The sequence below is a fragment of the Agelaius phoeniceus genome, chromosome Z (assembly GCF_051311805.1).
Source record: "Agelaius phoeniceus isolate bAgePho1 chromosome Z, bAgePho1.hap1, whole genome shotgun sequence".
Taxonomy (NCBI): Eukaryota; Metazoa; Chordata; class Aves; order Passeriformes; family Icteridae; genus Agelaius; species Agelaius phoeniceus.
The window spans coordinates 85,241,802-85,528,962 of NC_135303.1; the positions used below are offsets into that span (position 1 = coordinate 85,241,802).

At 50.8% G+C, this 287,161-nt stretch overlaps 1 protein-coding gene across 6 annotated transcripts; it reads right to left on the minus strand.

Annotated features, from left to right (window-relative positions):
* Positions 1-22,769: 22,769 nt before the first annotated feature.
* Positions 22,770-224,936, minus strand: CNTFR (ciliary neurotrophic factor receptor). 6 transcript variants are annotated; one of them, XM_077171556.1, is made up of 11 exons: positions 224,740-224,936; positions 222,386-222,557; positions 171,417-171,528; positions 106,142-106,223; positions 79,194-79,424; positions 45,395-45,512; positions 44,402-44,568; positions 37,125-37,288; positions 26,534-26,714; positions 24,887-25,031; positions 22,770-23,987 (listed from the first exon to the last, which is right to left on the minus strand). In XM_077171556.1, coding segments are annotated over exons 4-11 (1,089 nt in total). In that variant the 5' UTR covers positions 171,417-171,528; positions 222,386-222,557; positions 224,740-224,936; the 3' UTR covers positions 22,770-23,986. The 6 variants fall into 6 exon arrangements, with proteins under 6 accessions (XP_077027671.1, XP_054508385.1, XP_054508386.1 ...); XM_054652410.2 differs by having other exon boundaries at positions 171,424-171,528; positions 224,740-224,934; XM_054652411.2 differs by lacking the exon at positions 171,417-171,528.
* Positions 224,937-287,161: the final 62,225 nt, after the last annotated feature.

A 287,161-nucleotide genomic window follows, 5' to 3' on the forward strand; every position in this document is an offset into this window, starting at 1 on the left:
GCTATCCCACCTCCTGAGTATCCATATGATAACAAACTAGTGTTTTCCTTCATCCCAGCTCAACCCCACCATTTCAGACTTTGGGAGTGGAAGAGGCTGTGTGTGGGGTGAGCAGGTCCTGTACTGGCTCCTGGCTGCACTGTGAGTGTTGAGCTCAGCCATGGTTGAGGCTTGGTGCCCACATCACGCAAGGAATAGCCCAATGTGGCACATCTGCTTGTGGCTGAGGCTGCTGCCTCCCCAGCCACAGGTGGCCAGCTCCATCCCACCTGCACTACGAGAGCTGGGGCTGTGCCAAGGCTGGGGATGTCCCTCCTTGAGTCAGCTCACATGGCCCTTCAGGTGCTTTGCAGGTGGGCTCTGGTTCCACCAGCCTGCTCACATCTTCCCTCAGCTAGTGGCTCATGTGGATTTTGGGAGCCTGGGGATGTAGAAGAGGCTGGTCCTGGGCAGAGAGACCTTTCCTCCATCCAGCCCCAAACTTTCCCTTTTCCACCTCCCCATACTGCTCTGCTCTCTGCAGCCTGCGTGAGTTGAGGGACACTGAGCATCTTCCAGGATCGGCCGGCTCCCCTGGAAGGAGCAGAGTTGGACGGGCTGCAGCAGGCATTTGGCCCCGGGTGCTCCCCCGGGAGCAGACCCTGAGCTCTCCTCAATGCCTCCTCGTGGTGCTCGCAGCGCACCGGGAGCCGGGCTGCTTGGCGCCACCGCTGGCCGGCAGCCACACGCGGCTTTCTCCGCCGCTGCAGTGCTGGAGAGACGAGACGAGCCCAGCATCTGGGGAAACCCCCAGCTCTGCAGGGCCTGGGCCACCCATGGGGGTGGGAATCTGAGAGCAGAACCCGATTCGGAGCGGTGTCTGTGCAGGGGGCTGGAGCTGGCACTGTCAGTGGCGTGCTGGGGGAGGGATGTAGTGGGGATCTGGACTGTTTTTGGGCCACCAGCACCGACCAGAGCTAGAGAGCTGCAATGCTGGGTGAAGAAGGAGGAGGTTTGACAGTGATGTGGGGTGTGCTGGATGAGCAGGGGCTTAATGGGGCTGCGTGCACCTGGGGGTCCTTGGAGCGGGATGTCCCTGGCACAGGGCAGCACAGACATTGCAGCTCTTCCTCTGCTCCATCCTCAGGCTCAGATGAGGATCATGGGCTCCACACACCTCCCGGCTCCTCCTTTCTGCTGTGGCAAAAGGACATGTTCAGGTGGTCTGCAGCATCCTGTCCAAGAGCTGGTCTCCTTCTCAGCAGCCCAAAAGGACGGAATTTAGGGACCATAGGGTCTCTTCCCCTTTCCTCTTGAGCAGAGAGGAAGCTGACAGCTCTTGTCCAGGCAGATCAAGGCTTGGACATGTGAGCAGTCATCTGGAGGTTGAATTACACTACCACAAACCCACGCAGGACAAGCTGAACTGGGCCATCACATAAGAGCTGTGTGCTGCCCTCCTTCCCTGTCCGCAGCTTTGCGTGCCTTGCTGCTGCTGCTGTGTGCTCAGGGATGTCCTGAGATCTTTTGCCAAAAGGAAGCAGTCACATCCATGAGCTGGGCTCCCATGTGCTAGGCTGGGTGAAGAGATTGAGAGGTTTGGGATCATGAGCTTGGGACCTGGAGCCGGGCCATAGTGAGATGCGTCATGCTGATGTGCAGGTGCCCTGCCATGATGATGTGCTGAGGGATGGGGATGCTGGTCCTCAGCCCTGCTGGCTGAGTTAGCACGTGCTGGATTTCTGCCTGTGTGATGTGAGGGGAGCAGATGCATGGATGGAAGAGGACTATGGGGACTGGAGATGAGTGCATCTGAAATCTGTGGTGTCCTCTCGTGGTTTCTGTGCAGAGGGGACTGCCACAGGCTGTGTCTCCTCATGTGCAGGCCTGGCTGATGGTGTGAACACTCTCCCAGTACCCATTTCAGAGCTGCCTGTCAGAGGATCCTCTACAACCCTGCAGCCTGGGCAAGGATGGGGCACACACATGCCCTGGAAGCCAACTCCAGTGACCATCCCTGACATCCCAGAGACACAGGTGATGGTTCCAGAGGTGCAGGTGCCTGCTGGATGAAGGGCATCTTGGGGCAATGGGGCTGTGCCCTTCAGTACCAGTGTATTTGCCTTGTGTGGGACTTGCCCTGTGAAGCCTCCTGCTCAGTGGCTTTGCTCTGGCTGGCTTGGCATGTGTCCAGGCTCTGGCTGACGTGCTGTGGGCATGGCCCTGTCTGAAGTGCAGGCTTGTTGTGTGTTTACCCTGGCCAGCCTGAGGTGTACAGGAAACCAAAGAGCTCTGCTCCCTGGCTGTCATTTTATTTATTATGGTCACAGTTTGGGCTGCCCACATTGTGAAATGAAGGTAGCAAAAACCCCAAGTGCTGCAGTGCTTGCCCTGCCAGCCCTGCTCTGCTCTGATTCACACTATCAGAACTATCACACTATCCTGGAGCTGGGATCAATCCTGTCCTGGAGCAAAAGGCAGGAGGCTCAGTGCTGTGCAAAGATCATCCTGTTTGAGAGTAGGGTGGCTTCTCCCTGATGTGTCCAGCCACACTGTTAAGTATTAAATTCCTCTATTTTCCTGCTGCCTTCAGGCTCAAGACCTTCATCTTCTCATGACGCTGTGCCATAGAGAAATTGCTGATGGGTGACCAAACTAATGTTCCATCACAGTCATTACCTGTGCTGACACCTGGATGTCTCAGTCTGGCTACATCTTCTCTGGCTCTTCACTTCCACTCTGCAAAACAGTAGTGAGCATTGCCCTAGGTCTGCATTGCTGCTGCTCCAGGGATTTTCATCCACCTCACCTTGAAAGGGGGTGTGGGGAGCACTGCCCAGCTGCCGCTGCAGTGTGCAGAGCCTGGGCTCACTCTTTGGACCCCAGTTTTTTTTGCCTGTGGCCCTCAGCTTCACACAGCCTGTTCCATCCCTGCTGCTGTGGCAGGTCCTCACCCTAGAGAGGACACCACAGTAGTGACTACAGTTGCTTTAAGGGTGGAGTTTAAGGTTTGGAGGCTGCTGAGGACTGGGAGCACCTCCATGTGGGGCTGGGGACAGATGCCTTTCTGGGGACTTGAGCCACCCCAGCTGCTCCCACCACTGTGCACTGCAAGCAGCTGGGAGGCAGCATGTGAAGCGCAGCATGCTGAGAGACACGGGTGAGCTCTCAGCTGAGGAGTGAAGCAGAGAGAGGTGACTTACACACATGGCTGTTTACAGGGACTGCCCTCCTGCCAGGGCCTGACGGGCAGCAGCAAGGGCTGGGCTGGCATTTTGGGAGTGCAGTCCAAAACCACCAGCCAGCAACCTGGGAACATGAAACAAAACCTCCCCAGCCCTCAGAGGTCAGTCCCTGCAGGGTCACATGGCTTGCTGGATTGCATTGCTATTAAAGGGAGAAAGTGCTAGTGAGCTGATAAACAGGGGAAAGCCAGCCAGCTCCTGAAACCATGGACAACTTGGCAGCCCTTCTCCCAGAAATAGGCAGCTGGGTGCTGGAGCCTGATAAACAAGGCTCAACACTTGGTCTGAAATCATTGACACAGTGTTTTGAGTCACAGAGACTTAAATCTATCGAGGGGAGAGAGATATTTGCCTTTTAAGGAGGATTTTAAGAGCTTGATATTAGTTTTGTTGTATTTAGGCATCTTAAATTTCTGTGTTTTTTACCAAAATAAAGTCGAGGCAGATATTCCCTGAAGGACCATGGCAATATTTGAGTATGACTTTTTGAATGCATTAAATTTACAGGGTGAGATAGCAAGCAAAAACCAACCCAAAGAACATGAGAATTTATTTACAAAGGAAAAACGGGAATGTTCTGGAGGGTGGATTTCCCTCCTGGCTCTGGGCAGCATCTCCCTGGTGCCAGCCCTCAGCATCTGGATGCTGCCCATGGAGCCACCTCCGGGGCACCACACGAGGAGATCCTGCCCATGGGCAAGCTTGTCTGCTTCCCACAGCCCTTAGTGACAGTGTGCAGGCTATCTTTTGGTTGTTCAGACCCAGGAGTACACCAGTCACGTTCCTGCTCCTCAGACTCGTGGCAGAATAACTCTTCATCTCTCCAGCAAACCCCAGCAGAGCTGAGATGCTGCTGATCCTGCTGACGCAGCCGTTCCTGGTACCTGCTGACATCTGTGAATCTGGGCAGGATGGGGTTTCTCCTTCAGCACCTGCCCCTGGAGGCTGCTCCTGGTTTGTGGCTCACACGGGATGGGAAAGGTCTTGATGTTTCCTACAAAAAGCCCCATTTCTCCTGCCCTCCACAAGCCCCGATCCACGCCTTTGGAATGGGGGTGACGCTGTAGCATGGAACAGAGCTGGGAAATAGGGATAAGATGGGGAGACTGAGAGCCTGGTGGTGAAAACCCTCTGCCCTGTAGGATCCCGGCTCCATCACCACGCAGCGGTTTTGCTGAAGGAGGGGGCTCACCTCGGGGCTGGCACGGCGCTGGGGTGCGCATCCCGGCGGGATCAGCCGCCCCTCGAGGCTCGGGATGCCGGCATTCCTCCCGGCCGCGCTGCTCGGGCTGCGGCTGCCCTCTCCCGGCTGCCGAGCGGGGCTGAGCTCCACATCCCGGGCAGCGTCCGCCTGCTCTGGGCTCCCGCACTGCTGCAGACCTGCGGCTCGCAGATCCCTGTCCCCGTTACCTGCCCCATGGGACCTTTAGCACCCAGCAACTCCGACCCATCAAACTGCAGCTTTCCTGAGCGTGGTGTGACCCCACTTTTACTGCTGAGAAAGTCGCGGCAGGGGCGAGGGCAGCATCAGGCTTCAAATGGCCAAATGCTGCTCCTTGCACTTGATGACAAAGAGTGCTGGGATGCCTAATGGCAGGGATCTCGTAGAATTACAGAGTGGTTTGGGGTGAAAGGGACTTTAAAGATGACCTTATTGCAGCATCCCCCTGCCCTGGGCAAGGTCACCTTTCCCTAGGCCAGGGGCTCAAAGCTCATCCAGCCTGGCCTTGAACATTTCCAAGGACAGGACATCCACAACTTCACTGGGCAACCTGTGCCAGTGCCTCACCACCCGCACAGTAAAAAGATTTCTTTCTAACATCTAATATAAATCTCTCTTTTAGTTTAAAATCATTCTCCCATATGCTATTATGATCTGCCTTTGTGAAAATTCTCTTTTTAAAAGCCAAGCTCCCTTTAAGCCATGATGTTGTAATGGCTTGTTCTGCAGAAGGTAACAGATGCAAGTCTCCTCCACGCTCCAGGTCTCCTGGTTCCCGGGAGCTCAGGGGCCCAGTACTGCTCAGGGGTACATGAAACCCTGAAACAGACAGAGCACTGCAGACATCTGTTGGGAGTTTTTTACTCTGAGCAAAAACCTCCCAAAAACCTCTGAAAAGTCAAAGTTTTGGAAGTGAAAAATCAGGAAAACTATGGTGGAAAGGGCAGCGGTGCTGTGTGGATTGTGTCAGGTATAATCATTGTCCTAGACAGAATAGAAATGGGCTGGGGTTCAGGTAGGCAGCACAGAGGATGTCTTTGAGACAGAGATTTCCTGAGAGGGGCCAAGCCACACCCCATCCTCACTCAAAACTTCACCAGGGTTTTGAATTTTGCTGGTATATCCTCCAAGAAGTTCCTTCAGGCAACAGATTTCCAATCTTGAAAAAGGGAAAAGCATCCCATTTGACCATTTTGTTTCAAGCTGCTGCTGCTGCTCCATGTGGCTCCAAGCAGAGTGGGACACTTGGGAGAGAAGGGGCATAACAGCTGAGGATAGCAGCATAACCTCTGTGGCACAAGGTCACGAGAAGATGAAGGTCTTGAGGCTAGAGGCACCAGGAAAACAGAGGAATTTAATATTTAACAGCAAGCATCACTAGAGCAAGGACAGGTCTAAATGAAGAACAGACCACCCATAGGAGAAAGAGAGCAACAGCCACCCCTGCACCAGGGGGAGATGCTCTGGGCTGGGGATTCATGTGAGGCACCAGGAAAATCTGATGTTTTCCTGTGTGTCACTGGGTTCACACCTGCTCCCCATGAGAAATGGCACCTGTGGAGCAGAGGGTGCCACTTGCAGTGGAAGGAGCAGCATGGCAGGGCTGTACACGGGGAGGAGGGCAGCAGCAGGGCAGATGAAGAAGTCCCAGTGACCAGAAAAGAGGGATTTATGCAATATGTCAAAAGCCACTGTCTCAACTAAGTCCCTGGAATATAGGTCATGGCTGGAAGCTGGTCTGGGCCTCTTTCTTGGAATCAGGATGAGAGGGTGATGTGGGAGAGGGGGAAGCATCTCTCCTTTGGGGATGTGTCTGCCCCTCACTGGGGGTGTGTGTGAGCTGCCCCAGGGCAGAGCACCTCCTGCAGCTGCCACGGAGTGTCCCCGAGGCGGGGGTCCCTGCAGATATCTCACAGCAGGGTGGCATTGTTGGCAAATCCACGTCTGCTCGGCGTGTGTCAATCCACGTCTGCTCGGCGTGTCCTAGAGGCTCGGTGGTAGCCAAGCAGCGCAGCCTGGGTTGGTGCCTTTGCTCGGTTTGGAGAATCCTTGGAGCACTCCCAGAACAGCCGTGCGAGGGCAGCACAGACCGCCGAGAGCAGGAGCAGGAACAGGAGCAGGAACAGGAGAATGAGAAGGAGAAGGAGAAGGAGAAGGAGAAGGAGAAGGAGAAGGAGAAGGAGAAGGAGAAGGAGAAGAAACAGGAGCAGGAGCAGCAGTAGCAGCAACAGCAGCAGCAGCAGCAGCAGACCAGAGGCTGCACACCTGCTTGCCAGCAATTCTCTGCACAGGTCCTCTCAGACCTTGCCCCGTGCTCCCTCGCCCCAGCAGCCAGGGCTTGCTCAGGTTGAGTGGAGCTGCTGCAGTTCCTGCTGCTGGCTCAGGAAGTGTTTTATCTCCTTTCTCCATGGTGGGTGAGATGTGGTGACCATCCTGGCTGGGCACACGTTTCTCCAGGTGTATGTCATCTGCCTCAGGCTATGTGAATCCTGCGCATTCATTAGGGAAATGAGGTTGAAAATGGGAAAAGACATGAGAAAACAAAGTCAGCTTTTTGGAATCTGCATGGGGAACCCTGGTCACTGAGAATTTACACTGTGCACCAAGAGGCCACATCTCTGTATGACAATGGGGAGAGAGACTGAAAGTTTCTGCCAGTTTCATGCTGGCAAAACCCTTGTGGGTTCTGGAAGGGTGGATCTGCTCAGCCCAGTGCCCCCTCAGAGCCCTGTGGAGGGGAGGAGAGGATGTCCGCAATGACAGAAGCCTCTCCACTGTGACAGGAGACCAACTCTGCTCCTACAGGGGATGGGGAAAGAGGCTGGGGAGGGTGACAGGGCAGAAGATGTGTGGGCTGTGAGCTGCAGAGGGAGCAGCAGGCTTTTGGGACCAGCAGCAGTCAGGAGGCTGAGAAGGTAAAAGTTTGTTCAGGATACGGCTGATAATCTGTCAGGTATTCCTTGTTCAGACGCTGTTCACTTGAGACAGGAAAGCACAGGGGGTTTTCCAATGTTTCCGAGTTCCAGATGGTGTCTGGGTGACTTTTCTCACAGGAAAGTATCCCTGGTGGACACCAGAACTGGACTATCTGTATTTCTGGAACGAGAGCTAGGATGGTGTGAGGATACCTCTCAGAGCCATCCCCTGATCAGCCCAGACTGATCAGATCCCAACAGTTTGTGATGGGACAGATTCTGCTCTCTGCCTTTGCCAAAGAACACCAAACAGAGGCACTACATTTGGGCAGGGATAGCTTTATCCCTGATTCAGTTACTGGGAAACTTTTGGGAAATAGCCATCCTTCCCACTACAACAGCAAGCAACAGCAGCAGGGGGGTGTCAAGAGCCTGGATAAGTTGTGGGTGCTCCATCCTTGTAAGTGTTCAAGGCCAGGTGGGACAGGGCTTTGAGTAACCTGCTCTAGTGGAAGATGTCCTTGCCCACGGTAGTGGGATTGAAACAAGGTGATCTCTAAGTTCCCTTCCAGCCTGAACCCCTCTATGATTCCATGGTCCTTATGCCAAGTACAGAGAAGGCTGCTCCATTTTTGCACCAGGAGTTCATCTACCCATCAGCTGCAGCTAACCATGGTACCTGCCTGGGTTATGAAGTTGTGCAGAATTGCAGCAGCTCCTCCCTGGATTTGACCTTCCTTCCTTTATGGTTTCTGGAAATATTCCCTCTCTACAGAAAAAAGTGCTCTTGGGAGTATGAAGTATTTGAGGATATGGGTCTGTGTGAATCTAAGAATATCTGCAAAGTAAATACCAGCCCTTCACAGCATGGTGTGTGGATGGCAAATCAGGTGTGTGGATGCTGTGATGTGCCACGGCCATTGCACAGCAGCTCCTGCCCCAGCTGCTGGGCTCAGGGACAGGGCATCTCTGAGAGCTGCCAGCTCCAGAAAACATCTGGGCTTCTAGAAAACCAGGTCTGGTGCTACACATAGCCTATGGATGGGTGAGCTGAGAGTGCAGCTATGGGCCCATGTTTCCACTGGGATCTGCAAGGGGCTGCTCTGGGGTTCTGTGTCTTGATCCCTTTCCCCTTCTCTACTGGTTGACTTTTTTCATCCCCCTACTCCACTGAAGCATAAAGTACATTTTGCTCCGTCCTGCAAACCCCTCCCCTGAGGAAGCACAAGGCAGTGGAGAAATAGACATTTGCTACTGCCCCTGTTCCTAAGCCACAGCCTTGTCCTTGCTAAAAGCTCCAAGGTGATGCACATGCAAGTGGTTGATCACACCAATTGCCCCATTAAAGACAGAGCCACCACTCTTGTCTCAGGCATGTCACTGCCTGATAATGTTGCTTATCCCTGGGGTTTGTCAGACACTATTCAGAGAACCTAATTGTGGGGCAAACAGCTCCTGCTGGGCAGGTACTGTCAAAATTCTGGCTGAGTGTCTGAGACTGGGGAATCCATGGCTTCCCCTGATTTCCCCTTCCAGGTGATTTGCAGATCATGATGACACCCAGGATAGTTTATTCTCAGCCATCTGATGCTTTCTCTCTTGAACATACCCCCATGCTGAGGGAGTGTTCAGCAAAACATACTTCTGGAAGAGAGTCCCCCGAGACTGCAAGAGTCCATGGGATTTATCTCTGCAACTTATAAAAGTTTTACTACAAATCTTCTGGCCCAAGCGAGCCAAGAGCTTGCTCCATAAATTACTACCAAGCTAGGGATTAGGAGCACTAAAACAGACGTACTTCGCAGCTAAAAATAAGGCACGGCGCAAGCTTGAAGATTTGTTCTGCCTGGAAGTTTTATTGCACCCAAACTGTATGAGATAATGTGCAAGAAAGAGCCGCTTAGCGGATCCATCTGCTCTTGGACACATTCGCCTGCTCAATAGCTCTGGAACGAGGCAATGAATCCGTGGAAGAAAGTGGAGTTAGACGGTGTTACCCAGTGCAGCAAAACTTTTTCCAGACAAAGAGAAAGGCTGTCCTGTCCCACTCCCAGCTCTGCTCTGGGGATGCTCTAAGGACCCTGAGCTTAGGTGGTATTTGGGGTTGCTGACAAAGCAGTGAACCCCACCGGTGCTGGTGCCAGGTGTTGCTCTTGCTGGGCTCGTTTAGCCCATGGATGTAAACAGGCTTTGAGGAAGTATTGTCCCTTCTGCTAAGGCTTGGCCATGTCTCCAGAAGTGCCCAAGTTCTCCTGGCTGGGTAACTGAGTGTAGCCCTGTCAGCCTCCAACCTGCAGGCAAACAAAAATACAGTGCGAAAGTTAGGTAATGCATGTAAAATTTGTAACATAATGCAAAAATTGTAATGTCTGCAAAGTTGCTCACAGAATCCCAGAATGGCAGATATTTTCAGGGACATCCAGAGCTAAACTTGTTTAATCGGGGCCCAACCAGCTAGAACTGGTTGGCAAGAACCACATCCAGGAGGCTTAGAATATGTCCCAAGATGGTAATCCACAGTCTCCTTAGTCAATCTGCTCCTGTGGCTGGTCACTTGGGCAATAAAAGAATGAGTCCAGTGTTCTGGTTTGGCCCATTGCTTCTTGTCCTGTCACTGGAGAAGTCTCTCCCATCTTTTCATCATAGGAGAGATAATGCAATCCCTTCATCATCTTGTGGCCCTTTGTTAGACTCTCCATTATGTCTATACCTCCCTTTTATTGGGATTCCAGAACTGGATACAGGGCTCCAGCTGTGTCCTCACCACTGCTGTGTAGAGCACAGGGACCTTCTCCCTTGACCTGCTGCCAGCACTTTCTGCAATCCAAACCAGAATAAGTCTTTTTCAGCAAGAGCACAATATTCACATTTACTAATATTCAGCTTGGTGCCCACCAGGATCTCCAGCTCTTTCCCTCTGAGTGGCCCCAGTGTCCATCAGTGCAGGGGGTTGTTGCTCCCCAGGAGCAGCTTCTCCTTGCTGAATGCCATAAAGCTCCTGTTGGGCCCTATCTCCAGCCTGTCAAGGCCTTTTAGGATGGCAGCGTGGTCCTCTGGCATTCCTGCCACCCCTGCATCAGGACCAGAGGAGGGTGAATTCCTCTTTCCACATTCCCAGTCTGGACCAGGGATGCCTGTGAGGAGTGGGATGGAGTATTGTGGTGCTGCCAACATGCAGGAGGGGTGAGGCTGGTTGGACCCCGTGTGTGTAGGGTGTGGGTGTGCACGAACTGTGGATCCCTCAGAGATGGAGTCATGCTGGCTGGTTGCATACTGAAGGTCTGTATTCTTGTCAGAGAACCTCTGGTGGCACTGACAGTTCTGGGAGCAAAGTCCCCACTTTAATCAGCCTCTCTGGGGTCCCCATGACAGAGGCAGGCTCCATGGTGGCCTTTGTCCAGAGGACCCTGTTCTCATAAGGAGAAGCAGGCAACAGAGTGACTTAGGGACTGCCTGTCTGTATGTCCCTGGCTTCCCTGCCACCTGTGTCTTACTTTACATCCCTTAACTGTCACTGGGCCTGAGCTTTTCCAGCAACAAATCAGAGGGGACAGCAGATGTGTGGCTGAGACCCCAGTCCTGTAGTGAGGGTCAGGCCAGGCTTTTTAATGACTGCAGCAGCTTTTGAGGAGCCCTGAACATGCCCTGACAGGAGTTACCTGTCTCAGGATGAGTTTGGGATGTGAACCTGGGCACAGGGGAAGGTGAACACTGAAGCAGTGAGGGGGTATGTGACTTTAATTGAGCTGGGAATCACAGCTGCTCTGTTAACCTGTCCCTTGTCTGGGACAGAGACAGCCCTGTCCTGTCACCCTGCTGAATGACAAGTGTGCTAGCAGCTTTGCTGGAACCACAGCTCAGGAAATGCGGCACTGTTGGACTTCAGCTGGGGCTGTGCTGCCCCTCGGTGTGAAGGAGCCCAAGCACTGATCTGTGGTGGTCCCTTTGGTCACACCAACAGGACACAAACGTGCACCTGAGGCACAGCCCCCTGTGCATCCTCGTCATACATCTGCATGCCTTGTGCCAAAGGGCAGAGGAGTAGGATGAGCCACTCTTCAGCGTGTCTGTGTGCCTGTGTAGTGGTGGAGAGAGGCAGAAAAGGCTTTTCTGGGAGAAATGTAGCAGTAAATGACACCACAAGCCACCTCCCCTCAAGAAAGCTGCCAAGCATCCTGTCAGCTCTGGAGGCTGTGAGCTCCTCCTGTGTGAAAACCCAGTGAGCAGCAGAAGGAAGACAAGTCTCCTACTCTCCTACTACTGACCCGCAGACTGCCACTGTAGCCCCAGTCCCACAGCAGCACTCAACCACCTGCACAGACCCTCATGTTGGCCACAGCACTTGCTGCTGCTCCAGGGATCTGCAGCCTCAGGTGTGCCCAGGTGTTCTTCAGGGCCACCACGAAAAGGGCAGCCCTGGGAACACAGCCTGCACTGAGACCAAGCTGTGGCGCACGGTGAAGCCATCTGTTTCCATCCTGCAGCTGCTGTCCTTCCCATTGCAATTTACTCGGCCTCCTATAATTTATTCATCCCAGGATGCAGCTTGTACATCTGCAGTATCATTACTAGAGACGCCATTAGCTTTAAAATTTTATAAACCTCGGTGCAGGTGATAAGTTGAAAAGTTAAAGAGGGTAATTGTGGCAGGAAAACAGGGGTATTTGCTCAGTGTTCATCTCACACCAGAGATGCAGGCTCTGGGGGGGGCTTTGGAGGGAGATCAGCCGACTGGTGTGAGCAAGTGAACTGCTGCCAGCTCCCTGTCAGCTCACCCAGATGTGAGCCCATCCCTGCTGGATCCATGCACTGGGCAAGGCACCTACAGGGATTTCCACATGTTTCTCTCTCCTGCCCTCTCAGCTGCACAATTTCCTTGGGTCAATGACGAGAGGGGCTGCACAACCAGATGTTTGCATCTGGATGTGTTGCTCACGCTTCTGTGAGGGACTTGACAAGGGACTGGCAAGGGTTAGGACAATCCTGAATCATCTGCCTGCTGTTTGTTGGTCTGGATGCTTCAGGACTCTCCAGTGAGGTGGGAGAGTCTCCACCATGTAGATACTCACCACTCTGAGCGTGCCAGAGTCTCCCAGGCTGCATGTCCTGCCCGCAGTCCCCTACTGCCTCTCTGCTTCCTGACCAGGTTCAAGCGCCCTCATTCAGGAGCACAGCAATTAGGCCATACTGAGCAATTTTCCTAGAAAGTTTCCATGGCTGGGGCACAAAGGTTCGGCAGGGAAGCAGGCATGGGAGACTTCCCCGGAGGAGCATTGCACCCTTTGCAATGAATTAAGAGCATCCTGATCACTTCTGGCAGCTAGAGGTCTCTGACAGCTGAGCTAGGGGGATAAATTCCCTCTCCCCAAGGCCAAGGGAGATATGTGTACAAGGATGATTTACAGGGTGCTCACAGGGAGTGATGAGCTGGAAGGCTGTGGGGAGCAGGGTCAGTGCCAAGCAGGGTAGGGCATAGAGGAGTTTGAGGAGTGGTGGGATCCCAGCTACCCAGTGAGGGGTGGCTGAGACCAGGGATGGAATGGAGGAGACAAGGTCCCAAAGGTGTCCTGCAGTCTGCAGACAGCTTTCCCTCTCCATGCTACAAGTGGGAACATCCCAAATCCCCCCTCCCACCCTGGTGAGCCTGCAGCTCTGCTCAGTCTCCTGCAGCCTGAGGACTTGGGCACTGTTGTCTGTCCCCAGGGTATGGTCATGGCACAGGCAGCTGTGAGTGCTGGGGACAGGCTGCTCATGGGTCTTGCTGGCATTATTTTATCCCATCTTGTACATGTTTCCATGCTGGCTAATGAAAACAGCCTGTAGCTGGGTAATTTGACTTCCACCTGTCCTTTTTGTGAACCTCACCAGTCCCTCATTCACAGCATCACTCTGTGTCCAGTGGGTCACTGTCCTGCAGGACAAATTAATCACACTCTGTGCAACGGCGTTATCCAAGCCCTGAGCCCTCACTGAGCTTTGCCAGCAAGCAGTTGGTGGCAGTCCTGGTTCAAGCTTCAGGAGGCATTTCCCCCTCCATTCTGCAGGCATCTTGTGCCTCCTTCCATAGTTATGTTTCCTAGGATGCTCCAGCACTTACTGTGAAAGGATACAGGATCTGAATGCTCAGCCAAAGGGAATTCACAAACCCTTGAGCAACAGGAGGGGAATGAAGCATGGGGAAGTCTGGAAGACACATCAACCCAGCTGAGACTGACCAGTTCCCAGCTTGTCCTGCCCTTCTGACATAGCCAAATGCCCTTTTCTCCTCCAAATGACATCCACACACACATTAATTTTGCTGCTACCCATTCCTCTTCACGGTGACTTTCTGTCTCTGGTTTACTGTGGGAAATTAGCTTGAGATAGGACTGAGAAGCCTAAAATGGCTTTAAGTAGGAGGACAGGCTCATTCTGCTGCCTGCCTTAGGTAGCCATGATCTGCTGGGTTGATTTTGACCCATGGCAGAGTTCCCATTTGCATTTTGGGGCAACATGCCATAGTCTGTAAGCATCATCATTCCCACATTCACAGACCTTACACTGTTGATACCAAAACAGCTCAGCCTTTCTGACAGGTCCTACTCTGCTGCATAATTCACCACAAGGACCTTTTCCTGGTTTTCTCCACAAAGTCCTGGCTCCCTGGGATAAGACAGTGAGTTCCTAGCTCACTGTCTGGTCATTGTCTGCAGAGTGTAGTCCTCTTAAGGACTTTACAACCCTCAGCAGCTTGGATGGCCCTGGATTTGACTCCATGCATCCTAGGAAGTTATGTCAGAGATACACCCCTGCACATCAATTTCTTCTGGAATGTGAAGACCAAGCAAGACCACACTCAACAGCCAATTTTGGCAGCCAAAGCTGGCTCCTTGCTCTTCTGCTTCATTGGCTTCCTTCCCCCCATGCTGCTCAACTTCCATCCCCTCATGCACCAGGATGAAGTCTTCTCTAACTGTTCCTGACTTCAGCATGCTGCCAGGTAAACAATGTGGAAATTAGTGGAGACAAGTAAATAATTTGTAAACAATCATTTATTCATTACTTTCCCCTCCTTTCCCTGTGCAAGCAGATTGCAAGGTGCCTCAGAAGCACTCGCAGTTTGGAGTGAGTTCTCTTGTAAGGCATTTCCCACTCCCCATGAATAACTTATGAACAGATCAGAGTGAATATTAAGGGCCTGAAAATCCAGAGACTTGGGCTGCTGAGCTGAGTGAGTACCACTTGAGCTCCTCCAATAGACAAGGTCTCTAACTAAACAGCACTAAGTGGATTCACTGTGCTGTAATTAAGGGGTGTGCACATCTGTTAGTCAATGGGCTGCCTGTCAGGTAGGGTAAAGGGGCCATGCAGCAGGGGATGGCATGCCTGAGAGATGTAGTCTGTGACTGGGATACCAAGACTTAGCATTTACTCTTGGGGTTGATTCATATTGTACAGTGTTTCTACTGAGCTGTGGATGAGAGGCAAACATGACCCGACCAGCTGGACTGGGTTCATGCAAGATCTTCACAGAAAAAAATTCTGAATAGCCTCACATGTCTATAAATTACCCAAGCATTGGTAGAAGGCACACAGAGGGCTTAAGCCCAGACTGACAGGGAGCATAAGAATGTACTGACTTCAAAGAGTCCAAAGTTAAGCTTGTGCTTGGATTCAGTCAGGCGCTCTGTGATGGGCATTTATCCACCTTCAAGCTCAGCCACCTGCTTTGTGTTATTTTTTTTTTTTGGAAAGGTGATTATAATTCACTCGGGGAAAGGTTCCCAACCCCTTGCTTGGCTCCTAAGGCAAGGATTCAGATCCTTGAATGGGGGAGGTGGGCTATGAGCTGAAATCCCTTTTGCTCTAGCAGAGGTCGCTGCCAGCCCTGCACATGAAGTTCCCCATGTCCCAGACTGGCAGGACCTACTGCCCAGGTGCTTGTAGAACTGAGGGCTATGTTGATGCCAGGTACCTTTTCCAGTGTAGGCCTCAAGCATCTTCCAGTGTTGCAGGGAGCTCAGGAGCCCTCAAGGCTGGAGACATCACCAGTATCCTCTCTTGAGGCCTTTGGCATATCATCTTTCATGCCACCATGGCTGAGACATCAGGCCTAATAGGGACCTAACAGGTGATCTCCTGTTGCCTTCATTACAGTAGCTAGGAAGTCCTGGATAGGATTTAAACCAGGGGTGAATGTGAGGCACTAAGCTATGGATTCATGTTCCCACAGCATCGAAGGGATGCTGTGGGTAGCCCCACAACGCCATGAGTCTCCTCTGGACATCCTGCAGCACATCTACAGGTATGGTGCAAGTCTTCCTGCACCCCTGAGCTTCTCCATGGCAGGCTGTGTGCAGGCAGCCCTGCCACGAGCAATGCAACAATGCAGAGCAATGCAGTGGGCTCCGGAGAAGGCAAGGGAGATGGACCCAAAGCAGCACACAGCTTGAGGCTGGCCCCAGCTCCCCCTTGCTGGATCCCCCATGCATCTGCAGTCTTTTCCGCTCCCCGGCAGCCTCGTGCACCTGCACTCCTAGGCCAAGGGGGATTTATCCTGCCCCAGGCGCTCGGAGTGAGGGGTCAGCCCTCATAAACCTCTCCGGCACAGGAGCCCGGCCCAGCTGCCTTGCTTGCGCCCACAGGGAGAGCCTCTGCACCTCGGGAGGGCTTTTCTATCTGTTCCCCAGGCCAGCACCCACCCGGCTGGGTCCAGGGCGTGGCATGGTGGCACATGGTGAGGATGGGGCCCTGTGCTCCTGTGCTCCCCTCCCCACACCAAGCACTTTGGGTAACCCCCGGTACGTGGGAGGCGGCATGAAGTCATTCTGGTCCTCCAGCAAACCCCTCCAGCTGTCTGGAGCCAGTGCAGATTGTGGGACGTGTCTGGTGACTGACGAGGCCTCAAATCCACGTTTGTGAGAGATGATATCTAGAGTTTTAATTTTTTTACGAGCGAGGGGTCGGGGGGAGGCAGGGACTCGCAGGGGAGGCGGCAGTGCATGCATGTGCGTGTGTGAAACACGTTTCATCCCACAGCTGCAGGAGTCCTGCACAGATAAAACCAACATCCTGATCCTGTCACCTCCAAGCAGCAGGGACCAGCTGGGGAAGAGGTTGGACAATGGCAGCTAACAGGGATGTGTCAGCAGGGCTCAGTGGCAGCTCTTGGATCAAACCCTCTGCTCAGTCCCTCCTGCACATCACCCAAGTCCTCTCTGGGCCTTGCCCATGGAGTTACTCCAGCCTGGGCCCTTCCTCAGTAGATGAGCTCCTGGGAAGCATTTTTGGAACTGGTCTCCTCCTTCCCCACTGCTGAGACCACTTGATGGAGTGCCTCCATGTGACTGCTCCACCATCCAGAGTCTGGTGAGATGCTATGGCCACTGTCAAGCCCTACTGATGCTCCTGGAGAAGCTGCTCTCCTGCCCTGCAGTCTCATGGGCAGCTTCTGGTACTTGCTGGTGGTTTCCACAGGAAAACCCTGTCTACAAACTGCTCTGCCCTGCCTTAATCCCAGCTAACCTGCATCAAACCTCACCACACCATTGAGGAGTAGGTCAGGGTCACCAATACTTTCCAGCTGGTCAGAAAATTGTCTGGTCTTTCATCAGGCAAGAGTGAGGCAAAAAATGAGCCCAGGTGAAGCCATGATGCCTGCTCCCAAGTGCACTCTCTAGGATGGGATCCTGCTGGGAAAGGACCTGGAGCAATGTCTCAGCCAGGAAATCTTAGAAGAAGGCACTTTCCTGCTGCACACCCAGGGTCAGTGTCTGAACCTGTTCCCACAGCTACCTAAGGTGACTTCCAAATGTGGGGATCTGGCAGCCACTTGCCATCAATGTCCCAAGGCCAAGCTGACCACCAAGGTCACACACTGCCATCCATGACTGCAGGGTGGTGCCTGGCTCTTTCAGTGGGAAGATCCTGTCCCCACTTCCCACAGACAGTGGGGATGGAGGAACCTCTCCTCGAACTGGCCAGAGTGCCTGCATGCAGTGACTCTCACCCGGAAAGGAGGAGGGGGGCCGAGGCCTCTTTGTAACCCAATCTCGTCTGCATGGGCCCCTTTGTTGTTATTACATTTATTTATTGATCCCCCTTGGGAAAAACCTTAGCGGTGCTGGACTTGCCGGGGCTTTATTAATGGGGATAGGGAGAGAGGGGAGGGAAGGGGGGCCGAACAGAGCGCTCGGACCATCTGTTCCCACCAAAGGGATGGAGCAACAATAGCCATGTTTATAAAACTTCTCTGCGAGTCATTGTGTTTGCGAAAGGAGAGCTTCCACATCAAAGGCCATTTCCGCTCCCACTGCTCAGGGGCCCCTCCATCTTCCAGCATTCTGCAGGGATCGCCCTGTCCTGGTCCCTTCTCCTCCCAGCCCTGGACACATGGTGAGGTGATAGTGGCATCACCCACAGAGGGACCACCATGACTGGGGACATCCCTGCCAAAGTGAGTGTTCATCACCTGCCCACTGTTGTTCAGGGGGACTTTCCAAGGAGGGGCTTCTCCTGGAAGCAATAAAACCATCACAAGGCATTGGATAGTGTTTGCCAAGCACTGGTGTTGGGAGCAACAATATGTCCAGTACTAGAGACCTGTCTCCTGCATGGTTTCTTTCAATCCACTGAAACAGCAGTGTTCATGAAGTTGCTTTGGTTTTCCTCAAATTTCATATGTGGTGAAAAAATAAAGGGAAAAAACAAAAAAAAGGAAAGGAGTGGGGTTTGGCCACGTCAAAGCTGGCTGGTGGGGTCCTTCATAATGAAACAACTGTGTTTGGCTTTGCTTGAGGCTTGTATTAGATTATCTGCTACAATCAGACATGAAATAAAGACCATTAAACAGCTATGAAATATTTTGACTGAACCAGTATGTTGTTTTTTCTTCCCAAACTGATCTTTATGGACAAGATGAGGGTTTAGTTCTGGCTCAGATCAAAGCCAAATGCCTTCCTGAGGACTTGGAGTTGTCAGCCATATCCTGACCACGATCCAATCCTGCAGTTGGGGACAGGCTGCTCTGGGGTGAATTTGCAGGCTGGAGGTTTGGGACATATCCAGGCTGTCACACATCCACAGCATGACCCTGAATGATGGCACGTCACCTCCTGGGACTGCATCTCCTTCCCTGTTTGTTAGTGCTTTATGGCTCCATGGGGTAATTCACATGTGAGCTGGTGAGTCTGCTGGGTTTGTGACCACCGGGTGTGGCAAACAGAGAAACTCCCTAGGGATGTATAATTATTTCAGTCCAACTTTGGATAAAACTGAGACCTCTGGAAGATGCTGCCAGCCTGCAGATGGGCACTTTGGGAAGGCTTCTCTCTGCACCATGTGTTTGTGCAGGGACCTGATTTCCAGCTGGCAGGACAGGCATCCTGACAGCAGGCTGGTGGCTGGGCAGGGTTCAGGCTGTCTCACACCTTTCAACCATCCCTTCCATCCTGGAAGGGGGAAACCTTCCCAGAGACTGTGTGACGCCTTCTCAGGAAGCAGTCCAAGTCCCTGTTGGCTGTGTCCCCTTGGCCAGGCTGCAGGAGGAGACCTGAGCATGGTCCCTGATTGCTTTTGGCAGGGTGCAGGGAGCATGCTGCTCTCTCCCAGCACTTAGCAGCTTCCCTGGGAACCACGCAGGAAAGGAGGAGAGGAGCCCAGACTTGTGGGAGACACTTTTCATTTCATGCCTAAGCCACTACTCTGCTGCTCAGCCACATGGCTCCATTAAGTCCCTTTCTGGCTGTCTTCTTTCCATCAATCACTCCGTCTCCGCAAGCAGCCCAGACACCGGATCTGGGTTATAAATAAGACAATCAATCAGCGATGCTATTAGATAAACAGAGTGGCAGAAGCCAAATTAATGCTTGGCTTTTTCTTGAAAGGGAGGAAAAAAAGAGTCAATTGCTTATTAGAGGACCCTGGTGTGGTCTGGTCTCCACGCTGCAGCTGAGCTGGGTGGGCTGTGCTTGGCTGCCGTGTCTGCGTGTAGGGAGGTTTGGGATGCTGTGAGCACATAATCCATGTGGGTCACCCTGCCCAGATCAGGGAGGGGCCTGGGGCAGACTGGAGGTGAGCAGGGAGGTTGTAGCACTGGGGCAGTGATGGGAGATGGGAAAACAGTGATGGGAGCTGCCCAGCTGGGCAGTGAGGAGGTTTCAGGGCGGGTCTAGTGGGGAGGGAGGGGATGAGGCTGCAGGCAGAAATGTGTGGGGACCAGCAACACAATGCCAGGACAGACATTGAGCCAGTTAGGATGGACACAAGGAAGAAAAGAATCACTTCTTGGAGGCTTTTCAAACAACAGGCAGTTTCTTCTGGAGGTGAATCAAGTCGTTGTCTGGAGCCACCAACAAATAAGATGGTCCAAGACTGTCATTTGTGGTTTGCTGTGATGATCTGTTACCTCTTGTTGCTACAAACCTCTAGCCTACAGCATTGTGAGGGTGCCCAAGGCTGTTTTTACCTCCAAGGTCTGCACCTGCAGCTCCATCTGCTTCTCTGTGTGGTGGTGGCTAATTAACTTAAAGCTCCCGGGCTCATTCCTGCACCAAAGGTGTCAGAGAAGAGGCTTTCCTCATGGTGGGATCTTGTTGCCTGAGCTACCCCTCCTGGGGAAGAAAGCCCTAGGAGGAAGGCTATAATCTGCCAGAGGCATCTAGTGTACAGGAGACATAAGCTCTGTACAGGAGACATCAGCTTCTTGTGAATGAATACCCTGTGCTTTGGGCTGGGCTCTTGTATTTGCTGGACTTGACACTACTGCAAGTTGAGGACTGGGAGAATCTGGGCTTCTCCAAGTCAAGCTAACTCTGTTTACAGTCTCATCCCTCACAGATGCTGCTCTTTATGCTTTCATCCCAGGGACTGCCTTTCCACCAGCTCCTGCTGCTTTCACCTCACCTGACACTTCTCCCATTTGTTGTGAAGGAGGAGGGTACCTGCCCCTGGAGGACCAGATCTTCCACTGTGCAAATATGCAGCAGCTCTCCTCTGCCAACTGGCTCAAAAGATCCCACCTGGAATTTCCACCCAGCCCAGCAAGCTCTCAGCTCGGTTCTGGCAATGCAGCTATGGGTGTGCTTTCTCAACAGCTGAGCCTGCTTTCATTCCCCATTCTCACCTGTGACTGTGCCAGACTGCAGCTCTGCCAGAGCTGAAACGCACAACACAGTACCCACTGCTCCTCCTTCCTCCACCCCATCACAGGCTGCACAACACATTCCTGTCAGCCTGATTTGGGATAAATAGACTGGTTTTTGTCCCCTGGCAGATCCAGGCTGTGGATGGGAGGCTGGTATGGGAGGAGGCAGATTTTCTGACTATTGGGTCAGGGAGAATGAGGTCTCTGCTAGCACCCGCTTAAGGGAAGGATGCAGGAGATGCATTCAGTCCCATTCCACTGTTCAGCTCCTTGCTCAAGCATGGGGAGTTCCTGCTTCCTCCAAGGCTTCAAGTCCAGGAAATAGCTCTTACTTTCCAGTCACACTTCTGATCCCTCTTGCAGAGCTTGGGGAGCTCCGTGCAAGGCTGCTCTCACATCAGCAATAGCCCAAAAACAGCACCTAAGGTGGGATTTACTGCCACATATGTGCTGGGAAGATGCAGGGACCCATTGCACCCGGGTGGTGTATTGGATTTCAGGTTATGTGATGCACAGGTTTCTCTGAGCATTGTAATTCCCTCTTTCTTCCTGTATGGATTTATACTGCTAAGTGGATGGATTTTCTGCTTGGCAGGGATGCTCCCCTGGGACCTTCCCCAGTTTGAAACATCTCTGCACATCTGTACATAATATTGCTGGGGCACTTAATGAGTGGGCTTTTACGACACCCCTTGCTTTATAGACTGCTGCTTAACGTGGCCAGGAACCACGGAAGGGCTGACAAACAGCATCCCAGAGCTGGCAGAAAGCCAAGTACCAACTCCAGGTGCTGGATGATGCCTGGGGCTCTGCGTGAAAGCCACTGCTCTCAGATGGCTTCTCACACAGCTGCCCTGAGCAGTGGAAGCACCACTCCCTTGGTCCCTGAAACAGCTTGAGAGGGACAGGTTTCTTTTGCTTAATAACCTGAGGCAGCATGCCTCTGGACCAGCTATGGAAATCCTGGGAGGAGATGAAGGTGATCTGTCTGTCTGGGATGATTCCCCCTAGCAAGGGCTGAGCCTGACATTTTCATCTCTGCTAAGAGCTGTCCCTTCCCCCTGCCCCAAAGAGCCATCTGCTATGGTAGATTACCCCAGCTTTTAGCACTGTGAATCCATAATTAGTGCATAATTAATTACCAGATGTTTTTAACACTAATGAAACATTAATAAATGACGGAGGCATGTTGTCTGGTAATGGAACATTAACCAGTGAACCAAGTCAGCGCTGCCGCCAGCATGGCCAAGCCAGAGACAGGTCTGCCTCTGACGGAGCTCTTCCCTAAATAGAGCTCCAACATTGTTCAAATCACAGAAAGTGCCTGGTGGGAGCAAGTGACCAGCTTGGTGCTGCCTTCAGGCTTTGCTTTGTGGCTCCTTCACCTCTCTCTTTCCTTCCTTCCTTCCACCTACTCACTCATCCATCCACCCCATTCATGTGTCCATCTAGCCAGCCAGCCAGCCACACACACATCTCCCTGCTGTAGAGACTTAGTTGGGGCACCAGAGAGGTAATTTTCTAAAAAGTGAAGCACCAGAGAGGGGCACAGAGAGGTGCACCAGAGAGGCAATTTTCTACCTCTTAGTTGGGGCACCAGAGAGGTAATTTTCTAAAAAGTGGAGCTTTTCCCCCTGGGCATTGCTTGATGGCACCCCTGCTCCAGGGGGTGCTCCCAAGAAAGGCACATGGGGAAAGGACAGACTCCAGCAATGTACTTGGCTGCATCCATTGCCCCCACACTGGGTCCCTGTGAGCTCTGTCCTGACAGAAATCTAATTCAGAGCATTTGGGCCAGTGACATTTTCCTAACATGAAATTATTAATCAGACATGGGAAGTGCATTAGTTGTGACTACATGCCACCTCCAGGCTACAGTGAGGCTCGGGCAGGTCTCCATCCTCCTGCCTGCCCGAGAGATGTCAGGGTGCAGCCAGAGCTTGGGGACACAGGGACCCTCCAGGGCTCATGAGTGGGGAGATGTGGCACTTCCCCATCACAGCAGAGGTGTCATATGGGGTGGTGACAACCATCTCCTTTACCTCACCAGGAGTCTCCAGGCTGGGCACCTTCTCAGCATGTCCTGAAGGGCAGGTTTGGGTCTCCCACCCCTCTGGGAGGATGGTGCTATGGTCTCAAACACCAGAGCAGGCTCCAGGGTGTGTGTGTGTGTCCACTCAATGCTGCTCCCATGTCTTCCCCGACTCACCCAGCACCAGGCATGGAAGAAGGCAGCCAAAACCTCCCTCCCCAGATGGAAGGGAAATGACACCCAGAGCCGCCAGTCATCATGAAATGAACATTTAATGAAGACAGTCTCTCCTGGTGTGTGTGTGTGTGTCTGTGTGCGTGTGTGCGTGTGCGTTGTCTCTGTGAGCTTAGTTTTATCCCCTCTATTACTTTTTTTTTGATTATTTTTCTTTTTTTTTATATATATACATCTATAAAAAATTCAAATACAGCATGTCAACAGTGGGAATACTAGGACGTATGGTATTAAATACTGCGCTTGGGTCCAGGCAGGGCCAAGAGGAGGTGTCTTTACAAAACAGGACTTCGGGCAGGATGGGGAGGAGAGGAGAGCAGAGCAGGCATGGGGACAGCTGGGGACAGCCAGGGACAGCGGGGGACAGCGGGGCACAGGTCTGCAGGGCTCCAGCTCTAAAGGCAACAGCAGAGCTATTCTGCTTTTGTTGGAGTATGAGACAAAGACATCAATGGGGGTGATTCCCTGTATCCAACACGGTTAAAAGTTTGGGGGTGATGTTGGGTCGGGGTTGGGGGTGGCGAAGGCTCCTGCAGGGTGCTGTGGAGGGGGAGGTGGAGGGACAGCTCTCCCAGGTGCTCAGCAAGGGGCAGGAGGGTTTTTGTCGGTGTTTCACTGCCTTTCTTTTTTTTTTTAATCCCATTAAAACCCCGCCAGCTCCTTGCTCCCCATCGCACTTGTGAAAGCACCAAAGCCACCAGCTCCACCCTCCACCACCCCCTCGGAGGGGACCCCCCCCCCGCCGCCCCCGATCCGTGCGCCCCTCCAGCTTCGCCACGTGGTCGAGAGCTCAGGGGAGCGAGTCCAGTCCTTGGGGGACCCCCTTTTGCCATAAGGGGGTACAACAGCTTGGAGCATCATTCCCCTCACCACCCCCCCGTTTTCATATCCCCTTTTCTCGGTGCGCGGCCGCGGGGGCGGCGGGCACGTCTTTGGCGTGGGGGGGTTTAGCTGTATGAGCGGGACCCTCGGCTCGCTCCCCTCGGCTGAGGAAAGGGGCACGGACGTGCGTCTGTCTCCTCGCTGCGGGCCCGGAGAGGGATTTTGCGGCTCTCCAGGGGGACGGCGGCAGCTCTGTCCTCCTCAGAAGTGGCGGCGAGAAGCGTGGTACGTCCTCAATGTGTGCAAAATCGAAGAGCGAAGAGACTCAACCCGGGAGCGGGGCGGCGGGGCGGGGGCGGCGGTGGGCGGCGGGGAGGCGGCTGCGCTGGGCGGCGGTGGATGGACAGATGGAGATCTGCAAGCAGGGAGAAGAAGGGTCATGGTGTCGCTCCGAACTCAGCTCTGCTCAGCCATCGGTGGGACACACCCAGCAGAATTTCCTTTTTCCCCTTTTTCCCGGCCTTTTTCCGCAGGAGAAACTCACTCAGGTACCCAAATTTCCACCTCCTCCTCCCAGGGCTGGGCCCTGCCCACCCTCCCCTGGCTGCATGCCACCACCCCTCCTGGTGTCACACACGAGATGACACTGTCAGAGGGGAGCAAAGAACCCCCTGCCCACGAGGATCTTATCTCTGGGCACCAAAAGAGGGGTGGCTTATCCTTTATCTCCTAAAAGTGACATATGTGGGTGCTTCCAGGATCCATCCCTGTCCTTGGGTAATATAGGGACAGAGAAAGGGCATTTGGGTGTGACACCCATGAGATAGCAGCCCTGGTCTGTAGAGCAGAGGGTCTTTTATGTGGCTCTCCAGGCTGCCAGCTCCATCCTAAGCCAAATTAGGGACATTTTTGAGATGCAATCTGAATTTTTTGATTGCAGACAATTTTTCTTTCATCATTAAGCAAAGGCCTTAGATTTCCATGTGGCTTCTTTGCCTCTTAAAAACGTCAGCAGAGAGGATGGGAGAGGGCTGCTGAAAACAAGACATCAAAGACAGACCACTTTGCCAGCTTTGCTTGAAAAGCCATTTTTGAGACCTCCAGCCGAATATCCATCTGGAAAAGCAGTCAGACTTGGTACATTTACAGAACTGCAAGAAAAACCCAAATGACTTGTTCCCAATGCCCTTCACCCACAGTCTGGCCAGAGCATCCCCTTCCCACCCACATTAGAGCCCTGAGGGTCCCCATATCCCTGCCCCATCCCAGCACCCACCTCCTGCCTCTTATGCCTCAGACTTGGGAGATACTCACTAAATAAAGAGGACACTATAGGCAGCCACGACCAGTCCAGCTGTCCAACACACTGCCATGGCCCCGCTCCCCACCATGGCCCCCTTGTCACAGATCTTGGTTGTGGGTGGTGCCATGAAAGAGGAGGTGCTAGCACTTGTTGTCTCTGCAAAAAAGAAGAGTGGGTGGTGAGGAGGGCTGGGATGCCCTGGGATTCATCCCATAGGAGCAGCCCTGCTCGGCTGCTGGCGTGGAGCGGACCCGGCTCCAAATTGCCCTTTTCAGTGCTCTACCACACTAGGGCTGAGGTAGAGGGCTGAGATGATTCAAGGGATGGTGTGATCCATGAGACCTCCCTGGCTGTGATGGTGCACCTACTGCTTGGAGATGTTTCTGCCATCAGGCAGAGTTGGGCATCCTTCTCATCCCCATCCTGACCAGCTGAGCCACTCTATGCACCAGGTCTGTGGGAATCTTAGCTAGGAAGTCACAATGAGCCTCTAGTGCTCAGCTGAGAGCATCCCTCGCCCACAGAACACACTACACACAGCAGGCTGCATCTGCTGGGCTGGCTCACAAGGTTTGTCCTGCTTTGTCCTGAACCAGATGGATTGTCTGTGCCTGCAGAGGGCTGCAGGATTGCAGGGAGTGCTTGGATGAGCAGTCAGGCAGGGGCAGCTTTGGCTACATCCAGATGGCCCCAGCATGTCCAGGCCAGACCGTCTGGGCTGATGCTGGGGACCACAGAGTTTGTCTCAGCATCTTTCAGACTCCACAGGCGTCACAGTGGGGCTCAGCTTTGGAGTTGGGGTGTCCCTCATCAGCCCTGCCTGTCTGCACCAGGCACACAGGGATGTGTGTGTGAGGGATGCAGATGTGCCTGCACAGGGCAGGTGACACTGACAGGGGCATTTGTATTTAGCACAATGTGCGTGGGAATGGAAGCAAAACCAAAACGCTGACAGTAGCACTGCTGCAAAGTGCTCCTGCACTCCTTGTGGGGGCTTATCCACCTCGGAATGGTGGGCAGGGCTGCAAATCCCTGCTGCTGCCTGAATATCCAGGTGCTCTACCAGGTGCTGTTTTGCAAAGGGGGGGTTTCTCTGCACAGGAGCCAAGGAAACCAGTGCAGGGTCTGCTCCATCCTTTCTGGGAAATGGAGGGCTGATAACACCCATTTGGACACAGTCCCAGCTCTTTCCTAGAAACAGACTTGGTGTTAACTTGGTGGCTTTTATTTTGAATTGGCATCCCTTTGAGCCAGTGTGAGGGGTCAGGGGTGTGGAGGGGGTAGGTCTGGAGAGGGGGGGGAAGGCTGGAGGGAGACAGCACTCCAGGGAACAACAACAACCACCCACAACCACAACAGCAACAACAACAACAACACTTATACAGTGGCCAGCCTCATTGTCCTGCCCCAAGCATCCTGGTGAGAAGGATGCTGGATCCTGATGAGCTGAGTCAGCATCCTTCAGGCCATGGTTGCACCTACTGACAGGGCCACAGGAGGGGGCAAAGTGCAGCGTGAAGGGCTGCAGCTCCACGAGGTTTTTGGGGCTATCCTTGGCTGTGTGCAAGACTTGCACGGAGCCAAAGAGGAGATCCCTCGGCCCGGAGCCCTGTGTTCCTCCTGCATGAAGCCTGTTTGTACTGGGAGGAGGCTCTTACCTGTGATCTGGGCCTCCGTGGTGAGATGCTTGGGCTCCTCTGTCCAGGGGGTGGCATGAACAGCCACGCTCCAGTCACTCCACGTGCCGATGTCGTTGTCTTTGGCTGCCACCTGGATGATGTATTCCTTGCCAGCGTAAGCGTCCGTGATGGTGTGCGATGTCCCATCCGACAGCTCGACCTGAGGGCAGCAGCAGGGAGAGGAGGGGAGTCAGAGGGGTCCCCGGGAGGTGTAAGGCAATTTAGCTCGGCTAAAAGATCATAACAAGGCTTTTGCAGCACTTTTGGAAATACTGAGGCGTTGTGGGCAGACGCACAAGCCCAGGACAGGGAGGGAAGTTGAGGGAGATGCTCCAGCTGCAGCTCCACTAAGGGTTTAAAGACCTGGTTCCACTCCCAAACTCACGGCGTCAGAGTGGAGCAGCTTCCTCTAGAGGTCACCAGAAACTAGCAGATGTGCGTGCGGGCTCCCTCGGACACGCCAGGGCGGAGCTGGGAGTTGGGTATTGCAGGCAGTGGCTGGGACGTGCAGCGCGCTTTCAGGGCGCCGCTGCCAGTGCCGGGAGGAGGCTCCCCCACCAGCAGCACCTCTGGCCAGCCTGCTCCCGTGCCTGCTGGCATCCCGGCGTTTTGGCTTGCATCTCTCCAGCTGGGCCCTTGGACAAGTATCAAGTCATGATAGATGGTTTCTTCCTAGAAACCATTCCCTCTGCCTCTGCTGTCTGAGCTGTCTGAGCTGTAGAAGACCCTGCTGTCCTTTGTGCTGCAAAGTGCAATGGTTTAACCCCATTTAACCTTCCAAGGAATCTCTGATCCATTTGGAGCTTGGCTCCAGGACAGAGGGATGCAGGTGCTCAGCAGAAATGCGCCCTGATGGCACTGACCCCAGTGAGCAAATATGTGCCTGACAGAGGGGCAGGGCTCAGCATCCAAGGGACCAGGGCAGGAGTATCTGGAGAGGCTGAGTGGGATATTGCCCTCCAGCCCACCTCTGAGACTGAGGGCCAACATGCTGCCCACTCGAGTACCCTCCCATGCTGCTGCTGTGCATGGTTTGGGGGGCACACAGGGCATCCCCTGCCCAGACACATTCCAAATAAAGATGCTGCAGGATGAGGGGTGGATTGGGGCCCAGCTGTGAGCACCAGTGCCCAGCTAGGGGCTCCAGCAGGGGAAGCATCACATCATGGGTGGGGGCAGCTCCATGGTGCTACACGTGTGGGGTTCTCCACATGTCCCCAGCCAGCCAGGAGAAGGTCAGGCACAGAATCACACTGTCCTGGGGAGCACCAACAGCTCAATGACAGGAGGAAGATCCAAACTTTTGCTTGGTCAGGAAGAGAGGAGGGGAGGATGGGAGGGCTGCACCACTGGGGTGCCCAGGAGGTACCTGGGCCAATGCACCTGTGGGATGAGGCTGCCCTGGCAGTGTGGCTGTACACACACAAGGGATGTGTGCACGCCAGATGGGCAGTGCCATCACCCCACAGCTTGCAGGGGTACCTTAAAAGCAGGAACCCACCCTGAGAAAGAACCAGCCCTTTTCCAGTGCCTTCTGTGCAGCACATGTGACAGCTCAGCACAGATGCAATCCCTTTGGCATGAAAGCTGCAGCCCCCTCCAGGCTTTTACTGTCACTCTGGGGCATTCCTAACAGGAGGAGGGGCATTTTTGCTTTCTTGCTCCAAGTGAAAGCCTTTCCTTTCCTATTCCCACTTCCAACCTTCTGCCCAGGACATCAGATCCCTTGGGTTCTGCACTCCCAGCTGCTTCTGCCACCTGACCTGAGCCCCACATCTGGAGCACATCTGGATGCAGGCCTGGCTGGTCTCCCCCACAGCCACTGGGAGCCCAGGCACCTCGGGGTGGGTAGGCAGGAGACCCACCAGGTTGTGAATCATCTGATCTGCTAGGCAGGGCACCTCCCTGCAGTGTAGTGGCACAGTGAGGCTTTCTGTGCCACCCTGACCTTGGGAGCTCTTTGGTGGCACCCACCAGTGTGGATGGCAACGCCAAGGGAATCAAGTTAAATTAATTCCTAATGATAATTAAATGAAATGAAACCTCACAGAGTGAGCTGCCAACACCCTGCTGACTTGACTTGTTCTGTGCTGGGGTATGGCTTGGAATTGGAGAATGGGGTCAGGGCTCTGAGAGATGCTGGGATTATCCAGCTGGTGTATGACTCTGTCCAAGACTTCCAGCATGCTCTGAACCCCTGGCTCCTCCCTGGGACCTGCACCAAGCAGGCTGCAGTCAGGCCAGCTCTACTAAGGTCCTGATGACCTGCCCAGGCTGCTTTCCCATCAGGAGCATTTTCCCCCATCCCAAAGTCCCTCTCAGCTTTCCCTTGGGAGCAATTCCTGCCTCTTCCCACCCACAACCAACCAGCAGCTGAGTGTTTGTAGGTGGGCTGTCACAGGCACAATGGGGTTAAATCTGTGCCTTGCCTGGGCAGGGGGAGGGTCCCCCCAGGACCCAGACCTTCCTTGTAGGACCTGGGAGGATGTTGCCCTAAGCTCTGCTTTGCACAGCAGTTAAAAAGAGAAAGCATGGATGGTATCATCCATCTCTGCCCACACAAACAACCTCTGGATGCAGAACTTCTGAGCCGGGCAGCCATGGATACATCCAGCATTTTATCATGGTGGGGAGAAAGCCACCGCGTGGGTGCTCATGACCCAACACAGAAATGCCACCATAAATGGGAAAGCATAGGGAGAGACAGAACTGGGGGAAGACACACCAAGGAGGCTGTGGGGGACGGGTGGGCACACAGCATCAAAGGCAGAGGGAGAAATTCCTTAATCCATGTCCTCGCCACACAGAGACAAAAGTTGGAGGAAGGCTGTGCATGGTAATTTTTTTGGCCGGGGTGGGGGTTTGTGTGTCGCTGCCTGCCTTTGTGCACCTGCCAAAAGTCACTCTGACTGGCTGTGAAGTGCTGCCCAGATTAATGAGGGATCAGTAGCCAGTGCAATGCAGAGCTATTAGCATTGCAAAAAAAAAAAAAAAAAAAAAAAAAGAAAAAAAAAGAAAAGAAAAATAAAAGAGAGAGAGAGGAGGGAAAAAGAGAGGAGAGAGAAATGAAAAAAAGCCCTTGAACCCAAGTAATTCAGATGACAGCTTGCTGAGGACAACGTGGGCTGGGGTCCCATTCCCTGCCATGGTCACATACCCCCACATTCCTTCCTGGAAAGATTACAGATTACTGCTGCGTGCCCACCCACAGCCCCAAGTGCCAGAATGAGCACAAGGGCCAGCGCCACATTGATGGGATGGAGACAGACTCTTAGGGAGAACTGCCTGCCACTTGGCTTTCCCCCTGTCCATGCTGTCCACACTCCATCACCCATGCCTGCCCTCCTTCCAGTCCCTGCCTGCAGGCTGCTGTCCCTGTCTCAGTGCTCAGCACAGCAGGAGTTAGGGAAGCCATTATCCCCTCTGAGCTCCCCTCATCCTGCTCCCAAGGCCCCCAGCCCACCCTGCCAGGCTGCCCTGGCAGTAAAAAGAGCAATGTGCTTTGTTCCCACCCAGGCTCTGCTCCTGGTGCAGGGTGACCAGGTGGCAATTACTGGTGAACAGGTTGATGCATGGGCAGGTCTGAAGCCCAGATGGCTTTTGGAAGGGGATGGGGAAGGGAGGCAGAGAAGAAAACCCCACCCTCCTCTGCCCTGACAGGTGGGCTGGGGGCTGGTGTGCATTAAAAGGAGGTGCAGGGGGAGAAGGGGGGATCAGATGCCTCCTTTTCTGCATCCCACGTGAAGATGCATTTGCTGGCTCCCCTGTGGTGGCAGTGGCTCTGTTTTCCATTCCTTGACAGCTCCTGCTGTCCAGTGCAGCTCCTAGAGTGGGAAGGGAGTGCTCCACTGGCAGTATGGGGATGAGGACTGGCACCCCTCTGTCCCAAGGCAGGGAGGCACTGTCTCTGTGTGTGTGACACCTGTCCCAGGTGCTGTATCAAGCCTAGATGAGTCTGCCTTCCCCAAAATAAAAGGAGCACCCTCCCTGGCTATTGTAAGGTGAAGCTGGTTTGGTCACACAGCCTTTGCTACCCACAGCACTCGTGGGAAGAATGGGAAGAAACCCCTTCCAAGAGCACAACCTGGAACTGCCAAACATCTGGCATCCTTGCAACTCCTCCTCTGGATGCTACTGAGTTTACTGGATGATGGGGGAAATTGGAACTGGGATAGGGATGGGACACACAGTGAGCTCTATTTCACAGACACTCTATTTCCCTCCAGCAATGGCCAAATCCTGCCACTGGGCTGCAATGAGCTTTGCAGGGACTCAGCCACACAAACAACTGCTGTTTCAGGTGCCTTCAGGCCCTGCAAGTGCAGGGGGATCCCAGCAGGAATTCCACCTGTCCCGGGGAACAAGATAAAGCAAAAGCAGGAGCAATCTCCAAACAAACTGCCCTGCCACTGGGAAGTTCAGGAAGGTCACTGCAAATGGACAGTGCAGCTTGAGAAAAGATGTCACCACGTGGAAAAGAAATGTTTTGCTTTTTCCCTTTGAAAGACGTGCCTGGAGAGCAAATATGAATGACAATGATCACTAACAAAGGTACCCCAGATACCTCCTCCTTCTGCAGAGCTGCAAGAATCAGTCAGTATAACCCCAGACAAAACTTCCTACCTAGACTCTGGGATAATTGAAGGTTGGGAAAAATGAATGACTTCTTATTCTCTGCCAGCCATGTAATGGAAGAGACACTTTATCAGGGTCTGAGCTGTGCTCTCTGTGGTCAGCCCCTCCTGGAAAGGCTGCTGTGGTGCTGCACAGAGCCCAGGCCTGCTGTTTTGGAGGGTCTTGGAGAATGAGCTACCACAGGGCTCCTCTGCAGCCTGGGCTGTGCCACACCAGATGCAGCTGAACGGATCCCTTCTGGCTCAAAATAAAGACCATCTTTGAAAGTGGGGGCTGTTGCAGGAAAACAAGCTAAGAGGAAGCTTTCTCCAGATGTGCTGGCCCCGTCCTGCCAAGTGACAACTGTCAGAAGTCACTTTTGCTTATGGCTCTGGGGAAGATGGGATCAGGATTGCTGAGGGCACTCAGCAACAGCTCTAACCTGGCTGGCACTGGCGTATGCTGCCTGCAGATGCCTCCACCATGCTGAAATGGCTGAAAGCAGCTTGTGCATGGGCATGGCAGAGCACGGACACCTGCCCAGTGTGGTCTGCATGTGGGCAGGGAAAGTTAGGCTTGCCAGCACCTTCCTATCTGCTTGCAGCTATGTGAGCCTGCAGGTGAGGACATGCACGTGTGAATGCTCTGCTGCACTGTGGGACCTTCACAGCTGCCAGGTGCTCAGTACTTTCAGGTCACCAGCAGCTTCCAAGGGGGCTGAGAGCTCCCAGGCAATGCCAGCCAAGGGTCCTGAACCTGCTCTGTCCCAGAAAAAGTAATTTCTGGGCATTTCCCACCCCCGGCCTCCTTTGAGAAAACCTCTGCTTCAGCCCTGCCTGCCCCACGCTGAGGTGCGAGTGACACTATTGCAGCCTAAATATTTTGCTCCCACTTATTAATTCTTTGGATTCCCCCCCCCCCCCCCCCTTCTTTTTTAATCACTGACTTTGTTTGCAGCCAGGAGGGGAAGGGAGAGAAATGCTGCAATAAAGGCTACCAGGCGTGAAGTTGTAACCCAGCTTGCTCAGGGTGACCTCCCTGCCAAGACTGCCTTACAAAGAGGGGGAGTGCAGGCAAAGCAGCAGAGGCACAGGGGGATGCAAATGGGCACAAGGAGGCACTCCTGCTGCAAAGTGACATTGCCACCGTGCTGGCGGGGACACTGCTGTGGCAGGCAGTGGCACTAATTGCCTTCCTACCCAGCTTGCTCCATCCCTCTCCTTGCCCATCACGGATAGGATATATACATTAGCTCACACTTTCAGGCTATTTCAGGTTGCTCCAGGGCAGGAATTTCCAGAGACAGCATGTAAGATTCACCTCTCTGATGAGAAAATGTTGCTTTGCCCTGGGAGACAAGCCTGATCCCACCCTGGCAGCCACTTCCAATATGGACGAGGGAGGTCAGTCCAGGGGACAATGCCATCCTTGCACCAACAAACCCAACACTAAGTATTTGGCAATGCCCACAAACTTTTCAATCCTGTCCCCAAAACCCGATCATTTTACTGCATCAGAGCAGGCACGGAGGTCTGCGTGGGGTTTTTGGTTGTTTTTTGCCCCAGCTCCTAAAACCCTGTGATGGTGGGAGCACTTCTGCTTGCAATTCCAGAGAAGGACGCTTCCAGCCTTTGCAAATGCTCACGAACATGGCCTTAATGCTTCCAACGCAGAAGAGGAAGAGAGAACTCAACCACATTATTAGCTTTAAATATCTCATGACCTTTTACTGCAAATCTCAAGATCTGAGGTGCAGCCCGCCTCATGGTTCGTTAACATTTCATGTTGTCAGCGCGGCCAATGGGTTCAATTAGGCTTCAGGACGGCATCTGCAAATTGCTGGCAACCCACAGTAGGAAATCCTCCCTCGGTCTGGCCACCAGCTCTGACGCTGCACAAGAAATACCTTCTTGAGCCCTGCCACATTCCTGGGACGTGCATCGAGCTGGCAAGCGCTCAGCGCACGTGATCTCCCTCCAAAAACTGCGAGAAGGGGGGATGCAGCTCCGGAAAATGCCATGGGAAGGGAGCGAATTGGGCGCAAGGGCTGCCCATGGCTCCCCAGAGGTGCTCGGGATGGTGCCTGGCCACCCGGCAGCGCTCAGGGGTGAGCGTGCAGATGTGCTCGCAGGGAGATCGCATGTGCGAGCGCCGCGATCGCTGCTGCTGCTGCGAGTTAACTGAAGGAGCCTGTAAAACCAGAAACAGGCTATTAGCAATCCATTAGGAAAGGGTATCCAGTTCCAGCCTAGGTAAGCCATTAGAGGAACATCTGAGAGCATTAGGAGAGCTCGCTTGGGGCCAGGATGGGGCTATAAAACAGAAGAGGAAACCACGCTAATCTGGCTTGAATTACAAACTTAAAAGCGGGAGAAAAATAAAGGATACCCTAAACATTTAATGTTTTATATTTAGGAGACAGAAGGGGAGATTTTGCCAAAAGGAGAGAATAAAAAACCTGTTTAGACTACAAATATCCATCTCTCTTCTGGCAGCTGAGAAACCACTAGCCCCTCTTCCAGAAAGGGTGGAGTGTGATTTTAAAGTTGCTTGAGTTTCAGAGTGAGCTCAGTGCTGATGGGGTGGAGGGGACTCTGGCCACATGATGTGGCATGATGTGACATGGCTGCATCCCCAGCAGCTACGAAATGCTTGTGCCCAGGTTCAAGGGAGCTGCTGTGCAATCTGGCACATGTTTCACTGCATGCCCATGTGAGAACTCATCATCATCATGCCTCCATGATAGTAATTCCGAGAGCACATCACCGTAATTCCCAGAGCAAACTGCAACATGAGAGCCGCTAAGTGGAAAGGTGCTGCTGAGCAGGGGAAAGGGACTGCAAATGGCACACTGGGGCTCAAACCCAATTTGCAAAGTGCTGGGCAGGGGACAAGGGTGTTCTCCCCACCGCTGGGTTAGCCCCAGAGATTGCTTCATGGCGTGGGGTGCTTGGGCCAGGCACCCCTGGACTTTCTCTGGAGCAGGGGAAACTGCATTTCTGGCCAGCTCACACTGTGGCAGCCTCGATAAGATCCACTGCTCCCGCCACGGATGGCTTCATCTTCTGGTGCCAAGCCCTGGCATTATTAAAATCCTGAAAGGAAGAGCCTGGAAGAAAGCAGACGCTGATTGAATCAGGCCCTATGGTATTCGACAGCTCGACATCCATCTGATCCTATTAGTGCTCATTGGGTCCTGCCTGCCGAGGTGCTGTGCATAAATCAGACCCTGCAAAGATAATGGGAGGTGGAGAGGTGAAAGAGGAGCTGCTTCTTCTGCCAAGAAACACCACGTGTGAGCAGGGCCTGCATGGATACTCTGTCTCTGGGCAGCCTTGGATGCTCCTTTGTGGGAGCATCCTTCCCACAGTGCTGCCAAGTACATGCTTAAAACCCACAGCAGAGGTGGGTTGCCATGAGGAGGCAGGGACAGGGTTCAGCCTGTGGACCCTGGGCAACAGGGACGTGCCAGAACATGAGGTTACCCAACTTCTCCTGACTGCTGGCAGGGACATCTGCTCTCCCTGCTGAGCTCCAAGCTGCCCCATTGTCAGCGTGCAGGTTGTTTGGGCATAAAAAGCAAGGACTTCTCTGTGCCAGCTGCCAGTAGGGACAGCAAGAGCCAAGGTGGGGAGCAGCTCGTGGCAAGAGACCTGCACCTCCACAAGAATTAAGACACCTCCACGCAAGCATCACATGTGTGACCACCTCATCCTTTCTCAGGGCACACATCCCTTTGAGCTGAGACCCAACACCAGCACTGCAGGGCAGGAGGGACAGAGGAGCTAGACTTGGAGCTATCAAACTGAGTCCTTCCCTCTTCTGTCTCGATTTGGGGGAGCAGGGACACACTCCAAAATAATAAGAAGGCAAACAAAGAGTGCAGGGAGGCTTGGGCATGCTCTCAGCATGATGACATTGATGGGGTTAATTTTAGGTACAAACACCTGCATTTGCAGGGTGCTCAGCTGGGCTAAGCAGGTTGAATGTACCAGTGGGGTCTGGGGTCAGAGCAGCTCCAGCTGCTGCAGCCCTGCCTTTCTCTGGTGTTTGGGAAACGATTGAATTAGGCTTTGCAAATAATTCATCTGATGAATAGTGGCAGTTTTCCTCAAATCATCCACAAATCAGATTTTTCATTAACCAGCCAGCAGGGTAGGGAGTCGGAAAACAAGGCTGGCACCTCACTCACTGAATGCTTGTACTTGCTCACTGAGCAAATTATTCCCCAAACACTCTTCTCCATCAGTCAGTGATGAGGAACATGTCTTTTGCAAGGGGATATTGATTAAAAGCTGTACCCAGGACTGCTGCACCTTCCCGAAATGCTGCCGTCCTTGTACCCACCAGGAGAGCTGGTACCTTGAGGTCTCTCTGCACCTCAGGGTATTTTTACATAGAAGAAGTTACATTTTTACTGCCCAAAAACTGCCTTTACCAGCTAGGATGGCCCTGCCACCAGTGTCACCAACACCTCCATGTATTTCCCACTATCACTGCCTGCCTGAGGGCACTGATGGAGAGGGCACAGCATCCCCTCAGGGCTCTGCCAGAGGCGACTGGCATGGCTTGACTCTGCAATTATGGTACCCCACACCCAGTGATGGAGGGACCAGCCACTCCAAGGGTGTTGAGGTAGGAGGTAGCTCAGTGGCTACCCCACCATTTTGGGTGCAAACCAGGATATTTGGCTGTGGCAGGGTAAAACCATCAGCTTTTTCCACAACAGTTGCACACCTTGTGAAAAAAACAGTGTTGTGTTTGGCAGTTCCCACTAAATTTTCCCCTTTTTACACAGATTCTACAGTATGGGCATTCCTTCCCCAGATGAAAAAAAAATAACCTACAAAAAACTAATAGCCAATCTCTACTGATGCTTTCTAACTCCTCTGGATGCTCCACAGATGCTTTCCCACTACTAGGAAAGAAGCAAAGGGCAAAGAGGCAAGCAGGAAAACCCTCTTATTTTCAGAGCCATCAGCAAGCAGGAAAACCCTCTTATTTTCAGAGCCATCAGCAAGTACTGCAATTTGAAACACAACCTATGGTGCTGCCTCATCAAAAAGCCCAAGCAAAAGGAAAAAGTCATCGAGACACCTTGCAGAGCCACCAGCAAAGCCTCCCATCCACTCTTCCAACATTCCTCTCCCAAGGAAGTGCTGGCTGGAAGAAAATCCCACTTGGTTCCTTGATGTAGGTGCCCAGGGACCCAGTGCTGCCTCTTATTTCACTTTTGGTTCTTTTAGCAAAATCCTTTATCAAGCAAAGCACCTTACTGGTTTTCAACTGGCCCAGCTTGGGCACAGAAGGGATGCTGGATGAGCTATGCCAGAGCAGCAGCAGCAACACCTCCTCTCCAGCCACAGAATGCTTTCTTACCCAACTTGAGTATAAAAGCAGCACACAGAGGTTTAAAAAAAAAAAAAAAAAGAAGAAAATCCCATTTGTTATCTTCCTGCAGTAACAAATGAAATCTGTCCTCCAGGCTACCAAGGATTTCACTGACTATTTTTTTTAAAGAAACAAGAAATAAAAGTAAGAAATACGATAACATCTCAGCAATTGCTCGGTGACTGTGCTCTGAGTTATGGTGAGCGGTATTTTATCTCCAGTTCAAAATCTAAATGTGGCAGAGGCACATTTAAATGTGGTGACATTTATACTTTAAATGCCTTTTACATCTCGTTGGCAAGTTTTATATAGAACATATGCATGGAAAGTAGATAGGGGCCATGGATGAAAATGCGGAGCAGGAAGAGGCTGCAGAGCCATTTGTAGGCAGAGTGTGAGCCACAAAAAAGGTGGAGAGGAAGAGAAAAGCAATGAGAAAGAGAAGGAGAGGAACAGGCTCCAGGTTGCCTGAGCAGTAAATATACATATTTTTTGTCCCTGAGCACTTTTTTGCAATGCAGCTTGTTCCTCTCCCTCGCATCCCAGGCAGTGCAGCGTCACTCACATGTTGCCACTGGTCCAGGATGAGGGGCCGATACCGCAGGAAGAACTTCAGTGGGAAGGACTCAGGGTCAGGCCACGATGAGGGGTTTTGCCATGACACCTCCAGCCTTCGAGGGTTATTGGGCACAGGTTTGGCCACCACACTCTCCGGAGGGTCTGGCTTTACTGTAAGAGAAGAAAAGAGGGGGATTGGCAAAGCTTTGCCTGTGGCTTACTCCCTTTACACCCCTTGGCAAAGCTGACTGGGCTTTGCACCATGTGCTTTCCAAGACGAGCAGCCAACATGCATCCTTTCCCCAAACTAATTAGATGCAAATCACTTTTTGCTGTCCAGGTCAGTCATATGGCTATCCTGGCTCAAAATACCATCATCAAGGAGGTGACAGCACTGGAGACACATGGAAACAACCAGGCCAGGGCAGAGAGCATCCCTCCTACACAGGGCTAATTGGATAAGGATGAGGAGCCCACCAAGCCAAAATCTTGCACTTTCGTTGCAACTGCTGTGAGTTGTGATTTCTGTGAGTCTGACAAACATTCAAGCCTCACAATAATGTGGCAGAGTTTGGCCCCTGGGCTCAGGGCTGGGGTTTTGAGGATTCAAAACATTGGCACATTGTATTTACTAAAGGGGAAGGATTGCCCTGGTCACCTTCCAACCCAGCTCTCTCTCACTGCCCTGCTCTGCTTTTGGGATATGGGAATATTTTCTTGCTACCTGCCATGTATTTCAGGTGAATATTAATTGGCTGTGAGCTATGCAACGTGCTTTGATGTTGCAGCTACTTCCAGAGTGCCGGAAGCTCATCCCAGACAGGCTGTGATGGATGTCGCTGCCTGTTGCAGAGCAGTCCGTGCTCCTTGCCAAGGGTTTGATCAAATCCTGACAGCTCAAACTCCCAATTGCAACAGCAAAGCTAAAAAAATTTGTGTACGCCCATGCTTATCCTTTAATCATGGTCAGGAAGGAGCTGGACACATGGAGCTAGGCACACAGCTGTGCCAGAGGTGGATGAGGGCTCTCTGTGCACTCCAAAAATAGCAATGCACATGAGTCTTCCTGTCCTGGGAAGGCACTTAAACCCCCTTCCAAGTCCACATGCAGGCAAGTGGATCCCACCTGACCTGAAAATTTCTGGATTGAACAATGGTCCCTGGGCTCTGACCGCCTTGAGCAGAAGCCTGTCAAGATGTCAGCATCAAACTCCCCTCCCCAGGATGGGGGAGGGATGTGGAAGAGGAGCCCCCTTCTGCCTGGCAGAGCTCCTGCAGCTCCTGCCCTGCAGTCAGAGGTCTCCATGCTGACTCCAGGGTGCACCTGCTGTGGGTGGGAAGTGATGCCCCCACAGGGGCTTTGCTTACCCTGAGAGAGGAAGGAGGTGGTGGTGACTGAGCTGCTCCCAAATCACCCGAGCCTGCCCGCAGCGCTGCCCAGTGTGTGAAGGGCATCTTTCCCTCACTCAGATGGGATCAGCTATTGATGCATGGCCAGTCTGGGGCAGGTGCAGTCATATGTGAGCTGCTTGCTGCCACCCCTGCTCCAGAATGATGGTGGCATTGCAGCAACTGTCCCAGCACTGCCACCGCTTGCTCCTCTCAGGAGAAACCAGCCTGTGATGCTTTGGGAACACACTTCCTTGTCTGCAGGTAAGGCAGAGAGGGTGCTGAAGTGAAGCCACAGCCCAGCTACCTTAGTGGGACCTGTTTCCCCTGAGACATGGCCCACCACTACCTCTGTCTCCCCAGCCTCCTCTTGCTCGGCACCCTGATGTGTGTGTGCCATCATCACCATCATCTTCATCACCACCCTGGCTTTCACCACCTTCCCTCTGTCACAGCGAGTGCCAGGAGGGCTGGATAGCTTCCTCCTTCCCAATGTAATTTCAGGCTCAGAGGCTGCTCCCAGAGACTCTGGCAATGGCTGGTCAGCTGGTGAGCTTGGCCATAGTGCCCAGTTCCACCTCCCAGCTCCCACAGACTCCTCTCTGTGGCAGGATGGGGTGCAATTTTCCATTTACAGCTTTATCCTCGGCAGCAGGAACGCTTCTCTGGGGCTGTGCTGTGCTGAGCTACTCCAGATGGCTCTGCAATTCCTCTGCTCACTCTGAATCCCAGGGCTGGGGCTGGACATCAGCTTCCATCGACAGGGACTTGGAGTCCAAACACATACGGAAAAGTATAAATCCAGCGTTGGCTCAGCAGGATGGGTTTGCAAAACAAAAGTCTGTTTGGCTGAACGAATGCAGATGACTGTGAACTGCAGCTCTGCAGCGAGGAAGTGGGAAGGAAAGTGCTGGGCTAGGGATGGATGCAATGGATACTCCCTGGGGTAATGCAGGGGGCCTGGCCCTGGTTTTTAGTATGCCAGCCTGAAGGCATGATTAAATTCAGTTGGCCATGGCAAATGTGCTTGGGCAGCAAAGAGAAATACTACTGTGACTGTTAAAGGAAGCCAGGAAAAAAAGTGCCCTGAGGCTGAGGTGGGAGTCACCTGCCCATTTTGCAGGGATGTGACCCCTAGCCCCTCTCCTGTGAGTTGGACACTGTTGCTGGTGCACAGAGGAAGGCTGCCCTGGCTCCAGTTTCATGTTCCCAGCTGCTATGAGCTTTCAAACAGCTCTGCAGGTAAACAGGAAAACCAAAAGTCCCTGGTACCTCCTCATGTGTCCCTCCATCCACAGGATTCCTGCCCAGGCCAGAGAGGACAGCAGGGCCAATCCCCCCAAAACTACAAAGCCAAAACTGTTCCTGCCATGTCCTTCCAAGGCAGCAGGGACACAACAGCCAGGAGAGGGGACCTAACTCTGGCAGCCAGTCCAGAGAGGACAAACATATATCTCTTAGGACAGACCTCATCCTGCTGTGCTCATCATCCAGGGAAACACCTGGACTGGTCTCACAGGGGCCAGCTGAGGAGTGAGGGGAGACAGGCTGTGTCCAGCTTTCTGATTTCTATATGACCTTGAAGGAGTCCTTTATACCCTGCAGACAGGGATGAGTGCACCTCCTTCCCCAGCCTTTGTCTGCCTCCATTCAGCCTGCACATGGTGAGGCAGGGGCTGTCTGGCTGTACATCAGCCAGCATAATAGAGCCCTGTCCTCACTGAGGGCCTGCAGGCAGTAACGTAATAAAAGCAGTAATAGTAATAATAATAATGGATGATGGGCATTAGGCTGAGTACTGGTTAAGCGGCTATAAAACCAGATGTAATATTATCCTGCGGAGCTAAGGGAGCATCATCAGAAATTCCTGGGAAGGGGACTTGGCCAGGAGGCTACTCACAGCTCTTCCCTCTTGGTTTTTGGCTGCTGTGTCTAAGGCAGGGCTTGAAGTGCAAGAAGAGCATCAGGGAGCAGCTTCTCCTTAAGGCGCTGCACGCTCATGCCTGTTAACTGTGAGTCTTCAGCTATCCATCGCCCCTGGCTGTTGTCAGACACGTCTCAGAATGAATCTGGTGGTTCAGAAAGGCAGCTGAGACCCTGTGGCATGGAGCAGCCCGTCGCCCATCCCGTCTCTCCAACAAGCACTAAAATGGATCCCTTGCGGCCATTAAATATCCCCTGGCATTTTCCATGAGCAGAGGGATATTAAACTCCATGTCTTAGCCAAATGTCAGTCTAGGTAATTTAATTCTGCCTTCCTAAGTAGTATGAATTGAACTGACCTTCTGCTCAGGCAACTGTATACCTGTGTTCAAACACTCTGAATTTCATACAGACATGGGCATCATGCAGCCTCCCCGAGATGCTCTGCATCTTCATCAGCCCAGAGCTGGAATTGGAAGGATCAGATGACCTTCTCAAGGTCACACAAGGCATGGGCAGCTCATTTGATGAAGGTATCCACACCTGCAAGGCCCCATCCAAGGCTGCCTTCCTCCTTTTAATGCTGTGCATCTTCTCATATTTTTCCCCAGGATTGTTTGAGGAGAAAGGTGCTGAGGCAGGATGCTGATATTGCTGCATGGTGGTGCTGTCCTGGCTTTCCTGGGGAATGCAAAAACACCTCTTGGGCTGAAACACAAGTGAGGAAGGTGTGGCTGTATCCTAGTCAGCCAAAAATGTTCCCATGCTGTTCCAGCCATCATGAAGAAGGTGGCAGCTCCTTACACACCACCTCACTCCTCCCCGGCATCTTCCTCTGCCTCCAGGTCCTCTTCCCTACAGTCCCTTTTCCTCCTCTCTGAGGCTGGAGCCTGATGTCCATAGGGCTCTGCAGGACCTCCTCACTCTCACCTTTATTAATATTAATACTTTTGCAGAAGATGTAATTATGAAAACAATTTGCAGGAGCAAGATGATGAAGAAGGCAGTCTGGATCTCCTACCAATAGGAGATGGGGGCCAGAGGGCCGGAAAAGCTTTTCCAGTCATCATTAAAATGACAATGCAGAGTGACCCTTTGCAGCTGGCTGCTAATAACCAGCACGGCATGACTGCCAGCAAGGCATGGGCTCAGGACAGCAAAAGAAAGTACCAGTCATTTTCCACTCAATTAGAGACCATCTTCCCAGCGGCTGGGGGAGGGATTTTCTTCTGGCGACTTCGGGGATGGAGAAGGGAGTGAAGAAGCAAAACCAACGGAGGTCACTCATTCCCAGGGGGTTTTTGTGCTTGCCCAGGATGGATGGGTGGCCTGACCCAGCAGAGGGTCTTCTCCCAGCTCAGATGGTGCTGGGAAGGAGAGCTACCTGCCCTGCACTGCTCTCTCCTTGGCTTTGGATTTTGCTCTGTCCCCAGCAGGGCATGAGATTCGGGGGGGCTATATGGCTGCACTTTAACCTCCATGAAGATATGATGTTTTTCTCTAGGCTGAGAGGGAAACACAAGGCAGGCTCTGACAACCAGAGCCCAGGGATTTCTGGAGAAGCATCACACAGGTCCTGGCTGACACTGTCTCTTCATTTTAGCAGGATGTGTGCAGATGTTGCAATGTTCCCACTCAGCATTTTCTCAATGAGCCAAAGCAGTGGCTTTGCCCTGAGCCATAGGTTTTCCACCCTCCATCTAGCAAAGAGAAACCCAGAAAAATCTCCTCGATGAGAGCTCATTGGGCCAGCTGAGATCCCCAGAGAACCTACTGGATGCTAGATCCACACCTCCAGCACTCCCCACGCTGGGACACAGTCCTGGATTGCAGCTGCAGAGAGGAAAGCTGGAAGAGACACTGAAGCTTCAGTGAGGACTGCAGGCAACCTGGGGCAAAACTGCCTAGCAAAATGCAGCAATGCAGTGCACTTCTTTTAACACCAGGATGGCATGAGGAGAAGTTCCACTTGGGGTGGGTGGTGTTGTCAGCAGCAGCAGATGCTGTAATGATCTGCTAAGCCTGTGACTGCCTGCTTCAGCACTCTGTCACCACCCTGTCTGTGCTGCTGGTGCATGGCACCCGTACCAAATCCTGAGGAGGAGAATTTCACAGTTGTGCGGAATATGGAGATTTTAAGGCCACTGGATACTGAAGTGGTTATGGGAGTGGGCTGGTGCAGGACACGGCCTCTCCTATCAGCACCAGCCCATCACCCCTTCCCCAAGTGCCATCCTGGAGCCAGGTGATGCCAGAAGGTGTGACCCCTCAGTGCACTGCTGGGATGTGTCCAGGCACCCTGCACCCTTCCAGGCACTTGTGCAAGAGGCAGCAATAGTAGACCCGTGCTAAGGGCTGGCCCGGGGCAGTGCTGGCCTCTGCTCACCACTCCTCCTACCTGGGCCGAGGCCAAACTGCTGTGCTGGATCCAGCTTTGTGCTGGTGTTGGGATGCCCGAGGCTTGCAGCTGGGTGTGCTTCCCCAGGGGAGCTGCCCTTGTGTGCTGGATGGAGGAGCAGATGCTTGGGAAGCTAGGCAGGGCATGGGTGGGATACAGATGTTACAAGAGGGTGCCCTGAACTCCTGCAGGAGGGAATGCAAGGAACTTGGAAAATGTTGCTTAATTGCTGTCCTGGGACATGCAGGTTGGAGGTTACCTTCATTTTTAAGGAGTGTATCTTCCACAAACACAACAATTTCCATTTAAAGGCACCCAAGTGACTGAAATTCCACCACTTCCCTTCTAAGCTCTCTCCCTTGTTATCAGCATTCCCAATGCACTGATGAACACAAGCTTCAGGTATGGGCCATGCCTGCAGACACATAGCAGGACAGTCCCCACTCCAAAGTTATTTCCCTGTTCTGTTCAGAGCTGGTGCCTTGTTAGATATTTTCCAAGACTTGGAGTACAAAAGGAAAATCTGGTAGAGCAGAGGAGCTCCTCTTCCTGCACACCGGTACTTCCAGCTTCTCCATGCTGTGATGTGTAGCACATCAAAGGCAAAGACCAACCACTGGCTGCACTTTAATTATTCACTTATTAGTTTTTAGGTTCGGTAATTGCTACACGCAACCAGAAAATTATTTTCCAGCGTATTCCTGAACTCCATTCTCTCCTATTTTTCCTCTTTGAGGATGTCACAGCACCAGCTGTAATCTGACTTTGGATGGTGGGAAAAGCTCCCTGCTTTGCTGTGTTTGGCACTGGATTGCTCAGTTCATGCCCACCCTCTGCAGTCAGGGCAGTTTCTCTGCCCTGGGTTTGGACATGGTTGGGAAGCATCCCTGTGGGACAGCTTGAGACATGGACACCCCAGCCCAGAGGGCCTGCTGCTCCCTGTCCCACACTGCTGTCCTGGTGGGGCAGTGAACAGGTGCAAAAGAAGGAATAGGGTTTTTAGGAGAATATTAGGTAAGGGCTGGGGAGACTTGACTATAGGAGAGCTTTATCCTGACTGAGGATGGAGACAAGAGAATGGGACACTTTAATTTCTCTTCCAATCGTAATTCCCATGACTCTGCTTCCAGCACAAACACCAAACTTCTCCTTTAGGGACACTCTGAGGGGTAAGAATGGCAACACCATTGGACCTCACAATTTTCACAGCTCTCTGCCCAAATACATGTCAGCTTTTTTCCCAGCACCCCAAACAGGGAAGAACTCCGCAACCATGGGCGATCTTGACCACTGGGAGTGGGATCACACATGACACCAGGCCACTGATGTGACCAGCATGGAGGCTGCCTGTGGGCATCCTGCCTGGCTCCCCCAGGATGCTCAGGCACCAGCAGGGCCCTGGGAATGGGAGGGGGCTCAGGGAGGAGGCCAGAGTGGCTCAGGCCCCATCTCCATGGGGTCTGAGAATCCAGAACCTCCACCTGGAGAGCCAGTCCCTTCCCTGCCCCGTCTTCCCAAGGGATGATGCAAAGCAAGCCAGCCCCAGCACCGCCTGCTGCCGCTGTGGAAGTTACCTATGGCGAACTCATCAAAGGTGAGCGTGGTGAAGTTTTTGCCCAGAGGATTCGTGACTGTCAGAGTCACCTTGTACTTCACTGTCGAGAAGAGCTGGAGGTATCTGATGTGACACCTGTTTTTGGGAACAGCATCCTTCTCACACACCATGTCTTTTGTGCCATGTCTGGAAAGCAGAGGTGAGAAGAGCTGTTACCTGTGGGTGCTGTTACCCAAGTTGCTGGAGGAAGGAGGCAGACTGTGCAGCTCTGCATGCCCACTAAGACAATGGTCCCCATGCACCAGCCCTTGCTGCGGCCAAAGGGCTGCTTTCCTCCCGCCAGGGAATTGTGTGGGCTCCTGTGTATGAGGTTTTCTCCCAAGCCTACACAGAGGCTTCAGTGAACATCCTCATGCTGGCCCCAGGGAAAGAATGGGACCCTGCTGGGGTTGGGTTTGGCTCTGGTTCTCCCATGGGAGGAACAAGGTCTCCTGATGGTGACACAACCTCAGAAGATAATACATGGCATCAGCCTCTATAAGAGCTGTGCCAGAACTCTGGCTCAGGATAGGGAACGATGCAATGCCATGGCCATGCCATGGCTAGTTCCAGGTGAGAGACACTGCTGCTGCCCAACAACATCCAGCTTACACCAGGAAAGAGCATGGATGTGCCAAATGTGCCAAAAAACAGTGGGCATAACATCCACTACAGACAAGTGGTGCAGGGACAATGGTCTTGGGAAGCACAGAAAGGGGACCAGGGGGATGGGGACTTTCCTGGTCCCTTCTAAGGAAATTTAAACTTTCTTGGTACAAAGTCCTGGTTCCAAACATGCAGTTTATATGTCCTCAGAAAATCCTTCCCCATGCCCATTTCTGGGACACTGATGCCATATGCTCAACCCAGGTCAGACCCACTGCCCCAAGACTTCATGGCACTACCTGAGACCTGCCGGAGGCTGCAGGGACTGAAACTCACCCTGCTGCACCCTTTATTCCCAGACACTTACATGACAGAGATGTTGAAGGAGTTGGGGATGTAGGTGGGAGTGGGCAGGTGCCAGCTGCAATAGAAACCCTTCGGGTAGTTGTTGGACCGGCACATCAGCACTGGCTCCTTCGGGGGGGCTGCCAGGGAAAGAGAAAGGGTAATTAACCTAATTAACCTGCTGAGGTGCGATTATCACCAAGTTCTGAGCAAAGGGACAACCCACCACTCCCAGCTGCTGCCAGACTGGGAGGGGAGAGTTTGCAACGGGAGCCTGGCCTGTGTTTATCACATGCTGGAAGGATCTGGGGGTGTTTGTCCCATGTCTTCTGCTGAGGTCCTCCATGGCACCTTGCTTTGGGCTGGGCAGTGCAAAGCTCACCTTCTCCTTGGGCAGTTCACTGCTTCTAATGAGGGGTGGAGTGATAGAGATGGTTTGCAGGTACCAGGGGAAATTGTCTTCAAGGCTGTGACACAGATGTTGCTGATGAGGAGGAGGTGCTGCTCTCTTGACCCCATTAATCTACACTGCTCACAGCTTTCTCTGCCACATCCCTGGGGAGTGATAAACTTATTGAGGGATGATCCTGAAAATGATCAGAGGTCACCAAAGGGAGGAAGAAGGACCACTGGCAAGATGAGGAGGAGCAATGCAAAACCAGTGGAGAAAATCCAGCTCTGCAAGAGGACTAACAGCGTTAACACTTTTGGCATGAGGAAGAGCATCCCTGACTCGGCTGCACTGCCTCCAAAGAAACACAGAGGCAACAGGAGACAGGCTGAGAGCACCCAGTGGGAGCAGCCTTCCTCTGGTGTGGAAGCTTTGGGAGGCACCTCCTAAATCACACCCCATTGGCTCCTTCCCCTGCTCCTATGTCTGAACATAGGTGTTCCTGAGCCACTCCCCCCCATTTCCCTGACTGGCCTTGATCTTTGTACTGCCCTGAGACCAGGGTCAGCCCCCAGACCCCCGGAGAAGGTAAGGGGGACTCTCCATGTGTGTGGGCTGGGACCTGAACATCTCACCGCACGGCTGAATTAAACACCTGTGGATATAATACAAAGGCCATTTTTGCTTCTTTGCCTTGGGCTTTACTAGCAGCAATTTAGGCTGCAACCTTCTGGCCTCGTCAGCTGATCCTAGAGGTTGGAGGCACAAGGGGATTTTAAACCCAGTGAAGTGTTCACACTCTACTTGGCTTTCCTGGATGCATGGGCAGTGCACTCTGCTTTCTGCAGGAGCACAGCAAGGGCTGCAGGAAATCTCTGCAAAATGCTGAGGGAAGGTGCATGAGAAGAACGAGATTTGATACCTTTCGGCTGATAAATTTTGCCTTTGTTGGTAAAAACCTTACCTGATCTGACACCGAAGTCAACTCCTCTTGGTACCTAGGCACTTGCACTGATTGCTAAGAACAGCACCCAGGCACGGTGTCTTGCCATAAAATGCACTCTCTGGGCTGGATGCGCACCGGGATTCCCCTTGGAAAGGCTGTCTGATCCTGTGGTTCTCCCTCTTTCCCTTCCTTCGTTAGCCCTCATCCCCATCCATCTACTGGGAATATCCCAGGATGTGCTCTTCTCTCCCAGCCAGCTTTTTGAATCAAACCGAGCAGACCCGGCAGCCCCAGAGCCCCTCCAGCCCCGGGGCCCGGGTGTCACTGGCATGACACCCCAGGGGCACAGCTTTCTCGGGAATGAGCCCCAGCTGCGACTGGAATCTACAGCCTACTACGGTCTACAGCGGGGAAACTGAGGCACAGGATTTGCGCACCCCCCAGCGCCCCTGGGGCAGGGCTTAGAGGGCAAGCAGCTGATAAGGGAGCCAAGAGCAGCAGAGTCAGGGAGCAGGGAGGAGAGGGAGAGGGAGCGGAGGGGGCCGTCGGGAGGGAGGGAGGGAGGGAGGGAGGAAGGGCGGGCTGTGCCGCTCCGCTCCGTGTTCCTCCTAATGGCCATTTCAGCCTTCAGCCGGCAGACGAAGGCCAGAGCCTGGTTAATGAGCCTCCGGGTTAAATTATTCAAGCAGACCCTCCACATCAAAACAGAATGGCTAATCGCAAAGCCAGAGACAAGGGCCTGATCCCTGCTCCAGCCCCATCCTCTTCCTCCTCCCCGCAGGCTCCTTAACCCCTTCCCTGCCTGCCCTGGGCAAGGGCAGCACTGCTGTTTGCGGGGTGCAATGGGGGGGTCGGGGGGTGTCCCGGGGGGGCTGAAGGGGTGCAGGGAGGTTGGGGACAGCCTCTGGGTGCCGGGTGACCGCGTGGTGGCACTGTGGGCTAACAGCACCTGCCCGGCGCCTGGCAAACCGGGATGGGCTGGCACTGCTGCTCGGGGATGCTGGGGATACCGGGGATGCCACCGTAGGCGACTCGCACACTTGCTGCTGGTGCTCAGCTGCTCCTCCCGTGACCGAGAGTCGCAGGGAAGCCGGGCTGAAGCAGGAGGGGCTTTTTCGAGCATTCCTGGAGTCCTGCAGGGTGCAGCGCTACCGGCACGGCCCAAGATGCTGCGCTGCTATGCGCCACAATTAGTCCACCTCAGGATAATTTATATCTGTTGTCTCCAGTATCATGCCGGATCTGGCTCTTGGTGATCTGTGCTAATTCCTCCGCTGAGGAGGCTGGGGCGGGCTCCCTCCTCCAGGTTCGTTTGGCTGGGAGGAGGAGGGAGGGCTGCGCATCCTCATCCCGCTTCGATCCCCACTCTGCAGCAGCCTTTGAAGGTGCCCCATTTCCACAGCATTGAGCGCCGTGAAAATCCTGCCCTCTGCTTCAAGGCTGGCCCCCAACAGCAACCCCAGCCTCTTGTGTCCAGCCTGCTCCACCTCTTACCCTCTGGTGTCTTTCAGCAAGCCAGAGGTGAAAGGAGAGCCCGGGGAAGGGAGACGAAACGATCCTCGCATCTCTGCCCTCCTGATGCAGAGTTCAAGGACAGATGCAGCCGAAGGGAAGCTGCTGTATGGAGCCTGTCTCAGCCCAACCTTTGTCCTCTTTCTCTGGGCAGACACAAGCTGTCTCACATAGACACTCCTGCAACCTCCATCTCTGCAGAGAGCCATCAGCCCCAGAGCTGCAGGCATCCCCAGAGGGATTTGCCAGGCAGATACCCTCCTTTCCACCCTGACAGGCAGAGGGTTCATGGCAGAGTGTGAGGCCCGTGCAGTGCGCCACAGGGGCTGTGACCATGACACCACATGGGTGACCATGGCCACCACTGCCAGGCACCACAAAGGATGGAGCTGCAAGCCGCTTCCCAGCTGCCTTGCTGCATCAGGAGGGCTCTCTTTGCCCACCCAGCCTTGGTGTCTTCTCCAAGCTGGTGCCAGGTTCCTCATCCCGCTATGGGAGATGGTAGCCTGCAACCTTGTTCTCCTCTTTCCTCCTCTCCCAGGAAAGGCGCTCACTGGCACGGCTCATGCTGCCCATCAAAGGCTCTTAAAGACAGCAAATAAAATTGCAGGCTCCAATCGATCCAGCGTGCTGTAATGCTGTCTTTGGAGGTGGGCCAGCCCATCAGGCCAACAGAGAGAGCAAGAAAGGCAGTGGAGGAAAACAAAGCCATCAAGGGAGCAGCGTTAAAGGCTTTTTCTGCCCTGAGGTTTTAGGCAGTGCTGCTGGGTGTGGGGTGTCCTGCTCCAACCTTCTCCATCCTCCCCCAGATGATGTCCAGCTCTCAGCACCTGCCCCACACCACAAACAGCCTGAACAACAGGTTGAGCTACTTGGGCACTCCTCCCTGGGCTCCTGCACACAGCCTCCCTAATTCTGGCAAATATTTACATCCGTGTTGCTTCATGGAGCTGCTGAACTCTGTAAAAGCAGAGCTCTTTTCCTTTTGCCACAAACAGCGCCTGCCCTCTCTAATCTGTCTATTAACCTCTTGCATGGCAGGGAGCCACTTCTCCCATGTGCTCTGCTGATGTCCTCTCTGAAAACCCAGCATGTTTAATGCCTGGCTGTGGCAGCTTCCCAGAGGCTTGGGTTGCAACCAGCCTCGCTGCAAAAGCCCTGGGTGAGGTGAAGAAGGCTCAGAGCTGAGCACATCCCATCTGGGCACATGGCTCACAAACTATGAGATGCTCCTGCAAAATCTGGGTCTGCCACAGCAGTGAAAGCTGGTGCCAGGGTCACTGTCTGTGCAGATCCCTGAAAAAACCAGTGGTAGGGATAGAGCTGGCTTTCCCGCCACACAGTGCCCCATGCTTTGCATCCCTTTAACTCTGTCTCTACAGCTTTTTGGAAATAGCTGTCACTTGACCAGCTTCAGGACTTCTGCTCAGCTGGGGACAGCACCACGAGTGGTCCTGGGGAATGAAACAGCTCTGGATACACCAGCACAGAAACTGATTTTTGTTTCCCTCCTCATCTCTAAAGCCCAGTTGTCCTTGTACCCTCAGTCCCACTGTGCAGGGGAAAACTGTGACCAATCCATTTTAGAAACCACTAAAAATGATCTACAAGAGCTTTTCCTAGCTCTGCTAGGTCATGAGATAATGGACATTAAAATCATGACACTTTTATATATAGAAAAGTTATTTTAGGTCACTTTTAGAGGTTTCTGAAATGGATCAGTTATAATTTTCCTCTCCTGCTGAGGGCTGAATGCACTAAAGATGCCTTGCTCCACAGGTGGAAGGATACAAAAAATAGCACCAATAAAAGTTTTAAGAGGCCTCTCAAACACTTCTGTAGGAGGTATTTTTTCTGGTGCACTCGGGGCACATTCAGGCGCTGGGCTGATGGGGGATAATGAGCCCATAGTGTGCTTTTGGGGTCACCTGCATAACTCATCATCTCAGTCTGGGGCCAGCAAAAACTCCAGGGTCCATGGCAGCAGCATGTGCTTGAGCTAGAGGTACAGCTGTGACACAGCCTGCCTGCACATGGGCAGGAGCCCCGTGCTGCCCCACACGGGGGGACAGCCCCACAACCAGTGCTGTTCTGCTGCCAAACTCCTGCTGTTTGCACCCCATGTGCCACAGCAGGACCAGAGGGCACTGGTCCAGAGGGCACGTGGGTTGCAAACAGCAGGAGTTTGGCAGCAGGAGTTTGGCATCACCCAGTGACCTTTTTTTTCACACCAGTGGTGTGGTGTGAAATACAAAATACAGAGAAAAAGCCACCGAACTGACCAAGAGCAAAGCTGCAGAGGCTTGGACAGCACAATAGGAATCCACCTGGGCATGAGATGCCAGCACTGAGCACGTGGGCACAGGAGGAGCAGACCTTGCTATTCCACACACGCATCCACACAGATGCTTTTGTTATGCACATGCTGGCTGCCAGCACGATGTATTATTTATCTAACGCCGCTTTTCTAAAAGCCTGTTTGTGTACAGGGGGCTGGCAGGAAACAACAAAGAAAACAATGATGAATAAATCATATTTCTACTGCCAGGTGTATCAGGGGGGCATCTGTCTGCCATGTGCCACCTGTGCTGGAGTGCAGCATGGCTATGGCTGGGGACAGTCCCCTCCATGGACCCAAATGTTTGGGTGCAATTGCGTTTTGTTGCTGGAGAAAGGGAGGGAGGTGAAGCTTTGAATTTGGTCTGTTTCCCCTTGACCATCTGTTCTTCTTGGGTAAGTGTGAAGATGAGAAGGGGTACAGAGGACAGCAGGTGATCCTCCCCATGTTCGGGGAACATCATGCTCATAACCACCATTTCTTCAAGAAGGATAGAGCAGGTGTTTTTAATTTGTTGGTTTTGTGGGTTTTTTTTTTTTTTTTTTTTTTTTTTTGTGGTTTTTTTTTTTTTCAGTTGATGCAGCAAAATTCATTTGAGAGAGAATTAGAGAACCCAGGGGTGCAGGGGCACAGGATGAGATGGGTTTGTTTCTCACTGACCTCCTGGGTGACCTGGGCAAGTGATGCAGACAGGGTTTATGTCTCTCCCTTTCAGTCTAAGCCACCCCAAGCTTAGCAAAATGGACATCTTCAGGGGGACATTCCTTTCCCTTGAAATTGACACTGAAGCTATATCCCTCTGGAGTGTGAGGCACCCCAGCTGATCACCAGAGCTGCCCACATTCAGCCAGCATCTAGCCCAGCCCTCGGACTCAACACTGCAGCACCTCCCTGGTAGCTCCCAAAATGGGCCAGGGACACCTGCAGCTGTAGCCAAAGACCCCTGACCCTGCTGCCACCTAAGAGCCATCTCCCCAGCCGCAAAGAGCAAGAATTTATTCCCCAAGAAGGTGCTGGAGAAAAAAGTGGACTCAGCAACAGATAAATTTCTAAAAGGCCCTGTTTTACACTGATTGGGGCTCATAAACCAAGCTATGGATTTTCTCATTTCTCTTGCAGAAAATTCAGAGAGCATAGCAAGAGGCAATGCTGTAAATTTTTGGGCAAGGAAGAGAAGAGAAGAGAAGAGAAGAGAAGAGAAGAGAAGAGAAGAGAAGAGAAGAGAAGAGAAGAGAAGAGAAGAGAAGAGAAGAGAAGAGAAGAGAAGAGAAGAGAAGAGAAGCATCCCACTTTGAGCAAAAGTGGCAGGGGCAGCTCCCAGTGTGATCACAGGCTCGCTGGAGTTTGCTCCATCCTGCAGTGCATGAGGCCATGCTGCTTCCAGCACAGCAGAGCTGTTCCTCAAACCTGACCATTCTCCAGCCTTCAGAAAATTATCAAGCAAACCTCACAGCATTGATCTGTGGGAGGGAAGAGCAAAAGAGCAGAGGGGCTCTGGCAACCCTGACACAGGGTGGGCTGTTTGTTGGGAATGGCAGCCTTTGCTGGAGGTGCTCCCCAAGGTGCAGGATGCTACAGGAAGGTGATTTAGGCAGGAGAAGCCATCTGGCATCCCAAACCCATGACAGACTCCCTTGTTCCCATTCCCTCTGGCAGCGCTGGTGCTTGGCAGCATTGCTGTCCCAGGGAAATGCCCATCCCGCTGAGCACACCAGCACTCCAAGCCCAGCTGTGCTCCTGGAGGTGGCTTTATTCCCGTGGGGCAGCATTCTAGGCCGGGTGCCTTAGGGAGTGATGCACAGCAGGGATGCAGGACACCTCTACCCTTCACTTGGGACCACACCACAGCAGGAAATCCCTTCTGACCCACCCCAGTCTTCCATCAGAAACCGAAGAGCAGCTTTGCTCTGAAACAATATTAAATATTGAACAAACGAGCGCAAACCTGTTATCTGGGATAATTGTGAGTAAATAAAACATTTAACCAAACCAAATGCAGCTGTTTCCACTTGGAGCCGGCACAACAGCAGGGAAGCCAGCTCAGCTACTCTGCATCCTCGTTACGGCAGCTGATTATTGTTTTGTGTATAACAGTAGCACCGCCAGCCCTGGAGCGGGGCCGGGGCCGCGGTGCTCGCTGTGGTACCCCGGGGATGGGTACCCGGGATGCGGTGGGATGCGGCAGCGCCGCGCCGGGCACGGGAAGTTCGCTGCTGCGCTGGGGTTTGCTCATCACAGCCCAGGGAGTTCACGGCGAGGCCGGCTTTTCCTCCCCCAACACCTCTGCGAGGGGATTTGCATGTAACATAAACCATTTCAGAGCCAGGTCACTGGTTCGCACATAGCCCCGGGCAGTAATGACCGAACCTCGTTACCGGCTGCTCTGGGATTGACTGTGCCGGGCCCCCGTCCAGCTCCTGGAGACCTGGAGAGCGGTCTGGGGTGAGGGAGTGTGCAGCAAACGAGGGAAAAGTGCCGGCAAACGGGGCTTTGGGAGGCTCCGGGGATGGAGAGCATATCCCTGCCTACAGCTCAGGGCTGGAGCATTCCAGGATGCCAGTCTGCCATGCCCAGGCAGCGGGGAGGGGACAGCAGGGGGCTGATGTGCTCTCAGTTTCTGCACATTCTCAGGGCTTTCCACAGCTGGGAATTGGAGAGGAGAGCTTCATGGCCCTGCAGATCCCACCCACCCAAATGCAGGGCCTGTCTATTCTAAAACGGCTGGGAAAGATGAAGGGCATGAATTACATGGGGTTTTCCAGTCCCTGCCAAATTAATTTCTCCTTCCAGGGGACTGTTCTCCTCGACATGGGGCTGGATGCACTGTGTCCAGGCAATGCAGGCACAAGATGCTTCCTTGTAATTCACGGGCTCCCCAGCAGCTGCTGTGCACCCCAAGGAGGTGATGGTCAGGGCACATGGGAGCACATCACAGCCCTGGTCCCCAGGGAGAAGCAGCTGCCTTCCTTGATAAAAGGTTTGACCAGAGCAGCCTGCAGACCCCTGACAATCTCCTTTGGGAGCTCAGCTGGAAAAGCCACAGAGAGGAAACATCCCTGTGTGCTGAGAGGGAGAGCTGTGCCTTTTTTGGTCATGCAGGGGGAATGCAGGGTGATCCCAAGAGTTCTTCAGGTATTGAGGACCCCGAGGGTCCCCTGCCTCCATGTCTGCTCTGCATGCAGCAGAGAACTCAGCACTTCCGTCTCCCTCTTTTCCCAGCTCCAGGCAGAAATTCGCTGCACAGCCTACACCATGCAATGCCCCTGCCCCCTCCACCACCTTATTTAACAGCTGCAAGAAAGCAATCCATCCTCTCTCCAGATGGAGAAGACAGGGAAAATACCAGGTGTGATCAGACACAACTGGGACCATCAACAGCCATGTATCCTTGGCGAAGCTGTCCCACCAGAACTCCTGGAAGTTGTATATTTATCCAGGAGGAGCCTCTGGAGGGAAGCCATAAGCACTTTGTCATGCACTGAGCAACAAGCTAGCCACGAATATTACCAGCTATCTCCCCGTGGGGGAGTATGGGCTGCCTTTAACAGGCAGCAGCTCTCCAAAAATGCCTCCTGTCTCTTCATCTCTCTTGACATGCAGCTTGGATATGTCCCCTTCCCTGCTCTTCTCTTCCCCAGTGAGGGAAGTACCTGCTGGCAGAGAGGCCTCTCACCCCACTGGAAATGGAGAGGAAGAAGTAAGAGGTTTCTGACTCTCTCAGCAGCAGAGGAGAATATTTTGGTTTTCTCCTGTCTGGGCAGGAGGAGCTGATGGGAGTGGTTAGTAAGCAGATACACCCCCTACCCCCTTTCTCCTCACACTAGCACTGGCTTTTGCATGTAAAGTTCCTTTCCTTCAGCACTTATTGAAAACCACCCTCTCCTTTCACCCACATGTTCTGCTAGGAATATGTCACAGTCTGTTCTTCCATCCCCTCACAGGACAGACCCACAGGTGCCCTTGAGCCTGTACTGACTGCTCTGCTTTGGATTCAGCCAGGACAGGGGGCTTAAAAGTGGGCATCTGTATCACACAGTGCAACAGATGTGTGCCCAGGCAGAGGAGCCATTTGCTCATCCTGTGTTTGGCCATCCTGATTGAATTTGGGTCTGCTCACACAGACTCAGCATCCCCTGGTCAGTGACACACATCCTTGGGGCTGCCCTTCTGCTCCACATGATGTCCTGGTGAGATGCTGCTCTGCTCCTGGGGCTGATCTGCAGTCTGTGCCTGTCTCTCTGCTGCCAGGACCGTGCTGTGAGTGTGGAGAGCCCTGTCCCCTGTAATGCTGGTGGCTTTGCCCAGGTTCATGTCATTGTTGCAGTCCTGCTGGGAAACCACCTGCAGGCTCCTTGCAAAAACAGCTGGGCTGGAGCCAAAGGAGATGCTGGAGGTGGGTGTAGAGAACCCAGGACCAGAACGAGCTACTCCCCATGCTGTTCCCACCCTGGATATATGAGAGTCCTCCTAGCAGGAGTCAGCCTCCTTTGGTACATCCAGAGAAGTACCTGACTCATCCCACCTGCGCTTCTGCATGATAAAGTCTGGAAAAATCACAGCACTGGAGCTGAGATGGACACCACAGGGGGTGGCTCTGGTTTGTGGTGCTATTCTGATTGCTCAGGGATGATGATAGCCCAATAATGACAGGCACTTGGGAAGATGCCTAATTTATCATAAGGAATGAGGTCTCCACACCGGTCCTTATCTGCTCACTCTCTGTCTTTGAGAAAATATCAGACACGTCACTAACAGTATGAGTGTTTCCAGTTCAAGCTGAAATCTCCCCTGTGCTGTTGGTACCTTGGGGTGGAGGCAGCAAGAGCATCAGTCTCTGTAGCTCACCCAAAATGTGTCCTTCAAGCAGATGAAAAACAAAATTGTGTGACATTTCTGGAGGTGTTGGGCTGCAATACCAGCTCAGCTAACAGCATTGCTCAATACCACTGCTCTCTTTACTAATGTCTGTTTTTTTATCCTCAGGCCTCAATCAGACCCTGGCCTCATTCTTTTCTTAAGGCAATGAGGTCCTTGGGATGATGTAAGTCACACAGCTCCGAACTTCACTGCATTTGGAAGTAATAGCCGTGTCCTTAACTCAGCTGGCTTCAAGGGAGGTCCCATTATCCAGCCCATCTGTAAAGAAATCGAGCTAAAAAAAGGCCCTTTGCTTTATGAACATGACGCTCATCTTCCTCAAATCCTGGCTCAACGCTTAAATCCCCACCAGCAGCAGTGGGCAAACCCCAGGGGATGTTTGTGCCATGTGCTGAGGGGCAGCTCCAGCTTGGGGAGCCCCTTCCCACCGTGTGTGAGAGCCCAGCATTTGCAAAGCAAAATGTGAGGCACAAACCAATTCACTTACAGAGACTGTTTCCACCTGCTCTAATCACCACCTTTGCAAGGTTGTTTTCATTTTGCTCCCTCTCTACCATCCCCAGCTCCACTCCACAGCAAGCACCTCACTAAATTCCCCTAATCTCCCCTTTAGGTCATAGGATATCTTTTAATTCTTTAATCAATTTTCCTCTGGACTCCCTGTAATTTATCGATGGTCTTTTAACAATGAAACCCCAGAAGCAAACACACCTTCCCTGGGAGCATCAGCACCAGATCATTGGCAGTGGCAGCCTCCTTGCCAAGCCTGCCCCACAGCGATAATCTGGATGCTCAGCACAGCCTCTCCCGCCTCCCTCGTGGAGGACAGCAGCCTGCCACGCATCCTCTGATTTGCTTACAACAAAGAAGGAATAAAAAGCACTTAAAGCACTTATTGCCATGTAAAAATATTGCTATCAGTGTTTTAATTATTTCCTGAGGAATGGTGGGAACCCCCAGCACAGAGCTCCCCGCAGGGTGGGCAACCTTTCTGCACACTCCAAGCATCACAGCAGGGAAGGAGCTGTGACCCAGAGGATCACAAACATTTTTTGGGCAGGATGAGTGGGCCAGGATGCTGGGATGGACACCATGCCCAGGTAGTTGGGGCACTGCTGCTTTTTTAGGGAGCACAGCACACTGTTCATACAGCAACACTGCCCAGCACAGTGGGAGATGCTTGAGAGACCTGGGGCAGAGGAGAGAGGAAAGCACTGTGCCCAGATACCCCACTGATGGTCTGGGAGAGATTTCTGGCTGTGCTGTGCTCTCTGCAAGAGGCTCAGCAATGGATCAAGTAGTTTGGCAGGGAAGCCTAGAGCTGCTCTTTCTTTCCCTCCCTTTCTCACCCCCTCCAAGGTCAAACAGTCCTGGACTCTCAATAAACTGTCGCAGGGGCTCCAGGGGATTTTAGGAGGCATTTGCTAGGATTTCAGCAGACCTGAAGCATGACTTCACAGGGATGGGGGGGGAAATACCCTAGAGCTTTGGAGAGAAATGTTATTAGAGTCACTGAAGGATTTTGCTGTGCTCTCTGAAGCGTTTCACAGAAAATTACAGGTGAAGAGCAAGCCCTGTGGTCTGGACCTTGCCAGCAGCATAAGGATGCTGTGGTATCTGGGCTCACATGAGCCCCACTTCCCTATCATGAATCAGAAGCACACTGCAAACACCTCCTGCAACAGGGACTCTCCTCTTGGTGCACACAATCCTTCTGAGATGAGGTGAGCAGCTGCGACAGGTCTGAGAGCCAGGGCTTGGCTGCAGATGAGAGCTGCAAGGGTGTGCTGGCAAAAACCAGACAGGGCAGAGCAGTATTGGGTTTATCCAGTAGTTGGCCATCCTCAAGTGGAGCGGAAAAAACACCTCTGACTGGGTTAATGCCAATGCAGTTAGGTCTGTCCTGTGGTGTATAAGTCACCAGCACCATGGGAAGGAAGGCAACACATCTGGAATAAGTGGGGAAATGCTGTGGTGCTGCCAGAGTTTTGGCCCTTTCCAGGAGTGACGAGGTTGAACCTGGCCAGGATCCAGTATGGGAAGACTTGGGCTTTGCCTGCCAGAGGGAGATGCTGGAGGCACAGCACAGGTAACCCGCCCCATGCCCAGAAGGCTGTTCAGAGACATTTCTGGAGAGCAGATCCTGGGAGAGCAGATCTCACAGCAGCACCCATGGCTTTATGGCAGAGCAGCTTAAGCCATGGCCCAGCACAGTGAAACTCAAATGACTTTTGAGGTCCCAACTCACACATGCATCTCGGTGGCTTTCTATGCTGCTTTCTGTACTAATATGGGATGAAAAGGCAAGAACTGGGCCAGGACCCACCGGGCAGATGCACTGTCTTTGTTTCACCCCCATGCTGATGGAAGGGTTTCACCCCCCAACTTGAGGAAGTTTGTAGCTCGAAAGCAGCTGTCGCTATGAGCCAAAATGGGTTGCAAATGTATTGGCATGAGTTGTGTCATCTGCAGTGTTTAATAGGATCCATTTTCCAGGGAAGGGGAAAAGGAAGAAGAGGATGGGAATGCTTAAATCAGCAAAACAAACATTCACCGCCCCTTCCGAAGCACTACACCCAAGGCAATAGATTATTTATGGAAGTTTGGTCTGGAGCAATAACCTGCAAGGGCTTCTCACAACAATGCAGCTGGATTCAGATGTCAAACCAAAATCCTTAGCACTTAATACCTTCAAAGTCTGTACACAGAATGGATGCGTTGCTGGTCCCAGTGGAGTTATTGTGGGATTTGTCTCTCATTTCACCACTAGCCCCGTTAACATACTAATTCCTGCTGCCCTGGAACTGGGCAGTGGGCCTCCCTTCCTGGTGACAACTACACCATGCCTAGGCTCTGAAATGATGCAGGAGTTGCTTGCCCACGTGGGAATTGCTGCAAGGCTTGGGAAAAGTGGGAGATGGGAGGAAAGCATCCTGTGCCACCTTACAGTCACCTTACAGGGAAATGGAGGCACAGAGCAGTCAAAGGAAGGCTACTGAGGATGGAGAGGCTGGCAGAGGATGCCTGTTAAACCCCTCAGCCCTGAGAGCAGTTCCCAGGTGCTCAGACACCTCTGCAGGCATTTGAGCACTGCTGAGCTCAGCACCCATGGGTGGCTGAGCTGCCCAAGCCTCTGTCTCTTGCCTGGCCCCAGGCAAGGCTGGGAGATCCCTCCCTGCCTGGCTTCCCTGCAGCCCAAGCAGATGTTCTGGGTCCTGTGTCCCGGGACAGATCCCGGCTTGATTTATTACTGGACGTGACTTCTGGAGTTTGTCAAAGGCACCCGCTCCCCCTCCCCTGACTTTTCCCACACCCTTCCCATTTTGTTTTACGTTCACTTTGTGGTCTCCCCACCATAGCTTGCAATAAACAGAAACTCATTTCCAGTATAAACAACTGCACACTCTGCCCCAGCGAGCCGTACGACCCTGCCTTTCCCGCTCCCCACCCCTGTCTGCTTTTGGGTTCTGGGAAAACAGCCTCTTTCTTCTGCTTTTTTTTCATGCCCCCCCTTACACCCCCCAAGTCTCCTGGCCCTTTGCATTTTTTTTTTTTTCTTTCTGAGATTTATAACGTGCCAGCCAGAGCTGGAGTGGTCTATCCCACTCCACATCACGTACATGCTATTAAAAGTAAAGCTGCCAATAGATCTCGGTAAGGAAAACCACCTGAGCTTTCCCTGAGCTGAGGGTTTACAAGATGGGACTGCTGGCCCTGACATGGCCAAAAGCCTTTCAAGATGTGGGATGTCTCTCAAGGCAGAATTTAGAAGAGTTGAATCATAGAGTGAAGATGTGAAGGGCAGATCTTGTCCTCCCCAAGCCCTGAGTCAGGAGAGATGCCAGCCTGATGGGAACCAAGCCTGGTGAGAACCTTCACAGGAATGCCATGGAGAGCTGGATAGTCACCTCTCTGAAGGGCTGGGCTGATGCTTTCAGTTGCTTTTATCTATCTTTAACCCCCTGGAAAGGAGCTGGTTGGGCCAAGCAGTCTGTCTTGACTCTTTTTGTGCCTGATGGGGACAGACAGACACTTGGGGACAGCAAACTGAATCTTTCCTTTATATGGAGTACACACCTGTCAGCAGAGTTTTCACAGAAGCGTGGAATATGCTGAGTGAAAGGGACCACAGGGATCACCAAATCCTGCTCTTAGCTCTGCAGAGGATAGCCCTAAGAATCCCATCATGTGCCCAAGAGCATTGCCCAAACGCTTCTTGAGCTCTGTCAGGCTTGGTGCTTGCTCCCCACTTCTCTGGGGAGCTGTTCCAGTGCCCAGCCACCCTCTGGGTGAAGAACCTTTTCCTATTATCCAACCTAAACCTTCCTGACACAACTTGAGGCCATTCCCTCAGGTCCATTCCCTCTGGGCACCACAGAGAAGAGATCAGTGCCTGATGAAAATGCATAAAACACTGTAAATGTTTTTGACACCTGGAAGAGCTTGCTGAAGGCTCAAGAGGATTCCCTGCCATTGGAAGTCTTCATATCAGGGCTGAATGCTTTCCTCACAGGAAAAGCTGCCCCTCAAAGAGGGATCTATTCAGGGCAGTATCCTGCCCTGCAGGGGCCACACAGCAGGGCAGGCAGCAGCCTTGGGCCTCCAGGTCTTCCCCACATCCCACATCACAGGGATGCTGCAGGGGGTGCACACATCTGCCTCTTCCCATGGCACAAGGATATTGGGGTCAATCATCTTGTAATGCTTGAGGACAAAGCTGCTTGCTTGGCCAAAGCTCTCTGGTTGCAATTTTATTCTCTATTACCCCTCTTTTACTCTCTTCTGCCATCTTCCTAGGACAAGCCAGCCCATGACCACCAGTGGCCAGCAGTTTGTCATTTAATTCCAGGCAAGGAGCTGGTCAAAGCAGCCAGTGGTTTAACTTTTTTGCTGGGAGATTAGGAAAAATGAGGAAATGAGGTGGGTTAGTGAAAATCTGAACCCAAGTGGTTTAGCTGGAGAGAATCCCAGCATTGTAAGCTGGCCTCCAAGAGCGCTGGAAATATCCTTACCCCTGTTGCAGATGCTGACATTGTGCTCATACTACCACTGGCTTGGACTCACTGACAGTAAGGCTTGTGCAGCCCCACACAGCTGGATTTTGATTGTGCTCCTTTAGTTTTGCCCCATGTGGGGTTTTCCATGTAGAGATAAGCTCCTTGAGGAGTTGTGCAGAGTGCAGGGGTGCTGCTGGGAGGGCTGCAGCACTGCACCGGGATCCTCACATCTACAAGAAGGTTGTGTTGATTTGGAAAAAAGCCCCACACATGTAATCTACAGGGACATTACACCTGAGTGTCTCAGTGTAGAGTCTGAGAGCAAAGCAGAGACTGGGGTACCACAGAAAGCAATGGGGAGCTCCCAGCCACAGCTCCTGGCGCCTGACCGCTCCCAGCAGCCATTCCAGTGCAGGTGAGTTTGCTCATTTAGCCTTGTCCTCAGAGGGGAAGCTGATCTTGATCAGGTGTGTGGTGCTGCCAGGACAGCCCAGTGGGCAGGATCAGGGCTGGCTCCAGGCTGGGTGGGTGTCTCCATTCACTGACTGTAATGTATGAATATGCTGGACTGACCCTTACACACGCTGCTCAATGCCAGAACCAGGCTGTGAGCTGGTCTGAGGGAAGCTGAGTCCTCCCAGAGGAAGGGGGCTGCTCCAGGTGGTTTTAATTCCCTTGAGCAGGGAGTGACAAGAGATCTGGTAATGCAGATCCACCTTGTGCTGTCTGTGCAGCAGGTCCAGCAGATGGGTCTGCCCGTATTCGATGGCAAAGCTGAAGGGCATGGGAGGTTTGCCCTGCAAAACTTCCAGTTCTCATGGAAGCACGCTGATCAGATGGAACCACACAAAAAACTCCACACACAAAAATCCCCGGAGTGGAGAAACCCTTCTGTTAGGTGCTGAGACCTCCCCTGTCATGACAGCTTGGCTGTTATCTCGCATCACATCTCTGTTTTCTGACAGCACATCATGACACGGCTCCATGCCGGGCTGGGGACAGCTGGTGTTGCAGGTGGCTGTACCCATGGCAGGAGAGTTGCAGCCAGCTATAAGGAGCTGCACGGGCCCGCAGGATTCCCTAACAACAAATCCATACCGATGGATTAGCTGTCTATGGAGACAGTTGGTAGCATTTTATCACCCCTTCACGCCCCATTGATAAAAGCACTCCTGGTATGAAGGGTGGCCAAGAAACTGCTCTGCTCCTCTCCTCTCCCATGGAGGAGCTGCTGAAGCTGTCCCCAGGTGACCTGAGACCCTTTGTGCTGTCCACCCAAAGCGAGCATCCCCAGCGCAGTTAATCACTGCGAGCGTCGGGGCAGGAGGCAGCTGAGGCCGCTGAGGCCCAGCGCAGTTGGCTGACCCTGGGGAGGAATGCAGCTGACTCACACCACGGGAATCTGACCTCCACGGGGGCTGTGCACTGGCTGAGATCATGGAGAGCCATATCCTGGCACTGCGGCTCCCAGCAGAGCTGCAAACAGTGCGGTGTGCCCCCGTGGGTCACGGTGGGTCCAGCCTCTCCCCTCACACAGTGATGTTTTGCAAGCATCCCAGTGTGTGCTGCACACCTGGCACAGTGCCTGCTTCCCTGTCCCTGTCCCTGTCCCTGCCTCTGTCCCTGCTCAGGAGCATGGGCAGCAGTCCTGGCTCTCTCCAGCGTGATATTTCCAGCTAGGAAATGCTCTGAGTGTGGCAGCACAGGAGCTCTGCTGCCTCTGATTCTCCTCCAAGTGACCCACAGGGTACTGTTAGAGCTGCTGTTATGGTGATTTTTATTTAAATCAATATCTCCTGTGTTATCCCTCAAGCGCTCACTACTAATAACCTCTCATCCTCTCAGCATGCCTTCAGTGGTCGTCAGCTTTGCTTTGCTCTGCACAGAGCTACGAGCCCTCAACACTTCCCTGCAACTCCACCTCTCTGCCCACACCTCCTGGGAGTGAGGCTGCTCCCACCCCGGGTGCAATTCAACCTCAGCAGCAGTCACAAATACCTATAGGACTCCCAGCTGGTATTTAAGTTTCCAGTCATTGTGAGGGGAGAAGAAAGCCCTGAAAAATCTCATTTCCAGAGACTTCTTTTTGAGTGCCAGCCCCATGTGGGATCTGATAAGGAAAATCCCAAATTGTTTGAATAGCAGGTTTCAGGTCCAGCATGTGGCTTTTGAATCACAACATTTATCATTAATATTGCTGGAGAGAGCAGGGGTTGCTCTGTCTGGAGTTTCTGAGCACAGAGCATGGAAGAAGTCTGGGTCACTTGGTCACCCACACCAGTAAAAAGAGGGAGGGAAATGCCCTAGGGAATGATGCAATCCTGCTAACCACACAGGGCACAAAGAAACACCCTGATTTACCAGCATCTCCAAATTACAATAATAAATCTTTACCTGTTTCATCTGAGCACATGTAGGTCCTTTTCTACCAGAGCTGAAAATCTTGGTGAATCTTTCCTGGGGTGCCAGTGCAGCTCAGCCCAACAACCACAGTGTGACAGTCCTGGGACTGGGGACCTGCCAGGGTCAGTCCTGGGGCCAGCAGACAGGGATCCCCCATGGGCACGTGCTGCAAGGCCAATCCTCGCTGCCAAGCACCAGGGGTGCTGCAGCCCCTCATGGGAAAGGCCCCTCAGAATAAAGCACCAGCCACCATCTCACTTCCTCTGTCTTCCCTGGCCACCCTTCCCCAAATCCCTCCCCAACAGCTTCCCCCAGGCTGCAAAAGCCAAAACCAACAGGGGGAAAAAGTGAGGCATAAACCCGCCATTGTGATGGCAGATTGGCATATTATGGATTTCCCATGTCAAAATAATGGATCAAAATTCACGCTGCCACCCTGGCTCCAGAAGGGCACCACTCCTCCTGCCCATGGTTTATGTTTGATGAAACTGAGTTAGTAGCGTTTTTATCTGTCAATTAGGGACCATGAAACAGTTATTAAATAGAGTCAGAGCCCTCCTTGCTGCTCTCCTGGGCAGTGCAGGAGACACATAACAGCCTGTAATGAAGCATTAAGCAGCAGCAGTTTTGTTTCTGATAGGATTGAAAATGATAAGCCAGCGAGGCATGGCTGGATAGGGGGAGCAGGTCCCTGGCTCAGAGGACACATAGCAGCAGCTGCTATGGGGAGGTTCAAGACTGAAATTTCTGCCCCCTGCCCCAAATAAAGTCTCTGTAGGACTGCCATCATGCTGCATCTGCTTGATGGGGGAAAAGCAAAGGCCTGAATTTAATTATCTGCTTTTCCTGGTGCAGCCCTGGATGATTTCCATGGAGGCATGAGGGCCTTCGGCTGTGAACAGCAATGATATCCCAGCCCCAAGGAGAAAAAGAGCTGGTTTAAACAAGTTTTAAGAGATAGGGACTGGGCTGTTCACAGAAGGGAGATAACACAGGCACAATGCACTTCTGGAGGTCATCAGAGTCCAGGGAATGCTATCACTGCCCTTCCTCTGCAGATGAGAATGCCCTAATCAGGCAAAGTTAGGATGTCTGCTTGATCTCAAGGACTCTACGTCTGAGATTTGACACGGAGCAAAGCCAAATTCTGGGCAGAGTGATGGTAGTCCTGCACAGAGAGAGTCACCCATGGATGGGAAGCATGGAAGGGGGCAGAGGTTCACAGTTCCAGTGTCAATGGATGAATTTACCTGTGTCCTTCCCACCCTCATGTCTCAGGGTTTGGCAAGCCCTTGCTGTGCACCCACACCAGTCCCAGGTGGCTCAGAACAGCATTTGCTCACCCACCCATGGCCATGGACCCACCCTCTCCCCAGCAGGACCAGTGTGCACCAGGGACCACCCAAATGGGTACAAAGCAAACTGTCCTACCAGCACCTTGCCCGGGGCAGCACCACAGATCTGGCTATGCCAAAGGCTTTCAGACATTGTGGCTGCTCTGCAGCCTGTTTGTTCGCAACAGAAACAGGACAACAGCAGGGGTTTTTTTGCTTCTGGTGATTTGAAATGAAAGGTTGGATTTTCAAGGCTTTTCCTTTTGGAGCTCCCTCTGATTTAATTAAAAACTTCATCAAGCCAAAATAAAATGAGCAAAATCTTGAACACAGAGTGCTTAACTCTATAACAAAATACAACAAAAATTTTCATTTGGGTCTGACTTCCAGAGCATTCTTCCAAAGTGGCCAGTGATTCGCAAATCCCATTAATTTCTTCTTTCTGGGAAAACTGCCTAGGAATCTGAAGATTAGCATCTCCCAGTGCAATGAGGGCTCCTGCTAACTCCTTCTCCAGTAGCCACCCTTTCAGAGAGCAGGAGGGATGTATGCTGCAGTGTTAGGCTGGCTCACTACACATTTACACCATCCAACCCTCTTTTCAGGGACTTTTCAGAGTTTCAGTGTTTGCAAGACACTAAGGGGCTCCTGGAAAAGTTGCACCACCCCACCACGCTGTCCTGAGTCCTGCCATCACAGTATTCACATGGCACAGTCCTCAGTGCCTGGCCTCCAGGCCAAGCCCTGTCCTTCCCTTCCAGTCTTGAAGAATGAGAGGGAGACCTCACCTCAGCAGAGATCTGAGCTCTCCCTGCATGGAAAAATGTAGCTGTAGTAACAAATAGCTCAGAGCTGCAAGGCAGTGATGCACAGGTTTCAGCAAGGCAGATAGGAAGGCTGCTGGTGGATAGGATGATGTGAGAGGAGTGTGGAGGGCATGCTTCCCTAGGGAAAGAGCCTCCTCGCACTTCTCCTGTTCTGCTGCATGCCCATGCCACAGGCATGTTGTACCAGCATGAGGCTCTCCAAACTTCACAAATAGACACAGACTTGCTGGGTATTTACTGCTGCCAAGCCATCTCCAACACCTTCACCTTGCCAGGATGAAGGACGTGCCCAGAATATGGCTGAAGCATTTGTGTTGCCTCTACAACCTGTTTGCAGAATAAAAGTGGGGAAGAACTTGGAGTGTCAGGAGAAGCAACAGCTGCTGTAAAAGTGAAGGAACCCAGGAGACAGGAAAGGCACAGACCTGTGTCTGCACACACCAGGCCCTCTGAACTGCAAGCTGCTTCCTTGAGACAATGCTACCTTGGCCCCTTACCATCTGTTGGGATGGATTGGTGCCCAGAGCACCAATTTCCATCTCTGTGCCGTGGTGGGATGCTCATGGCTGCAGGCAGCACAGGAGCCTGATATCACCCAGGCTGAACTTTATCCCAGCTCCTGCTAGGAGAGGCATGCAAGCCCCTTGAATGATCCAGTACCACTGGAGCTGTCACACACAGCTGGGCTGGGCTGCAGAAAGGAACAAGGGACAAGAGAAATGGGAATCCCTGGCTGCTCTGATAATAGGTGGTGAGAGGTTTTCAGCTCACTTTCCACTTGGACCGTGCCTGCAAGGTGGCCAGGATGGAAGGCCACTGTGGGTTGCTGAAGAGGGGCACATCTGTATCCAGCACACCAATGTCAGGGCAGGGGGTAAGGAGCAACCCAAGTGGTTCTCCCGACACTATCCCAAAGAGGATGCAAAATTAGGGCCAAAGGCAGCCCAGAGTCCTTACAAAACACTTATCACCCTCACCTGGCTGGGAAAGTTGGACTTTGCAGCACTGCAGAAGTAGCCTGTTTCCCTCACTGTACCTCTTCAGAATAGAAATCCCACATGCTCCTCAGGGGTCAGTATTTGCTTTTGGAAAGCAGCCAAGTGGCTAAACCAGGCTGGAGCCTACTGCTGGTGCTACAGACCTGATCAGCCAAGAGACAAACATGGAGCAGTGATAGGGGCACCAACACCTGCAGGGGCTCTTTGCAGCAGTGGTGAAAGGGCTCTGAAATGCCTCTATCCTAGTGTCAGCATCCTCCAGCTGGGAAGAGGGGCTGCAGCCTGACCTGCTGTCCCTGCCTGCTTTGCACCCAGAAGGGATTCTGGAACTGAAGTGAGAGAAGGTGGGCAACCCCTCCTCCTGCACCTCCCTGGCTTCCTTGAAATTTGCCCTAGAACAAACTCTCTGGGATTAGCACCAGCCACATCCTGGTGAGAACAATATTAAGGGATTATGAGATTAGAAATACCATTTATGCCTAGAGGAATAACTCTAATTCTTATCTGATTGTCTACAGATGTCAGCAATCAAAGCACCTCTTTCATGCAAAGCAGGGAGCACTGTCGAGGTGCGAGGTGAACACCAGGACGTGGCCCCCTCCTAGCAGGAGCCAGCTCCTCCTGCTGATACTTGCCCTGGATTGTGTTTGCCAGCAGCTGCTGGCATGTTAGTTCCTTTGTGGGGAAAAACTGCTCAGCAGGAGCCCTGTGCTGGAACTGCACCTCCTCCTCTTGTGTCTCTGCTGGGCTGCCCTCCCAGGATAAGCACAGCTGTGCCTGCTGCTTGCAGGGTGCTGGTGGAGAGCCTGGGCGAGTGAGTGCTGCTTTGCCCACAGGCAACACCATCCGGAAACTCCAGCTGCAAGAGCACCACAGCCCTTTTGCTACCCTGGGCCACCAGTTCCTCTGGCAGTGGGTAATGGCCCTGTGAGCAATGCCAGCACTGTGACATGCAGGGTGCACGGCCCCCTGTGACTGATGCAAGGCTTTTCCTGCTCCTGGAGGGGTCAGACAACTTCAAAAAGAGACAAACTAACCACGTCTGACCCCAAACTTGTGTGCTGCCCCACTGTAGTCTCTGCCCTACACCCAGTTGGAGGGGCTGGGATTCTTGGGGCTGGAGCATCACCGGCTTTGTGGCACTACTGCTCCTGGGCTGGCCAAGCACTTTGTGCCAGCTCGCCTGGGGAGGCAGCTCGTAATGGGGTGGCCTGGGAGGCTCTGCCTGGCCATTAAGGAAGGTAAGTGCTTCTGGGTGCACTATGCCAAGCTCCTGTCTGCATGCTGGAGGCAGAGTTCATGCTGTTTGATGGCACATTATCTCCATTCGGCTCCTCATCAAAAGCTCTCTGTCAATTCCTCCCTCGAAGGAGGGCTGTGAGAGCTTTCTGTCCTTCATGCTAATGCTTACATGAGTATCTCCATTCTGTCTTTCTTCTTCCTTCCCTTTCTCAGACCTGAGCCACGTTGTCCCATTTTGTCCCATTTTCTTTTCATGCCTTGCCCTGTGCCTTGCAGACACCCCAGCACTGAGGTAACATTTGTCTCCTCCCAGCCAGGAGCAGGGCGCACAAAAAGCCAAGACATCACAGAGCTGGGATGGAGCAGGGTGAGGAGCATCCTAAGCGGGGACAAGCAGCATCCTCTAAACACCCCACATTCTCCTGCTCTGCAGGTTTTTCCTTGCAGCCCTGATCTACACCACCAAACACCTGAGCCACACTATCCAATGAAAGAAACAGCAACTGCGAAGCTAAATCTGCAAGACAGGGATATGTACCTCCCTCAAGTCACTGACTTGAAGGCCATGGGAGAAAATTAGTTCATCTCACCTGACCTCCTGGGTTGCACAGGCCATTACATCCCTCCATTACCCCTCTATTGAGCCCAATAACTCGTGTTTGACAGAACCATCTTTCAGCAAGGCAGCCAGCCTTGCTCTGCAGATAACAAGCAACAGAGGAGCCAACACGGCTTTTGGCAGTTTGTTCCAATGCTTAATCATTTTTTCTATTAAAATTATGAGCCTCATTTCTAATTCAAATGTGGTTGTGGCTCAGCTTCCAGTTATTGGCTCTAGTTATGCCTTTGCTCGCTGGGTTAGTACCCAGTATCTTCTCTGCTTGGAGGTAATTACCAAAAGGAGTCAAGGCATCTTTCCAGCTTCCCTTGAAGTCACTGAGCAGACTATTTTAAGTCTTTCTCCTTTTGGCAGTTCCCCCTGCTCCCTTCATGTCCTTCTTTACTCCTGTTTTCCCAGGGTCCTTCTCAAATAATTTCTTAGATAACATCACGGGAACTAAGCAAGGATCTAATATTGTCTTTGTTTGTACATATGCAGCAGTTGGCAGAGCTGGCTCAGTCTTGGATCCAAGAGTCCCCTTTTGGCCAGCCTGTCACAACACAAACTCACTGAGTGGGGCACCTCTATCCTGGCACCCTCCTGCAGGAGCTGTCTTCTGTGATCTCTGCTGTTTTGTTTTTGGTTGTTTTTTGGGGTTTTTTTGTCATAATTAAGCCCTGGAAGTATACAGCAGCACACACCTCATACTGCCACTGTTCCTGGGCAACTGCTCTGCTCACTCCAAGTGGGAATCACCCCTGAGTTTTGCTGAGAGACAGGGAAGTGGGAGAAGGAAATGCTGCAAAACGATGCCTGCAATGACTGTGTCTCACAGCAGCTTTTAATGCCCATGAAAATACCCACTGCTCTTTTCCACTTCTGGACAAACCCCCCATGGGCTGACACAGCAGTCCTCACACCACCACGGCAAAAATCACATCCATGAACACTGCTTTGGCAGCTAAAAAAGTGAGTGGCACTTCCCCTCCTGAGCCTTTGGAGGCAGTGGGAGCATAGTTGGTGTGGTTATGCTGCTCCAGCAAAGCAAGCGGGGTTGGCAAAGGGGCTATCACCACTGACACTCACAGCAAGGAAAAACTTCTGCACAGAGCAACCCAGCAGCACCATCACACCTGCTTTGCATCAATGTGAACAGCAGGGGTGCCCACAGTACCAGCTCCTCCCTCCATGCTCTTTGCTCCAGGAACTCAGGGGTTTCTGATTTTGGACTTTATCTGGCCACTTAAGTGCAATGCTTCAGGTCAGCTGGAGATAGGGAAATTCCTCTCTCCCCAGAATTCACAACTCTGTGAGCAGAAGAAGCAGAAGCAAATGCACATGCTGGCCAGGAAAGGGAGGAGGAATGGGAGGGAGGACTGGATGAGGAAGGCTGTGGCAGAAAGGGCCCATGACACATCCAGGCTGGCTGCTTGGGAGCTGTCCCACTCCATGGTGTGATGCAGAAACATGCAGACCTGTGTCATCAGGGGTCCCTGGGGTGGGCTGCAGTGGGTGGAATTGGGATTGTCCCAACCAACACACCCAATTTGGGAAGCCTTGAAGGGTGAGGATGGCACAGAATCACCCCACAGGTTCTTAAGTCCAATTTTGTGGCTTCAGAAAATTCATCCCCAGTCTGTGTCTTAATTTCTCCTTCTGTCTTTCCATTTAGACTCTGACATCTCTGTTTTCCACCAAGCTGGGGGAGGAATGAGAGGTGGCTCAGTCTGCCCTTTGTCCCCAGTGCTGCACTGGAGTCCATGTCCCTGAATTTCTGTAAGGGCAAGAGAGAAAGAGGAGGAAGAGGCAGGTGAGGCCAAAGAGCCTTTTCAGAGGGCAGCTGCACATGGCTGGCAGCTCAGGGAAGTCAGGCACAGAGGGAAGGGGAAGCAGCTTGAGTCCATATGGAGAGAGCAGGGATGAACTCTGCACTGGAGGGCTGAGCAGCTATTTCCCCAAAATAGTGAATGGCACCCCATCAACTACAAAGACAGCAAAATATGGCAAGTTCTAGCTCATCCACCATACAAACCAAGTATTTCACAGATCTGTGGCACCAGCCTGCTGGAAGTGGGCACTGGCTCAGACCAACACAGGTCACACAGCATCCAGAAAGCAGCCAAAAGGCAGAGAGCTGCTTGCAACCCTCTACTTTCTTCCCTGGCCAAGAAGACACAATGCATCCATGATATGGGACAAGCCATGCCATGCAGGGCTGCTCCTCATGGAATGTGCAGAGCTGGGGTGTGCCCAGAACAAAGCTATTCACACTGTCCAGCTGTGGAGAGGAAAAACATCCATGGCTGGGAATGCTCAAGACAAGGCAGCCCAACATGAGCAAAAATGCAGCACCAAGGTCTGAGCTACAGCTCCAAACCTCCTCTTGGTTTCCTGCCATGGACCTCTTGAGTGATCTCCTGTACTCCAGAGGTGAACATCTAGAGGATCCACATTCTCATCCTACACATTCAAACTCAGCCACACAGGACACTGAGTTTCTCTTTGAACCTGACTCTGGTCCAGTCATGGTTTTGTGATCCCTCTGTCCTCCACATCTGCCACTTGGAGCAAACTGCAGCGCTGGAGAGCCACTGCTGGTCCCTGCTGACACAAGGTTCTGTGCACACACTGCTGGGCTGTGCCCTGCCGGTGCCCAGAGCGAGACCAGGTTTCCCCACACTGCTTGGCACATCAGCCTGTCGCTGCTCACTTGCTTTAGGCAAACACCCCCATCGCTCCCCAGCATCATCAGCAGCCAGGCTGCCCAGGCTGGTACCTGTGAGCTGGTGGAGAGAGGGGCACACAGCCTGACATTACCCGTGCCCAGCAGGCTCTGTGTGGCTCCTGTCAGTGCAGAGAAGACCATCCTGAAGAGAAAACAAGCAGCCATCACCCTGGGGGTGGTATCATAAACCATTTTAATAAGGCACGTTGCTCTCCCTCCCCACCACCCTAACTCATGCGAACACTGCCTTGTTCAGTTGGCAGCAAACGATAAAGACCCCCAGGGAGCACAGGAGGGGGAGAAAAGGGACATCTGTTTAGAGCATTTCTACTGCATGGCTCTCTCAGGCTATTTCTATCTCTTCTTGTCAAAATTTATCAACTGCGTAATTGTTTAAACAGCATTAAAGTGCTTGCAGCAAGAGCAACTGGAAATTGTCCTGCAGTTGCCTCTGGTACTGATGCTGACAGCTCAGGAAGGGACTGGGGAGGAAAGGGATCCATCGGGCATGGGAACCCTCTGACTCCTTTTCCGGGGGGGGAGACACCACCCTGTCCTGCTAGCAGGAGGAAAATAATCTCACTCTATCCTGGTGCCCTTCCCTGCTGTCCAGGCCCAAAGCTTTGCTCCTTCTCCTCTGCTCCCTGTCCTGACCTGCTGTTAGCACACATTTGGTCTGCTAAATTATTTACAGCAGATGCAGCGGCTCGGGAAACCACAGCTAATGACAACGTCTCTCACGCTGATGTACCCTGGGCCTTGCCCTGACCCTGCTGAGACCTTGGCTGGCACCTCAGTGCATGCTGGGCCTCACTGCTGTTCCCAGCCACTGCCAAAAACTTCAGAGAGCGATGGAAGAGCTTTGCATACTGGTAACTGCTGCCTGCCATCTCCTCTCCTCCTGACAGGAGGGATGTGGAGACCAAGGATCTTCACTGAGGATCTTCCCATTCCTGGTGACACTGCCTGGCCTGGGCACCTGCAAACGTGGGCACATGTGGGCAGTGACAGGCAAGAGTCATACCCTGTGCTGGTGACATTGGTGGGGTTTCTTCTTTCAGCACCCTCTTATTTAAGTACAGCCCTTTGGAGCTCTGGTGGAGAAAGGAAAGCAGCATTCACACATGGAGCATCGACTCCTTTGTTCCTTGTCCCATAGCTGCAGTGGCAGGAGGTGGCTGTATCCTGGCCTGTTCCTCCCCTCCTGGGACCCTGGGAGATGGGGAACATTGCTGGTGGGCGGCAGGAAGCTCGCACCAAATATTTTGACAAGGGGCACTTAGGAGCAGCTCAGATAAAATCCTTCCTGGAGCAGAGGCCAGTGCAAACAGAGAACCAGTGTGTGTCCCCCCAGTCACGGTCCCCACCCATGGCCACCATCCCCCAGCCAAGGAGGAGGGTTTGTCTTCCCAGCCCTGGGCATCCCTAATTCCTGGCACTGCAGAGCAAGGGTTGTGGGAAGCTGTTTAGACTGGACTTGGGATTCCTTAATTACAGAGCTGTTTTTGTCATGTTGGGCAGCATAAACAAATCTCAGGAGAGCAGAAGGAGGCTGTGCTCCATACACCCAGGATATGGGATGTTGGTGCTGTATGCAGCATTTGGCAAGGATGAGGAAGGTTTTCCAGGAAGCTGCCAAGCCCCCAAATCCTTTTTCCTTTTCTCCTCCAGCCCAGCAGCTGGAGCCAGGCTCTCTCTTCGTCCTATCCCATGATCTTATTCCCAGCCCAGCTGCAGGAGAGGATGCACAGGGGCTCATTTCACATGGAGTTCCAAAGCTCAGGATGCCACATTCACTGAGAGGGTTCTTGCATCTTAAGCAGCCCCTCTCACTGGCAGACGCTCCGTCCCTGGCTCTGGCTTGTTGCTGGCAACTCTGGAACTCTGCTACTGAAGGAAGATGGCAAGGGAGTGACCACCTTCTCCCCTTCTCAGTGCCCTCATGCCACACAATGCTCCTGCCATGACTCCACCATGAGCTCTCCACAGCACCCAACACGGCATGAGCTCATTGCTCACTGGGGTCAAGTGTGCGGCCACATCCCTTCAGGTACCAGTGGTGGCAGGACATGGGAATGGGACACTGCATGCCTTGGCCACCTCCTGGGCATGCTCTTCCCACTAACAGCATTGGCACAGCCAGGGCAGAGCTGCTGGTGCTGGTGTTGGCTGCTCATAAATGCCCAGTGGGGCTCCGCTGGCCCCACCACCGCGCGCTCCTTGCTGTCCCCAACTCCCCCGCGGGAAGAGGGGAGCCATAAAGATGGGAGAGGGGATATTTTTATTGTTTCTGACACTGGCTGCCCCAGATTATCATGTTTTACAGAGCGAGCCAAGGAAGCATCACTCTGCTATGCTGCAGCTGGGCTGGCTGCCCAGCCCAGCGAGGGGAAGGAGGAGAGGAGCAGCGGGGCGCGGGTGCGAGCGAACGAGTGTGTGCACGCGTGGGCCATGGGGCACGGCTCCATTCAGCCCTTCCCGCTGTGGCATGCAGCCTGCAGCCCACTGCACGGGGAGGAAAGGTCGCCTGCTGCCTGCAAACGTGTTTGTTTTTCTAGCCCGGCTCCTAATTCGATTAGGACTAATTGCATTTGGGAGCGTGGTGGGGTTTTTGGGTGGGTTTTTCTTGGCTTTCTCTTTAAAGAGCCGGGATAGTAATTTGCATACTGTTACCCAGTACGCCTTTTCAGCTCTCAGCCGGGCCAAGACCCAAAATCTGGTCGCAGGCAGCAGCACAGTTCATCCACTGAATTTTCCCAGCCATGCACGAGCAGCACAATGTGGGAAGGCAGTGACAGGAGAGCCTGCATGCCTTATGAAATAAAGCCGAATTTCAAAGAACAAAGCATACCTGCAAGCTTGTTGCTGCTCCCTTTCTGTGCCTCTCAGGAATCGGGGGGGTCATGCTTGGCTGTGAATCACCCCAGGACCACTGCACCTACCCAGCCCCCAGTGCTGCAGGCACATGGGGAGAAAAAACCTTCCACAGTAATGAACCCAACAGCTCTGGGGTGCATCTCCTGATTCTGGAATGTCAACTGTCATTTAAATTTATTAGCTCCACCCTTGCCGTAGGTTTGGTCCATGTTGATGTAGTCCTGCCCTCAAGCACTGCCTGGGCACAGCCTCGGGGTTGCCCTTGTGTGGGACTATCCCCAAGGGGTAGGAGCACTCTGGGAGGGAGAGAGGGTTGAATCAAAGGGGTGGGTGCTGCTCCCTGCCAGTTGGCCCTGGTGCCAGGGAATGGTTGCAGTCATGTTTAACATGTTGCTCCTGAAATAGCCTAAGTTTACATCACCACAGGAAAGGATTGGAAGAGTTCAGAGGGGAAAAAAATCTATCAAATGGGCTTTCTTAAAAATAATTAAAAAAAAAAAAAAAAGCACTGCATCACAGATACATTAGCAAGGAACTATCTGCACATGCTGACCCCAAGCCTGTGCTTCTCCAGCAGCATCCAGGCAGAAGCACCAGCTTGGTGCCACCAAACTTCTGTTCTCCCAAGCTGGCATGTCATCAATGCCCTTCTGCAGTTTTCTTTCACCCAACCAAGCTATGGAAACAGGCAGGGACACACCAGTCCCTGGGACTGCCTTCCTCCAGTGTTAACCAGTGCCCATCATGGGATGCTCATGCCTGCCCTGGAGGAGCCAGAGGTGCATGCCTTATGTGGAGAGGTCACTGCCTTCTTGTTTTGCTTCTTTATTTTGGATAGGTGAAACAGAAAAAATGTTTTAAAAATAACAACAAAATATAGATGCAAACTTTCAGCGCAACCCTCTGGTTGCAGCTGGAGCCCAGCTGGGAGGAAAAAGACTTCTAAGGCAGAGAAAAGGGAGGCTCTGATTATTTATTAGTGGCCGATGTTTGATTGCTTGCTAATCAGTCCAGAGAACACTCAGGCTCTCCTGGCCTCCCCGCTCACATGTGGTTCCTGTTGCTTTGCCCCTTTCCCCCTCCCTCTCCCTGGTTTTGCTTTGTTTGTTTTTCTGTTAATTTGGTTGTTTTTTCCATGTCATTTTCCGTCAAACCGCATGTTTTTTCCTCTTTCTCTCGCCAGCCACTGCAGTGACAGACATGGAGGAAGCAGGCCAGCCTGGGACTGCCTGTGCTCTGCCAGTCCCTTTCCCACATCCATGGCCTGGGAGGCAGCAATGCCCATGGGACAGTGCTGGGGCTGGCACCAGGCTACAAGACCCCGGGCCACCACTGCAACATGGAAGACAACTCCACTGCCTGCATCCCGATCTGTGCCCCTGCTGCTGGAGGGGATTCTGCTGTATTTCCTCTCCCATGCTTGCACTCCATCCCATCAGGCAGCAGCCTTTTTGGGCAGCAGGCTGAATGATGAGGGTCAGATGCATGTCCACCAGGGCTTGGACAACCCCAAAGCGGGACAGAAGGGCAAAGGGGAGGAGGGGCTGGGTCGGGATGGGGATAAGCAGGTTAGAAGGGGATGGAGGGATGGGAGCAGAAGGAGGGTGCCTGCCCTTGCTGCCTCCCTCCCTTCTCTGCACACAAGGCCTCCCCACTCTTGTGTGCACTCTCCGGCTTCTGGCAGCCTTTCCGACGCGCGTTTCCACTCCTCTCTGGCCCATTAGCAGTATTTTTATAACATTCTGTAACGCACAGCGCCGTGTGCCAAACCTCAAGAGTGCATTATTTCCCAACGTCTTTGTTATATCCACCCCCGGGCCCTCCGGCTGCGTGTTTCCAAATCCAGAGCTGTGGCTTGTGGGGGCAGCCAGGAGCCCGGCACCACACTCCTCTTATCCAGAGCCCTGTGCTCCCTCCTGCCCTGCTCCTGGTGCTCAGCCCTGGGCTCAGGACAGGGATGCCTGGTGTGTAAAAAGAGCTGGACCCATCTCCTGCTTCTGGTGGGTATCTGCTGCTGTCAGGCTGCAGGGCAGGTGATCACTGGAGATAAACACCTGGTTCTTCTCCTGTGCTTCACCTCATGCTCAGCTGCCTGAAGAAGAGGGCAGACCAACAAGTCACCAGGCTGCTCAAAGTGCCCTGGAAGAGGTTTCCCCTGGAGAAATACCAGCTTCCTTCAGGCCAGTTTGTGCTGAGGAGGATGCATGCCTTGCAGGGGGCTGACCTGAGACCTTTAGCAATAGACAAGCCTGGGGATCCCTCCTCGCCATCCCTGAATGCATGTGCACCAGTGCTCCCATTTCTGCAGTGAGTGAGAGAGCCCATCTACCCCCAGCCTCTACAGGGTGCTGCTGGGCTCCCAGCCACATCCCCCATGATGTGCACTCTGGTGTCAAACCCATCTAAGGGACCAGATGAGTTATCTGTGCCTTCCCTCCCCCCTGATGAAGTGCATTGTTAAAACACCTCCCCACATTTGTGCCTGCACCATTAATGTAGCATGTTGGTCCCTTCAGCATGAAATCCCCACCCCTGATATCCTCTTGTCCCTCCTTAGCCACTGGCATATCCAACCAAAGCCCCTGGTCCCTGTGGGCCAGAGCCATTACAGATGACACTGCAGAGAGTGGCCCAAACACAGTCCAACCATGGTGCCAAAGTTTCCCCATCCCTTCCAGGAGCTCCCCCTTTCAGCACAATCTGATCCCCTGTAGCTATTTCCTAAGCTGTGTTCCAATTCTCATACTAATCCACATTTTCTCTGGTTTAACTCATAATTTCCCATGTGGCACCATAGCAAATACTTCACTGAAGTCAAGACAGATTACACTGACCACATTTCTGGGCTTAGAAAACTGGTTCCCTTATCAAAGAGAGCTATCAGGTTAATCTGCTGTGATATATCCCTGGCAAGCCCCCCTTGTATTTTTTTCCCATTTTCCATTTTTCTCCACGTCTTTAATTGCTCCCCCTTCCAAGTGCACCGTGCGGCCCCACTGTGCTGTGGGGTCAGGCTCTCTGACGAGGACCTTTCCTTCGCCCCCACACAGGAGACACGTTGCACTGGGTACCACACTGGCCTCTCAGCTGCTACTGAGCCTTGCTAATGAACAGATGTCCTCACATGGGGACGAGGTGCTCCCCAAGCCCTCAGTGTATTGAAGGTGCCTCCACAACAGAGGGTAACCTCCAGGTTTTATGCTCCCTCCTCTCCCTTAGCCTGTGCTGCCCTGGCTCTCAGCATCGCTGCTCAGACCCGGTGGGGTTCATTTGGTATCGGGCTCTGCTGAGCTTACGTTTAATCTCCCCTGAAACCTGTCTGCAGAACCAACTCTGCTCTTCTCTCCTCGTTTGCTCCATATTTATATGGCTAACCCCCCTTTTCATTTCCTCTGCAAGGTCTCACTCAGCTTGACTCCTGGCAGGTCTCCCTTTATCCCTGTGCTCGCTGACCCCCATGACAGAGCTTGCTTTGCTAATTGACACCCTTTCCTGGTCCTCAACGCTTCTCTGCTCCCTCTACACATCCTTCCTGTGGTGTTGTATGCTCAGGAGCACCCCTGCCTTGCCTGGGGAGCACATTCCAGGTACCATCATTTATTTGATGAGATCCCCAGCACTTCTCCACGTGCAGCCCCAGCCCCTCACCCTCGCTGCAGTCACCTTTCTTGTTGCCCCAGCAAAAGAGAAAAATGCAGGCACAGGCCTGTTTTCATTTAATTTCCCATGCAATTGAAACAAAATGAGTCCAAGATCCCCCAAATCCCCGGCCTGGGCTCCCAATGCACTCAGCTGCAGCAGCAATGCTACCATAGGGCCATGCTGCAAACCTCCCACAAGTCACCCATCTCTACCTCCATGCCCAAGCCCATCCCCATTCCCTGCCGGGATGCTCTCAAATCCACTCCTTTGCATGAATCCTCACACCTCCAGGGAATCAATCATTTCCAGCAGAGCCAGGACACTTAGGGTGGGGTGGGGGAGGCAGGGGCTGGGGGTGCAGTGCTGCGAGGAGAAACCTCAAAGAGAGTGTTAAATTAAAATCCAGACAGTTAAATTAATTACCACTAAAAGCATCTCACCTGATTAGTTCCTTGCACAGTTAATTGTGTTAACAGCACCAGACACTTGTTTATTTATTTGTCACCCTCTCTGCAGGGGCTGGTGGCCCCAGCAGCGTCCAACTGGGCTTCTCAGCTGCCCAGTGCTCAGGGGGCTGTGACTCTCCAGCAAATGGGAACACACAGTAATAGGGAACAGCAGGATTTGGGCTCTAACGCTGAGCCATTCCCACGGGTCCCTGAGCGGATTGACAGGGATTACTATTAGCGAGGTGCTTAGCAGATGGAGGAGCCATTGCAAAATGACAGCGATGCCACAGCTGCAGAGGAGGTGGTTGGAGGCTGTGGAAGTCTCCCCACTCCCCTTGTTTCCTGTAGGCCTGGGCTGCAGCCCTCTGTGCACTGGCTGGGAGCTCTCTGCAGATGGGTTCTGGTGAGCACATGCCCAAGCAGAGGAACTGCACAACCTCCTTGTGCTGCTGCCTGCACTGGACCCAGGGCCTGCCTTTTCTGGCTCTGAACTAGCTGTGAACACCTCCTGAGCACAGTGCAGCTAAAAAGCCCCTGACTCATTTGTTGGGCAGTGGCAGTGGCCCTTTTTGTCTGCCATGCTCCCAGCCCCCACGCCTGCTCACTGGTGTAAACCCTGCCCTGTGCTGTCTGCTTCCCTCATCTGCTTCTCACACTGCCTTCCAGCTCCTTCCAGCATCCCTTCTCCTTGGCCCAGACACCAGGATCCATCCCACACAACCTTAAATGAGTTGGACACTGTAGAGCATCTCTAAAATTCAAATCTCTAGGTGCAGTGATCCCTCATGCTTTATTTTCAGGGCTTACACAGACCCTCCTGTGACCCTCTGTCCCTGGAGCATGGACTAGGATGGAAACACCACCCTGGCTCTGTTGCCAGGTTCAGGAGGTGAAATAAGGAGTAGAGAAAGACTCGGCTGTGTCTTCCAAACCTGGGAACATACAGCCACCTACATGACACATCCCTGGATGGCGGGGTTCCCAGCTGGGAATCACAGTTACCATCCCACAGTCAGCCTTGCCAGCTGGTGCTCCCAGACACCCACGGCTGCCAGTTGCACACGCCGTGCTGCAAAACACACAGTTGTTATCTGCTGTACAAACACAGCAGCCCTCAAAACACACAGCTGCTATCAGCTCTCAGCATCATGTGAAATAAAGCACAACTCTTATCTCCCCTGCTGAGGCCCGGGAATCAGCGCATCCCGTGCCGGAGATACGCAAAATGCTGGGGAATGAGCAGCTGTCCTCCAGCATACCTGTGCACCCAGAATCCTGCAACACCTTTTGGCTGCTCCTCTGAAGCAACCACACTGCTGTAATCCCAGCCAGGGCTTCTCCTTGCTGACTGCAGTCCTGTCCGACAGCTCTTTCCACCTACAGAGATGGTTGTTGTGTCACAGGGCTAGAGAAGGAAGCTACATCCCTTCTCAAATTATTCCTGAGGCATCATTTAACCTGCTAGCTTTGATCCAAAGCTTAGGACAGAGTGGCTGATTCCAACTGGGATTAGTATGCCATGAGGACCTCATACAGCTGTGTTCAGTGAACAACCCTATGTATGGAAGGTAGAGGGGCTGGCATGGCAGGAGGGGGGTCTGTGGGGACTCAGGATGGGAGCAGAGACTGTCCCCCTCAATGTGACATGCTGGGGTACTCACTTCCCACCCTCAGGTTGGTCTGGTATTTGAGGTGCCAGGAGGAGCCCTCGTAGCAGGAGTACTGGCCGCTCTGGGACAGGTCAACGTTCTTGAGGATCAGGTAGGAGCCGTTCAGGTGGGACTCGTCGATGTCGGTGCCGTTGGCTGTCCAGGTCACGGCTGCATCCCAGTCCATGGAGCCACACTTCATGGTCACATCTGCACCTACCCGCTCGTACTGGGTGTGGGTCTCTGTGGGAAGGAAAAGGGGAAAGACAGGTGAGCTCAGAGCCCCTCAGCACAGTTGCCTTGGGGATAAGATCTTACTTTCCCATCTGGGAAGTAAAGAGAAGGACTGGGGTGTGGACTGACACTTTGCTGGTGGACAGGGAAGCCGAAGTTCTGCTCCTGTCCCCAGCCATGATTTATTTTAGACCAGCTGACAAACACCAGAGGATCATGGACCACCTCCACCTACAGGATGGCTTCCTCTCACCTTTGCCATGGTGAACACATGTTAGGGCTGCACGTATGGCTCACCAGCCAAACACCCTACAGCATGGCCAGACACACAAGGCATTGCCAGTCGTGTGTCCAGGTGACATGTTGCAGGACACAAACCAAACACGTGTGTCAGAAACTCCCAGCAGAGAGATGACACAGCCCCAGGATTTGTCACCAGCAAACTCCATGTATTTACTAGCGCAGATGGGAAGCAGGTAATTCTCCTTGCAATTCCCTATCCAGTAAACCAGGCAGGAGGACTGCAAACTAACTGTGCTATGCTTTGGAAAGTCAGGAAAGTCACAGCTGCTTGGTGCATGCAGTGCTGTTTGTCTCCTGTCTGGGTTTTCTTCCCTTTCCACAATAACATGATGCTTGCTGAGCTATTTGATGTAACAGAGTGGGGCAACACAGCTCATTGGGCACCAGCTGCCTAATTGAATTTTCTCAGGTTTCTGGACAGGAGCTGGAGCTGACATTCATTAATGATCCTTAGCAACTGAATATTTCCTGTGTTGCTACACTTGGCTGTGCTGAGCTGTATGTGGCAAGGATAAAACAACGTGAGTGCGTGTGTGTGACACAGGGTGAAGCAGGACGGGAGGATGAATAGGGATGAGGTTCCTTCAAGGCTTCATCAAGCCTTTGTGCACAGACAAGGGTGGTTCACTTCTCAAAATTCTCCTGGGCTTCAAAATCACATTTGACAAGGTGCCTTCCAAGGAAACTAAGCAGCCCCGACACATGGGGAAAGTCCTTGTGAGGATTTATAGCAGCTAAAGTCATGAGATCAAAGGTGAAAACAAGCTGCCAAAAGTAGCAGTAGAAGATGTCACTGCTGAAGTCTGATGGAGATCCGAGCTGAATCAGTTCAGCCCAACACCCCCATAACTCACAGGTAGAAGGGGTCAGGGCAGAGAGAAGACAGAGTGCTGCTGAGGCAGTCGGGGCAGCCAAAGCCCAGCTGGGCTCCAGAGTGCTGCAGGAGGACACCATGGTACAGACCACCAGGCAGTAACCCTGTGCTGATTAACTCACAGTGGAATGCGTGCAGCCTTCCTTCCCTACACACTCATGGTTTCAAATGTGCCACGGCCTCCACAGGAACCCACCCTGGAGTCATCACCCTCCCTTCCCTGAGAACATCAGCTCAGTGGTGACCAAGAACTCAAACCCAAAGTGGAAAGCACTGTGACTCAAAAGCCATGAACAAACCTGTCCCCATGCTGTTATGAGCACAGTATTCCTGAAGCAGGGCAAAGGAGGGAAACAAGAACAGCTAAGGCTTGAAACAGATTCCATGTGAAGATGGTTTAGTAGACTCTAACCCTTCATCCATAAAAGGGGGAGAACCAAGCAAAGACGTGACAGACACCTTAGCAATGACGAGTGGCATGAAGAGGACAAATAGAGAAGGACTGCTTGCTCTTTCTCCTAATAAAATAAAGGGGAGCAAGACAAGCAATAGAAAGTGATCTTTTTCTTTTGCACAAATTGTGATTAAATTACAGAAATCTATATCCATCAGATGCTGTTGATGTCAACACAGGAGGGGGGAACTGTGTGTAAATGAATTCACAGCAAAAGATGACCTAAAACACCGAGCTGCCCAGTGAGCCTTGGGAGATTGCAAGCAGCTGATAGTGGAGACAGATGGGATAAGCACCTCCAAGGCTTCTCCTCTCTTTTTTCCCTCTCCAGATGTCAGCTCCTGGGTCCCACTGGTAGGTGGGACCACATGTATATGATCCAGCATTCCTTGTGCCTAAGGCCACATCCTGATCCCATCTGCAAGGCTGGCTCTGGAGGAGTGTCTGGCAGGTCTCAGCCATGTTGCAGATGGTCTGTCAGGACACCTGCTTCTGACAGGAATAGAGCACCTTTGGGGATGTTATCCCTGCTGGGAAACAGGGTGCTAAGGACAAGGAAAAAATGGTTTGTTGTGGGTTTTGCTGGTAGGATGCCCCAGGACAATTTCTGACACAAGCCAAGGATGGAGAGCTTTGGGAAATTGCGCTGACCAGAAAAGCGCAATTAAAGGGTCTTTAAAAAAGCTGTGAGAATGTACTGATAGGGAGAAAGAGGGGAGAACATCTAAGATGAAGCATCTGTGTGAGGAGGGATAGCTGGAACAGGACCAGATACATAGACAGATAGGCAGAAGTGGAAAAAGACAGTGGATGGATGAATGTGTGTAACCACAGACAGATGGATGGCAGGCTGGACGGGCACAGATGGAGTGGAGGAAAGGAGGCATGGAAGGACAGTGAATGTGAGTGGTGTTGGGTGGATGGCTGGCTACTTGAATGGCTCTGGATGTGGATGGATGGTTGGATGATGAACGGGTGGACAGGCAGATGATTAGGCACATGTGTGGATAGACAAATATAGATACCAGGTTCAGTAAGAATTCATGCACCTTACTCAAGTTCTCTAATTTATTCTATTGCATAAGGTAAAGAGGTTTTGTCTTCCTGTTGGCTCATAAGACCATTGACTATCCTGTCCTTACACTTGGAATTCTGCTTATCAGAGACACTGGAGCTCTGATACCCACCATTGCACCACCCACCAGCCTTGCACAGAGAAAGGCTCAGTGCAGTGATGGATCCACAGACCTGCCACCCTTGCCTGGCTCCTGCCTGCCTGGTGCTTATTTCCAGAGAAGGACTGAGATGAGGGGAAAGCTCTGGGATGCTCAGCTCTGCCTCTCAGGACTGTGGCTGAGAGCTTGTCTCTAGCTAGTGGCTGAAGGACTAAGTTGGGAAGGAAAAAAGTCACCTTGAGTTATTTCCTTAAAGACAGTACAAACACACTGGCATTCATCCAGAAGGGCTGAGGGAGCCATTCCTGGAAGACAGGTCTTTGAAAGTAATGCTCCTTTCCAAGGCAGTGATTTAAGGTTCCTGATGAAGGAGAAACCCAAAGCACAGCTTCAGTGGAGGCATTTCTTCCAGGAGGGTTTGCTGAGGATCCTACTGGAGCAGAAACAAGTCCCCATGTCCTCCCTTGTCCCATGCCAGGTGTGGGAGTCCCACCCAACCACAGTGACATCAGATGTGTGGCAGCCCCTTAGGGAAGGGCTGCCATGGGACAGCTCCCCTGGAATGCTGGAGAAACCTGCAGCTCTGCTGTAGGATGGGGATGAGCAGGGGTGACCAGAGCTCTACTGGGACCCTGAACTTTTTGCAGGCTAGGAATGCACCCAGAGCTCCACAGCTCCCTTGAACAGGGAGGGAAGGGAGGTTTGTCCACACTCCTGGTCACCATGTCACTCACTGGTAACCAATGGGGTCCATGACCACGATGGTGCCTGTCCTGCAGGGCCAGCCCTTTTGGATGGATATCAGCTGGTGATAGGAGTGTCCTGGTGGAAGTTTCAAGCTGGACATGGAGGATAATTTATTCTCCTGGGGGGTAGCACAGCACTGGGACAGGTACCCACAGAGAGGGGGGATTCTCATCCATGGAGTTTGTCAGGGCTCTGCTGACAAAGCCATGGCTGATCTGGTCTTCTGCTGAGGACAGAGCTTTTCCAAGTGGGGCACTGGACTAGACACTTCCAAAGATTCCTTCCCAGCAACATGGACGTGATCACTGGCTAGAACTGACACTTCAAGATGCTGCCCTGCCCTGTCCTACACCACCCTGCTTCTCCAAAGCATGCTGCCTTTGGGTCAAGTGACACCACAAGGCTGTGATGGCATCATAGAGGGGCTGCACCCCAACCAGCAACATGGCTCTCAGCATCCAAGCCCACCAAGGGCCACATCCTCTGCCAGGCACAGCACACCTGCCAGCACAGCATGAAGTCCCAGATCTAGAAAGGAGACATGGTGATGCATAATGGGAGAAATTACAGCTTTGCCTACATATCTGCAAAATTGCAGTGGAGGGAAGATGGGAATAAACATCAGAGCTTCTAGCTGTGGGATAAACATACACATTCTAGTAATGTTAAGCTGGGGCAGCTTGGTGAAATGAGCTGTGAGCTGCTTTGCTGCACTAGCAATGATGAGTGGCAGCTTGATAGGTCCTGCAGCTGCAACAGGGACCAACAGGACAGCAGACAGCAGTCCAGCAGAGAGATGTGGAGGGAAAATGAGACAAAGCAGCTGAGACATGGGACCCATGGAAATATATTCTATGCTTCCCAAACCCATCCAGCTGGAAATCCAATAGAAACCTCATCCTCATTTTCATCCTTCATGAAATCTTGACCTACATAGAAACTGGAAGGGCAACAGCACAAGGAAATCCTGCAAAAAGGTGAGCACTGCCCTGGCATGCACTGTGCTAGGATGAAGCAGAACTCCTCTTGGCACCTTCCATCTCCACTCCTGTGCCGTTGCTCCAGCTGAGGCTCCCACCCAGCCAGCATGGGCAGCTGCCAGGCATGGCAGGAATGCTGCTGGGCACTGGCATGTGTGGAGCCACAGACTGGCACTGGAGGTCTGTGTCCAGACGCCTGAGGGGTCACTGGAACAGCGAGCAGAGGAAGTGGAGAGGACAGTTTGCATTCCTGGCACCAGAGCTCACCACAGCCCTTTAATGGGGGTCTTTCAGCCAGGGCCTGTGGCAAGACAACCTCCAGCAGACACACACAGGGCCAAACCCACCCTCGCTGTCACAGCGATTTGCAGGCAGACCGGGACAAATATTCCCTCTGAGCCAAAATGCACTGCAGGCTTGTGGCTTGTGTAAGCACAGAATGAGCAAAAGAAAGGCACTGCAGCATTTCTGGGGAGAGGGAAGAGCACTCTGCAGGTTCCACAGCCTCTGGCTCTGCCCTTCTTTTGCAGATGATGAAACCAACACAGTGAGAAAGGCCAGGTGCCCACTTTCTCTGACAGGACATGGAGCACTTCTGCAGTGGGACGGAGCATTACATACATGTCCTTGGACAGAGGCCTTCACATCACCCCACTGGCCTTCATGTGTCCCTCCCACAGCTGAGAAACCAGCCACAAATAATTGTCTCAGCAGCTAGTTATATGTCTGTGTACAGAATAAATTACACATTTAATATTTACACAGTGCCAGGGCTATGCCAAGAGCTTTCCAAGCATATAAACCAGAAGGGTCTTTCATTCCTCAACTTCCCATGATAAATGAGATGAATCAGCCCACGGAGGAGAGGAGCACAGAGCCCCAGAGGATGGAGAGGGCAAGGGGACAGAGAGATGGACTCACGAGCCCTGTGGGAGGATGTTCCTGGCCCTCTCCAGCCATGGGACAGGGTAGTGGCACAATCCTATGGCCTCTCCCTTGCTTCAGGACCCATGCCCACTGGCCTGAGCAGCACCAACTGTGTCCAAGGAATGCCAGTGGTTCCACTCCCCTGTGCAGTCTGACAGCCCCTGAAGTCTGCCCTTCTTGAGATGAAGCAGCTCCTGGCCATGGAGGGGGTTTCCTGACCCCAGCTTCCCGAAGCACACCTCACTCTTGATCTCACATCTATTCCCTGTGATGCCACTCGGTCTTTGCAGAGCTTTTCTTGCCAGCAGAAATCTTCTTTCAAGGAGAAGAAATTTCATGCTTAAGGAGGCACTTCTTCCACAAGTGATTTAAAACTGGATGTATCTTTGTAAGGAAACAAGCATAATTAAGTGTCATTGATGTAGCCAAAGATATGGACTGCTCCAAGTTAATTTTGTCCATTAATGAAGAGTTGCAGAAAGCAGAGACCGCATTTGTTTGCTCTACTTTGGTAAATCCCTGGTGTCAGCAGCTTTGCTCTTGACAAGAAAAAATAATTAGAAAGAAACTTTAATTAAGAGATAACAGATGGGTGCTAAAGGACTTGTACTCAATCACACCACAATAGCCTGGAAGCAGACCTTGGTTTGCTTCAGGACTGTTGTGAAGGAAGGACTTGACCCCTCTGACATGCTTGGCTGAGGGCAGGATCCAATGCAGGAAAACCTCTTCCCTCAGCCTGGATGTGACCACAAAACATCCTCCTGTGGGTGTTGGCAAAGCCCTGACGCTCCTGCAGAAGTTCTGCTCCAGCTCTGCATCAGCCTCCCCTTTTGCCTCCCTCTGAAGCTGCCCCCAAACCCAGCTGGGGATGTCCATGGTGGGGTGACAAGGGCCTTCATGGCCCTTCTAGCTGCTCAGCTGCACAAGGCTGGTGCCTCTCCCGTGAGCCTTAATGCAACATCTTCTGAGAATGAAGGGACACTTTTACCATCAAATGTTCCATTGTCACAAATGGTAATCCAACCTATGGGCTCCCTCCTGGACTTGATGGTCCAGCAGTGGGGAGGTGTGATGCCTGCCCTGCCATGAGCTTGACATGCCACTGCCCAGGCTGAGCTCCAGGTGACAGGAGCAGACAGGATGGCAGCACTATTAGGACAGTGTCATCTGCATCACTCGTGCACAGGGGCCAGCAAGGCTGTGCAGTGGCAGAGAATCAGCACCCTCCTGGGGAGAAAATACAGTGCTAAAACCAGCAGGAAACCACAGAACAGAGACCCACTGCTGGAAGCAGAAGACACACACTCTCACAGCAGAAGTGAGGGCCAAGTCCTTGCTGCAGCACTGGCTCAGCCCATGGGATGCAGCAGCTCCCCATGTCTTTTGGGCTGCTGGCCAGTGGGGAGCCCTGGCTGGCAGAGACTGTAGGAGGATGGGGAATGCTGCCTTAGCAGACAAGTAACTCAAGTGTCATTTTTCTGCTTGTGTCATATCATCAGACTGGCTGAATCAACAGCTTTGGTCTGGTCTGAGTAGGATCTCACCAGTGCAGAGGGTGTTCTCCCTGTGCCTAATTATGTCTGTGTCTTGTCCTGGTACTGCTGCCTTTTCATCACACCCATGTCAGGACAGAGCTTCTCTAGCAGCTCTCTAGACCTGCCAAATCACATCAGCCCAGAGCTCCACACTGGCAGTGCTCCTGGCTGCAGGCCAGAAGGGCTCTGTGTCAGAGGCAGCCTTGTTTTCCTGCACACCATCAAGCCCAGCTCTCGCTGGGAGTAGCAGGAGCTGTAGAGTGATGTGGTACCCCAAGCACAACTTAACCCTGGTCACAGGGGTCAAGCAAAACTGAGTACAGCAACCAAATCCATCCTGCCTCTCTAAGAGAGTCTCCTCAGCCATGCATGGGCAGGAGAGCACAAAGAAGCTGTCCTTTCCCACGGCTTCAGGGTAGGAGGGAGCTCTGCCCGAGGGTGCTAAGGCTGGTGCGCACCTGCAATGGTCGATACCTCTATCCTGGATTGCGTTGTGTTGACACAGCTGGGACCAGGAGCAGATGCTGCTAATTCTGCTTCTCTGTCTCAGCAGCTCTACAGCAGAGAGGTCTGGATTCTTTTGGGCTGGTGATCTTGGCTTTTTAGTTTTTTTCCACAGGAGGCTTTGGTCTTGCATCCCAAGAGGGGACCTGAGTTCATGTGTTGACCTGTTTCCTAGAAGGTCTTGATAAGGCCATCACTTGGATGTCTGTCCCAGCTCTTCTGGTCCCTGGGACTCTGAGAGCTCTCCTTGCTGCAACTGGCTGAGCTGTGACACCAGTTTCATCCTAAGGCAAGGCTGGATGGGACCTTGCCCACTTGGCTTCCTTGCGGAGTCAGCTTGAGATGACTCATCCTGAGGAAGTGCAGTTGCTTGGCAAAGCAGCAACTCCTCCAGTTCCCTGTACTTCATCAGGCTGCCCCAGCATGCGGGGTGGTAAGGAGGGAAAGGTGTTGGAACACCAGAGGGAATGGCACTAAGGGGAACCAGCACACAGCAGGAAAATCCCACCAATATCCTCCAAGCTTGGCTCACTTGAGCCTTCAACCTTTGCTGCCAAATGACCGGTGCTAGCACCATGGATGAATTAAAGGCTTGTTTTTTGGTCCTGCTTTTTCATGCAGACAGGACAAATAACTCTAAGCCACAGAAGAGTGCTTAGATCAGGCTTTTCAATGCTGTTTAGGGGGAAATCAATACAATTCAGAATTAGGTGCCCAAATCAGAGCCGTAAACACAAGAAGAGCTCATTGTGGTCCAGCAACAGCGTGAAGATGCCAGTATTTACTGAGGTTTGGGGAGGGGGAGGCGGGGGCAGAGCTGGATAGAGACGCAGGGGTGCCTCACGCCCCGCTGACCTCAGCCTGCCTTTCCAGCCCGGTGCACAGTGCACACCTCCCCATCCCTGCTTGCCAATGCCCACACGCCCGCCCTCAAACAGCAGCCTAGCTGCACTCAAATACACCGGGGGCAACTGCTGTTTGTTCACAGAACAGCCCAGCTCCCGTCTCACCCCACTCAGGGCTGCGGATTAGCATCAGGCATTGTGCAATGTTTTTTTATTAGCACAGAATTATGGAAGTCAGAGGCGTAAAAGACCTGTTGGGTCCCACTCAGTCCATCCTCCTTCTGCCAAGACAGTATTGGTCCCTGCAGCATATTTACTATTTCTCCAGTCTAATTTTACATACTGTACAATCTGTGCTGTGCCAAGTTACGATCCCTGTGTGAGAAGCAGAGCTCTCAATTTCCAGGCTCTTGGGTGTGTAAAATCACAACCGCGATGCTAAATTAACTTTTTTTCCCCTTGCATTTAATCATTTAATAGCTCTAAAATTCAGCCCCTCAGGCTCTTTCTGTCTGTCTGTTGGCTTGGGTTCTGCCTGCTGTAGGCCAGTGGCTTTCCCTTACAGATGTAATGCTCACGCCCCTGGGTGGATCGGCAGCAGCTGGGCTTGAAGCTGGGGTAACTACAACTTAACACATGAACTTCTGTGCCTGAGGATGGAAAAACTCTGCTTTTTTAATCACAGGTACTGGGGGTTCATCCTCCTCATTTTTGCTCAACCCCACAATGAGGAGGCACAGAGTGCTCTGCACACAGGGACAGGACTCAAAAGCATCACCAAAGCTGGGCTGAGAAATCCAAACAGGGGTGCAGCTTGTAGCACCAAGACATGGGGGACAGGGCACTCCCTGGGGCTCTCAACAAAAGCACCACTACTTTTCTCTCCACCTGTACATCTACTGGAGGTTACAACACAGGGCTTGTTTCTTCCCAAAAGAAGGATTTCTTCCCCCTGCACCAGCACCAAGATTTTCTTTGTGCGTGTGGCTACAGAATAGAGGAACTGAGCTGCTGCCAGGGCAGCACAATGAAGAGGGTGAGAAGAATAGACACTGATAAAATGGGAACCATTTTCCCAAGTTTGAGGGCCTTTTTGACCCAGTCACCATCACTCCTCCGAGTAACACCTGCGTATCTGGAGTCTGGTGCTGTTTCAAAACAGTATTAAAAATAAGGCACTCATCTTCTCTCCCCTGTAGGGGCTGTTTTAAGAACTAAGACAAGGCTTGGGATTTGCATCGGTAATAGCAAGATACTACGTTCACATTTGATGCCTTTCACTCTGAAGGATCCTCAAGCAAAGCCAGGCCTGGAAAGGATCACCTGCACGTGCTGAGCTGTGTCACAGCCAGCAGAGCCGCAGCCCACCCATCACACAGAGCATCTGCTGGTGGCAAAGGTGGGCACATATCAGAACCATGGCACGCTGGGAAGAGTTACCTACCCCAGAGACACAAAATAAATTGCTGAGTATAGCTAATGGAGCACTACAGATCACAAAACAGGAGCCCAGGACAGAGCTCCTGGATCTTGAGCAGAGCTTGGAGACAGGCTCCAGCTTGGGGCTGAATCAGGCTGGAAAGTGTATCTGAACAATGGAGGTCATGACTGCAGGATTGTGGTCCCCAAATGGTTTCTGAGCTCCTCTTGGGGGTTAGCATTATTCAGGAGCCCCATAAAGCCACATAATAAAGGCCTATAATTTGTAAATACTCACATAAAGGATATGTGAGTATTTACAAATTACTCTGCAGTCAGAGAACTATTGAAGGTGGCAGTGTCCTTTGGATTTGTCTCTGAGCAGGTAGGAGAGACAGGGTTTTAGAAGTAGATCCATGAGAGAGCAGGGGACTGAAAGTGCTCAATGCTTTGGGGCAGACAGAGCCTTTGCATGCCTTCTTGTGCAGATCACAGGACCCTGGAATGGGAGGGACCTCTGAAGATCATTAGTAAAACAGATGTGCACGTATCACAGAATCATAAATTGGATACATCCCGTTTGCATCTATCTGCAAAGCACAGTGCAGAAGCTCAAAGGAGATCACACAAACTCAGGACAGAGAAGCTTAAGATGAGGCCAGTGAGCCGGGAGCTTTCGGCAGAGTTGGTCCCATTCTCAGCAGCATCACAGAATGCTTTCAGAGGAGGGAGCATGCAATTCCTTGAGCACTTGTTAACTGAGTCCTGGCCCTGCTCCCTTGTTGGTGCCCTAAGCACCAATGTCCAGGACCCTTTCCATAACCTGTGAAGAAGGTGCTTTTCATTAAGCAGCTCCAGAGCATTTCCAAAGCAACTCACACTGGCTGGTGGCCTCATCATGCAGAACCCTCATGGCTTCATCATGCAGAGCCCCAAAAAAACATGCTGCAATTTCTATTTGATATTTGAGGCCTCTCTGCTTCTGGAAATACATTCTCCTTCTCCCCCTCCCTCTCCTCCTCTTTGACACAGCCTTTTCCTGCCTGTCTACCCACTGCTGTTCCCTTTCCATACCACTTTTGTTACCATCCATCTGACTAAAGCAGAGAGCAGCGCTGCTTTTGGGAGCCCAGTCTGCCTTTCAGAGCATCTCCTAACCTCCAATTACTGATCCTGCCATGTCAGAGAGTCTTCAGTTTGGTGCAGGTTTTTTTATTGCCTTCATTGGGGATAATAAGCAAATGTTAGCTCAGGAGCAGACATTCACTCTTGAAGAAATTGGGCATTATTTCCTAAATTTCAGTGTTTAAAAGCTGTAAGTGTTTTACTGCAAAACAACTAAAAGGCCAGTTATGTTTCATTGACTGAAATACAAGTAAGTGTGCCCTGTTCTCTGGAGAGCTCTTGGGTTTGAAGCAGAAGATTTTAGGGATGCATGTTTTCTGAAAGTAAGACTATTCAGAAGCTTGCCATATCCACAGCTCCAGTCATCTGAAGGCAGTACTGAATTATAACTATTATTAGCACAAGAGATACTTGAAATCTGGAATTTCTGTAAAACGTTTTGAATTCAGGTTCTGAAGCATTTAAAGGACTTGAGAAAATATCTTTGGCTCCAAGTCAGCAAAGCACTTAGGCAAGGCCTTAACTTTGAGCATGTGTTTAAGTACCTTGCTGACTTGGGGCTTTTAACCCTGGCGAAAAGAAATCAAAGAGGAAAGAAAAGCCAAGGAAAAAAATTCTGGTGTACATAGAAATCTCCAGACAAGCCAAAATAATAGAGGAATCTCCTCTGGAAAGTAAGAAAACAAAAAATAATAATGACTTGCTTTAAAATTAAACACTAGAGGAAGCTTTCTGGAGGAGGGTGGAGAAAGACTCCCAGAACAAATGGAGTATTTCAATGTAGCCTAACGCCAGCTTCACTCTCCTGCCTCTTCAGCATTCAGAAATTATTTATTGCTGAAAAAAAAATCCCAAACCAAACCCAAAACCTGCTTCCTCCTCCCATTTCCAGACGAAGTGCAATGGGAGAGAGAAAAATCTTGGCTTCGGCAGTGAAAAAAACATCTCTGAAATGAGTCAGCTGTGAGAGACTGTCTCCATCAGGAAGAGGATAAGGGATGAGGGACTGAAGGGTAGTAATGAGGAGGAGGAAATTGCCCAGAGGCAGAAGCCTGCAAACAACCACATGCTCTGCCTGTGAGGGGGGATACCAGAAAGTCCTTAAGGAGAGAAAATCAGTGCAAATCTATGCACACATGCATGGAAAGCAGCTACAAGCAGCAAGCCACGCTTCCCCCTCCTCCAGCTTGAGGTTATGGAGAGGAAAACTGGAGCACAGCAATAAGAGCATCCCCTGCAGCCCACCCAGGATGAGCGGCTGCAGAGCGGCCACGGGAGCGGGAATGGGCCGGAGGAGATTCCCCCTGCTGCTCCAGGATCCCGTGCTTGCAGCCCCCCCCCACCAGCTCTGGCACGGCCAGGGCAGGCTCAGGGTGCCACGAAGTTGAAAATGCTGCTCTGCCTCCACCAGGGCGAAAGCCAAAATTTAGAAATATTTTCTGTTAAAGAGGAAAAACACACCAAAATGGCCAAGTTCCTTCCTTCAGGAGGAAACCATAGGTTTTCATGTGTTTTAGGGTTGTTTTTCAAAATTTCTATACTGAGTTGTACAAAAGGCTTTGCAAAACATTTGGTTTTTTAAGGTGGAAGGGGGTGTCAATTCAAAGTGAAGAACCGAACCATTTCTGAAAAACACCAAAAAGGCAGAGTGCAGACAAAAGATAACTTTCTTTCAACTACGCTTCATCTCTTTTTTTATGTCCCCTGACAGAGAAATATGATTTTGTAAAACATTTGGATGTTGATGGGACTTAACAGAAAACTGCTCCCCTGAGGATCCCCCCCATCAGTTTTGCCCAGGACAGATTGGCAGCCAGCGCTTTACTCCCTGATGGAGATGCCCCTCATGGGAAGCACAGGATTCCAGCACAGGCGATGGAGGCAGCTCTTCCTCAGCACTCACACCCTCACAGTGCCTGCAGCCCCCTGTGGATGGCCACCCTGTCATCCACTGGTTGGTGCTGGCACCCAGCAAGATACAGCTCCTGCCACAAGGATCTGACAACCGAGTGAGACAAATGAGGAGAGCATCGTTCTCCCTGTCTTACACATGGAGAACAAGTCCCCAAAGCAGATAAAATGACTGGCCCAGGAGAGCTGTTTTCATCAGAGCTAGGCTCTGGTTTTCCTCCTTCATGTGATCCTACGACACCTGGTACATTGACAGCAGGGTTTGGTGGGGCTCTCCTAACCCTGCTGAAATACAAAACCACAAAGCACTGAATTAACTTCAGCTGGTGCCTTTTTATCCACCTGTGACCCCTGTATGGCCCTCGGGATGCCAGCACTAGGGCACTGCAGGGATGCAGCACTGTGGGGCTGTGAAACGGCTGCTGCTGTGCACACCAGTGACTCCCTGTGAGGCACCAAAGCAAAAACCTTCCATAAATACTGGTTACACTAAAAACTCCTCAGGGCTAAGCAAGTTAAGAAAAATGGTGCAAACTCACTGGAGGAAGGAAAACACAATTAAATCACCCAACAGCCCGTACCCACTAATCCCTTCTGCTACCAGGCTTGACTCGAAGGTCTCTCCCTGCTGACACGCACTTCCCACCCCTCACCCAGCCCTGGCACTGCTTTTCCAGAATCCTGGCAAGGCGTCTGTGCATACATGTTATGTGGGAAAGGAAGATCCCCACAGTCCTAGCTGGCAGCACACAGTCCCAGCCCAGCACGCTGTGGGACTATGGGCTGTGCAGGGACAAGCCTGTGTGTTGGGGAAGATGAAAGAGGAAAGCCTTATAAATATGATTGTCTGGCAAAAGATTTTGAAAATATAGAAACTATAAGCAAGATTGAAATGAAAGCAAGCTTAGTTACTTGATACCTTAGTTGATAAGATACCTTAGTTACTGAACAACTGGAAAACAATGGAGTGGCCAGCTGAAGATAATCCTCTTCTGATGAAACAATACCCTCTGCTTGCAGACAGGTCCAAGGGTCAGAGCAGACCCTGCCAGCTTGGAAGAAGGGGCCCAAAGAGGAGTTTTTAGGGTTTAAAATGTTACACAGTATGGTAATGTAATGATTCCTATAGGCTGTGTGTAAATGCTATAGGATTTGTATATTGTAATAGAGAATGAGAATATTCAACACAGAAGATTTATTGTATTGTAACAGGAACCTCACTCTCTTACCCTTTTATGCTCTTACATTTTTTACTCCCTTATGCTTTTACCCTCTTACTCTCTTACCCTCTCATCCTCTCTACCCCTCTCTTCTCTCAGTCCTGCTCTGAGCTGTGGCTGGCAGCTCCCAGCAGGGCCCTGCACCCAGGCCCTCTGCAACAAATCACAAGCTCCATGACCTGGCTTCAGGGATCTCTCGTCTCCGTCCGTCCCGACCGTCCTACCCCCCAACGCTCCTACACCTGGGAGCTGCTGCTGCCCCATGCCACAGCACAAATCAAAGGCACTGAATGTTTTCAGGAGGGTTCAGTATTCACCAGGCTGGGAGACACCTCTGTAACACCAGGTAAGAGCAATAAAAGAGCTGTGAGTGCTCATGGCAGCTCTCTCTGTGAGGTTCTTCATTCTGGAGCTGTGATTTAGGGCACGATGAAGAATGTGGAGGGATTAAATCTGTCTACCTAAATCCTGAAGTATTCCTTCTGGGTTTGCATCCCAACGTCCTTCTCATAGATCAATAGAAGGATGCGCAGGCCCACCCTTCTGGAGCTGCCAAGAATAAAATTGCAAAAATATGGGGAAAGAAATGCATCATGGATACAAAAGCCCACAGACTCAGAGAGCTCAGTGGCATTTCTGGATTTGCCCAGATTACAGAGGGAGTGGGTTCACTGGCACAGAGGTAGGGGATGTCCATGGGGTATCTTGCTCAGATGGGGCAGGAACTCCCACTTTAAAGTCACTGACCGAGCCCTGCAACCTGCTCCAAATTTCCTGTCAGATAAGGCACATCCCACTTCTTAAACAGCACTTCTTAGTAGCCCGGGGGTGAACTGACCCTGCTGCCATGCAAAAGACATGAACAGCACTTTTGAAAAGGCTGAGTCAAGCTAAGGCAATGTCAATCACCAGAAAACAAACAAACAAACAAATAACTAAATAAATATTTTTTAAATAAAAAACCAAGACATTTTAAAAACCCCAACCCTGCACAGACATACAGACAGATGTTTCCTCGAAAATGACAGCTTCCAAAGTCCTGTGTTGCTACTACTCCCCCTGGGATTTTCCTCTCTGTCTACCATGCTGCCAATGAAGCAGCTAGGTAACTTTTGAAGAGCACCAACCAGCAGCGTGGAAATAGCTGCAGTGATTATATTGCAACACTTCACTGCTTCCCTGAGCTGCAGCTCCCTCCTCCACTGTTGGAAGTACAATCAATGCTAATTAATTAAGGGCCAGAGCCTGCCAACCATGGTCACACCAACTTCAGCACTGCTTCCTGAATATTCAGGGCTCACACTCCATAAAAGCAAGGATCAGCCTCCAGCAACTTGAGTTGAAAACAACAGAAACTCTGTTTGCAAACCAGGAGGGATGGACAGGCATGTCTGTGTCAGAGCTGAGAGCTGGAGGAGCCCTCTGAGCTGGGGCAGACCCTGGTGAGCTGCAGCTGTAAATCAGCAGTGAGGCATCCTGCAGGCATCCCTAAAGGCTCTCTGCCAACAGCAACCACGGAGCTGGCACAGCTTTTACACCCAGCAAGACTAAGAGGAGGGTGCTTGTGTGGGGCCAGAGACGGAGCACAAGCACCCTCCAAAACCAAGGAGGAGCAAATTCCTTTGCCTTAGTGCCCAAAGTGATGAGAAGAGAGGAAGGCAAGGGATGCATGCAACAGCCTCCCACCACTCCCCATCACATCACTGGATTGTCATCACTTTGCACCCAGCCTCTCCAGTTGTCCCAGCAGCTGGCACAGGTTGTGGCAGGTCTCCAGGCTCACAGTTATAGCCAGTCATGGAGCTTCCCATGGGAAATTGCAGGAAAGGTCTAGACAGACAGATATTAGCTTCTGGATTTAACACGCTTTCACTCCCATGTGCCTCGGTTTCTCCCTTGCACAGCATCCACTCAGCTGGAGCTACCACACCACAGCACAGACAAGCCACGAACTCAGTGGAGTCCAACCTGCCAGGGCTCGTGGTTTGGCTGGAGTCAGAGGCTCTCTGTGACTCATCCTGTGCAGTCTCGAGTTCATGGCTGTGGATGAGAATCCCTTTGAGAGCACTCCAGGCTCAATTTACACTCCCTCTGGGAGAGGATTTGTGCATAAACAATGCAGATGATGAACAGAGCCCAACCACCTGGTTGGAGAAGATCCTCACTTGGATGGATGAATGGATGTGGGGCTGATGAGGACAAGCTCCCAGCAGTGGAGTCCTGTGTGTATGCTCTGCACCACCCCAGTTTTTAGCTGGTGATGCTGTTGTGAGCTCCCCTTCATGCCATTCATTCAAGGAAAAGACCCTGATCCCCCCCTGGAACTCTGTTACATCTGTGAGGGATGCTCATCAACTTCCTTGGTTTTATTTCAGTTTGGATACTGGAGGCAGCAGGTGTAGGATCACTGTGGGTGGCAGAGACCAGCTGAGCATGGAGTGGACTTTTCTCCAGAGAACAGAAGTGCCCTTTGGAGGAGCAGGGCATCCCTTCCCCACCATCCCCCTGTGAGCAGAGCTGTTATTCAGCAGCACACCCAAGGCCTGGACATCAGAAATGCATGCACTTGTGGGCACACCTCATAGCACCTCAGCAAATCCAGCAGGAATCAGGCAAGATGGGCCACGTGCTGCAGTCCTGCTTGTGCCTCCCAGTTAATCCCTCAGTGTGATGGTGCCAGCTCTCCTCTGCCTACAAAGCACAGAGGTCTTGGCTGGCAGAAATCCCACAGGCTCCCGACCTTGCAGGTCAATGTTTCCTAGCATCAGCTCTGTAGACCTCTGGCTGTTTTGCAAAGCTCCAGAATGGATGACTAAGAGCCTGGCTACTGGCAAATGATTTAAATCTGCTAACACAGGTGTGGTCTGGGGGAAATGCTGCAGGCTTTGCAAAACAAAAAAGCTAGGAAGGTCAGAGGTGTGGAACCTGGGATGAAAGGCACTACCTTTCTGTCAACTGTGTGCACCCTGAGGTGAGGTTTTGTCCCATCCACAGGGAATTTTGAGCTGAAAAGTGGATATGTCTTTCTAGGGACTCTCCCTGCACACAGGTGCACACAACTGTGTACGGAGAATATTCTATCCCCCTCCTCTTGTCTTAAGTAGAGACGAAGGCTGTTTTATCCCCTGCTGTGAATCACACCCACAAATCCCTTTCCCCAGCACCAGCCTCCCCAGTGTTGCTCTAATCAAGGGAAGGCAGTGCAATGAGGCTCCAGACTGTTCGGCTTCAATTAGCACCTGCTAACAGCTGAGCCTGTATAGCAGTCTTTTCCAGCAAATTGTACACCAAGAGATCAATGGTTCTTACAGGACTAATACTGCTGTAACCCCTCCTGCCTCCATCACTGTCAATTGCCTTGTGGTTTCACTTCACTTCTCCACCTGATGGGCCTTCCAGGAGCAGCCATTACAAGGTGACACACATCGCTTTTCCCCTCTGTAACGAGCCTGCCACCACCCCTCCTCAATCCCTCTTCTCCTTCTCCTTTTAATATGCCACAATTATATTGGCTTCTCTGCATGGATCCACCCCATTTAGTGCTGCCCAAGGCCACTTATCCTGAAAGACGCTCTTTTCATCCACAGCACAGACTGCACATCTTGCAAGTTGTTCTGTATACTTTTTACACTCCAGCATCTCCTGGCCTGATTAGGAATCTGTTATTTCCCTTTCCACAGCAGCACAGTGTCTGCTCAGGGAAATTAACCCCACCAAGGACCCTGATAACAGAGGTTTGTGGATGTTGTGTCCCAGCATCTGCACTCCTGAATATGCTCCATGGTATCTTTGCTCTGTTCCCACCCCAGAAAATCCTGAGGAAGCAGAGATGATGATGTTTGTACTCAAAGTCTTGCTGCGCCTGTGTTTCCATTATCCAGGGCTTTGCTTGCTCCCAGATGTGTCACAGGTGGGCTGAAGACAGCAGCAAGTGATTCCATGCCCAACACTACAAATGGATGTGCAGGACCTGAATGTCTCAGCCTTTCCTGACTTTTTGGTCCTGGGTTTTGCTACACACAGCTACTGTGACATGTCCTGCAGAGAATTGGTAGCACCAACTGCTGAGGCTGTGGGCTCCTACAAGTGGTGCCCAGAGCTGCCCTCAGGGCTGCCACATTTTGCTCTTTGAGCCTGACTGGAAATTGGCTTTGCAGTCTCAGAGCATCCAGGACTTCAGACACTGGAAACTCTTCAAATGGGATAAATAATGAGCGTCACATTCAGTCCAAGTTCTGTTGGACACATGGGCTGGTGGGAGCAGGCTGCTCTGGAAATATGAGATACTTGGTTCACTGGGATGGCCACATGTGACTTCTGAGGTGAGACCTTTCTGAGCTTTTGGAGGCTAATTGAAGCCAAATCCCTGAAGCACTGAAGGTTTCCACTCCACCTGTTACAGTTTTATGCGATCTTCCATTTCTGCAAGCCTTTGAGATTGTAAGGAAAGGATGAGGATTGCTTTCTCCCCCACCAAAAGGAGCTCAGTGCTCAACAGGACACAGTTCTTTTTCAGCAGTCAGTGCTCACGTAAAGAACAAGGTCCATGGTTATTCCCTCTGTGCTGGGCTTCAGCTTCCTAAGGGCTGAAAATCTGTGCAAATGAGATTTTGGCTTCTATCAGCCTTTGGGGGTTCCAGCTGCTGTGGCAATGTGTCCATTTACCACTACGTGTCAGCAGAGGAAGCCATGCTACTGCTCCATACAACAGGAGGATGCCATGCCAAGAAGGAAATCCAAACCTTTCCTCACAGCCTCTCCCCAGCAAGCAGGCCTTGCTCAGCACTGGGTTTCAACAAGGATTTATTGGCAAGGACTCTCTGGCCTTATGTAGGTGATCCACAAATTTAGTTCTGCCCTCTCTGCACAGCCACAGCCTGGCAGGTCCTGTCCCCACCCCTGGGGTTGTGGCAGCATTGCCCTGTGTTAGCAGAATTCCTCCACTTGAAGCTTCTCCAGATGTCTGGGTGGTGGACTACAAATCCCATTCCTCCTCCTCTGTTGTCTGTTGATGTGTAATGAAGCCTAAGAAACTACTGAGACATGTTTTTCCTTAACACTGGCAGAACTAATGAGTCCTGGCAGACTGTGATCCTCCTGGCAGTTTCTTCTTCTCACCAAAGACATGAACTATTTTCACAGGTTTTGTGGGATCACAGGCTTGTACAAAGCCGGATAGATCTACCCTCTAAAGCTGTGTTTTCTTTTTTATTTTCTGTCTTTGATTCTTTTGCAGATTTGTGATCTGCTTCAATACACAGGACCTATTTTTGGGAAGAGTTCCCTTTTTTGCTAGCATCACAGATATTGCTAGCTAGGTTTCCTTCCAAGCTCTTGGATGGCTCACGTGGGACAGATCTCCACTTTACTCCAGAATTTCATCAGCTCCATTTCAAACAACTACTTCCATTTCCAGAAAGTGGCAAATTCAGTTCCAGTGACTCCAGACAGAATTGTACATGGAAAGCAGGCAGCTTCTTCACAATGTACACAAACTTTGGTAACTTGCAAAAAGCAAGACTTCAAAGCCCTGAACCATCAAGCTGTGTTTCCTCTCACCTCACTGCCAATCCCTCTACTCCTGTCCCTCCCTTCTCTCCCCCACTTGCACTTCTAGAACATTTCACCTCCTGCATCTGACAGCACTTAGCACTACAGGATATCAATCTTATTGCTGACCTGTGGCTATTTTTCACTCACAGGTAAGAGCTGTGAGCTCTCCAATCCCTGTCTGACAGGCACGAGCAGTGTGTCCCAGCAGGACAGGCCATGCTGTGCCGCGCACCAGCGACTCTCTGCAGCACAAAATTAACAGACAATCTGTGGAAATGAACCCTCTTGATTTCCCAGCTCCAAGGAGAGAGGAGCAAGCCTGAGATGTGCTCCTGACAGGGCTATCCTGCATTGCTAGCTGGACCCCTGTGGGATGCTCGGCTCTGGAACCTGTGGAGTGATGAGGCAGTGGGCAAGAAAGCACAGGCACTAAAAATAGGCTGTTTGCGGTAGGGGCTGACCACATTTATTAGCAAGCCTCTGCTCTGGCTGACCACAAGGTCAGCTGCCTAGAGCTTGGCCGTAATTCACTCTGTGTCTGGGCAGGAAATCTACTCGAGCTCAGGGGGATGTCCAGTAATAGAAAAAGTTGTTCCAGGACCTTGGGCTATTTTTGCTGTTTTCTTTTATTTTGCAGGCAGAGAACTTTTCGGGAGATGCATCTTGTGCTGGAAAAAAAGAAAAATAAAAGCCAGGTGCTCATGAACAGAGATAGAGGTAGAAGTGGAAAGGGGAGGATGCAGATGTTTGTGCCTGTTTGGGTCTGGGGTCCTTCTTCTTCTTCTGATTTTCACCAGGGAAGATCAGAGCAACAAAGGGGACTTAAACACCCTAACAGTGTGCAGCAGAGTCCAACAGGTTGCAGCAGGGGTGTCCCTCCAGGTGGGGTTGCTGTCTCTTCTGCTTCCCTGCAGCTGTGGGCTGGCAGGGAAGATGGGGAGGCAGTGGGAAAACCATCACAGTAATGAATTCTCAAGGGTGGAGATGATGGACCTTCCTTGGAAAGACATCAGAGGGCAACTTGAATTACAGCCAGGTTGTACCTCTGGCCAGCATGGGATGGGCCAGCAGATTGTCCCCCAGCAGATGCAGTAATCCCACTGGGAAAATGCTGGTTCCCAGCGGGTGGCCATGAGCCTGGGCTAGCTCAGCTGTGAGTAGCAATGAGCAAGAGGAGGCAGAGAGCAGATGCCTGCCCTTGAATGGCAGCCTTCGGAATGATTTAAGCAGGCTCTGCTGAATGGGGCTGCAGTGTGAAGTGAGGCTGGTATTTTCAGCCAGCTGGATAATGAGAGCATCCAGAGTTATAACAGGAAGGATTAAAAAATGTAATTGCTAATGGGGAATTAATTGTTAATGGGGAATCATCATTGCAGGAGGGTGTTCCCAGTGTGGTCCCGCAGGGATATGTTCTTGGCCAATTGCTAATCACTCGTCTTATCAATTATCTTGAAGGCAACATAAAACTGTTGCTGGCAAAGTTTGCCAATGACACAAGGGCTGATGTATATAATGGGAGGGATGAGTCCATCACACACAGAGTCCAGAGCAGTTAATATACGAGCCTTCCCTCGGCATGAGCGTGAGTTTTATGCAGCCAAACACAAGTCCATTCATCTCCAGTGGACGAATGTAGGTCAGACTGGCAGAATGCAGGATGACGGAGGACAATACTGATAAGGCTTTGTCAGGAGCCACCTGGAGATAAAGTGGCAGTGCTGAGAGCAAAACTTGGCCAGAGGCAGAAGGAGGAGGTGTCACGGAGGTAGGAAGGTGCTATGTAATGAGTAGACAGAGCTTTTTCCTGAAGGGGCCCCAGCCTGAGCCTGGAAGAAGGCACCACTTCCAGCCTCCCAGCCAGCCACTCTGCACACACTGTCAGTCCCTTTGGCCTTGCCTGCCCCAGAAACTGCCTGTGCCTGGGCAATTACAAAAATTCCAGATCACTCTGTTGCACACGCAACTCACCCTGGGGAATGGGTGCAAAAACAAACAACACATGACAGATGTTTGTCATGTCACTTAATGCATGACTGAAGGACACTGTGACAGTGCCAGGAGGGGAGGAGAGGAGAGAGGAGAGAGGAGAGAGGAGAGATGAGAGGAGATACTTCAAATATACTTATGAATGTATATTTGTAGATAACAGTCCTGCAGAGCCATCTTAGGATGCATGCACAAGGCCACCCCATCACACCTCTTGAATCCAGTCACCTCAACTCAACTGCATTTGCACAGCAACCAAAGCCTACACAGATGTCTACAAAGAAACCACACAGCCTGGTGTGAATGTACAAACATCTCCTACATAGCAAATCCAGAGAACACCTCCAAATTCAAAGTGTCTGGTTTAAGCATGCCAGGCAGATGGCACCTCCCTGGCATGGGCTGACTTACGTGGAGGAAGCAGAGTTCAGAAAGAGCTGGTCACACCCCTGTCAGGCAGAAAATGCAACACAGACAAGGCTGGGCAATTCTAGAAGGGGAAAGAGGTTTTCCTATCTACAGCTGGTTTCTCTTTGAAAAGCCAATTTGCCTGGCTTTGCTGTGCATTTTGAAGGCTATTTACTGGTCCAGGCTTTGTCATTGCAGCAGCATTTCTAACAAGGTATGTGCAAACTGGAGCCCCCGGGAGGCTTTGCAGCAGAACCGACTGCAAAAGATTAGTCAGGGCTTAAGAGAGCAAGAAAAAAGGGAGAGCAATGAAACAAAATCTCTCTTTTCCTCGGCTGAGGAATGATGGGGGCTAATTGCTTGTAGCTGGTGAGGAAGAGAGGAGATGGGAATTTCTTCACCCATCAATAAATTAACCCCAGCATGTGACATCTGAAGTGCATTCATTTCCAGAGCCTTTTATCTCTTTGTCTCCTCTCCTGGGTGAAAACATAATTATTGTTTAAACATGAGTTAATTCAGCAAGGTGAGGATCAATAAAGCAGAATTACTCCTCTTTTAAAAGCAAAGAAATCTCAATCTGGGACAGATGTGGACATAACTCTGGCAGGGCTGATGGATGGGGCAGACACCTTGGTCACAGCAGAGCTCCCTCTTCCCAGGACTGCCTTAAGCATTGAGTTTAATAAGAACAGGTAAATCCAGCAACAGGCAGTCACAGCACTCAGTACAAGAAGCTGAAATCACCCATGCATGTACATTTTGTAGCCTGACATGTGGTGAGGCATCTCTGCCACTCACACACTTCCCACATAAGAGCTTGGGTTAAACCCCAAAGCTTGTGCTGTGACCTCTCCCAGACCTTTGAAGGAACCCAGACCCAGCTAGGAAGGAGGTCACTGCACTGCAGGGACCCCCACCAGCTCTGCTCTCACAGAGTGGAGGCCTTGGACAACCAAAGGCGTGAGTGTCACTGCAGACTGCAATCGCATCCGTGCTCTGCTCAGCTTCCCCCATCACCTTCCTCCATTCTGAAATAAATTGGCAGCAGCCACTGCCTGGAGAACAGAGCACAGGAAGGAAAACTGAGCTATCCAAAATAATGGGAAGTTGATTAGAGGGCTAGAATATCTCTTTTATGAGGAAAGGCTGAAATACTTGGTGTTTTTCAGCCTGGAGAAGAGAAGGCTCTAGGATGACTGTCCAGTACATACAGGGGCTACAAGAGACCTGAGGATGGACTTCTCACAAGGACATGCAGTGACAGGACAAGGGGTAATGGCTTTAAACTGAAAAAGAGTAGGTTTAGATTAGATATCAGGAATAAATCCTTCACTGTGAAGATAGTGAGGCACTGTCACAGCTGCCCAGAGAAGCAGTGGATGTCCCATCCCTGGAAGTGCTCATGGCCAGACTGGATGGGGCTTTATGCAGACTGGTCTAGTGAAGGTGCTGCTGTCCATGGCTGTGGGACTGGAATGTGATGATCTTTAAGATCCCTTCCAACCAAAACCATTCTGTGATTCTTTACAGCGGGCCCAAGGCCCTCCCCTTCTCTCCAGGTCTTCTGACTGTTCTGCCTCCTGTGTGCTCTCCCATTCTTCCTGCAGCTCCTATCCATCTGTTGCAGATATATTTTATGAAAAATCCTTTTGCCAGGATCTTTTCTCCTGAGAAGCTGAGAAGCTTCAGTTTCTCCATGTTTTGCTGCTTTGGAATGTGATCTGGAGGACTGTCTACCCAGCATGTGAAATTGTTTTTACTTGATGACCAATGACAGCCACCTGTGTTGAGGCTGTGAGCAGTCACAAGATTTTATTATCATTACTTTTCATTCCTTGCTAGCCTTCTGATGGAATCCTTTCTTCTATTCTTTTAGTGTTTGTTATAATATATCATTTTCTTTTAATGTAATATATATCATAAAATAATAAATCAGCCTTCTGAAACGCGGAGTCAAGATTCATGTCTCTTCCCTCGTCCTGGGACCCCTGTGAACACCATCACATCCATCCCTCCATGCCAGCTGGATCTGTGCAGATGGGGACAGCCCTGTGACTGTCCAGGGCAATGCCCATCTCTGCGGGCAGCTTGGCCCAATCTGGCAGCCCCATCTAAAGCTGTTTATTCATACACTGGGGATGACAGTCCTGGACACTCTCTTCCATAGCCCCTCTGCCTTTCCCTGCAGCAGGACACGCCAAACCCACTGCTAGAGCCAGAACATTAGTGCCAGCCTCCGAGCATGCCCCTGGAGCTGCCCTGCTGGATGTCTCTGGTCTCCCACCCCCTGGGAACTTCAGTCCCCAGCTGTGTCATGCACGTGAAACCTGAGCAGCCTGCCAGGCATGCAAAGCAAGGGAGCTCTGTCACCCCAAAGGTCACAGAAACCCACTGACCTCTGAGCCCCTCCACTCCCTTCCCCCAACAGTGGGGATCATCCCAGGCTTCTGCATCCCAGACAGATGCTCTGCCAGCTCCAAGGAGAAGGACTAAAGGTGAGCAGCAGAGGGGTTAATACATGAACAGCTTCACCTTCACCAAGCCTGATGCTGCTTTTATTAATTCATGTGGCACTTTGCAGGACGCTCCAGTAATCACCCTGGTGCATAGGAGAGCCAGGAGAGGGTGGCCAGGCTCCCTCCGCCGTGCTCATGCTCACTTAACAGCTTGTCACATCCTCCTCACTCAAGTATTCAGTGCTAATGCATCTCTTAGAGTGCTTCATGAGCTATTAAAGTCGAACGTGCCTCAAGTGCATGATAAATGGACTCTGTGCCAGCATCTCCCCACCACTCCACCGGGTCCCTGCCACCAGTGGGATTAATCCATCCTCCCGCCCCATTCCTGCTGTGCACTTCCAGCCCCATTCCTGCTGTGCACTTCCAGCCCCAGTGCCCGGCTGGCGGGGGATGAGCTCTGGGCTTGGCTGGTGAGGAGAGGCTGCAGCAGGGCAGGGGATGGGCTCTGGCTGGGAGGCACAGGGCACAAGCTTTGGGTCTCTGCTGTTGACCTGCCTGTGTGCAGCCTCTCTGAGCCGGGCACGGTGGGGTGGGAGGGAGATCTGCTGCTCCAAAGCTCCTGCCCAGAGCCTACCTCGGAATTTCAGAGAGGTGCCCGGGAGGGACAGATTGAGGACAGTCCTGAAGGTGTCCTACTGTCTCATAAGTAATTTTCTGACTCTGTACTCTTTTTTTGTCCCCCAGTGAAGCTGCTACAGATGGGAAGAGCCCTGCCACACTTCTCACACTCCCTTCAGGCAGTTTTTGATGCACACAGGCCTCTGCAGCTTCAGTTTTCAGCTGGTGCCCCAGAAACCTCCCCCCCAGACACAGGCAGGCAAGGGAAACAGGAGGGACACGAGGACATGGGAGGCTATGCTGCTGACCCCCTGAATCCTGCTGTATCACAGAGCAGAAGGTGACAGTCACTGCAGCTCTGCACCAGCTGTCAGTGGCAAAATGTCTGGTCCTGCTCACTGGTGAGCAGCAGCATTTGTTCTTCTCTAGACAACACAATTCAAGTGTGTGCAACCCTGAAGTACCTGGCAGTTCTGTGTTTTGTGCACCTCCCTGTGCAGCAGGTCTGGGTTAGTATTCAAAGCATCCAAAGGATGCTCTGCTGTCCTATTGCCAGGTCCTTTAAAGCTCCCCAGGCAGTGATCCTGCAAGCACAGCAGGAGAGAGCAGCTTTGCTTCTCTGCAGGAAGCATCACACCACCATCACATACAGCCCAGCACCCAAATGCTTTGAGCAGACACCCTGGGAAGGGGTTGGGGACCTTCCTGGAACACCAGCCAGCGAGATCCTTCTGTGTCCAGAGAGTGGCTGTCCCCATGCAATGCGGATGTGCTGCCAAACCCTGGCTGCTTTGTGTCCAAGGAAGCTTGTGGCAATGTAAACCCACCCAACTGGATTTAAGGCAGCTCAGTGGGCACTCTGGCTGGATTCCTCAATTTCACAGAGCCCAAGGATGCATAGATGTCTTTACTGGAGTTAATGAGCAAAATTCCCCTCCAAGATCTTCTAAAAGGTACTACAGACAGGCTGCCAGAAAAAGCAGGGAATTCTGGAGATTCCCCATTTTTTCCTAATTTTGGAGAGCTGGACTCTACACCAGAACCCAACCATCTTTCATAATCCTCCTGCTCCTGCCTAGACCCCTGATCATGTGGGGCTCCTCCAGCTCCCAATGCCACCAGTGACTCTAAAGGGTGATCCCTCTAAAGCCACCACTAAAATAAGCCCTGAATCCTCTGCCAACCCAGAGAGAGGTGAGCTAGGGGTGGGCACAGATGTGTGGTGGCAGTGGGGATTAAGTCACTCCAAGGAGGTGAGAGCAGGATGAAGCATCATCCATCATCTTTGTGGGTCCAGGCATCATGGAGCTGTCAGGGGTGATCAGAGTTTGGAGCTGTCAGGCTGATGCTTCCTCCCAACTCCTGACTCCTTCATGGGCAGGCTGCATGGGGCAGCATCTACAAAAGAGTGGCCAAAGGAGTCCAGAGCAGCAGGGACACAGAGAGCCGTGGGCAGGGCAAGGGGCATCAGCAGAGGGAGATGAAGGATGCCCAAACCCCACAGTGATGGGCTGGAGGGGACACTTGTCATGGAGAGAAGTGATAACATGCCTGATAAATAATATCAGATGCACATGGAGGGTGCACCCAGATTCCCCCAGGAGAGAGGGGCTGAAGGAGCAGGATTCCCATTTTTCAGGACCCCCAGGGCCTGGGAGGGAGGCGTGAAGGACTCACCCAGCTGGCTGTGCCTCTGGGCGTACACCACCACCACCGCGGCGAGCACCACGCAGCAGGCTGACGGCACAGGGTTAGCCATCTGTGGAAGCAAACACAGGCAGGAGCAGTCAGGGTTTGCCCCCAGGGCGGAGAGCCCCCAGTGATGGGACTGCAAGGAGATGACTGTAAAACCAGCTCCATTGCAGCCAAGGGGAAATTCACTGCAAAATGAGGCATTTTGCTGGGGCATGCTTCATCACTCCATAGCCTGTGGCACTTTCCGTGGGAGGTGCCTGGAGGTGATGACATGCCTTGCACAAATGCTCCATCTTCCCTGTCTCATTTTCAACATTTTCCTTAGGAAATCCAGTCCCTGGTGGGGCTCTCTTGGCAGATGCAGCATCATCCCAGGAGCCAAGGCTACCTGCAAATGGGTTGCAGAGGGGTTTTGGGGAGATGGGAGCACACCCAGGTAGTTCACAGTTGATGCTGCAGGATGTGCAAGATGTTGATCACAGCAGAGACCTCAGCCTCAGCCATCTGCCATCAATATCTTGATGGGCCACAGTTGTCCCCCATTTCTCTGGGCTGGGAGAGGGGCAGAGGCTACTCTGTCCTGGTGAGCTGTGCCTTGTCCCAGGGAATGCTGTGGTGCAGGGAGGTGTGGAGAGGGTGACAGCTAAGAAAGCAGGTGATGAAGACATCCTGCCTGCACCAAAAAGCCCCTCCAGGAGTGGGCAAATGGCAGCAACAGCTACAAGGATACCCTGCACGGCCCTGCCAGGCTGGAGATGTCCAAGCTCTCATTTTCTTGCAGCCAGGGCTGGTAGAGGAGACCAGAGCCAGGATGGAGCTGCTGGGGACAGCCATGGGGATGCAGGCCCACCCACCAGGAAGTAAATTGCACCATGCATGAAAAGCAAATTGCACCTTCAAAACCATTTAAGCCTCTCTAATCTCCAGTGCCGTGCACAGGATTGCCTTTTAATCTAGAACATGAGTATGGGCTCATTAGCCAGATGGCATCCATTTTAACCTAAATAAAGGGGGAGCTCCATTGGCGAGAGAAAAATATCCAGCAAAACATATTCCATTACCCAACAGGACTGTTGCAGGAGCCCAGATGGCCTCGGGCTCACAGGGAGCCTTTGCAGGGCTGGAGGGAAGGCAAGAGCAGCTGGGTGGGATTGCACAAGCAGATTTTGGGGTGCAGCTGAACCGGCCTGATCTCAAATGTCTCTTAGGGGCAGGGATGCTGGGGGAGACAGTGGGTCTGAAGAGGATGAGCCTGGAGATGGGTAGAGAAGGGATCCATGTCCTTTAATACTGATCTTTCGGTGCTGGGTTTGGGCTCCAAGGGCTGGCAGCAAGAGCCATTCCCAGTGTGCTGGTGCTGCAGAGCATGGACAGGCAAGACCCAGACCCTGCTGACAGCCCTCACAGGTCACCTTGAGCAAATCACTCTAACTGCCTTCCCCGTGCCTCAGTTTCCCCATCTGTGAAACAGAGATAATGAAGGTGACCTTCCTCTGACAGCTCTAGGCGAGGAGCGCCAAGTGCTAATTACAGTCTCCTTATCACTCACTCTTCTTCTTCCCCCCTGCTTCTCTCATGCCTGCTCTCCACTGCCTTTTCCATGTGTCCCCTCTGTGCTCACAGCATGGCTCCCTGACTGCCACCCCACCTGTGCTCCAGCTGCCATCACAAGAGGCACCTCAGGGAGTGGGCGACAGCTGGAACCTGAGGCAGGTGGCAATGCCACATCTTGGGGCACTGCTGGCATGTGGGACCCTGAGCAGCTGGGAAACCACCTGCAACCCAGGAACCAACTCCCCCTATTTACACTCAAATTTACCTTCCACTGAATATTCCTTTTCTACAGCCCTGGGAGCTGATGGGTGGCACCAGGACTTGCAGCAGGCAAGGAACCAGGGGCCATGGCCTCCCCTCACCACAGCCCAGATATCTCCAGCTAGTGCAGCCACCCCATTTCTGGGGACAATGGCAATGACAGGAGGTGGGACAGGACCCCCCAGCAACCAGCCTGCTCTTTGGAAAGTGTGAGATCTCCTTGATGCAGCCTTCAGCTTGGCTCAGTGCAAATATCATCAGCAGCATCACCCAGCCCTGCCAAGGAACAAAGCCACCTGCTGCCCACCCCCTGCTGCTCCTCCCTCATCTCATCAGCTCTTAAAATAATTACTGCTGCTCCTGCCCATGTACCTAGGCCAGCATCAAAACAGAGTTATGTTGCAGGGAATGGTTCTTGTCCCAAAGCACTGATGGTCTCAAGGGATACAGGTGGAGTAAGAGAGAGCAGAGGAACCCAGATAAGATCCCTGAGGACTCTGTGGCATGGCCAGGACACAGGCAGAGGCTTCCAGTGACAGCACAGAGAATCCACCATTTGGCTGCTTTCACCCTGGAAAACCTCATTCCTTCTTAGAGATTAGCCCTGTGACAAGGGAGGAGAGAAGCTATTTTAGGACAAAAATCTAGCCAGAAAACCAACTTCTTCTCACTTGAATTGCAATTTTCCATGCAGTATTTGCTTTGTTTGACTGTTTTGCCCAAAGCCATGTTGATATTTTTTTTCCCCAAGCACATTACAAAGCCTTTGCAATTTCTGCAGATGTTTCCAATGCAAATTTCTGTTGCTGTATTTGCTTGCTTATCTGTTTCTCTAGTAAAAGCCAGCACCCTGGCATTCGGGTGCACAGGCCAGTGAGCAGCAGCTGACCAGGTGTGCAGAGTCCTGAGCTATGTCCCCATGGCAGCAGGGAGCAGTTTATAGGTGATGGAGGGGAACCACATTTATTACACAGCAAAGCCCGCAGTGTGAAACTCAATCTTCTGTGCAAAAGGTAAATTTTGCCCAGTAATGAATAATTTCTTGGAGGTAGAGAGGAAAGAGGAGCCTGGGGAGGAAGAAAGGGGGAGAGGCAACATATGAAGTGGTGGACCAGCAGCTCTGGAGCCGTCCTCCCTGTCCCCAGCCTCCTGCTTGGGGAGAGAGCAAAGCGTTGATCTTTCCCTGCCTTGTCCTCGATACCAAGGATAGTGAGGGCATCAGTCATTGTCACTCTTAGCAGAAGGCAACTCAACACACACATGGATAAGGTCCCCTCCAGCAGCTCTCAGTCAAAACCAAAGGTTTCCAGGCCTGTGTTCCCTGAGCTGGATCAGGACTGGAGGGGCACAGCAATGTGGCATTAACTGTTGTGGTGTGATGGGGTGAGGACAGTCCTGGGCGGGGTACAGAGGAGTGAAAGGGATTCCAGGCAAGGGATTCCAGTGAATCCAGGCAAAAAGCGCTTTCTGCTGAACAGCCCCAGTGTCCTCTTTTGAGTAGGCAAGGGGATGGATCCCTTCCAGCTCTCCCTTAGTATAATCTCCAAAGCTTTACAATGGAGTACCAGCTGGCACCTGGAAACAGCAGCTCCAGGGCAGGGCTGGTGAGGGATGTGGGCTGCACCCCAGTCACCCACCACAACTCTCACCTTCCACAGGCTGCTCTCAGCAATGATAAATAAATAAAACCCTCATTCTAGAAGTGTGTGGCTACCTCAGAAGAAAAGTGGTAGTTTAAAAACCTAGTGTTTCCATGACAAAGTCTTCCATCAGACAACTCACCACCAGGAGCTGTTATGAGGTCTGGCTCTGAAGTGGTGAACTGGTGGAAAACAAACTCTGTTTAGTCATTTCCTTCCCCTCCAGCTTTGCCCTGAGCCTTCCAAAGGAGCTTTGCAGCACCTGTCCTGCAGGCAGGCACTGCTGTGTGACTGCACTGCCCACAGCGACTGTCGATGCTGTGCTAGAACCTCTGCTGCACACCTGGGCTGTGCAAGGACACCTGGGCTGCACACCTGGGCTGTGCAGGGACACCTGTGCTGCACACCTGGGCTGTGCATGGACACCTGTGCTGCACACCTGGGCTGTGCATGGACACCTGTGCTGCACACCTGGGCTGTGCACAGACACCTGTGCTGCACACCTGGGCTGTGCATGGACACCTGTGCTGCAGACCTGGGCTGTGGATGGACACCTGTGCTGCAGACACAAGCTGTGGATGGACACCTGGGCTGCACACCTGGGCTGTGCACAGACACCTGTGCTGCACACCTGGGCTGTGCATGGACACCTGTCTGCTGACACAGGCTGTGCATGGACACCTGGGCTGCACACCTGGGCTGTGCATGGACACCTGGGCTGCACACCTGGGCTGTGCATGGACACCTGTGCTGCAGACCTGGGCTGTGGATGGACACCTGTGCTGCAGACCTGGGCTGTGCACAGACACCTGTGCTGCACACCTGGGCCATGCATGGACACCTGTGCTGCAGACCTGGGCTGTGCATGGACACCTGTGCTGCACACCTGGGCTGTGCATGGACACCTGTGCTGCACACCTGGGCTGTGCACGGACACCTGTGCTGCACACCTGGGCTGTGCATGGACACCTGTGCTGCACATCTGGGCTGTGCATGGACACCTGTGCTGCAGACACAGGCTGTAGCTGCTACAGTTCCCCTGTACTGCAGACACCAGCAGCGGGTGCTCAGGTACCACCTGTACTGCAGCTGCCGAGCGTAGGTGGTACTGCACACCTGCACCACAGGGGCTGGCTGTGAGTGGTACCCCACACCTGGAGTGCAGATGCTGACTGCAGGCACTGCAGCACACCTGTCCTGCAGGCCAGGTCACAGTCTGCCTCTTGCTGAGGTGTGGTAATGTGCCTGTAGAGCAGATGCCAGCTGTAGGCATCAGAGTGCCTCTGCACTCTCAGCAGGCACCTCCTGGGCCCCAGCGTTACTGAAGGAGAAACAACACCCTTACCAAAGTCACTCTCAACTCCTGAGCCTAGGCCAGAGATGCCCACACAGCTTCTCCCGGTCCTGGGGATCCAGGGTGCCTCCTGTGGCATGCCATCCCTCCCCAGGGACAGGGTGTGGTGCTGCTATGAGCAGTGAAGCACCAAAGTGTGCAGGACACCCTCCAGCCCCAGGTTTCCAGGTGTTGCACCATGTGTGAGCAGCTCTGCTTCGGCACCCGACAGCACTGAGTGCTGTCTCCTCCTTTCAGATCATCCCTGGCAGCAAGGCGAGGGAAGGAGAAGAAAAAATAGTTGTCACTTAATATCAGACACTTGCTAACAGTCCTAAAGCCTTCGGGCCTTACAGTGCCCTGTCAGCACTAAACTCCTCTTTGCTGCCTACAAGGAAGAGAGAAAAGAGGGACTTTATCATCTCCTTCATATGTGCTATCAGAAAGCCTTATCAGCAGAGACAGAATCCCCACTGCTTGAAAGGCTTTCTTAAATCTAATTTAAACCCCCACTGTCAATAGAGCAATTAGTACTGCCCCACTGGACCATAAGTGCCACAGGGATGACTGGGGCCAGCTGAAATAAATTCACTCTTGGCTCTCGTGGACTGTGACTTTCCTCCCTCCACCTCCTCCCTTTCTGGTAATGAAGAAAAGACCCCAAGGAGGAGGATACCCTGGAGGAAGGAGCACCCCACAGCAGAGCTCCTTCATCACCCTGCCCTGCCATCCAGTGAGCACTGCTGGACCCCTGGATGGCAGTGCAGACCCTCCTACCCTCATGGTCTAGGAGATGGGCAGAGGGTGGAAGGGTGGTCCTCACAAAGCTTCCCAGCTGCCTGGATTGAAGGTGTGCCCCCAAAGGCAGCTGTGGACTTGCAGAGCTCTTGGTTCCAACATCCCTGCTGAAGGTTGCTCCATCTTCCCTGGATGCCACTGGCAAGGTGTGTCAATGTGAAAAGCAATGACCAAAGCTGCTCCCCATATCCATGGGGCTGAAGAAAGCAGCTCTTTGGGAGGGACATCAGCCCAGATTCAACCAGAGCTCCTTTTCAGAGGGTGATGCAGAGCTTAGGAGCTCCAGGCATAGCTGGGATGGTCTAGGGAGGAACAACCCATGAAAAGGCTCAGGCTGTTTGAGAATCCCCCAGACTGGCAAGCTGGCTCCCAGGTAATTTCTTGCTTCTGTGGATCATGGTGACATGCTGTCACTGGGGCAGGGAGCTGTAGAAAGACCAGCAGAGTCCTGAGAGTCCCAGGGGTGAGGTTGTCACCCTGCAGCTCCAGGGGCTGGGGGACTCCTGCTCCAGGAGCAAGGTAGGGCTCTCACCTCACATCTTGCAGCTCTTCAAACTGGTGCCCAAAAGCATCAGGACAGCGCAGTCCACCCCTGGGACACACTGGGGTGCTATGATCCCTCCATGGCCCCAGGACAGGCAGGAGCACCACGTCAGGAGAGCATGGGAACAGGTGCAATCACTGGGAACCTCTCCAGTGACCCTGCCCCTGGTGCCACATCCATTGTGGGGCAGTGCTGCTGCACAGGCAGCTCCTGCTGGTGCCCATTCCCTGCTCCCGCCTGGAGCCTTCTGGGGGATGTTTCTCACAGCCCACACCTGTCCTCAAACTCCCACCATGCCTACCAATTTTTCCTCACGTGGAGGGCAGCACTCCAAGGCCAGCTGTCTGCTCCAGCAGTGATAAAAGCCAGCACAAGGAACAGCATTCTAATGAGCATCACACACCTTCAACACCAGCACTGTGAGGAGGCATAGCAGGGCAGCAGGGGCTTGAATCTCCATGGCAGGGGAGCAACACTGTCCCAGGACTATTCCTCAGAGACACCGGTGCCACCTGGGCAGGAAGCTCAGCCGAGCTGCCACACCCCAGCCCCACCCCTCCACAGCCTACAGCCCCACCCAGGCAGCCTTTGAGATGCAGGAAAGCTCGGACCAACAATGGAAAATGAAATTTTCCCTCTCTTTTTACTCAACTTTCCTCTGCACTGAGCATTTCCTGGCTCCCTACAGAGAGAGATTGCAGGAATCAATAGGATCTTTGCTTCCATTAAAGAGCAGCCAGAACCAATGCTTTTTATTTGGAGCCTCTGTTCAAATGAGGTCCTGAGCAGTGCTTTTTCCATAGATGGTGCCATGTCAGGGACAGACAGAAGGGATCAGACAGAGAAGGGAGAGAGAGTGGAGATGGGAGATGCTGGTGGTTCAGGTGCCTCCCAGTGCTCCTCTCTGGAAGCTGGAGAAATCACCTAAGATGGGCATATTTGGGAGCAATTCCTGCTCGTTCTGAGTCTCCAGGCTGTGGTTCCTGTGGGATGGAGCTCTTGGTGTTATGCTGATTTTTGGCACTTTGATTCCCAGCCTCCACCCACAAAAGCAGAAAATGAATGATGCAGAACAAAACCAAAGCAACCCCAGAAAATCAAAACCAAACTCCCATACACTGAGCAAACTACCCCAAATACTTTAGTAAGGTCCTGCTGTCTCATGCCAGGTTCAGTTTATGCTTTCCAGGCAAATGCTGACAACATTTCTTATTTTTGTCTGCGGGGCTGCATTGCCCTTCAGTCCCCCAAGGATTTTGCTCACAACCCTGTTTTCTGCCTTGGGGAGACTCTGCAGTGAGGCTGCTTTATGAAATACCCAACATCCCTTCAGATCCAAAGCTCCAGGGCAGAGAAAAGCAGCCTAATATTAAAATCTGGATTGTGGCATAGTCATGTGCCATCCTGAGCAAAAGAAAGAGGAAAGGGATGACAGGCAGGGCTTGTCCAGACAGACTTCTATCAGCTGGATGCCCATGACACAGCAGACATGGCACAGAGGAGCCTGCTGTTTCCTGTGGTCACTGCTAGGAGAGATTTTGGGGCATGTCTGGCCACAGCAGCTTTAGCATCCCGCTCAATAGCACCTGCAGACACAGAAACATTATTTTGATTGAAACACAAAGGCTGCATATCTTACTAGCCCAGTCTTGCTCCTCTGGAGGGCTGTTCTCTGCAACACCCAGGCAAGGGGCTGGACACAGTGTGGGCACTGTGTCTGAGCTTGCTGGCACTGGGGTTCTGTGAGGTGAAGAGCACAGCACTGCTGTGGAAACACAGGGGCAAGCAGGGCAAAACTGCCAGCTGCAACCCCAAACAGTCTGCTGGCACCCTGCAGGACCCCCTTCCTCCAGCACAGGCAGGACCATGCTTGCTTGGCCCCAGTAAACCTCCTAGTGGTGATGTCCCCAAGCCAGGGACAGCTACGGCTCATTCCTGAATCAACACAGGTATCCAAGGACTGAGGCCACAGCATTGCTGCTCAAGCAGCAGGACAGGCTTGCTTTTTGCCAATGTGCTGAGAGAGAGCTGGAGGAGGGTGACAGCCTGAAGTTGTGTTGCAGGGGCTCAGGGACACGAGCAGATTGGACTGAGGAGCACTGGAAGAGATCTTGGCAGATGTCTTGTCCAAGGAGGGAAGAAGATATTGGCTTAGCAGTACTGGAAGAGTAACTGATGAAACACCCTGTTGTACAGAGCTTCTTGGGCATTTTAATTTTAGCTTGGCTTTTTGCTTGGGCTTTCTTTTTTTTTTAAGCTGTTGGCACAGAGGAAGACATTCCAATGACTCTGATGCTGCCTCCCCAGAGATGCCTCAGGAACACGAAATCATAAAATCAATCATTTAGGTTGGACAAAAGCCTCATCAAGTCCAACTGTAAACCTAACACTGCCAAGTCCACCACTAAACCCTGTTCCTAAGTGCCATATTTACATGTCTTTTAAATACCTCCAGGGATGGTGACTATGGCTTGTGTTGCTTTGCTTCATCTCTCCTCCATGCCTGCAGTTCAAGCTGGCAGGAGGATGGGGTAGGCAGGAGCCAGGCAGATTCCAAGGCCCAAAGAGAGCAGCAAACACTGCTGGAGGTGGACAGGGGCTCAGGATGCTGGGGACTGTGTGCTCCCCACTGGTCCCTGCTTGCTGTCCTTCCCTGTCCAGGTTCCACAGGAGGTGCTGTGTCCCCACTGCCTCTAAAGCCTTCAGACCACCAACTTTCCTGGGGTCGCTGTCCCACAAGCTGCTGAGGCATCACAGGCCACTGCAGGGAGACAGGACAGATGGGACAATGAGGACATTGGTCCTCCACCTGCATATGGGCTGCCCCCCGCCTTCCTCCTCACTGCAAGAATACTGCTCAAAACCTGGGCAGGAAAAAGAAGACAGGAGGGGAACTCAGCCCACCCTGCACGCAGATGGGGTTTGTAGGTCATTGCTTCACCCAGTTCCATCACCACTCTCACCCCATGTGGTTCCAGAGGTGCCCAGCATGTCCTGGGCAGCCTTCTGGGGTCTGTGTCCATATGCCACAGCAGCACCCAGCTTTTGAAGTGGACGACTGAAGGGGGAAACTGAGGCATGTGGATTCTCCATAATGCCCTGGTGACAAGTGACAAGGGCAGCCTTGCATGCAGGAGCTAATCCCACCCTTGGGTGAAAGCAGCCCATGCTGGCTCCAGTGATGCTGGGAGGGGCTTTCTGCTGCCAGCAGCCTCTTCAGTAGCACAGGGGTCTGCCCCAGAACTCAGCCCAGGCTGGCAGTGGCACTGGGGTGATGTGCCTGCCCTCTTCTCCTTGCAAACACCCTCCTGGGATAGCAGGGGGTAGAGAATGTCCTCTTTTTGCTCTGAAATGGCCCTAGCCATAGCCAAGCTCCACCACATGACTGCAGCTGCCTTGGCAGCACTGCTGCCTCAGTTTGCAGCAGGACCTCCCTGGCCCCTGCTCCCTTGCCCCCTCTCAACTTAGCATTGGCTGGATGCAGCTGGTGGAAGGGGAAAAGCAGCCACGAGAGGCAGAAGCAGCATTGCTGAAATGGGCTGGGGGTACCCCAAAACCCCAGGCTGGCACTCCTCTCCTGGCCTCCAATTGCTGCCTCTTTGAGGGGCTCTGACTGCCAGAGCCTGGAGCCAGCAGAGCATGTGGGGCGAGACCAAGGGGCTGCTGAGGACCCCTCTGCAAAGCCCTGGGCATCCTCGATCTCCCTGGGATCCTGCCCCAGGCCTCACAGGCAGTGTTTGACGAGGGCAAGCAGAGGATGGGGAGGGAGAAATGGAGCTGGCTGAAGGTAGCTGTGCTGAAATAAAAGTCAAGAAAGTATCTCACCCAAAACTACAGGAAAGTTTAATTATCAAGGACAAAACACCATCTGTTTGTGCCGACTGTGACCTCCCGCTGCCCCTGGGCTTTAACAGCTCTTAAATTAACATGTTTGTTAGAGGTATTCCCTGCCTGACATCAGGGAAGCAGCTCCCACGGGGCAGAGAGGAGGATTGAGTGATTGTCCACTGAGACCCGGGCTGGGATGGTGTGGTGTGCTCGGTGGTGATGGGGAAAACAAAACACCCTTTTGGAAATGAGGATTTCTACCAAGCATGGCTCTGGTAAGCCCAGCATCGCTGTGTGCTGCCACTGGCAGGTGAGGCATGGTGTGAGACTGTATTTGAGTCTCAGCCTCTTTCCAAAAAATGAAGCCAAGAAGATGCACTCTTCGAGGAAGATTTTGCCATACAAAGCCAGCAGAATTAAATGAATACTCAATAAAGAAGATGTTGGACTAAAATCCAATTTGTTTTCAGCCCTGCAAGGGAGGGAAGATGCATTCACTGGTACCAAGCCCCAGAACTGATTTAGTGATGTCAAACTGCTCAGTTCCCTTCTTTATTTTCTTCTTTCCTATTCTTTATCGGATACAGGATCCAAGATGGACATGCCATCACCTTCCTACCCAATGACCTGCATGAAACGAGTCAGAAGCCAACCTGGCTATACAGGAGGAAAACAACTCAGCTAGGAGAATCCCACCTTGCAAGACCCCAGAAGCGTTTTCTCCATCCCCTGAGCTTTGCCCTGTGAACTCCCACTCTCAAGCCATGTGGCTGTCACAAAGGAGGCTGGAGATGAGGGCAGCTGCTGCCATTATTCCTGCAGCAAGACACATTTTCCACTAGTAAGCCCTCAAAGCCAAACATTAAACATGAATGCAGTGGCCTCTGTGATCTGCCATGAAGACTCACAGCCAAGGAGCACAGATCCAGGTATTATTTACGCTAGGGCAGTTCTGGGAGCTGTGGGTCTGGAGGTGGTCATGCTACCAGACTCCAGGAGTAAGCAGGGGAGTGCTTGATAACTTCTCCTGCTTGGCCCCACACTCCCTGCACAATCACCCTGCCCCACCAGCCAGGCTCTCACTGGACTCTGGGCTCTCCTTTCCTTCCAGGTCACAGAACCTGTGCTGATCTCCCTTTTATGCCCCTGATAGCCCCTCTCCAAGTCTGCACCCCATTCACATGCCTTAAAACTATCAGGACTTTTTGATCCTGTGCCCAAGACAAGTACCAGCATCAAGTCTCATCTTATGCATCTGCCTCTCCTCAGCAACCACCCCTAAAATCTCTTCCATCCCTAAAATGATACCATGGCTTTGCTCATTCTCACCTTTGTGGGCAGTATGTGAAGGACTGCCCTTGCAATGCCAAATTTGACTTGGAAATTCCTTTGCCTAGCTGCACCCCAGTGATCTCCCCCACCAGGAGGCTGGTGTGCTTCAAACCTTCTGCCTGGAGCCTGCCCTCATTCCTCCCTTCTCCTGGGGGCCAGGCAGCAGGCAGGAACCAGGGTGCCACCCCTGCCTGGCAGGCTGCCTTCCACCAGGCATGGCAGGGCAGATGTGAACCACGTATGCCTTTTGTCTGAGGACCCTTCCTGCAAGCTCCAGCACTGAAGGAAGAGAAATCCATCAGCCAAGAGCAGCCATGGAATCCCCAGTGGGCTCCAGCCCCCTCCCAGTCTCTGGCTCCACTCCATCCACTGGAGCAAGGCTCAGTTTAGGGGAGGGCTTGTTTTTTAATTAGAAAATATTCATCAGCATTTAAAAATAAAATAATAAAAAAAGTGTCAACCAGCTGGGGCCACGAAAGCTGGGGCGTTTTTGGCTCCTGACCAAGCACTTTGATAGAAAGGCTTTTTGGAAAATGCCGTAGAAAACATTTAATTTCTCCCAAGGCCTGCATATGGGGCTCATCACTTGCGCATATTGCACAGGAATATTCATGTGTGTGCTGGCCTCCTGCTACAGGATGACGAGGGTTCTCCGGTGCAGTATGCAAAAGGGGCTCCTTCCCTTCTGGCTTTTTTTTTGGTTGGTTTCTGGGTTTTTTGTGGTGGTGTTTTGTTTTTTTTTTCCATTGGAAGAGAAAAGCACAGTATTTCACTTCAATCCCCGAATATTTGTCAATGGCAGAACAAAGGAAAAACTGAGCCAGGGTCAGGTCTGCTCGTACTCATCAGCTCGCTGAGCTCACCACAGGGTAGAGCCACAGATGAGCAGCAAATGTGGGGAAACAGATTTCTGCCCCTGGTTTTGCTGCTTTCCGGTTGCTTGAGCCCATTCTGATGCTGCCTGGATGGAGAGTGGGAGCCTGGCTTCTACATCCCTGGCACAGCAAAAGGTTTCAATCCACGTCCCAGCTCTCCACTCCAGGGATGTGGAGCTGGCTCATCCTGGACTTGCCACTGGGCATATCTGTTAGCTAATGCCCTTCTGCAAAGCTAAGGAAGGCTGAAAATACTCACTGTGGCCACAGAGCTGAGCCTGATCCACCAAGGGGATGACTGCCATGGCTTGTTTGGTCCCTCATCTTCCCCCAGTGCTGCTGGCTCCCCTCCTTCAACCTCAGCTGCTCTCTCAGCAGCACTGCCTTTTCTGCAAGATGTCAATGAGCTCGTCTGGAAGGAGCTAAGCTCATCCTGAGCATCTTTGCATGCTCTCACTGGGATGCTCACCTCCAGCAAATGCTCCCTTGCTCCCCTTGAGTCCCCCTCTTTCTGTAAGCCCCTACCTCTGTCTCCTGCTCTGCAGCCTGCCTGGACCCCAACCTTCTTTAACCTTTCCTAAGGCATTTGTGGTCCCTTTCTCCAGCTCTGGCTGCACCCCTCATTCCTCACAATCTGCTCTCTACAGCTACAGCACCTCCCAGCACAGAGTGTACCAGCCATGTTGGAGCAATTCTGACTGGCCCCAAAAAAGCTTCCACCTGGCAGATAAATCTCAGAGCACTAATTAGGAGAAACCCTGGGCAAGGGGAGAGGAAAGGAAAAGAAACCATCTGATCCCACAGTGTCTGTGGAAGCAAAGTCAAAGACAGCTCGGGAAAAGGGCACAGCTCCTACTGGGGTTGCAGAGGAGCCTCTGAGCAGAGCAGCACCTTTGTGCAGGGCTCAAACTGTAGTTCTTAGAGACAGTTGTGAAAAGTATTAATAAAAAAAAAATCTACTGAATGTTCAAAAGAGGAATCATGCCTAAATAAGTGTGCGCACTAGCATGCACACACACACAGACTCTATTAATTTTCATATATTTTGGCAAGCTTTCCCAATGGGAAAGGGGAAATTTGATGCCAAGTGTATGCCTAGGCAGGGCCTGTAAGATTCACTATGGAAAAAAAAATTAAATGGAAAAAAAAGTCCTTAAACCACATCTGGAGCACTGTGCCCACTTTTGGGGCTGTGGTATAAGATTGGCAATGCTGACCTCCAGTAAGTCCATGAAGGGTGGTGATGAGGCTGGGGATGAGGACAGGTTGACAAAACAGGGCTTGCACAGCCTGTAAAAGTGATGGTTTTGGAAGGATTGAACAGCAACCTGACAACACCTACCTAGAGATCACTGAGGTGATGGAGACAGGCTGTTTCCTCCATGGTGGGAAGATGAGAGACAACAGGCATGAACTGCAAGAGCTGCAACAGGAGAGGTTCAGGCTTGCCATAAGGAAGGCATAGTCTCATGACAGTCACCTGCTGGAAGATGAACCCAGACAGGTTGTAGTACCTAAGCCTGAAGGTTTTCAAAACCCAAACAGGCAAAGTAAACTGGTCCACACTCAGTATTCATCCTGCCAGGGTCAGGATTCTGGACTAGAGCTTCCTCAGGCCATTTCTTAAGCTGGTTGGACAGATGAGCATGCCACTGCCAAGAAAAACTAAATTTGATGAAGTCCCCCACAAATTATGAGGGGGATGGACCTGCTCGGTTCTTGTTTCAAATACTGGGAGGCAAAATCTGGGTGAACACATCTGACCACCTCTCTGCCTGGAGTGGGATGTAGAGCATGGAGACGAACAGAGACCGCGGGACCGCAGTGTGTCAGGGCCAGATCCTGTGCTCAGCTCAACCCCATTGATAAAGTGGAGACCAAGGAGATGTCTGTGTGTCCCTTTTTCCAAACTTCCTTCTGGGGGGACTGCCTCGCACGACACCCGTGAGTGATTGATGAGCGGCCAAGCCCGTCAGCACGCAGCCTGCGTGCATGGGTGCTTTGCATGTGTGCGCAGCGCTCCCCGGGACTCGGCGGGGAGGGGAGCTGGGGAGAAGAGCGCTGACAAGCAGATGATTAATTGAAATGCAAGCGGGAGGAAAAGCCATGTCCGCTAAAACTATCAGGCGTCGCGAGCATGGGAAAGGAACTCGGAGACGCCGTCTCCATCTCTGCTCCGCACGCATGGCGCCTCCCAGATCCAAGCTGCCTGCCAGTCCTTTTCCTGGCTTCTATTTTTGCAGGTGCAATTTCATATTTGAAAATAACCATGCTGCACACGCACATAGATATATATATATATTTTTTTTTTCCTCGCCGTCCCCCGGCTCATTACACACGGAAACGGCAGCGATGGGAGAGCAAACCTCCCAGGCTGCAGCGCACGGCAGCAATTAGGCATCCAAGCACTCGTTACCCCACGCCTTGGGGTGGAGGCGCCCAAAGCCCGGGCTCTCCACGCCGTCTGCACCTTCCAAGAGGCACAAGCTCAAAAACACACACATAAAGTTACCAGTTTACGCTAAAATAATAAGTTTAAAAGAAAAAAAAAAAAAAGAAGAAGAAGAAGGAAAGAATGAAATAAAAGAGTCTGAAAGCTCATGTCTGGCTTGGCTCCGACCTGTTGCTCAGAGTCCATAAATTATATCCCAGTGTTGGACCTGGTGTGATTGCACTGTCAGCCAAAAGGGCAAGAAAGCTTCTGTTCCTCATCTCATACAAGCAGGCTCAGCTTGGGTCACCGAATAAATAGACTGGAGATGTAATGTGGTACATACTATTCCCCTGAACCATGGCTAGGAAAAGCACAGAGGGGGAAAGCAACAGGAAAGGGATGTCCTAGGGGGAAGTTTGAAGGGGCAATGAAGGGATTCTGTTATGGCCAAGGTCAAGGACAGCACCCTGGAAATACTCTGCCTCCAGCTCCTTCTCTGAGGAGAAAGACCAAAGAGAAGACCAAAGGGTCATTCTCTAGAAAGGAAAGGATCCTGTGCTTCAAAGTTTTGGGATGAAAAAATCCAGGGATGTGAACTTGCTGATGGCTTCTTGGCATAACCGTAGTGCAGATGACTTAACACCAGATCCTTGTCTGAGTGAGCAAAGAGCAAGTGAGACTCTACCTAAAACATGACCTGAATATGGGCTGCTGGAGCATGGTTATTAACAGGTTTTGCTTGGCAAGCTGATTCCCAGCCAAGACAACTGGCTCGAGAAATTAACTTTGTGAGTTGTTCAGCACTTTGCTGCTCAGGTAACGAGCGGACCTGTAGGCGATTGCATTGTAGGACTCCACAAACTGCTTGTACCATTGACATGGTTTAACAGACTGCTGTTTATGAGACAGAGCAGTATTTAAAAGACACATTTCTCTCAGAGCTGCACATAAAATTTGATAGCTAAATAGCTGTAAATGCTACTGAAGTCTGACAACTCAAAGAGGAATCAAGGGTCTGTCATGCGGAGTATCCGCCAATACACCCGGCCCCGCAGAGCCAGTGAGACTTCCAGTCTCATAAAACCTTTTTTATATTGGAAGTGAGAATTTGTGCAGCGCATATGAACTCTCTTTTATTGGGCTGGTGTGATGCTGAGAAAATGCAGTTAAAGTTGTACAAGTTCTCCTTGGAGCGCTATCGGGTGCCTATAAATCAAATGCTTTATCCTGGAATGGGTTTACTAAATAAACCTTCTTTAATTTGGGCTCGTGCTGAGCAGCAGGACCACAGCGGGAGGGGGTGCCTCCCCTTGTCACTGCCCATTTGCACTGGTGGAGCGGGGAAAGCCCTGAGTGAGAGGTCTCTCACTCATCTCCCTACTCTTGGAGCCAACATGAGCATCCCAACCACAGAGTGTCCCAACCACACAGCCTGGCACCATTCTCCTCTCATGGGAGTTTCACCCTCCCAAAACACCTGTGACTCCCCACAATGCTCCCTGCTCAGAGTCCCAGCCCAGCTGCTGCCCTGAAGCCAGTCCAGATCTCCATGCCTATGCAGTTGATTCAGAGAGCTCCTGGGAGCATCCTAGGTTGGAAGGACCACAGACCCACCTTCAGCACCCAGTGGAAATGGAGAATTTCCGAACCTTCACAAAGGCCTGGAGTGCTTTGGTTGGGGAGGAAGATTCGGGCCAGCTCCCTAATTCCCCAAAGGCTTCTACAGCTGCATTAATTATTTCATCTTAGTCTGGCTTCCTCATTAAGCTAACCTAGACGGCCCGTGGCTGAGTGACAGCGAGCCAGTCTGCAAGAGCCCAAGCCAGCAGTGCTGGAAACTCTGGGCTTGATGTGATTTACGTGGACTAATATTACACATATCTCAAACACGCAATCTTTAGAGGACGTGAGGCTGCTCTCTGGGTGGAGGAAAGCCCACGCACAGCCAGCAGTGCAGCATCTGGATCAAGCCTGGGTATCAGCCTCTCACCCCACACTTAGCCAGTGGGGTAAAGCCTGATGGTGGGAGCAATTCCCTCATGGATGCCCTGAAGGCACAGGGAGTGGAAAGCTCCGGCACTGCTGCCAGTGGGCCCGAGCGTGACACAAAACATCTGTGTCAAAGCAAGGGCCAGGGAGCACAGCTCCTCCGGTACAGGCTGCTGGACAGCCACTTCACCCCACTGATGTGGCTGGGAACTCAGCTAATTTTGGCATTGGGCTCCCCTTGGGATGTCTGGCTTTTGTGGGCTGTAAGAATGATGCTTCAGGGCATTACATAGATCCCCTTTTTCCAATACTGCCAAATCTGAGGCTTTTGTGCGGATCCACTGTATTTTGCTGTCTCTGCAAACAAGTGTATAGAAATACAAGACTTCAGCCCCTTAGAATCCTCCAGGGAAAATTCAAAGCAATGAAGAAATATGAGTTGTTTTTCCACGAACCTATTGAAAAAAAGAAAAAAAAAAAACCACCCTTAAAAAACCCACATTACTTTTCAGTCTGGTTTTGCCAGCAGTACAGGTCTTTTTCCCACAGTCCAAGGAATCAACACATTTTCAAATCACTCCTTCTTATGGTATTGAATATCAGAAAAAGATTGCCTTTCATTCAGCAGCTGTTTTGGGACACCGGGAGAAAAGGCAAGCAGTCTAAACTTAGCAAAACATGAAGAAAAACATCAGTGCATTTAAAAACTAGTCACAGGGACTGGAACAGGGAAGGAGGGGGCTGCACGGGTGCATGAGGAGTGTTTCAGGGTTGCAGCATCCTTCTACAGCCCAAATCTCCCATGATAGCATCTTAGCAGCGCTCCACTCCTACAGCTCCTTGGAAAAACTTAGGGACATGTCCTCATTTCCTCAGGAAAATCAGCAGTTACCTCCTGATTTCCAGACCTACAGCCTTTCTGACACATAAATGCACTGGCATGTCTGTTTTGCCAGTGGGGAGTGGGCAGCTCCAAAAATAAACCGAGCAGCTTGGTGTATTGAGAGGAAACCCAAGAGAGGGAATAGCAATAGGGGATGGAGAATTTGCTGAAATAAGTTTGCCCTGAAGCACTGGAAGGAGACAAGCCTTGGTTTCCTACAGGCTGGTGCTATTTAATCCCCCCACGCCCCCAGCAATAGCTCCAACCTCCTCCTGTGAATTAATTCAGTGTTCCCTGTCTCATCCATAGGGATGAGACCAAAACCTCAGAGTTTTCCTGAAATAAGGGCATGGATCTGGGTACTGACTCCTGTGGCTTTCTCTGTCTCTCAAACCTGGGTGCCACCAGCCAGCAGGACAGCGAGCCTTCACTGGAGAAGGCTGAAAGTCCATCAGTCACAAGAAGGGGTCCTAAGGGAAGAGAGATGAGGAAGCCAAACGTGGCAGATATCAGCACTCAAGTTGGGTCATGCAGCACACCAACCCTGGCTGGACATGCCCAAAGACGCCCTTGGGCAAGGGATCAGCGCCAGGCATGGTGTCCCCATCCTAGCTGACCCCTGGTCCCAGCTGGCCCCCACAGAGCCACAGAAAATTCTTTGTGCCACCAGGTAAGCAAAGAGCCATGACCGCCAGGCCTCTAACAAAGACAAACTGCCTCTCTCCTTCCTCCCAGATTGCAAGCAGATGTGTGCTTAAATTACCTGCTGCTGACTGCGACGCTTAGCGAAGCGCCGTGGTCTAGGAGCAGAATGAAGAAAAAATGTGTGAATCGAGGGAAGGGAGGATTAGCAAGAATTCAGCTGGCTCTGGAAGGGCAAAGTGTCGTCATTGCAGGAAACAAATGTCACTTCCATTGCAAAACAAGCATTCGTGGCACAAGGGAAGCCCTCACATTGCTGGAGTCAGTGACAATATTAGAAGGTTTAGGAAAAAGCTGCAGGGCTGCATCTGGGCTTCCCAAAGGGAATTGCTCCCTGGCCACAGAATGCTACAGGAACAGCCCTGCCTGTGTTACATGGCTGTGACTTCCTTTTCCATAGAAACTCTTGAGGCCTGTGTTCCCAGCTACCTGGGTACACCCTGGCTCCAGACTGCTTGACATGGATCCTGCTGGTGTTGGCCCCTGTGGTGGGCTGCAGGTCTTCATCCTGTTTCATGAGTCTCACCCAGTGATGCCATGCAAGTGCCCATGAAGCTCCTGTGCACAGGAGGGCAAAGACACCCAGGGCCCATCTTGGAGGGGCTAAGGACAATGCTAATAGAGAAAAGGCCTGGAGATGTACCCCTGTCCTGCTGGTCCTCTGTGATGCACAAGGAAAATGGGCTCTGCATAAGGAAAATAGCTCTGCCCCTACTCAGAGCCTGCTTGCGCTTGTATCAGTGACAACTATACCCTCATGGGAGGCTGCCCAAAGCCTGCAGTTTCAGGACAATTCTTTGCACCAAAAGCAAGACTCCAAGCAATGCCTCCTCAGAGAACTGGGATGTGGGTAGAGGCCAGGAGAGCCCTGACACAGTGCTTCTTCTGTGAGGGCAGCAGGTTACTGCGAGGATCCGCAGCCTTCGGAAGAGCATCCAAGGAGATGCCCCATCTCCCAGAAGCGTCCTGCACGGCAAGACAGTGCTCTGCAAATGGAGCCATAGAAATCAAGCCCAACCTGCTCCCCTTCCCCCTCGCTGCTCCTGGCTTGCTCTCTGCCGAGCCCTTGCGGGTCACACGTGGCGTCCCACTTCCCGGCACAGCTCCACCGGCTGGAGCAAAGAGCAGAGACAGACCCAAATTGCAGATTAGTGCGTTGGGTTCATGCACGGGAAACAAAAGATCGGAAATCTCTGAAGTGCACAGCTGGAATCCACACCTCGACCATGTTTTTGTGAGATATCACGTACATTTTTAAAAGCTATCTAGAGAGGGTTCTGCTTTAAAACAGCCTGGCGGCTGCTGCACTGACACCACCTCCTGTCACACTGACCAGAACCTTCAACTGTTGTGTGTCCCCCACAGGCCATGCTCATCTGTAGCCTTTGGCCTTAGGTTATGAAATTATTCAAAGAAAGGATTAAATGTCCTCCTCTGCATTTGTTCAACACCAGCTGTGGAGGGAGGGTGGGAAAGGAAGGACATGTGACCCAGAAAAATCACTGTGGGATACTACCTGCCAACACCCTGAAATGGTAGTCCCCAGAAGTGCTGGGGTTTCTCTCTCCATCATATGTATGGCCTCACTAGGTCCCTGCAAGGGGAATGCCCACGAGTAGCCTAAAGATATCCACATGGCGCCATGAGGAACATGGACAGCGAAAACTCTGATCTCCCTCTCACACCCCAAATGTGGTTTCTCCTCTTTCAAAGCTCCTGCAACATCAACCATATGGTGGGATGCTAAACTATGAGCTCTTTCTTTGCCTTTTTCCATGTACCAGGCTTTCAGGCTTTCATTTGATATTAATCAAATATCCTTGTAGGATGCTTAGGTTTTCTGTTCCTCTCTACCACTTATCTCCAAGACGTCCTCCCAACATGCTGCAGGAGTCTGAGTGAGGATTTAATTCCCCTTAGAGCTTTGTTTCTTCCTTGTCGCCTCTTCTTCCCATCTCTCATATTGTCTGAGTTGCAAGCTGACCCCTCAGCTTAGCTCTTCAGGATGTTTGCTTCACTTTGATTCAGAACCTCCCATCTGTGAGCACTTTCTGCCTGCACCACCAGCCAGAAATGGCAGCCCTGCCTATGCCTGCTCATTTCCAGGCCTCCTCTGCCCCAAAGCATCCTCCATGATAATTCAAGCATTCCCTTCAGAAAGACATGGCTTTCTTCATTCGAGCTGACTGACCTGGGTAAAATACCAGCTCCTCAATCCTCCCTGCCCCTTCGTTTGGTCATGGAGGATTAGCGCGAGACATAGCATTTCCAATCAAAATAATTAGTTAAAAAGTCCAGCACGAAATTAAATTCCAACACGGTGACATGCCACAACCAGCCTTCCCAGGAAGGGAATGCCTTGGGACCCTCTCCAGTGATTGCTTCTTAGAGGCTGTAGAGAAGGTGCAATGTGGTAATGCCAGGATTCAGCTCCAACAGGGCAGCCACAGGCTCACACCAACATGGGAAAGAGCCAAGCCAAGCCAACCTGGGACAGAAAAACTGTGTGAAACCCCCTTCCAGCGAACACAGGGCCAAGGAGGAGATGCTGAAAGAATGTGAGTCATCGAAGGAAGGCGCCTGTTTTTTCCAGCACACGTGTGGAGTTACTCTCACCTGAAATCAGTTTTTGGACAGCTAGAGAGCACATGCTGTTTCAAGTCGAATATGCCTCGGTTGCTGTCCCAGGCAGGGAGTTATCTCAGGGTTTATTAATGGGGAAATCCACTGCACTGACATGCCTGAAGCACTGGGGTGAGAGCAGCAAGGAAGGAGAATCAGCAACACCTGCTCTGCTTCTCCCTAGGGAAATGATCAAAAGAAGGGAAAGACCATTGCCCACAGCCAGGGATGCCCAGCGTTCTCCGGACGGCTCCGAGCACAGGCTGCTCTCCCTCCCACACCTAGATGGGAAACCCATTAAACACTGAGAGAAACGAAGCCTCCGCTGCTCCTCCCTGGAGGCGTTTTCACGGTCAACTTGAGGAAATTGTTCCTGATATCCAGCCTAAATTTCCCTTTGTTGATTTTCAGTTGAGCAGCGGAAAGGTGGGAGCTTTAATGAGACAAGCGGGGCCACTGGAGGGGAAGGAGCCGTCAGTTTGAGCAAGGCAATGCACAGAGCTGTGGTTTAAGTGAAACAGCTATTGCAAAAAGCCCAGAATCCTACAAACTTGGGATGGAAAATGTCTATTAACTTTCCCAATGGACTAACATGAGATTGTTCCCCCATTTTCTAATGCTTCTCCCAGTCCAGCTATTTGATTGGGACCAGAGCTCTGCAAAAATATGAAGGGCTCATTCATTTTTTTTTTTTCAAAGGAATTGCTGTATGTGGAATAAAACATTGGACTTTATGGCCAGATTTTCTTGTTTCATCCAAGGGCAAGGCTTGTGCTATTCTGCCTCTTCACACAACTTGTTCTACCCTGCAAATCACCACCCCTCTCCACCCTGAACTCTGCTGGTGTATGAGGACCTAATGTGCGCAGCAGAAAGTCACTACCAAATTGTGTTTGAAGGGAAGAGTGTTTTGGGGTGAGAAATATAACACAAAACTGCAGACAACTGCTTTCTGGGTTATGCCTGCTGCTCAGCAAGGTGCCTCGTGCACTTCCTCACAGGAACCCAGCACAATGCTCCACAGCAAACCAGCACTGGGAGGAGTTCACTGGATGTGAACCCAATGCCACCCCTCACTATTTTTTCCACCTCTAATTGAGGAAAAGGCTTTTCATCAGCCTGTAAGACACTGCAATGCTCACAGGAGCATGCCTGGGGTGTACACACGTGTGAGCTATGTAAAGGAGCAATGGTGCAGCCAAGTGGGTTTGGCATGACATCTGTTGCTTCCAGCAACTGGAACATCAGGACCTAAAAATCTATCCTGCGAGATGTGATTCAGCAAGCAAAGGAACAATGGGTTGGGGAGCACCAGGCCCCTCTGCCTTACACACCTAGAAAGCATGAGAATTGTACACTCGTGAATCCCAAAAACTGGCTGGCTGCTCTCCAGCCAGTTTATAAATAAAGCTCCCCGGCTGTGAGGCACCAGTGCAGGCAGACCCCTTTCAGTGGGCAGGGGTTTACCCAATATAGCCACAGACCCTCACAGGATCATGGAAACAGAGGCATCACAAGAGCAGGATCATGCAGGGCTGAGCAAACAAAAGATGTTTGCCTCAATTGCACGTTTTTTTCTTAGATGTCAGATGGCTGTATGGCAATAGAAATGATTCTTTCCCACCCTATTGTTATGGGCTTGTAAAGGCAAAGTGGCTGTATGCTCCCTGAAAACATCAGGCTCTCTTTTGCTGAGGACCTGCCCCCTGCAAGGTTTTACCAGCAGAAAGGAGAGCAGTGACCTTGGTGGTGGTGCAAAGGGAGGGGATTTAGATGGGCAGATGAGCCCTCCTACCCCTTGCACCCACCCTGGGCCAGAGCAGAGCATTGCCTTCCCACAATCAGTACCTAACGTGCCTTGCAGAAAAGGGCAGAGGGATGGCACTGTCATGTGCTCTGCCCCACAGTAACACCAGGGTTTGGAAGCTCATCAGGGAACACACTAAAACTGAGCAGGCAGCCCCAAGGTTTCCCTACTGCAGCCCTCCCAGTGCCCTTTAGTGTCATAGCAATGCCCTTGCAGGATAAGGGATCAGCACATCCTGTGCTGTAAAACTACCATAAGAGAGATCCACACCAAAACATTAGAGAAATCCTACCTCACCCCCTCTGTTTTAGCAGCAGGACAAACCAGTGCAGGGCAATGAAATAGAGGTGGGTTTTTTTCCCCGTGTACTTCCTAAGCACCAGGCAAGGGAGCATATTGCATGGAACATTGCAAGCCTGGGATGAGGCAAGACACCAGCTACATTTTATGTGTTGCAAAGCCACCTCCTCTGTGGCAGCTGAGATTTCAAAGCGTACACTCTGACCTTGGTAATATATTTCACATACTGAGTCACTGCTGACACGGGACATAAAAGGGGAAAAGGGCTGGGGCTCCGAAGATTTTAATGCATGGTTGGATTTGCTAAGAGCTGGGACAGCCCCAGCTGCCAGCCTGGCCCTCCAGCCCTCTGCCACTCTTTAACACGGGCACAAGGCAAAAATGATCTGAAAGGGTGTAAAACACTGGCACACCTTTCTAGGCAAGAGGAGGATGGGGATTCAAAGGAGGATAAGACACATACTCTGCTCTGTGGGCAGCCCTAAGGGTGCTAAGTGGGTGATTCCCCATTTTTTATCAGCCACTTCCAATGGAGGATGGCTTGAAGAGGACAGCTCCTCTTTTTCTCCTATGGAAAGAATTAGGACAGGTTCATGTCCTTTGCCTGTGAAGGCAAACATCCCAAAAATGAGGGGAGGGGAGAGAAAAGACTCAGCAGAGAGCTTTTTCACTGGAGGGGGCAAAGATAGATGAGCAGATGGATTAGGAAAGAGAGGAATCCCTCTGACATGACATCGCTCCCCATCTGGTCCCTTCAGGCTGATCCTCAGCCTGAAGGTTAACCCTCCTGAGACACTTTAGCAGATACATAATTTGATTCCTCAACTCTCTCCATTCTCCCAGCAAGAGAATAGCAGTTTCCTATAGCCCTGATTTGCTAAATAAAACACTCCTTGATGGCTCCTCGCAATAACGTTTGCACAGAAAATTGACATTCTTCCTCCTCCCATCAGCCCTGACACTGTTTGTTTGTGAGTTAATAACTTGAACACTCAGCTGGGCTATTGATCCCTCCTCAGAACAATCATTCTTTAGTTCAAAATAAACACAAAAATAAAGGAATGAGAGTGGCAAAATGAACTTGATGCTTGCATGTGGCCCCATGGCACTGGCATTGCAGGGGGACTCAGGTCCTTCCCAGATGCTCATGATATCTTCTGCAGACAGAACCTACAAAGCTGCATTTATTTCTCTCCACTGTCAAGGAAGAGATGTTGCAGTTTACAGGTAGAAAGTGAGTTTTCATTAAGCAAAATTTATCATTTAGCTTTAAGTATTCGTCCCCCAAAAGGGGCTTCATAGAAGGAGAGCTGGTGCAGGTAGGTGTCCATGCTAGAGAGACACAGCAGCAGCCATGTGTGGGTACCATCACCTCCTTTACAGGAAAGGCAATAATAAAAAAAAAGCGCTTCAGAGCCTTAGTTCCCCAGCTGAAGGAGAGAGGATAGCAACAGATCAGTGCTTCCATCCAGGGCATGGTGCTCTTTGGGCTTTTGATGCATTAGATAGGACCTGGCATTCCAAAGGCAGAGCAAAGCCCCAGGTTTCCTCCATTCTCTCCTGACAGCACTCCTTTGGAGTAGATCCCCCTCCACCACCCACTCCTACAAAACCTAATTAAAGGAGACATTAATGTCACTGCAATGCCCTCATCCTCCTGAACCACTCCTGTACCAGCAGGGCACTGCACCACCCCTCCCAGGGGAACCCTCCCTCCCCAGTCATGTTTTCCTTTGCAATCTGTTTGCATACCTCTGGCTAATTGTTCTTCAGACTGCTTTTTTCAGGGTAGGTTTTCATGGCAAACAATCAATTTTTCCCCAGTTGCATTTTTTTTTTTCCTTCAAAGCCTTTGATGTCTGGGAAAATAACAGGCAACCTCAACACACGGCTGAGCATCAGGAGAGGGCTGGGAAGCACTAAGCGGAAATGCATTTAGTTGTCTGGGTCAAAAACCATTTCCTTTGTTAAATGATTATTATTGTTCCAAGAGGATTTCAGTGGGAATTGAGGGTGCTTAGATAGATGGATTCACAGGTTTGCTGAGCTTCTATAAGGGTCTCTATATCCTCCACCATAATTCTACATCATAACTTCCAACACCAATAACTCTTCTATGACTCCCAACAGATATTCCTGTGCCTTCCAAAGCAATAACTTCTCAATGAACTCCAGACCTGCCAAATCGACTGTTTTCCCCCTGTGGACGCCTGCTTTTTGGCCCTTCTCACCACCCCCCTGGGAATCTTGACCCATTTACCTCTCCTTCTGGTTCCAAGCCCAGCGCAAGGGGAGATGAGATCAGAAAGCGATCTGCTTCAGACGTCAACAAATAGCTCTGGCACTAAAAGCTTTCAGTCATCTCCCATTTTCCTGACTGCTCTCAGCAGCCGAGGATCCAGATCTGGGCCTGCCTGCACTTCTGAGCAAACCTTCCCTCGTCACATGCTGCCCTTTCTCACAATACTCATTTCTTCCAATTCCTACCTGAAAATTGCTACGAGCATTGCAGGTCTCCCCTGGAAAAATTACTTAGGTTACACTGGGGCTAAAGAATAAACACTCAAATAAGAAATAAATTGTTATGCATTTCTTGGGTCGCCACACCTCCCAGTTCACCCATAAGTACATGGTGCCAGGCACAGTGACACGGAGCCATTACCTCTCCACACACTTGATCTTAACGATTTGTTAATTAAGCTGAGGTTAGAGCTGCTTGTTACCTTATTATTTTTGTTCCTATCACAGTAATGCTCAGTGGTCTCAATCAGTAATAGAGTCCTTTTTCCCCCCTCTCTCCTTTTAAGTAACAAATTATTTCAAGATCCAGTAAAAATAAATGCACACAAGCAGACTCTGCTCTTTTCCAGGGGATTTTGCTCTGCGAGGGAGGAAAGGTTTTAACAGTGTGCTTGAATCAAAAATGAACATATGCAAGAAGGGAGGAATGACATGCATCAAAAGTTGCCCTTTTTTGGTTGAAAAAGGATTTTTTTAAAACAAAGAAAAACCCCAAAAGACTAATCTTACAACACTAAGTGCTGTGAACAGTCAGTTCATGCTGCATGGTGAATATTGAGCAAGCTACAAAGCTGCCTAGAGGAGGACAGAGGAAGGATAAATTATTTGGATCCATTTTTGGGCTCTCCGGTTGCTATTCCACTCACCGACCTGCAAATTGCTCCAACTACTGGGACCAAACATGGTAGGCCCCCTCTGAGGTCATCCCCACCCCATAAGCACCCAGCAAGCAAGCAGTGCTTCTGTATAAATAACCAAGATTCAAAAGACAACACCAGATTTGCTGAAAAGCATGTTGAAAGAGTGTGCTCTGGTGTAGGTCCTCCCTATGCCAGGCTGCCTTCATGTGGGTGCAATGAGCTGCCAGCTCTCATCAGATCCATGATGAGCTGCCATAGGCACTACCTGGAGAGCAGGTATGAGGGGCCGGAGCTCTGCAGAACAGTCTGAGAGCAAATGGGAGTCCAGGAGGGAAAGGCAGCTGGAGAATACCACAGAGGAAATATGGGCAGGTCTTCTTGACACCAGAAGGGATGCAGGTGCTCATCCTCAGGGGGTGGTGCTGCTGCCCTGGGAAACTGGAATAGCATTCCGCATTTCCACTCCCTCCCAGTCAGGGGGAAATGAGCCACATAAACCAAGAGTCATAGAGCCGTTAAGGTTGGAAAAGAAGACTTTTTATCTCATTGAGTTCAACCATCAGGACCTCTCACATAGGAGCATCCAAAATTTCTAACACTGTGGGCACCTCTGACCCTCGTGGCTGCCAGGTATCCTCAGATGCTGGTGCAGGAGTCCCACTGTGAGGACGGGCTTGTCACAGCCCCCAGCTGCACTCCACTGCCCTGTGAATGACCTGGCCTCTTAAAAGATGCCATCACACCCACAGAAACCAATTACTAAGAAACAATTAAGCTGATGATGGACCTCAGGACCACCATGGGAAAATGTAAAAAGGAGCCACCTGTTCCTACAAAGCCCAGTTTCTGCAAGGCATTTGCAACCCAACTTGACGTCACACGTCAAACAGGAGTCAGGACTCCTCTTCCCTGGTTTTCAACCAAAATTGGCCTATGCCTGTCCTGGCTGCTTCTGAAAACAACTCAAAAAAGGAAGTTAAGAATTGAAACCTCTAGAAACTCTTAGTGTGTGTTTTCCCTGCCCTGTGCTGAAATTGTCACTTCTCTTTGCATTCAGTGCTGCTACCCTCCATGGGAAGGAGCTGGTTCTGTCCCAGAATTTAACCTTTGACGTCAGAAAACTTCCAAAAGGGAAAAATAAGCACTTCTTTTGGGGACAACCCATAGGAAAAACACTTTGGAGAGCCTCAGTGATATTTTAATGGATAATGGAGGACAAATGGCTCTGAGAACTGGGGTGAGAGAGGACTTTTCTGGGGAGCATGGTGTCTCCTAAAGCAGCAAGTCCCGTTGGAGCTGGTGTTCCAAAGACGTCTTGCAGCACGAAGCAATGCAGGCAGACACACAGCAACTTACTTGGAGGCTCTGGCATCCAGGCTTCGAGCAGGAAGGCGCTGCACAACTGCACTAATTATCTGCTGAACATCTGTCTCTCCCCTACTATTGCGGGGCCAAAGGAGTCCTCCTGCATAGCTGAGGATTAGCGCTGGAAAAGATTTTGTTGACTGTGTGATTTTGCATAGGAGGGGGAGAGAAAAAGATCCTCATATTCGTTGGAAGGGGTGGGTGCTTCAGGGAGAATCTCTTGGGTGAAGGAGGGGAATTTGTGGTAGAAATCAGAGACCTTGCTGGAGCAAGAAGCAGGGGCTTGCCCTGATGTGGCTTAGGGATTTAGTCCCCTGCTCCAAAGTGGGGGGAGCAGGAACTTTGCCCCTGTGGTCCCAGTACTGCAAGTAACACCAGGGCATCTATTACAGTCCAGAGGGTTCTCTTGTCATGGCACACAGCCTGCTCTGTTGGCAGCATAAGTAAATCACCGAAGACCAATGTGTTGGTGGCTTTCCAGGGACTGCTTTGCTTCCCTGGGACAAAGGGGGATTCCCAAGCTCACCAGTGGCTACAGAATTTAACAATAAAAGTAGTAAGACTTTCAGTTGTGGTGTGGTACCCAGGGGAGGTTGTGCATCTTTCTTGCTGTCTTGGCTGGGATGCAGTTCTCCCAAAATTCCTCTATATCCAGGGACAGAGACAGCAGCACAAAGGACCTTGGACAGGCTCCTGGCATAAATCACTTCCTAATAAACTGAGGAGCCTCCTTCCTGTAGACGCAAGGGAGGGGATCTGGAATAGCAGGAAATGGGACTGGGTGGTGGGAATACATCCCTAATCTTCAGTCCATAACCCACCAACTTAAAGAGGAAAAACCTTCCCAACTTTGTATGACATCTACCATCCATATTAATGAGGTTTGTAGAAATCTATGTGCAAAAAGCCTGACAGAAGCCTAAAAGCCAAACCCATGGTGAAGTGAAGCAAATTCCCTGCTGTGTAATTAGTACAAATGTCTTGTGAGCTGGGAACGTGGGGTTTTCTTAGGTTTTTTTTTGGTGCTTTTTTTCTTTCAAGACCATCAGGGGCCAGAAACTTGCACAATAACACAAACAAAACATCCCTTAAAATCAACTGGTGCTTTTGGCCAAGGAGAAACAGTTGGGATTTCCAAATATGGCCCATGGGAACAACAGCCCAGGCATTCTCGGGAAGCATCTTGGAGCCTAAACTGTCTCCCGAGAATAAAATCCTTCAGTCCAGCCTGACAAAAGAGCCATTGCATGACAGTCGCTATCACAGAGGCACGTGAATTAAGCAATCAATCAAGCAAGCAATGCCTGGGAAAAGAGCAGCACATGAGGCACATCCTACCAGCAGCAGAGCAGGGCAGGCCCGTGGCTGCCTCCCATCACACGTGGGCTGTTGCGTCCCTTCTCCACCAACACCACAGCAAGTGGGGTTTCCCTTTGGTTGTGGCTTTCTAATCCAAGTCTGAGGAGCAGGACCCTTTCTTGGAGAGAATACAGGTATCCAGCATTTGTTTTGGACTTGGATCCTATATAAATCAATGGTTATTCTGTGGGGCCATGACAGAGCAAAAAATCAGACGTAAAATTTGCCAGACGGCAAGAAATGAGCTAGAAATTGTTGCCGTCTCTCCTGAGTTAGGGAGGGAATCCTGTCTCAAAGGCTTGGGATTGCGTGTGTGCCGCCAGCTTCACATAATGACATTCCCTGAGGCAAAAAGAGAAAGAAGACTATTTAAAATCACCCATGACTTATTGCCTTCCACCTTTTTTAACTGGTTCAAAGGACAGCGCCACTGCCCATGCATGGATTCAAGCATCAGGATGTGATTTTTGGAGCTCAGCCGTGCCATCCTGAGAGAAGGGCTGAGCACCCAGAGGCCCAGATATATTTGCAAACAGATTGGGCAAATGGCTGCATGTTTGTAAGTGTATTTTAAAAATCAGATTCTGTTGGCAGGCAACTCTCAGACAGCAAGCGGGGCCAAATCCCATGAATAAATTGCTTGGAGCGAGTAGTTTGACGCGCCATTATTCATAACTAATGCAGTCCTAGTAAACAGAAAATGGAGGCCAAATCTGCCTGTATAGACACCAATGACCTCATCTATTTTCATCCTACTTACTGAGTAAAATAGGAGCAGAAGAAAGTTACCACCATCCTCTAAAAGGGGAAATGGAGGTTTTGGAGGGACAATATTCCCAACAGCTCAGGAGCGCAGCGGGAGCCTGGAGAGCAGGGACTCAAGATGAATTCAGAGTCAGAGCAGAAATCTGGTCCCACCAATGCAAAGACACAAATAAAGCCAATGTAGTCCTTCTCCCATCTCTGATCAGCTCTTGCTCAGGGTTATGCCAGTGGAGGGGGCACGGCACAGGGCACCCTCCCAAAAGTGGAAGCTCTTCTTCCACTTCCCAACCAGCATTTCAAAGCAGCTTATGCTGAGATTTTCAGAGGTAGGCAAGCTGCAATACAGTTCCCAACCTCTCCATAGTGAAGTTCTAAGCAAAACAAACAAAATAAACAGGGAAGTGAAAAGGGAGCCACAGGCTGCTCCTCCACCCAGCGCAGCAATTGCAGGCTGCTCAATACAACCATCAAGCAGTTGGTTACAGCAAGCACAAGACACAACTCTCATGGTATTTTATTTCTGCAGGAAACATCAGAAATCACTGCCAGGGCATACTGTAGGAAAGAAACACCCATCCTGATTGCAGATGGGAAGGGACCTTCATGGAGCGCAGGTCTGCTAATGCTGATGCAGCCGCCAGAGCAGCAGCTGCTTCCAAGAAGCCGTGAGGCTACAAACCAGAGCACAGACGTGCTATTTCTGCCACATTTCCTATGTACTTTAGGAATTACATTTATTTCAATTTGGGCAACACGTAGGGAAATTGTGAACACGGCTGTGATCACTCTTCCCTTGTTTCCTTTCCTAAATAATGCAAATTTTAAAGGATTTTGCTTGCAAGCTGCTTTCACCCTGAAGAGGCCAGCTCAGCACCTCCTGAATTTACCTTAGGGAAAACTGGAGCCATTGACCTGAAGACTGCCACATTCATCTTGAGCACAAAGGGAAATACTTCTGTAAATGACAAAGAAAATTTATTATGCTGCTTACAAGTTACAGCCCATTAAAAAAATTACCCTGATTTGAATCATTGACTTTTCAAAATAAATACAATTCTTTCATCAATAAGTTCAAAATACAAACTAACCACAAACCCTTTGGAAAAAAAAAAAGAAACATAAAAATAATATCTTTACACATTAATAACATTTATTGATCTAACTGCAAGCGTATGTCCAAATCCATAATTTTACCATATCTCACATCAATAATACTCTACACTTTTTTCATATTAAACTATGCTACTCCCATGAAACCAAAGTCCTAAGTATTTCCCTAAAAAGGCCCTTGCTATTTAAATGCACAATGGTTACATTTCAAAGTATTAACACTAAGAGCATATTTGGTTATGCAGAATGGCATTAGCCATTCATAAAATGAATGGGGCAGCGATATGCGCATGTCAGAGAACAGAAACACTTTTACTTGTAACAAAACCATGAGAGTTTTCTCTGTCTCCTTTTGTTGTCACCTTTGTCATGTCTCACACCCTGAATTTACTAAGCAGCCAAAGCAGCTTGGACTGAGCTTGGCACTGCCAGGTCTCTGTGCCTCGTGGTTTTGGATGAGGCTTAACATGCTATAATCTATTTATTAATGCTTTGAAGAGGGGCTGAGCAATGAGGAGGAAAAACTGGCAGATGATAATACTATTTAGGCTAATCAAGAATACAATGGATAGGGGAGACCATCAAAGTCAGCGGCAGTGCCAGGCACTGAGGAAGCGTGGTGTGATGATAAATGCAATGCACTGCATGCTGAAAGGGAGATTTTGAACTAATCACATACATTGCTGCGGCCAAAATTAGCTGAAAACAGGCAGCAAAGTGATGTCAGCCTTTGCTCTGTGGCCGCAGCTAAAATGGCAAACAAAATGTTAGGTGATATATAAAGGCCGGGATCGTATGTGATGCTGTAAATCAACGATACACCCTGACCTGGAACATTCTGATTAATCCTGGATATCCTGCATTAAAAAACTTAGGGCCAAAGAGTATTTGTTCAGAGACAGGCAATAAAAGCAATGAGATGCAGAGGAAGAGTGGAGCCTGAGATTTTAATTTACAAAGGAGGTGGATAAACAGGAAGAGAAAGGAGGTGCAGAGAGCAAAAAAAGGGAGCTGGCTGACAAATGCTCCTTGAATAGGGGAAGGGGAGGAGGGTCCACACTAAAAAGGAGACTTCAAGCTGCTTTATTTACACAAGTAGCACCAGGTGCACAGCCAGGTCTATGCTGCCACCAAGGATCCTGTAGACTCACAACCAGGGAGAGTTTAGAACAAAAATTAAGTGCTTTGATTTCTAAAAAGACTTATAAGTGTGTGGTGGCACTGGGAGTGGGTGGAGGAAGAGTCATGCTGTGAAAAAGAACACCAAGGCCTAGAGAAATACCACCACAGCCAGCATGAGGCCTTATGGATGGATTATCCAGACAGGAAAATGGGACCTGTTTCCCACAGTAAGTAGCTCCTGGATGGACAGAGCCAAGGGTGAACCCATGGTCTGCAGCAGGCAGGCTCTCCTAGGCACCTCTTTGACATATTTAGGTATTTAATGAATTGTGTCCTCTCCCATGTCTCCCTCAGCCCATGATGAGAATCACCACTCAGCATATCACTACAAATGCCATGTCCACACAGCTCCCCAGGGCAGCTGCTGCCCACAGAGGGGAAACTGAGGGAGAATCCCCAGCTTTCCCAACACCATTGGGATGCTCCTCAACAGTGCACTCCTCACATTCACCAGCTGCATCCTAGAACCATAGTTGCCCAGGGGTAGGTGGGCAGACACAAATCCTTGTGTGTCTCTCCCTCTCTCCCTCGCTGTTTTCTGAGGTCTGGTGATTTCCCAGCTGATGAACACATTACCACCTCATTCGGCAACGCCTCAGAGGTGCTCACGTTTCAGGCCCTGGCGAGAAAAAGATGAAGTATGAAAATTCCTTTCCTTTCCAATCCAGTCCTCCCAGCACCGGCCAAAGAGCAAACACAAAACGCCTCGGAAAACACACAAAAAACACCGGATGTGAGAGGCTGTGCCGAAGTCGCACCATATGCAGGTGTCAGGGAAAAAGGTCTCCTGTCTCCCACGCCAGGCTGCTATCTCCATCCCATAAAGCCTTCCCACGAGGGGTTAACAGCCAAGGATGATCCTTTCCCTCCGCTGGCTTGTCAGTGAACTGGACTAGGTGGAGAAAGGGGAGGATTCGCCACTCTCATTGGCACCAGTAAGAATCTGGTGATGACACCAGTAAGAATCTGGCAATGACACCTACTCTGGAAGCCTTCAAATACATTCATGCTGACACAGAGAGCTGCACATATGAGCCCCTGCCTAAATACCATCTCACCATTCCACTGCAAGTGTGATTGGAGAAAGCACATTCTCCTCTCCCTACCCTCAGAGCCGAAGCAAGGAAAGGGACAAAGGTCAGGGCAGGAGTTAAATGCTAACACCAAAGGCATCTCCTGGTGGCATCCCTGTCAGCAAACAGCTCTGTTCTTTTTTTCCACATGGCCTGCAGCATGTTAAAACCCAGGAGACACAAGCAGGAGCTTGTCCCACTTCTCCAGCCAGTGGCTCCAGAGCCTGTATTTTGGGGTATTATTTAGGAAAAGTGAGACAAGTTAGGAAAAGTGAGACATGGGTGAGGGAGAGAACACTGGTCATGTTCCAGTAGAAGGGAGCATGTTGGACAACCTTCATCTTCATCTAAGATCCTTGGTAAAAGGCATCAGCATCTCAGGCCAAGAGAGACTGATGCTTCTCAGGAAAGGTCATAATCCCTGAAAGGCTTTTTGGACAGGGAAGGGGGTTATAGCAATTGTGGCACTGTTCCTCCCTTCAACATTCTCACAAGCTCAAGCAGAGCAAAAAACTCCACAGCTCTGCTCCACACTGGTTTTTCACCCCATAAATAGAAATGAGCTGATCACACCAAATTCGTGCACAATTTTGTGGAAAGCGCAAAAGAAAATGGGACAGAGGTTTGTTTAGTGGTGACAGCCCAGTCTTGCCTCTTTGACATTTGCTCCAAACCAGTGAACTGCACAACATTTGAACTTTTGTTTAGACAGATAGGCCTGTGTATTTAGAAATCCTTGAAACTCATCCATCTGCAAAGACAGCAACTCTCCATAATGCAAAAGCTTTAGCCGGGATGCTGAGCTCAGCAGATGTTTCTACAAATGATTCCTATTAAAGTAAAAAATTACAATGCAAGCGTCTATTTGACAATCCAAGCCTGACCAAAAAAGAAAAAAGGAATTAAAAAACATAATATGGTTGTGCCAGTCATCTTTACATATCACTGTGGAGTTAAGGGAACACCCTCTCTCCATTGCCTGCCTGGTGCCCAAACTCTTTCAGAGGAATGCACCCTCCACTGCACCCAGGACCATCCTGGTGCAGTCATCCTGATCAGCATCTGCTCAGCTCTTCAATGCCTCGAGAGATGGAAAACCCAACTTAATTGCCTGGCAGTCAGTTTGGATATCTATCCATCTTTTCCATCAAGATCATTTCTTCTGGCACCCAGCCTGAACCTCCCACACTGTGTTTTACCCCTGTAGTTTATTGCCCCAGGAACTCAAGGGCTGGTTTCTCTGCGAGATTTTTGCATCTCTCAAAGCTTACAGCTTTTTTGGTCTTTCTCTTCTCCAGACTGAATGCTTCCAAAACCATGGCCTTGGGGATGTGGCCCATGCATAGGTCTTGGACTGCTGCTCGGACCAGCACCACCAGCACCAGCAGAACACTGAGAAACTCATCACAGGGGATGGATGCAGCCACACACCAGCAGTGGTCCTGATCTCACCAGCAAGGACAATGAAGTACAGCTACCAGGACCAAGGGAAAAAAAAAAACCCATCCTAATTAAGAGCCTAAAGACCACCTGAGGTAGAGCGAACTGAAGAGCTCTCCCTGTGGTTTTCCCAGGTGGGCCAAGAGTGTGGGACGTGCTGGGGAGACCCTATTGGCACCATATCCCTTCTCTGTCTCTTCACACCAGGGCAGCAGCAAAGTGCTCAGCTCGTAGCTCCCTGCCCCCCACAAAGCCTAAACCAGCAGATTATCACGTTAACGCTTCAAATGTTTAATTTCCTGCTCCAATTACACTGGTTTTGCAGCGGGAGAGCAGGAGGGGGGAACAAGTGAACGCAAGCTGGGTGTTTTCAACTAAACCCCGAGCAACCCCGAGACCACCAGGCTTTCCCTTCATCTCCACGGATGGGGGGTCAGTGCTCAGGCTGGCGAGGTGGCTGCATGTAGGCGTGGGAGCCACCTGAGCATCGACCTCTCAGGCCAGCAGCACAGTCCCTCTCCATCCCGCAGCTGAAATGAAAAGATCCTTTTGTCTGGCGATCTCCACAACGCTGCAGAAACATTTGCTGCACCACCAGAAAAACAAGGCAGCTGGTGTTGGCAGAGCAAAACAGTACCCAGCTGCAGAGAGGGGCAGAGGGAGCATCAAGGAGAGAAAGGGAATAGAGTAGGAGGGCTAAAAACTGTGGGAGTATGGAGGGGAGTGTATCCGAGTGCAGGGTAGCTACAGAGTGAAATGAGGAGGGATGAAAAGCACTGAGGAAAACTGAGGGAGGGGGAAGGTAAGAGCATGGAAAAGGGGGGCAGATAGTGGGGAGAAGGGGGGAAAGAGTGCAGAGAAAGTGAGGGTGTGGAGAAGGAAAGAGGGAGAGTGAAGAGGAAAGCACCGAGGAAAGGCAGGCTGTAGCAGCATGCAGGCTCCCATGGAGCTGCATCTGCCTGGACACTCCCCTTGCCACATCCACTGGGTTGCTCAATACTCCCCAGAGGAAAAGAGATCTGGAGGAAAAAAGATATCTCAACCCAGGTGTCTTTCAGGACAGCAAATTGAGCTTGAGTGACTTTCAAGAAATATTAAAAAAATAAACTCATCCATGAGCACTCACTCAGCCTGAAAGTCTGAATGGCTGCTTACAGGGAAGAGTGGGGCTCTGGGACTCAAAATCCCACAGAAAACACTCTATTACCCCTGGTGGGAAGGCAGAGCCCATCACCCTCAGCTGGGCTGGGGCAGGGGATCTTGGTTGCCAGCAGAGCTGGGGATGCTTTCCGCTCGGAGCCCTTCCAAGGGGTCATCCATAGCTGCTGTTATTTATAGCTGGCTGAGTGTGCACACCCTGCACTGAGCTCACCCGAGCGCACAGGGAAGGAGGTGAGAAAAAAGGACTGACCTTGGGGTCAAGGCCAGGAATAGCTGCCAGCGGCCAGAAATAGCTAGTGCCATATTCGGCCCTGGTTCTTCGAGAGCTGCTGGATCAGAACACGGTGTTTCCAAGATTTCAGCTCCAGGTCATGATAGGATTGATTTCTCCCTGGGACTCATGTTCCCCCAACAAGACCCCTCCGTAGCTGCTCTCCAGCTCCAAAAATCTGCTGGGTGGATGGAGCAGGTGGGAAGGGGCAGGAAAGCAATCCAGCGGTGGGGAGGGGATGGCTGACCTCTGGAAAATGTGCTGGAAAAGCAAGGGAGGCAGGTCGCGAGGAGGGACGGGTTTCAGCACCTGCTGCGGCAAAGCCTGACGCTGACCTGGGAAGGGGCGACGCAGGGGAGAGGATTCCAGAGGATTTTGGCAGCGTGCAGCCATCAGCACGCAGCTCGATGACTCCTTTGGGTGCCTGCGAGAATCTCAGCACATGAGATCAATGTGGACGGTGTGCAGGCACGAAGGCTGTCACGTGCACGCCGCCGTTCCCCCCAGCCCGGAGCCTGTGAGCACAGAAACCCTCTCGGCACCCTGCCCACCCCTCTGAGCACGTGCACGGATGAACACACGTGTCCTTTCGAGCAGGCAAACACAAAGCCTGGTGCAGGCCCACACATCCAGCCCACATGCAAAGGACTTTCCTGGCTGCCCTGGCGGGACCTGCCCGGGTCCCAGAAGCACACCCACATTGCTCCGTGCTTGGCTGTGCTGGAGCATCCTGCCCTTTCAGGTCAGGGAACAAGGGTGGAACCCTTCTTGCTAGGATCCCTGCTGGTTATGGAGATAGTGAGAGACCATGGGAGTGGGAAGGTCAAATCCTGCTCCCTCCAGCACCCAAAGCTCAGCCACTACTGAAGGCAGAATTCAGTTATTAACCCTCCAGTACCAAATCCAGGGGCTAACACTCTGATGGGTAAGTGGAAGATGAAGGCAGACAGGGGAGCACGGTGGGGCCTGTACCAAAGGCTGAAAGCCCTGGGTGAGCAGTGCTAGCCTTGCTGGCTACATGGCCTGCAAAGGAAATTGTGCCTGCTGACCCAAGGCCCTCACCCTGTTCTGCACTGAAGGGCTGAGATGCAGAAAGAACTGTCTCCTGGCTTCTTTTCTGCATGGTTTTGAGACACATTTTGGATGTGGAGGGAAAAGCAGGGCCCACCTGGTCCTGCTCCTCATCTGGACTGTCACAGCACAGCACTAAACCAGTTCTGGGTGCTCCTTCTTCCCAAAAGCTCTGGAGGAGACTTCAAGCACCATCAGATCACTGCACAACAGATATCCCTAGTGTCAGACAGGGAGAATACACAACCCCTTGCTCCTTTAAGAGCCTCTTCTGCTTAATGCTCTGATCTGGATGTTGTTCTTCCCAGTCCCTTGCTGCTTTTGTGCACCAGCTGTGTGAACTGTGAGGAGCAGGGCAGGGCAAAGCCGGCCAGGTAGGGAGGCAGCCCGGGGAAGTCTCCCTGCCCAGGGGGATGTGTAGCATCAGACAGCTCTCACCAGGTGGCAGTAGGTTGTGCTCACACGGCCGGGGAGTGAAAGAAGAGTCGGAAAAAGCAAAGGGAAAATCAGAAAAATAAAGCATGCTCTAAGCAAAACGGTGAGTAGAAAACACACGGTGCTTGTCGAGACTTTCCCACTTCCCGTGAAAATACACACAAATGCAGGGTTTTTAAGGGGTGGTTTGCACGGGGCTCCTGCAGGCGTTACCCATCATCTCCAGGTATCCCATACCCCTGTGGCACCTTCACACACAGGTGTGCAGCGCCCCACCGGCTCCACATCCTACGAAGTGGCTCAAAGAGACAGGAGCTGCCGGGAGCTGCCAGGAGCAGGGAGGAGGTCTGCAGCACCACACACCAGCTGGGGGAACTCATCTGTCCCACCGTGCCACACCAAAGCCCCAAGGTCCAGTGGGTGGCACACCTGCTCACGGCAGGGAGGGATGGAACTCGATGGCCTTTAAGGTCCCTTCAAGCCCACAGCATTCCGTGATTGTATGAGAGCCCACTCCTCAAACCCATCGAGGAGCAGCAGCATCCCCTCGAAGCTTCTCCTGCTTGCAACGCGCTTCTAAGCCCGGAGCACATCGGCCCAAAGCTCCGGAGAGAAGCGTCTAAGCTCCAGGAGAGCCGTGTCCTAGTGGGACCAGGACAGGAGCAGGGGCGTTTGTGCATGCACATCTGGAGCAGAGCCAGTCCCCGGGAGCCCGTGGAGACCTCCCTGCTGCTCCAGCATGCAAAACTCAGCATCTGGTCCCAGGGTGCGTTGTTTTTTTTAAGGGTTTTTTTTTTTTTTTTTTTTTTTTTAAAGTTTAACAAACTACTCTCCAGCCTTGTAAGGCGAATCCCCACCGTGCCCAAATAAGCTGAGTATTTTTGGCTGCTCTCCCCGCAGCCTTGGGCTGGCCTTTGGGAAATGCATACCCTTCGGCCCTTCATGCCCTGGAAATTGAAGAGGCTGCCTCTTCTCCGCGCCAGAAAAGGGATTACAGGACACGCTTAAGGGCTTGAATTCATAACCTTCAGCGTCCCCCGGAGCTGGGGACCCTCCTGCCTGAACCGCGGCAGCGGCGCCACTAGCCGGCAGCACTGCCAGCATGTCCATCCCAGGCATCCAAAGGGCATGGACACTGTTTGGGTTTCAAGCTGGGACAGAGCATGCCGACCCTCTGGGCTGCTCGCAATTAACAGCTTCTGAGGCTGCACGGAGACAAATTACTATAATTTAACAAATAGACGTTATCTTAAAACGAGTGCCTTAACCAACACCTATTGATTCCTGCTCCCCTTCCAAAGAACTCGCTGCAATTAAGTTGTCACATCTCTAATGCCCACGTAAAAATGAGTCAGCTCCAGTGTCTCCCAGAAAACCTTGTCTGTGCAGGATTACAAAACCCAGCTGCCGAGTTTCCTTTTTGCTCCTGAATTAGCCAGAGATGAAATTTATCTCTGTGGTAGACAGCAGAGCTTTTATCTGCATCCCTCTGGCTGCCATGCAGCTCACAGACAGCTCATGCTTTACCTTTCCTCTCTCAAACTGCCAAGGGTTTTGTCCTCCATAGGCAGGGCATTAGGGAAAGCAGAAACTCTGTTTCTGTGGGATTGCAACCTCTGCACGGCTGATCTCGGCTGCTGGAACAGCAGGGCACGCTGCAGAGACAGGGGGCAGCTGGTAGGACCCCATCACTCCTCAGGGCTGGCACAGGGATGATGCTGTAGGTTCTGCTGTCCTATGGCCGGTCCCTGCCCTGCTGGGAGTCCTGCTGGCCTGGGACACAGGCTGAGCAGCCCCAAATGCATTGCATTAGCATGCTGTGCCTCAGTTTCCCCACTGCCACAAACAGACTGAGAGCTGGTGACACCTTTACCAACAGCACCATGCTTTACCAAGCAGGCAGCAGCAAGGGTCCCAAGAACACCAGTCCCATTTTGAAGCTCAGGGGGGATTTCCTCCCTGACAGCAGGTGACGGGAGTGTGAGAATTGCTTTTTCCTCCCTCAAATGGTCAATTAAACTGCTGTTTTGATGCTTAGACTAGGATCACCACCATGACACAGCCATGTTTGTCTTGCTCCACAGTAGAACAGCCCAGGGGTTTCCATGGTCAGCCAAGGCTGGTCCTCCTGGACCCTGCCAGGGACCCCATGGAGCAGGCAAGACGCTTCAGAGAGATGGAGGCAAGGTGAAAAAGCCCTGGTGATTCAGTAGCAACTCATAGTAGGATTGATTCAGTTCCAGGACAGCCAGCAATGTCTTCAGATCCTGAGGGTTTGCATTTCCAGTGCCCCAGACTGGGTCAAGAGGAGGATTCCCACCCCACTGCTGCTCTCCAAGAGACAGGGGAGGGCAGCTGAGGGGCAAAAACAGAGCAGAAAAACAGCAGCAGGGGTAAAAAGTCAGAATGAGACCGTGATGCCAGAGATTAGGAAGGGATCCTTACAGAGACTGGTGAGCTAAGACCTTAATTACACACCACGCACTTGGGCAGCGAGCCACCAGCTGCCGCTCATTTCACCGATGCAGCGGATAGATTTGATAATCACTGCCATGTAGGAGGGCTAATCTTCCCCTCTCCATCTCTGGACACTTCCTTCACTGCAGGCAGAGTTGCAGCCAGCTCTGCAGAGAGCCCTGCACCTGTGTGCAGAGCCAGGGAGGTTTAGGGGTGCAGCTACAAGCACCCAGAGGGGCAGGGGGGCATGGCCCTCTTTGTGGGTCCCCAGTGGGAGCATCCCACCCCAAAATCTCCCTGCAAATGGGGACTCTGTCCCCTTTACGGGTGAAGCCAGTGTCATTTATTGATAGCATCCCTGTGGAGCAGGCAGGGACTGAACGAATGCATAAGAAAGGGTCTGCAAAGCATCATAAAAGCAAGAGGAAAAGCCACACTCATAAAACACCAAATGCCAGGAGTTAATAGGGGGCACTAGGGGTGTCATGGCTCTCTCCTCTGCCCTGGAAAGACCTCGAAGGAGCTCAGCATTGCTACTGTTTTACCTATGGCTTGAAACTTGGCTATTCCTTTCTCTTTCCCCTCTTAGGAAAGAAAGTGGCACCCAGCAGCAGGGCTGAGTCCCCTCTGGGGCAGGCATGGATCAGAAAACCCCCCCAGCCCCCAGCTCCCATCCTCTCTGGAACGTCAATCAGGCACCTGCCAGCGCAGCCAATTCACTTCCATTTGGAAAATTAAAGAAATAAAATGAATCGTTTGCTTAATTTGAAAGGGTGGCAGGAAGCAAAGATGCCTTGGGCTGGTGCCAGCGTGCGGAGCTCTGCGCATCCGCAGGGTTTTGCTGGGGCAAACATCAGCCTCTTCCCTTCCTCTGCCTGCTGGGCCCAACAGCCCCTGTGCAGGGGGCTGCAGGGACTCTCAGCCTGCTCCCACTAGTCCCTGTGCTCCAAAACCGGGCAGCAGCTGGCAAACACAGCAGTGCTCACAGCAGTGACGTCCCCCAAGAACTACATCTGAGGGTCTTGGGAACAGCTGCCTTGGGAATTCCATCCCACCACTGGCTGGGAGAGTGAAAGCACTTCCTTAGGGGCACCTGAGGTTTGAGCTTTTTTGGGGTTTTTTTGTGCCTTTGATTTCTTTGACCTCTGCTGGTCCCCTGCACAGCACAAGGCAGAAAAGAAGGAGCAAAGGTGGAGGTGAAAACAATAGGAAGGTACATTGCAAAAACCTTCCAAGATGTCATCTCTCTGCATCCCCACAGGCTCTGCTCTGGAAATGCAAAACCCTCCTGCTGCCCCAAACTTTCAAGATTTTGGGGACATGACAGGAAATTCTCACTCTCTCAGCTGGGCTCGTCTCTGGGGTAAGCTTCTGCTCACCAGAGCTGGCCTCATCCTAATTCTGCAGCCGCACAGCCTGCAGGATTCACTCCTGCTCTGTCCCAGAACAGCAGAAAGAGCCACCAGGATAGGACCCCATTCTCCAGCTGACTCTCTGAGACCCCACTGAACCCTGGGCTGTGTCCTTCCGCTGCCCCAGTGTGTCCTACTCACTTGAAAGACACAACCATCATCTCTTTGCATTTTCCCCCTCCACCCCCCTGCTCTCCCCGCTCCTGCAACAAAGGCGAATCCCCAAATCCCAGCTCCTTCCTGCCAAAGACACGTGCACCTGCAGAGCAGCTGATGCCAACATCCAGAGCACAGCCAAGCACAACAAATGGGCTAAAGAGCCCTCACTGCACAGAGACCAGCTTACAAAAACAACTGTATTTCACCCAAACTCTATTAAACTGTCCTGGGTTATTGCTTCGTTTCCTTTCCCACCAGTGAGGATCAAATGAGATTTCTGTGGCTACACAAGAGATGCTCTCACACATCTACCTTCAGCTGCCCCTTCTGTGCTATGTGCAGGGTGAAACTCACTGTGGGGTGGCACAGCTTTGCATGCAATTAATTTCCCTTCCAAGATGACTTTTTCACACTGGGAAGAATACAGCCAGCAGCACATTCCCATGCACAGCAACCCAGTGGGGCAGCCAAACCCACTGCAGGAGCCCAGAGAGTCCTGAGTGCTGGGGTCTCCTGCAAAGCCAGAAAAATGGGGTTACACAGGCTTCAGAGCCAAAAAAGACTGGTGTGATGGTGATAACCACCGGCACAGTCCTGACACTTCACCACCACAAGCTCCAAAACTGCTATTTGTGCAGCAATTAACAAGGTATTAATCACAGAATACACCATAGCTCCCTTCCCCTTCCCTGTGAGCATCCCATAGTTTTACCTTCAGCCTTCTGGGTTTTCCTCTGGCAGACTTTGAAAGTCAGCTGCAAACTAGGCTTCTTGTTTACAAGTCAGAGGATTTAAGAGCCGTGCAGGAGATCCAAGCAATGGCTCCCATTAATTTCACCAAGTTTTACACATCTAAGCCTTAGCCATCAGTTCCTAACAGAAAAAGAGGCTTGCTTCGAGGCAAAAAAATAGCAAAGGAAAATGAACTTTACTTCCAGAGGCTTTTCGAAATGGAAATATCTAAAATGCAGAAGTTCTTGCAGGTACTTGCCAGGCTTTGCAAATAGATAAGGGTGTCTGGAAACTAAAATCTCAAAAATTTCCACTGCCTGCCCTGTCCCATAGTATCTGCACATACACCCCCCCACACGAGCTCAGCCATCATCAGTGTCTAGAGAGGAAATGCAGAGAAAAAGTCCAAGAAGTTTAATGAACTGTCACAGCTTAACAAACTAATCCCTGCTTATGCTCACCTCATCCCAAATGAAAAGCTGGGGGGGGGGGGGAATGTACATCATGAGGCAGCTATCTCTTATCTGCTCCACTGCTCTGCAAGGGCAGAGGACTGAGCAGGGGCTCCTGAGTCAGGGTAAGGCACTGCCTGCTCCTCCTCAGTGCTCACACAGCACTGAGCAAATACCTCACAGTAATTTCCCATGAACAGTTTGTGTCTGCTTCCCAGAAAAAAACTTCAGCCAAAGGTAAGAGATGTGCCTGGGAGCAGCATGGTTTATGAAGCCCTCATGGAAAGATGGCTTTGAACTCAGACACGAGTGTGCATTGGCTGCAGAAAGCCCCCGGTGGTGTTTGCTCGTGGCACCAGACTTGCCCTCTGCAGAGAGCAGGATGGCAGCTGTGCAAGCAAAGGTGGAGGCAGAACCAAAGGACAAAACCAGGAGGAGGCATTTTCCTCCTGCTTCCACTGAGCCCCCCAAAGGTTCTGGGGAGAGCACTGAGTCTCCAGAAGAAGCTAAAGCAGGAGCTCCTGGCATATCAGCCGTCCTCCATGAAGCTGCAGGCTGCCCAGTGCTTTGATCCCAGTGTCCTCACACCACCAGCAGCCAGAAAGAGGGATGTGAGGCAAGTTCCTGCTGGGCGAGCTGCTCCTGAGAGATGTAAACACTTGCTGGGAGGAGGCACTGAGTAAATATCTCACAGCAGTGCAAACAACAGCAAGCAGCATTTTCCTGGTAAAGCAGCACCCAGGCTGTCAATCAAAGCTCAGAGCTATTTTTTCTTTGGCCCTTTACTGAGCCGCAGTAAAAGGATCTAACAAAAAGATTCACCTCTCCCATCTCCCTTATAAACATGCACACACACACAACTAGCTTCTTGTCCCCAAAATCCTTCCCCTCTACATGAATGGTTTCATGGCCATTCCTACAGCAGAAAGAAGCTCATGGCATGAAATATCATCTACCTCTGACCAGCAGCTCTGATCTCCATAAAAACCAGTGCCTGCATCACACATCACACAGCATCACATTGTCATCGTGTGGGCACTGGCTCACAGATGCCTGTAGGACAGCAGGTACCAAACTAGAAATGACTGCAGTGACACCCTGGTGAAGGTTCAGCCAAGCAGAAAAGCCTGGGTACAGATGCAAAATCAGCTAGTAATTCTATATTCCACTGAGAAGGTGGGATTTGTTTGGTTTGGGATTTTTTTTTTTGCTTCTAGGCAATACTTTTCTGACATGGCGAGGAAAACTCTGGTTCCATCTGATGATGGTTTGCTTTCAAGTAGTGGTAATACCAGCTCTATTGTCATTCTGTCTCACAGGGCTGACTTTTGCCTTCCCTTTCTGTACAAGTTTATAGGAATAGCTTAAAAACTTTCCAGAAAAATGAAGTGTACAGAACAGCACAAAAAGGAAGGAGCTGGAGAAGCTGGTGGTGGTCCCCTGGGGGGTGGCGAGGAGGTAGAAGTTTAGGTCACACAGCACAGATTTGCTTTTCACATCTTCTTCAAGAAGACATGAGTGGCTTTGGCTCAGCCCCCCATCGCTGCTAACACAACACCCTGAAGAAATTATTCTCTGCAGGAAAGCAAACAGGGTGAATGGGATCTGCTGCCAAACCCTTACATCTCACAGTGGGAGAGAGGGGAGACCGAGAGGAAATGAAAAACAAATCCCGGAGCCGGGGATGTGCCGAGGGGTGGCTTCGGCGTGGTGTTATCTTTGTCGGCAGGGTGGGCTCCGCGGGGGTCACCGCGGGAGAGGGGATTAGGCACTCGCATCCAGGCACGCCTCTGTAAAGGCAGAGGAAAGGGGGCAAATACTCTGGAAGCCAACAGGAAGGCAGGACAGCTCTCACTGGGGTGGTTGTATCCCCGTGGGTTCCACGGCTGCCCGAAGCAGGTGGTGTTGCCTCCCTGGCAGCCAGGCTTCCCGCAGGGGACACAGCCCCTGCCGAGGGATGGTGCCTGCCTGCCCCGCTGCAGCCAGCCCATTGGGAGTGAAAGGGACGCACACAGAGGAGGAAAGGGAAGGGGAAGAGGTGAGGTGGTAGCATTAAAATAAAAATGAGATGATACAGCTCTGTAGATACTTTTAAAACTTCCCAGATGGAAAGCCACAAGTAACCAGGTCCCCAACACCATTAGCACATCACTCATTAACCACCCATTGATGAAAGGGCTGCAGATAGCACAGTTCCCTCTTCTATCACTACAATGCTTTCCAGCCAATCCTCCTTCCAATTTCATTGCAAGAAATTCCCCCAAAAGCTAACACCTGAGAGCTGCATCTCCATGTCTCGTTTCCTTTCTTTCAGCCAAAGTTTTAACAGCAACAAACATAAGCAGAAGCAGCTCTACAGCAAGTTTCTGTCTAGTCTTTTTTCCATTCAGGACTTGCTTGTGCACCAGTGGAACCCCAGAATTCCTTTGGAAATTTTCATATAGCTTCTATCTCTGGCTCTGCCCACAAACACACAATGAAACCTCTTTTTTTTTTTTTTTTTTTTTTTCATTCCAGGAAAATTATTTGCAAACTGAGCCCTAGCCCCTTAGAACAGGTTGTGTCTCTTGCCATTTCCTGAAGAGATTCAATGGGCCAGCAAGCTGTGTGCAGAAATATTTGGGTTTCCTCCATAACCTCTGTGGCTGACTGCCTCTTGTGCTGTGAATAATGCTCTTAGAGAATAATTCTGCATCAATGTTGCAGAATACTACTAGTATTCTACTACTAGTATGTATATCTTCCAAGACATGAGTATTTGTACTGCCCTTGTGTTGTTTCAGACAAGCAGCTTGCTTCCTGGATCCAGTAATAATTTCAGCAAAACCACAGGAACAAGAGATGTAGTTTTGGACTAAGAAAGCATCTCATCACTCCGCTATTTATAAAATTTTTGAATTCATGTACAAGCATAAAAACACCACCCCCTGCTTGCACACATACCACCTTATTTGATCAGACCTCATAAAAGACCAGATGCTATCTTGGAAAGTAACTTCCTCGGGAAAACAAACTGCCTGTAGTAAATCCCAGGGCCAGCACGGGCAGCTGCCCCAGCGTGCTGTCTGCGCCGGGCTCGCCACTTTGTGGAGTCTCGGGACAAATGGGGCAGGACTGGAGCTCTCTGCAAAGCAGGAAAAGAACAGAGAGGAGCCATGAAAACCTCGCAGCGCCTGCTGGCATGAAGATGGGCGTCATGCTGGGGTATCGGGGTGATGGAGGCAGCCGAGCAAAGGAGAAAAAACCCACAACCCACGGATGTCAGCAGGCTGTCAGCGTCCCGGAGGCAGCGCCATAAAATCCGCACGCAGGGAAGGGCTTGGCTGGGCAGCGGGAGGGCTGCCGAGAAACAAAACAGCGCGCCCGGTGACAGCGAGGGCTCTGCGCAGGGAGGCTGTCAGCGCCCTGGGGTCGCGGGGAGCCCCCTGCTCCCACAGCCTGGCTGCCGGCGAGCGCGCTCCAAGGCGGCATTCCCACGGGCAGCGCTCTCCCGGCGCTCCCGAGCAGCCCGCATGGAGCTGCCGTCGGCCCGGCGGCATGAACGGAGGGCCAGCCCCAGAGCTCGGATGCTCGGGCGAGGCTCCCCCGGCTCGCCGACGGAAATGAAAGTGGAGGGATGGATGCCTGTCCCGGATATTCGGCGCGGGGAAGAATGTGGGGTTCTTGGAGCGGGCACGGCCGCTCGCAGCTGTGCAAACAGCCCCGCAGAGGAGGTGACTTACCTTGCCCCGCCACTGAGGTCGCACACCGCCCGCTTGCAGGAAGCCGCTTCCCTTGCCCAGAGACAGGACAAGCAAAGCCGAGGGCTGTTTCTCAGCGGGAAGCTGCTGTCTCACAGGTCAGAAAGTTAAATGAGCTGGCTGGGGTTAGCACTGAGCACCGGTACCCGCCACCAGCCTGACCCAGCCTAGCGCACAGCAGTTGCTCCTTTAATTTATCCCCACAATAGAGGTGAGTGAGTCCTTTTGCCAGCAGAAAAGCAGCAGCAGGGGCTGCAGGTGAGAGGTTTTGCTGCTTTTTGGGTCTCATGCCCCGCTGCAGCATCTCCCGAGGGCTGCAAGCCCTGAAGGGATCCCGCATCCAGTTGGACAGGCAGGAGGAATGCAAGGCTCCGATCCAGGAAAGCACATACTGATCCGTCAGCACCCGAGTATTCCTGACCCTTGTCTTCCAGAGGAAACTAACTTCAGATGGTGAGAGAGGGAGGAAGGGAGAGTGATCAGCATCAGCTCTGGGGAGAATTGGATACCCCAGCAGTGCAGGCTGGTCAGAGGTGACATTGGAAAATGCCGTTCTGGAACCTGAATGCAATCCTGAGTGTCAGCAGGTCCCAGCATGGTCTTTAAAAGACCATCACTGGTGCTACAGGTAGAAGAGAAAGAGAAAGAGAAAGAGAAAGAGAAAGAGAAAGAGAAAGAGAAAGAGAAAGAGAAAGAGAAAGAGAAAGAGAAAGAGACTGCTCTGGGTATGGGTCATGCTCCTGGCTCCACCACAGGTTCCCAGCCCTACCTTTCCTGCCTTCAAATAGGGAAAATGCTACTTTTCTGTTGTTTTGCTTCACCAGACTACCTACTGTGGGTAATAGATGGAATCTGTAGGCCCTACAGTAAAAAAAAAAAAAGGTGGAAGGGTTTTAAATTCCACATTTCCATGGATTTTTCAGAGATGGGGGTGAGAAGGGGGGTGGGGGCAGCACAATCTCTAAATCTTTATTTCCTCAGGCTCCTTCAGCCTGTTTCCCCCCCCCCCCCCCCCCCCAGCTTTTGTAGCACTTCAACCCTTCAACAACTTTATTTTTGGAAAAATAAACCAGAACAAATAGTAATAAATACAGGCAGGCTTAGAGGAAAGCGGCTGGGATTGCTCTGGATCCTGGCAGAGACCTTCTGAACAATGCTGAAACCCCAGGGCCCGTTTCTACCCAGTGGCAGATGTGGCCCATGGTGGGAAATGTGGACCACAGAGGTTTCCACCAGAGGAGCCTCCTGCCCTGGCCAGGGAGAAGCTTGTCCAGCCCCAGCCAGGGAGGAGCTCTCCCCAGGCTCCTGGGCTCGGTGTGGCTTTTCCCCACAGGCAGATATTGGATCCAGGTGGGCAGAGGAGATGAAGAGCCACCAGGCTGTCAAGGAGCAGCCACAGCAAGGAGGTCATGGGGTTTTGTGGCTTGACCCTGAGGATGGAGCCTGGTCTGGTGGCAGCAGAAATCACCAGCTGCAGCAGGCTGTGTGGGTGGGGGCTTCCCTTCAACCGCCCCTGGGAGAAAGAGGGATGCTCTGCAGCCCTCATGCAAGGCTGAATTCAGGGTTTTCAGGGTTAGGACCAGGGATGATGTTCTATCACAAAGCATTAGCTTATCCAGAGCATGTCAGCCCCTACAGGCAGACAAAATCCTACTGCTCTGAGGGTTCTCATTATCACATGAATCTACATCTATGATGTTTTCCGATGTCTCGGCTTTGAGAGCTCTCAAACCCTTGCAAACGGTAGCTAGCGGTGGATGAGAATCTCAGGCAACTAATGTCTATTGATAAAATGTAATAAATATTCAAGCTAATCAGAAGGATAAAAATGAGAGAGGGAGGAGTACCCTGCAACACACTAGCTGCTGCCTGCCTGAGAACACCATCTTAAAATGATCCAACACCAAGCCATCACAAACAATACCAGCTACAACCACACCAGTTTTTCTTCTCAAAGCTCTTTTACAAGCTTTGAAGACCCTCCAGTAAACAGCACACTGAAGTCTGTGCAATAGATAAAGGAAAGAAAAAACCCCAAAGCCCAAGAGCACAAGCCCTTTGCTCAGCTGCATGCCTGGACACAGGGAGACAGCTGACCTGGGAACCCAACACCAAGGACACATGAGCTGATGGCCACCCCTTGCTGACCACCGTAGCCTCAGCATGTCTTTACTTCACCTCACATCTATGACAGTCTCTCCATTTGTCTTCTCACCCTGGACTGTATAAAAGAAGTTGACAGGAAAAGAGTAATAAGTCACAGCCACGACCCTGAGCCCACTCTACTGGGCACAGCTCAAGTGACACCAAGTAAATGTATTTCCTGAGCAGGGCAAGGTAAGTGAACACAGCACAATGAGTAAGCCAGGCCACACAGAAGAGAAATGGGCAGGAAAAAGACCAACCAAAAAAGCCGTAGTTTTAGGATGGATTTCAGGACACAACTCTGGCAATCAGTATTTTATTCCTGGAATAGGTTGTCCATAGAAGTTTTGGATGTTCCATCTCTCTAAGTGTTTCAAGGCCAAGCTGGATGTGGCCCTGAGCAACGTGGTCTAGTGGAAGGTGTCCCTGCCCATGGCAGGGTTGAAATTAAATGATCTTTAAGATCCTTCCCAACCAAAACCATCCTGTGATTCCATGATTCCAAAGTCAGGAACTGTCTCTTACAATATCGGCTAATGTTAGCCCTGCCCTGGGGCCATATATCCTTCATCACACAGGAGGTGACATCCCACCTTGGTGCTGGCACACTCACCTGAATTTATTTCCAACAACAAAGACCAATGCTACCACCACCCCCCGCAAAAAATCCCACAAAAAGCCCCTATTGTTGCAGAAATGAGGGTTAAAGTTGCGATTACAGAATTGGTAACACAGTTACCCAAGAGAAAAATAAACCAATTACAAAAAAAAAAAAGCCAAAAACACAATCCCAGATTATATTTAACACTCAAATTCCTCCTTAATTGCTCCAGTGTCTCAGCCAGTTTGCAGGGGAGGAGTGGGGACTGGCAAATTAGCTCCCCCCGGGCTGCTTCCCCCTGGGGAGCTTTCCCAATTTACATTCACATTGTGTTCTTTAATTAGTACATTCCTACAGCTTTTCTGAGAGTCCCAACACTTCCAGGGCTGTGACAGTACTTTATAAATAATAAATCGGAGGGAGTATTCACTGTACCCTGCTTCACTCCTCCCAGTGTCCCAGCCGGTGTCTGGCAGCTTTTGCAGGGACCACACACAGCCTGGAGCAGCCCACCACTGCCAGCCCCAGAGGCAGCCTTTGGTGGGGACATTAATAACCTCTTTCCATCTTCCTACCTTGCACAACTTATCCGGAGTCCTGCTTCCTGCACAGGATTCTCCCAGATGAATCGTTTGGGTTTCGTGGCATCCCCATCAAGTGGTTCCAACGCAGGTGAGAAGGGCTGGGAGAAAAGCTTGAGAGAGAGCCCTGCAGCCCTTTGTCTGACCAGAATGATGCCCAGAGGCAGCCCTGGACCAGCCAGACTTCATCATTCGGGTTCTACCTGGAGGCATCCCAAACCCACAGCATCACCAAGCGCGGAGCACGCTGCTCCTCCACAGGAGGACACAGGCAGCGCCCTGCAGCCCGAGATTTCTGGCACCCTGGGGACACATGAACTTGTCCCTAGGGAAAATAAAAGGGGAGAAATGTATTTATTCTGCAGCACATCAGCCTGCCTGTGCCAGGAGCAGAGCCCAGGACTCCTTGCCACTCAGGAAAGCCTCCAGTGCCTTCAGCCTCACAAAGGTTTCACACAGATAACCCTGGAAACCAAATGGCAGAAAAAGCCCAAAGTAAAGGGAAGACAATGCAGTCAAGCCATGCATCAGAGCTGCAACCCAACGTTTTCCCAGGTCTCGTTAGGGATGATTTATGAAGGCTGACACCATCGTTAACCTCTGACCATGTCCCCACTGCCTGCAGGGCATTTCACAGCCTGCCTGCGACTGTCCAGCAGCAATGTGAGGGATGACTGAGATTTTATCTCCCCTGTTAATGCAATTAGGTGGCTTGAAGGAGACCCATTGGATCATCTTACCTGCAGCAAACCAGCCACTCCATTTGCTCCAGGGACGAGTCCTGGCCGCACTGCGTGCTTGCACACACGTGCAGCACTGCTTGGCACCGGCACCGGGCACTAATAACCTGCCATTTGCAACCCCATCTGGTTCTGACATGTCCATTATTCACAAGCATTTGGCAAAGACCTTGGGCAACTCATTTGCAGAGTCCGGGTCAGTTCACAAGCTCATGAATTCCCAAACTATTTGCTGGCCGTACTGGTAGCCAAGCTGTGAATAGATTTTTGGCAGATTTGAAAGGAGCCAGTGTTTTCTGAAAACACCTGCCCTCAGAGGCTGCAAAGGCCCAAAGATTTCCATTCCTATTTAAGATGCATATCCAGCCCTCTGTAAAGCTGTACTAAGATGAAAACCTGACTTGTCTGCCACTATAGAGAATTCCCTATTTTTACCAATCTCATGGGAAATCAAGCGACATCAGAGTCCCTCAGCCAGGGATGCAAATCTCACCTCACCTCACCCTTCCGTGCCCCCCAAGGGCTGGAAACCCAGCAGAGCAGAAGCATCTCCTGGTCTGGGACCATCCCCAGATCCTTAGTCCGGCCGCTCTCATCCCACAAATGCTGCAATTGGCTGACTCTTCCTCAAGCCAAGCCCAAACCCAGGGATGCCCTGGCACCACAGGCACTAGTAACCTTGGGCGCTCCTGGTCCTACAGCTACTGCATCAGGGTAACACATCAGCTGGAGCACGAGAGCAGACCTGGGAAAAGCACACTTGGCACCTTTATTTCCAGCCAATTCATATCATGCTTTGCTCTGCCTCGACCACCAGAGCTGCAGACCATTGGGGTTTGCTGCCTCTCACGTGCAAGCATGCAGCAAGTTTTCCCTCCTGCTCTGAGGCTGAGGCTCTGCTCTCCTCCCAGCTGCCTCGCTGGTGCAAATCCTCTCAGTGGGCAACCCTTCCACACTGCAAACAGCAGCCCAGAAGGCTCCCGGAGATCAGGCGGCACCGCACACCCTCTCGGAGAAGCAGGAGGCACAGGCAGGGGAATACGAGACGTGATTTGCTCGGAGACAGCTCTGTGCTTTTGGCAGGACTCGAGGGCATTTGTTTTGAAGCTGTGTTTACATGCCTTTGATCAGACGTGTTTAACTTTTCTGGTGCGTGACAGCAGCAAAACAAGTTTGAGACAAGGATAATGAAACACATTGTGCGCCCGTACATGTAAACTGCTACAGCCAGGCTGCGCACATCAGCAGCTCGAACTGGAGCTGGGGGTGGCGGGAGGTGGGTGCCAAGACGGGGACATGCATCATGATGATGCCAAACCAACAAGCTGAAAATGACAAAAAAAAAAAAAAAAAAAAAAAAAAAAAAAAAAAAAAAAAGCACTAACCCAGCAACAACAGCTCAATCTCAGCTCTCGTTATTGGCCAAGTGAAGTCTGTGCGCTGAGCCCCGGTGCAGAGGTTAAACTCCACCCGACATCGCAGGGAGCTTTTCCTGAGCAGATAAACTGCTCCCATCGTGGCTCAGGGTTTGCTCTCAGCAGCATCTCATCTAGGGAGAAGCCCATGCTTTCTCCAACCTCTGAGGTTCATCAGGAGCTCTCAAAGTCAAGCGCCACCTTTTAAGAAATGCCAGCACATGATCAGAGAGCAAAATGGCAAGGCAGCTTCCAGAGATGCTCCTAAAATAGCTCCTCTCTGAAACACTATGGGCACACCTGGCACAATTAGCAAAAATGTATCTACATATGTATAGACCAATAATTGGATCATTGAATGCCCTGTCATCGTTTCAAGCCTCCCAGCACCCTAAGGAAAGGCAGAGAGTGCTGCCTCATCCTTTCAGCAGAGGAGAGTGCATGGTCATAAACTGGGAAATGTTTCCTGGCGCAGCAACGTAAACAGCCCCACACTGAACCGCTAATGAAGACCCTGGCATGGGGCAAAGCCTCAGCACAGACAGAGGGCCACTCCTACTGAGAAGTTTGGATTAAATAATCCTATTTTTGAGGTTAAAAGGGACCTGGAGGAGTGTGGATGATCCAGCCCTCTGCTAAAGAGCAGATACAAGCATCTTATCCCTAGTATGTTTAATTTAATAGTGCAAAACGCCAGCAGAGAGACTTTATAATACAGTCCCATGCTGACCATGCTTTGAGATGAGAGATGCCACCATCTCTTTGTGCTTAGCACAGCAAATTAGTAGAGCACGTTGGCACAAGAGGTTTCCTAATGGCATGCCACCTCACTACACAACCTGTCAAGCCAATGCAGGCTTAAGCAGTGGATCTTAGTTGGCAATAGTGGGGGAAGTGAATACTCAGCTGTGATAAATATTTAACGTGCTTTTAGTCCTGAAGAAGTGTAGCACTGAGGCCATCATCCTGTAAGTGAAAACCGAGGCTGATTAATGGGGGAAGGTACTCCCATTTATGGGAGGTTAGGATCAATCCCAATTCTCAGCTATTTGTTGAATCTTTAATGCTCTTTTTCGATAGCAGAGTTCCTTGGTGAAGGGCAGCATCCTAATAAGGCTGCTTTAACAGCAGGGATGTTAAGGGGGCATAAATAAAAGACCCCCGTAAAAAATAAACAGAGAGGTAAAAAAGGAAGGTTTCATATGGTCACTGCTGTTGGGGGGCTTGGAAAAAAAGCAGTTTTCAAGTCCCCACTCTTCTTTGGAGGCTGGATTTACTTCTTTTAGAGTTTTCCCTGTCATCTCAGAACTGAGCCCAGGGTTAACCCTCAGGCCAAAGACAAGAAGTTGCTCTGGGAAGGAGGGAGCATCAGTGGCAGCACAAAATTCAGTGTCTGAGCTTTGCACATCCTTCATTCCATGCTAGAAAGGTCTCCACCTTCTTCCACACCTCAGCCCTCTTCTCAGACCCACAGTTTCACCACCTCATGGTCTAATTCTTCCTCTTCTGAGCAAGGTACCCTCTTACCACCTTCCATCTCACCAGCCAAGATTAATCTCCTGCCTCCCCTTCTGATGATATCAGCATCAACCACTCCCCTCCTATGCTCTCAAACACTCCACTTCTCCTTTCTCCAGAGTGAGTACCCAGGGTGAGCAGGCAGTTTGCATTTATGAGGCATTTGCCATCTCCCATCAAGAAGAGCATCCCTCTTTGTCCCTTTTGGGTCTTCCACCACATCACCTTCGTGCACCCCTCTACTCCCATGCTTGCTTCCCCCAGTAAATCCCCTTCTGATTTTCTCCCGACCATCCAGTAGGACCAGCCTCACCTCCTGCAAGCAGAGCTCTCCCTGCACATCTCTGCTTGCTAGCCATCCCTCCCTTGCTGGCAAGCAGCACGGAAGCAAGACCACAGACATCAGCCTTGTAATGAAGATGAAGAGCCACACAGCCTTGCCGGCCCTCTCCATCTGCCCTCACCTTTCCGGTTGCATTACACCTTATGCTGTTTCTTGTCTGAAACTAAATATCAGCTCCTTCCTGGCTGTGCTGTTACTCTCACCCCAGCCTTGTGCCAGGGAGGTTACGGCATGAAAGGGAGGGGATGAAAAGTGAGACAGGAAAGGGGACAGCAAGGGACAGTGGGGGAGAGAGTACAGCAGAGGGTAAATACAAAGATGCCAGAGCCAAGTGTAGGATCCCAAGTGTGACAGGCACTGGTGTATCCCTGATGAACCACTCTGGCTCCATCAAGGCATCAGATAGAACAGATCTGGTAGTCTGAGCTGAGAAAGGGTGCTGGCTTCTGCCCAGAGTGACAACAGGATGAGAAGACAATGTCACCCCCAGGCAGGAGATAAGAACCTCTGGCTCCTCAAGCGCTCCCTCCTCCTCCACACTGCAAGGGGACCAACATTTAAAATCCCTTCTGTCCCTCCAGCTGCCCTGCATCTACTGTGGTGGAACAAAAATGAGGTCCCTTCATCAATGAGACTGGCCCAAAAGCAGGCAGCATGGCCAGACAATTTTCCTCAAGAGCTTCAAGCACTGAAAGAGTGAGGGAGAGGGCTGCACCCTCTCAGGGCTGTGCACACACATGCTACACACACAAGGGATGTGCACATCCCCTTCTGCTTCCACCGCGGACCACTCCTCACTAACCAGGATCATTCAGCATCTCTCCCCCCAGCTCCCTTCTCCACTGTAATTGTCTTTTCCGATCCACCACTGTAAACAGGAATTATGAAAAAAGATAAAGAGATTAAGCCTCTGCTGCAGATTAACCTGCCATTGTCCTCAGTGACAACAGGTGCCAGACATCTGCCTGTGCCCTGTGAGGATCCTCAAACATGCTTCCCTGGGTTGCCATAAGACTTTCAGGGAGATAGTATGAGACGTCCTCCTCCACCCAACCTTAGCAAGCTTTACCAAGCTTTCCTTGTGCTCCTGGCAAAAAAAACCAAGGAAGCGGAACTATTGCACTGTGTGTCCCTGCAAGGCACGAGAGACAGAAGCTGGGATGCAACCTGCTGGCATTACAGGAAAAAAATAGCATCAGAGAACCAAGCCAGGCCCCCAGGTGAACAGCTTTATACCTGATGCCCCCGTGGGACCCTGCACACCCACCCTCTACCAAGCGGCACAGATTCACTGCGTGGCAATGCCAACAGAGGAAGGATGCTCTCATCCCAGGGAAGGCACAACCAAGCCCTAGTCTGCAGCCAAACTGCCCAGGTGCCCTGGCTTCTCGCCCTAAACCAGGATACCCTTTGGCTGAGCCACATGCTTGGGAAGATGATGCCTGTGCAAATGTTAGAGACAGGGCTGCTTTTGTTTACAGGCTGCTGGCAATGGCGCTGCGCACCCCACATCCTCCCCCGGCCAGGAGCGAGCTCCAAGAAAGGAAATTACACAAGCCAGAAGGTTTGATGGAATGAACCCATTGGGCGGCTTGAAGATAGCTATTAATGGAGAGCTTTCTCTAATTGCTTTTGTATAATCTGGGGCTGCTAGGCGGAACTGGGTAATAAATGAAATCCAATTACATTTTCTCTCAGTATTTATTTTATTAAGTAGAATTCATCAGCTGATGAAGGGCCCCTCGAGGTAATGGCTCATGACCTAGTGGAAGGCACTTTTTTTATTATTATTATTTTCCCCACTTGGGGAAGCAGATAATTCCATTTCCCAGTAAATGCAGAGTGTCCCCCCTGCACTGTGGGAAGCACAACAGGTCCCAGGGCAGCACAGATCCCACACCGTCCTCCTGAGTGGGATCCCTGCTCTGACTGCTGGAGTCCCATTGAGCACAACAGGTGATTAAAGCCCAGCTTCAGCTTGCCAACCAGAATGGAGATGGATTTACACTGCACAGCATGCAGAGCAGGGACAGAGACCAGTCCCACTGGGAATGCAGCAAGAAGCCATGTCAGTCCACGTCTGTTCCCCTAGAGGCTGCACTCTGGTGCCAGTGTCATTTTCCTAGGATGAGTCTCCTATGCAGGGCTCACCGTGTGGGCTCAGTTTGGGCCCAGAACCACAACTGAGCAGCCTCAGTGAAAACACAGTGAACAGCAGCAGCCCAAATCCATCACATCCAGCCCCACACTCCAGCACATCCATGGAGCCTTGAAAGCTCTGCAACACAGCACCTCAACCACCCCCTACTGCTGTTTAAACCCAGTTACTGGTGGTGTAGACACAGTTGCTGCCATGAAGGCTGCCCATCAAGGTCACCAAAAGCACTGGTCCCACACAGAGATGCCTAGCCAAGCCTTGTGCCAGCGTTAGCATGCTGGCATCAGCAGACAAAGCATGTCAGGGATTTCTGGTGCTGGCAGCATTGCAGGGCACTCCATCTACCAAGCAGGGTTTGCTGGAAGCTGTAGCTCTGCAGAAGAACAGAACCCAGGCCCTGGCACGGTGCCTTTTCTGTGGTATGAGAGGCAGCAAAACCCAGTGTGGGTCAGGAGAGGTTGCTCCAAATGTATCCTTACAAGTTCTAGCCAGCATCCATCCCTGTGGAGTAGGATGGCATAAGACCCTTCCTCCTCCTGCCTTCACACCAAAAAGTATCAAGAGGGCTGGGGTGGGCCATTTAAGCGTGGGGTCTGGTGCAGCACTGCTGCTCTTTTGCTGGAGCCCACAGCAAGGATTCCTCCAGCAGGGGCAGGCAGGATTCCTCGGGGATCTTGCAATCAGCTGCTGGGCTTTTCACCATCCCTCTTCCTATCCAGTTATTGACTGACGTTCACCCCTGGCTCCCAAACCCAGCGCCGACAGCCACAGCTCGCCCGGCTTTCACTGCCATCTTGTCATACAAACAATTTATCACCTGCCAGTGAGTGCTGTTACAGGCGACAGACTCCAGTGTCCATTAATTAACAGGAAATACTGAGAGAGGCATACACACATGCACAAATCTGTCTGAGAGGTTTCCTACAGCATCCACTGCGGATGCACCCATGTGCTGCCACGGTAAGCACAGGCTCCGGGAGCCACAGCAGATGTAGCCAGCAGCAGCCAGCCTCAAAACAAAGAAAAAGCAACATTATGACAAAGAAAACAAGCTATGGAGGTGACTGAGTAGCATGGTTTTATTCCTGAATAGTAAGAGGCTGCTCATCCTAAGGAATCTAAGTAAAGGTGGCGATTCAAGAGCAGAGGAGCAAGCAAGCCACACCCCAGCTGCTGAGAGTCTGGGGTGAAGGTGACACCACAGACACCTCCAAAGGGCTTGCACAGTCTTGTGCAGCAGGAACAGCTAATGCTTTGCCTAGCCTTGCACTAGGGCTGAAGTGTTCTTGGCTGCTGTACCCCGCTTCCAAACCTTCCAAGGCTCCATCAAGGCAGGATAAGCCCTGTCCCCCATCAGGGCAGCAATTCCAGCAGCCTTACACATCCCAGACCACAGCTCAGCAGCAGTGAATGAATGCCTGCCAGAGCCTGAGCCCTCATGCTGTTGGGCCAACTAAAAATAAATGAGGTGTGGGTTCACAGAGAGTCAGCATCAGGTTTTAGAAGTGCTGTGTGTCGCTGGTTTTGCTGCAGAAGCCAGGAACAGAGGATAAGGAAAAAGGGCTTCAGAGGGCAAGGAAAAAGTGTTTTAGAGGAATCTTCTGAAACTTGTCTGGCTTTTTCATTTGGGAAGAAAACCTAAAACCAGTTGGAAAGGAGATCTAAACATCATGTCAGAATCCAGCTCTTCATCTTTTTCGCAAGTGGGCTTTCACTTTCTTCTGTGAGGCTATTTGGCAAGCACAACACAGAAACACAAGCTATTTGCGTTGATCCAAAACTATTTTTCACCAAATAAGCCATTCATCTAAAATCTTTCTGCCCAGCTCTGCTGCAGGAGAAGCTATCTGCTCATGGCAGACCACGATTTATGCTTAAATGAGCATTTGTGACTAACAGACAGGCTAGATTCATAGTAAAATGCATCATCAATAAATCAGTCAATCACTTCTGCCCTCAGCTCAAGGCTGAAGTCTGGAGTAACTACTCAGCACTTTGTCAACCTTTACTCCAGCAAAGTCTGGGTAAGAGACCTCAGAATTTAGCCTATTGATTGCTTACCATTGTTTGTGATGCCCTGCATGCTTCAGACAGGCTCCCTTCAAGCAAGATTAAATACCTGGCTTATGGCATTGGGATTCAGTGGAAATTATCTTTTACAAGCATGGGAACAGACAAGTCAAATTGCCCTGTGCAATGGTCCAGGTGGTGCAGAGGTGTCCCCGAATCCCCTCTGTGCTGCCAGCAAGGGGGAACATGTCAGTGCTGACTGTCCCTGGGGCTGGCATGGTGAGCCCCACGGCTGTAGCACATTTCTGCAAGCTAAATGCAATTTTGGCTGTGGCTCCAGAGCCTTTGAGGTTCTCAGCTCTGCCAGGAGTGTTTTGTTGCAAGAATAATAGAGTGACAGCTCCCCGGCAGCTTTGAGTAGCATCCCCTGCTCAAAGGCACCCTTAATACCTCTGCCAAACTCCAGCCTGTCAGTTTTCACGTTTGTTTGAAGTCAAGCTGATCTAACTTGGGTGAGTGGATGCAGACAGAGTCGCTCAACCAAAGCCAAAGAATGTCTTGGACACTCCTCTGCCCAAGGCCTGGTACTTGTCCTCCACACACCATCAAGGATATTGAATGTATTAATACAGATGGAGGTAAGTGACCACGCTGCCCCCCAAAAAGGGCAAGATTGGGATACTTGTACCCTCCACAACCATAAAGTAAGAAAATATAGCGATCATTTCCACAGCAAAACACCTCTTAATAACCTTCTGAATGCCATCACCTCCTAGGAATCCCCACATCTCCCTGCAGACACCACCCAGAAGACAGGGGAAAAAACCAACAACTACAAACCTGCCATTTCTACAGGAAAAAAAAAAAGCTGAGAAAAAAGAATAAAGAAAAAAATGAAACAGCCTGCAGAAGGGAAGGACCTGGAAATTTAAGGAGAGGGGGGAGAAAAAGAAAGTTAAAAACAAAGGATTTACTGAATCCCAACACAGACCACCAGCTGCTCTCCCATCCCCATGTCATGCCCATGTACCAGAGATGGCATACTGATTCCCAGGTTTCCCCCATACATCCCACTGTAAGGCAAACTGATTTCTGATGCTTGTCCCGCCTTCTTTTATTTCTGCCAGACCTCCCCCTCTCCTCTGGGTACTTTTCCTGCTGCCATTTGTTCCTGTCCTTTACAGCTCTGCCTGCTGTCACTCGCATAACCTTGCCTGTTTGGTAATTTGTGGCAATAAAGTGTCACTGTGGGGAAAAAATACAGCGTCGCAGCAGCATATAAATCTCTGATCCATAAATTGTGCTGCTCCCCACCTGCATGCCCCTCCTTTTAGATATAAAGTGCAATGATTTGGGGCAAGAGAAAGAAAAAAAGAGCCAGTAATATGTGATCTTAGTGAAGGGCAGCACTGAGGTGTCCTCATCGGGGGCTGTAATGAGTGCTGAGGGACTGGTGTGTGCTGTAAATTGCCCTGGAGACATGGGCCCCAGTCCAGGTTTGCTGGAGCTATCCAGAACTTAAAAAGAGTAATCTTAGAGGGGGAAATAATAAATTAGACATCGCTAAAGAGTGCAATCAGTGCTGCTGTCTAATTCCTCTTTGAACAACCTCACAACATTGGTGCTCACAACACTGGGAGTGCCATGGCCATGGAAGGGATGCAGGGATGTGCAGAGGAGCTCCTTGCTCCTCTTCCCACCTAGATGTGGGATCCTGCCCATCTCCATCACAGCTGAACAGCTCCTCCCATAGATCCCCACCTCCAGCCACTCTCCCTGGGCACTAAGGGGGACTACAAGGAGCTAGGTTTGCACTTTTCCCTTCCATCTGGTGCCACAGATGCCCACTGTACACACACATACGCCCTCCACAAGGCTGACAACAGTTCCCCACGCCTCAGAGCCAGGATTCAATGGGGTAGCTGCCACCCCAGGCAAATGCATCTCATGTTTGTGGCCCCATGGTTTCCAGCTTTACCGGGCAGAGTAGCAGGCATCCACCACCAAGGCCCTCCAGGAGCTATGAGACCCACAGCACCCATGGCACCCTCTGAAATGGCTTTAGAGGAGTCCAGCCCTTCTTGCTGGTGGTTATTTCTTTGAATTGGAATACACAGCTTGCCTCCATCAGACCCCTCATCTACTGAATCATCAGCTTGGTCACACTGTAGATCAGCATCCTGGGCCAGCTGTAAAATGTCACCCCCAGCACTGCTGCAGCCACTCTCCCAACCATGGCTCCTGCTCCAGACCCAGCAGAATGTCCCACTCCTTCTCCCCTGGTTCTTGACACATTGGGGTGCCCTCCACCATCCATCACAGAACAGGAAGCAAGGAAGGCTTGCATTAAAGCTTTCTCCTGAAACTGACATCTCTCTTGACATCTACAGCTCACCTGAGCAGCTAAGCCAACGCTCCTGTGAATATAAACAAGCAGGAGGGAAAGTGCATTCACTAGACAGATAGCTTGGGGAAGTATCATCACCCACTGAAAGCCCATATGTGGTTTTGTAACAAAGGTATTTGCTTCCTGTCTTGCCCACTCATCAGAGGAATATACGAGCAGGGCTGAGCAGCACCCTGGAGACAGAATAAAACCAAACAGTGCTCGGAGGGCTCTGCAGGAGCCGTGCAGGAGAACACATTATGGACACCCTGGGGAAGAGAAATCTCCTTTGTCCCAGCCTTGGGAATGGCCCACAGCCAGGATCCATCATGCACCTATCCTGCACCTGATCAAGATTAAATAAGTGTTAATAAGTGTTAAATAAATGAATGAAGTCAGGTCTTGTCCCCCAAGCCTGTCTATATACAACAGCTTCCCTCACGGAGCCACAATTCACTGAGGCCTAAAAAAGAGCACTTTCTGTGAAATTCTCCAGCTCATTGCTGTGGTTTGGTGTGGTATAAGAACACCTACTCTGTGCCAGCATGGTCCTGCCAGCTGCCTGCCCAGGCAGCAAAGGCATCAGCAGCAGGCTGGGCTGTGGGAGCACAGGCATAGCCAGCATGTCACACAGCACTTGAACCACATCAAGACATTGCCCATAGTTTTGGGAGCCCCAAGAGATGTCCCAGTCTTAATTAACCAAAGGAAATTCAGCCAGGTCCACTGAAATATCCAGGAAAGCTCTTGAGGACACCAAGACAGGCTCTTCACACCAACCCATAGCAAGGAGGTAAGTGACAATGGGCATATCTGAAACAGAAGGTTCCCACTGGATGCTAGGAGAGGATTTTCCCTCCTTTATCTAGGGTCAGAACCAAGAGAAAACCAGCAAAGCTCCTTAAACAACAACACTCAAGGCTAAGCAGAATGAAGCCTTTGCCCTTCTCCCATTGCCAAATTCACAACTACTGAGATAGAGCAACATATGGAAGGAAATTAAGGATAGCTCTGTGAAATGAGCACCAGCACTCCTTCACACCTGGAGCAGAGTCTGGATTGGCTAACCCATTTCACATCACCCTTTTTGCCATCACCTCAAAAATCAACCGCTCATGTAACATGTATGTGCACATACACTGCAAGACCTGAGACAACTTGGCCTGGGGAACCACTCCAAATGCAGCTTGCATGACTGATCCTGATTCAAATATCCCTGAAAGCTTTTCATAAAGAAGGAGAACTCATGAGTTACAGCATGTCAGCGGCTACACACCTTGGTGCTTGGGAGGCTTAGGGTGAACAGTAGGAAAAAATCTCTTTGCTGGGAGGGTGGCACAGCTGAGAGCCAGGTGCCCCAGGAGATGCTTAAGCCATGAGCCCTCAGCTCAACAGCCACACAGTTCAGATGTGACATCCTTGGCAGCTCTGCTCTGGAGCTCCAAAGTCTTTGTGGGTCTATGAGACGCAAGAACAAGATGAGGGACTATGGATCTTGGTCACTAACTCCAAGAAAAGACCTCTAAGCCACTTCATCTTTACTATCTAAACATCAGGTCCCTTCTTGAAAGAAGGCAAAAGACCACCTAGAAGCTGTACTGCTTGGGGCTGTGCCTAGGGGGGACACACCTCAGCCACCTTCAGATCCAAGCACTCAAAAACTGCATAATCAAGTGACAGCAGCAAAGCTTTGGCAAGACATCTGTCCATCTATAAATAGAGCTTAACTGTGTGTCCTTATCACAGGGCTTTGATGTGTCTGGGGAGAATATTTTCTTCCCCTTCACCACCAAGTCCCAGGCAGCACAGATAATGGCTTGAATCGATCCAGCTCAAGTATTGCTAAACTTCCTACCACTGTGGCAGCATGCCAGCCTCAAATAGGACAAGAGAACATGTGTCTGTTCAGAGCCAACCACAAGGAGCAGGCAGAAAATTGCTTTAGGCTTAAAAAAAAAATAAAAAAGGTGCTTTTTGCAGATTTGTAGATCAATCTACAATGTATTTTAGAGGTTTAAGAAAGTCAATATAAACAAGATATATCATAGCTGCACAAGAAGCTGAGAAGTTGTATTTCTATTTATGCTGCTACTGGCATTCCAGCTGCTGGCTCTATGTCCTGCTGCAGTCCTACACCACTACTTCTCCAGCAGGGAAGTTGAGGGAAGGGGCTCCTTCTGCTGCTGCAGTTCATCCCCCCATTGGTTTTAGCAGGACAGCTCAGCCCTGGGGCTCTGATATACCTGAAGTGTGTCACCACTGTCACCATGTGCCCTGCTTGCAGCAGGAGGGCAGCAGGAGGACACAGGGACCAGTGGCAGTGCCCAGGCTGACCTCCCACAAAGGGCAGCTTGTCTCCTCCTCTGTCCCCACGGGCTCAGCACACAAATTGGCTCAGCTCCCTGGGGATTCTCTGGGCAGTGCTGAGACAATCCCTTGGCATTCGTTTCTCAAGCTGATGCTGCTGCAGAGCTGCAGTGGCCTGACCTCCACAAACTATCTGGATTGGCTAACCTATTGGCTAACACATCCCCAGGGATGTGACAATTTGGTTCCCTCCCACAGACATGTCTGCCACGTGCCCACCATTCCTCTTGAACCATCCTGGCATGAGTTGGAGAGACCTTACAGAGATGGCTCTGCCACCCCTCTGCCCCCTTCAGCTCCACTGCAGGGCACTATAAAGCATATTCAGAATTTTTCTCCCCCTTTGTTATTATAGTGAGTCACAGAACAGGCCTTATCAAACCAGACCTAAACCATGCCTGTCTCTCCCCAGATCCAACGTAATATGTCAGCCATTAAACATGCAATTTACAAATCCATGAGAGGCTCTCATCCTCTCATGGGCAGGAGTGCTCACATCCCTGTGGTGGAGCCTGTCCCAATGAGCCACCAGGAAGTGGATCCCACTGGAACTCACTACACCCATTCCCAAGTCTCCATAAAGCACAAAACCCCATTTCCTGGCTTCCACCCTCTGCCTCAGAGGGTGAGGAATAAAGTGTGCCTCTGGATGGGAAAGAGTTGGCTGTACACCCTTGGTCATCAGGAGGAAGTGCCTGGGCTGTGGGATGCCCAGCTCCAGACATCCTTCTGCCCCAGAGCCCATCCAGGCATGGGAAAACAGGTCAGCCTGCAACAGAGGAAGCAGAAACCAGCTTCCTACCCTTCCTACACAACTAAAACTTGTGCAAATGCCTGCCACACATCCCACCAAACCCCTCGGGAGCAAACCTGGGAGAGGCAGCCAGGGATGCAGGGCAGGGATCGGCTGCTGACGCAGCAAAGCTGGCAGGAGCACCAGCCTGCTGGTGCTTCTCCAACCCCCTTCCCAGCTCTCTGCCAGGCCCAAGCTCCTCTAGCAGCACATCATCTGGGCTGGGCTCTTACTCATCTGCTGCCATGCACAAGCAGGCGTCAGGGGACGTATCACTGCTCGAATCTGAGGAAGAAACAAGCAGCATTAACTGGTAGCACGTGTGCATGGAGACCCCTCAAACTCTTTTTTCCCTTGCTCCCATCTGCTCTGCTCTGGGCCACTAAATCCAATTCAGCAGTGCTCGGAGCTTGTACCAAAGCTGCGACACATTTGTCAGATCCCTGACTAGACCCATGGCTAATTTTACAACGCTAATTTATCTCACCATATTATATCGCTTTCATTTCATCCCCCCAGGATCCCATTACTGCCAGTGTACCTTGTAGCCAGCATGTAACAGTAATTGGTATTATTAGCGACGTACCCTGCTCGAGCTGCTCTATTTGCAGAGCTGCAAGGAGTCCCGTGGGTGGGCTGATCCACCTCGAGGATGGGGAGGGAAGGAGTCCTTGTTCCATGCTCTCCATGGATGCCACCAAGGAGCAACGCCAAGGGCAGTTTGCTGCTGCAGAGCACCTCTGCATGCCCAGACCCCAGCCCACTCCCCACTGTGGCTACATCAGGTGCTGCCCGCCCCTGGGATCCTTAGTCTTGACCTTTTAACTCCAGGGCAAACAATCAAGCGTGCACACAGAGAGCATTTCTGTCCTCGCTTGTGGCTCAAAGGATAAAGGACTCGCTTATCCAGGGTTAAAGGGGCTTCAAAACAACTCTGGGAAGCATGATGCAGAGGTAGAGGGCAGGGAAGGGGCACAGGGAAAATTCATTATTCGTGCTATTCTGGTCAACAGTTTCTCCTCTTTGGTGTAAGCTACTACTTTCTAGGACCAACATAATTAAAGCCATGCAGTTTTAGCCAAGTGAGAGGCTGTGCTAGTCAAACGGTGACAATTCCCACTTAAGACGTCCTTGTCTGGCATTTAGAGACTTGTTAAATTTTAATTCATCATTTTCCTATCTCAGGCACAGCACCAGCAAGCACCAGCAAGCTCTGCAGGGTCTGCATCCCCGGGTGGGGCGGCTCCATCTCCAGGCTCCTTCCCTGCTCCACCATGGCTCAAAGAACATGATCCCAAACCCCTCCTCAAACAGCAGTGTGTTACCACAGCCCCATACTGAGTACACACGTAACAGGCCTCAGAGGTGGGGCAGCCTCTAGCCCATGGCTGCTGGTGGTGATGGTCTCCTAAGGGGATGCTTTCCTTTCCAAGCAAAGCCCATCCACCTCATCCCTGATGCTGCAGCCTGCCAGGGCAGGAAAGAAAAAAACAAAAACCACCCAGCAGACATGAGAGCTTCAAGCTGTGCTTGCCTGCAGGAGGTGGCACCTCACCTTCCACCACGTAGCTGGGCTGGGTGACACTTACCTGCTCCAGAGTGGTTCAGCCACAGCACGGGACCTCTGCCACTGTGGTTGGACTGTGCACCTCTGAGCTGCCCAAGGGCTTTCAAGTGGGAGAGCTCTTTTTGGAGAAGTTGTCCATTGGCAGACCATAACATGGGATTTTCCAGGCTGTTCATCCTTACTTGCCCTTCCATGTCCTAAATAATCACTCTCAGCATCTGCCCTCTTTGCACAGCAGCTAAAAGGCTGCTCACACACCAGAGCCAGGAGCAGCCTTTTGCCACACTTTAATAAACACCACCATCCTCACCAGAAGACACGTGTCCTGCACTCCTACAAAGCACACTAACTCAGGATAAGCTGGGTGAGCAAGGTTTTTAACCCACCTCTTACCTCTCCACCAGTCTAGAGTCCTTGGGGTGTCCCCAACTTCTCATAAACGCCTGGGCGATTCTTCTGGCTGCTCGTCCAACCCTCGCTGCTCAGATCTGGGATTTTCTTCAACAAAACAGAAGAGACATCCTGTCAGGTTACCAGGTGAAACTCTGCCATTGCTTCAGGTTCAGCAAAGAACCAAGGAGGGGGGCATCTGTTTCCCAGCCCTGACAGCTGGGGGTAACCGGTGCAAACACAAAAATGGTTAGAATGAGAGCCGAGCCCTCCCACAAGAGCGTCACAGTCCAGCCCCAAAGCACGTATTTGCTTAATTATTTCGATTCAGAGACATGAAATGGGAGAGGGGAAAAAAGACCCCTGCAGCGTGGGGCATCTCTGATCTTCTTTAAAGACAGACAGCAATGCTCCCCAGACAGAGCAGCACAGCACAGCAGCACCACACTGCCAGCCCAGTACCAAGCCATTCGCCCATGAGGTCCTCTGCTGCCTGAGCCCTAATCCTGAAAAACCCCACATACATGTTAAACAGTGCAGGGAGAGGCTAGTCCCACTGAACCCAGGAGTGTGGAGAGGAAAACATGCCTGTATGGCTTTGCAGCACAGACACCAAGGACTGGAAACGGGAGGAGGACTTTCTGTGCTAGGTCTGACACGCTGTCTGGTGAGATGGAGTCAGAGGCACTGGTGTAACCAGTGGTGCCCTCCCTTACAGCAGGAAATACGCTTTTTGTGTTACACAAACAAATTATCAGTTGAGATCTGTACTCATTATCCAGCTCTTGTGGCTGAGGTTGTGTTGCTCCCCCTACTTCTTTTTAAATGCTTTGAAGAGAAAAAAAAAAAAATCAAGTCTTGTGGCTCTGCATTATTAAAAATGAAAAATAGGAGCCAAAACCCACTGGCAAGAGAAAAGTCTGGGACTCACTCCTGCAGAGATTCTTTCCCAAGGGTGACAGTGACTCCAAGCCTGGAACACCACACGCTTTAATTAGCACCCAACCCTCAGCTGATGAGCTTTGCCAGAGTTCCTCCCAGGACCTCATGCAAAGCCTGGACAAGCCAATGGGAGGATGCTGCAGAAACCCAAACTACAACCCCCCCTCCACCTCCTGCCTGACTACAAAACCTAAATAAATAAATGACCACCCCCTGAAACTACACTGGGCTCCTGATGGTGAAACCCTCATTTGCAAAGTGCTTGGAAATAATTACAAAATTTTCCCAGAGTTTACAAGGAGGGGAGCTGACTGTTTGTCATGCCGGCAGCCATGGTGTGCCACAATTTATCACACTTGTCAGGTGTCAGCCACCAAGAAATTTAACTCCAGCTGCCCCAAGCTCAGCACCCACAATGCCCCATCATTCAAAACCTGCTCTGCCAGGCACCCCAGAGCTGAGGAGTGACTGGCAAGGAGGGGAGGGGGTGCTCCCCACCAAACCTCCTCTCACTTTGCAATGCAAATGTAACTCTTTGGTTATTTGGAAACATTTTTGTTTGGGGGTGTTGGTTTTTTTCCCTACCCACAGATGAAGCAGAACAGGAAAGGAGACCAGGCTACAGCAAGAGATGAGGCTCATTTATCATTACCTGCCAGAGACCCTCCTAGGCTCTAATTCCAGCTTGGCAGGGACCTGAGAAGAGAGACTGAGCTGAGCATGAGTACCCTCAGGGAGAGAGTGCATTATTGTGGGTGCAAAGTGCAAAATCCCAGTGCCTTTTCTGAGAGACATCTCTGGAACCTGTGGAAAGGACTGACATTCTCTGCCACCTCTGTGCCCTGCACTGAGCCAGATGAGCCAGCTCTGCCACAGGTCCAGCAGCCCAGCTTTCCACATGGAAATCAAGGCATGACTTGCTTTTGTAGGGGCTTCAAATTGAGGTCAAACTGGATTTTGGAGGAACTCAGCATGTCCAAAACAGGTCATCAGCTGAAGGACCTGACTTGGGGCACAGGTTACTGCTGAGCCAGAGGGAAGATCTGTGAGCTGTGCTTCCCCATAATAATGGGACAGCCTTGGTCACAGCTCAGGTGGGCTCACATAAGGAGCAAATATCATCATCCACAGAGCCGGGACAAGTCCTGGGTCAGGTTTCTGCAGGACGGCTTGCATCAGTGCTGAGCTCACCCTGCATCACCAGGACATCAGCAATGCCATGGTCATGGCACATCATCAGTGTGACACCTGTCTGGGCTGCCCCACAGAAATTCTCCTGCTTTGGCCATTTCTGTAGCAACAAGCTGACTTAAGAGAAACCTGCCTGCAAAAGCACTAACTTTTTAAACAGGTCCTTGCAAAATGCTGGAGGAAGCTCAGCACTCATGGCATGCTGCATGTCCCACATGATGCATCCACATGGCACAGCAAGGGCTAATGGATAACTGAACCACTTGTTTAATGGAAAAAAAAAATGAAAATCCAAACACACATCATTTGCCAAAAATCTTTCTCTCCACCACAAGCTGGTCAGGGATCCACGAATTTTACTTGCACCAGCAGAAGGGGCCCAACATTTCCCAGCAGTGAGGCATCCCTGCAGGAGCTGGGGGCGCAGGTTTTGCAGAGCAGCTCCTGCTGCGGGGATCTCCCCGCACACGCCGTGGGTGACACACCCACACAGCCCGCGATTCACAGCCTCGCCACTTGGCGCGGGGAAGGCTGATTTCTGTGCCGCCAGCAACAAGCAGAACCCTGATGCCTGGCTCAAAACCTTCCCCAAAACTGTCAGGCTCAGTCTCACAGCGCAAAGATACTGGAATTTCTTCAGCACAACTGCAAGAATTTTTCTGCTTCTTTTTTTTTTAAATTTTATTTTTAACTGTGGATAAACTAATGCCTTTTTTCCCCCCAACCCTGTTCTGAGAGCAGCTTAAAACTCTCTTTGCTAAAATTTTCCAAAAAAATTCAGCCGGAGGCAGAGACATGTGAAGTTTCAGTCCAAATGGTTAAAGGCTGGCGTAGTTTCAAGCAACTGAAGACAGGGGTTTATAATCAGAAGTGTCAGGCAGCCTTAATTATATTATTTCCTGAAGGAAATAGTTTTCCCTGCTGAAGTCCAGGAGTTATTAAAAAAAGTTGACCTCACTGGAACCAATCAAGATGGAGACAAGAAGCCTGTGATGGATTCTTAAGGCAGGCGTGTTCATGCATCTGTATTTTCAGGGGTCCAGGATTTTAGGACAGGTATTCCCAGACAAGCCTGGCTTTGCAACAGCTGAGAGCCAAAACCCAGGATGCAGAGCCCCCTCCCATCCATCCTTGTGGGTGCCCTGGGCAGGGGCACGTGGGAGCCCCATGCATGCAGGGAGGGTGCTTGCCTGTGCCCAGATCGATTGCCTCACCAAGGCGAGCGAGGAAAAACAGCCGGATGCTTTGTAGCTGTCAGGAGCACACAGGCTTTTTGTCCGTGTCTTCCTCTGTGCCCATAAATAAAACTGACAGCAACTTTATTTAGGACTTCTTCCAGTTAAGAGGGGATGGAAGAAAAGTGAAAAATTAAATCGTAGCTCAGCAGAGGCAGAGGGGGAAGGTCCTGGAGGCACAGCTCAGGCTGTGCCACTGCTGCAGCAGCCTGGGGTGGTGGCAGCCCTCACTCTCCAAAATCAGCACCTCCACATCTCTATCAGCACACCCCTCTCCCCTGCCCTCCCCGGCACAGAAATCTCAATCCAAATCCCACACTGCAGCCTCTGCCTTCTGCTGCCCATCCACTCCCCAGTGCAAGCTGAGAGGTTCAAGAATCTGGAGTGAGTTGAGGTGGAATAACCATGTCTCCTTACATCCTAAAAGAGACTGAGGCAACCCCCAAATAATCCAGAGGAGAAAGTCACTTCTTCCCTGCTCATGGGTAAAGGTTGTACTTGTAGCACCAACAGCTGCCCTAAAAAGCAGCTCAGCCCTGTGCAGCTCACCAGAATGGTTGAGTGGGGAGTGCAGCATCTCCATCAGATGCTGCACTTCACTCCATCAGATCTCCATCCACTACCACAGAATGTCCTGTCTGTTTGCTATCACCTCCAAGGAGTATTTTGCAACTGAGGAACGACCCCTCTTTCTATAAAAAGCACAAGAAGAGACTCAAAGAGCAGGAGAGGAGGGAAGGCTGCTCTGCAAGACAGCTGAGCAACCTGCAGACCCAGCCCCCAGCATGAGGGAGCCCAGCCAGGGTTTGACCATCCCAGTCTGGTCCCCCCCAGCTCCCTGCAGCCTCTCCCAGCAGCACAGCACCTCGTGTCTCACAACGGTATTGCAACACACTGATAACACAAGCTTTGTTTCAACCTTCATCCTGCTCGCACCAGTGCTGAGCCTGAGCTATGCCACAAGCCAAGATCCAGTTCCACAGGGACTGTATGATTGTGCCAGTTCCCAGGTGCTTAGGGCCTTGACTGCAGCTCGTCTGGAGTCGTACCCTGCACTTGCGCACAAATGCAAAAACTCAGAGCAAGTGTGTAGGAAAAGAACCCCCTCCCATCCCAGGGACAAGCCCCCCCCCATGCAGAAAGGTTTAGGGTGGAAGTTGTGTGCAGGTCCCATGGGAGAGAGGCTGCCAGTGACCTCATGGGTTTCTTCCACTGCTGCCCTCTCCGCTGCCATGAGTCAGAGATTAATGACAGGCCATTTGTCAGCACTGGTGGCATCATTGCCAATCTCATTTCTGAGCAGACATCTGACCTTGCTTGCCTCCCCGAGACCCATGTTACCGCATGGCTCCAGCAGCCTCCTGACAGCTCCCAGGGGAAGCAACAGAAGGCAGGGAACGGGGCTGTGACAGCTTGATCCTGAGTCAGGATGCACAGACAAACAGCTCAGGATGAGCAGAGAGTGTTTGTCAGCCTGCCCCACTGCCCTACCCTCCTCTCAGCACCCGAGAAGGGGCTTCTCTTACCAAGCACTGGGCTAGGTTATGGAGAAAGGAGATCTGTGCCCAAAGATGGGGGCATAGGCAAAGCAAGCCTTGCCTGAAACTCTGGAAGGAAGACGAAAGAGGGTGTGGGGGACATATGATCTTTTCCCCAAGTCTGCAGTATCTCTGTCTCTGCCCACACTACCCAGCCAGCTGAAGGGATCCGTGTGCAGTTCCACCTGTGGCAACCAGACCTTCTCCACAGCCAGCTGTGGCCCAGACTGAATCTCAACCCATTCAGTGAGGAGACCAGGTAAAATCCAGACACAGATCCATCCTGCATTCCTCAGCAGGACTTGTACCCATGTCTTGAGCTTTAGATGACCTATGCCACAGGGTCCAGCACTCCTCTGCCCCAAACCAGGCCGTGTGGCCACCGCACAAGTCCACTGTGTGACTGTCACTTGGTCACCACACACAGTTCTGGTCCTCACAGAGAAGGAGTAGAGGCAAAAGGGAAGGGGAACAAAGCATCTTCTGCATCATGGCATTCCAAGCACGCCAAGGCTTTTCAGCCTGGGAAGAAGGAGGAGGCAGGGCTTACCAGCTACAGGACCTTGGGCTAGGCACACTGTATTGGCCAAACCATAATGTCCACGCTGCTCCCTATTAAACAACAGAAAACAAATTCTCAGAGGAGCAGAGAATATTCAAGAACAGGTCTTCTGACAAGTGCTGGTCCTGATGCAAGCTCTGCCTCCACGCAACCCTCAGCCTTAGACAGCCAGATGCATCCCCACCAGGAGGGATGAGACAACCACCAACACAGCTCCTCCTCTGTGCCAAGTCAAGCCAGTCCCAGCTCTCATGCTTCTCAGAAGGAGAACAAATTAAAATGATGTGGGACTGGGAAAAGACCCACTTGGTTAAGATGAAGAAATCAGTGCCATTAAACGTCATTAGAATAATATGCCCAGAAAGCTTCATAAAAGGAGATACCATATGATTGAATGCTCTCCAGACCCTCATTTTACACAGACCCAAAACATCAGCCCAGAGCCTCTTCTAACAGCCAAATCTCACAACAATCAGGTTTTAGGTTTTGTTTTGTGATGTGTTGTTTTTTTTTTCCTGAGGAGCTTTTGGGTCTGCAATTGAAACTACAATTCCTTTAGTTCCTGGAAGGGGGAGAAAATAAAAATCATTTTTCATTAAGCTGAAGCAAATGGCATTTTTGCTTGTCAAAAATATTTGACACAACTCTGACAGACTCGACCAGACATATAAATAAAAGATTTAAATCCTTCTGCTTCAGAGCTTAAGAAAAACCTGCTGTCAGTCCAGTGCTAGTACAAACTCTCTCCTACAGGTCACACTCCCTGGGGGTTGCCAGCACCACCCTGGCACTGATGCTGGGATAGAGGGCAGCTACCAGCCACACCAGCCTTTTCAGGCAAGTAAAACCCCACCAGTATCCCTCTGCTCTCTCTGAGACAGGATCAGCCTCCCTGGGCTCAAGCAGCACACAGCTGGCTCCAGCAGCAGGGAGGTGAGCAGCATCGATCCCTTCCCTCTCCTGCCACCATCTGTATCTGATGGCAGCATCGACCCAGCAGCACTGGATGCTGTATTTCCTCGGCCACCTGGGCTGTGCAGCAGCCGCCTTCCCCATCCGTCGTGTCAGCGAGGCGGCCACAGAGGCTGTGACAAGACACAGAGCAGTGTCGGAGCCCATTTCTAAATCCTTCTATCCTATTCAAGCCAGGGAGGCTTATGTGTATGGATTTATACTGTTTGCCCCAATATTTAGCTACTGAGCTGACTAATCTGTGTGCAAGAAAAACCACGGTGGCTCAGAGGCTGAGCAATCTACATCATTCATCATTTAGATTAGCTATTGTCTTAATCCTCTTTAAACTACTGTATAATACATAAGGGAATGGATGTCCTATATGCTCAGGATATGCAGGAAAAACCCAGGCTGAAGCTCAGAAACTTGGAAAGAAGTGAGAATGACAAATCCTATCAAGCCACAGAGGGAAAAGGAAACTTGTTGAAACCCCTGACAGATGGTTTAACTTCTTCATGCTCTCTCCACCCCACCAGCCTTTAATTATTTCCTAGACAGCTTCCCAATTACTTCCCCGGCAGCTTCCTAAACTTCTTCTGTCCTCCCCCTTCATACAGCCCCATGATGAGCTGTGGGGCCCAATCTGCAGCAGCCCATGCCACATGGACTTGCTGCTGCCCCAAGGATGTGCAGCCCTGTGCCCCGGGAGCTGGGACATCCCTCTCCAGCCTCAGCTGTGGCTGTGCTGCCCGCAGAAAGGCTCTGCTCAAATGGCTCTGCCCAGCCCAGTGCCACGCTTTGGGCTCTGCCTGGCAAACAGGCAGGCTCAGGTCAAGGATTAAAGCCTTGCTTGGCTATCCAGGATCATGCCACACATTGCTGCAGTGCCCGGCCAGAGGATGAACAGAACCAGGTTTCTTTATGGCAACAGCGAAGAGTTCACGGGCAGAGGGAGGGACAGCAACAAGGCAGTGGCAAACAAGGCTTTAGTTCACTGCCTGCCGGAGCTGAGGGAACTAATAAACAGACAGATGAGCTAAATTGTCTTCTGAACCTCTGTATCAGTATTCACATTACAGAGCCTGCTTCCAGCAATTCCAGCGTATTAATAATAAATGCTACATAATTACAGCAGACTTGCTTTGTCCTCTCTTTCTGTTTACTGTCAATGTCTCTTTAACCCTTTGCAGTCCACAGCTGGCTCTCCACTGGCACCAGACCCTCCACAGATGGCACAGCCTTGGCATCACTGATGGGCATCTCTCCCAGCTCCCTCCTGGGCTGGTCAGGGTGCAAGGGGAGGTGAAGGAAAGATCAAGTGCTGATACCACTCAGTAGGGATCACTTTTTACCTGTCAAAGCCCTGACAATCTTGCTGCAGGGCATGAAAAAGGTGTATTTGAGGCCTCAGGAGCACCCCCAGGCTGGGATGAGCTGGGGACTGCGCAAACAGCATCTCCAAGGCCCAGAGTTGTAACAAAGTCACCAAGAGCCTCTTAACAGCAAAGAGCGTTTATGGCCTCTCGTGGTTTTGATCCCCTCCAGACTTGCAGCTGGATTTGCCTTCCCCACACACATGATTTTGGGGTATCTGTACCCCAGCCCTTTGGGACCCTTACTGCTGCACCCATGGCCCTTGGGCTGTCAGTGATGACAACCTCCTGGGAGGCGAACACACACTGCTGGGAGCTGGAGGTGGGCTCTGGAGCAATCCCTGAAGGACATATTCCTGAGGGCACAGAGGAGATCATCCACACAGGTGCCAAGTCTGGCACCCAGGCAGGGAAGAGCAAAGGTTTTGGATAATCAAGTTCAAACCAAACATCTCCTGTGTTTGAGCAGTGGCCACATTCCCCATTCTCAGCAGCACCACAGCCCCACACAGCTGCTCTTCCCAAGTCTCCTTCCTCACAGGCAAGCTGTGCCAAAATGCCTGCCCTGTCTCATCATTTCATGAGCTGATCCAAATGAGAGTTAAAGACCCTCTGGCACTTTTCCCCCAAATTTTCGAAGTATTTAATCCAATGTAGCTGCAAACTGAACTCTGGAGCCTGCTTTACTTCCCACAGGACTCTTGCTAAGTATTTCTTCCTCAGCTGGAAGCAAAAAGCCCCAAAAACTTTGAAAAAAGGCCCACATTAACAGTGCAATAGCAGTTTTTATCTGACCACAGGTTTAATTTGCACCTTTCAGGCTAGCTGTCTCTTTTCCAGCCTTGCAGGGAGGCTGCTATGGCTCCTAACATGGCTTCAATAAGAGAACAAATACCTCAAATGGGATTTCTGGAAGAAACCAGCATGCAAAACAAAGTATGCCTGCCTTCCAGTGCAAATTAACTCAGCTTCTGACCCGACTGCAGACCTTTCCAGACAGGAGACCCACTGGACAGCAAATGAATACCAAACAACTCAGATGCAAATCTCTCCCTGCACAGAGAGCCTCAAATGCTAAGGGAACACTTGGCTCAAACAGCTGGGCACTGGAAAGCCTTGGAATGGAAAAACACAAACAATTTAAACCCAGTTACATCGCTCATACAGGGAAGGCTAGGCTGGAGTGACAGAAGAACATCTATCCCTCAGACACCCTGTCTCCCATTCCACCTGGGACACACAGAGCATCCCCCAGTGCTGACATCCTGCCATCATTTTCCAGTGGTTCCCACAGCTGCACACATCCTCTCTGCATTTTCTGTGCCATCTCTCCTCTGCCAGGTGAAGCACAGAAGATTTTTTTTTTCTCCCTGTACACAGACACTTTTTTTGATTTCTCAAAGAATAAAACAGCAACCGATCATTCAGGAATAATTACTAAAGAAGAAGGAAGACAGCACTTCTGTCCTAAAATGAGTACAGGCTCCAAAAAAAGTGGGAGGGACAGATGGGAGCAAGACACAAAGGCAGGAGTCCTCCGTGCCACTTACATGGAGCATGCATGCCAGAGAAGGATGGAGCAGAATGGGGATTGGGAAGAAATGGGATCATCATTGTTACATCCAGCTCTTCCTTGTAGGACAGTACCAGGAAGCCTACTTGGAGAGCAACATACTACACGGTTAAAGCTAGCAGATCTCCCCAGGGCACAAAGAAGGGCAAGTTCATTCTGCTGGGAGGCCCTGGGTTGATTGTATCTCTGCTGTCTCTTCACTCACTGCCACTTTTGGCAAGCAGCTCCAATTTCTACACAGCAGGGACCTTTGCAGAGGGCACCCTGCGGGCTGGAGTCCCCTCACACCGCCACAGGATGGGACAGCCAGCAAAGCAGCCATCCATATGGACAGGAAGGGAAACCCACAAAGAGCTGCAAGGAAGATGGCATATGTCAGCCCCAGAAAGGAAGATCCTGAGCTGGACTGGGGCACAGGCAGCCTGTGCTGCTGGAGGAGCTCCCACTCGCAGGGGGAAGGGATGGATGGCCCTGCCAGCCCCTCGCAGCACCCGCCAGACACACGGGCAGCCCCCAGCACTGCTGAGCTGGCTGCCACTGAAGCACTGCAAGGGTGGAAGTGCCTGGACTGAGCCCTGCTCAGCGATCAACATTTACCCCGGGATTACTAGCCAGCACTCATGGATGCAAAAACAGTAAAGCATTAGTGTCCTGAGGTCCCAGACTCATCTCCAGGACAGTCTGCATCCCAATCTGTAGGAGCGTCGGGGGGTAGGACAGTCGGGACAGACGGAGATGAGAGATCCCTGAAGCCAGGTCATGGAGCTTGTGGTTTGTTGCAGAGGGCCTGGGTGCAGGGCCCTGCTGGGAGCTGCCAGCCACAGCTCAGAGCAGGACTGAGAGAAGAGAGGGGTAGAGAGGATGAGAGGGTAAGAGAGTAAGAGGGTAAAAGTGTAAGGGAGTAAAAAATGTAAGAGAGTAAAAAGGGTAAGAGAGCAAGAGTGTAAGAGGAGTAAAAAGGGTAAGAGAGCCCTGTTCCCATTACAATACAATAAATCTTCTGTGTTGAATATTCTAATTCTCACTAACTAATCTAGTACAAGATACAAATCTTATAGCATTTACACACAGCCCATAGGAATCATTACATTACCATACTGTGTAACATTTTAAACCCTAAAAACTACTCTTTGGACCCCTTCTGCCAAGCTGGCAGGGTCTGCTCTGACCTTTGGACCTGTCTGCAAGCAGAGGGTATTGTTTCATCAAAAGAGGATTATCTTCAGCCAGTCACTCCATTGTTTTCCAGTTGTTCAGTAACTAAGGTATCTCAAAGATTGCTTTCATTTCAATCTTGCTTATAGTTTCTATATCCTCAAAATCTTTTGCCAGACAATCATATTTATAAGGCTTTCCTGTTTCATCTTCCCCAACACCAATACCCTGCCAGGGCTGTTTACCTGGTCTCTAACAACACCCATGTCCAAACCCACCCCACAAATCTCAGGATGCTCCTCAGCAGTTGATGGCAGCACGTTGCAAGGCTGGGTGACCCTCCTGTATCAGCCCCCTCCAAAAGCCATTTAGAAAAGAGACAGCAAGTTATTAATTACAAATTAAGCTGCTAATTGATACTAAGCTCTGTTAGCTCTAGGGGAAACAGAGGCAGAGCTGTGCCCCTCACACTATGGTTCACTGACTGCAAGTGCAATTTGAGGGGCCTGAGCTGCCCAAGAGAGCTGCTGAGGGCACAGTCACACCACTTCTAGCCTGAGCTGTATGCCTCAGCCCAGAGATCTCTAATGCTGCACTCCCTGCATCCCTGACCTGCCTCCAAGCACTGCGACCACCAAAGGTTTGAACACCCTCTCCCAGATGAGAGTCAGACCCCAGACCACCTCCCACAAGCGCCAGTGGTTGCCTCCATCAGACTTTTTCTATAACACAGCACAGGAGTCACAGCCCCAAGGCTCGCCCCAAATAAAGATTTCCTCTCTTGGAGGGGATGAGCAGTTTTTCTATCACCACAGCCCAGCAGCAATTCAAGGTCTGCACAAAACCCCCAGGTTTTTCTGGTCCTGTGTGGACTCCTGCATCTTGCAGGGAATAAGGAGATGAAGCCATGCAAGAAACAGCCTGTGCCAGGCAGGAAGGATCACACCATCTGAAATCCTAGGTCTTATCCCTCCTGCCAAAAGTTCCTCAGCTCTGCCTTCTGAAAAACTAAGGACACAGTGCAGAATTACCTTCTCTCTTAATAGGTAACAGGTAATAAGTCATAAAACAATAATATTAGTAAATAATGAGTAAGAAGCAGTAAAATTCTAAAGTATTTCACCCCTTTGCTCCAACTTTGAAGCACATGGGAAGTTCTTCTCTTGCAAGAGAAGCTCAGCACTTGCCTGCTTTGGACAGACCTGCCTCATCCCGGGGCTCTGCTGGAGCAGGACCAGTTCTGCTGGGTTTGGCACTCAAGCAGCTGATGCCAAGGGTTCCATCCATCCACTCTTGTACTGCCCTTCTCCTCTGGCAGCTCAATTAAGCCTAACGAATTACATCCAGCACAAGTCATGAGCAAACACAGGAAGACTTGGCGGCCGCAGTGCTGTGCAAGCAGAAGGTGAATAAACAAAATTGACTCGAGTTGATAGAAGATGCCAGTTCAGTGGTAGAGAATCTGTAGTGAAGCATCTGTTTGGGTGACTTTGGCTCAAAAGGGGACAAAACAAAAATGACACAAAAAGCAAGTTCTATCTTTAAATGGGAAAAACTCCAGAGAAGTTTTATACTATTTCAACATTTAAGTTTTAGTCTTAAAAAAAAAAAAAAAAAAAGTATTTGTAGTTACCAGAATGGATTTAGGATCTGAGCTATAGAATATTGCAGCCTGACTCAGATCTCAACTCAATGCCATGCAGGGGGCACGAGACCAGCCATCTCAGGTACAGAGGCTCTGCAGCTCAGGGCTGAGCATCTCAAAGATGGGACTTTTTCCCATCTCCTACTCCTGTTGCAGTGTTTGACATGGGGACAAGATGATTCTCAATGCCTGACTGGCTGACCCCAAACTGGGCTGTGGTGTGTGCCCTGTCCCTTGGTGCTTACAAAGACCCCTCCATCTCCTGCCTCTCCCTGCCCATCAAGGAGTTTGAGATTGTCATGATGTCTATCAACATCCTGCTTCACCTTCCCTCCCCGGGCTGCACAGATTCACTGCTCCCAGCATCTCCAAGTTCCGCAAACCCTCCAAGTTCCCCTGCCCAAAACCACCCCAAGGAGTTTTGACATCTCATTCCCCCCAAGAGATGGTGGTGGGGAAATCTACAAACCAAGACAAACTGCACAGCTTCCTAACAGATAAGAAACCCCTCCCAAAACTAGTTGTATCCAGTTGGAAACAACTGCCAGAGTTTTCCCTTCAAGAAACAAAGAGCCCTGCTCCATGGTGGCACAAATAGTTGCCATTTCAAGACAGTTTTCCCTCCTCCCCTCCCCTTCCCTTCCGCGTTCAATTTGAAGTCAATTACAGGAAGGTTAATGGGGCAGAGAGGATGCCAGTTGGCTGGGTAATGATGTCAAAGCACCTGGCATTGCCTGGGCAACAGCTAGGCAGCGGAGATGCAAATGAAGGCACAGGATTGCACTTGGTCCCTCAAAACGAGCTGATGCAATTGAGCGTATCAGCATTAATGAACATGGAAATAACGAGAGAGTGCCCAGAGAAACAAGACACTGATGGGGGGTAGGGCTGTGCCCACAGCAGGGAGATATGGTGATGGGCACCATGTTCTGGCTGTCAATGGGAGCAGCTTCCACAGTGCTGACATTCTCCCAAGGCTTCACCCAGATGTACTTGCCATGGGTTAACACTCCAGCTCTGCACACCCGAGACCAAATCATGTTGATCTGCTGAAAGCTCCCCTCGTGCAGCTCTTGGCTCCTCTCCAGACAGTCTGTGACAGGAAGAGCAAGAGGGGAGAGCGTGTGCGTCAAGAGGCCACATCTCAGAATGACCTGATAAACATGGGGCCAAGGCAGCAAAGACCCAGGGGCAAGGGGTGCACAGGAGCAGAGGGGTTTGAGGGCATTTCAGTGCAAGGAGCAGTGACCTGCTCAGTGGGAAGGCTGTTCCAGCAGTGCAGACCAGATTCTCCAAAGTTTGCAGTCCCCACATCATCTGCAACTGATATTTTGAAGTTTTCAGGCAGAGGAACAGGAGCCTCTATATGGGGTGTTGTCTGTCAGTACAGCACTTGGCACTGTGTGCTTCCATGGACCAGGACTACAGAGCAGCACATCAGAGTACTGCAAAACCCCAGACACCAGCAGAAAGCCCTTTCCAGGTTTGCTCCACCATCCAACTGCTGGATCTTCTCCTTAGTGCACAAGCTCCATCGGATCCCCTTCAGCACATTTACCACTTGCAAAACCTTCACTCCAATACTGTTCAGCGCTTTTCTATCCTTGGCCTTTAATACCACTGCATGCCACCGCTCTCCCTCTTTCCTGACACCACCTCAGACAGCAGCACAGCTCCGGTGAAGCAGCTGCCTTTGGTCCTCATGCAGAGTTCATCCATCCCTCCAAATCCCAGCGCCGCAGGTGCTGGTGCCCCTGTCGTGCTCAGCCTCCTCACACTCCACCCCCAAAATACCCTGCAGGGCAGCTACAGCTCCACCAGGAGCCAGAGCCAGGTCCCACAGGGGCTCTGCTGCCCCAGGAAAAGCCGTGTTAGAGGGACAAGGAAAGGCTGACAGCATTTCTCACACCAGTGACTATAAGAACTTGCACGGTTGAGACGCAGCTGTGCAAATGAGACCCCAGCAACCACCCCCCAGCCCCAGTGATTCCCCACAGGCGTGAAGAGCAGTATCAGGGACACAAAGAAGCCGACGCCACGGGGAAGCACTTGGGTCACGCATCCATTTACAAGGTCATCGCCCTGTGCCTCTTTAAAGCACTTCACTTTCGCCAGAGGCAAGTCAAGGTGACTCGGACAGACCGTGCTGCCGCTGCCCCCGTTCCCACCGTTGCTCCCTGCTATCCCTGGAGAGCCCCGGGGAGCCCAGGGCATCCTTCTCTGCCCTCTGGAAACGGCCCAGCAAAGCAGCAACCCCGGCCATAAATAACACTGGCAACGGGTAAAAGCAGAGCAGCCGTGAGCTCTGCAGGGACGGGAGCATCCCTGGCTGATCCATACGCAGGCTCTGTGGGATCCAGCCCCTGCCTCAAGCAAACACCTTCCGAACATCCTCCCTGCCCACCGCAGCGGGACCCGGCACGTCTGGGCTCACATCCCAATGCCAGCTCTCTCCTTGAATCTCCACATGTTGCTTTTAAATGTCAGCAGTAAAACCTGCTGCAGAGAGGGAATTAAATGGAGGAGGGGGAGGAAGGGAAAAAAAAAAAAAAAAGGAGAGGGAAAGACGAAAGGGAGAAGAGACAGCTCTGCTAATGAGTCAGCCAGAAGTCTCAGAATCCACTTGAAACACGTAGGGCTTAATTTAACTTAATGGTTTTGTCAAACATTGGCACTCTGTTAAAAGCACAGGAGAGCTGGTAATCCAAATGCCAGTGGCTCTGCCTCTGCTAGTCACAAGAAAGCTGCTGTTCCAGTCCCCAGATAGATCCATCTGGTTTCATGCAGGCAGCAAGTATGGCCCTGGCTAATGCAGTCACTCATGAGGGTAGCTCTGTATTTACTTAGCACCGGCAGCAGCTCTGACTTTGCCCAGAACACAAAAAATAAACACAGCCACTGCATTTCTGAGCTTGTACATGTCTTAAGGCAGCTCCAGGCTTCTCCTGAAAACATGGCTCTGTCAGGGGAAGAGAGATTTGCAACTTACCCTGGGGAAGACAAAATGAAATCTCTGACCTATGCGGACTTTGGGAAGGAGTTGGAAGAAAAAAAGAACAGCAAACCCTTTGCTCACAAGCAGGCAGAGAAAGACATGAACTGAGCTGAAAAAGCAGCTGGTTCCCCACCCAGCCCTGCTCTCCCTCCTCTTTGCAGCAGCCCTAGGTCAAGGGCCCCAGCAAACCCCATGACATGAAATGGGACTCAACCCTAGGGCAGCACTAGCTCTGCTGCTGTCAAAGAAAGAAAAAAGCAGAAATTTCAACCTGTCATTTAAGATGATCTTCCTTCTGCAGACTGAGCCCATCTTTACACACAGTGAGGACAAGGAGAGAGTGCTTAACACTTCTTGCCTGCCCTGACACTCTATTCTGGCAGTAGATTGGGAATTTGGGACATCTCATTTAGGTTTTATCCCCTCTCCATGGGCACCAGCAGATGAATTTCAGCACCAGGCACTGTGTGATTCAAGCCACTGAGCCACAGGCACACCAGGGCACTCTCCTCTTTGGAATCACAAGTCCAGTAAGGTCAAGCTTACCTGAAGAGTCTTGGGAGGAGGCTAAACCATCACTTTTAGCCTTGCAACCATCTCCAGGACATCAGTCACTGATCTGTCCTCCATACCCACATCCTCCCAGGCAGCAGCAGCCACCACAAACTGGTGAGACCAGAGATGCTGCTGAGCTCTGCCCACCTCCCCAGCCCCATATGCTCCCAACAGCCGATCCCAGAAACCTTCCCTTCCCTAGGGAAGTCTCCACTTCCCAGCATATTCCTCAAACCTTGCTCAGAGGACCACCTCTGCCATGTACCCCAAGGCAGAGGGTGGTTCAAAGGGCCAGCACTAAAGGAAGCAGTGCTGCCAACCCCCAGAGCAGAGGACTACAGAGAGAAACAAAGCCCTAAACTCCAGGGCCATGGGCACATTCCCTGCTCCACACAGTGCAGGTGGGGAAAGGACTCCAGGAAAACTTGGGGGGGGAGTGGAGGCTTTTGAGCCCCTGCATCCCCTTAAAGCTCCCCCTCCATCCCAGGACCTGGATTCCTGTTTGATTTAAGACACAAATGGGATCGAGTTTAAAGGTCTCAGCCTGGCCCTTGACTCCTTGGTGGGAGTCTTTCCACATCACAAAACCACCAGACAATTCAGGCTGATTGACAGCCTTTCAGGCTGAGGGGCCCGGAGCTGAGGGAGGGGAGGGGGCTGTGGGTCAGGGCTAAGGGGGGGCAGCCAGAGCAGTGCATGGGGCTGGGAGAGCAGGGGATGGCTGTGCAGTGGGGACAATGTTCAAGGTTTGTGCTTCCACAGGAGAAAGGCTTTTGGGAAAGGCTAAGAGGCTGGAGTATCCTTGAGGAGCTATTAAGTTCCACTTAACACAGGCAAAATCCAAATTGCAGATAGCACAGGCAAGGGGGAAATAGAGATTAGGTACAATGCACTCTTTCCTGAGGTAAGGGCATGGCAACATGCAGCAGAGAAAGCAGGAAGCTGAGGGCAAGGCAGAATGGGGAACGGCTCACAGAGAAGAGAGGAGTCAGTGACAGGCAAGACCCAGGAGACATCAGAGATGGAAAAACAAGAGAGCAAAGCCAGAATTCAGTGACCCTGGGCTCAGCCACTGGGGCTGCAGCAAAGGCTGAGATGGCAGCACAAAAACACATGCACATATCGACATGTGCCATATTCTGCCTTGGACCCTATCCCTGCTCTCCATCTCCAGCAAAACCCGGCCCAGTGAAGGGCCTTGACCAAGTTATCCCTGCAGCAACAGGCAGGACCCCGCATGGCCAGTTGCAAAGATGAAGTGCTTCCTCACCTCCTCCGCCCTTCTACTCCTCACACTCCAGCTCAGGAGACATGGGCATAGTGGTCAGCTCCCTCCAACACGGCTCTTCCCCCTGTTCCAGGGCTGATGCCAGCAACCTCCATGGGTCTGCAGAGCCCCATCTTCCACAGGTTATGGTCAGGCCCTTCCAAGCCCATTCACCTTGCTAATTTTGGGAGAAGGTTCCCTTGAAAGTATTCTCACCTTGCAGTCTGGGTCAAACTCATGTTTGCCAGCTTTTCTCAAGAGGGCACTTGTGCAATAGGATGAGAGTCATCACTTGGGGAGACCAGGCAAGGGAATGCAAGAAGACCACAGATACTTGTCATGTTATCTTATTTATACCCCCTTTTACACACAGGAAACCCTTTCTCCTACCTTTTTTTTTTCCCCCTCCTCTAAATAAAAGAGAAAAATTTTAAGCTGGTGCTCTAAAGCACAGCAACCGCCAGCCCATCTCCATGGCTTGCCAAGAGAGCAATTCATCCTCTGCCTCTATTCTGCAGTAGGTAAAGCCCCCCCTCTCGCTTTTGTTCATCTCCCCGCTCTTTTGTCTGGCCCTGAATGCGTTGATCACTCCTGCATGAGGAATGTGAAACTGATGTGATGTGATAGGAACAATGCTCCAGCCCCGGTCCTTGCAGCCACATCAAAGTCCCCATTTGCATGGCTTCCCCTTGCCTGCCTGTCCCCCTCTGCCCCCGGCCGTGCTCTGGCTGCTTCAGCGCCTTCATTGTCCTCCCAGCTTCCAGAAGCAGCCTTGGCCTCCTGCTAAAAGGCACTCGAGGGGCTCCCCGTGCCTGCCCATCTGTGGGAGATGGTATCCATGGGCAGCACCTGGCTGGCAGGAGACGTGACAGTCGCAGGTGGCACTGTTGACTAAGATGCACCAAGGTGCTCCCTCTGTTCATCCTGCTGCTGTCTGGTTCCCCAGCTTCCATTCCCCAAAGGATGCTTCTCCCCAGAGCACTGCCAGGCTGGGCTGGGGGCCTAAAAGATGGAGAGGTAAGGAAGACATATCTGGAGGTGTGGGGCAGTGGGGTCCAGCGCTGCTAGAGGAGAGTCGGGAAGTGCTTTAGCATAAAGATTAGGATATTTCTAAGCCAGTGAAAGGCACAGGGGTAGTTCACACTGAAAATGCTCTGCCCTTGCAGTATCAGAGAGAGGCAGGACCCTGCCTGTACTGCTGGTGTAGTGGGAGAGGCCAGGATGCAGACAGTCAGTGAGGACACAGCCTGGCAGCTGGACACCACCACACCTATAAGCACTTCCAGCCCCTGCAGCACCCCCCAGCAATGGCAGTGGCACAGGGCTCTGAGAGTGCTGCAAAAGCCACTGCAGGAGCTGCATAACCACAGCTCTGGGTCCAGGCAGCCTCCTGCCAGGCTGCTGAACCCAGGAATGCTGTCAGCAGTTAAAAATCCTGCTGCTGCTTTGCAACGGGCAGCTACAACCCAGTGCTAAGCAATGCCCTTCCCAAAGCACACTTCACAAGGAGCCCAGCTTGCCAAAGGCTTTAACCCAGCAAAGGAGGGTGGTGAGAGAAAACAAGCCCTCCAACCAGACAGAGAGCCTGTCCCACAGCAGCTGTGGCTCCACAGCAAGCCTCTGTTGACATGACAGCAGCTGGAAAGTGATCACCCTACACCTCCCCAGGGCACAGTCTGCCTCTAAATCCAGTGGGAGCTCCAGGCAAGCAAGTTCCCTTTCCCTTCAAAGGGCATCCAGGTGCCTGCTGACAGGCAGGGAGATGCAGGCAGCACCTTGGCAGGGAAGGGAAATCCAGGCAGTGGCCATGCCAGCTGTGGAGCAAGGGAGAGGCTGACATGGAATAGTCCAGAGGAAAGCAGTACTGGGGCCACACGGAACCCTGTGCTGGGAACAGCAGGGACACTGATGGCTCTCCAAAACTGAGGGCTGCTGGTACACCTTGCAAGCTGAAGGACTTAATTTTTGGCAATGAGGAAATAAACTTAGCTCAACCTTGCCATCAGGGCCCGTGTAAGATTGATTGTCCATCCCTCTAATCCTAGAGTTTCCATTCAGCCTTGACACCAGCCATGATGCAGAACTGGTCTGTGCCACCAACCAACACACAGAGATGGCCAGCACCTGTCTGCTGAACAGCATAAGCTTCCAGATCCAGCAATTTCCAACACAGAAGACAAGATCCAGGTGAATATGTGAATCTGCAGTCAAGGCTTTGAGCCCAAGCACATCTCCACCTTGCACCTTATACAGGTCAGTGATGAAGAGAGACTCCAGGTGTTTTGGCTTCAAATGCACAGAAAACTTAAATAAAATGTCCCAGAGCCATGCATGGATCATCAGCCCTGAGATCCAAATGCACTCACGGGTTACATGTAGGGTGTAATGCTCTAAGGTTAAAAAGGCACTTCTTAAGCATTTCCCAAGCCTCCTCAAGCAGCCTCCCTCATCTTGAGATGCCCTACCTTTCTTCAGTTTTTTATCTGGTTTTACTTATTTTTTTTATAAGCTTATAAATGGTAAGCTTTATAATTTGCTTATTATTTGCCCCCTATTCAAGTGCCTCTGCTCCTCATCTCTGGCTGGAGCTCATGAGCCTGCCAAGGGACACAGCACTGGCAACAATTCCTGATTTTTACTGATGGAGAATATAACTTCCCTTTACTAAAGTAAATAGAGTCTCTACCAAGAGGCAGAGCACAATATTTTTTTTTATTAATGAGCATATTTCTGCCTCAGTGCTCACCGGGGAGGCAAGACAGCCAACATGGAAGAGCTAAAACCCTCTTCCTAACACTCTGGGTCACATTTGCTACACAAGGAGCCTGCTGTTGTGCATTATACCTGGCCAATGTCACTCCTGTTTAGGAAAGAAGTCTCTGCTAGAGGAGTATCTTGGGGTATGATTAAGGAGGATATTTTATGCTGGCACTCAGATTTTCCCTGCCAAGGTGGTTTACCTTAGGATGACACCAGAAAGGCTGTTTGGCTGTAGCTGTCCTCACACACTAAACAGATCCCCCAGCAGTTTTGAGGCTCCTTCATCACACTGGGAGAAGCACAGCACACCCAACCATGCTGGCCTCCTCTCTGCTGGACTCCTGCCTGGTTATCCCCAGGGGATGAAGCTCAGAGTTCCCTGTGGTGGGCTGACCCAGGCTGGATGCCCACCAAAGCTAATCTATCACTCCCTTCCTCAGTTGAATAGGGAAGGTAGAAAATACAGCAAAAACTCCTCAGTCAAGATTAGGGCAGGGAGAAATCATTCACCAATTACAGCCATTGGAAAACCAGACTCATCTTGGGGAAATTAATATATTTTATTACCAATTGAATCAGAGTAAGGTAATGAGAAATTAAACCAAATCTTAAAACACCTTCCCCTCACCCCTTCCTTCTTCCTGGGCTCAACTTCACCCCCAATTTTCTCTGCCTCCTCTCTCCCTGAGGCTCAGTGGAATGGGGATTAGAGGATGCAGTCAGTTCATCACATGTTGTCTCTGCTGCTCCTTCCTCCTTAGAGGCTGGAATCCTCACACTCTTGCCGTGCTCCAGAGTGGGTTCCCTACCACAGGAGTCAGTCCTACACAAACTTCTCCAGCATGGGTCTGTCTCACCAGCTACAGTTCATTAACTTCTTCAGCACAGGGTCAGGAAGAGCCTGTTCCAACGTGGGCAGAGTCCCAAGTCCTGCCAGCAAACCTGCTCCAGCATGGGCTCCTCTCCACAGGCCACAGGTCCTGCCAGGAGCCTGCTCCAGTGAGGAACACAGCCTCCTTTGGGCATCCCCCTGCTATGGCATGAGATCTTCCACAGAAAGCACATGAATATCTGCCCAGGAGGGACTCTAAGGGCTGCAGGGGCACAGCTGCCTCATCCTGGTCATCACCATGGGCTGCAGGGCAATCTCTGCCCTGACATCTGGAGCACCTCTTCTCTCCAGGCCTTTGCTCTCTGCAGAGCTGCCACTCCCACACACCCTCACTCCTCCCTTCTCTGGCTGCAACTGCATTTTTTTTTCCCCAATTTCCTAAATCTGCTATCCCAGAGTCTCTGCCATAGCTGGTGGTGGGCCTGGCCATGGCCAGTGGCAGGTCTGTCCTGGAGCCAGCTGTTTTTGGCTCTGTCGCACACAGGGGAAGCTTCTGGCAGCTTTTCTCACAGAAACCACTCTGCAGCTCCCACCCCCACCACCAAAGCCTTGCACACAAACCCAATACACTCCCATGTCCCTGGCCCTGGAATATTGTTTTTTGTAGCTATAATGGTACAAACAAGCAGTTTTGCTCAGAGCCTGCAGGGCTGCAGGACGGGAGCCTTGTTCTCATGTTATGGCAGTGAGCTGTTGCAGAAGAGGGCACAGATAAGATGCTGTAGATCTCTCCAGTGCCCCATCTCCCCAGCCCTCCACACAGCTGGGAGCAAGACAGGACTGAGGTCCCACTCCTTGGGGTGGGGTCCTTGCTGTGCTGCACCAGGAACAGGGAATAAGTGCTTTGTGCCAGTAAGGGATACAGAGATCCCCACACTGTGCTCACTGGGCATCACCCTGGAATCACCCTGGAATCCTCACACTCTTCCCATGCTCCAAAGTGGGAAAACACTGCAGAACCTCCTGCCCCACAAGCAAGGCTGGATATCACTCTTCCCCTGGGGGTCAGGGACCAGGAGACATCTGACCTTTTCCTTTGCTCTATCCCAGCAGTTCTCCCAAGCTCCTGGCCACCTCCAGCAGGTGATGGTGACCCCATGGGATGCTGCATCTGGAGAAAACCCCCTCAACTTACCTTACACCAGCACGACAGCGTGCTGGAGCTCAACACTCCTAATCCTTCCAGCCCACAGAGAGCAAAAATGCAGCGAGACAGTTCAACAGAGCCACCCGGCTCACTGTGTCCAATTTTCATTGGAGTCATACCACAGGTGAAGAGATCTTAAATATAGCTGGACAGATGATGTTTCAGGGCTTCCTAGTTCTCTGTCCTTAATTCATTCCTGGTTTCTGCAAGACGCAGTTAATTCTTGACCAGCCACCACACGTGCGCGTTCCTTTGCTTTCAATTCGCCCAGCAAAATCCATTTACCCTGCCTGTCTCATCCGGTTTCCATCAAGCCTGCTGAATTCTCCTCCAGTGAAATAAGCAAGCTTACTGTAACACCCTCTTTTGTGAGAGCATGGTGAAAATGACAGTCTTTCTGGTACCTGACTATTTCCCTTCACAGGAGCTAAACATTGCTCGTTTTCAATTGTGAGCTGTTCTGACTTCTTAAAATGCATGAAAGTACCAAGAGAGTCAATTCAACCGGGAAAGAAGTTTCTAAAAGAGAATATTTACTTGCTTTGCAGTTTCCTGTGGAGAAGTTTAGGCTTAGAATTTGCTAGCCAAGGCTGTGGGGGTCTGCAGGCAAACATGAGGGGGAAGCAATGCAATTCAACATCTGCCTTGTCCAGAGGCAACCATGAGGAGACAGAGATCAACTTGTGGTTTAAGATGCCTGGTTCCAAAGCCCCACTCCAGTGGGTCTGTGGGAGACAGAGGAAAATCTCCCACAGCTTGCACAGCCTGGGTTTTTTTGACTTTTGATGGCAAAGGCACAAGCCACCTTTGGATCTAGCAAAACACAATTCCAGTCCTCTCCAATGTGTTTTTCACCTTGAGGCGCCTCCTTAGGGTTTCTCAGACTGAATTTGAGGCAAGAAAGAGAGAACGGAAAACCCAGACCTGTTCCTCCCATACTCCCTGCTCCTTCCTTATTGCTTTTCTGGTGGCACACACCCATGACAAAGGAGCTACAAGACACCAAGGTTATTGGCTCTGTGGTAAATGCTGCCAAAGAAGCAGCTTATGAGTCAGAGTGACCCTTTGACCCAAAACCAGCCAGGGAATCAGGTCAAGCTGCTACTTGCAAGTACCTGGAGGACCCACAGTGTTAACTTCAGCCCAGACACCAGCAGCCTCAGAGCAGGGGAGAGTCCCCAGGGATGCACACCAAGAAAGGAGACCACCAGAGAACTCTCCCCCCATCCCCACTCCTGCCTAAGCAGGGCAATTGTACATCTGGAGCCAGGCAGCTGATGGGAACACAGCATGGTGCACACCAAACTATGCAGAAAGAAACCTGGCCCCTGGACTCCATTTGCAAAATGCTTGAAGTCTGATGCTTTCAGCACAGGAAACATCTAAACTCCTTACACTTTAGGATTTAATTTCCCTCCTGCAGTAGCCTGGAGTTTTCATTTCTCATCCTCTCTTGTTTTGGTTTCCTTACAGTCTTTACACATCCTTGCCTGTTTTTTCCTTTTTTTTGGCGGCTCCTCAAGTTTCATTCTCTTTTCCAAGTTACACAAGATGAATTTAAGACTTCTGCCACTCCTCCCTGCTCATTAGCAGACATAAATTAAAAGCAGAATTAAAGAGATTACTTGCAATGCCACTTGAGACACCTTCAAGCCTCTTATTGCTTTACCATGTACTGTGAATTCTGACCCACCAAGGGACTTTACATTCAGACCTTGCCAAATGTTTATCTACACCCTGTTAGATAGGCTGGGGGGAAGAGCTCTCATCCTTCTCAGAAATATAGTCAGATTAAGACTTTGCTGGAAGTTCTCCATTTGTGCATCAAGTTTTGTGGTGAAAAAAGTTACCACATGCTAAGGTGTTTTGACACTAAATAGCAGATATGACCCACTTGCAGGGGAAAAAAAAAACCAAAACAAACATGCAATGAATGATTTTTTTGTTTGTTTGTTTCATGGAGTTTGGGTAGGATGTTCCAGACCTGTACTGGAAACAGCTACCACCTGCAGGATCCTGGTCAGCCACAACCTCCCACAGAGACCACAGCGACAGGGATCCAAGGAAAATCACTGCCCACCAGCCTGCTGCCAGGACCAAGAGCATGCTGTTGATTTCTACACTTCCAGGTGAGAAAGAGCTGAGGATCTGAAGACTTTTATTGCTATGCTCAGCTGCACCTATCACCTCCCCTCTTGTGATCCTCTGTGTGTCAGGGAAGAGGCTGAGAGAGATGCCGCTTGCTCCATGCTCAGCAGTGTGCTGACATTTGCACCCACCAGCCCAGGGGCACAGTCTGAGTGCAATCACAGTTATTTCTGAAGTCTCATATGATGTTTACAGGTACAGCCTCTGCTGTTAAAAGCTCAGTTGGCACAAACCAAAGGGCACAGGGGTTACAGAGTCCTGCCTGTCCCACAGCACCATCTGCACCCGGACATATCGATCCAGGCAAGATGCAAAACTGAGCTCAAGTGCCGCAGGGATGGAGGTCAAGGCACTCAATCACCAGTGGGAAAAGAGCAGCAAGAAGGACAGAGCATGTGTCAGGAGATATTCTACCACAGCTGGTCACCGGAAAGGGGCTGGGAGTGATGAGGACAGAGCACAGAGCCAGCAGCTCAACAACTGTCAGCTCAGAGCGCCAAGGCACGGCGAGCGCACACGGGCCATCGCTGCTACGTAAGGCACCACATGCCTTAATCTCTCCCAGGGGAGAGAACCTCCTCCAGCCCAGACTGTTTGTGTACTCAGCTAATTTTGTTGCCTGACTTTCCACCTACTTGCTCAGCGGAAAACCGATCCTCCCCAGTAATCATCACTATTCCATCCCTACCCTCGGACCCGAGGCCATGGCACAAGCAAAACCCTGCCACGCTGCATCAGCTGCACGCCCAGTGTCACAAGGGCAACTGGCTCTCCTTGCTGTGTCCCCTTGGCTGAAGCTCCCCTTCCAGGCTGAGCACCACCTATGCCAGCACAATCGAATACTGCAGTCCACTTGTTAACTTAAACGAGCCTCCTATATCCCAAAATGCTGCTCCAAATCTCCTCTGCGGCTCCTACACACAAGTCAGGCTGTTCAGGCACAGTAATATAATTAAGGGAAAAAAATGCCCTGCATACACCAGGGAGTATCCTTAACAGCATGAGCTTAGTATTAGCTCTTGCTAGAGCACAGTGAGACTATTCCTGGCTACTGCCTCCAGAGCTGGTGTCCACACTTGTGGAAAAAAAGGAGGTTGTGGAAGTGGAACAGCTTCCAAAAATAATTAGGAGAATGAATTGGGAACTGGAAAGCCTGCTGTGCAGACACAGGCTTGAGCGCTCGATTGGTTCAACTAAGCCAAGAGATGATCAGGAGAGGACTTAATCACCCCCTGCAAAAGTGCAGGGAGATATCTGCTGGCAGTGGGACTCACATCCAGGGCTGCCCAGATTCCACACAACAAAGGCAAAGGAGAAAACTCAGCTTGTGGGTCACTTTTAGAGGGTGAACTAGCCTGGGGAGGCAAGTATTCTGCCCAGGTCTCAGCTGCATCTGAAAGCCACCAGACCCATTAGGGCCTGAGCTGTAACAGAGGAGGTCAGATGAGTACTGGAGATGCCCTGGTCCCCTTCCCTGGACCAGCCAAAAAGATGTACCAGAAGCCAACCTGCATCACAACACCAAGGACATCTACTGACAGCCTACCCTCAGATGTCCCTCTGCACTTTCCTTTATCTCTTAATTTCACACATAAGAGACTTGACAGAGGAGAAGCCCATGTTCTCAGAGTCAGGCCAGTGGAAAAAGAGAAGGCAGATTATATTGCTTTCAAAATGCAAGTCAGCCATCCTGACTGGATCAAGGGGAGGATCACTTTGGATAGACCAGCAACCTCAAAAGGTCAGAACAGGCATTCAAAGAGTTTCACCATCACTTTGAAGTCTCACTGTTCTTCCATTCCTGCTTCCATATGGAAACCAGTTTTGTCAGAGAAGCTCCGCAACTCTCAAACTCATCTGCAACACCAAAGCCTGGTCTTCACTCATCCCTCCAGCTACAGCTCACTTCACCTTTAAGGCACGGCTGCCTGGGATGCCTCTTTGAGCTGAGTAATAAGTGGCACAGATCTTTCAGGCTGGGGCTGTAATCCCATTTCAGAGGGGCATCCTGGAGCTGAACTTGCACGTGAGAGTGCAGAGACATTACACCACTTCATGTGGGGACAGGATCAACTCACTGGGAGCCCTTCTTGCCCCTCAGACTGGGGCGTCCTTTGCACTGTCAACACCCCTGGCACCAGACTACATTCTTTTTTTAAAGCAAAGGGACACAGTTATTTAAATTCTATCATTAATTCCCTTAATGCCCTGAAGAGTATTTGCTGAGGTTAGCCAAGCATTTGAGATGCTTTCAAAGTACCCTCAGGCTTTCCTTAATAGCTATTTTTGTATAGTCATGTTTTGTTCCCAATCTCCCACACATCTCTTTGGGCTTTTTTAGTCTTGCTAAAGACAGGTATAAAGAGATGGCAAGGATCTCAATCTTTTCCTCTCTCTCAATTTGAGAGAGGAAAAGAAATTGGTGAGAAAACAATTCTATTTAATGGACTTATTGTCTCTCTTCTATTTTCTTCTCCCTGGCAGTACTGTGAAAAAGCTTTTCTCCTTCCTTCCATCACCAGCTGGAAAGGCTGAGATCATGCACCACAGACACTTTGACACTTAGAGATTCATCCCATTGTGAACTCCAGAGCATCCACACTCCTCTCTGACATCTAGCATCCTTGCTAGATGACTTTTTAAAAGTTTGACTGTTCTTCCCAGGCCTGCAGAAATCCACATATGAGCACACTTCTTAATTTTATATCCCTCACTGCTGCATGTCTTCTCACAATTTTTTTTCCTTTCCTCTCCCTGATGCAATTCTCCAGGGCCACTTCACACCTCTGAGAGCCTCCCATTTCAAAGTCCACTTTCTACTTCAGTTTCCCCAGATACAGAATTATTAACCTAAAAATGCAACAGGGCAAGGTATTCTGGGGACATAAAGCTTCCTACAAGCAAGAATCCTGCCCCAGGCACTTTTTCTCCCACAAGAGTCCTTCACTGTTTCATCACAGCTTTTCCATCACCTTCTCCTGAAGGCAGTAGAACCAACACAAGTTCTTTGGTCACCAGACTTCTGCGTGCTTGCAGTGCTGCCACTCTGCATCAGTGCTGAGCCACCCTGTCCCCACCATCCATTTCCAGTTGTGTCTCTGCAGCATTCCCAGGACCTTCAGCTGGACAGCAGCTCCAACACCACTCACACAGCAAGAGGCCCTGCCTGGAAAGATTTAGATAGAGCCTGTGCAGATACAGCAGCAGTAGGGAAGGAAAGAAAAAAACCAAAACAAAAAGCCAGGTCGGGAGAGAGGAAGGCAACTTGTTGCAGGGCAGCAAGCAGAGCAGGCTGTGTGCTCCCTCTCCACTGCCCGAGGTGCTCATCTGCAACCATTCCTGATGGAGACTGGAGCACAAGTGTGGCTTCCGGGCATCAGGGCAAGGAAACCTCCCTGAGAAGGGAGGAGAGGCTAGAAGAACCAGCCAAAACAGGCTGGTTTGGTTTTGCATGAACTCTACCCACCCTTCACCTTCAGGGACACTTCCTGCCCTTGCCACAAGTAACAAGCACATATAATTGAAGGAAAACATCATTTCCCAGAGCACTTCTGATCTGTATTATCCATGGTCACTACAAGCTGTGAGGTATGTCCTGGTCTCCATCAGCTCCAAGCAAACAGGAAAGTGCAGCACAGGGATAAGGGGCAGAACTGCTGCTGGGAATGCATAAAAACCAAACCAAAACCACTTAGCAGCTCTTGAAGAACCTGCAAAGACACGTGGGTTTGTGCTCAGGCCAGGATATCAAAGCACTAGGGCATTTGCACAGCCCAAGTTGCTTCCTTGAGCTTATCCAAGAAGGTAAATTTAACTGGGCAGTCCTGGGGCATCAGAGCCAGAGTTCAATTCTCATCTATTGACTTTCTGGGGTTTTGTCCTGCCCTCCTCTAGGTTGCCTCCTAACCTTGGCAACAGTACCTCACTGGTCAGTCTGACAAAATGAGTCCTTGGAAAAAGGAAGAAGTTTTTCTTCCTTTTAAAAGGAAGAAAGGAAAAAGGAAGAAGTTTTTCTTCCTTTTAAGTCATTTTCTTAAATTTGAGGCGGGATTTTTTTTTGTGGTTTTTTTTTTTTTTGGTTGGTTGGTTGGTTTTTTGGTTTGGTTTTTTTATTTTTGGTTTTTTTTTTTTTTTTTGCCATTACATATGGAGTTAGTTGCTACTAATCTTTTTCTGCTTCTACTGTGCTGCCATGGCTGGCTGGAGCCTCCCAGGAGGTGACTGGACAGACACATGGGATGCAGGCCACACACTCCAGCACCTCACAGCTCCTCCCCAATTGGAGAATTTTCAAAAAGGTGTTCAAGAACCACATTTCACCAGCTCACTGCAGAAAGGCCCTATACTCAGCAGCAAGGCATTAGCAGAAAAGCAGAGAAAAGGTAGATAAGCAAGAAGACTTAGGGGGGAAAAATTTTGCTTCGGCAGCACATTCAAAGTCCCTCTCTCCAGAAGATTCAGAAAGGATGCTGCATGCAGCTCATTTTTATTTTAATAACATTTGTCTCAATCAAGGAAGCAGAAGAGGCCTGGCCAACCTGGACAGAGAGTAACTGCAGATGGAACTACCCACAGCAATGCTGTTTTCCTCTCAGGGATGGCGGGAGACACAGATCTGGAAACATCACCCATCTCCGAATCATCTCCTGCAGCTGCTGTGACAAATGTGGGGACAGATGGGGAAAGAGTGATGGGAAGCAGCAGTGACAGGCTGCAGCAACACACCACCTTCCTTTAATCAGCCTCTCTGTGTGGAGAATCAGGGTCTTGCTTGCTTCATATTCACCCCTACCCAAAAACCATCTCCACTCACTCAAACCTCACCCCCCTCCTCTCTTCAGCCCTTCTTGCTCCTTTTCTTCCTTCCCTGCTCCCATCAGGGCCAGGAAACTCTCTGGTTCAGCACCTTCCCTTTGTGAATTATGTGACTTATACCATCTCCAGCCTGGTAAACTATAAGGTATTGGAGAGGATCCAGGACTGCAGGAAGTGTATCTGCCTTGGCAAAGACAAGAAACAGAGGAAGAAACTGGATGGGAACTAGATGGGCTCTTCCTTCACCTGGTGCCCCAACCTCTCTTTTCCAAGCCGTGTGATTTATCTCTCTCCAGACCATCTCTGCAGGAACCAGGTCCATTACAGAAATTAAAATGTGCCTCTGCCAGCAGCTGGCAAGATCAAACCCTCAGCACGCCTGTCCCCTCCAAGCAGGGGTGGCAGACACCACGGAGCTGGCAGCCAAGCGCAGCAGAGAAGGTGCCAAGAGCAGCTCCTGCACTGCGCCCCCCTGGGCCACCAGCTCTGAGGCCTGCTGGCCAGTGGCAACACTCAGAGGGCCAGGCAGCTGCCAGTGTGAGGCTGGATTCTGGCACAGCCAGGCTTCCAGGAGCAATGGGACAGCAAACACAGACCTGCCACTCCATTGCTTGCTACCCACGGCACCAGCACATGCAAGGTGTTAGAGAGACATCAGGATGCTTCAACACTGAGACCCAGTTTGGGGTGCGAGGAGAAGAAAACCCTTTCCCTTCACCCCACAGCTTCCCTTCTTAGGGAAATGTCCCCAGTAAGAAAATGCCTGAATCAAGGAAAGATTCACCTCCCAGGACAAATAACCATCACAGGAGGTTGGTGGCTGCAGGTACTGCTAGAATGTGTGACCAACCAAGAGATCCTTTCCCCAAAGAAAGGCTTCAGCTTCTCTCACACAAGAGGAGCCCTAGAAGAGGCATTTTGATGTCTCGTTGACTGCAAACACATCAAGATCATTATCATTCCTTACAAAAATCTTTTTTGCTCATGTATTTCCAAATGATAACACGAGAGCATTCAATCTTGAAGATGTTTGTGCGCTGAGCTGGTGACAGCTCTGGAGAAAGCACAGGAATAAATGCCCGGGGAAGCGTATTAGAAGGGCTCAGAGCTGGCAAGGCAGGCACAAACTTCTCCTGAGCAAGATGAGCTCAGTCAGGCATTACTGACTGAAACAAGAAGAGAGAAATGCAACCCGTGCTGGGAGGAGACAAATTCCAGGTGCTCCATCCCAACCCCATGCAGCAGCACGATGCTCCCTAGGACCAGCACTCCTCAACCCAAGACACCGAAGGCTTCACTGAGCAGCCCAAAAACTGCTGCAAAGGCAAAACCTCACAGCAACACAGCAGCACTTGCACACACGAGCAGCTGTAGGAGAGGGAGAGCAGTTTTGTGAGCAGAAAAATGTTGGAATATATAATAAAACAGCCGGTGGATTTTTGTCATAAGAGACAAGGTGGCCCTTAAAAGTCAGGGAATGCTGTCCTGAAGGCTCAGATCTTCATGGCCACAGCAAGACCATAAAAGAGAGAAGCCTTAAAATCAAGGCACCTTAAAACTCCCACTGTTTCCTTGATGCAGAGAATGCAGAAGATGTGCACAGACCCTAGCCTTAACAGTAGGACAAGGTGCCCTTGTGCACTCAAGCACTAAAACAGGAGCTTGTTCCACCTGAGGTTCTGCTGGCCTAAGGTCTTGAATAACCAAAGGGCAGATAAGAAACCATCAGCTTTGGCAGGATATCAGACAATTTTGGTTTTCAGTAAATTTCCTGCAAACAGACTTCTTGCTGGTATTTTCCATCGGTTAAGACAAAAGAATGGAAGCTATCATCTGGACAGTCAGAGTACTGCCATGCCAACAATCAGCCTAATCCCTCTGATTAGAAGAGGATTTGGGGGGAAAAAAAAAAACCAAACATACCAAAAAGAACAAAAAAACTACAAACCAGGAAGGGAGATTTGCTTACTTCCTTCCTCAGTATTTCAAAGCAAACCACTTTGTGCTGTGCCACAAGGTAACCTTTCACCAGGCTGTCCTCAGCCCAGCCAGACATGACAGGGCACTGAGCACTCTATCTAGGGCCAGATAACTAATTAAATGCCACTGACCATGCCCTGCTAAAGGGATCACAGCAATCTGCCCACACAACAGCAATATCCTCCTGCACATCACCTGGGAGAGCCTGGGGTGACACTACCCTGGGCTGGATCCGAGCCCTGACCTCCCAGTGCCCTTTCAAACCTTCTGCACTCTGCTCCCTGCATTGCCACGGTGCTCTCACTCCCGGTCACAAGGAGCCTGCCAGGATTGCTGATCAGCTGCATGATCTGCTTATGAGGGGAAGATCAAAGCACACCAACCAGCTCCTTTGCAGCTTGTGCCATTTCTGTCCCACTCCTCTCAGTTCTCAGGGAAGCACAGGGTCAGGCAGGTGCAGGTAGCACTGGCTGGGCTTACCCATGCCTGTCCCCCGGGAGCTGGAAGATGCTGGAGAAACATGGCATCTTTGCAAACAAATGCAAATCCAAATCCCCAATCCAAATGTGGGAAACAGCAGAAGGGAAAGCAAAAGTACTCTTTGGCAAGTGCCTTTCTCCCAAGGAAGGTCACTCGGGCCAGCAGATGCGGGGAGGCGTCAGAGTGGGGCTCTCCATCAGCTGTTGACAGCACAGACACTTCATCTTCCGCCAACAGGAACGTCTGGGCATAAGCTGCATAAGCTCCTCGGGTACTCTGGACCATCACCAAGTGACAGTTCATCCTCATCCTCCCATCCTTGCCAGCCTTCTGACCCATCTAGTCCCTAAATAGCTTGGATCGAGGGATGGTACAAGGAACAAGAGGTTAAAAAAAAAATCTTCTCCCTCCCTCACCTGTCTGTGCAGCATCTCGGTCCGAGGCTCTGGGTCAAACAGCCTCCTTCAGTTCAAGGCAGATGGAATCCTGTGATTTTTAAGTGACCATCTGTGACCCAGAGCTGCAGCGTGGAGAGACTGGATACAGACCTGCATCTTAAGTAGATTGGATTTTGTATTACACTTACACAGCACAGGCAGCAGAGAGATCCCCCAAAAGGCTTCACAGCCAGATGTAACAGCAATGTGCAAGGCTTAATGCCATGCAGGGAACATGCTCTCCACTGGCTGCTCAGACCCTGCCCAACCATGGGGAGCAGGAGCCAGCAGGTCCTTTGTTTTTTCCATAAGGAAAGAGCTACAGCCACTCAGGTTTTGGTTACCCAAAAGAATGTAGGCACACTGCTACCAAGGAGACAATGCACCACATCTGCAGGCTAGGTCCTGGTTAGGGTTATCCTAACCTGAAAGCACCGAACCAGCCTGCCATGATCTATACAAGGAGCAAGAGACTACACTCAGCTGGGGAGCAGCAGCAAAACGCTCCCATCTGCCCCAGCATCACTCCCAGTGAAGCACAATGGCAGAGCTGGGAGCACTCAGCATCCCTCCTGCTAGTGTTTCCCCTCTGGATAAAAAACACAGTTCATCTCTGCTCTGCAAACATCCCTGCGTGTCACTGCCCTGGCCAAGAGCTGCGTTCTGCAGCTCAAGGGCAAGCAGATGGTAGAAAGCCACACTTGCAGCAGGAACAGAGCAGGAAGCCTTCGAATCAGGCTACAAATGCGATACAGCCACGGCTGCTCCAACTGGGAAGCCCTTGGCCGTGCATAAGTGGAGTCATTGCCTCCCAGCACCTGAACATTGCCTTCAATTTACACATGACGACAGTAATTAGCACCTCATCTCCAACGGACTAAGGCTGGATGATCAATTTAGCGATCACAACCTTACTCCATCCCCAGCACAACTTTCTGCCATGACAAAGTCACTCACGACCCTTTTCTGCCTGATCACAAGGGGACTGCCAAAGGTTTACCAGAACTGGTGCTGCCAGTTCATGGGTCCTTTTTCTGAATTTAAAGTTGTGTAGACAAATCTGTGAGGTATTTTTCAAGCCAAGATGTTGACATTTTATTTGCCCAGCATGAGAACCTTCAGTTGCTTTATTGCAGAGGTTGAACAAAGCACCAAGAACAGGAAAGGGATGGGGAACACCTCTGTGAGGTGCAGCTGGGATGCGTTGATCTTAGAGCTGTCACACATCAGCACTGAAGATGTACAACCAGATTACTGTCATACAGCATAAAACCTGTACCTGGAGACACTTGACAAGGCATGTCTAGGCAGAGGAGGGATGCAGCATGAAGCTGGGGTGCTCAGCACCACCAAGGCTCCTCAGAGCACAGAGCCTTGCTGGAGGGCACCTTGCAGCTGCAGGTACAGAAACACAGGCTTTGCAGTGGTGGCGGGTGAGGGATGAGCAGCTGAGCTCCCACAGAAACAGGGAGAAAAAGCCAGCTCAGCGAGGTCCTCAGCTCTTCCCAAAAGTGGGTGGGTGGTGTGGTGATGCTGTGGGTGATCAGGACTTGCTTTCTTAGAATCGATGCACTTAGAGACACTCACAGCAGAAGGGAAAATAACCTCTTTACTTTTGAGACTGTCAAAGGCTGGAGTTATAGCACATGCTTACCCTGTTATTATGCCATTCCTTGCATGTCCAGTACTGTCCACTGCCAGGGACAGAATCCCAGGACATTTGGCTGCACTGACCAAGCCATTCTCAAGGAATAAGCCGGCCTAAAGCATGCAGCAGGAAAGCACTGAGGCAGATATTTTGATTCACATTTGCAAGGGCTTTTGACAGGAGCAAAGAAAGAACATTTTAAGCATTCCTTTCAGCCAGCATGCATCCCGGCCCACGAGACTTTTCCTAGGGCAAGGCACAAGAACAATCTCTTTGAAATCAAGGGCTCCTTTGTCACCCTGCTGCAAGCCATTTGACCTTCAGAGTCAGAAGGAAGCTCATATCACAAGTGGTTTGATGGGCCTGGGCTGGGAGCGAGTCCAGGCACTGGAGAAGGACCACAGCCCGGCTGCCAACCCCAGCATCTCAGCATGGAGATAAACAGACCCTGAGCTGAGCACTCAGCTCTGGAAACACTTGCTTCGACTCAGCACATTTCCTCTGACAGCCAGACGCAGAAGGTCACTCAGACCAGCTTTCCATGTACAAGACATATCCTTGCCAAGAAAGAAAAGTCCCAGCCAGGCTGTGCCACAGGTGTCCAGAGCACGTTTAAGCCTTTGAAACAGGCTTCACTTCACTAACAGTATCTTCCCATTTCTTTTAAATGCATCAATCCCCCCTGCACTCCCTGCTCTGAGGAGGGAGATTGCACACCCCTCTTCACTCATTCACTGCTCTCCCTGAAATTGCCCCACCTTGAATATTTGTAGGTCTCTTCCCTGCATCTAACTGCAGAGGAATTTATTAGGGAGCACAGGACTTCTGAATGATACATGGACACAGCTGATCCCACAAAGGGCAAGAGCCAGCAGAATCTCTGCCCTAAAATTCACCAAGTGGCCTGGTGCAGCCTTTTGAGAGCTGCTTGCTATAGGCAAGCTCTCCCCCACAGCAGAAACCTCGACAGAGTTAGAGCTAACACGAGTTGCTATTGCTGCGACACATCTGACCTGCAGCTGTGCTGCCAGGGACTGCTCTCCCCATGGACCGTGCTTCCTGTTCTGCACCCAGGTGGGACCACAGCACATCCAAGCCACTGCAGAGCCCAGCCAGCATCCAAAATGCTGTGTCTTCTCCCAGCTTTCAGCTGCCAGGTCCTAGCAGAGGATCGCAAGCCAGCTGAAACTCTAAATGTGTGCCTTAGGCATTTACACACAGGAGTTGCTTCTTGATGCATAAACTACAGAAGGGAACACTGAGCCCCAAGACAGGGTTCACTCCCGAGCATTAATCCAGCTACCCCAATTTCCATACCCCACTACTGCCTTTTGCCCGGTGCAAGATAAAAAACAAATCTGGGCTAACACCAGCCCAGCCAATATTCCCCTTCAAACCTGCCCTGCAATGACTCAAACCATGGCAATAACAACAGTTTTTACAAGGAGACAGGAAGAATCTGGACATCAGGCACCAGCCAGAAGGAAGTCATGGCTCCATGGGCACTGCAGAGAGCTGATCTTGGACGGTGCCTGGGCCAGCGTGAGCAAGGCTTGCACGCCAGGTTCTCCAGAAAAGGGAAATGTGTGACAGATGCATGGTGTTTATGTAGCAGAACGGCCGTGCCGCTCCCACAGAGCCCTGCCAGCCTGTCTGCGCACAGGCACACCTCAGGCCTGCGTGTGTGTCCTTCCCGGCCTACCCAGGCAGCGAGGTGTTACAGTACACATTCAACTAATTCAATTACTAGGAAAAAAAAATAATAAAGAATTAGGGCACACAGCCTGTGATTAAGAATTTCTTTCTCAACATGCTGGCAACATGCCTGCAATTACCGAGCCCTTGATTCTCTAAATTCCCCGGAGATCAACAGCACCTGATACCAGCATGTCCTCAGGTCTTTCATAACCCAGAAAGCCGCTCCCCCACCCCGCTGTTTCAACACTGGTGAGATTTTTCACACCTTGCAGCTCAGAAACACTTAAACCTCGGACATCCAGCCCGGCAGGTCACACCAGATTCGCTGGAGTAATTGGCAGCACAGGTGGGCTGCAGCTGACACAAGCCAGGGCAAAAGCGCTCTCATTAAAAGCAGCAAAGCAAGGCCGCGCTCGGTGCGATGGGAGGGAAATTGCTCCCCACACCGACTGTGCCGAGCCAGCCACCAGGAGCACGGCAAAGGCTAGAGCTCCAACAGCCCTCCCGCTAATAAGATCCCCCAGAAATGCGAATGATGGCCAAAGTAGCTGCGTGAAGGCAGGGCAGGAGGCTGCGGAGAGCCAGATGGCTTTTCCCAGCCAATAACCCCAGGTGCCATGGGGTTAAATCAATGCGTGAAGCTATTAAAGGGGGTGGAAGTGTTTTAACACGGTTGAGTGAAATTCCTCACACTTTTAAGTCGACAAGGACCCCATTGGGGCTTAATGGGCTAGCACAACCCGTCCCATTACAGGTCGTTAACACGCGCGGGAGCCTTGGGAAGAGGGGCAATTAGGGCTCCCCACTACCTCTGCCAGAGGGACTCCCTCCCCAGCTTTGAATCCCACCGATTGCCAAGAGGGATCCAGGCAGAGACCAGCCCCTCCTCTAGCCTCTGCACTTTCTCCACCTGGGAGGGGCACACACACATCGGAAGCTTGCAGGAGGTTGAGCTCTCAGCAGGCTGAAGGGGCAGAAAAATGGTCCCCACAGCCAAGCACAGCTCCAAAAGCTCCTAACACAACCTCCTCTGCTGGAGGACATTGCTCTGCCCCACTTTCCTGCCTCCAGACTCAGGGCTGAGGAGCCACTGTCCATCATACACCTAGCAGCAAGAACAAGGAGATACCAACAAAGCATCTGTGCTGTAGAAGCAGTGGGCTGCTCCCCAGAGGTGACAGGGCACTGCTGGGAGTACTGCAGCCCTCAGCTCCTGCCATATGGTGTTTCCAGCCTAGAAATAAAGTTAGGACCTCTCAGGAACTTAATAGGTGTACACTGGTTATTTTCCACTGTCAAGAAAGCAGTAACTAAAGCTGAAGTAAAAGGAAAAGCAAAAAAGACTGCATTGCTACCTAAACTACCAGGTTACAGCACCTTGCTCTGCTCTTCTCCAGACATCCCTGGGGAGGGCAAGCAGTTCTGTTGGTATGGTGGGGTGGGAACCCCAAGGCTGCAGACCTGGAACTAAAAGTGGGACAGAAGTGGCCCCCAAATGTGGCTGCCAGCTTCTCCCACACAGCCAGCTCTGGGGAGGGTCTTAAATACTGATCTGATGAACAGACTTTACAAATTCAGAAACAAGAACAATCCAGAGCATCAATGCCTTGTTCAACCCAGAGCAGAGAACAAGCTGGGAAAGGCTCTGTGACTGCAAGAAGCATTGTGGATGGGAGATTGAGACCACCCATGAGGGAGAATGCCTGGAACAGTCCCCAAAAAAGTGAAGAAAAATCCTACAATGCAGAGTGAAGACAGCCTTGGACACGATTATTTGGCAAATAAGGATTTTACTGTGATGGAACTGATACATATTTTTCTTCCCTCCCATAAGAGGGTCCAAAGCTCCCATGGAGACTATAATAAGAAACAAGCTCAAAGAGTCTGCTTCCCTCAAATACCTATTCCTTTGGACTTCCAGCCCTGCCCACAATCTCAAGATCCCCAGCATATGCAGCCCATCAGGGCAGTGGTCTCTCTCAGGTGTTGTTTCCCTTCTTGCCTGTCCCAAGAGTGGGGTAAGATCTTTGCAGTGCCACAGTTCACCACGGGCAGTGACACCACTCTGGACTTTCATCAATCCAGCCAGGACTCAGCTCCAGCTCTTTCCCTCCTCCTCTGTATTCAAACACCTACCAATATTGAGAAGACCTCGCTCAGAGCCCTTTGCTGGCTGTGTGAAATAGTTGCAGCCGTATAAGTCTGACTTACTCCTCGTGGAGACATAGCTGTCACTTCCAGTTCAGCCCAGGACAAGCCAATTTACCAGTTCAGTCTCCACAACAACTATGTTCTCACCCTGACCATCATCTGCTCACCATGCTGCTTCCCTGGCATCATGTGTAACACCACTCCACCCCTCTGCATCCAGCTCCTCCAGGCTCCCACTTCTGCACATGCCTTCCTTGCAGCTGCCTTCCTCAGGCAAACAGACCCTGCTCAGACCTCTCCAGCCTCCACTGCAGATATTCCCCTCTTTGCATCCTCCTCCAAATCTCTTCCTAGCATCCCCTTCCCCTCAAATTGCTGTTCACCAACAGTGGCATGGCTCCTGAAGGTGCTTGTGGAATTGCCCAATATTTAGCTACCAATCACTTTGTACTTTTCTCCCATCATCCTAGTAGGCACCCCAGGAACACCAACAGAAATATTACCCCAGCTTCAGGTTTGCTTTGATGCCTCAGAAAGGACCAAGCAACTGCTGTGAAGCCACTTGCAATGGCCTCCGTCCCACCTGCACCAGGGATGGTCTGCACTAAAAGCAGAGTTTAGGGGAACAGCCCAGCAGAGATCCCAGCCAGGAACAGTTTGCAAGCTGATGTCTTATTCCTGCCTCTGGCTGGGGAAGGGCAGAAACACCTGCAAACCCCAGCGTAGAAACAAACAAACAAACAAACAATTACAGACAATTTATTTTCTTGCTGTCCCCATCTTGCACGGGGACAGACCCAACTGGAAAGGACCTCAGTGACACATCTAGTCTATACCTTATATCCCTGAAAACCACTCTACTAGGCAGGGCTGGAACAAGCAGCATTAGGAGACACCCAAGCCCCTTCCAGAAATCCAGGAGAGGAACTGGAGCCCCTTGGAGAGAGGAGTGCTCGACCAGGAAGGAGCCACATCTTGCAGCAAACAATTTGATGTTGAACTACTGGCCAGGTTGCTCAGAGAAGATGTGGATGGCCAACATCCCTGAAAGTGTTCAAGGCCAGACTGGATGGGGCTCTGAGCACCCTGGGATAGTGGAAGGAGACCCTGCCCATGGCATGGGGGTGGAATGGGATGATCTTTAAAGTCCTTTGTAACCCAAACCATTCTATGATTCTGTGATTTTGCTCTGCAAAGACTAGGGTGAGCCCAGCCTGCAAAGGCTCCAGGGGTTGTCATAATGCTGTTTTCTGCCAGAGTTGGAGCTTGAAGGCATTACAAGGACAAGGGTTTCTTCCCATCACCCCACCCACCCCCAGGAGACGTTACCTGGCCTCTTACAATTGCAGATGTTCAACAGAGAGAGAAACCACAACAGGGCAGTTGAAGGGACCAAGGGAAGTGCCCTAACCCCATTTTTGCCCTGCTCTCACAGGAAGCACTGCTGAACAAGCTCATGGCCAGGTCTGTTCCCCCTGCTGCCGCCACGCTGCAGCGCTGCCCGAGGAGCGCAGACCACTTCCCTGCCTGAACCACCATGCAACATTTGCTTTGCGTTCCAGGCACTGGCAGGTCTTATTTGTAAGATGATGAAGCAGTCTGAAACCTTCCACACCTTCCACGGCAATTAGATGCCCCAAACCCCGGGCTCAGTGGAGGGTCAGGTGTGGGGTGCGCCGTGCTCAGCCCCGCGTCAGCCGCGCTCCTCGATGGGATGTCTGAGGAGCACTGGGAGCAGCACCCGCTGCTTGCTTTCATGGCTCACAAGGAATTGGCTTAAAACGGGCAGGGGGGGCAGGAAATAAAAGTTTAGGGGTTTTTTTGTTTCAAACAGGGAGGCCAGACATATAACAGTCTCATAACTTCAAGCTGTTTTGATCCAGCCAGCCCCCTCTCTGCTGAGTTCTGTCAGGAGACAGGCACAAAGCACCAATTAAAGACGAGTTATGCTTTTTCTGTCAAGCAAAAAAGAAATGGCGGGGGGGGGGGGGATGGAAGATGATGGGAAGGGGGGAGAAGAAATCCAGCCCTGGAGTAATTTTGCTTTCAAAGCAAGCTGTCAAGGCAGCCCCCTCTCCTCCCATCTCCAGCAGAGGAAGAGCAAGGGAGCACCCGTGCGCCTGCTGCGACGTGTGGCATCAGTCATCAGACCACAGCATCAGTCACTTGGCATATCAGGCCGAGCCATGCCCTCGCTTTCCCTTGGGCATCTGTCAAAGCCCGTGACAGGGAGCCAGAGCAGCAGATTTTTAGTGAAGATGGGCTGAGCACAGGCCCCACCAGCTCTGATGACAAGAATCCCCACTTATGAGCAATTAGACTGGGAACAAAACAAAACAAAAGCAGCAAGGACTCAGGGCACTAACTAGCTCATGTGGCCACAACATCAGCGCTGTTTTTCCATGGTAGAGGCATGCACAGCCAGCACAAGCATGCAAACCCTGCCTCTTCTGCCATATAGGTTACCATGTTTGAAGGCTCCCTGCAGTTCTCTTGGCTCGCAGCTGAGCTCAGGACAGAGAGCTGAAAGCTTCCCACACTTCCCACACAAGGCTACCTGCTTTGGCAGCATATTGCCAAGGAGCCACAGCACCAGCATGGACACAGCAAGCTCTCATCACCTTGGGCTAGTACCATCATCCCTGAATCTACCTTGAGCACTTGAAAGCTATTCCTAAGTCTCATCCAGCAAGCACCAGTCTGCAGCTAGACAGATTAAGAAGATTACAAAGGTCCCTCTGGGCTTTATTGTTGTATGAGGAAGATAAATAGCAAGCACAACCCCTTCTAGGGTGAAAAAGGGCAGGCATTTTGGCACTGCACAAGCACCAACCCCAGCTCTAATAACCTATCAGTTTCTTTAGCAAAGCACCCTTTGCAGAATCCATTGGTACTGGTTATGGCATCAGCTTCACTCCCACCTCTTCTTTCCTGGGCTTTCTGAAAGCCTCAGCTAATTACAGCAGCAAAGGTACCCCCAGGAGATAATGCACATCCTCATTTAAACAGGGTGGCACTCGTGCTGGACTGACTGCTCGCAGGAGGGGATATCCTCTGCCTGCTTGGCAGGACCCGGTCTTCTGGGCTGGATCCGTCCTGCAGTCAGCCCAGAGGAGGAGGGGAGAGCATTTCTACTCTGGTTTAGCTCTGCTTGGGCTGGCTGCACACGCTCCCAGCTCGCTTGCAAGTGCCCTGCTCATTAGCATGGGGTCACTCAGCTGCAGCAGGGCACAAGTACCACTTGGCTATTGCAACACCACTCACGTCCACTGCTGTGGAAGTGTTGAATTTCTTTTAAGAGCCCTGAAGATCTCAATTTGAATTTAAGGGAGGAAAAAAAAATCTCACAAAGAATTGCAGGATCTCTGTAAACACACCAGAGGAAAAAAGAAAGCGAATCTTTGAGCCTCTTGACCTTGACAATGTCCTTATAATTACAAGACTATTTATTTTCAGTTAAACCCCAACTATTGAACAGACAGTGTTGAGTTGGTTTTTTCCTGAGCAGGTGATTATCCTGCCTGACTAATCTAATGAAAATTATCAGGAGGCTACTGACCTCCTGCTACACACACTAAATAATGCACAAAGCTTCAGGATCAGACAGGCAAATCATAACCCTGCCTTATCTTAATCACTTTCTATACAGCTCCAGGCCTGTTCCATTCCTGGTTGGCTGTGTTAGCCAAATGCTGTCTCAGTGGAAGCCACAGCAGAGCCAGCCCTGAGAACTGCACAGCAAAAAGTTACCTCCTTAAGATTTATTTCTGTAAAAGCCAAGAGCTGCAGAGGCAGATATATTTAGTGTTTAAGCTGCTGTCTGACTCCTGAGCTTATGGCAGGAGGCGGTGGTCCCCTGGTACCTGGCTTTGGGAAAAGCAGTATTTTCCTGCTTCTTTGAGGCAGGGTACAAGGAAGGTAAGGTATAAAAAAGAAAAAAAAAAAAAAAAGAAAGAAAAAAGTGCACAAAGGGGCTCATTGTTCCAGATAGGTAAAGCAACCTTTCCATTCCATCCTCTTGGAACCTTGTGTCAGTCTCCTCCTGCAAACAGGACTGCTCATGGCTTCTAAAAACGCCACAGCACGGCATGAGGACTAGGGCAAAGCAGGAGGAGCCAACAGTGGGGATGCTCTGTCCCCAGCTCAGGGCCTGAGGATCTGCAGCAAACCTGTCCCACTCTTTGCAGCATCATTCTCCTTCAGGAGAGACAAGTGCAGCAGCTGGAAGAGATAAAAGACTAAAAATATCAATTAAGGACCATAGGATGAAGAAGGAGACATTAAAAAAGAAGTTATCACATACTCCCCACACAGACTCAGCTTGAACAGCACCCACAGCTAGACAAACAAAATACATTGGGGTGGCTTCAAGCCTAAAATAAGTTTCCACTTAGGAATCTACAGAGAACGGTGGAAAAACACAGCTAAAGGACAGACTGACTAATTTTTCCACACCCTGCTTCCCTACATGGAACCCCAGCTACAACACCAGAGAGAAGACACCCCTCTTACCCATCCAGCCTGACCTTGCTGCCTCATCCTCGGCACCCATCCTGTGTGGTTCTTCAGACCTCCTGCAACGGGAACTCCCAGATCCCCTCCCATCACTGCTGCAGCCAGGAGCTTCACCTTGCAGCCCTCACAAACTGCTGGCAGCCTCAGCAGCCTGCCCCTGCCCTGAAAGGCTCTCCCCATCCACAGGACACCTGGCTGATCCTCCCACCCCAGGAGTCTTGAGACACTTTTCTCCAGCTGGGGATGTGCTAAGCACGATGTGGGTGGACAGATTCCTCATATTTTAAATGGCACTTTCTTCCAATCTTATGACCTTTCAGAAGAACAGGGGCAGTTTCTTCTAGAGTGAGCAGAAAAAAAGCCCAGGGTGGTTTTAGGCATGACAGGAGAGGGAGCAAGAGAAAGCACAGAAAGACAGGCAGGAAATAGCACAAGCTTCAGCTTTGTGAAAATACCAGCTAACACATGCAGGGAAAAGGATCCATAGTGTAGATATTCAAAGGGAAGCAAAAATCTGGGAAAAATTAATGTTCACAGCAGCAATTGTTGGGGGAATTTGTGATCAGACAGGGCTTTCAAACTGAGCAGTACTGAGCCAGAGTCTCTACCCAGGGCAGATCCCAAATCTGCAGATGGAAGGGTTCAGCACTGCTGCTCTGTGGGCATGGCCATGCCCAAAGGTGTCTCCAGAGAGATGGTCCTGAGTCCCATGGAGCCTGGTCACGCCATCTGAACATGGGATGGCTAAAAGGGTAAACTGTCCAGGACACAGCAAAGGAAAAATCCTGTGCTTTTGGTCTCAGTTTTAGAGAGCTAGCTGTTGCTGAGGCATCTGAACCACTTCTGGAAAGGAGTTAAAGCAATAAATAAATTCCTCCATCTCCTAGTCTGGGTAACAAGAGCAACCTCTGGCTTTTCTGGTCACTGAAGCCAACGCTGTAAGTGCTTGTGTCACACAGCCTCGCTCCATCCACATAGACATGACTCTGCCCTGAAAAGGCAAGGTGCAGGTCAGTGTGTGTCTCTGCTGTCTAGCAGCTGCTTGGTATCCCCCACAGGCACAGAGGGGGTTGCCAGAGGGCCACTGGCTGGGTTAAACTGGCAGCACCCCACTGAGTTATGGGGGACCCTCTTGAGCTGCCATCCTTGCTGAAAGATGCTGCTAGACAGCTCCCAGCAGGCACTGGGCAGGGTCTGGTGAATGTAGAGGGGAAGGTGAGAGATTGGCAAAATCCGGAGAACTACAGCTGTCTCAGGATTAACTTGTCACTGTGCCTGCTCGGGGAGGAGCCTTGCACAAGAGGAAGGGATGGAGTTGAAACCACATTGCACAAAACCCTCAAAAATGCTCCAAGGACTAAAGCTGGAGCTGGCTGCTGGTGCTGGGATCAAGGGATGGCTCCAGCTCCAGCTCCAGCACCTGCAGCCACTCCTGGCTCCCTATTCCAGAGCGGGGTAAGCTCCATCCTCTCCTGATGCCAGGAAACAGGCACTGAGCCTTCCTGCTCACACAGTGGCAGGAGGTTGTGACTGCCTGGGAGGGACTGCCACACACCAGAGCTTGCAAATGCATGTTCTGGGGAGGTTTCTCCACTCCCCAAGCTGACTTCCAGCTGGAGACACGTCTGTGCTTGTCCCCAAGGCAGACAGCAGCAACAGAGGCATCCTCTGGTGCCGCTCCCCACCAGCAGAGCACAGCAAAGTGTTGGAGTGACAGCCTCCAGGGACACGGGAGCAATTTCCTCACCACACACAAGGACAGCCCTCGCCTTCCTTGCTGAAACCCACTGGGTCAGAGGCTGATTGGTGCCACGCGTCCTGGCTGTCTCCAGACAGACACCCAGCCTGCTGGGACTCTGCTGAGAGCCCACCAGCTCACAGCACACGTGCCTGCCTCTGAGACCTGGGCCAGGCTTAGGGAGGAGGAAGAGTTTGCCTGCAAGCCTCTACCACTGCCCTCTCCGCCCCAAAACATCTTTTTCAGTGCAAACCTGGCTCTGTCTGCTGTTTTTGAACAGCTGCTGCTAACTGAGCCTAGAATGGCCTGATCAACAGGGAGAAGGAGGAAGCTAAAATCTGTTTCTTTTCTCCTGTCCACCAGCAAAGCTGTTGCTCCAGCCCCCAAATGTTAATGCCAGTGATGGGAGACAGGAGGAACCCAGCTGGACTCCTCCAAGGCAGGGATGCAGCAGAGTGAGCTGTTGCTGGGCCAGCACTTAGGAGAAAAGAATCTTCAGCTTGACAACTCAGCAAATTTGATCTGAAACCGGCAAGAGAGAAAAAAAGTAAAGCCTTTAAATGTCATCTTAGGTTTGACTGCCAGAAGCACTACAGACAGACAGACAGATAGACAGATAAGCACAGTGCTGCACAAAGAGCCGGATGCCCTACTTTGATCTACTCAAGTGTTTACTAATGTGTCCCACAGCTGGCAGGAGCTGTTAGCAACTCAAGAAATCTGGTTTTCTGCCACCAGCTCTGCTCTGGGACCTCAAGGAAATCCCAAAGCCACTCCAGGTTTCAGCTTCCCCTCTTTGAAGGCAATGATGCTTGCCTCCAACCCCTAGTGGTGGCAAGGTTAAAGGCTGACCCTGATAATGTACCACAGCAAACAGCCTTGGGGAACCCTCCAAGCCTAAAAGCAGATGTGCAGTGACACTTAAACCTCCAGTTTGGGTCCTACACCCAAACACAGGCTAGATCAATTCCTTGGGAGAGGCAAAGTCAAAATCATCAACACAAATCCTTTGCCATTGTCTCTTTTGTAAGTCATGCCATCATCTCTTTCCTTCCTCTGGAAGGAGCTGGGGAGATACCAGGTCCATTTATGCAGAAATGGCTCTACCCTGTGCATAAGGCAGCCCTGCTTGGGAAAAAAACACCACCATTTCTGGCCTGACCAGAGGTAGATTTACCAGATCTAGGAAGCACAAATGCTGCATGCCCCTGAAGTCGAGGACCCACCATGGCTGCTGGGAAAGTTTCTCTTCATCCTTGCTTTGCAGTTGAACAAGCCAGGGTGAAGCTGGAACTGCTGATCCAGATCAAAGAGGGCTGGGGGAGAGCAGATGTGTCTGTACAGCAAAAAGCAGCTTGCAGAGCAGGGATGATCGATGATCCCCATTCCAGTCCTCCTCCCATCTCAACAAGCCCCAAAAACATGGTGTGCCTCAGCATTGCTGGAAGATGGCAACACGCACAAAACTGGAGCCCAACAGGCAAATGTGCCAATGAGAATGACTGATGGTAGCTTGTTGGACTTCTGAAGGATGGACACCTTCACTGAGAGTCGTCAGGTGCATGCCTGGAATGTCCTCAGCACTCAGGTTTCACTGAGCTCAAACTGCACCTTCTGGCAAAACAACTCCAACTGCAGATACAAGGGAAGAGTCTCCAAAATGGTCAGGAAGTTGAGACATTACAGAAATGCCCCATCAAAAGGGCAAGGGGTTTCTGCCAGGTGGCAGAGCATGTCTGAGGCACAGCCAAAAATACTGTCCAAAAATACTGACATCTGTCCCTCCTGCACAGATGTCAGCATTAGCTGCTGCTCTGTGCCCTGTCATAGCACTTACTTTCATGCACAGAATAAAAACTAGACTCGCCAGCATACCCAATGGGCCTGTCAAACTAATCACGTTAGGAGAACTGGAAACACACCAGCAGCAAGAGCCGGCCCCTGCTCCAGAGCCCTTGCAGAAATCACGCGTCCAGGAGACGGAAAAGCCTCTGTCGTTCCCGTAACCAGGTCAATAAAAGCACAGACAACTCCATCCAGAGAGAGACTTTTTTTTACGAATCACAAGAAAGAGCAGCTTCAGCTCCCCCAGCTGCAAATAGGTGGGCAGGCACCGAGAGGCAGCACGGAAATGTGTCTGTGCAACACGTGTGGGGAGCCGGCCGCCCCGCACATGGCCGGGACGTGGGACGAGAGGAAACCGCTCTGAACCCAGCCGGGAGAAACAGTGGCGGCAGCTTGGTGGGACTTCTCCCACCCCCACCAGCTGGGCTCCCAAATCCAGCAGCCTCCCACCCATATGTGTGTCTGGCATGCTGGGGAGAGGCAACAGGCTAGACAAGGATTGCAAAGCGGAGAGGTCCCAGGCAGCTCTGAATGGCTTTGGATTCATGGAGTGACAGTAACTTCCCCTCGCTCTGGGGGGAGTAAAAATACCCAAAATGAACTTCAATACCCAAAATGAACTTCAACCTGGCTCCTCAAGAACAAAGCAGTCCCGTCCCCAAACCCACAGTTATCTGTGGGTGCACTTTGCTGTAACACTGTTATTTGTAGAGCTCATCGTTAAGTGAGAAGCCCAGAGGACTGGACAGAGGTTTTTTTGATCAAATTTCAGAGCACCAGCAGCCTTTTGTTGTCTTTACTTCCTTTTAACATATTTGTTTTTCAAGCCCTCAGTTCAGTGGCACAGAGGAGGGTAAATCACACATTGGTGGTGAAGTCTAGCACAAGCTGCCTCCCCTTTGAATCTGAGAACCACACTTTAACCACAAGAAAGGATGTGTCCTCATTATCACCAGCATTTTTAGGCCCTAGACAAAAGGACTGTGGTGCAGGGTGTACCTAGAGCAAAAGCAGAGATAAGGTTGTTTTATTATACACGATACTGTTTGAATTCACAATCGAATCTCGTGCCGGGCACTGAGGTGCCCAACCCAGGCTGCTTCCCCAGGCAGGAGGGCAGCAGTGCAGGTCCCTCCCTCTGTGCTGATCAGCTTGTGACACCACAGCACAGGGAGCAGCTCCCCATCCACCACCTATAACACAGCACCCTAAAATCCAGCGTGGCCCCTGCAGCACTGGCACAGCCTGGCAACAGCTCAGGAAGAGCTGCCTGGGTCAGCCCTGTGTGGCACCGTCCTCCAAGTTACCAAACCCAGTCCCCAAGTTATGGGCACATGTGCTCCAGAGTCTGGGAATGCCACCAGAGACCAGGAGCAGTAGGAAAATACCAGGCTGCAACTTTGTGAACAAAATGAATTCACTGGCTTAACACCCACATAATTAAAAGCAGGCGCATCCCTTGGTAACTGTTAGCACGGGAGTGTGCCTGGCTGTGTGTTTGCATTTGGGGGGCTGCAATTCCACCTACACAAGCAAAGAGAGTCCCTTTGCAGACCCAGGCTCCTCACAGCACTGATGAAGCACACCGGGAACATCCTAGCCCCAGGATCCATTTCATTTCCCATTGGCACAGGAGTAACAGTAGCTCCTTCCTGCCAAGGAGGTCTGAGCTACCCACTGCTTTCTCCTGGCAATTCAGAGGGCTCTGACAGCCGCGGGGACCTCAGCCCTGAGAGAGGAGAGCATTCTTTTGCTCTCTGCTGCTGAGATGGCAATGGCCCTGCTCTCCACACTCATCCACCAGCCTCGCTTCAGGTGGCTCCTACTGGCTCTTGGCACCACTGCTGGGAATGGGCAACTCCCACTCTCCTCTCCTCACAGAGCTGACTGAACAATGGTTTTGATAGATGAACAGCAGGCAGTGAGAGCAGCCCCAGAGGGAGCAACCTCCAGCCCCAGCTCTCAAAAGGGAAACAACACCCACCATCCAGGTGTGGTCCAGCAGAGGTGCAGGCTGTAAGCTCCTTCCAACATCAGAGAAAAACCTTCCCAGGAGCCTTTCCCTCTTACCCAGCACTTCTTGTACTGCTTCCTGCACCAGTTCCCCCTCACAGGGTGTGTTGCATAGTATTTAAATACAACCAGGTCTGGGCAAGCCAGATTTCAGTAGATCCCATGTCCCCTCTGTCAGGCAATGCTAAGAAAGGGGTCACGATCCCTCCATCAGCTGTTAGTGCAGCATCACTTAATGCAAATCCTCACAGCCCTCCTCCTCCAGCCTCCCCCCAGGCAGAGAGCAGCAGAAAGTGATCCCCCTCAGGGAAAAGAGAGGAGATTTCGCACATAGTGGGCACCAGTATTAATTCTTCCTACTGCTGCAGGCTTTCCTTTCATTCTGTGACTTTATGAACATCACTCAACGTTGGCAGCAGCCCCGGAGGGTATCACGAGTCGCCTGAAAAGGAAAAGAGCCTCTTCAAGCATCTGGGCTGCCTCTGAGCCAGAGGGCGGCAGCTCCGGCCGTGCACGGCCACACTGACCAGACAGCTCACAGCCACGGCACTGGATCAGCCATGCCTCAAGGGGGCTTTGATAACATCTTTAGGGTGTCATGGCTAATTAGATCCCTGACTACACCCTCTAATTAGGTAACACTTTCAGACAAATCACCCTGTCCCCTTCAAACCACTTCACACCTCCAGACACATCCCTAATTGACTTGAAAGTTGACTCGGCACTTCTCCCCGGACCTCCTTCCAATTCACAAGGCATTTCAAAATAAACAAACCCCTGCTCCTCAGTCCTGTCTCAGAAGCCAGCTGGGGAATTGCCCTCACATCCGCACAGGCAGAGCACCTGCACGACCCGACACAAAACCTCCGTCTCAGGCACAAAGCAAACGCTCTGACGCAGCGGCAGCACCGTCCTCCTCTGATCTCTCCTTTCTACCCATCCTGGCGCTACTTCCAACAACAGCCAGCAAAGCTTTTTCTCGGAGTACAGGAGTGTTTGCGATGCATCAGTGTCCTACTAAAAATATTGCCCCGGGGGCTCGCGAGAGCAGCACGGCTCCAGCAAAGGAGCCTGGTATCTGGCAACGGAAGGCATTAGAAAAAACCCTAACCATTGAGAAATTAATATGCCAGAATGATATCAAGTGCCAACATTTCAATCCAGAAGCTTGACTTCTGTTTTCATTACCTAATGAATAAGCTGAAACGATCCAAATGTTTTCAGTTTCCCAACAGCACAAAATCTGAAGTAGATAGGCAAACCCCCCACCACCATCATAACTGCAAACATGCTGAACAAAAACTATCAAAATTCATAGAAGATAAATATTGAGCCCTTAAAAGCTTGCTATGAGAACAATGTCTCTTTATTTGCTTTCTGTGAGGTTTGTTATAACAAGAGAGAAAGACTCCAGTATACAGTGCTTTAATATATATACACGCATTCACAGCTGGAATAATAGATTTTAAGGACTCAGGACAATATTACAGCTGGATGTATGCAGAAATGCATAAACATACCTTCAAAAACATATTCTTTGCACCCCACCCAGATATGTAGATGGACACACATATAATACACACACACACATACACACACACACTCTCCATGTTTCAAATCGATCAGAACCATTCATTAAATCAGACTCTCTAAAGTTTCTGCTGCTTTGGGAAAACATGACCCTGAGGAGACATCATGCATGAATTTAACAACCAGCAGAAAATGAAACCATAACACGCTGCATCTTGAAAGCCAGCCCTGAATCTAACTTAATCCCTGCTCTGGACAACGCCTCTAGAGAGGCATTAAAGCCATGCTAAGGTGTTTTCCTGGATTTCCCAGATTCCCCGGAGATTCCCTGGCACTCCGGCTGCATCCACCACCTCCTTGCTTCGGAGATGTTTCCGGCTGACCGCTTCCATCCCTATCCTGCTGCTTCCACGGCCAGTGACGGGCAGAGCCAGCGGAGCAGCCTCCGGAGAGCCGCGTCCTGCCCTGGCGGCAGGAGGAGTTACCGGGACAGCTCGTGGGGTTTAACACTCCTAATTCCTACAAAACGTGCGGGGGAATGATGCACGGGGCATGAAGGGTCAAGAGCAGCTTTGCAGCCTCCTTTCCCATCCCCAACAAAGGAATTCCAGCAGATCTCGTGCCCCCTAGTGTCATCCTGGCGAACGGGCCGGCGCCGGGCACCGCCGAGCGCCGGGTACCACCTGGCCCAGGCAGCAGCACCCCTGCTTGGCCACACCGTGCAGAAGCCACCGTGTCCTGCTGGCTCGAGAGCACGGCGAAATGACATTCACAGCAGTTCATGCAAGGGACAGCGTGAGCTCGCTGTCCCTCCCCAGCACCCCGGGGTACCACTGCCCAGCAGGCGTCCCCATGCCCAGCACGGTGCCACCTCTGCTCGGCTCTGCTCTGCCCCGGAGGAGCCCCGGCAAGATCGGCCCGTCCAGCAGAGAGCCCAAAGGGTGTCCCTGGAGGAGGGCCAAGAGGAGGAGGCAGAGAGCATCTGCAGTGGACACTGTCCAGAATACAACTCCTCCTAAAAATAGACAGATCCTGGAAGGGCACGGCCCTTCCAGGGAATGGGAATGCTCAGTCCTAGGAGCTCAGGGTTTGGCATGATAAAACTTCAAAGTGCGCGAATGCAAGGCACTTTGTTACCCTGTTTCTTCCCCATGAGAGCACCTGTGGCATCAGGCTCTGGCTACGAGCACGAGAAGCAATGAACAAAATCAGCCCCGAGCCCAGCATCCCTGTGTGCCAGCCTGCTCTGACCAAAGATCCAGCATCTCCTCGAAAAATGCCCATGCCAGCTGCAACACTAACAAGTGCAACCACACCCCACATACAGAGCACCTAAATAAGAGCTGGAAAGATGCACAGGAAATGTGCGTGCACGTGCCTCAGTTTCCCCATCTGCCCAGCTTGCCCTCTCTTATTTTCCTTATCCCTCCTGTTCAGCTATTAGTTCTTGTGGGAAGAGGCACCCCAGGAATACACCTAGACCACTGGCCCCTTCCAGCATCTGCTACCAGCATGCAACCAAACCTCAGTAACCCATCACCAAAATTTGGAGGAATTCTCCCCAGGGCACTGACCTGAGTATGCTGCTTTCTTCTGCAACACCGAGCAGGGACTATAGCTTAGAATAATGGGGAAGTAACTCAGTTCAGTGCTGACAAAGCATCACAAGCCCCAGCGGGGTGGGAGGGGAGGAGGTGTCCTTCCCTCACGCTGCCATGCCTGGTATACATCATGTTTAGGGCCAGGCATACGTCACCGATACAAAATGGACAAATTGGAGGGATTTCAGAAAAATGAGCGACAAAAATTATCAGGAGGCAGAAGGGATTGATTTACAAGGGGAGATTAAAAAAGCTGCGATCAGCCTAGCTGGGCTGAGCAAGTACTGACTGCAAGAAGCAGTTGGATGCTAATCTGCAAATGGGATGAAAACAATATGGGAAGGAGCAATTTAGCATCTTCATCAGTGCTGGGATGAAATGAGGGGGAACTCAGGGCTGAGTAGGCAGGGAAAAAAACCCCAAACCAACGCAAAAACTCCTTTCCTAGTTATGCATGACTGTCTCCATCAAAACACTCGAAGTCCCCAAAACTCACTCTGCCTCGGACAGGGACCCTCGGGAGCAACTGAGCACACGCACACACACACACACAAACACAGCCCTTTCCCACCCCTGACTCACACTCAGGAAAGCAGAAGGGCTGCCACGATAGCCGGAGAGGATGGAGGCTTCACGCTTGCAGGGAAGCAGTGGCGAGCGGAGGCTAGAGCTGGCGGTGGCGGTGGGGAGGTCCCCGCAGAAGGACGATTTGCACTCCCAGGTCTTCACAGGGGAAAGGTGCTGAGATGGCTTCCTGCAAAGTGGCAGGAGTGAGCTCAGCTGCGAGCACTCAGATATTTACACACAAACAGCACATTACTCAGCAACTCTCATTTGTCAGGCATAATGGCAGCGGCAGCAATAATAAACGACAGAGCTGAGAGACAGGCTCCCCAGGCGCACACCCAGCCCCAGACCGAGCTGGAGCAGGATGCGTGTCTCCAGCTTGCAGGGAATTAAATGAGAGTGGCCAGGAGCTGGGGCTTGCACCCACAAAACTCCTGCTGCCAGCTTCAGAGAGTCAGTCACGTCTCCAAAAGCTAAGCCTTGGCTGCACAGTTATTTGAATGTGTGTGTGCATCACAAGCTTTGTGGCTCTGAGAGGTATCAGGGCTTTTCCCAAGTCCAGAAGCTGCTGAGCACTTTTCGGGGGAAAAGGGATACAAAGTCCTGGCACAATGGGATCCTCTCTTGGGGTAAATCAGACCAAAGATAATGTACAATCATTAGATCATGGCTTGGCTTGCTCTGACAAGAGGCTCCGATAAACTTATCCTGAGGAGCTGTCGCAAGGAAGACTGCCAGGCACGAGGCTCTCATTTCTAAAGCTCAGCCTGTCTTGGGAAAGTCCTCCTGGTGCAGTGAGCCCCAGAGAGTTCTGGTCCCAGGACCTGGTCTCAGCATGCTGCCTGGCCGGACACGAGCATCCCTTGCACATCTCCAGACATCACAGCAAAGCTCTAACTCCTCACGGAGGGGCAAGGCAGGGATCCGGGAGCCAGATCGGCTGCTCCCAAATATTTGCACATTTTGCAGAAAGCAGCCAATGTCAGTGCCTCACTGCCTGAACACACGGCCAGTGGGACTGGCAGCAGCATGTGCAGGTCCTGTCCCTCACACAGGTACACAACGTGGTGTGCTGAGAGTGGGCACAGACAGTGAAATTCGCTAAATCCGAGGAGATGCCAGCAAGTTCCCGAGCAAAAAGCAATCCGAGGAAAGGACCTCCTCAACCATCCCACAAATTAAAAACACAAAGGGATGGGGAAAAGAAATTGAACAGCTTTGCAGGCAATCCCCTTTCTGTAACCTGTCCTCTGAACAGACCCTGCACATGTGTCCGTAAGCTTGGGGTGGGGAACGTAAGAGAGTAAAGAAGTGCCGATCGTTAGACCAAAAAAAAGTTTAGTGGTTAAGGAAACAACTGCCAGAGGAGCCAGGGAAGCTGGAACATGCAGACCTGGTTCTGTCCTCAGTGAAGACACCACAAATTGGCTCACGAGCTGACTGGAGTCACAACTCGTTTTCAGGATTGCAGTGGGGGAAGTCACCAAGATGTGGAAATGTCAGGGAGTTTTGAGCAGCATAGGGATCGGTGTGTATTATGCAATTCTGGAAAGCAGCCCTTGTACTCACGCTCGGGATGAACTGTCTGCCTAACCCAGGGAGAGCAGTTCCCCAGAAGCACCATGCAGACACTTTTCTTATAAAAATCACACTTCGGGGAAAAAAAAATTTAAAAAATAAAAAAGAAAAAATAAAATCTGCTCTGCCACAGCAGAGAAGAAGGCAGGTTGCGCCTTTGGAGAGACGGAGAAGAAGCCTGCTCTCCCGCCCAGGAAATCCACGGGCTCCGGTTTACAAAGAGCCGCCCCGCAGTCCCAGCCGCTCCAGCCCCGTGCACTGCCGCAGGGAGAACTCATCCCTCCCAGCCCTCAACCTGGTGCCGGCCGCGATGCCCTCCCGGCCGGGCAGGGGACGGGGGTCCCGCCGGGCAGGGGACGGGGGTCCCGCCGGGCAGGGGACGGGGGTGCCACCGCCGCGCCCCGATGCGGACCCGCTGTCTCGGAGGGTGCGGGGACGCTCCGGCCCCTCGCCCCCCATCCCTCCCCGCCAGGAACACGCGCACGGCGGGGCAGGAAAGTATTGAGCTGCCCAAATTGGTTCCTCACGGCGGGGCGGACGCGCGGCCCACGTCGGGGCGCGGACACACGCGGGCGCTGGAAAGGTGCGCGGCTGCGGGGCGGGAGGGAGCACAAGACCGGGAGCGAATGCGGGGGAAGAAAGCGTTGCCCCCCGCCTTCCTTTCCGCCTCCCTGGGCGGCGGGCCCCGCGGCTCGCCGCCGCTGACCCCCGTGCCCGCAGGCCGCCTCCCCCGTCCCGCGGGTGGGGGTACATCCCGTGCCGCCCTCCGGCCCCGGCCGCCCGCTACTCACGGCGCCTTCCTTGCCGCCGCTCCCGGCGCTACCCCATGCAACCACCGGCTGCTTCTGCACCGGCTCGGGGGCTATAAGCTCTTTTAAACTCCAGCACATAACCCATGTGACCGCAGAAGCCACTGGTAAGGAGCGCCGGGGAGCCAGCGATGAGCTCAGCCCGCACCCCCCGGCACAGCGCCGGGGACGCGCTCCCGGCCCCGCCGCGCCGCGCGCACCCGCCCGCAAACACAGCACACACACACACACACACACACACACACACACGCTCGCAAACACAAACACAAGCACACCCACACACGCACCCCCCGCAGCCACACACTGGTCCACGCCCCTGCGGACACGCCGCCGCCTCCCTCCCCACGGATGCTGAGCCGGAGGGAGGCACCGCACACACAGGCGCGCCCCACCGACCCCTGTGCAAATGCACACTCGTGGAAGCACCGTGGGGACGCCGCTCTGTGCACACACACACACACACACACACACATCACCAGCAGCACACCCTGCAAGCCCCCCCACCTCCCCAGAGTGGAAGCAGCAGGGTCGTGGTCACCTCACACGTGCCCTGTGCACACAGACACACGCACACATACACACACACACACACACACATACACACACGGGGTCGTGCACAATGCACCCTCCACGTGCACTGTCCCTTCCCTCCACCACGAGATGCAGACCCAAGAGAAGGAGCCACACTTCCATCTCCGTGCACATCCTCGCACACGCCTCACTCGTGAGTGCCGAGCTCCCTCACACCAACACCCTCCTGGAGTGCGCAGCAGCGCCCACAGGAAGATGCACACTGTCACGAAAGCCTCTCGCCCCTCTCACACACACTGCACAACCAAACACCCACCACACGTTTGGGCTGTGCTCCTCTCGCACAGCTGCTGCAGCCACACCTGCACCCACCTTCCCCACTGCAATAAAACCTGCTGCTGGGTGCTGAACATGCCCACATTGCCCATCCATCACAACCCCAGCCTGTGAGGTCCCCTGCAGCATGTGGGAACACCGCATTTCCCATCACAGATAAGGACAGAGAGCTGTCACACGTGTGGGTGGGGTCTGCAGGGCAAAAAGGGCAGATGTCCCCCTGTGCTGTGCTCAGTTACTCCTGATGAGGGGGAAGCCCCAGGGGTGGCCATACAGCTGGGCCAGGTTGGCCACCCCAGCCACGGCACAAGAGGATTGGGAGTGCCAGGCTGAGATGTGCCAAGCGGGGACGGGAGCCGGGTGTGAGGATTTGGTGTGCAAAGGGCTGGGACAGGCAGGCCTGGCCGGGCAGGTGCAGGCGTGTGCTGCTGGGGCACGCCAGCAACACGTGTGAGAAGGCAGAGCTGGCAGGCAGAGGGCTCCGCTGAGAGCTGAGTTATGGAAAATGACTCTTTCCAAGGAATTGCTAAAATTAAAGCAGCAGTGAGGCCAAGCAAGCAGGAGCCAATGGGGAGGGTGAGCAAGGACAGCCAAGCGGCCTCAGGGCAAGGAAGGGCAGGGTGGGCAGGAGGCCGAGGGGAAGGCACCCTTGCGGGGCATCCACCCTTGCCTCCTGCCAGCTGCCCAGGCAATGGCAAACACCTTGTGGGGAGGATTTGGGGAGAGGCTGACTGGCACCCTGGTGGCACTGGCTGGACGATGCCATGGAGCAGGAGGCCTGGGGGAAATAGCCTTCCCCAGCCACATCCCCCACTTGGCTGCCAGTGTGCAGAAAAATACCTCTGTTTTCCCAGCCTGGAAAAGACAAATGCCCATGAAGAAACAGCCTGCTCCCTGCCAGGGGCTAGCTGCCAGCAAGGCACAGGGAGCAGTGCCCACAGGCGGTTTTGGGGAGCCCTGCAGAGGCCCAAATCCCATTATGCACATCCTCTGCCCTTATCCCCAGCCTAGTGACTGTGGCAGGGGTGCTGCTCCCTGGACATCAACATTCAGGTCGGCAGTAAGAGCCGCTCAGCTTCCAGATATCTGAGTGTTCCCAGCTCAAATCCCCGTGACTCAGGAAACAACACATGCGAGAAAACTCTGCAGAGAGACTTGGGAGAAATACTCCCATTGGCAGGTTCCCACTTTCCCTGGCATCCCAGGACTTCTCCTGGTCTGAAGAAAACAACAGTAGTAACAAAACAACAGAGCTTTCTTCCTGATCTTCCTGTTAAAGAAAAACCCAAAAACCTAATATTTGGGCAAGGCTACAAAAGTAATTCTCTTTTGTTTTAACTAGATAAGTGTTGATCAAATCAAAGCTACCACCTCTCTTTGCAGTTGTGGAGACAATGTCACACAGGCAGAGGAAGGGGGCTGGGTGGGAGCCAGGTTTTTTCTGGTTTTTCACTGATGCTGCTAAAAGACATTATTAATTGGATGGAAATAATGATGTTTTGTCTCAGATGAAAGTGCACAATAAATTATTATTGTTAGTAGTTTTATCCGTGAAGAATAACTAGCATGTTGGGACTCTGGGGGAATCTGTGATAGCAGGTCCTAGGGAAAAAAAAAAGAGACAGAAAAAAAAACCCAGGAGGGAAAACTAAAGGCAAAAGCAGATGTCTCCAAGGCTTTTCAACAGGATGCAGCAAAGCTGGGGAGCGACCCTCCTGCCCAGAAAGTCGGGATTGGATTGAAGTAGTCACAAAATGGAAGAAAAGGAAAAAAAATGCCAACCCTCATTCTCCCTCTCCACCCCTCCCTGCTGTCAGCCAGGATCAGAGCTGAAAAAGAAGGAGTCAAAGCTCTGTGAGAAGCAGCAGCTCTCTGATGCCATTGGGAAGTGTGTCAGGAGAGCAGGTGGTTTTGTGGGGACAGAAATGGAAAGATACCGGAGCTTTAATAGGTCCAGGCAGAGAGCTGAACCTGGGGAAATGATTCTCCATTAGCTTATGAGCCAGCATCAGTCCATCACCCTGGGCTGCCTTCCCCATCCACAGCACCCCAGAGGGAGCCACTCAGAGAGAGCAAGGGGCTCCTCACAAGCCTGTGCACTGACATCCAGCCAGGACACTTATCACCAAAAATGCCACTCCAGGGCATTGCACACCACCCCCAGCCTCCAGCAGCAGTGGTACCCCAAGCAGGAGAGCAGATGCTTCACAGCTGCATGGCAAAAATACAGTACAGCTGAGCCATGGTCACATCCTGACCTGGCCAGTGCCAGTTTGAAGCTGGTCCTGGCCAGTTGTAATTCTCTTGGACACCTGAGGCCAAAGCTCAGGGGACAGCACTGGCCTGGTTTACCCCAAAGCAGAGCATATACGAGGTGAGAGTCTGAGCCAGTGTCTTTCCAAAGCATTTATTTGATACTCTGTGGCAAACATCTGACTAAATTACTCACAGATTATTCAAACATCAGGAGAGCTGATTAAATGATTACTGGTGAATCATTTGTTCAAAGGAAAATGCCCAAATTCCTACACTGAACTACTGGCAGGCAACAGCAGATGAGTTTCAGCCCTCCAAAATCCCTGAGCTCACATCAGCCCCTGAGTCTGCACTCCTTGCTCACAGCTTCCCCAAAATATCCGCCCCCTGCCCGACCCCTTGCCACTGGCAGGAGCAAGGTGAATAGGAGACGTGGGGAACCATTCCTTGAATTCCTGCTGGACTTCAGGCGAACAACAACACAGCAGGCTGAGCTAGGAGCCTTGTCTCTCGCCTTTGCACAAAAGAGATTCTCTGGAGGGGGAAAAACCCCTCAACAATGGTGAGGAAACGTACAAGAAAACTGCAAAGAAAGCAGCTGACCTTGCATGCCGCAGGCCAGAAAAAAGTACAAATGTTCTTGCAAAGAAGCAGGAAAAGATGGAAGCTATGGAGCCGACAAGCTTTTTACCAGCCCAATTTAATCATCTTCTCAGCAAATGCTCCCCACGAGGAACAAGAGGGAAAGCAAGATCATGAAAAGATTGCAGGCAAAGGAATTCTGCTGGTACTCCTGGACTGATTAAAATTCCTCAGGACTCATAGCAGGAGAGAATATTTTATGTAAAACTTCACCTTGTCTTTATTACATTTGCCAAAACTTCTTCCTGTGTAGATAGTGGGAGGTGCATTAGAAAGACAAAGATGGAGATAATAAGCACAGAACCTGGCTGTGGCTTTCCAGCCCATTACCCATTTGCCTGGGAAGAGTCCTGGTGATGGTGGTGAGCATCTGCATGCATACAACAATGTGTGGGCAAGGAGAGGCCACGGGGACCTCCAGAGCCTGGACAGAGTGTACGATTTGGCCATGTGTATGTACAAAGGTCTGTGCAGGAGAAAATCCTGTCCTTGGATGTAGCCCTGGTCATGGGCATCAAGTGGCACGGAGATGAGTGATTAGCATGATTTGGGATGCAAGTGGTACAGAGAGAACCAGGTCTTGCCAGTCAGCTGAAATAAATGAGTGAAATCTCCATGTGCAACAAGGACGCCAGGTTCGGTGCATGCTGCTACCAAACCCACTCCTGGAAAACAGAGATTGGAATATGGAGAGACCCCTCACTGCTGCTGCTGCTGCTGCTGCTGCCACTGCCGGGTAAGATATCGATGACAAAGTATCGCCTGACACCTGTTATAAATAACGCCTGTCCCATCACCCACTCACCACATGACCCCTGGCTGCCAGCTCCTCACTCGGAAGGGGCTCAGCGTGGAATGAAAGCCATATTTATAATACATTTTTGCACATGTCTTTCTGAGTGAGGAACAAGAGGATAAGGGTCTGGAAAAGGTTTCCTCCAGCACTTTCTTTCCTGTGGTGCCAGAAGAGCAACCCCATGAAATCTCAGGCAAGAGCCGAGACATTAAAGCGATCATCATGTTTTGCACCACTTTGCACTGAATTACAGGATTAGTGTTGCAATGCTCCTGGAATGGGGAAATCAGCATCATAATCCTGTGTGTTTGCCAGGTCGGTTGTTTTTTCCCCATGGATCAGGACATCTTACAGGGGCTCACCACTGCCAGGGTCGGGGGCCCTGGAGGTGTCCAGAGGGAACGTGGATGGCATCGGGCACACCCAGGTTAGTGCTGCTCTCTGGAGCCTTCTGCCTCCGGCCCCTTCTGTAGCAGAACTGCACCCAACTGCCCCAGGCTCTGCATGGCAGAAACGCTCTTGCAGCCCTGGAGAGGGCAAGGATGTCCTGATGGTTGTGGCTTTTGCCTGGATTGAGAGCCCCTGCCACAAAACCCCACCATTCTCCAGCCACGTGTGAGCCCTTCCCGAGCTGTGGCCGGTGCCAGCAGGGCGGGTTCATCCCCAGGATCCGCCTCTGGATTAACACCTCGAGGCAAGCCAGCATCTGCTGCAGCGTGGCTCCTTGCTCTGGTTGCGGGACTGGCTTCTATCACAAATCATCTTCTTCACATAAGAAAGCAGAAGCCAGGGATTAGAGCGGTTTGATGTTTTTAGCATGAAAAGGTTGGGTTTGAAAGAAAAAAAGTGAAAGAGCTGCTTTTTGAATGTCTTTTGGTGAGGAATTTGAAAACCCCTGCCCCCATGACTTCTAAAAGGGTTGGGGGTTTTTGGTGGGGCTTTTTTTGATTGGCTTTACTTTTGGTTTTTTGGGGGTTTTTGATGGGGAGAGATTAATTTTATTTCACTTTTTTTCTTTATTTCCTTTAGCTGAAAAGCACGATTTCCCCAGAAATCCACATTTGGGATAAATACAATATTGCAGTTAAAAAAATTCTGGGAAATGTCAGGAGAAATCAAAGGTGACTCAGTTTCAAACCCTGCAAGTCAGAAACACCTGGGAAACATCAGTGCCGGGTGTGTGGAGCAGGGGATGAAGAGAAGAGAGAGCTCCATCTCTAACAGCAGATCCCATGAGCTGCCTTTGGAGGAGACAGCTACGATGGGAAGTCACCATCCCAAATATGATGCCTGTGAAGAGATGCCACCACCACCACCATTCCTGTGCCCTCCACTTTTTGGCTCTCAATGAATATGAACCTTTCAAAGATCCATTTTTAATAATGATTTGCTGGTTTATCTTCCTTACTTCGAGGATAAATTTCTACAAGTCCAGAAGCTCAATGAAGCAAGTGGAGCCCTCTTGGGCTAAGCCCCATCCTCACCCTACAGCTCCTTGGTGCCTCTGTGTGGGGTAGACCTATACCATGAGATGGATGGCTCCTGTGGCCACTGACAAAGTCAGAATGGACACTGCTGTGCACCATACAGTCCTTCCATAAAAATGGAAAAATACCCCCTCTTCTTTCTGCTCCTGCACCCTCTGCCATCTTCCTTTTTCTTTCTTCTCCATTAGCTGCATTCCAGACATCCCTGCCTTCACCTTCACCACTGCCAAGCCCAAAAGGGGGCAAATGTTTTCTTTTCGCTCACACACCTGGCACAATCACAGGGTGTCCAGCCCACCTGCCTGTTTACCCCATGTTGAAACGTTCCACTTCTGACCCTTCAACACTGATCTTCTTTCAGATTTATCTGGCTCCTTCTTTAAACTGAGCAAACCATTTCTCTGTAAAAATGCCAGAATAGGGCATCAAAATGCATAATTGCTTTTTATCATCTTCTCAGAGCAGGTAGGGCACCTCCATGTTCCTGTTCTCAAAACTTCAGATTTGAGAATTTCCAACTAAAAAATATCTCCTCTCACCCCATCCACCCCTTCCTCTCCCCAACTGCCCCCAAAAAGCAACAAACAAAACCAGCCAACAAAAAAACCAAACCAAACAAAATCAAACCAAAAACCAAAAAAGCCAAAAAGAACAAAAAAAAAAAACAAAAAACCAAGGCCACATACCCAACCAACAGTAAAAAAAACCCCAAGCCTAAGACAGCATCAGTTTGGAGCTTTTTATCTAAGCCCAAACAGATGTGTTTTCACAAGAGAATTGATGGGTGTCTTCTCACTGAGTTTTCACATTATATCCCATTTTGGGAATACCTTGCTGCCTGGGACAATGCACCACTGCAGAGCACAAACACCCATCCTGGGAGTATCCAACAACTGTTTGCCAAGAAGACCTAACAGTCCAAATATTCTCCCTGAAACGCAAAACTATCCTGACCAAAACTGCTCAGCTGTGACTTCCTGAAAGGTGTTGAAAAATCTGGCAGGGTGAGGAAAAGCCCATGAAATTTCCTTAGGAAATTGGGCCAGCATTGCAAAAGGCTGCCGAAATTTCTCAGTCTCGTCCAGGTGGAGATTCGAGCTCTCATGAGAAGCAAGAAAATCTGCATCTCCCCTGATACCACAATGTGAAACAGCGAGTTAGCAAAACTTCAGGTGCTGTAAATTTTGATTTCCTGACAGTCACTTTAGCAAAGCTTCCCACCTAGAGACGGGGAAATTAATTATGCTTGCACAGCTTCTTTATTTGAACTGAAAAAAAAAAGCTCCTAGGGAAGTTTTGGGTGATTATGGATCCAGAGGAGGCTGCAGTTGAAATATTCATGCTCTGGGGGGTTCCAGGCAGAGTCTGAGACTGCAAACCACATGTTTGGAAAGGGGTGTCTTCATCGTTTAAGCACAGGGCACAGACTTTTTCTGCCTCCATCCCTCTTTGCCCGGATGCTGACAGGGGATATGGCAGCTACTCCCGACCATCCCTTGTGCACCCGCCGCCTCCTTCCTCAGCAGCGGGGTGAAAGAAACACTGAAAATCGGCGAGGAGGCAGCGATCACAGGGGACGAGAGGAATATTTTTCCAGAGGGGTCTCTGGGGAAGGATAGGAAAGACCAAATAAAAGGAGTGTGCTGGCTCGGGCGGCTGCTGCGGGCGGCGGAGCGCGGCCGATGGTTCTCCGTGCCTGCAGTGCCATCTCCCGGCAGGGCCCGCTCGGGGACCGCGGGAGGATGCTCGGCGCTCCCCGAGCGGCTGCGGGGCTCTCCAGGGTGGGCACACGTTTCGACAGGGCACTGCTCAGCCTAGCATGCTTCCCGCAGCCTGCCTGGGGCTGGGCTGAGCGCCGGGGAAAGAGGTAACACAGCGGTCTCACATTTTGCCGTACTTTGATATAAGTGATACCCCGAGTGGGGGGTGTGTAACTGAGATAGCTGTTCTCTGATAAATAACATGACAGGCACCCTTGCTAAACTTGATGTCTGGACAGAAGGGGAAGAGTGGTGCTGGACATTACAGCATGGTATAAATGAAAATATCCCTGAGATGCTCTCACTGTGCCCCTGTGCTGTCCCTACATCTTTCTCTGGCTTTTTCCTGTTCCTACAGCAGAGTGGGGAACCACGGGCCCATCCTCCTGTGTCTTCAAATTATCAAGCGGTGGGTCCTGGGCTCCTCAGACACCCCTGGCAAAGGAGCAGTGATATGGAGGACGAGAAGGGCTGAGAAGGAGCAGTTTCCGTGCCTTCAGGTGGCGCTTGCTCTGTGAGATGTTTTGAGCAGCAGTTTCGCTTCTGGGAGGGTGTGTTTGGGTTTAGGAGTGTGAGGCTCACACCTGAGGCCTGCACTGGCTAGTGAAGCAGGGATGTGTTAAGGGCAGGACAGAAGAGGGGGGTGGCAGACATCCCAGCCAGCTGGTGAGGTGAGTGCTCCCCCAAGCCTGTGCAGCCCATCAGATATGGCCGGCAGAGGCTAGGAACAGATCAGTGAACAGAGCAACAACCAAATTACCCTGTGGGGCTGGGACAGCCCAGATCTCGGTGTGCTGGATCCCAGCTTGTTCCCATCAGTGTTCCCATCAGTGGTCCCACTCTGGTCTGGCTGTGCCCAGGCCAGCAGTGCCCCATATTTGCCTCTCATGGGCTAGATTCTTCCCACAGGCTCCTCTGAGCTGGCCAGGGAGCAAACCCCTTTTTGGGACTTCACCCTTTTCTGCCTCTCAGCACCTCCCAAGCATCTGGACTGTCAGGCCAGAGGAAAATGTTCCCCTCCAGCAGCCATTTCAAGCCTGTGCTAGGAAAGTGCTGTAATGCTGGTACATAGGGTGTAACAGCTCCTATCGCATCACTCTCTGCTGTAACCAGTGATAAATAACTGCAGTGACCCCGCTGTAGATCACAACTGTACTTAGAGACCTCTCTGTGGAGGTCAGGGTTCTGGATGAGGCGTGCTGGGTACTAATGGCTGTCCCTACTGTGCTAATTGAAGTGGGGACGGAAACAAAAGCACACCATCTCTTATTTTCAGACAATGGGCTCAGAGGAAAGTGGTGACATTTTGTAAAGCAATGCTTTTAGATTCCTTCCCCTTCTCTTCTGGCTCAGTGTTTTGGCTTTTCCTCCTGGTATATCCTTCATGCTCTGCAAATCCTGTGTACAGAAGTGGGCACAGAAGCAGGTCCTCACCATCTCTGGGATAGGCATGAGACATCCTTTTATTCAAAGAATTGATAAATCAGCTTAATCTGCACTTATGGACTACTGAAGAGTGTGAGATGCTCGCCATTCTCTTGATCTCTCTATCAATACAGATTGTTTTTCTAGAAGAGGCACAAAAATCCTGTGCTTGACGCAGGAGTGCTCAGGCTGGCAGGAGTGAAGGAGTGATCAGGTTCACACCAAGGAAGAAGTCAGACCAAAGGATCAAAATGGTCCTCACTGTCCTTAAAGTTTATGAATGCAGTTCAAAGTCTTGGGAGCTCTACTTCAGTCAGTTGGTTTAAGCAAAAAAAAAAAAAAAAAAAAAAAAAGACCAAAAAACCCAACAAAACAACAAACCCAACAAAACCTTTTGAATTTTGATTGCTTTCCCATTCAGCTAAATTCCAATTCAATTTCTTCTGGACAAGCTTATAATCTTTCTTCTGCCAGCCGGGTGCTTTAATCTCTACCATTGTCTTCTGTTGCCAGGAGCAGGCAGGACTTGTGGGGTGAGGGGCTGCTTGGCACCACGGTCACAACCATGGTCAATACCTTCTATCTCAAGCATCCTTAAAACTAAAAGCAGGGAAGGAACTGCCAGGGATAGATTAGTGTTGGCTGCTGACAAAGAACCAGCCAGGCAAGAAAAAGAACTGGGAAAAGGAGCAAGATGAGATGTGAATGCACTCAGCTGCAGGGGAACAATATTTCTTGTACCAGCAATGAATACAGTAACAGGGAAAGACTTGTAAGCATCTTGATTTTTTTAAAGTATGCTCCTGCTGCCACTGTAACTGCATGTACTCACAGATAAGGGGTGTTTAGGAGTGTGAGAAGCAGGAGCACAGCTCCCCAAGTAATTTCGTTTCTTCCATAGAGAACTGCAGCATGGAAACAACGGGCACAAGATGCACCTTGATCCTGCAAGGGATGTTGTGTGCACCAAAATCTTGGTCTTCACTTAGGGATCATTGTGAATGAATGAATGAATGAATGAATGAATGAATGAATGAATGAATGAATGAATGAAGAGCCTGTAATGGTTTCCTCATGGACCAGAGCTTTCTCTTCATGCAAAGGCTGCTGAGGGCACCTGGCAGCCTTGGGCTTGCAGAGCAGAGGTGAGGCAGGGAATGTGGATGGAAACAGACAGCAAAATTATCAGACAGGATCTGGAGGCAGCCGTACCTGTGACGAGCTGCTAGAAATTAGAGTTAATTAGAGGAGAAGGCGCTGGCACTTTCAGGAGACTTCGGTGCCTGGAGTCTTGGACATGTGGATGCTCTATGGAGTGGTCCTGGGGGACCTTCCAGCAGCACAAGTCTTGTGTTCTGTACCCTGTCTCTGTCACAGGCACTCAGGGCTATTCTGTGTCTACACGTGGGGAAGGTCCTGATTTCACAGGAGCACCCACAAGCCCTTCTGCAGCATCACCAGGATGCTGCCTTGGATGCAGGATAGGAACCACATTTCCCACGACATGGATGAGGCAGTTCTCCGTGCCAGGCAAAGCACAGGTCAGGCAGAGGATGTGGGAAGTGATACATTAAATCCCTATGTGTTGTCTAGCCACCACCCAGATGACATGGGTGGGGAGAGCACAGATGCCACAAGCATTAGAGGTTTCTCTGCTGGGAAAGCCTTTCTCTGCTCCAGCTCCTCTCAGCAAGAAGCAACTCTCGATAAAACTCTTTCAGCAGCGTTGATGGCAGACTGAAGTGAAGCAGCAAACACAACCCCAGCAGGAGACCGTTTAGGTTATTATTTTAATTAATTGCACATGTAGTTAAACTGAAAGAAAAATAGAGACGTGACACCCAATTATTCAAATCAGTTTCTGCCAGTCACACACCGCTGCTGCTACCAAGTCCCAGCACAAAACTCTGCCCTCTGCTATCTCCAGAAATGCCAGATATTTGCATCTCAAGGTTGGTAAGCTATTGTCATGCAAGTTTCCTTGCTGTGCAAAAGGGATGAGGAATTGTAAATCTACCAGCGTGTTCGAACAGAGAATTGCATTCCCTAGAGCCCGTGAATCATTCCCTCCTGTGGCAGTTTCCCCCTAAAATGTCTTGTTCTTCACCATGCAGCACAGACTGCTCCAGAGGGGCATCCCAGTTATCAAGGAAGACTCTGGAAGGTGCAGCTCCACAGCCAGGAGAAGGACCCAGTGAGAAAAACAGGCACTGGGCTCCTGGAGGGCAACACCCTCAAAAGCAATGTCCATCTCCAAGGAGATGCTTACACAGTTCCAATCACTTGGAACAAGTTCAGGAAGTTAAGCAGAATGCTTCAGGCTGGGAAAACTTTCATTTTTCTTCTGTAGTGACCAAAAGTATGAAAATGAGACTGTCAGGCTTTTCAAGACTAGGGCTTTTGAATATGATTCCCCCTTGGGAACAAGCATTGCTGGTATTTGCAGCTGCCAGTTCCTGTTCTCCCACCATGAGGGCAGACATGCCTGTTTCTGTCTGCAATGCCCGGCACAAATCCCTCTTCACCCCCAAGAAGCAGCCCCGAGGCTGTGATCCCCAAACGGGCTCTCAGCATGCAGGAATAGGATGGTTTCCTGATTTCCTGACACACACTTCCCCCAAAGCAAAGGCTCAGTGAGATCCTTCATGATGTCTCTGCTGGAAAAATATCCGAGATTTCAGTAGAAAGGAAAACTCCCATCTCTGGTCACCTCTGGCAGGTCCATGAAGGCCAGCCGGGCTATCCATGAGGGTGCTCATCCCAGCCCAGATCAGCTCTGCAGCTTCTCCAGGCCCCCTGTGCCATAATCCCTGACCTGCAGTGGGGATGAGAGCTGCACCAGCAGAACCAGGCAGACCCAGTCCCCAGGGCACCTGTTGCCTCAACAGGGAAGGTGAGTGGGTAATTTAAATGATTATATTCTCTGTTTGAAAATCAGATTGGGGCAACGTGGTGAACCGTCTGTGCTTCTGCAACCTTGGCTCAGTTTGACAGAGGCCAAGCTCTCCCCTATGTTCCTGTGTCATCTGCTTCTTCACTCCCCTAGTCTAGCTGATTAACAAGTCCAATTAAACTTTGAGCCATGCTTCCCCATTTGCATTTCCCTTTGAAGTTTGCTCTTTCTGTTTGAGACCTGGAAAAGGTTTGATGTGTCCCAAAAAAAAGCTGAGTTTCTTTTCCAATGATGTCAGTTAGTTTGATTGGTGTTACATTTCCCCAGAATTCTGGTCCTGCCTGGACACCTGAATTGTCACAGCACCGTATTCATAAGTGTGCAGGTAATTTTCCTGTTGCCTTAATTTGAAAGCTGTCCCTGACCATGGTAGGATAGTTGGAACTAGACAATCTTTAAGGTCCTCTCCATCCCAAACCACTCTGGGATTCTATCCACAGTTATTTCCTCTGTTTCCACCCACTGTCTCACCCCATAGTTCCACTGTAAACCCTTCAGAGCAGATGCTCTTCTTGGGCTGTGCTGTGCAGAGACGGGAGAACAATTTTAACCACTCCTGCTTTAGGAACAGCTGGAGTTAATTAACATCATCCACCTTCTCCAGCAAGGCCAGCTGCAGCAGTGTAGGCTAGGGATCTCCCAGCCTTTCAGGGCACCTTCTGAGCTGCCAGGTCTGCCCTGGCACATTGGGAGGGAGAGCTGAGGGGGCCACAGCTCCTGTCTCCACACTGTGACACAGCCTGTGGGCTGAGCAGCCTCTTGCCCAGCACAGTTTGCCCCAGCAAGAACGAGGCTGTTGCAGTGCAGGGGCAGCAGGGCTGGGGGTGATTGCTGCTCCAGGGGGGCCCTGCCAGCTGCTGAACAGGTAACACATCATCAAAGCATCACTTCGCAGCAAGCAGCTTCCAGGAGAGGCTTTGATCACAGGCAGTTTGCTCTCAAGCCCCACGCTCCTCCTTTGCTGTTACAGAGACATTTTTAAAGATAGCGAGATTTTGTTTTTCCAATCAGTGCCATCCTGGAGTGGTTCTAACACCTCTCCCTCTCACAGAGCTGGGGCTCAGGTCCTGCCCCACCCCAGTCCAGCATTGTGGGGTCATTTTTCCCCTGTGCTGGATTTAATCTGTCAATCTGGTGACTTCTTCAGGGAGAAAAACAGGCTAAGGATAGAATGTCTCCTACAGCCTTCACTGCAGTGATTATCATTAAAAAATGTACCTTCCCAAACTATCCCATAACGACAGACACAGGTAACCCTGCTTTCCTCAGTGCTTTATTGAACTAAAAAGACATTAGAAACTCTTGTAGCCCTCACACACTGTCTGTGTCACCAGTGGGGTGTTGAACAGGAGGGAAAGTATTTTGGAAGCTGAAGGGCTTTTTGCTGAGGCACTAAGGCATCTCTTTAAGTCTGCATCTGCCCCATGGCTTTGGCTCCATGCTGCAGCCTGCACAACAAGGAGCTTCCCCAAGGAATCATGACCCCCAGAGTCAGCAAGCTGTAGGGACAAGCACAGTGCCAGCCTGGGGTGCTCAGCTTTGGCACCTCCTGAGCCTGAGCCAGGTCTGCAGCAGTTAGTGTGCAATGTGAATCCAAATTCAGTCCTGTCTTCAAAAGATGGGGTTTTTTTCCTTCTTAGAGTTCTGGGGGTAGTGCTCAGGTCTGGACACTTCCGAAGTCACTCCATATCTGCTTTCTTTTCAGCTTGTGATTTTTTCAGGGCAAAACAGCCCTTCCCTGTCTCCTGTTGAGGTTTCACCAGTGATATTTCCAGACTTACGGACATCACTATGGGGCAGCCCATTGCTGAGGTAAGACTGGGCAGTGAGTTCCAGCCCAGGGTTACCTGCCTTCCTCATTTTCCTCAGCATCCAGAATACACTTTAGTACATGTATTGAAGCAGCATTTCTGCTTGTGAGGGCCTGGAAAACTCTGATTTCATAATTGCTTAAATGAACAACAGCACAAAAAGAAAAGGAAAAAAAAATAACCAACAAACAACCCAACAAACAAAACCCAACTGTAATTGCAGACTTAATACAGGGGGAAAAAAAATAAAGAGAAGCTCTCCTAGGTCTGGCCAATTTTCTCCTGCCTTTTCCAGAAAGTAGGTGACTGGTATTTAGGAGCCCAGCAAAGCTGGTAAAATTCCAGCCCCTGCCACAAGGAAGCTCTTCCAAAATCTGAGCAGGGAGCAGTGGAAGGAGCCCATTCCTCACAGAGGAGATGGTCCTGATGGAAAGATGGCCCCGAGGAAGGGCAGGCTTGTCTTGGGACTATGCCTGCGGATGGCTCAGATTTGTTTGCAACAGGCAAATTTTCCAAAACAAAAGAAGAAGCTGTTTCAATAGAATCCAAACCTTTTGCCAGAAAGGTATCATTTTGGTAACATATTTAGGGAAAACCACTCCATTTAATGTTTTGGATTTATACCTTATATTCTATTGCATTTTGCTCACGGTATGTTACATAATATATATCACACAGCCAATTAGCATGCTGACTTTTAATATAACAAAAAATGCTGAGAAAGTGTCGCTTCAATTTTCCAGAACAGCCCTGAGGAATGTTTGCTTGACCAGAAATTTACATTTTTCATTCCTGTTTGGAACAACAACAACAAAGAGGTCGATATTTCCCATGAAGCAGGACTCTGCGGCTCCGACCTGCTCTCCTAGACAGTCTGGGGAGAGCAACTTTAAAGGCAGGGCAGGCAAAATACTTTTGATGCTTTTCTGTTCCCTGTCCCGTCCCGCACCGAAACAACCAACGTCTTCAAACGAAACAGCTCCTCGAAGTCACAGGAAGAGCAAAAACCCTGAACCAGACCCGCCGTGCCCCGAAACCATTCCTCTTCAGAGAGCACTCCCTCTGGGCAAACGAACTTCAAATAATTCCTCCCTCTTTCCTCCTCCAAAGAAGCCCTAATGACACCTTGTCCGTGAACTTAATGTGTTTTAAACTATCTCCATGCCTGGCCACATACTTGGAATGTCCCCTAAGGACTGCTAAAAAGTCACAAGCAGGGAAAAAAAAAAAAGGAGAAAAAAAGAGAAAAAAAAGCTTCAGTCTGGGTCCCTGGACTCCCACCCCCGTGGAGGGGAGGGTTTGCCTTTGCTCAGCTTTACCTTTTGCACACCCACACGAAGCTCCTGGTAGATGGAGCCAGGCATGAAAGCAGCTCCGAGACATCAGGCTGCGTTTGAACTTTTCACCATTTTCTAACCCCCTCCTCCCCTCCCTTCCACCACCATCTTGAAGGGGAATTTTTTTTTGCTTTCTGGTTTCAAAAAGCCCTTCAGGAAATGATTTAGGAGCAGAGAGCATGGTCAGCTAATGGGCTGCAGCTGAGGCAACGTGGGGTTATGCTCCTGTCCCGTCCCTGCGACAGCTCCGCGCGCACAGCGACTCTGCCCCTGTGCCTGCACATGCCCTGCATGCCTGGCACATCCCAGATCCTGGGACAGGCAGACCTGGGAACCCTCTGGAAAATACTCAAACCCCCCAAACCCTCCACAGCAGTTCGCCCTGTGAGCTGCTGACAAACAGGCACCAAACAAACTTGTGCTCTTCCCCCTCCAGCACTCGCCGTGTGTCCCTGGGTGCAGCGCCTTGCTCCCGAGTGCCCCTGCAATAACAAACCAGCCCTTGCTGCCCCAAATCCTGCATGTTTCCTGCATCCCCAAGCTCTAGGCAGGGCTGTGGGTTGATAACAGGGACATTTTGGGGCTGGGAGTATTTACCACTTCCCCTCCGTGGCTTGTCTTCCCCCAGAAAAGCAAGCCAGGCTTCAAACACGAGCGGCACGACAGCTGCCCCTGCCAAGTGCCATCTGTCTGGGAAGTGCAAAGGCTCTCGGAGTCACAGATTGCCCTGAGTTTCTCCCTGCCCCTCCACAACTCGTGCCTGGAATTATTACCCTAATTTCCCCACTGATCTTAGAGAGCCAAACTCCATTTTGCATCAGGGTGGTGCAGGTCTCTCTTTTGTCTTTTGTGTGGGATAATTGTTGGGATAGCCCCTCCCAAGACAGCACATTTCTCTTCCAGACTTCTATCTTGTCCATGCCACCTGTTTGTTGCCAAGATGACTGTGGCACAGGTGGTGTCAGACACAGGGCAGAGACATGTTTTTCCTGGGGGGACAAGAGGATAGAGATACCTGAATGGTCCCTGTGCTCTCCAGCATGCTTAGCAGGTGCTGGTGTCTGCTCCCAGGAAGAGCACATCTCCCTGAGGTTTCCAAAGTGCCACCCAGATGGCAGTGCATCTACAGACACCTAAATACATATGAAAGCCAGTTATACCTCACAGCTTACTCCTAAAAATTGCTTGGTTTGAGCCTACCTAGAGAAAGGAAGCCAGCGCTGTGCCTGGGTATTGAATAAATTCTGGCACTTCCCACCGGGATCTCTCTATCTTTAAGTTTGCCTTGGGTGGAGAGGATGGGTGACTGCCCTTAATCTTGGCAGCAGCCAAGAAATTATGAGCCTGCTCTCAAAGGCTGGTGTCATCAACATGGGCAAAACTGGAAGTGAGTGATGCATGGGGTGAAGGACAGCCTGGACAATGCAGAGAGCTTGGCCAGCATCCTGCAGCACTCAGCACTGCTACAGAGCATCCCACACCTCCCTGTTGGCTCTGTCCCCTTGGGCTTTCCATATTTACTGCAGACACAGCCCAGACAAGGGTTCGAGCTTCACTCACAATCTTTCAAGTTTCCAATTAATAACTGCAAAATTCTCAGGATTAAGGCAGGCAACCACACAAGCCCTTGGGTAATTCTGCCACCAGCTAAAAAAAACCCAAAACCCTAACCTAAAAATCTCAAAAATATTCATGAGAAAAACTGCAAACCATTCTGCTGCCCTTTGGAGAAGCTTTGCTGTTTCCCAGCTCGCTCATCCCAGACGCTGCAGGAATCAAACTGATCCACAGAGCAGCTCTGGAGCTGTGTCTGGAGCAGGTCACCCTCCACCCCCAAAGTGTGGGGCTTCTGCCAGCAGACAGCAAGGGCTATAGGGCAGTGCAGAGGGGGCAGGGGCACGTCCATATGTGAGGGAGATGAATGATGCTTAGGCAAGCGTTTGGCTTCTGTTTCCTGTTTTCCAGAGCTCTGGAGACTGCAATGGTACCTGTGAGACAGGGGTGCTGCTGGATGGTGGCCAAGGACCAGGCTTTGGGATGTCCCCGGGGTGGGGAGATGGAGGGACAGGCCAGAGGGGAGCCTCGTGGGGCTGAACTGGGTCACGGGGGCTGTGCCCACCCAGGTGGGGCACGCACCACCTACACGCCTGCCCTTTTGGTGCTAGCTGCTTTCTTCTCTGCCTTCCCGGGTTCTTTTTCACCACGTTTAATTAACATTGTTTCCCACTGGCTTGCCATGGGCAACTTTTTATTTATTTTGCTCCAATATGCCAGCAGGGAAGATTTCTTAAAATTGCCCAATTTTCTTACCCTGGTCTGGTCTCCAGCCAGCCCCGTCCTAATTAACAAAACATTGTTTTAAATGCATGTGACACCATCAGCAGCTTGAGGGGCACAGGCAGCACTGGAGTCAGACCTTATTCCTGCTCAGCTTTCTCCTTTTTGGAGGAAGAAGCCAGGTCTTGATGTGGAGGGGTAGAACTGCCACCCCTGTCCTTCTGCACGCCCGCTCCCTCCCTTGCTCAGCTCCTTGGCAGGAACTCACAGAGCTTCTCCAGGCTGCACAGGCAGCAATGGGGGGGGAAAAAAGGAAGTTGAGCTGGTTTTATTTTTTTTATATAATTTTAAAATTGTGCTTTTAATTTTTTTTTCAAACTAAAAATACCCTCTTGTTTTAAAGTTTCCAAGCACGATGCCCTGAAGAAGCAAGAATGACAGATGCTGCCGAGTACAGATGTTTTGCTTTCCTTTTTTTAATTTTAATTAGTAATATTTTCCACACCAAAACTCACAGATGGCTATTCGTGTCGCTGCAACTGGATCAGGTCAGGACCAGAATGACCTGCTGGGGACATGGCCTAACCACCCTGCAGCACGGTGGTTATATTTAGGCAGGACTTTTTCTCTGCCTTATTAACCTGTTACTTGCCATTGCCTCTCTGGGCACAGCTGGGCTGCCCTCAGCCTCATCCCTGAGCCATCCCATTTCCTTTCACTGCAGGTTTTTGGGACAGACATCTCCCCCAACACTTCAGCAATCAAATGCCTGAGCTCACCCTACCATACAGATCTTCCCACCTTGCCCCTCCCATGCACTTCCATCCATGCTATCAGGGTTTTCTTTTTAGGATTCATAATTTTAAACCGGTCCATTTGCCTTCAGGTGTCAGATGTGGAGTTGTGCTTCTCTAAGACAACATCCCAATGCACAGCAAGGGTGCAGAGATGGGCTCTGGGCAACAGTGGGTGAGATGTTACCACAAGGGTGGCTGGGGACAGCACTGGGGAGGGGAAATTACCCCCTCTTTCTTGTCTGGGCTCCTATGTCTGCCCAGAGCAGACATAGGAGTCTGTCTTGCAGAGCAGTGGTGACTTCTCAGCCCGTCTCTTGCTTCCCTATGGGACTTCTTGCTGCAAGGAGCCCTGATGGAGAACCACCTTCCTATGGGGAGCTCACAATCCCTGTGTCACTGCCCCTGGCACTCCCACACACACAGAGAGCTCACTGCTGCCCAGGGAGGGGAAAAACACTGGAGCAACATCGACTGGTTTGCAGCTCTGTCCTGCAGGGGAGGTTTGTGCAGGCAGGCTGGAGCAGGGATGGGTGAAGTGCAGCTGTGGGGAATGCTGGAATGGCAGGAGGAGAGTGCTGTGAACAGCTCTGGCCCCTCAGTTTGGGAAGGGCACTGAGACCCTTGAGCACATCCAGAGGAGGCTGGTGAGGGGCTGGGAACACAAACCCTGCGAGGAATGACTGAGGGAGCTGGGGGTGTTTAGCCTGGGGAAAAGGAGATTCAGAGGTGACCTTATCACACTCTACAGCTCCCTGAAAGGTGGCTGCAGTCAGGTGGGGTTGGTGTCTTTCTCCAGGCAGCACTGACAGAACCAGAGGACACAGTCTCAAGCTGCATCAAGGGAAATATAGGTTGGATATTAGAAAGAAGTTTTTTACAGAAAGGTTGATAAAGTTCTGGAATGATCTGCCTGGGGAGGTGGTGGAGTCACCACCCCTGGATGTGTTTAAAAACAGACTGGATGTGGCACTCAGTGCCATGGTTAAGTTGAGGTGTTAAGGCATGGGTTGGACTCAATGATCTTTAGGGTCTGTTCCAACCCAGTTGTATTCTGTGAATTCTGTGAATTCTGTGAGGGCAGGCTCTGCAGCATGTATTTATGTACATTATGCAGCAGGCATTTGTCAGGAGTCATTCACACTGCTCCACCAGCCTGTGGAAGAAAGCCTGTGCTAAAAGGCTTCCTTAGGTTTTCCTTTGCTCTGAACAAAGCATGGCTACACAGTAAAGAATCATGGAGGGGCAGGCACCTGTGAGTGAAATGTCAGCTTGACAAAACTGTGGTGATGGAAATTGCAAAGCAAAAGGCATGAATTATTAGGAAGGCACACAGAGTATGGTGTGGAACAGAGCCACTACATCTTCAACTGGGGCACAGGGTGTGCCTCTGTTCCCTATCTTTCAACCAGATGAAGCTGGAAAAGGTCTGGAGGATCCTGGCAAGGATGAACAGGAGGATGGTTTCCAGGCAGGGAGCAGTTGCCCAGGCTGGGGCTCTTCTGCAGCAGAAACAGTGACTAGGGGGATGAAGAAGCATGGGACAGATTACCTGGGGATGTGAAGCTTATCTCGAGTGAGCACCCCATCTGCACTGCTTGTGGAGCCCTGGGCAGGTCTCTGCCATGGGAACAAACCCAAATTCCCCAGCACAGGTCATCTCTGCTCTGGCAGCTCACATGCAGCTGGGGACTCATCTTCTCCTGCATCTCTGATGGAGATGTCAAGGACCATCAGCAACCCAGCACTGCCTGGAAAGCAGCACCAGAGAGGGAATGGTCAAAAGCAGGGAAAGGCTCACATGAGGCTGGGAATAGAAACAAGGAAAGGGGTTTGCTCCTGGGGATGCTGAATAGCATAGTCTGAAGGAGCCCTGCAGTTCAGGAACAATATATGTCTAATGAATACTAACAAATCAGCCCTAATTGCAGAGTTCTGAAATCTCCCTCTCTAAGGTGTGACATGCATTACAAGGCATCAAAGCAGAGGACAGAAGACAACCCGGTTTCTTGGTTCTGAGCAGGTATGTTATGCCCTAGTCCTCTCCTAGAGCCACTTGCTGACTAACAAGGCTCATTCATCTTCCAAAGAGGCTGGTGAGAAGTCAAAGCAAGCACAGCCTCAGCCACAGCCCCACAAGGGCACAAGGGCTGGGGCTGCATCAGCCACTCAGGGAGCCTGGAGCTGCTGGGGCTGGACTATAACGGGGGACTTAGAGAACAAAAAAAAAAGGGGCAAGAGGAAAGCCATGCTCAAAGAAACCCCAACAGGCAGCCAGACTGGGTAGGGAAGGACTGGGTTTAACTGCTGTGGTGTCAAACTACAGGGGCATCCAGCTCTCCAGTGTGATATCCTGAGATAATTCCAGGGATATCTCAGGGAGAGACAACTTTCAGGAGAGCCTGCCAGGTGGCTGTAATGGGGTGAACCTATGCTAGCTGCAGCCCTGCCTAATGTCAGTAAATGGAGCAGAAATCCTCTGCCTTCCCCAGGCCACGGAGTTTCGTGTAATAGACCCCAAGTGCTCCAAAGCCCAGCCAGGTTTATGTTGCAGGGATATGGCTGTCTGCCTTTTATTGTGTTTAGCTGTGCTATCCTATTATACTGCACAATAAAACACCAGTTTCCTCCACTCATTAGCCATTTGCTTGTGCTTGAAGTGCACTGAGCATTCTCACGTGCCTGTGAAGGGAGGTGTAATCTGCTCCCTGGGAGTCCCTCACTTCCCTGCAGACCCACTGCCTGCATCACAAGTGTGGCCACAGCCTCTGTGTGTGTGTGTGTTTGTGCCCAGCTGCATGTACGGCCACGGCAGCATCACATAAACACTGCTCTGGAAGTTGCATTCCTCAGGTCAAGCTGGCAAAAGTTGGGGAAAAGGAAATTCCTGGTTATCTAGGTTAAATTTAATTCATCCTCTTTGTGCACCAAAGATTAAATGAGATATGGGGATCTAGGAAAAATGATACGTTTGAGTATCAGTACAGACAGCACAGGTGGGAAGAGGCAGAAATAAGGCATTCCAGCAAAAGCAAAATTGGTGGCTTTTTTGCTTTACTGCCTTAAATACAGCTTTTCCATTATAGATTTTGGGGTTTACCTGGTTGATTTTTGCTCTCAGCACTTTTATGATGCCTCTTAAATAAAAATTAGGTTATATTACAGGTTCACCAGTCCAGCAGCTTACAATGCCCCTTGGGTGTTGTGAGATAAACAGAGTTAACATGGGATTTGGGCACTGGATGGCAAATGCAGGCAGGGTTTGTACAGATGGGGGCTGTAAGAGGCAGAGCATCCAGTTTTCCTTACTTTTCTATGGGAATGTGTGTGTGGAGAGAGAAGAACAGAAACATCTTGGTGCAGGAGGTGACTAAGATGGGCAGCAGGAGCTACCATAACCCTACCCTAGACCAGGCTAGGCTTAGCCTTTGCTGCATGGACTGTGATTCAGAGGATGGAGCAGCCCTGTGGGCTTGCAAACATCCCCTGCCACCTCAGCAGATGCAGCAGCAGCAGCAGGCTGTGGCCCCCAGTCTAAACTGCAGCCACCCCTGCACGTCTGTTCTGAAGCTCTGCAAACCCTCCTAGCTTCCAAGTGACCTGCCTCCAGCAAGGACCGACAGTTCCCTCTGCTGGGAGGACTGTGAAGAAGTGTCTTTGAGCTCCTTTTCCCATCTGAGAAGGACACAAAAATCAGATGTCCCATTCCTGGGGCACCCTCACCACCAAGCATCTCCCAAGAAAATCCTTCCTCCAGTGGTGCTTCCCTCTCTCCTTGTTAACCTGATAACGGTGGAGATGAAAAGACAATCCACAGTTCACATTTAATGATTTTATTTGGTGGTGTTATTTTTTTTTATGCCCTTCCCTGTGGTGGAAATGAGCTATTTCCAGGGAATTTAAGCTTGGGTTTTTTTCAGTTTCTGGTGCATAGTCTTTGCTGTCATAGTTGCAGAGAAAAGCTGGGCAATGCATTCCTAATATAGCAAAGAGCAAATGCTTCCCGTTTTTTAGATCTTGCAATTCTTTTTTAAGCTGATCTGCAAAATCTGATAACTAAGGAGTTTTAAAAGTTGGACGATATTAACAAGCAAACAGAGCATCCGGCAGCTACTCCCCTTTATTTCTGGCTCTCAACAGGTATTTCTCCATTAGTCTGAGGCATGTGGTTATGTTTCTCAGTCAGATAAAATAGTCTTTTCTGAGTCCTGTCAGCCTGAAATCCCATTAGTTTTATCTGGATGGATTGGTAAGAACATAGGGGATGTTCCTCTTTTCTTGATCCAATAAATGAGGGACCAAATTAGGAGCAGTGGGTGGAAGAAGAAGAAAGGGTGTGCTGAGGAAGCAGAGGCTTTGTGTCTTCCAGGAGAGACAGCAGCAGGGCTGAAGAGAATGTCTTCAGACATCCTTAAAAACCAGGTCAGGAACCAGCAGACACATTAATATTTTAACAGCCTAAAGCAAGCCCTGCCCCACCTTGCCCTGCCTGATTTGGGGTGCAGGAACCCTGTGCTGAATTAGTTTGTTGCTTACACCGTGACTGGAATCAGTTATGGTGGTTGCAGTGAGTAGCCTGTAGCTCTGCTGGCTCTGTGTGGCTCCTGCAAATGCAAAACGATTCACCTGGGGGGAAAAAACCCAAAGAATCTCACACAGCTGTATCCAACTGACAACAAGCTATTATCCTCCTGAAAGCAGGTTTGGCGTGGACAGCTTCACAGAAGCCTCAGTCTCCTGTTCATTAGCAGCCAAAGAAGCAAAGAGAAAGTTGTGCCTTTTTGGGGGAGGAATGGAGAAGGCACCTGAGCGACCACACAGACCATGGCAAAGCTGCATCTCGGATGTGGCCTTGACCTCTCAGACCTTCTTGTCTCAGACAAGAAGCAGAGCTGGAAACAACAGAGGAAAGGAAAGGTGACAGGTCTGATCAGAGGCACACAACAGCTCTAAACACAAAGTGACTAAATCACTTAGGATTCTGCAGCTCAGAGAAAAAGCTGAATGGAGATGCTGGGAGTAACCTGACAGGTTAAAAGAAGGTGGCAGATGAAGTATTCTTTTTTTGCTGTAGCTTGCAGCACAAGACTGAACAAGCATACAGGGAATTCACCAGGCAATGGGCTTAAAATGAACACAAAAGGATGCTTTCCTGCCACCCATCCTCACACCACACCCCCACCCCCCAATTTGTGTTCAAATTGTGAAGCTTGTTGCCAGCAGATCTTGAAGATGACAAGGATTTCATCTGTTTCCCAAAGCGAGTGAACAACATGAGTAAAAGAAAAAAATCCCATCAAGAGCTATTAAGGGCAAAGATACCATCTTGGGAGGTGTGGAAGTGGGGAGGCTATGGCCATATGTGCCTTGTCTCTTGTGTTTCTCTCCAAAATTTTCACTCGTGGGAAGTGGCAGAGGGGAGATTTGAGAGGAGGAGGGTGGTTCTGCCCCTCTCTGCCTGTCCTTATGACCTTTGGTATAAATTTGGGGTGGGCTGGGCACAGGCAGAAATCAGAGCTAAGTGCCCTTTAGACTCCAGGGATGAGAAGAATGACAGTAAAACAAACTCAGGTCCAGCCTTACCCCATCTGCATTTCAGTGTGGCTCCCTAGCAAGATGTGCCACTGCCTTCAGCCCTCTCTGCAGCCAGGAGAGAAGAGGCAGTGTCACAGGCAGGTGGTAAAGGTGACAGTAGTGAGGCTCACCTGACAGCAGCCAGGAGTGTCCACCTCAAACAAACACAGCAGGACGAGGCTGTAGTTGTGCTTCCCCAGCAAATCATCCCTTCTGGCAGCAATCTGCTGCTCTGGGGCTTCCCCAGCAGTGAGCAGCTCTCTGCTCACTAACTCCACCGCCAATTTTGTGACTGCAAAAGGCTGCAAAGCCCTTAGTCAGAGACAGGCAGATGCCTGGCTGCCTGGTGAATCCCTGCATGCTGGGGTCTCAGCTGAAGATCTGACTGGGCATGGGGTCAGAAGCAATGTGCTGTCTCATTTCCCATAGCTGCATGTGAGCATGCTGAGGTCCAGGTCAGCCAGTCCAGGTCACTGCTGGGGTTCCATCCCGTGGTGCTGAGGGCAAGGACCAGTGCCCAGGGAGGCTCATGGAGCAGCACAAGACCAATGCCACAAGCTCAAGGTCATGAAATCACTTCTGTCTCTGCTGTCTGCTGTAAAGTGGAAGTACAGGAGCTCAGGAGAAACCTCCATCATGCCAGGCAGCCAGGGAACAGGCAGCTCTTGCCCAGAGAAACTTCCTGACTGGGAAGCATCATCCCTTTGCAGTCTGGGAGACAAGAGAGAGACTAAGACAGTCCTTATGCCAAATCCACACACAGTGCCTGTGTCACAGCCAGAACACAACCCCTCATCCACAGTCCCAGCCCACACAACAGTTTTTGTGTGGAATTCCTGGGACTCTTCACCAGAGACAGCATTTTGTACCTAGGTGCATTTAACCTGAGCTTAAACAGAGGCCCAAGCCAAACCAAACACCAAGCAGCAAGTCCACCTCACACAGTGTGAAAGGACAAGGGATAATGCCTTTAATGGTTTCAAACTGAAAAAGGGTTGATTTAAATTAGGTGTAGGAAAGAAGGTTTTTTACAATCATGGTGGCAGAACACAGTCCCAGGTTTCCCAGGGAGGTGGTGGATGCCCCGTCCCTGGAAACATTCAAGGTCAGGCTGGACAGGGCCCTGAGCAGCCTGCTCACTGCTGAGTAGCTGGAATAGATGGCCTTCAGAAGGTTCTTTCTGACCAAAACTATCCTCAATTCTGTGGCTCTCTGATAGCGGAGGACTCTGAAGCATTATCATCTCAGATCAAACACAGCTGGGTCTTGATAACCCAAGGCACAAATCCTGACTTTTAGCAGCCTTGATTTCTTTGGATGTTTCCTGGAAACCAGGAGCTTGGCACCCTGTTTCCTCAGCCTTCACTGGGCTCACCAGTCAGGCTGGACTTTGCAGGCACAGGTAGAAAGTGCAGAAATGGTCTTAGATCAGCGGAAAGAGAAAGAAAGGCAGAGGGAGATGTGATCCCACAGCTCTGGAGACCCCAGCAGCGTGCTGGCTGCCCACCATCACTCAGGAGCACACGTGCAGGGCCAGCAGCAATAGCTCCAGCTGGAGGGAAAGCAAGACCTGTACTTCCCCCTCTCTGGCCACATGCCCTGCAAGGAGACCTTGATCAGCCTCCCTCTCTGAGACATCCCAAGGTTGGAGCTGGGGAAGCAGAGAGCACCCTGGGCCGCCTGTGTTCGTACCAAGCAATGCCTGTCCTGTGAAAGGTGATTATGAGGTTTGTTCTCAGCTGTGATGACTGCATCACCTCTCTGCTCTCACTTCTGCCTTTCCCATACTTCTAAGAGATAATGATCTCATCTCCTAACTGTTGAAGATCACTCCTTGTCTGCACTTCCTTTCCCTGTTCCCCTCCTCTGTTCATTATGGGGTAGAAATGTTATCGACCAACAATCACTAGATGTCAAAAAATCTTATCGCAGAATCCAGCTGCCAACATAGCCTAAACGTGCTCAGAAAATGTCAGTAAATTACAGCAGAGAGAGAAAGTGAGCAAGAAAGGAAACATTAGGATGAGCAGTGAACTGCAATTAACTGCTCCACATTTGGAAGAAGCAGGAAATGTATGGAGGAAAGCAGAGTTAAGGGGTCATTGATCTCCATAATTGAGGGGAAACTGAGAAATTGATGGTTTAATGGGGTTCAGCTGAATGGAATGTGTGCTTTGTGGGCCATACTGGGGCAGGGAGACCACTGCTGTTGAGCCTGGATCCACCCTGGTTAGATCACAACACTCAAGGTACTCCTCAGCCTTCCTTGGAAGAAACTGTGCTGTTAAGCTTGATATCCACCTCGAGAGAGCTTCTCGTCTCATTTGCATGCCTAGACTGTGCTCCTGCTTTGGGACAGACCTGTGATCACCTTCTTTCCAAACTGACTGGAGACCAGGAGCTGGGCTCTGGATTGCCATCAAGGCAGATTGGGATCCATCATTTCTAAGGATGTGTCCAAGAGCGGCCTGGAGAGGAGTCAGCCCAAGGTTGTTCAGTCTGAGTTTGGCTCCTTTTATCTCACAATTCCTTCATGAAATATCATGTGGAAGGTACTGCACAACCATCTCTTGGCCAGCCTCCTGCCACTGCCCTGGGATTCACTGGGGGCTGTTTAGCAGTCCTGGGGGCAGAGTGTGAATAACTTGGGGCTCCAAACACACCCAAGGGTTGCCCTTGCAGGTTTGACTGCCTGTCCCAAGAGCACGCAAGGGTCAGCCCTGCAAAGCTCTGGAACAGCAGGACCACAGGGGGAAGCCAGCACCTTACAGGCTCTGCCTTCCCACACCAGGGTCAAGCAACCCAGTCTCTCCCTCCTGCTGAGGCAGGATCAAACATCACCAGAAAAGTCCTGAACTGCCATCCTGTTTATTTCCTACCATCACTGCCTGGTTGCTCCCCATACATGTGTGTCCAAATATTTTGAGTCAGAGAAGCAGGCCTTAGGCAAAGCAAAATGCCACAAGGATCTGGAGGCTGTTCTACAGACACGTCCAGCCCCTCTCTCCCTCTCCTTCTCCCTCTCCATCATCTCCATTTCCATCTCTCCATCAAAACTCTTATTCTTAGATCAAGCTTTCAGTCCCAGGGCTGTTTCCATCCCCTAGTCTCCTCAATGCATGCTCCACCTATCCTGGACACTGCTTTCCACCCTATCTCTGCTTTTCATCTCACACTCCCCATCCTCCTGATTTTCTGTCTTGCACACATCCTCCCTGAGCTGTGAAAGATGCTGCAGTGAGCAGAGCAGAGCTGGAATGGAAAACACAAAACACTGCACAAATATTTCTCCATGACCTGGCTATTCCATGGGAACAGCCTGACCTTGGCTTTAATCCCATGGCAGAGGGAAGATGTTTTGAGGCTCTCTGTACCACTGGGGAAGAAAAGCTGACTAGTACAGTTCCCAAGGACAACCACAGGTCATCTTCCGTGGCTTCCTTTTCGTGCCATAGATGCCAGGTCCCAATTTGGGAACCACAGCCCTCATGTCCTGCAGGTGTGGGTACCACTTACTGCACCTGGAAGTTGTCAAGGTCAGAGTTCTCACTGCCTGCCAGATTAAATGGTCACTTGCAAAACTCACAGGCCCTTTGGAGATGTCAGCCTCTAGTAGTACATGCTCATTGCTTGTCACTGCAGCTCTGCTCAGCTCATGCTTTGCACAGCTGAGGCAGGCACCAAGAGCACAGACCTGTGTTCCTCCATATGCTCTCTGCCCTTCCTGCAGCTGCTGCCCAGCTGGGAGGAGCCGTGCCTAAAACTCTCCTCACGGCTTCAAAGCCACAGCCAGGTCCAGGATCCTCTTTACAGCATGCACAATTTAAGGATAGGCCAGGTTAATAATTTTCCTTAAATGGACTAGAGGACGAGCTGAGGTTTGTTCTTTTTCCAGAGGGTCATTTCCCCACTCTTTGCAATGAGACACTGGCATTTAAGAAATAGCAGATCACATTTATTTGGCCAGAGAGTGCATCCAACAAAGATGCTCACCCTCCTCCAGGAGATGATGACATTTCAGTCTTCCTAATTAAGTTTATGTCCCAGACCAGCAGAATCTGGAAGATATAAATCTCATTTTCCTCCCTTTGTATTAAATTGAATTTAATGTTTGTGTAAGATAAAGAGCTTATAGCCCTGGATGTCTTTGTTCTAACTTCCTATGGATATGGCTTAGGACAGCAGGGTCTTCTCCTTCATGGCCCCTGGTCTGAGGAGTCTCAGCTGCATCTGCTGATAGCCCAGCTAGCTCACAGTGCAACCAGCTCCCACTGGGGAATCATGGACAGACTTAGGCTTCTCAACAGGTTTCAGACAGTGACCTGCAGCCGAGGAAAGGAAAAGCATGATCAGCATGATTAGTACCCCAGGAATGTGCCCCACTTAGGCAAAATGATCCTTGTGCCTGCAACACCTGTGTCATTGTGTGGGATTTTAGAGAAGTGACAGAAGAAAAGCTGAGCCTCTAGAAATCAAAATCAACCTCTCCTGAGACAATCTCTATTTGTCAGTGGCCTGAAATATGGCAAGTATCTAGACACCCAAAGCCTGGACACAAAGTCTGCACACTGTCCCACCTGAAGTGAAGGTGAATCTTAAAAAAAAAAAAAAATCCATGATGACACTGTGTTTAGAAAGTTTCCAACCATCCATTGAAAAACAGCAAATGAAACTTCTCCTCAGTGCTGGCAAGTACCATCACCATCCAGTCCCAATTTGCTGACATATTGATCACCAAGGTCCTGTAAACTTGTGCTGTTTTTTCTCTCTCTGTTCTACTGAGAGAAGCTGGAGCTATAGATCAGCCCTTCTTTCTTTGCTGTGTTCCTGTGAGTGTAAAGGAGCTAGAGGTGATCCTGGAGCATGTTTGCCAAAGAGCTGCAAAAAATAGTGAGAAAATCCTCTGTAGCATCACCCCAGAAGTGGAAGCTGGCCTTGTTCTCAATGGAGACTTGCCCTTGGGTTGTGTTTGCAGTGCTGCACTGAACACGTAGGTTTCTCAAGTATAGAGAAGTTTGTCCCGTTTTTTGGCCATGAGGAGAGGAAATACTCAACACCCCAAATCTGTACAGCTTCATCCTTTCCTTCATTGTATCCTGGGAACTGGTGACTGAGAATCTGCCTGCACCCAGCTGGGACCCTTCTGTTCACTTTGTCCCACGGAAGGAACAAGAGGAACTCCCTGACCACAACAGCCTTGGAACACTGTGAAGAACCTGGTGTGTGAAAACTGAGCTCAAAGCCCTGCTTGGAAACTGCTCCTCTCCTTCTCCAATGCTGCCTTATCTCCCTGTGCTTCTGCTGTGACAGTGGAAGGATGAGGTCATGGAGCCCTGGGGACATACCATCCTCTCCTCCCCTCTCAGCAACCTTCCCTTGCCCAGGGCAATCACAACAAACTCGTGTGGCCCTTGAGGGAGTCAAAAGTCAAGGCAATTCCGAAAGGAAAGTAGAAGCTCCTACTTGCAATTTTCTCACTCCTTCCTGTCTGCTCCACTGCAGCGATGGGAGGGCAGAAGCAGAAGGGAGACATGATGTGGCTGAAATATGTCAAACACAGAAGTTTCATTAACCATGCTCAAGAATTATTATTCAGACCTTCCTGGTGCTCCAAGACTGCTTTTAGTTGACTGAAAGCTTTTAAGCACAGAGCCACTGGATATAGGCCAAATTGTGTGACTGTGATGCTGTCCATGACCTCCTTCAAGCTCCCTGGACTTTTTACCTCCCAGGTGTTCCAGCTGATCTGTAAAATCAATATGCTGGGACTGTATATTTAACTGAGTGCTTGTCTTGGGCCAAGGCCTCAAAAATGTACATCACAGGTAGGTATTTCTGGAAAAAGACGAATGGGAGATGACAATGAAAGAGTGTAAAGATCAGTGCAAGAAGGGAATCAGCTCATGCTGCTCAGTAGAGGTAGCACAGTCATAGAATTACAGAATGGTTTGGATTGGCAGGGACCTTAAAGATCATCTTGTTCCAACCCCTGCCACAGGCAGGGACATTTTCCCATGAAGTCAGGTTGCTTAAAGCCCCATCCAGCCTGGCTTTTAATATTTCCAGGGATGGGGTTATCCATGACTTCTCAGGGCAACTAGTGCCAGCATCTCACTGTCTCACAGTAAGCAATTTCTTCCTAATATACCTAGGAATAAAGGAATATACCTAACTTAAACCTGTCCGTGGTCAGTTTAAAGCCATTCCCTCTTGTCCTATCACTGCATGCCCTTGTAAAAAGTCCCTCTCCAGCTCTCTTGTAGCCTGTTTAGTTACTGGAAGGTGCTCTAAGGCCTCCTTGGAGCCTTGTCTTCTCCAGGCTGAAGTCCCTGTTTGAGCCCCAGGTGCAATCACAGAGTATCTATGCATAGCACGGAAGATCCAAAGCACTGCAGGCTTTTTCATATGTTTTCCAGTCATCCTGATGTTTGGGCACTCTACTGAGAGTGTCAAACTCTACTTCTGTCTCTCCTCTGATTCACTTGTGTCCCGTGCAGATATACATGAGACAAGGTTTTCAGCTGGTGTCCACCACCATTTCAATCCTGGTGGCTGTCCTGCTTTGGATAAACTATTCAATATTCATCAATATCAAAAATCCTTCCTCCAAAGCTCCCTGGTCTTGGCTAGTACAGTGCTTGTTTGGCTATCAGAAGCCTGGTACTCAAACCTCTGACCATGAGAAAAAAGGGTGTGTATATTTTCAACTTGCAACCCTCTAGTGACAGAGCGTGGAGGGGGGAGAAGGCAGGGTTTCCCATGTTTTGTGATGGGAATGGATCTGCAAGGCCTTCAGGGACCATTTGCTCTCTAAACTCTTAGAGGTGCTGTGATCCCAGCTGAGCCCAAGCTGAGATTGCTGCAGCCATGGGTGCTGCTGGCACGCAGCTGGGGCTGTAATAGATAGCATCTCTGCAAAGACAACCTCAGGCAGTACAAGGGGAGTGCCTGCTGTAATTTTGTATTAATTACTGATGTAAAAGCAGTACCCAGATGAGATGGAGCTCTCTGAAAAACAAGGGGTGGTGCTTGTTCCATTTGAGTCTCCAGACTCAGTCTGCCTTGAGACAAAAGGCAATGAGGAGTAATAAGTCTGTAAGAACTATAAAAGTGAGAGGGGCAGCTCAGTATGGCCCCATGTGCCTTTGCTGAAGACGTTCAGGGGACTGAACCCTTTCAGAAGCCAGCCTATGAGTTTGTGTGTCCAGCCCAGCCCTTCTCCAGTGAAGAAAATCTCATTTCCCACCACAAATTGATGCACAGAACCACTCATCTCACTGAAATTACAGAGAAGAAAGGATTTGGGTTTTTTTTTTATTGGCCATCTATTAGCATTTTTAATTTGCTACATGAGGTAAGTTTCAAAAGGTCCCAGAGGGCAGCTTAAGAAATTAGCTGTTCTTAGCATTTTCTCCTCTTTTCTGCCTGACTTGGGTGCTCAAAGCTTTAATTAACACTAGGCAGTGCTTCCAATGCACGACACAGCAGACTGCATGACAAGACAAGCTGGAGCCCCCCGCAGAGCATCATGCTTCCCTGAGACTTGTGATGGGAGCAGGGAGCAGGAGAGGGCAGGGGGAGAGGGGCATCTCCATGCTCTGCAGGTGTGGGAGGCACTGGGCTGTGGAGCAGGGCTGCAAGCCCAGGAGCTGCTGAGGGAAGCAGGGCTGGGCGAGAGGGGCAGAGGCAGCATCGCACCCCGGATGGGAGGCTCTTGCCATGTCTCTCTCCCAGTCCCTGATGCCAGCTAGTAGGTGAGTAGGCTCATTTGCAGGAGGAATGTCCCTACTCATCAGTCCTCAGTGGGAGACATTTCTCCTCCTTCTGATTCTCCTTCATATCCCTTGCTGTGAAGCAGCAACATCACCAAACAGCTCAGGATGCCTGGAGGAGCAAAAGGATCTTGCACAGCTTTTCAAGCATGCTGTGTAGTAATGCGGGAGAAAACCTTGCTGCAGGTTGGGTCACCTAAGGCCAAGAGCTCAGTTAAAGCAAGACAAAATAACACCTTACAGTGATGAATAATTTGCCAAAAAAATTAAAGGGCAGACTCTCAAGTCTGTAGGTAACATTCAGCTTCCTCAGCTGCTTCTTATCTTCCTTTCTCACTTCAGGTCAAGTTGGACTCTTTCTCCACTGATTCAGAACAGAATTTCTTTGCCTCAGCAAACCAATACCACCTTCTTCCCTTCTTCTTCCATCCATGCTGGACATCCAAACTCAAGAGCCAGGAAGAGGCCACGCTGCTGCCAACAAATGTGACAGCCACAGCCTTGCTCTTAACCTCTGCTGTGTGATTACAGACAGCAGGCACACCTCTGGCTTCTCACCTTGAGCCCCAGCACTAGTGCCTGTACCAAGGCAGGAAAAGGGTAGGAGGCTGGAGAAGCAGAGGACATTTGCTCCTTCCAGCAGCAGGGAACTGGACCAGGGAGAAGCTCCAGGGCCAGACACAGAGCACAGCAACAGATGTGCTTGATGCTTGTCTCAGGATTTATCTTAGAGAACAAACATGTGTTTTGGAAGAAGATTGGGTGTGGAAGTAAATGTTAGCTAAGCCAGGGACAGAAGAGAGACCACCTGCCTTCTGCAGCACGAAGCAGCCATGAACAGATGGGATGCTTTCCTTTGAAGAGAGAGTGGTCACCATGACCTTGCAGGAATGGAAAACTTGGATCACTTTGCTCCACATGACTCCACCTGTTGAAATCCAAGGACAGAATGTGGCTGGAGCAGCTCAGGGTGTGGATTTACAGGCTCTGGATGGAAGCTGTCCCCAGCTGTCTGTTTGGCAATTGCTGTCTCAGCAAGCAATGTGAGCTGAGGCAGGGCCATCCAGGGCCATCACCCTGTGGTACTGGCTTTATTAACTGTAGTTGAAACAGCATCTACAATGAAAACCTCCAGGGTTAAGCCCTCCAGTTTGCCTTCTGTCTCAGTTCCTGGCCCATGAGTGCACCTACAGTGCAGGGACTTGACAAACCCATTCGGGGTCCTCCTCACCCCCTTCCCTCACCGTTTGGCTGGCAGCAGTCAGCAAGAGACCATAGCAGATGAGACTGAAATCCAGGTGCTCCATCAACAAAGAGACCAGAATCTTTTGGAGCAACTGGTACCTCTTCCAGCATGGAACAGGAGTTGTGCCTCCAGGTGTCACAGCTCAGAACAGTCCCCAGATGCAGACCCTCCTTCCTGCCAGGTTTCATGCAGCCTTTCACCTGCGCCTGGGTGTTGAATATCTGCACAGAGCTGCCGCACTTGCATCAGGCCTGCACAGGAACTCCCCCAAAATCTGACATCAAAGAGGGGTCAGTAATTTCTGGCTGAGCCCATGCTAGCAGCATGCAAGGGCTGGAGCAGGAGAGATCCTGTCTGTGCTGTCTCCATGCTGCGTGTACAGGAGCAGGTCAGCATGGCTCTGCAGAGGCTGTGGCTGGTGCTCTCATTAGGCACCAGGCAGCCTGTGCAGTGAGCAGGAGCTTTTGCATATCCTGCAGACCCCAGGAACCATGCTGCACATAGTTGGGTACCATCTGTTCCTGCCTCCCCCACCGACTGTTCATCCCACTCACATCCATAGGCTCTTGTTAACACAGCTCTCCACTGATCAAGCCCTGTCGTCGTGCTGGGCTCAGCTTTCCTCTCCCTCCTTCAAGGAGTCTTCTGTGGGTTACTCCACCCCAGCTTTAATTAACACTGGGGAGGGAAAGTGAAAACAGCTCTTAGTTGATCATGGCAGGGGACGAGACCTAATAAACCCCAGGAGAGGAAGACTTGACTGCAGAAATCAGGGTAGTAAAACCAGAAACCTCTGGAGTGAAGCTGGGCTTGGGCTCTGCAGCCGGTTAGTATTCAGCTGGAATGCCACGTTGTTGCAGACAATGCATTAACATCAAAGCCACTGGGTAAGCGGTTTTAGTTAAGTGATGTATTTGGTGTTATATTTTTATTGTTTGTTTTTTACACCATGTTTTTATTTTTATGTTTTCATGTTCGAGTTTTTGCAAGAATTTAGTGCTGCTGGAAAGCATTCTATCGACAGCCCTGGAGATTGAAGCTCTTTGTCTGTACCCAGAGCAGGCAGCCTGCTGGCACCACGCTGGCTCTTTGCCTCAACCCCTCTCAGAGTTCACCTTCAGAGAGGAGAGAGCAGAAATGTTGGCCCTGCCAGCAGAGAAGGACATGGGGATGCATTTGTGGAGTCCCAATCTTAGAGAAGACACTCTGAAGCCCCCTTTGAAGCCCAGTTTGCCAAAAGCCCCTATGGTCCTGTGCCCCACTGTGCCAGGGGCAGTCAGGAGTGTCACAACTGGATTTCGGGTTGCTGGGTGTCATGGATGCTTTTGGCCTGCAAGCCAAAAGTTTCCTCTAACAGCAGGATTCAGGAAATCTCGTCTGCTGCTCTAAAGTGAGGACATCAGTCCCCTTCCTGTAGGACCAAGACCTGTGAAAGAAAAAGTTGAGATCAGACTTGATTGGGTGAAGGGTCAGTGACAGAGTGAAGTCCCCAGTCTCCTCTGGCCCTACTAAAGGACACAGGGTGACAGGGGTCACTGCTGCTGCTGCTCCCCTTCCTCACTCCTTTCCTTGCCAACACATTGCTTTCCCCTCGCCCATGAAAAGCTGGATTGATGGGAGAGGAGAGGATTAACCTTTGCCACCAGTGTAGGCTGCTGCGTACAAATATTTCTCTCCAAAGCATCAAGTAATAAATGAGTCTTCATCTTTGTCAAACACCTTGGAGTCCATTTGCCATGTCTTCCCAAAGGCAACACAGCAGGGCAAGACAGTGTGTGAAATACAGGAGGACTATAAATCTCCCCAACACTGTATGGGCATTTTACAGCTTGCAGTTTTCACTGAGAAGTGGCTGTAAATAATGGAGGGGGATATCTGCCACCTGTCTCCAGGGGAGGATTTATTTGGGTCTAAGTGCTATAGATCTTCATATGTATGCTGAAGCTGTAAATAAGCAAAGTTTAAGCAGTGACTGGGGTCTGTCTTACTCCCTCTCCCCCCATACTCCTTTTCTCTCTATTGTTTCGCCTGTTTGTTTCCCTGCTGTTTTAGGCTACATCTCACTCCTGAGGTGAACACATATCTGGAGAGTCACTTGAGGAGGAAGTGGGTTGCTGTGATTGAGTACACATTTTGCTTTCACATTCAGCACATACAAAGGATTTGAGAGGAAGAGAAGCTGATAGTTAGGATTCAGGACCTGCTGCTATGTACTCTTCAAATGCTCCTTTGAGTTCTTGGTTCAGGATTTTAATGATGCTGTTATTCTTGTGCAGAAGCATATGGTTTGCTCCAGTCTGTTCTCTGTTGCTGTGTGCTGGCCCCTGTTTCAAGTCACTTCACTGGGGAAGAGTATCTGGAGGGAAGTTAACTCTTTGAAGGCATTGAAGCTGCCAGTCCACAGAGCCCAGGGCACGCATTGGGATGTGGGACGCATTGGGATGTGGCACACATTGGGATGTGGCATGCACTGGGATGTGGCACGCACTGGGATGTGGCACACATTGGGATGTGGCACACATTGGGATGTGGCACACATTGGCACGTGGCATGCAGATCCAAAAGGCTTTGAAGGCAGCTGGCACTCTCAGGACATGCTAGGCTGCTTGTCAGACACTGGGGACAGCTTGCAAGGCAGGTCTGGCTCTGTGTAACTTCACCTGCAGGGATGATGAAGGGCCCAAAGAAGTCACTGTTGATGGACAATGCAAAGCAGCCCTCAAAGACACTGCTGATTTCAGCCATCAGCCTACAGCCCAGCTGGGTGGTGTTCCCTGCAGCTGGGACCCAAGCAGAAGATGACTGGTTCTTAGGCTGTGTCTGGGAGCACAGAGGCCGATCTTGGATGTATCTACAGACGGCGAATGGGCTTGTGCTGGAGGAGGAGAAAATGGCCCCTGGGTTTTGTCATTAGGAGGTGGATTTTGCTGTTGGCAGTGTTGCAAAAAACCACAGTCACCTGAAGGTACCAGTCACTGTCAGTCCCATCCAGAGCCATCTTCCTTCCACACCTGGCTCCACTGTTCCTCCAGAGACTCCCCAAGCTCTGTCAAACTCCAGAAGAAGAAATACATATGTATGGACAGTGATCCATTTTCAGCTCTTGGTAAGGCAGAAAGGAACCAAAATTCAAAGCAGGAAAAAAATAACCCCCCCCTCCCTCCTGCCGACGCAGGGTGAGAGCAGATCCCTGTCCCTGCCAACTAGGCACTGCACATGTGCAATAAAAAGGCAGACCCAATTCAAAACAGCTTGTGGCATTCTCTGAGATGCAATATTAAATAATGCCCTTCCCTTGCCCTTCAAGATCTTTATAACTTCAACCCCCCTAGAAATCAGAGAGGAAAGACAGAGCTGAGGACAAGGAGACCCGGCATCCCACAACAAAGAGCTCTGCGAATATTTCAGGAGATCCCCATAGTGCGATTAGCATCTCTTTACAGCAACATCATCTCTCCTTCTTTTGTTTCCCCAGAGGAAGATAAAATTGTCACCAGGCATCAGAGAATGAAGCTTGATGAATACTGAAAAGACATTCACCTGCACACTAGGATGGACTGGCCCCAGATGCTTTTAATTAATGTGTTCAGAAGCTGGGACAAGAAGGAATAACTGGGTTTAGAGCTGTGAGGGGAGCACAAGGAAACAGGACTGCCTTAATGAGAAAGGGCAAGTGGTACTGGCTGAGGTCTGAGCTCACATCCTGCTCCCAGGCACACGCCCTACTCCCTTCTGCTCACACAGATTCAAAGCAAAATCATTCTTAGGGTGGAGGACATGGATGGAGAGACAAAGCCCTGCTCCAGAGTCACCCTCTGGGCTCCCACATGAGCTGCTCTGACCACAAGCCCAGGTCAGGAGCTGTGACTTCACCCTGTGCTTTGCTGTAGGCAAGGAGCTCCTACTCATCCTTGACTTCCTTTCCCATGTCTCAGTTCCCAACCAGAAAATACTCCACAAGCTAGAACAGGATTGCTATCGCTCTTTTTCTTGTGTGTGTCCTTACCTTTTTTTTTCTCTTAAAAAACCAAGAAACAAAGAGCAGCTCTCAAAAATATTTTATTTTGTGAAATGCTGTTGCTGAACTGAAATTTGCAGGAAGTTTGTGGGCAGTTTGAACTCTTGTTCCTTCCCAGTGACTTCTCATATTGATGTTTCCTATAATGACTCATTGTCCTCTGTATAAGCATCTCTGACTGACTGAAGCAAAAAGGCTCAATTAGGGGAGGGTTCCTCTATGGATCTCCTGAAATTATGGTAGTTTAAATCGCTGCCCAGCAACCCAGAGCTAAATTGCAGTGCTTCAGCACCTTTGGCAATTGCTGTTTCTCAATTCATATGCCAGAAAATGATGGGTCCAAACAAAGAGAGCTTCACTGACTGAAGGAGAGTGGGAGATGTGTAGGCAAGCCATGGAAAACCTTGGTACCAGATTCCACTCCTCTAAATTCAAGGATAGAGATGACTTTTGAACTCCAGCTATATCATCCTCAGAGTCCTTTGGGATGAATTTGGGCAGGTTCCACTCTGGCCCCAGAGGGGGGCAGTTTAATGGGGTTTGGCCACACTGGAATGGTGAGCAGATGCAGCTTTAGGACCAGTTTAGGAGATCCATCTGGAGCTCCTTCATCAGAGTGATCCTCCTGGTGCAAACAAGCAGGCACAGCATCCCAAAGCTGTGTGCTGATTTATCAGCTTACCAGTCAATACTGTGCCTGTCTCTTCTCTGAGACCTCAATTTCATCTTCTGTAAACGACCGAGGGCTATAAATTCACTGTATGTGTCTCCTGCTGTTTGTGACCTGGGACTTTCCAGTGTCACGATGCTCCCCAGAGCGAGCTGTTTTGGGAGAGGTTTGGAAAAAGGCAGAAATAGCAAGTGAAGCAATAGAACTGCAGCTGTGTGAGGAGGAACCCAATAAGCTGAGGCTAAGATTTGACAAACTGATAACTAAAGCATGAGAAAGGTCTGCAAGATTGTGAGGGAAGGAAGGGATGGAGAGAAGCCAGTTGTTTTCTGTGCCTTACAATGGAGTTAGGAGGCCTCAAATGAAAACTGTAGATGGCAGATTGCAAATAAAATAGAGCCTTTGAAACAGATCATTTGCCTGTGGATCTGACGGAATCACAGGCTGGCTAAGACTGACAGGGAGCTCTATGATTTTATCCAAGCCCTCTGTCCAAGCAGGACCATGTACAGCAGGCTGCCTGTGTCCAGGTGCTTTTTGAGGATCTCACAGGGTGAGGATTCAACCTGTTGCTGTACTTGGTCACCCTCACAGTGACAAAGTGCTTCCTGATGTTCAGGAGGAGCCTTCTGTGTCCCAGTTTGTGCTCCTTGCCTCTGTCCCTGTCACTGGGTACCCTGGAAAGAGCCTGGCTCTGTTCTCTGTCACCCTCCCTTAAGGTGTTTCTGCACATTGATGAGATTCCCTCTCAGTGCTCTCCAGGCTGAACTGTCCCAGCTCCCCCAGCCTTTCCTCACAGGAGGCAGGATCCAGCCCCTCCATCAGTCCTTCACTGGGCACTCTCCCACACATCCATGTCTGCCCCACAGTGGGGAGCCAAGCACTGGACACGGTGCTGCAGCTGTGGCCTCACCAGGGCTGAGCAGAGGGCAGGATCAGCTCCCCTCACCTGCTGGCAATGCTGAGCCTGGTGCAGCTCAGGATCCCATTGTCCTTTTCTGCTGGAAGGGCACATGGCTGGATCATGGTCAGTTTGTGCTCACCAGGCTCCCCAGGGCCTTTTCTGCTTTCCAGCAGGTGGTTCCTGACTTATACTGGTGCACGGGGCTGTTCATCCACAAACTGCATGATGTTGATACATCCTCATGGGAATTAGCAAATAAAAACCTGGGCTTGGGCAGGACAGGAAATACACTGCTGGCTTGGGATGTAAAGCAGGGGACTGTCAAGGCACTGATGAGGAGGAACTTTTTTCAGAAACTCAGCTCCATCCTTTCCATCACTGAGTAATGCCTGGTGGGACCCTTTTCCTGCATAAGACAGGGAAACTGCTCTAGAATTCGATGGTCATTGTCTCCAGGATACCCCATCTCAATGCCTTCTTTGAGCCCACAGGTCAGTGACATTTCCATACACCTTCATTTTTCAGCTTTCCTATCTGGGAAGGACACCCCAGGCTGTCATAGCTCTGACAGGGAGGTGAGAGCTGGCTTTTCAGCTTTTGTTTTCAACTCTTTTTCCCTTAAAATACCTTGAAAAATGTTCAAATAATTTTTTCCGCCAGCAGTTTATTTGCTTTTGCTCACAAAGCCATATTTATCTACAAAAAATTAGAAGTCAAACCTCCCAAACACTTGAAACACAAGAACGTGGGGCTGGCAGGGAATTCCAGACTTGCCAGATTCAATCCCTGCTGTGGCAGCAACACATCACAGCGCCCTTTCAGAGCTGGAGTGTGCTCTCTCCTAAAAGCTATTTGGATTTCTGCCTCCATGGCTCCTACTGGGTGGTTGCCCCAATCCCAATTGCTCTAATGGTTCTCAGCCCTCGACTAATTTCCAGCCTGGTTTATTCATGGCCAGTTTTTATACATTTGTTCTCATGCCAGCGCTATCCTTTGGCTGAAATAGCTCTCCTACCCCTGTGTGCTTACTCCCCAGGCATATTTATAGAAAACCATCCCCAGGCTTTATTAATACAGCACAATTATTTGTTTTGCCTGCTGTTCTGTAAAGGATAGAGGCTCCTGACCTGTCCCTACTCTTTTAACTCCTCTGGCCTTCACACCATTGCAAGTCCTCCTTCAGCTTCCTCCCAGCCTAAGTGAAGCGGAGCATGGAATCTGAAAAGGATTTTGATCCCACTGGGAAATGGGATTTTGGTGAGTGTCCTAAGAGAAATCTCATCCTGTCTCCAGGCCTTTCCCCCTCCTGGTGTATTCCTGGAAGGAGAAACAGTGTCTCAGTGAGCACCTCTTATAAAACCTTACAGAAAAAGAGCTCCTCGATTAGCAACAGCTTCTGTCAACAGAAACAGAATGAGAAGCAATGGCAGGATAAACTGCGATTTATTTGAAAATATGCAAATCCGCTCATTAAATAATTCACATGAATTTTCACGCATGAAGGTGAAAAAAAAAAAACCCTTGGCAGCTGTGTGTATCCCCTTCTCCATCAAAGACACACTATCAGCAGCTGCTGTTCTCTTTCATTCTCAGACTTTTCCCTTTCTGTTCTCCTCATTTCAACCTCCTTTTTCTACTCTGTCACCTGACACTGGGGTTTCCAGAGTCCTCATACCATCGGGCACCATCTTCCCCTCATTTCACTCTTTTTTAATCTGCAGCCTTAAATTGTTTCCGTCCTTGGTGCACCCTCTCTCAGGATCACCAGGAAATGGGATTCCAACATATCTGGGGCTTTTTTACATCAGCAAGGAAAATATAAATCCCCCCCCCCTCCACCCTGAGGGCTGTTTCTGAGGCACTTTGCTCTTACTGGGTGAGGTATGTGATCCTGATGCCTGGACAAGCTTCTCTTCTGGGGAGGCTCCCATGAGCTGCAGCCAATCTCATCCTGAATCCCACCACCCTGCAGTGCTCCCAGCATTGTCAGGACCATATCCTAGTGGAGAGGCCAGGCAGAGCACTAGCAAGAGCTGAAAAATAATTGCTCCCCTGAAATGAGGATACAGGTCCTGAATCCCAGCTGGTGGGAGGATGCTCTCAGGGAATATTCAAAGCAAAAACAAAAGATGAGCAGGTATTAATTTTGTAAGCAAAACATTTAAGGGAAGGGGGGTATGAGAAGTCACTAAGCTCTCCTTTCTGGATGATGGGTATTTGAAAGGGATTCCCCTCAGAAACTCCACACAACTGGTTTACATCTCCCTTCAAGTCATTAAGGTGCAGCCCAGTGCTGGGCTCAGAAGAAACACCCAATTTAATGCATAGATTAATTTTCTGTCTTTCCTTTTTCAGTAAGGAGTTTCCCAAATTTCACACAGTTAGGGCACAGGGAACTTCACTCTCACAAGAACACTCTCTGTGACTCTGTCCTTTTTTCCCAAGAGTTTCCTACTGGTACCATACCCATGGAGTCCCCTCAGAAATGATAGGATTCTGGCAGAACAGGAACCTCTCCAGAGCTATTTTCCTATGCTGTGAACAATTTTAAGATTAAAAAAAAAATAAAAAGGAAAATTTAAAAAAAGGAAAACAAACAAAATATCTATTCCAGATTGGGCTAGAACTGGAATAATAATCCTCCAACACTGGTTTGGCACAGTCGAAGTATTTCACTACTGTCATTGCTGACTGCTCTGCTCTCGCCTCAAACATTTCTGTTACCCTGGGGTTGCATTTCTAAGTAAGCACTGAAAGAAGTCAGAGACCCTTAGTTTTACAATTCCAAAAGGTATTGGGAACAATTACTTTTAGAGTTGGGAAATCCATCAATTCCAAGCATTCCCTAAGGCAAGTTTTGGTATTGAGAAATCAGATTTTTATTTTTTTTTCTTTTTTTGATGGAGGGAAAAATCATGAGACTTCCCAAACATCTCCAAACCAATCCCCTTGAGCCAGAGGATTTCACGGTGCTGTTTCCGTGTCTTCTGGCAGTGAAAGGCAACCACGGGTAATGAAATGGATAAGCAAAATAAGAGACAGTTCCGGGATCAGATATCCCTTGGCTGGGCTGCTCCAAATGCCCCAGATTTGTTTCTTTATGAGGCCCTGTGTAGCTGGGCTATTCCTCTGCTGGCACACGACTCTGACAATATGTTATTTTCATACTCAGATCACCATAGCTTTGATAACCTCATGGGGAGTGGAGATAGATCTCTGTTTAGTAGCTCTTCCTTCATTCTCAGCAGGTATTTTCCCATCTGCCCTTTTACCTGTCAGTTCTGATGGTGGAATGTGAAGTAAAGAGCCTTAGCCACTTTTCTTCTTTCTTTTATTTTCTTTTTTTTTTTCCTTTCCGTTTTTGGGGGGTTTTTTTTGGTTGGTTTTTTTTTTTGGGGGGAGGGGGTTGGTTTTCTTTTTTCATTTTTTTTGGTGCCATTTATAAATTTTACTGAGTAAAGCAAGGCATGCTCCATAAATCAGACTGCAAGTTGGAGAGTCACACTGCAGAGTGTGCAGCGGGATGAGGCACCAGCTGTTCTCTGCAGATGATAAAGCTGTAAATTTGAGGCTGGTTTAAGGAGGCAGACCCCAGCTCGAGGCACCCTGTGCCTTTGCACACCCGGAATTTCACAAGAGGTTCTCCAAACTATTTGAAGAGCCCCACCAGGATGGGCTGCCAAGTCTGTGCCAGTCACCTGTGTGGGCGTGCAAGGGCTGGGAACAGGTTCAGACCTTCCTGAAGGTCACAGCAATCAAATATCATGCCTGGATTCATTCAGTATGCAGCAGGGAGCAGGAGCAGACTCCGCTCCTCTTTTATAGGACCTTGAGTTGTTTGATGTAAGGCCGCATGCAAATCACTGCCCAAGGATGTGTTTGTCATATAATTAATATTAGCTCCCACCCCGGAGCAGACTTCTGTCAACACAGAATAAATATTCCCCATTAGGAGGAGGGTTGGTTGGGGAGAGCAGGACTTGAAGCACTTGGATAGCTCTGTGCTAGCCATCAAGGATCACTTCCCTGGTGCTCCAGTGAGCCTGAATATCGCTCATTGTTGTTTCCAAAAGGTTTGGGGTTGGTTTGCTTTTCTGGTTTGTTTGTGTTGGTTTGGGGGTTTTTGGCTTTTCTGGGTTTTTAAAAATGACTTAACTCAGTTTTCCCTTTGGAAGTAGCCTTTCCCTTCCCCAAGACATGATTGGAAGTCCATCATCCAGAGATTTCCAGCACAGTTATGGACCCATAGGAGAATGAAGAGGCTCAAAGCAAGTCTGGCTCTGAACCCACACATGAGCCCCGCAGTCTGGTGTTACAGCAAGAGACGGATATTTATGTATATTTTTTAATAGGATGGAGATAAATAGTGCATTCATTGGAAAACGTATGTGGAGAGAGGGTGTAATGAATTTTCAGATAAAACTTGGCAAGTGTTTTCAAGCTAAAGAGGAGATGTTTAATCACATTTTCTTGCAGAGAAGGCTGAATGCTGAGTTTCAGCACAATTTTTAAATGAAATGTCTCCATTTTTTTTCAGCAATGCTTGTGTTTGTCAGCCTGACGATGTGCCGAAGGGGCTTAGCAAGGGATCTCAAAACCCGTTGAAACACTCTGGCAGAGCCTCCGCTGAGTTTCTGAGCTTTGGTACTTTCTGATCAAGAGAAAAGCTGAATAAGCCAAGGAGCAGCAAGATTTTCCTCTGCTCAGCAACACCTCCACCCACAGCACCATGCCCTGCCTGAGCCCACAGCCACGGGCTGAAAACCCAAAGGGACACCCTGTCGGAACTCAGCACATCCCTCCGGGTGTCCAGAGTTGCCAAGGACCCCGTCAGGGGGCTCAGAGACCCTGGCATGCTGCCCAGAACACCTGCGGGTTTGATTATGACCCCTGGAGCAAGTTACCAGCTTTGTATGAGGATGTGAAAGTCACACAGGTTTGAATGGTGTTATAACAAGAATATTCACAGGATGAAAATGTAGATCTTAGGATTTTTGGTGTGGGGGTTATGGGGACAAGATGGAGGAATCAGGGCGTGTCTAGCCTTTCTTCTTCTTCTTCTTGTTCTCCATTTTCTGCAGTGATGTTGGCACTTTGGAATTGGTTTAGAGTAGAGGTGCACTGTCTAACATAGGTGATAGGTATTGGGAATAAAGTGTAAATATGATATACGTAGTTTGTAGTATAAAAAGAAAACACCGCCTCGGGGGCGGTCAGAGTGCTCATGGCTGCCCTGCTGAGCAGATCTCGGCTGGGCAGAAAGAAAATTTTATAGATAAGAATTAATAAACAACCTCAAGACGGAAAAGCGAAGAGTCCAGACTTGTTCTTCAGCCGTGCGGGCCGAAGCGGAGACATCCTACGCATCTTGGGGCAGCAATTATCAACCAGCTCCCCGAGAACACCCCAGGGCCCCTGCAGGGGTGAGACAGGCTGTGATACACACAGGCTGCACTGGGTGCAGGAATCCTGCTCTGTGGCAGTGGTGGCACCACTCAGATCGGTGACCTCCCTGTCACCAATCTCTCCTTTTCCAAGGCCTTGGCTGCAATTGCATTGTGAGGCTCCCAAGAACTGGCATCTTCTGATGGCAGTAAGCACAGAATAATTTGCTCATGCTCAAGCACGGGCTGCCAAGGTAGCACAGATGAAAAAGCATTTCATTAAAAAAAAACATGAAAAGAAATTGCAAGCAAAAAAATTAAAACAAAACAAAAAACCCTACCTAAAAAAAAAAAAAAAGAAGAAGAAAACATTATGCAAATGCTCTAGAAAAGATGAAAAATTAAGCATTGCAGAGTAGCAAAAAATAATTCAGTCTTCTCAGTGTCTCTTTTTCCTCTTTTCTTGCCTGCATGGGATCTGAAATTACATTTTACTACCTGCCTTTCTGAATTGTCCTTGTATCTTGCCTGCCAAGTTTCACCCCTGCAGAGGACACTGGCTCCTGGGGGATGAGGCACAACATGCTCACCTTGCTCAGTGTCCTGAGGGACAGGCATCTGCTCCAGCACTGCCTCTGTACAGACATGCACAGGGGGCTGCTGTGCCTCCCCTCTCAGTTTTGGAGGACACAGACCAGTTTCAACCCACTCAGCAGGAGAGAGGGCATGTGAAGAGCAAGAAGCTTCTGGGATATTGCAGTGGGTGGAGGAGAGGAAATCCTTCTAATGCTCTTGCTGGCAGGAAGGTCCTGTCATGTGGTGGTGATGCTCTCACCTCAACAGGCAAAGGAGAGCCCACCCAGCTGCCTCCAGCCCAGAGGGAGGAGCAGGAGAGTCACCCCTGCAAAAAGCAGGGCCCTGGTTATCCACGTACCCCATACAGAGCACTGAGCTTGCAAAGGCTGGGGAGGAGGAAATTCAACTGCAAACTCCCATTTTGCAGAAAGGGAGATGGAGTCTTGGGTGAAAGCAAAATGCCAAGCAGGGATGTGCACAGCTTACAGTGTACTGACCCAGCTTTTCTCTCCCCCTACAGCTGTGGCACTCCTGTTGTGGGGTGGCTTTCACAGAGTGAAAGCAGGTAGGAGCAAACAATTGTGTTGCTGTTAGCTGAGGTTTTTAACCCCCTGACTTGCAGCTGAACAGCCTCTTCTGACTCAGAGCCATTTACTCTGTCTGCAGCACCTGGCAGGAGTTACCTGTCTCAGCTGGCACACGGTGCCTTGGTGAGCCAGAGCAGTCTGCTGGGAGCCTGGTGGAATGAATGCACAGAAGGGACCAGGGAGCATCAGGAAGCAGAGCAAGCACTCCAGGATCCTCAGAAAAAAAACGTGCACCTGTCCTTTAGTCATATTTTGTAGTAATACTTAAGAAAAGGAAGCTTAAATGACCTTCAACACCTCTTGGTGGTCCATCACTTCCTGGCGTGAAACTCTTTTCCTTGCCATTATCATCACTGCCCAGCCCTGCCACAGCTTGTCTCCATGCATCCATTTGTTTTGATTCTCTATTCACACAAATCCTTGGGATGCTGGGTCATTCCCACATCATGCAGAGCCACCTCCCTCTGCTCAGCAGCCCCCTTGGGAAGCCCACCCTGGGTTCCCCCTCTTCAGCCTCTGCCCCTGCAATGAGCAGATTTTGCACAGCAGCTGCTGTGTGTGTGACTCCAGGAGGGTTTGTCTAGAAGATGTGCTGTGCTTGTGTACATGGTTTAGTGGTGAACACAGAAGTGCTGGGTTAACAGTTGAACTTTGATGATCTCAAAGGTCTTTTCCAACTTAAATGATCGTATGGGTCAAAGATCCTATGAGTCAATGATCCTGTGAGTTGATGACCCTGAGAAAAAAGAGCATTTGTTGTACCACCACAGGTCTCTTGCACAAAGCAGAAGGGAAAGAAAATTTATGCTGAAAAATAGAGAGGAGTGCTCACAGGAAGAGCCGATTTTGGCTGTCAAACCCTGTCCATAGGAAGATGTCAGAGGAATTGCTGCTAAAATTATTTAAGGGCAGGCAGTTGTTCATGGCAAATGGTGGAAGTGATGGAAAAGCATCCCCCTTTTCTGAAACCACACAAGTGTCAGTGAAAGTAAGCTGTCTGTAAAGATATATGTATTAAACATGGAAATGTGTATACACACCTATGTTTAAGCCAGATCATCCAGAGTTCATCATCTGCTTACAGAAGTGGTGCAGAGAGGGGAGAAAGAGCTGCTGGTGGCAGAGAAGGTGGTGAGAGAGGTGTTCACCCATATGGTGAACTCACTTCTGGTAAGAGGAGTGTTCGTGGATTACGGCCTGACAGTTTTGGTTGCATATCCTGAGGACTTCTGTATAACCTGGCACTTTGTCTTCTAGAAGTTGCTAGTGACTGGAGCCTTGTGAAAAATCTCAGCCTGTTTGTTTTATTTATAGTCCTTGTTATTTCATGGCTGAACTTGGAGATGTGACCCCCAGCGATTGAAAGGCCAGCAGACGAATCAATAGATCCAGCACCTGCTCAAAACCTCGTCATTTTGTGAGCTTTATCTCATCCTTTCCAAATGTGCCAGCCAGGTTTGCCAAAGGACAGAGGAGCAAAGTGGTGAGCAAAGCCAAGGAGAGGTGGAGCGGGGGCTGCTGTGGGGCTGCACTGGTGCCACCCCTGAGGTGCCAGTGCTGTTGAATCCTGCCTGGTGCAGCAGCAATTAACACCCAGCATAATTGCCAGACTCTAACGAATGTGTGGGTGGGTTACAGTATGGACCTTTGTCTGCTGCTGGTCCTGTCCCAGGCTTTATTTGGTGTTTGCTGTTCCTCCCATGTGGTGTAGGTATTGCCATTTCCTCAACAATGGCAAGTTTCAGGGAAGAGTAAGGAGAGGAAAGAAGATTGGAGAAATCTCCTTGTTGCAAGTCCCTTTTATCATGAGAGATTACCTTCTAAATGCACCATTGATACTGTATTTTTGTCTGCCTTAGCTGTGGATGCTCAGTTTGACACCATTAAAAAACTTCATTGGCTTTGGCATTTTCCACTGGTTTTCAGTCCTCTCTGCTGGTGTTCCTGGGAGACCAGGCTTCTGTAAGTGTGTGTGAAAACCCAGCAGCCAATCAGCCCAGATAAAAAGGAGGGGAAAGTTTATGGCTTGCAAATTCTTTAGGTAGAGAAAGCTTCTGTGTCTGTTCTGTGTCAGCCCTCACAGCCCCCAGAAAAGCTGCATTGCTGTGCTTCAGAGGCAGCCTGTGAGACAGAGGGCCTGGTGCAGCATCTGGGACATGAATTTGATAAAACACTAAACAAAATGTGTTCCAGAGCAGTTCTGCTGCAGGGGATGAAGCATGCCCTGCACAAAGCTGGTCCCAAGGATCATTGCAGAGCTTGAGAGTGCATCCTTGAAGGAGAAGCAACATGGGTCTCCTGCTTCCAGCTTCCCAGTGGACCCTCCTGCTGTGCTGAAACTTTGTTTTATGCCCTTCAGTGCATACAGACATGCCCTTAATTGCTCACATTGCTGAACACTCTGTCCAGCAGCATCACTCTGCAGCAGCATGCAAAAGTAACAGCGATGCAGCTGTGACAGCAGCTCGGGGTTTTCCTGGGCTGTGTTGCTGCTGCAGAGAAGCAACGCAGCACCTCCACCAGCCGTAAGTGTCATACAGTGGCCACCAGCCCGCTGATTCCTGGCTGCAGGCGGGTCCAGCATCCTTCCAGAGGATGGCACTGGCACAGGGGAGGCTCCTGCTGCTGCGGCACCCAGGCGGTGGGAGCAGCACAGCCCGGCACTGTCTGCAGGCTGCCCGCTCCCAATGGAAGATGCAGAGCACCAGCCCTGTCCTCCCCTCGACTGGGGAAGGTAAAATGTGGTGCTGGCTTTGTCTGTGGTGACTGACAGGACTAACAGGAAAGAAACTGCAGTGTCCTGGATGAAAGGGATGGGAATGTTGCAGGAGGGTTTGCCAGGTAATTGAAACCAAAGCAGCAAAGACCACAAGTTGTGATGCTGCCTCCTGTTCTCAGCTTCTTCTGGTCTGCCCCATCTCACAGCTTTAATTTTAACTGGCTTCCCATTCCCGTCCCTCGCTCCTCTGCTCTGCAAGCCCACTGCTGGTTTCTCTTTTTTCTGTCTGTACCCTGGGTAATTTCCAGCCTTGGTCACTTTCTCAAAGCTCTGCAGGACCTCTGTGTGTGCATGTTTTCAAACACCAACAGTGCAGTGGGGAACCACAGAGAACCTGAAGGAGGGAGGATGTTGCTAGCCTTGGTGTTGGTGTCTTAGGGAGAAGAAGCAAAGCTGTGCCAGGGACTCAGAGCAGATGTGCAAGGTAAGGCTCCTTGCTCCTTGCATGATGGAGGGCAGAAGGAAATGCTGGGAATGACATCCCAGAGCACACGGGTTTTCTCCAGACCCCTCCTGCAGCTGATCTCCTTGCTGTCCCCGTGTGCTCTTAGCCCATTCCTAAATTGGGACTTGCATCATCCTGTGCCCACCAAACCAGCTCTGGAGGTAAAGTTAGTGTATACAGGTGAAGAGGTTGTCTGAGCCAGAAAGCACCTGTTAAGGCAAAGAGTAAACTCACATCACTCACTGTGGTCCTTCCCTCACGGAAACAGCTGCTGGGGATGCTGGTGGGATTTGTGGCATCCACCACTAAGAGGTTTCTTCTCGAGGGTTCCTGATCTCTTGGCCTCTGTGTCACATTCTGTGACAAAATCATGTTTCTGCCATCTTTCCCCAGAGATTCTCAGTCTCCTGAGACAGGGGAACTGTCTAATTTCCCCCCACACAGAGAGTTGTCCTTCAGCTATTTCCCACTGTGAAGCCAGCCCCCTCAAGGTGCCTCATCCCACTCGCCAGCTCTGCTCCCAGAACACAGCACAGAAGCAGTGATCCCTGAGTCACTTTGCCAGCCTGTTCCTGGAAAGCAAACAGGAAAGACAAAGAGACAATTATTAGAAACTCTAGCCCCTGGGAAGTGTTTTTTGGGGTTTTTATTTTTTCACCACAGAATCCACCTAGATTTATGATTTTCAGCTTATTATGCAATGATGTACAGATATAAAAATACAAATGCTCAAATGCTTCTTTACATACAGGGATCAGAAGAACTCAAAACTATCAGAACAATTTTATTAAGTCAGATTAGAGCTCTGGTATCTCAGCATCCTGATAAAAGTGCATGTGTAAGGAAGGCATGACACCATGTCACGCAGGTACGATCCTCCCCTCCTGTATCCTTCCCATGCTACAAATATTAGGGAATTATAGGCTTGATCCTGATTGGATTTCTCTTTTGTGAATTCATTCAGTCTCACCTTGGGCCCAGATGAACTTTTAGCAGCCATAACACCCTCTGGCAAGGCCTGCCCAGGTAAATGAGGCCCCATCACCTCTGATTTGGTTTGAATCCATTCTGTGCCGTTTTCTTTGAAGCACTGCAGCTTTTGAGCTGTAGGAGATGTGCAGGCAGAGCCCAGGTCTGAAGATTCTGCTCTTTTGGCCTCGTGCAAGGTTTGTTGTTTCTGCTCTGTGCAGAGCCCAGCACATTAGAGACCTGAAGCCATTCCCGTAACACAACCGGAGCAAAATGCTCTGCCTTTGTTCCTGCTCCCTGCAATAGACCCCATCTCTGCTGCTCATTGTTTTAAGATTTTTCTATTAATAGCAGAAACAGACATGCCATTTCAATAATTCTATTCAAATTAATGCCTTTCATTATACTCCAAACACAACATCAAAGGCTTAGATTGCACCCTGGCCCTTTGTGAGACAGAAGGAGTTCTGGTATAAAGATTTCCATCAGAATAGACGTTTGATGGGAGAAAGCTTTTTTGTCCATCAGCAAAGATAAGTTTCTAAATGGGATTAGAGGCTTTGGTGCTTGTGGATGAGTGACTGCAGCAGCCTTGGAGGTCCTTTCCACTGGCAAATTTTGTCCCACAACTCACTGCAAGGGAGACATTTCACATGGGCAATATTTTATTTTTACTCTTTTTTTGTCTGTGAGAGAAAGGTCTGTTTTCTCAGGACTGCCAGGCCCTGGTTTTGGCTGGCAAGACTATGGTGTGTCTTGGAGAGAGCTGGGATTGCACAACTCTGATTGCCAGGGTAAGCTCAGAGACATCAGTGCCCACAAGGTTCCCTTTGCAGGCTCTACCCTTCCTTACAGCGGACACAGGCAGTGAAGAAAGAAGTAAAGTAAAGAAAGTAGGACAAAGTAGTAAAGAAAGAAGGACAAGAGCAAGCACAGTGGAGGGGTTCGTCTCCCGGGGTGCTGGAGATTCAGGTTGTAGGGCTGTGTTTATCTGTGACTCTGTCCATGACCCTTTGCCTTCAGCAAGAGAAGCACTGGGTGATTTGGGATCATTCCCGTGATGCCTGCACCCCGTGGATTAGGCACCTCGAGGGAGGGGTGGTTTGGTGGCTGTGTGTGCATTTCCTCCTGGATCTCCTGCAGCTGGGGAGCCATCCAGCTCAAGCTGGTGCTGCAGAGAGTGCAAAATATGAGAAATTCGGTCCTCAGAGCACTGGGCCAGGGCTGGATCTTGTTCTGTTGTGGCACCACTCTGCAGTCTCTTTCATCCATCTTTTCACCCATTTTGGACTCCATCCTCCAGATGCACTCATCACTGACCCAGGCTCACACTACAGCCCTGTACCCTGCAACACAGGCTGGAGGTACTCCACCCCAGCCAGCACGGATCCCTGGGAATGCTGGCACCTCTGTGGGCTTGTGCTTCTCTGTGCACATGTTTTCATATGCAAATAAGCACTAAATGTCCTTGTAAGTCAATGAAGAAACTGTATTTCTGTTCATTGCAGGGAATGGGCTCACATTCCTGGTATGTAGGAAATTCTGGTTTTCCTATTTTGCTGTTTTCTCTTCATCAGGAACCTTTGATTGGGTTACTCTTTGTCTTTTGGTCTATAAAGGCTCTTAATGAAGCCCTATTAGTGAACTAAACATAAACATTTCCCCCTTAAACGACTTCATTATGCAGTTGTAGCTGAGCAGAGCCTGCTGAAATGTCTCTGCATGTTCCTGGTTAAGAAGTTCCAGTCTGTGTCTTGAACTGCAAATGGGCTAAAATCCCCTCTGGCCTGTGGTAACCTGGAGGGCAGAGCTCTACCTGACTACCACCATCAGGAGATGTTCTCTCACCTCATGCACCCCAATTTTACCCCATTTTGGATCCACCTGTGGTTCCATATGGCATGTCAGCCCAATATATGAGCAGGGCTGGAAACCACTGCTTCCTTCATTGTTTGTTTCAGTGGTTAATTGGTCTCACAGTGAAAAACCTGTGCTTTCCCTCTGAATTGAATTTCATCTGCTTCAATTGAATTCTAGCTGCTGGTTCTGACTGGTGCAATCCTTTGCTGGATTAAAGAAATGATACTTATTCCTCACTGTCAGGGTTTAACCCCAGCCAGCAGTTAGACCCCACACAGCCACTCACTCACTCCTCCTGTGTGGGGATGGGGTGGAGAATCAAAGGAGTTAAAGTGAGAAAACCCAGAGATTGAGATGAAAACAGCCTCCCAGGTAAACCAAACAAGGAATTCAAGCACCATTTCCATGGGCAGGCAGATGGTCAGCCTTCCCCAGGAAAGCAGGGCTCCATCACGCCTCGTGGTTACTTGGGAAGACAACTTCCACCATTCCAAATGTTCCCCCTTCCCCTAGATTCTTTCCCCCAGATTTCTGTACTGAGCACGTTGCCATGTGGAACAGAATGTCCTCATGGTCAGCTGAGGTCAGCTGTCCCATCTGTGTCCCCTCCCAGCCTCCAGCCCCCTCTCTGGTGGGGTGGCGTGAGAAGCAGAAAAGGCCTTGACACTGTGCAAGATCTGCTCAGCAATAAATAAAACATTCCTGTGTTATCAACGCTGTTTTCAGCACAAATCCAGATCACAGCCCCATAGTAGCTACTGTGGAAAATATTAACTCTATCCCTGTCAAACACTCCACACTCATGAAGTTGTTTACGCAGTTTATTTTCCCCCACCTCTCCATCTCTTGTTTGATCAGCTACCTTGGGAAAATTGCCTTCATGTAACAAACCTCCAGTCTCGCAGTCCCAAAGTCTTTCAAAAATGTGGAAGCAGAGTCAGCTTTGTCTTGGACCCACCCCAGGAACCCCACTCACAGTCCTGGGTTTCAGCCTTCAGCCTTCTGCAGCTCTGCCATCAAAAAAGGAAAAATCATCCTTACTCTTTTTTTTTTTTTTTTTTTTTTTTTTCCAGCTAGAGGACTATTAAACACCGCCACTAAAGCAGAGCTCACTGAAAAGACTACTGAAATAGTACAAACCTTCCCCTACTTTACACAGAATTAAACGCGGCCTTTGCTGGTGGATTCTGAAAAAACTGCCCTTTTATTTTATAATTTTCTTAATTTGAAGAAGACAAATTGAAAGCAAGGTGTTTCATGTCTGGTTTCTGGTCCATTTATTTTGTTTTTGCTCTGGATATCTTCCCATGGATCACCAAGAAACATTCAAGCAACCACACAAGTGAAGTTAAATAGTGTCTTTCAAAGAACAGACATTGTCCCTGATGCCTAAAATGGCAGACTATTTGCTACACTCCTAACTCATACTGCTGTGTGTGAGAAAGACTTTTTATCTGTTATCAGTGAGAAAATGCAGCTGTTTGTAGCTCTGGGAATCAGAGAATCCAAAACACCAAACAGCAGCGAGGAGAGCAAAGTTCCACCCCACCAGTTTCTGCATTGTTCACATAATACTTGTGAGCATCACAGCACATTCCCAGCCTTGGCTCTAAGAGGAGTGAGGGACACCCTGCCAAGCCTTGTTATCCACTCACTTTTTGCACTTTCTTACCAGTGTGACTGCATTTCCTCTGCCTACCACTGGATTTTCAGCTGTCTTTTCCCAGCAAATCAAAGTCCCATTTATTTCCCTGGACTGTTTTTCAATGCCCGGACCCATAGGCCATGATCCAATTGCCTCTTAATTTTCCCTTGGATAAATAATGTAAGTGAATTCCTCACTAGAAGACGACCTTCCCCAACATCAAGTCATTGTGGCAGCAGTTTTCTTATCCTCTTCTAATTAACTAAAGGTCTTTTTGGAAGGCAGAAACACAGAATTGGACACGATATCAATAAGAAGACAGCAGCAATCTCCTAGTTCCTGCCTGCTGTCTTGCTGCTGAAAGATTCAAAGATATCATTCAGTCCCTTTCTTACAGCAGTGAATTGAATATCTATTATGAGCATTTCTAGAATGACTGCCTCCTGAGGTACAGCTCCCTCCCTTCATTTCAAGTTTGCTGACCTGGGTGTAGAATTTGTCAGGGTTTGCAGTACAAGAATGCTTGTAATGAGGAGCAGCAGTGATGCCCAAGGAAGCAGCACCTTGTGTGAGGTTAATATTATACCCTGAATATGGTATAAGCCAGCTCTGAGCTGATACCAAAAAAAAAAAAAAAAAAGTAAATACTTCTCAATGGACCTGTCCAACTGACGCCAGTTTTAGGTCTCAGATCTGTCACTCAGGAAGGTGACCTGTATATTCTGTATTGGTTTTGCCAAAACAGTGTGTTATTAGTGTCACTTGATGCTGGTTGATGAGAGGAAACTGCCACTTGCTTTGTCCTTCCTACATTTATCTGGAATTGGTGGCTCCCAAACCTCTGGGTTGACGGATTCTTCTCACGTGTCAAGGTTTCTTATCAAACCTACAATTAAGAATGTGAAGGGTATGATTTTCCTCCCACTAAAGGCAGGTGTCTGGTCTAAACAGACACTTTGGGCTTCACTAAAGCCAGTGGGGAAAACGAGGTGGTGTCTCCAGAGGGTGAGGTGGTACACTGCTCCCACAGGGATGGGATGAACTGCTCCGTGGCATGTCCAGGCTCTCTTGGTGGAGTGCTAGACAGCTGCCATAGCTCAGAGACACAGCTCAGAGCCTTCAGCTGCCTAAATTTGGATAATCCACCCCCCACCCTTCACCTTAGTCTGACAATACCCTGGCTCTGAACCCTTGCAGCCCAGTTTAGCACAGTCCTACTCCAGTCTCCAACAAATACCCAGACTAACATCGTGCCTGGTCTGCATGATCACACTGATTACACTGCACACTCAGCTGCTCTGGTGGGCTCTCCCTGAGCCCATCAAAGAGACCAGGCCTGCACTTCACCAGGCACCTGCCCCTGCAGTATTTCATGAGTTAAACCAGATTCTGATCAGCAGCAGATGCTGCACCTCGCTCTTGCTGTGATCAGCATCTGGCAGAGAGAAAATGGCTTGAACTAGACTCTGGAAAAATTAATTGCTGAAATTTAAGTGACAGAATAATAATTATTATAATTGCAATAATTGCAGTAATTGATAGTAACGGTTCCTCTTTGCTTGCCCCTGGGGAACCTGCATTGCAGGCCAGCTCTGCAAAGCGCTCTGTAAACACATAACAAGGAGAATTTCCTGGAAGCAGGAGCACAAAAACATGCCTGGTTTCTCATGTCACTCTTTGTGCCAGCTCTTCGTGCTACCAGAAACGGGCAGCAAGTGTAAGAGAACCTTCAGGCTGCCCAGTTTTGGGTTCACATGATAACCTCACTTTCCTAATGAGAGGTGTGAAACAATAGGATGCACTTTTTAGGGTAAATGCAGGAAAACAATGAGGCCAGTTTCAGGCAGTGGTACTAGAAAATAGCCAGATGTGGTTTGCCAGTACTGGGGCAAACATCACAGCAAAACAGAGGTGAAGGGAATTCACAGACACAAGTCCTAGTGGGGAAACACACAAAGTGTCTGGTTTGGGAGTAGCTTGGTTGGGGATGCCAGGACTGAGAGGCAATGCCAGGTGGGAATCCACTGCCCAGCTCTGGGAGGGGATGGATAGGCAGGACCAGCCTCAGGCAGCCTTTCCATAGGTGCACCTTCAAGACAAAAGTGGTGGGGAAAGGTGTTCAGTGCTGCCTCTGTGTTCCCCAAGGCCATCTATAGAGGGGAAAGGAAAGGACATCATGGCAATTTTTCATTTAGATATATTCTCAACCTAAACAGAGGGTTCTGATTTGCTGCTCTTAAGTAGTCATGCCTTAGAAACGTGGAGGAGAAAGGGCCATGGATATTCAGGGAATTTAAAGCAGACAGTGCAATTATGGTAATTGGTTTTGACCTCCTGAAGGACCCAATCCATGGAATTACAGGAGCCCTGCGTGGCACTCGTGACTGGGCACTGACATGGGATGTGCATTTCAGAAAGCCATCCAGTCTTGACTTCAGAACCTAGAGTGATGGATAATTTTTCCATTCTTGGAAATTGCTCCAGTGGTTAATTGCTCAGCCTATTAAAAAAAAAAAAAAGCTGCACCTTATATCCACCTTTAATTTTTCCATCTTCAGCTTCCAGACATTGGATCTCATTCTGCTTTGTCTGCTCAATTAAAGAGGACTGTAATATCAAATACCATCTTCCTGTATAGATACCTATAGGTCAAATTACTTCTTACCCTTCTCTCTAGTAGGCTACATAGGATAAATTTCTTCACATTCATTTCCAAGCTTTCTTTTTTCCCTTGGCCTCCCATCATTTTTACAGCTCCTTTTTTCAATCATTCAGTTTTCAACATCTTTCCAAAAGCTGAACACCAAACTTACAGATAAAGTTCAAACAAAGATCTTGGCCGTGTCTTATATACCAAGAAACTGTGGACCTGCTCCTAAAGCTCCACATCTCCCATGTGCTGAGGTGGTGAGGGCTGGACACAGTGCTCCACGTGGCACAGGGCTCAGCAGAGGGTCAGGATCACCTCCCTGACCTGCTGGCAATGCTCTTCCCGAGGCACCCCAAAGAACCATTGGCCTTCCAGCAGGGAACGCTGCTGGCTCAGGGGCAGGGGGGCAGGTTCTTGTCCACCAGGACCCCCAGCTCCTCCTCCCCAGCTCTGTTTCTCAGCATCCCCCAGGCTGTGAATGGGCTTGTTGCTCCCCACGTGCAGGACCTGCACTGAACTTCAGGCCATTCAGCTTTGCTGACTTTCAAGCAGTTCTTCTCTATCCTTCCTTCCAGCCTGTCAAGGTCCTTCTGAAGGGATAAAGAGCAGCACTCTTGTGGAGATGCCAGGGAATAAACCCAGGAGCTCATGTTAAAAGAAGGATTTTTTCTGTTTGAAAAGCATAGGGGTATTTTTTCTAGCTGAAAAAGGCTTATGATTGCCTAAAAGATACCATGGTGAAAGAATGAGCACTAACTAACACGTTTCTAAAAACCCCAGAAACTTTAAAAGTAAACAAAACCAGGGAATGAAAGATACAGAAATCTAATCAAAATCTGAAAATAAACGAAGTGTTTTTTCTCCCCAGTACACTTTCCAGAGGGATGATTGAGCTAATTAAAGTGGGAATATTCATCTGGGCTCCACAGTTTTTCCCTTATTTTAAAATCCCTCCCTCCCCATATTCTGGGGTCCTGTGGACCTTTGGTTTGGTAGGATCCTGAGAAATCTGATGATGGGTGAGTAACCCAGAGCATCCCAGCCCTACAAAAATCTGGTCAGATTTTTGAACAGACAGCACGTGGGGATGAGCATGAGTGCAGCAGACACAGGAATCTGTGACTTCTGCCAAAACCCGAGAAAGAGTTAATACAGCAAATAGGATAAAGGGCGCTTCTGGACGTAATTTACTTGGATTTTTCTAAAGGCTTTTGGTGGAGTTCCTCACAGGAGACTCTTAAGGAAAATAAATATCTGTAGGGTAAGGGGCAGCATCCTGTTGTGGGTCAAAAACTGCTCAAGCAATGGGATACAAAGGGTAGGAGTGAATAAATGATCCTTGGAGCAGAGGGAGGTTAAATGGGAAAGACTCAAGGGACTAGATTTGGGAGGGGCATCACTAAAAATATTTATTAATGGTTTGGAGAAGCAAGAGGACAGAGCAAGAGGTGAGATCTATCCAGGTGGCATCATACTGTGTAGGGCTTTATTTGTTAATAGAAGAAGGAAAGAAATTGATGAAAGGACAGAACTATGAGAGATTGTGAGAAGCCCTAAAAAGATTTTATCAAACTGGGAGATGAATAAGCTGTAGGATTGTGAGATAAATGCAAAACTGGGCAGTCATGGAAGCCTGTCTGTGCTTCACAAGGGCCCTGCAGGGGTGGGCTGGAGTTTAGCAGAGTTCTTTAAGGGGAGAGCAAGCCTACTGGCATGGCATCAGGCAAAAGGAGGTAACCAGCAGCTGCTGGAGTTGAGAAAAGACAAGTTAAAAGCAATCCCCCAAACTATAATTCCCAAGCTGGTAGGCAAAGGTCTTAACCCAGTTCCAGGAAGGAGTCTCTCATCATCGTGTCACTGGGGTTGGGAGGGAAAAGAGGAAGTGAAACATCTTGAGGTGTAAAAAATGCAGTTGTGAAAAATATTCCTGTGATTCTGTATCCCTCGTAAGGCTGTGAGATGGGCAAGTATGAGGAAAACATGGGTGCTGGGTGCCCTGAGTCACCACAGGCGTGAGAGTTCAACAAGAGGTGTCAGGGTGAGCACAGTTCTGCCTCAGCTTGCACAGGTCACGGGGATAGTGGTCTGAGTCTGGACTCATGAAACCCTTACACATCTCAGAGCATCTGCTCCGGGGACAAAGGAGAGCTGTAACACTCCTTTTGCTGGAATCACAGAGATATCCAGTGTTTTCAGCAGTTTATTGTTCAAGGGGCGTTGATGGAGCTGGTGAGGTGACCCTGGTGGCCTGAGCACCATAGTAACACCCAGAGCCTGAAACAGGAGTCCTATGGCTGCTGAAGGAGAAGGTTGCAGAGTGAGAAAACAATCAGAGAACCTGGAGGATTTGTCATTGGGTGGCTTTAAATGGTGTGTGTGGTGTTGTCTCCTGGCCCTGGTGCCTCTCCTGGCCCTGGTGGTTCCAGCAAGGTCCGAGTGCTGGCATTCTTGGGCTGGCATTTTGCATGACAGAGCTGCTGCATGCTCTGTCCTCTGTGTGCCAGGGGCCATCTGCCCTGTCAGCACACCAGTGACCCTTCTGCTAAGGGGAATTGTTCCTGTGTTGACCAGAGAAGGCCCACAAATCCAAGGTCCTCTGGCTGAAAGGCACAGAGCAATAGCTTTGAAGCTTGCAACAGCATGAAATCCAGGGCTGCACTGGTATTTTGCCCACAAATAGGGCCAATGAAATATAAATATTCCTGAATTTCTTGCCCCCACTCAGCTTTCCTAAACCAAGTTTTTCACTGTTTCACATTTTGGGTTCTGCACACCGGTAACAGGAGCTGCACTCTGCTAGTGACCCCTGACTGGAAGAAAAACAGCATTTGCTTGTGAGTGTCCAAGCTCTCGTGAACATGCACTGCCTTTTCCTGAGCCTTCTGTCAGGTATGCTTTCTGCTGCCATTCATCATCCTTCACATCTTGCAATTAGCTCGAGCATGTGCTGAGAGGAACCAGCAAACAGATTTCCCTGTTGCTATTTAGGCTGAAGATCTGAGATTCCTGTGCTGCCTCAAGCCTGGAGCCTGATTTCCAGCCTGCGCATCACAGGCAGCAAACAGCAACCTCACCATGGCCTTCCTTGCTGCTCTCCATCCCCAGGCAAGGCTATCAAGACTTGCTCCTTCAAAATTTCTTCAGAGCATGCTGTTAGAGAGCTCCTCAGACCACGTCATCCTTCACCACCAGGCACACCAGGATGTCATTCGCTGTTGTGGCTGAGCTTGCTTTGAAATAAAACCTCTCAATGCAGTGAGTTTCCAGCTGGCAAATGGCTGCCTCTGGGCAACACAGAAACCTTCTTATTCAAGTGTACGTGTGATTGCTTTAGCATCTCAGCATTTGGCAGTATTTATGCCCACAATGCCCTTGAAAGGTGGACAAGTGCAGCTGAGATCCTTTTAACAATGGGGAATTCAGCCCCCCTCGAGCCCAAAACTGCTTTGCTCACAGGCATCAACAAAACTCCTGGAGAAGGAGACTTGAAAGCTAGCCTTACCTTTTCCTACTTCTTAAACTCTTCTTCACCTGAACTCTTCACAAGATTTAAAGTCCTTTAAATCTGCAGATAAAAAAAATTCCATCTGCTGCTCCATCAGAAAACATCTAAGTCACCCTTGCACTTTGCCTCTTGCCTACTTTCCCCATGACAAAAACCCAGCCAGAGTGGAGGATGAGGAGCATTTTCACCTGACCACAGCATGAGCATGTTGACAATCAATTTTTGGCAGGTAGTTCATATCCTCAGTGACACACAGAGTTCTCCTTTCAACAGTTTTTCTGCTGTATTGCAGCTCCTTTAACAAGTTGCACAAATTTTATTCTTTACCCTCAGAAAACCTTCACGGTATCCTCAGAAAAAAAACATTTCTTCCATGACACGTTGCTGTCAGGAGTGGCTTTCCAGGTTTAGCTGCGTGATGTGATAACTGAAAACAAGCAGAAACAAGATTATTGAAGCCATAGCCCCCACTCCTGAAGTGTGCTGTCAGGGACTGGGGCTCTCTAAACTACTTTGTCTCCCAGGCTCCTGATTTCAGGATTCTGCACAAATTCTGATGGCTTTCTTGGACATGACCTTTAGCACTCAGGCTCAGCCTCCACAGCCCCTCATGTTGTACTGACCTTTTGTCCGTGGTAGAGATGCTTTAAAACACTGACAGAAATTCAGAAATCCTGGGGCCAGATGGGAACTTTTGGATGTATTCTTCAAACCGGCAGTATAACACGTACAGCAGAGTTTCATCCAATTATGCCAGCACGGAGCCTAGGAACATGTGATCATTGCAGCTGGTTGAAAAAATACTAATTACTTTTCAGAGGATATACACATTATATATCAAATATATATGCTAACATATGCAAATTTTCTTGTGTGCAAAAAATAAAAGTCTAGGGGGGTTCAGGATGTTTTTGCTGTCAATGTGCCTGTCAGTTTGGAGCATTAAGAAAATGTTCCTGAAATAAAAGACATCTTTTCCTTCCTGGTGAAATTCCTGAAAACAGTGTCTAAGAAAAGGCTCATTTTGTTTAAAAAAAGAAAATGTGAACCAGCTCCAGCTGCTTTTCTACTCTGTGACCTTGAGGGAGCAGTTCATGTGTCTGGTGGAGGTTTCCAGCCCCTGAGGAGACGTCCAGGAGATCCCACCTGGATCCTTTCAGGGTGCAAGAGCCTGCCCTCCGTTGTATCCACCAGCCCTGTCCAGATGTTTGGGGTTCTTTGGGGTGTCCCCAAGGGCACCAGAGGCTGTGCCTTCTGCTGCAATAAGACATGTATACACATAACAACAGAAAATGCAGAGGTGTTGGGGAGCTGTACTCTCCAGAGAGACCTGCTGATGAATGCCTCCATCCCAGGCTCACAAATAATCTGGAGACAGTAATTTTAATTCCTGTGGCACCTTCCATCCTCAGCCACGCTGCTCCCCACAAGTCATCTGGGTGACAGTCTCTGCATGAGCACATCAGCATCGAGCTGGTGCCAGCCCATCGCAGCCTCCAAGGGAGCACATTTGCACAGAACCTGCTTTTCCTCCCCGGGCAGCCAGGGGACAGGGAGCTGCAGGGTGCCACTCTCCCTCCTAAAACTGCTGCACAACAGGGCTGACAGGTGACTGCAGCTTCAAGCACAGGCAGGGCAGCAGGGATCTCCAGCATTTCCTACCCCTCTTGGTGCAGGAGGCTGGTTCCACCCCTTCCCTGAGGGTGAAGCACCCAACAGAGTCCTTGCCTGCCTTCGTGACCCTTTTTTCCCCAAACCTCTGGAAGATGTGAGAGCCTCCCATCCCATCCAGTCTCATCCCATGACCTTACTGCAAATTGTTTGAGACCAAGGATGTAATAGGAAAGAAGCTGGGAACTGAGCCATGCCATAAGGATAAGTGACTTGTCAGGTTTCTGCAGTTCTGTCTTGTCCTTTACACAGGGAACAGCCTCATGATACTGAGAGAGGGCTGCCAGCATGTGCATGGGAGGGACACCAGAGAGGGGCTGGGAAGAGAATTCCCAGCCAACACTCAGTCCAGAGGGCAAGAGAAGGATGGATTCACATGGTGGGAAGCCCAAGACAAATGTGACCCATCTTCCCTGGAGCTGGCTGGTAACCCCCCCAGGATGTGTGGCTCCAAGTCCTTGGCTAGGTGATCAGCATCCAGGAGAAGCATCACACTCACTGTTAGGTCTCTCCTGCAGTATGAAATGGGACAGGGGTTTGGAGAATTTTGCTGGTGGTGGTCCTTCACCCTGTCTCTGTTATGGAAACCAAGAGCAGCACCATCTCAGGGGAGCAGCAGGTCAACATTCCCCAGCCCAAATCTGCCAGCACCAAAGGCTGCAGTGGTACAGCAGAGTGGCCAGAGATGGGGGTCTGGAGAGCACCTCAGATGCCTGGATGAGAAGCCAGTGTGGCTTTGACTGTGACCAGGGGGCTCAGGGCCATGCTTGGCATTGTTTGTATCTCCAACCTCACACCAAAGGAGTCAGCTCTCCCAGGCAGAGCACAAGCCTTTCTCTTTTCTTTCTGACCTCCTGCTCAGACAAACATCTCCTGGATCCTCTCCCTGGCCGCACAGCTTTGCCACTTCACTTCCAGCCACCAAGAGGACTGATTTCTGATTTATAGTCTGCCTGAAAGGGTGCTGGAGTAGGGGTAAGGTCCTGAAGAAATGGCCTCTCCCAGCTGCACCCTGGCTCAGTCTTTCCTCCACCAGGCATCCAGGGAGGTGCCTTCAGGGAGGGGTGCATTGTGATGTCTGCAGAGGGCTCAGGATCATGAATGGACGTGGCCCTTTGCAGGAGAGGTGATGAGGCACATGACTCTACCCAAACTTCTCTGATCCTTGATCCTCACCCTAGCATGGAAAGCAGCTCCTTACTTTCAGGACCACAGGGATTTTTTGTACATTCAGGTTTTCTGAGCTCCATCTTGCATGTGCAATATCCTGGTGGTGAAGCAGACCACTCAGAGAGCTCCTATTCCATCTCGTGATTTCTGAGTTTTAACCACCTGGAGATTGCCTTCAGTGTTGCAGTGCTCACATCTCAGTGAGTCCCACAGCCCGCATGCTCCCAAAAATGTGAGCTTCAATGTACCTCACTGATTTCTTCCTGGAAAGTGTCTGGCCAGGAACACATATCATCATGGACACAGTGACATTTCTCATTGCAGATCCCTAGGAACATCTCTTCTACAGCAATTTTTTTTTCCTGGCTTGCAATGCTGCTGGATGACATTATTTTGATTAATAACTTATTCTGCCATGCTAGAGCCTATGGGTCACAGACTCCTCCAGCAGAGAGAGGCTCAGAGCTGATGGCAGGTGTCAGCAGACAGAGAACCAGTGTAAATGAAGTCATCCAAGATTAAGAAAGAGGAAAAGCAGACTGCAAGAGAAGGAAATTTTTTACAGTAGACAGGT

Coding starts and splice junctions, on each gene's coding strand:
- CNTFR (XM_054652411.2), bottom strand. CDS start 106,223: ATGGCTAACCCTGTGCCGTCAGCCTGCTGCGTGGTGCTCGCCGCGGTG. Junction 44,569..45,394: donor TCCTTCAACATCTCTGTCAT/GTAAGTGTCTGG, acceptor TCTGCTTTCCAG/ACATGGCACAAAAGACATGG. Junction 26,715..37,124: donor TCCTGGACCAGTGGCAACAT/GTGAGTGACGCT, acceptor TGCTGCCCTCAG/GTCGAGCTGTCGGATGGGAC.